Source organism: Peromyscus maniculatus, chromosome 16 (assembly GCF_049852395.1).
Source record: "Peromyscus maniculatus bairdii isolate BWxNUB_F1_BW_parent chromosome 16, HU_Pman_BW_mat_3.1, whole genome shotgun sequence".
Classification (NCBI taxonomy): domain Eukaryota; kingdom Metazoa; phylum Chordata; class Mammalia; order Rodentia; family Cricetidae; genus Peromyscus; species Peromyscus maniculatus.
Window position 1 is genome coordinate 16,340,520 of NC_134867.1, and position 288,358 is coordinate 16,628,877.

A 288,358-nucleotide genomic window follows, 5' to 3' on the forward strand; every position below is an offset into this window, starting at 1 on the left:
GCTACACCCCAGTGATGCTCAGTCTTGACCATCAACTTGACAGGCTCTGGGAATCAGTTAAGGAATGTCCTTCCTTGGATCCATAGGGGTGTTTTTTAGAAAAGACTAGCTGAGGTGGGAAGACCCATCCTGAACACAGGTATGGACTGGCGACCTGGGCTGGATAAAAGGGAGGAAGCAAAATGAGTTCTGCCTTTCGTCTCTACTTCCTGATTGTGACTGAAATGTGAACTGCTGCCCCACGCTCCTGCCTGACTTCCGTGCCTTGATGGATTGCATGGAAGCTCTTCTTCCTTAAGTCATTTTTCTCAGGCCTTTTATCAAAGTGAAGAGAAAAGTAACTGATCGGAGGCCTCAGAGCTGCCGCAGCATGGGGTGTCATCTGGGTGGTCCAGTCTGTATATATATATATATATATATAGAGAGAGAGAGAGAGAGAGATGATAGATGATAGATAGATGATAGATAGATGATAGATAGATAGATAGATAGATAGATAGATAGATAGATAGATAGATAGCAGACAGATAGATAGCTGTGGGCTGTTTGTGTTTGTGTACACGCTGATTTGTGTAGCACTCCCGGCTCCGTGGGAACATCAGACTTCCAGCGCTCACCATGGGAGGCCTTACTTATGTGCTACTTTCATGCTCAAAGAGGTGAGCCATGAGCTCAGGATAAGTGGTGAGCAATGAAGCTCAGGATAAGAGGGACACCAGGAGTAGGCTAGGGAACAGGCCAGGATGAACAGGCATGGGAAGGTGTTTTGACTGCTGGGTCCTCAAGAAAGCAAGGCTCTGGTAGAGAAAGAAGGAAGGGCAAGAAGGGTACACAGAGGTCCTAGGGACAAGAGGGGACAGGCTGGTGACCACATGTGGGGAAGGATAGGTGGAGAGAAAGAGTACAAATTCATAAAAACTTAACTTTTTAGATTTTTTTTTAAAGGTTGTTTTAACTGATACATACAAACATAAAGTTGTACATATTAATGTGTATCTTGTAGAGCTTGGTAAGTTTTAAAAATCCTACTATTTTCTATGAATGTGAATGTTTGGCCCTAGCCTGGGAAAAATCTGGGGCTGACTTCTCTGTCATCTCCCACGGAACTGTGACCGCAGAAAGGGGCCTAGCCTAGGCAATGCACTATGGGGGTCCACCCACACCCATCTAGGTGTACTGGTTACCGGTTCCCAGGGGTGAGGTATGTGTTGGAGTAGAGGACAGGGGTGGGGTGAGCTCAGAGACGGTGAGGTGGGGGCTCCCCGCTCAGGAAAGGCTTTCTAGAACACGAAACTCAGGTGGTACCTAAAGGGGAGGGACCATACCAGCACCCAGCAGAGGAATCACAGACAGAGACCGAGGACAGGGAGGGAAGATGTCTAAGGCCACCCACCTCCTGGAAGACAAGCTCAGACCTCAAGAACAGAGCGCCAGCCCTCCCTCAGAGAGAAGCCTCCGCTTGATTTTACAGAGTTGATCTGCAGGAAGGTGCTGGGCTCTCGTGACGAACTGTGCACACTGAAGTACTGCTAGAAGTCACATGGAGTAAGCAGGGCACAGGAATGGATCCTCAGAGGGAAAGTGCAGCCTGGGAGTCGGAAGCCCGGGAGGTGGAGACTTGGTTCCCTGACACAGGGGAGCTTTGTGCCCTAAGCAAGGACTGGCCAGTGCTCCTCCATCTCTCCATCCTCCCACGTTCCGGGATCATGCGCGGCCTCCTCTTTTGCACTCTGCTCATTACTGGACTAGCACAGGTAAGTCTTTGTTTTACGCCCAGGCTTCGGCTGTACTTCTTCAGACCCAAAGTAAAACAGCAAGATGGGAATGGGGAAAGATGCGGGTAATTATTTCGTGAGAAATGGGGAGCCATTTTCTTTTCCAGAAAGTTCTGTTTAATTTAGCTTAAGAGCTTTGTGAACGATGCTTGACATTTCCCCCTTTGAGCTATACCCTCCGAAGTTTGCTTGCGATGTGTGAACCGTCCACAAACGTTACCTTGTATCTACTTACAGACCTTACCTTGTATCTATTTACAGTGTCCAGCCGTAGCTCTCGGATGGGTAATGCTGGCGGCCACAGCCCTAAACACTGTCCCTTAATGCAGGGTAGAGGCACAGGATCATCTTTCCACAGATTGCAGTGTGCAAAGAGCCCCTGGAAAAACAGTTTTGTGCAATGATTTTTTTTTTCCAGCTAAGCCTGTCCTTGTTTGAAAGGGGCATTTAGCAAGGAACATTTAGTTTTTAAAAATGTACTATTACTTTGTCTTTTCTCAAGCCTCGGGGCTCTCATTTTTTGTGAGTGACTGTCCATGGAAACTTCAGCTATTTCAGAGGGCAGATCAAAGGAAGTTTAATTTAATATGAGCAATTCAGTGTTTTAGTGTTTTTAATTGAGACAATTAAAGCAGGGCGACTTATTTATTGATTTATTTACATGGTGAAGGTCACTGCTGGCACGGAGGACTGAGCTCTGACCTCTTCCGGTCACTTAGAAAACATGCACGGATGAGGAGTTAAGAGCGGATTCTGGCCTGGGCAGCAGAGGTAGTTCAGCTTACAGGGGAAGCTGTTACTCTGTTGAAGGATGTTAAGGTTTCAAAGGGATGCCTAGGAGGATGTCGGGGTGGGGTTCTTCCCGTTCTCACAGTGGGAACACATCTCTTCAGCCGCTGTGGAACCAGCTCTCCTGTTCTAGATTCTGAGAGGAGGCAGGTGGTTATTGTCCACTGAGGGCTAGGACGCGTTCTTAAACAGTAAATATTCCAGCACAGAGAGCTGTGTGCAGAATAGAACACAAGTGCAGACACAAAAAGATATTGGGCTTAGACCAGAAACTATCACTTTGTGCTTATTTTTGCGTTACTAATTTTTTTCCTCCTCTTGGTCACTGGCATAAAAAAACCTAAGAAAAACAACCAAGGGAAGGGAAGGTTGACTTTGGCTCGCAGGGTCAGAGGTTTTAGTCCATGGTTGTTGGCTGGCTCATTTCAGCCTCTGAGGAGACACAACGTGGTAGCAGAAGTATGTGACAGAGGAGACAGCTTACGTCAGAAGCAGAGGGAGAAGTCAGAGGAAGAGGCAGGGAAAAGCTGTAATGACACACCCCCAATGTTGTACTTCAATAAGGTACCACCTGAAAATCCACGAATGTGTGGATCCATGGACCAGGTCAGCATACTCGAGATACATTCTGAACAATGGCGACCAGGCTTGTTGTGTGTGTACCTGTGGCAAACATGTGTGCCCATGTGTATAAGTGTTCATGTCTGTGTGTCTGTATGGTGGTCAGAGTTCAGCATTGAGTGCCTGTCTCTGTCACCTTATTTTTTTTTTTATTATTTTATTTTATTTTATTTTTTTTTTGAGACAGGTTTTCTCTGTGTAGTTTTGGAGTCTGCCCTGGATCTCCCTCTGTATCCCAGGCTGGCCTCGAACTCACAGAGATCTGCATGCTTCTGCCTCTTAAGTGCTAGGATTAAAGGCATGTGCCACCACCACCCAGCCACCTTATTTATTTATTTATTTTTGAGGCAGGGTTTCTCACTGAAACTGGCACTTTTATAGTTTCTACACTGGCTGTCAGCAAGCCTGGGGACTGATTCTCCCAGGTCTACCCCTAGACCGAGCTTTTCTAAGGCACACTTCCAAACATAACCAAGGGTTTGATGCCAGGCACTTTGCTAGTCAATATCTTAATCACCTTGACTCAGAACAACTGAACCAAGTGTGTATTAATCCCATTTCACAGAGGCTTGATACTAATAATAGGAAATTATTTAAGATCACAGATCTATCCCAAAGCTCAGATCTGTTTGTAGAACTTTCTCTTGCATCATTCTTGTGGTTTTAAGACTTTGTTTTTGAAACAAAATGTCTGAAAAGAAAAAAAATATGTGAAATTCCTTACAGTCTCAACATATTTTCTTTGCATGTGAGTCCTACTTTTTGTACTTTTGTATTACCATCTAATATAATTTCCTTGTTTTTTTTTTTTTTGGTGAGGTGAGTCTGCTAAGAAAAACAAAAAACAAAAACAAATTCCCCCCACCCCCCAAAAAAACCTAAGCCAGAAACACAACAAACCAATCAACCAACAAAACAGTTTTTGTTTATCTGGAAATTTTTATTCCACATTCACTAAAAAATATCTTTGCGCATGTTTGTGTGTATGTCACTTTGGGTATCTGTCCTCACCCTCCACCTTGGTTGAGATAGTTTTCCTGTTTACTGATGCTTCAGACAGGTCAGGTGGCCCATCGCTTCTGGGGCTGTCCTGTTAGCTCCCCCATCTGGCATGCTGGGAGTCCAGATGCACACTTGCATCACATCTGGTTTATACGGGTTCTGAATTCCTGTCCTCATGTTTGCAGTAAAAACTGCCCATTGAACCATCTCCTCAGGTCCGTTTGCTTTCGTTTATGCTGGTTTCACTGGACACAGAATTCTAGGTTGACTGTTTGGGTTTTTTTTTTCTTTTTTCTTTCTTCTAGCATCTTCTCTGGGCACCTTTACCCCTCCCTCTTACCTCTTCCGCTGAGTCAGCTCTGTTCTCCTGTATGTAGCATTTCCCTCTTCTCGGGCTACTAGCGTGAATTTCTCTTTTATTCATGGATTTCCCCTGTGTTACTCTTTAATTTCTGGGATGGTCTAAAAATATTTCAAGACTGGGAAAATAAAAATTTCCAGGTGGACAGTTTGGAGAGTGGACATTACAGGAGGGAGTGTATTCGTCACCTTTGCTTTGCTGTGGCCAAAACGCCTGATGGAAACAATTTGGCTCACGGTTTCAGGGGGCTCTGCCCTTCATGGTGGTAAAGCAGTTCATAGCATGATGGAAGAGGCTGCTCACATTACAGCGGACCAAGAAGCAGGAAGCCAGATGGGAAGCAGGCAGGGGTAAAGGGATGAATATGCCCATACTCTCCAGCGCCATATTTTCTCCAGCTAGACCTTCCCACCTCCCAAATTTTTCAGAACCTCCAAAAACAGCATCACAAGCTGAGGGCCAAGTTTTCAAAACAGTCCGTGGTTGGCATTTCCAAATTCAAAGCATAACAGGGAGCAGCAGAAGAAGCAGGGACGAGAATATGGCATCTCATAAACAGCAGGGCAGAGAAGGAGACCGTTGAGATAGGCATGGCTGGGACAGACTTGAAGGTCCCATGCTCAGAAGTTTGCACTGTGAGCAGCAGACATGGGGGCCACTGGGGGACTTTAAGGAGGAATACAATCATATAGTATGGCATTTAGTATCTGTGAAATAAGAAAGAACAGACCTTAGAACATGAGGACAACACAGCAAGCAGGATTAGCCATGGCATGGCTATGGTGTGGGGGAGAGGAGCTTGGCCTGGATGACTCCAAGTATTGTCTGGGTGAAAGATGAGCTTTGAACCCGTTTTTCCTAGAGGACATTTGGGTGTCCGTGCCCATTGGGTAGTCAGCTGTGTGGGCCTCTCGGCCAGTGGGGAAGTCTCTGCCAGGAATTCGGTTTTGAAGGCGCATAACCTAGGGAGAAAACCGAAGATGGGATGGGGAATGAGACTGAGAGGTGGTAGTACTGAGAAGTGAGCAACGCGACAGCCAAGTGTCTAAGGTACAGTCCAGCACAGGCTAACAGGCCAGGAGATCGGGGATGGTTGGGTGTAACGAACCCAGGGGAAAGGGTTTCCCCTGGAAGCACAGGGGACTCATGCCCTGTGAACACAGAGTGGCATGAACTGACTTATTAAAAAGTCATTGTGGCTGCTGAATAAAGGTGACTGTATAGGTGGCTTTTCTAATCATCCAAGTGAAAACTAATAGTGGATTGGGTCACTGTAGTAGGAGTGAGGATTTGGAGGCCAGTGGGTAATGGTGGTGATTGTCGGAGTCCAGCTCCAACCTGTTGAAGGGCTCCTGGGGGAGGAGAGAGGGATGAGGAAGTGTTAGATAGAAACAGAGACAGAGATGACGACGACGAGAAAGACAGAGACATAGGATAGCTTCGGGAGGGCCCTGGGTCAATACCCAGTCGCCTGACTTTATTAGTAATGGGCCTTTTATACATCAGCAAGGAGAAGGGCAAAAGACCTCCCCCTCCCAAGGTTGAGGCATAAAATACCAGCAAATGTAGACCCTTCAAAACTCCTGGTACCCATGCCTTTGGCCAAATCATCCTATTATGCAGCCCTGCTGGGCAAAGCAAGGTCAGACTTTCTGACCTTGAGTAAGGCCTTACTAGGGAGCCTCTGTGGGCCCCCAAAAGTGATATATTTTAAAGGCATGATCAACAAGATTTATCACTGAAATTGGATGCTAAAATGTGAGTTCAGCATGATCCAATACACAAGGTATTTTGGAAAAATGTAACGGACATTTGCTCAAATAGGGAAATGGGTAGATGAAAAAAGGTGACTGGAGGAAAATGGAAAGTTCGCTCTGGCTATTTACCATCTAAGTGGGGCAGTTAAGCAGTGAGTTCAGAAGAGCGAGCTGGTTGGGAGATGAGATGAAGTGAGGGGAAAGGAGAGAGCTTACCAAGAGGCTTCAGTGCCGAGCTCAGGAGGATGAAAACGAAGCAGCTCGGAGACTGAAGAGTGGTGTAGAGGAGGAAGAGGAAAGAGAGATGTCTTAGAAACCCAGGGAGGAGTCAGGGAGTGGCCACATCAAATACTGATACTGTAACTCACCAGACTGTCAATACTAATAATATTGTAGCTCACCACCTGTTTGGCACACATCTCCTACAGACCTAAGAGTTGTCTCAGGAACCTTTTCTAACGTCACCTTTATCATCAAATGAAGCTCTGCTGCAGGACGCAGGACACTGTGTCACCAGACCCAACCCCTGGAGGAGGGGCTGGAGAAGCATCACAAGTGCGTCACCGTAAACAAGTTTGTCACTGGCCCTGCAAATGTCCTGCTCGGAAGCCCAGTTGTCCTCCTGGGGTGAGCTTGGTGAGGGATGGCTGCGGATGCTGCAAAATCTGCGCCAAGCAACGAGGAGACGTGTGTAACGAAGCCGACCTCTGTGACCCCCACAAAGGGTTGTACTGTGACTACTCAGCCGATGCGCCTAGGTACGAGACGGGAGTGTGTGCATGTAAGTGTCTTCTGGGCCCATTGGAAAAGGCTGAAATGAGACACATTTCCCTGCCCGACTGTTAATTCAGGGTGTGAATTTAGTTCAGATGGGTGCAGTTTTTGTGCACCGGTGGGCTGCCTCAGTTGTCCTGGATAACATGACATTCATAGACGTGCCTGTCATGGTTACCTTGCAGTTCTCTGGTTGCTGTTTTGTTGTTCTGTTTTTGAGATGGGATCTTTCTACACAGCCCTGGCTGTCCTGGAGCTCGTTATAGATAGACCAAGCTGGCCTAGAACTCACAGAGGGTCACCTGCCTCTGCCTTGAGTGCTGGGATTAAAGGCGTATGCCACCAAGCCTGGATCAGGTAGCAGCTTTTCATGACAGAATATAGGAAAAATCATGTAACTAGGGTCTGACTTTTTTAAATGATAGCTTTTGTTAGTACTGTCTAAAATTAATCCGAATTCAGCCTTTCCTGAAAGGAGAAAATAATCCGCTTTAAAAATGCATGGATGTTTTTCTTCAGAAGGAGAAGGAGTGGATGGGAGTGGGGAGCACTGGGAGGGGAGGGAGGAAACTTTGGTCTGGATGTAAAAACTAACTTGTGGATGTAAAATGTGAGGATGTAGACGCGGCATTCACTTTCTGCTGTACTCTGTCTAGCTGTGATGTATCTCCCCACAGGTGGTTTCACATAAAACATGAGATCTTTAACAGCAAATGGGGGAGGCGATCTAGAACTGAGACCTCAACTACTGCCAGGGTTAAACATAGACCACAGATTGGCCTGTAGCTGGTGCCTCATGGAAACACAGCTCAGCCGTTTACAGTCTATGCCTGCTCCACAGAGCAAACCAGTGTGGAGACCATGCAGCCTGGAATGACTAAGCCATTCAGTCTTTTATGGAACATTTGCTGACTTCTGATGTAGAACATTCATTGTCAAACTTCTGTTTTAAAGTCCAGGCATTTCTTTATAGTCCTAGCAACCCCTGAGGATTAGAGCTTCTGCTAATGTGGGTTTTTGTCAATTGATATTTAATGGATTTATAATTTTAAAGTTTGTTTAAATGAAACACATCCAATATAAGCTAATAGTAATAATGTATTTTTCTTAAAAAAGATTGACAGCAAAGAAAACTTTAGTGAGGAGAATGTGTAATTTGAATTGCTAAGCGGTCTTATAAATAAAAAAAACCCGGAGCCAGATATTGGGGTGAAAACTGAGAGACCAGAGGAATAGAACAAGTCACAGGCATCCTCACCTCGACAACTCCTCAGCCAATCCTGCTTCCATGAATCCTCACTGAAAGCCTCTGAGTCCTCACCCCTAAGGGTCTCAGTTGATCTGCTCTAAAATGTCTCTAGTCCCTGGTCCTCACACCTTATATACATTTCTGCTTCCTGCCATCACTTCCTGGGATTAAAGGCATGTGTCTTTCCCAAGCAAAGACATGAGACATGTGCTGGGATTAAAGGTGTGTGCTACCCTGCCTGCCTCTGTTCCCAGTGTGGCCTTGAACTCACAGAGATCCAGATGGATCTCTGTCTCCTGAGTGATAAGATTAAAGGTGTGTGCCACCACTGCCTGGCCTCTATGTCTAATTTAGTGGCTTGCTTGGTTCTTTGATCCCCAGATAAGTTTTATTTGTTAGAACACAAATAAAATATCGAAAGAATGCTGTTTTACATTTTTCTAAGGACAAGTGCCCAAAAGGCTGAGCACAGCCACTTCCTGGACTGCCCAATCGGTTCCAGCGATTGCCGACTGTCCCCGACTGTCCCACTGATGTCACACATCAGTGACAAAGCCTGTTACATCCCAGTGTCTTGAAGAGCCTTGACTTTTCAGATTCTTTGAAAACACACCAGCTATTCCTAAGGGGTTGGTGGAGCACATTTGGAAAGTTGCTCATCCTGAAAGGGAAGACAGTCCTGGGAGGAAGTCAAAGTCTCCTCCAATTCCCAGTTACCTTGCAGTACTCCAGCTAAACCATGGTTTCTCCAGACCGCCTATGGAGACATTCTGGCCTGTGTTTGTGCATCTGAGTAGATTTGTCTCCCGAGGCATCAACCCTTTATTTATAACCACCTCCCTGCCAAGCTTAGGATTTTAATAGCTGCCTTCACTCCAAGCAGAGCTTCTGGGTTTTTTAGAAGTGACTACTTGGGGTTTATAGCCTATACAAAAATACAAACACCCCACTTTGACCTTTCTGTAGATGCTTTGTGAAGGAGAGTCCAAAGTGGCGTAAGGGATTAAGAATTACATTAATAAGAGACAGCTATAGTTGGACTAGGTCTATCTGGCCAAGCTATATAGTTTTATTATTATTATTTTGACAATCTGCTGCTTTTTTCTTTTCAGATCTTGTGGCTGTTGGATGTGAGTTCAACAGGGTCCATTATCAGAATGGTCAGGTATTTCAGCCGCATCCACTGTTCAGTTGCCTCTGTGTGGGTGGTGCGATTGGATGCACACCCCTCTTCATACCCAGGCTGGCTGGCGGCAACTGTTCTGCAGCTGAAGATGTAAGGAGATCTGGTACAACCAACTGTAGCCCGGGACCACTGCAACAGGGGCGCTCGGCAGGCTACAGAGCAGTGCCAGGTGATCCTCAAAACTGTAGCCCAGGAGCACAGTACCAGGGACACTCAGCAGGCTACAGGGCAGTGCTAGGTGATCCTCAAAACTGTAGCCCAGAAGCATAGTACCAGGGGTGTTCAGCAGGCTACAGGGCAGTACCAGGTGATCCTCAGCAGGCATGCTTTCATGGATTTCTTCCCGTGGTTCTTCCATGATTCCTTTTATGCACCTCAGGCAGTAAGAACTCCGTGGTGTTTGCCTCAGGCAGGTATATTCCAAGTGTCTGAAAAGGAAACTTTATATTTTGGTTTTGAGGATAAAATATTCTGGTTTTTAAAACCTACTAGATCAGGAAACTTCTAAAATCTTATACATATTTTTATCCCCACCCCCTTCTCAGGAAAACTGAACAAATACTGTTCACATGTACTCTAAAAACCTCTCATTTGTAATCTGTTGTGGGCAAGAAGTTTGACCATCCAGTTCCTGCATTTCCAAAGTTTTTTATATGGTACTAGCAGGAATGGAAAGTTGATTTAAAAACTTTTTTTTTTTTTGAGGACTAACACATTTTGAGGTTCAAAATATTATTTTCAAAACTAGCAACAGCTCCAGTTTTCTTGTTCACTTTGAAGCAGGCCACTCTGTCTGTAGTCAGGATGCAAAGTAAGGCTCCTGAGTGCCAGGTGGCTGCAGGTGTAAACGATGTACTTGCATGCTGGAGAATTCTCCAGATAGGAGTTCCTCTAGGCTTACCTTCACCATGTTGTTAGTCAGTAAAAATTATTATCAGCCGGGCGTGGTGGCGCACGCCTTTAATCCCAGCACTCGGGAGGCAGAGGCAGGCGGATCTCTGTGAGTTCGAGGCCAGCCTGGGCTACCAAGTGAGTTCCAGGAAAGGCGCAAAGCTACACAGAGAAACCCTGTCTCGAAAAACCAAAAAAAAAAAAAAAAAAAAAAAAAAAAAAATTATTATCAGAGAAATGACTTTCAGATATTTAAAAATACAACAAACACCCACATCCTCAGGGATTTTCGTTGGGTCAGTTAGTTTGACAAACATTTGCCAGGTGGTTTACATGTCACCCAGCCAGTAGCATGGCATTACTCACATTCCTAAGAACTCTGAAATGGGAAGCTATAAAAGTGAGCCAATCTCCTACCTCTGGTATCTGAGATTTAGACCTCGGTGTTTCAAAGGCATGCTCAGTCTACCACAACTCTCCTTTGCTTATATGTTAAGATGCATTCATGACCACACAGGAATTTAGCTTTCGCTGCTAATGTTAGTGAAAGCATATGCTTTTAAAATGCATGTGTGAAAATAACTAATATGATCTATTATTCAAATCTAGCTTTTGCTGGGTTGGTACAAAGCAAGCAATTGCCTAATTCCTCACACTTTTCTCAGTGCTCACCAACACTAAGCTTTTGTTTTATTAATCTCATAATTTCTTTGCTTTTTAATGAATGCTGAACAAATTCCTGAACTGCAGGCCTTGGTGACCTGTACCCAGGGTAATTAGCAATGCAATAATCTAAGCTGCATTTATCTATTGCAGATGTGTGCCAGGCTTCTAATCTGCTTCCTACACTGAGGTCTTTAACTGTTGTTTGCCCTCCACTTCCTGCTCAGCTATGTGAAGTACAAGATCTCACTGCTACACCAAAGGCAGCATCGTGATGATACTTTCATCGGGCAGCGCATGCTTCAAAGTGACTGATATTTTCTATTGAGGTGGTAGTTTGGTTTTTTTTAATCGTTTTTTTTTTTTTTTCAGCTTTAAGTTGATATTCTCAATGTATAACTGTGGGCTCAAATCACCACTTTACTCCCAAAGTATCAATTTTAAGATGTACTGTGGGGAGCCCACCCCTACCTTTTACAGGGTTCCTATGAGGAGAAGAGATGCATAAGAAGTTAGTAGGTAGAAAGACAGTGGAGATGAAACAGAAACACGGGATAGCTTCGGGAGGACCTGGATCAAAATCCACTGGCCCCTTCTGTCTCTTCTAAAGGGCATTTTAAAAGAATACCAAGGGGCAGGGCAAAAGACTTCTCCCTTGCTAGATCAAAGCACACTGCACAGCCATGTGCAGACCCTTCCAAACACCTAGTAACCACACATGTTGTCAATCCACCCCCTTATGCAGCCCTACTGAATAAAGCAAGCTCAGATCTCACTAGGTAAAGAGTCCCTCAGGCCCCTCAGATAGACTGTGTCTGCTTTATGTTGTCTTCTTCAGTTAGACAAACCTTACCCATCATGGAGATACACCTTCCATCATTTGTTTTAGGTTGGCAGCTAACAAGAAGAACATTGCCTGTCCCTGACTACCAGTCTCTGGCAAGAGGGGGTACAGAGCTTAACTCAACTCTTGACTTGGGTCCCTACTAAGAGCTTGCAAGTAGTTTGAACAACCCAGCAAGTAATAGGCCATATGCCCCAGTAAAGGAATAGAAGATGAACAAGATGGAATATTCTTTTTTGAATGGGTCTTAAGATGTCTATAACAGCCATAGCTGAGCCAAGCCCTTTTTTAAAATCAATAAACTCTCGATGTAAACTGCATCAAATAAACTGCATCAAACTTAAAGCTTAGAGGCCCTTAGCTTCACCAAACCCTGGTTCATTAAGGTCAACATAATTCTAGTTTGAGCATACTATACATATTTACAACTAGCATGACTATTTAGTATATGTATTTACACTTCTTACAAACTTATATTCAAAAGCATACTCTCTATAGGATTACCTTGTAAACTTTAGCAAACATCTAAAACATCTCTTAGTAGAACTATTTACATTTTCTTCCAACAAGATGGAGTACATGAATCAAGAATCACCAGTTAAAATTGCAGGTAAACTCAAAACTGCTTCATTTCTGAAGTTCACAGTCAGTTTTGATAACATCCATAAAGTTTCCCTGACAGTTGGAAACCAGAGCCTAATTTGTCAGTGGCTCTAGAGTCATATCCATCTCCTTCGACCCTAGGATTTGGTGACTGCTGTTGCTAGAGGGCTGTAACACTTGGAATGACGCCACTCCCCAAAGCCACCTTTCCTGCTGGCCCTTCCAGCCATTCTGAAATTGGCAGACATGTGCACAGCAGCTGCCATCTGGGGGCTGTCCTGTCACCCAAACTCACTGCAGCTTCCCTGAGTGCCACAATTCAAACAAACATTGCTGAAACTTCACTCAGTTACAGCAGCACTTCCAGTTCGTTCTACCCAGAAGCCTCACCTCAGGGTGAGGGTAGAATTGCTGTATTGAGCTTCTGTAAAGCTTTCAGAAAAAATTTCTTGTGCAGCTATTAGGAACCATCTTTCTTAAAGGCTCCTCACATGTCATTGGAGCTGACATTCCTCTGTTCCACATTTCTCACCAAACACTCAGACATCCATCAGGCTTCTGAGGGTACAATTTCCCCCTTCTTAATTTTTTAAAGCTGCTTTAAAAAAATACTGGCTTGAAGGGGAGACAGGACTAGCAGAGAGGGTTACCATATTCCAAGAGGTTTTTTATTTTTTCTAGGGCAATTACAGCTGACCGTCTCTTTCTGATAGATGTTATTTCCAGGTGAATCTAATTTTGCCCATACAAGAAGAAAAGAGATCTGAGAAGGAAAGACCTGAAAAACTTTCAGTTTTTTAGAGAGAAATTACTAGATTTCCCCCAAGACTTCTATTCCCTAAAGTCAGCTTTTGCCAAGAGGAAACTGATTCTGATGGTACAATGCTGTAAAAGTGTTCTCAGGCACTGCTGGTAGAGCGGAGGTTTTTGTCTCTCCCACGTCAACCTCAGGGAAAATTACCCAATGCTTCTCAGGGCTTAGATCTAAACTGTCCTAAATCAACACACACAGGCTAAAAGCTTCTATGGGAATCTTTTCTGGCCCATATTCCTCATAATATTTTTTGCATTTCAACCACAATTCTTGCCCAGGAGTCTGTGTTCAGTTCCAAGAACACAGGTCCTCTGTCTCATTGCTTTTCTAAGTTTTTTCCCTATACTTATATTCTTATATTCTACCTTACCCTAAGTTTTTTCCTATACTATATTACTATACTTAAAACTATATTTTTATTTAATAGAAATTGAGAGAATGAAAAACCTAGACAAAGAGAGGTACTCACTGCAGCCTATTTCTATACTGCTTTATATTTACAGTTATAGCTCCCAAATAAAATACCACTGCCCTTATTCTTCACTATAAAACCAGACATGTCCAACTGCTTCCGTGGGGGTCCTTCCCTACTCTCACTTAACTTCCTCTGCACCCAAGTCCCTAGTTCTGGCACCATTTGTGGGGGGCCTACTTCATCTTTTACAGGGTTCCTATGAGGAGGAAAAAGGTATAAGGCATTAGTAGATAGACAGTGGAGATGAGACCGACAGAAGCATAGGATAGCCTCAGGAGGACCTGGATCAAAATCCACTGGCCCCTTCTGTCTCTTCTAGAGGTTTTTTAAAGGAATGTCAAGGCGCAAGGCAAAAGACCTCCCCCTTGCTAGATCAAAGCACACCACACATTCAAGTGCAGACCCTTCCCAACACCTGGTAACCATACATGTGGTTAACCCATCCCCTTATTCAGCCCTGCTAGGTAAAGCAAGCTCAGATCTCACTAGGAAAGCTCTGTGGGCTCCCACGATGTACAACTTTAGAGAAATGCCTTGAGGTAACAAGTCTATGCTGTTTACTTACTATGAACCAAGAGGTCTGTTTCACTTGAGTACAGTAACAATCTCCTAATGTTTTTTCATGGAAAATTATTATGGAAGAATTATCTTTTTTCCTGTTTCTTCTAAGCAATAGGCAGTGAAGGGGTTCCATTTCTCCATTCGGAGTTCATCCACAGTTGCACTGCCTAAGTATTTCACAGGTGGTTTTATGTAGCTAGCTTACAGAGAGAACTGTAGGCCTGACAACAGGGAATGAGACAGGCATTTGCAATGATTTATATATAACCTAATTTAGTGCAGTGTGTTATTGATTCAGTTTGTTATACATTTGCTGTGCAAGTCTGGTGACCCGAATTTGAGCTCCACACAAAGCGGCAGGGACAGAACTGATGATATCGAGTTGTCCTGACCTCCATGTACACACTTGAGACCTATGGGCCTCACCCTGACTAAGATTTTCTAAGATTTTAAAGCAGAAGAGACTGATTTCCTTGTCTCATTCTTAAATATGATTTTATTTTAGATTTTTAACATATCATGAAATTTAAATACTAAGATCATACTATTACATCAGTCATGGTGATACAGATATGGAGCCTATATTCCTAGTGCTTGGAAGACAGAAGGATTGCAAGTTAGTGGGCAGTCTGAGCTTCACAGTAAAACCATGTCTTGAGGAAAGAAAACCTACACTATTCTGATTAATGTCCCGAATTCCTTAATCCTACCAACATTTACTTTGGTATCTGCTGGAAATATCAGGCAAAAGCAAACAAAAGACAGGTACTGATCGGAACCAGTCTGATACTGGTGTCAGAATAGACATGTCAGATAGACGTGTCAGAATGCCATCAGTGGGTGAAGATAAAGAGTCTTTATTCCCTAGGAAACTACACAGCCCACTTGACAGAAAGGAACTTAGGGACCAGGAAGGAAATGGTGACTTAGAACGTAAGCACTTATACTTTCATGCAAAAAGCCTTACAACTTTTAGATACCGACTTTATGTTTAAAAATTAAATCCAGGTTAAGTACATATGTACACACATACGCACTCCCCCATTTATGTTAGCTTACAGGAACCTTCCACTTACTTGGAAAAAAAAATGCCTTGTGCAAGCAACAGAGTGGACTCCCTGCTCCAGAACATGTGGAATGGGGATTTCTAACAGGGTAACCAATGAAAACAGCAACTGTGAAATGAGAAGAGAGAAGAGGCTATGCTATATTCAACCCTGCAACAGTAATATATCAAAGGCCGTGAAGGTAAAGTGTAAACAGATTCAACTGAATTATGCATCAGTGTTAAGAAGTTCCTGAAGAGTAAATATGTATATACATTCTGGAGGGAGGGATAGTATTCGGAGCTCATCAAACAAACCACCTCACTGTGACTACTCTTCAAGTCAAATTGTCTCAGAGGACAACAGGTGTTGATCTAGCTCAACTCTGCAGGAAAATTTTATATAGCAGTGATGTTAACCTGCTGATTGTAGGTGTTCTGTCAGTTTAATAATGTGGGTCTTGCTGGGCGGTGGTGGTGCGCTCCTTTAATCCCAGCCTGGAGGGAGTGAGAGGCAGGCGGATCTCTGAGTTCAAGGCCAGCCTGGTCTGAGCTCAAGTTCCAGAACAGCCAGGGCTACACAGAGAAACCCTGTCTCAAAAAACAAACAAACAAAAAAAGCCCACCAAACAAAAAATATGGGTCTTGAGTAGCCCAGTTTCTTGTAACCCACCATGCATACCGTTCCTTTAGAATAGATACTTCTTGGATTCTAACTTTTTTCTTGTTTATACTAATTGTAGAAGTGGAACCACAGTATTGAACATAGAGTTCCGGTTGTTATACTATAGCTATGAAAACAGATGTTCTGATCATAGTTACATGACTGTCTGGCTTGGAGGAGGATCACACTACAATGCTCTGCACACTTTAGAGTAAACTTACCAAAGAACATGTTACCCTACAGCGGGCACAACATTGTAGAGCTGCTCTGATTTTTTGACTGAGGCAAGAGAATTATCTTTTTATTTCCTCAGTTTTGGAGACGAGGTCTCTCTATACTGTCCTGGAACTCACTATGTAGTCCATGCTGGCCTCAAACTCACGTATTTACAGAGAAGAGATCCTTAGCTGTCACAAACAACTACTACTATTAGTGCCCAAGAAAGAACTGTATCTAGGATCTGTCATAAAATTCTTAAGTTAGTGTAAGACAATTCAAAGAATGACTTTGTAACTTTATTATCTTTTCAGATCCCCAGAGGAAAAACCTGTCAACCCACTTTCCAGCTCTCCAAAGCTGAAAAGTTTGTCTTTTCTGGATGCTCAAGTACGCAGAGTTACAGACCCACTTTCTGTGGGCTGTGCCTGGACAAGAGATGCTGTGTCCCCAACAAGTCTAAAATGATTACGGTCCAGTTTGACTGCCCCAGTGAAGGGTCATTTCAGTGGCGGATGCTCTGGGTCACATCCTGTGTGTGTCAGAGAGACTGCAGAGAACCAGGAGATATATTTTCTGAGCTCAGGATTCTATAGAGCCAAACACAGGCAGGAAAGTTGAAGGCCAAGTCATTCATGTCATAGAATCAAAAAACTAGAGTGACTATAAAAGGTTGAAAATTTTATTTAATGGATTTAAAACAGAAAGAACGAGTCATTCTTCAGTTGCTATATTTGTGACATCAGAAGTTTCTAAAAAATATTCTAATAAAACAAAAATGAATGCCTGAAAAATTTTAAATACAACTCATTTCTTGAGCATATCCCTATAATTATGTAATATACACAGATGATACCATATAAGGATTTCACATATAATGGGAAAAGAAACAATTTATAAGGAAACATTTTCTATAGATATAGAAAGACATAATTTAAATTTTATCCTGCACTTGGCAATGTAGTCTATCAGATCCATCACATGATAATTAGAAGGAAAGCAAGATTCTTTATTTATTTATTTTTGGTTTTCCAAGGCAGGGTTTCTCTGTGTAGTCTTGGTGCCTGTCCTGGAACTCAGGCTTTCCTCGAACTCACAGAGAGGCTCTGCCTCCCGAGTGCTGGGATTAAAGGCATGTGCCACCACTGCCTGGCTAGATTCTTAAAGACGATACTATAAATGTATCTATAGTCTTCACTGCCACGTTCTGAATATCAGTTAAGATTCTTCTAGGAAGGAGAAAATGGAATGTCTGTGACTACTGTTAATAACTGTATATTGCAATTTTTATACCAAATACTATAAAAAAATCTAAACTACCAATATAAAACCAAAATTAGAATACTTATTTAGCAAAAGAAAGAAACATAAAATATTAATAAACAAAGCATACAATAGATTATTTTTTTCTTGAATTTTTCCCCAAAAAATTATTTCCTTGAAGGATTAAACCAACCAATGGATCAGAAATATAAATTGTAACTAAAAACATAAAAGATTCCAAAGATTATGGAGACTGGAATAATTTCCATAGATAAAGACCATTTACTACCAAATTCAAATGACGATATCAAGCCTAGCATGTTCTGCTCGGTGTGCAAATGGTGATGTGATAAACATTTGCCTTTAAATTTTTCATTTTAAAAGTGACTGGATGTCTAAGTTGTGATTCTCTTGAATACAAACATATTATTACTCAAAGAGCAAAACAGTCTTTTCAGTTTTATTAAAAACTACCCCCAAGTCCTCAGACATCATACACGTGTTCTTCCATTCCTAGGACCTCCTTTTTCCAGCACTTAAACAGAGTATGAAAACATAAAGCATAAATATAAAAAGATATGTACAGTCTTTCCTGAGGCGTTCACAGTGTGCAAAGGTCTGCAGAAGGAAGCCATGAGTAAAGCAAAGTGATGGGAACCACTCTTTACAGTGGCTCTCACTGTATAGCCCAGGCTGGCCCTGAACACGCAGTCCTCCTGCATGTCAGACACACTAGGATTATATGTGTGTACCACCATGCCAGGCTCTCTCTTAATTTCGACAAATTGCTAGAAGTGATCCCACACATTGGTATAAAAAAATTATAACGAAATAGAAACCATTGTTTTAGATAAAATACTTCCTGATACTGTGAAAAACAAATTGGGCTTTCTGACTCACAGAGAATGCTGAAAGAGAAAGGGGACAAACACCAGTGTGAATCAGAACACAGTAACAACGCACTTTCAGCTTCTTCTTTCACAAGGCCACGCTCAGCCGAGGCACATCCTGCACAGGCACGCCCTTGGTGGCATCCAGGTCATTATACTCCTGTATGAGCGCTGACAGGGAGGACAGAGCATCTGCAAAAGCACCTTCCTCCATCCCATCAACGTGCAGATAGTGATGCAGGTGAGCCTGCAATGGAAACATTGAACGTTACCATCTCGGGAAATCTACGACACACAGCTACCCTGTAGAGCAAATACTGTTAGAATTATAGGTCCCTCACCCATCCCTCCCGGGAGCTACATGCAGTTAAGGGTTTCGGGGGAAGGGGTGAGGCAGTCCTCAGTGGTAAACCCACTTGTAAGTAGTCTTGCTTAAGTTAAAGCCCCTCCCATGCTCATTCAAGGACCCTAACTAATTACAGTGGGGGAACACACACACACACACACACACACACACACACACACACACACACACACACAAAGACAGGAAGGCAGTAAGAAGACAGAAGGATGGGGTTCAGCTGGAGGGGAGTAAGAGAGGATAACGGGGAAATATGACCAAGTAGGTGCTATGTATGTAGGAAACAGCAAAAGATTAAATAAATTAAGAAAAACCCCCACACATATAGAGCATTAAGCTCTAAACTGGAAGCAGGAACTTAGGTCAAAGAAATATTGTGCCTAAAGATGTGTCCACAAGCACACGAGTGGCATGACTGACATGGGGGTAATCAACCGATTTCTGATTGGATTTGAGGCTCCCTTCATTGGAGCTGTAACCCAGGCCAAAGCCCACAACTCAGGAGGTCCTAGGACGTAAGGGACAATCTTTTGCCATTGTTCTGCTAAGTGGACATGTTGTAAAACTGTCCATTTGTATTTCTATCCATAGAATAGTGCCGCTCTCAACGTTGGTCACAAAGGCTTTTTTCCCCCCTTCCAGTGGACAATACAGAGACTAACTAGTCAAAATGCAGAGAATAATTAACTATTGAGAACTTAGCTATAAATGGGACATCTATAGAATCCCTCCTCTTAAGCCTTGGCCTCACAGTGGCTCAGGGCACACAGTAGAAGATAGTGCAGAAAGCCTGTAAGAGCCAGAATATGGAGGGAGTGATGTGAGCTCGTGTTCTGGACATGGCATGGCCACTGTGCTCATGAACTCATGGGAGCTGTGGCTACCTGCACAAGATCTGCATAAAATTACACCTGCCAACAGGGTAACATGGATTGGGGAGGGGCCAATGAGGCCCCACCCCTCATGCAGAGCTACTAGCAGTTAATGTTTGCTGGGGAGGGGCGAGTCATTCTTGCTCAGTGATGCAGCCACTGGTAAATTGCCCGTGCATCAGTGAAACTCCACACTCGTGCTCATGCAAGCAACCCCAATAACGCAGTGAGTCACTAGGAAAGAAATGAAACCAGGGGGACTTGTTGGGAAGAAGCGGTACAAAGGGAGTGGGGGGGGCAGTGTGGGAAGAATATAATCAGAATACATTAGACACATTTGTGAAACTGTCGAAGAATAAATGATTTCTTTTAAACACAATTAGTGTATTGCCTAAATCCTTTGAATTCATGGAATTTCTCATTTAGATTTAAAGTAGCACAGGTGAACTTCTCTTTGGTTACAACTAGTGTAACAAATATGCTGGACAACGTTAGCCCTGATTTCCAGTACCTCTTAGCCAAAGGAAGTGCAGTTACCTTTTTCTTGTAGAGCCTCATGAACCTTTCTCTCAGTTCCATGAAAGTAGGCTTCACACAGGTGTTGTTTGCTAAAGCTAATAATGAATGGGAGTGACCCACGGGGGGTACTGAACACAGGCTAGTCTTCCAGCCTTCTTGATTCCAGGAGACAAATTGCAGAGCAGGTTTTAATCTGAGATACAAAAACGCTAAGGTAAGAACTAAGGTACTAAAAATGTCACATTACAGCAGCTCAGTCCACATCAGCAGTACAAGGACACCAGCAGAAGCATGGTTCTAACTGTGTTGTTTGGAATCTGCCACCTGTCTTTAAACTGGCAGTATCCTGTGACAGTATGATGAAGCACCTTATACTTCAGTTAGTGCTTACAAAAATAAGGCTTTGTACTTAAGGAGCCACTTACCTAAGGTCACATTTTACTATAACTGGACAAAGGCTTTCTTAACTACTATGCACTGTACTGTCCCAAACCGTACACATGAATTATCTTAAAAATAAAAACCAAACCTTTCAATATTTCTGCGAAGGTCTGAAATCTGTACGTTTCCTCTAACGATGAGGGCACAGGCAAGGTAGAGACTATGTCTGGGGTCTGCTTGAATGAGTTGGTGATCTTTACTAAAGGCATCTGAAAACATCTGGTCCAATCTACAACAGGAAAGTACCACTGTTTACACAAAATGTATCTCTTTCTTCTAAACATAATCATAAAATGAAAATATACACTGGTATGACAGCCTCTGGATTAGCTGTAGGAGAGCAGATAGAGAAAACCAGAACCAAAACCAAAACAAAAAACCCCATTAAACCCTTGACAACAGAAAAGGACACCATGACAAGTTAGTATAGCATTTTAAAAGGTCCTTGTGGATTTTTACTAAAACACTTTAATGAAAAATCAGCCACCACAAACTGTCATGATTAAATTAAAATGTTGATACAAGTATTATTTTTATCAAAATATACCAAGCAGATTACAGAATATTTCACTGACTTTGAAATATTTAAGTTAGAGGACAAGTCAAACATGTTCCTTTTTCATTATGCTGTACTTAGAAATATAAGATTAACTTTAGATATAAAAATCCCACTACATTATAGTTTACTACTGCTGGGTGTGGTGGTGTATGCTTTAATCCCAGCACTCAGGAGGCAGAGGCAGGTGGATCTCTGAGTTTGAGGCCAGCCTGGTCTACAGAGAAAGTTCTAGGACAGCCAGGGCCATAAAGAGAAATCCTGTCTCAAAAAATGGGGGAAAAAATTTCCTACTAATTTCCATTTGGTGTGTCCACTCTGAAAGTGCTCACTCTTCTTAAACACGGTAAGTGCTGATGACCCAGTGAGCGAGCAATCATTGATCACCATCAATGCACCACACCCCGCTTCCCTGTTGGGATCATTACAGGATCCCTGGCAGATAAGGGTCCTAGTCACTGGCTGGCACAACTGGCCATTTGCTAGTTGCTTAAATAAAGTTTACTAACATCACTTGTAATATTCTTGAAGTACAGAATTGTTACCTTACCAAAATTTAACTGTAAAAAAAGAATTTTTGAGGGCTAGAGAGATGGCTCTGTGGTGAGGAGCATTTATTATTCTGCAGAGGGTCTGAGTTCAATCCCAGCACCCACACAGAACAGCTTACCACACACCTCAGGGGGATCCGTTGCCACTGGCCTCTGTAGGCACCTGTCCTGACACTCACATACACACCTACAACACACACTCAATTAAAAAAAAAATCTTAAAACAACAAGAACAAAACCCTCTGGGCTCACAAGATGGCCCAGTAGATTAAGGTGTTTGCTATTAAGCCTGGCAACCTGGGTTCAATTCCTGGGACCCCCATGATGGAGAGAACTGAATCCCACACAGTGTTCTCTGCTCTTCAAACACATCATAGCACACACAAAATAAAAATTTAAAAATATAAGATAGTAATAAAAGTGTCTTTAATTTCTCCTCTCTCATTTACAGTCTTGAGTCTGGAAGAACCTTTTTCTTTCAATAGTGAATGCCAGTGTGAGCTTTTCAAGCTCATAATCACCATATTAGCGACAAGTATCTTTTTAAAATAAAATAGTTCTGCCTTACCTTCGAGGGGGAATGTTAACATCTGCCAGTGTGTACAGAGGTGTAAGGCTTGAGACAAGATAATGAAGTTGAGGGAAAGGAACCAAGTTCATGCTGATCTCATTCAAGTCCATATTAAGGGATCCCTCAAATCTTGCAGAGCTAAAAGGTCAACATCAGAACAATGAGAAACATTTTCATTCAGCAGGTTATTTTCTCAGATTCTTTGTTACACTGAGCAGAGCAGAATGGATGTTTGTGAATCACTGAAATTTACTATCATTAATAGTCATGTAGAAGGCTAATTAAGATACAACAATGCCTAGCAATTCTTATCTCTAGATTTCTAATGTGCAAACAACATCTATTATGCTTGTTCGTTATACATGTAAAAGTATCTTTAAAATAGACTTTATATCGAGTTAAACATATATAGGTCAATTACTTATTGTGGAAATTTTATTAAATTTATTAAGGGTCTGGTTAATACACTCAGTCATAAAATCATAATCATAATCTTAAATGCTTGAGAAACGTGAGACCCAAGTCATGGAAACGTTTTTGATCCAAGACAAAGATGTATAGATTAGTTGGTTCACAGCAGTGGCAGCATGTCTACCATGAGACTGCTTATCATGGAACTCCCACCAGTGTCCCAATAACATACTTGGAAAAATGCTGGCTAACCACTCCAGCACATGACAATCCCACACAAAATGAGTATTTGGGCAGCACAAATTGTCCTTGATAGGAACAAAAAACAGACACAAAGTTGGGGAGGAGGAGGTTAAGTATGACCAAATCATGTTATAAGAAATTCTCAAAGAACTAATAAAAAAGCGTCAGACAAATCTGGACAAAAATAATAAAAGAAGCTCCTACAACTTAGAACAACTAAATAAACGTGACTGGGCTGGGCCTGTAGCTCAGTGGTTCAGTGCTTGTTTCAACACGTTCCAGGGCTGGATTTAACAGTGTCCCCAAATCAAACAAAGGAATAAGACACCTAAATGTAAACATCACAAAGGCACAGTGACTATGCCAGCGTCCTGGGAGGGTTACCTTGTCAGGCTGAGGAGCAGATTGGCCACAATGTTGTTCATTGCATCAAAAGGCTTCGTGTGGCGCTTTTTAACAGCCCCCACATTTGAAGTAACTAGACTCTTAGGCTTCACAGCTGTACTCAACTTTCCAGAATTTACCACAAGATCAATTTTGCTAATGATGTCAAATAAAGACTTGAGAAGAAAAATATTGGGTGAGAAACTATTAATGAATGACTTAGATGACTTTTACTAGACAAGAAAAGAAAAACAATTCAAACTTAGTCTTTCTCTTAGATGGAGAATACTGAACACGAAGGCACACAACACAGAAGTAAATGTCTATAGACTATGTCTGTGAAGTCCAGTACCATTTCTTACTTGGTTGTCAATGGGCAACACACAGTCTGCGTGCTCATTCAGCTCCTTCATGGCCAGCATGCTGTTGTAAGGTGAGGTGATGACATCATCCTCGCTGGAAGGGAAAACGGCCGTCACGAATCTGTACACTTCTGGGAACTCATCTTCAAGCACCTTTAACAGAAAGGTGCCAAGTCCAGACCCCGTTCCTGAGAGTTAGAATTTGAAGAAGAAAACAAGACAAACGGTTCGAAGTGTAACCCCGAAGAGCCCACAATGCTTTAGTCGTAGGCATAATTTTCAACTCAGCGAGAGCACAGGCAGGCTGTCAGGGTTCAAGGTGAGAATTCCATCAGGCTCTGAGCACAAGTCTGGGATGGCTTTCTCTAACCTTTTTTTTGTATTTAAGTCATCAGATAACAAATAAACTGAATATGGAAAATTCAACTAAGATAGCATCCAGTATTCCTGATAGTAAACAACTTAAAAACCACACCAAACCTATTTTGACAGCTTTGGTCTCAAGATGTGTTGTTGTCTCAATGACACAGAAAACTACCAAGTCATCAAGCAACTTCGAACAAAAAAATAAGATATGTCCACTTTGTTTACAAAGTTTCCACACATGTTATCATTGACTTATTTAAAAGCAGAAACTCTGGAGATCTCATTAATAACCTTGACATTTAAAGTCATATTCATACAAATTCAGAAAATTTTAAGGACTTAAAAAGTAGGTCCTATAACTTAGTTCTAGTAACTAGCAATGAAGTTGGTAGGAGTGTTTTTAAGTTGAAACAGGAGAAAGTAGCAATGTGCCAAATGTAGTACAGATAAGCAGTATTCTGAATTATGTTTTACCGTGTACATATGCTATGTTGTTACACAAAAATTATATAAATAAAATTTATTGTGGTTAAAATGTGGAGCCAAAGCTCCCAGGTATGTCCATCAGGTGGGCCATGGGCTACATGCAGCCAACATAAACCCATTAATCTAAGACATGAAACCTTTATTCATGTGTTTCTGTAACTCTATTACCCAGTTCTTCACTGGGAACTTTGTATATAATGTGATCTTGAAAACCCCAGAATGTAGAATCTTAATCTCAGTTTTAGGAAGAAAAGTATGATAATTTTTTCTTTCAAACTTTGTTAATATTACCATTTTAAAATTAGCACATTATCGTGTTTCTGTTTTATGAACAGGAGAGCAAAAGACTTCCATTCCAAATTACAGACTCATCTGGGTAAACAACGCAATGTAGATCACACTTCAAGCTCAGCAATTAAGTACCATGAAATGAGTGATTTTTAAGGAACTGACTGAAATCATTTCTTTTACACTTCAGTTTTCTTAGTGGAGGGACGTGTGGGAAGGTTTGAAGGTGGTTAATAGAACACTTCAGTTTTCTTAGTGGAGGGAGGTGTGGGAAGGTTTGAAGGTGGTTAATGGAGTATTAGTATCCTCATAATGGCAAGTCATGTAAGAACATGCCAGAAAGCTCAACTCCACTTGGGATAAAGAAACAATCATTTCTCAAAAGTGCATTCCTACTGGAATGTGGCTGAAATATTCCAAGAGAATCTAAAAGTGAAAGAAAACATTCAAAATTAAAGAAGAATTGGTTAATAGTGAGTCTCACAATTTTATATGTGTGCCCATGCTCCTTTCTGTGTCTGCTCACGCACTGCATGTGTGTGTGCACATGGAGGCCAAACGACAATGTCAGGCATTATTCCAGTGCCATCCAGTTCTGCTTGAGACAGAGTCTCCCACTGGCCTGGAGATGGTTGTTCCGTGAGCGCCAGGGCCCATCGGTCTATTTCTCCCTAGTTCTGGAATTACAAGCACGTGCCAACACAGCCAGCTTTTTATGTAGGTTGAGGCTCAAACTCAGGTCCTTATGTTTGTATTGTATTTTACCCACTAAGCTATCTCAGGCCCAGCTTCACAAACTTTTAAGATGAAAAGCTGAAATGTACAAACACTGCAGCATACATGCATCAGGCATATCCCACCTACATCAAGGGTCATTTGTACCCTAGGCTAGCCGTGAATGTGGCCCCACATAATGCATGAGACATCATGAGGTTGTTTTGTATGCATGGTCCTTGAGCAGGAACCCTGTGGTCGACACTGTGTCTCGACGTGAAGAGGTTGGACAAGCTGGCTACCTCAGCAGGCATCAGGCTTGCAAACTGAATTCCCGCCGGCACGTGACTTCACTACAGGCACGGGGCTCACCTCCCCCCATGGAGTGTATGATGAAGAAGCACTGCAGGCAGTCACAGTGCTCTGCAGACTTCCGGAGTTTCTCCAAAATCTGTTCCCGGTAAAGACTTCCAAACACTCTGTGACCCACAGCCCTGAAAATAAGAACACAGATTCAAAAAATCCTTGATTTAATACTTTACGATTTTATTATTTCTACTCTAAATAAGGATTGAAGAAAAATGGGAAAACAAATCAAATTGTACTAAGAAACTATTCTTCCATGTAATAAATCCTATTTATTATAGATTATATACCAATAATTCTTAAATAGCCTTATAAGCAAGCAATGAGCCTTAACAATTGTTTTCTAATTTTATTTTTAAATTTTCTCCAGATAAATTATAAAAAAATAAGAATTCAGTTATAATTTTTTTTAAATTTTTATTTAACCAAACTCTGAACTGCAGTGAATTTACATATTAAAAAGCAGAATGAGGTTAACAGATAACAAAATGAAACATTTCAAACTAATTTGTAAACATGAGCAAACTCCAACTTAGAATTCTCTTAGCTTGGATTTTCTATAAAGCTGTCAACAGCTTTATCTTTAACTTGTGATTAAAGGTTTTGCAAACAGGATCACTTCCAGGACCTTGAAACACTACACTGTCATTTCTTGCTACTATATTTCCTGGATTACACAATCTAGTTTAAAATAGGAAAAACTGGTCACATCACATTAACAGATGAAATGGCAAATGGCTGAAAATGATAGTGAAAAGTCTAAGTTGTCTTCACTAATCAAATCTCGGAGTACCACTATGTTACAACACAAAATAAAAATGATCTCCCAGTAAGCATTGCAGCTCGGATGGAAAGGTATCCTGGCAGCTGGAAGTCACATTGCACAACAAACCTCACACAAGACATTTATTGGGAGGGAAAAAACCAGGAGGATGGAGTAAAAAACAGCAGCAAACTGAACAGGATAAGAGGGCTTATACAGAGCTTCTTGGGAAGGGGGTGGAGCTTTTCCCGGTGGAGCTTTCCAGCGGGGAGATTGGTGGGATTTCATGTCCAGAGGTTGGGCTTTTTGCTCTGCAGGGTTGGGGTAGGGTCCAGCAGTTAGGGCAGTTAGAGTATTCTGTGGGTGGAACCTGGCAGTTAGAGGTCCTCGGGGAGGGACTTACATTCCCCATTACATGCAGCTTAGTATAATACAAAGATTACATAACAAGTTCAATGCAACCAGAGAAAGGCTAGGCGGGTGGTCAGGTAGGCTCATTTCTCAAGCAACTGGCTGTCCCTGGTCTCCTGACACATGGAATGCAAACTCACGTTTTTATGAAACTATACTCTGAACTAACAATGTGCAGAGACTTAACTTTTAAGTAAGAACAACAACAAATCAGTGTGAATTCTTTAACTGTTGAGGGTGTTTTTCCCCATTAAAGAGACTATATATTTAAGACAGTTTGTGCCAGCTTGGATAGGAGGATGCTGGTTTGACTTAGATCTTTCTGTTAATTCTACTGATTAGACAAACAGAAGAAATTGAAGAATCAAGCATCATAAGGCATCATCATCAATTAATTAATTAATTAATTAATTAATTACTAAAAGTGAGCAGAAAGGCTGATGCTCGTGTGTGGTAACTGCACTTTGCCTTCGCTTCAGCAGAACCTGTTAGGATAAGGCAGTGAAGACTCAACTTCTTCGAATGACATTCAGTATGTTCTCACCAATTATTTCCCGAGCCAGAAATATCCGTGATGAGCTGCTTGCTATCAAACACATCTCTCAGGGGTCCTTGGAGAATTTCATTCACTACTCCTTCTTCCATGTCAATCAAAACGGCCTGGAAAGAGAAGCTAAATTTAACATCTTGTCTCTGGTAATTTATAAATTCAAGAATCCATGAGCTGTAAGTTATATTGTTCTTTTTCACAATTTAAGGTTAATTAAATTTTTTCTTTATGTAATCTAGTGTTAGAATTAAAAAGATAATTTTATACAACTCAATAAGATGGAATTAAAAAGTAGATTCTAAACTCTTAATTCTACTCCATAGGGGCCAGTAAGGGACAAAGGAACCCAATAGTCCTCTCAATTGAAGGATTTCTAACAGGGTCTTAGAAATCTAGAAGGCAGTCCTGACCAGAAAAAAAATTTCAATAAATTAGGATGTATTAATGCATTTGCTCACTAGGAATGAAAATGGAACAATTATAGCTAGAAATGTCCAGTTCAAGTGAGTTAGCTTCTAAAGCCAAGGCACTGGACAGGTGTTAGAGAGGACAAGGCCTTCATTCAAGTAACGCAGTCAAATTCATTAACTCTGACTACACGGACAGGGGAGATAACCTACACTAAGAAATAAGAATATAAAAGAGAAGAGATACAGCAAATGTGAGCAGGAACGGTTTGCCAATAGGAATTGGCTCCCTCCTCTTAGTTTTCTTCTTTACTTTCCCAAGATTTAATGTGGACCATGCAATGGCCATTCAGCATTAAAAACAAACTGGAATGTAAATAAGCTTGAATACTGTGTACCTCATGAGCTGCTCAAAATGAAAACAAATGGTTTTGAACTAATGTCCTCTCTTATCCTAGGCAGCAACAACAAATCCATTCTAGACTGGAGTTGATGAGAAGTTTCAAAACTTTCCAAAGGCAAACACTTAACACACACAGAGTCATAATCACTAGTTGGTCTGCTGGTGGTCTGATTCACAACATCTTTCTGAATCCTAGAGAAACTATTACAGCTCAGCAAATTGATGGGATACACTGAACTGCAATGCCTGAAGCTGCCATTAGTCAATAGAAATGGTCCAATTCTTTTCTACGATAAATCCTAACCACATGTCACAACCAATGCTTCAAACACTGACTGAACTGGGCTATTAAGTTTTGCCTCATCCACCGTATGTGTCAACCATCTTCTGCTTCAAGTATCTGGTACCTTTATGCAGGGAAAATGCTCAAAGAATTTGTCAAACCCCAAAGCATGATTACAATAGAGGGAAAACAAACTTCCTTCTCACTGGCAAAAATGTGTTGATTCTAATGGTCCTCTGTGTTTGGGCCTACTTATTTAAAATTCATGGTCTGAAATAGCACATCCTTTTGCTCCAGCCTAGTCCATGCCATTTTTTAAACACTTTACTGACCTAACCGCACAATGCTATGTACAGCACCGTCATTTTCATTTCACACACGAGGAAACTGTCGTCTAGAAAAGTCTGATAATTGGTATAAGTACTGGTAAATGGTAGAGCTGAGACCCAAACCTCGACTGCCCAGAGGCAGACTCTTACCCACCAAACGCTATGCAAGTTTGGCATCTGCAGAGTGCTAGCTACAATGGAGTGACATTTACACACATATCAATTGCGGCTTTGTATAATTCTGCTTATTTTAAGATTGTACTGCTTGTCTTTGTCAACTTGACACAAACGTAGACACCTACGAAAAGAGGGAACCAGTCATAACTGAGAAATGTCTTCATAGACTGGGAAGGCCTGCTACACCGTGGGTGGTGCCACCCGGGGGCAGGTGGTCCTGGACGTAAGAAAACAGGCTGAGCCGGTCAGGAGAAGCAAGCCAGTGAGCAGCTTCTGCTTCCGGGTTCCTACCTTGAGTTCCTGCCCCGACTTTCTTCGATGATGAACCATGATGTGAATATGTAAGTGAAACAAACCCTGGTCATGGTGCTTTATCACAGCAATGGGAACCCAAAGACAAAAGATACACACTGGACATATAACTCCGTATGTTCTAAAGACTGTAACTATCTAATATTTTTTTTCAAAGATGTTGGGCATGGTGACACATGGCTGTAATCTCAGCACTCAGGAGACTGAAGCAGAGTACTGGAAGATTTTTTTAATTTATTACTTTTACTTTTGTGTATGAGTGTTTTGCCTCCATGTATCGTATCTGTGCATCATGTTCATGCCTAGTTCCTACGGAGGCCAGAACAGGGCATTGACTCCCCTGTAACAGAGCTGCTATGTAGATCCTTAGGAGTCAAATTCTGGGTCCTCTGGAAGAGCACAGTGCTCTTAACCTTGAAGCCATCTCTTCAGCCCCATGTAACTGTTTTTCTTTCCTTTTCTGTTTTCTTGTTTATTTTTTTATTTTTTTTTTATTTTTTTTTTTTTAGGATTTATTAGTGCTGGGTGGTAGTAGCACACGCCTTTAATCCTAGCACTCAGGAGGCAGAGGCAGGCGGATCTCTGAGTTCGAGGCCAGCCAGGGCTACAGAGTGAATTCCAGGAAAGCCAGAACTGTTACACAGATGTTTTATGATTGTGTGTGTATGTGTGAGTATATACATGACTGCGGGTGTCCTAGGAGGCCGGGGGTGTTGGAGTCCCCGAGGCTGCAGCTGGGGGCAGCTGCTAACTGCCAGAACTAGGTCTGTGCTCTTGTCTTCTGCAAGGGCAGCAAGCATTGCTGACGCCGGCCAACTCTGCAGTCCCGACAACTAGGTTTTACGAACGCGCTCCAGTTGTTTTTTTTTTTTTCCTTTTAAACATAAACCAGACTATACAGGGGTGTGTACTGATTAATTTTAGGGATTTTCAAGGATATGTTGAGCAATATGCAATTTTTACCTTAAATGCAGACATTGCACCAACAAGACAATCTTGACTGAACACACAAATTGTATGTAGGGTTACAAAATGTATAACCACACTTGTATGGTGCATGGACGTTTACAGCTGAGTAAGCCACACCACCTGACGGCCGTGCTGGCTGGCTGCCAATGGAAACAGCAGGCAGTGCATTTGCTATAATTTGGGCCACAGCTAAAGGGAGATCTGACAGGATCATCCCTGTCCTAGTAACTTACGTAGCTCTTCTGAGCTTTCTTTAGACACATCAAGCCCCTAGTTTCTTCTTCCTTTGAGATTTAACTAAATGTTCAGAGTATTTTTGATTCTTTGCTTAGGCATCCCCAGTCTGCAGTCAAAACTGTTCCAGGAATACAAAAGTCTGTATTCGTTTCCAGAGCTACGTAACAGTAACCAGAATACAGGATTCACAACATTCTGTGTGCCTGTTAGCCTAAGACACTACAGTAATTAGTAGTCCAGGAGATGTCTCTAAAGTTTGGGATGCCAGCTCTCTGCCCACATAACTCAGCTCATCTTCCCACTGTATCGATGAGCAGATGGAAGGTAAGGGAGCCATACTAGGCAAGGATAAAGGAGCATATTCCCATAGTCTGACTGTCACTGAGAAAGCACTTCCATTTCCTCCGCAGGAACTGGTGGTGTTATGTGTCTGGTGTGACTTGGTGCCTGGCTTCCTCCACTGCTCACTGCGTTCATCAACTGTGCTAACTTGCATGCACATGATCTCTCCCTTCAGTTCTGCTTCCCAGGGATATCAGAGCTCACAGAGAGATTCTTCAGGTGCCACCCTGCTGCTCGATGGTCTCTCAACCTTGAACACCACGTCTGACCCTAGCACCTCACTTCCTTACACACCACTTACACTGCCTTTCTTTTCCTTTGTGTGGTTTTGTTGTTGTTTTGTTTTTTTTGAGACAGGGTTTATCTTTGTAGCCCTGGCTGTCCTAGAACCCATTCTGTAGACCATGCTGGCCTCAAACTCACAGAGATTGGCCTGCCCCTGCCTCCTGAGTGCTGGGATTAAAGGCGTGCACCACCACGTCCTGGCTAACCTTTCTTTTTCTTATAGTCAAAGACTACTCACCAACAACCAGAAGGGAAAAACAAACTTGCAGAGAAACAACAAACTCAAATTTTACTGCCATGTTACAAAGCAAGAATCCCAGAATATGTATCTTACTCGTGCTTTTAAAGAAGATATTCTTCCTTTGGAAATACTGCTGCCATCACCAGCCACTCTGAAACACAAAGAAATTGAGAAAGGGTCACAAGATTTCCCAGGGCCGGTAGTGTTCACTTTCATTTCCACACCAAGGCAGCTCTGCCCTCCTATCACCACTGGTCCAAGGAATCAAACTCCAGTGCCAGCTCGGCAGCAGGCACCCTGACCTGCTGAGCCAGTCCTAGTGTCTGCTCTTGAGGCGTTTCCAGTTTTGTGAGAGAAGTGAGTATCTTTCTTGTGTAAGCTACTGTTAATTAGGTTTTCTGCTGTAGCCAGACACGTAAACTGATACAAGCATTACACACCACTCAGGCCATTTCTAGAATTTTAGTGAAAATACTACAACCTATGGATAAGCATAGAATACAGGTCAATATAGTTCACAAGGCAGAGACGAGATGAGGAGCTGAGTAAACAGTGACTACAGGCCAGCAGTAAACGGACTGTAATACCCAGGCCAACTCCAAGTACCGGTCTGTTTTGCGAGACAGAATTTTGTTTAAATACAGCCATCCCCATTCGTTTATGGGCCTGTTATCCCTGAAGGCAGACGAGGACCTGCAACAAGACCTTACGCTCTGGCCAGCGTCCAAGTGTTTACCATCTGGTTTTTCATGCAGCCTCTACTACCGGCGGATTTCTACCATGCTACTAAAGAGGACTGGCAGGCAGGTGCCCACAAAGATGTGGCAGGAGTTTTCACAAGGAGTTTTGGGTACCAAACCTGGGGGCCAGAGGCTGTACTGACAGCACAGAGGGAAGAGCCAGACGCACGCCCATGCCTTTCCCTCCTCTCCACACTCCAGGCTGAGGAAATCCGAAAGCTTTCAGAGAATTACATGACAACCTTCTTAAGAAAGAAAACTCAATCTTAAGAGTCAACTATGAAATAAATTTATTTATTAACTTGCAAAGAATTTGGGTTCATTATGTTATTTTTCAATTTTTTTTTTTGTTGTTGTGTCTCTCCCAATTCTATGCCCTCTGGTCCCCAAAGCTTCCTTCCTGTTTTCATGTCACATATGACCTCTGCCCGTCTTAGTCCCGTCATGGTCTCCTATCTAGTTCCATTCAACGTTGCAATAATCGAAGGTGTGGCTATCAAAAGAGGCTGTGGAAGTGGAACCAGCAAGGGAAGCACTGTAAGGAATATTACACAGACAAACCGGAGTACAAGTATTCGAGGGGGAGGAGATCGTGGGCCTCAAATCAGTGAACTGGTCTAAATGACAGCCACCTCCCTATAATGACGGCTCTTCCTGCCACTATGGAATCACCTAGTCCTTAATCCAACACCATGTCTCCAAACAGCCTTCTGATTAATATGTAGCTTTGGGAGCGTCCGTCCCGAAAATGTGCTGACAGTGCAAAAGGACCATCGGGCCCGAGTTCAGACTGTCCATCACTAACAATGACTTCCCACTTCTGAACCTATTTCTGTGAATTTGACTCATCTGACCGTACTGGAGCAGTGGGAACAAGTGTGAGCCGAAACACGAGGCTCTGGGATTCACCAACAAAACAGACCAGACAGGTTTCCTGGGAAGGTAACAGCTCCAACACCTAGTCCACAAATTCAAACTAAATTTCTACCAAATCGGCACAAAGCCCGATATTTCTATAGTGGTCAGCACAAGCCCACCACAGTTGGTTTTATAAAGCATTTTGAAAATGAGTAAACTTAACAATTTAACATGAAAAGCCCATGGGCACATCTCAAATGTCAAATTACTCTTTCAGGTAAAAGAATTATAACACATCTATCTTATATGAAACAAAAATACATGGTGTGAGCTGCTTCTACATTTGTCTTCTTTCTTTTCAGCATATTCTAAGACAGTGGTTGTCAACGGTCCTAATACTGTGACCCTTTAATATAGTTCCTCATGTGTGGTACCCCCCAACCATAAAATTATTTTTGTAGGTACTTCATATCTGTGATTTTGCTGCTGTTATGAATCACAATGTACATATCTGATATGCAGGGTATCTGACATGTAACCCTGAGAGGTTGCGACCCATAGGCTAAGAAACACTTGTTCTAACGTCAAGTAATCAGCAAAATACTCTTCCATGCATTGGCCATTACTCAACACATGACACATGCTACCCTCAGTGAAAACTTCACGTTTCTCTGATTGAAAGTTCATTTCAAAATGAATGGGGGGGGGTGCGTGGGGAGGAGAGGTCTCTTTAAAGGTTCTTTTTTTGTTCCTTACCGAAGCCTGTCAAGGAAGCCTGCTGTTTGGCAGATAAGAAAATGTGACGGGAGAATAGGCTTTCAATCAGAAGGGCAGACAAAACCGACACCATCACAGCCGGGGGCTGCTCCCGTGACCCTTCAAGGAATCCTCCCACTCTGCTGACAGGACAGGAAGGAATCACAACGCCCAGATGGACTCTCATCCTCTTACCTGGTATCCACGTTCCTGAAAAAGCTGCTCAGCGCATCGTCATAAATTCCTTTCTAGAAACAAAGCAAATCACAGCACTGGAGTTTACTGTCTCTACAGTCCTTTCAATTCCACTAATTCTACAAGGCTGAAAACGCCAAGGTGCGGCTCGTAGAAAGAGAAACCCAGGTCGGTTCTTCCAACTGCGTGTAAGGAGTGAAATACCAACAGAACTCCTGGCTAAATTTGAGAGAGCGGCGAGAAGTCTGCCACATAGGACTGCACAGCTGGTACACCAACTGAGAATTTCTTGGGATTCTCGATCGTTTGATGTGTTATCTATTTTATAGCGCTTCCTATAGCACCTACTGCCTTTCAAAAACAACTTTAAAAAAAAAAGGAAGACGGCTGAGAACGAGGGAAACCAAAGGACCAAACTCTTTGGCCGGTGCCTTCCGGCCTGTGACTTACAGCAACGCGAGTTTAAAAAGAAAACAAGCTACAAGATCCTGTGCAACTTGTGGCCCAAAGACAAAAACGCTCAAGTGAGCTGGGGTGGGCACGGTCGTGGCCACTCTAGGGAAGCAAAGGCGGAAGGATGGCTGCAAGTTCGAGACCAGCCACGGTCTGCACAGCGAGTTCCAGCTCAGCCAGGGCCCCCGGGGGGAGAGACTCAAACTCGAGGGAACTCTGCCTGCCCTGCTGGCAGGCCGGGGTGCCAGGCAGGGGGTCGGGGGGCTCAGGGCGAGCGGGCGGGGTACCTGGTTGACCGCGGCGTGCTCCCTCAGCGCCAGGTCCCAGAAGCAGCAGCCGATCTGGTTCCCGCACTGCCCGACTGTGGCCAGCGGCGGGGAAGAGAGAGAAGGACATTAGGAAGGGGACCAGGTGACGGGGCTCCGCGGGGGACCCGGGAGACCCGGGGGACGGGGCTGGGGAGGGGGTAGCTCACCCTGGACGACCACCGACTGGGTCATCCCGCCCCGCTCGCACTCCCGCCTTCACATTCGAGCCTAAGGACGCGCTCACGAGGGGCGGCCGTAAGTCACGTCGCTGCCGCAAGGGTAGCCACCGTCGTCAAAACCCCGGTTTCTCCAAGACGCGGCGGGCGGGGAGGGGTTCCGCGCAAGCGCATTTGCGGCTTGCCGTTACCATAGCGACCAGGCCTCCGGCAGGCAAATCCTAGCTGCCTTGACAACATCCTCCGGCATCTTGCAGCTCCGGAGGCCCTGGAAACGGACGGGTAACTAACTAGGTTTCCGAGTGGCATTTTAAATAAGGGGCTTCGAAAGTGATCGCGGGCCACGAGAGGCTCACAGTCTTCACAGCCGGGGCCGTGGGTCAGGCTCTTGGGGATGTTGCTGCTCCAAGGGTCGTTCTCTAACAGAAAACGAATGCCGAGGAGCGCAGAGAAACCCCCGGACGAATAGGCTTTTCCGGGAACAACCCTGACCCAATGGCACAGCGGTTAGAGGCCAACGCGGTATACTCCTCAAACCAACTTTTAAGGTTTCTGGAGGATTCAAAAGCAATTAAGACATAAATCCAGCTTCAGACAGCCGGCAGTGTAATTGAAGACACACACACCATGATGCACTGAAAAGACATGACCTAACATGTTAGTGGCACCGACAAGCAGAGCAGTAATGTTCAGTGGACAAGGGTGTAAGATAAAAGAGATGGATGGGTTCGACGTTAAGGCATTTGATGTATGTATGATGTAGACGAGATTTAAAATAAAAGCGGGAAATGGGGGGGGGGGCCGCAAAGTTTGAAAAATCAGTTATTTCCAGAAACTGAATTTTTGCTGAGTAAATTAAACGAGATTGCAATTAAGAACTAAATTAAGAATTCAGGCCTGAGAGATGGCTCGCTCAGTGTAATGCCTGCCACGGAAGCATGGGGACCTGAATGCAGATGCCCAGCACTTCTGTATTTAAAGAAACCGGGAGTCTGTAACCCTGGCCTTGGAGAGGGAGAAGGGAGGACCCCTGGAGCATAGCTGGATCTGTGAGCTCCAGGTTCAGTTGGAAACAATGTCTTAAAAAAGCAAGATGAAGAATGATTAAAGAAAACACTCCATGTTCACATCTTGCTTCCACACCCGTAACCACACACAAATCCTCAAGAACTCTAGTATTTTAATGAATTTAATGTTTTTCCACAAAAATTCCGAGAAACTACAAAACCTGTAGGCTTGATTTAGCAAAAATGAAGTTATACTTGCTATTAATGTGTTGGTGATATGAGCCACAACATTTGGTAGGTTAGAACATCTTATCCTGCCAACAAGATAAATAATAGTTTGTTATTACACGTTTTTGAAAGATTTGAAGTTGTAGTAGGTTGTTTATATTGCTGAGGCCTTTTCATATTGTTGTTTGGATGTCTTACACCTTTGTTCTTACATCTCCTGTAATTAAGGGGCAGATTTTAGCCAAGAAAACTTTGAAATTGTTGGATTTACTCTTTCCTGCTTATTGGGAAGTGGCCAAGGTATAGTCAGACATGTTGGGTCTTAATGTTGAAATCCTCAAATCTGGGTCTTCCAAAACTTATGCAAATATGTAAGTTGTGCTGTGATTCGGCCGAATCATGCGATTCTGGTGCCAACTCACTGGGTATTCTAGCCTTTGCAGAGCTTGGCCCGTGGTGTAGTTCCCATCATTCTCCAGAAGCCACACAACAGCAAGGAGTTGTAAGAAAGTCCTTACGAGTTTCGCCAATAACTTCAGTCTGGAGTGAATCCGATGTGTCTGCTTGCTAGCCAGGTGAGGCAGTCTTCTACTCCGGTCACCCCAGGACCTTGGGGCCTGCACATTTAGGTTAGCCAAGATGGAGGCAGCTTAATGGCAGATTGTTCTTACAAACAAGAAATCTTTTGTTATGAAGTCATTGAGATTTTGGGGTGCAATTGTATCAGAGTAATAACTGATTAATACATAGAAGTGATAGATTCAACGGGATTTTACATGTTAAATATCGGTAGAAGAGAAAGTCAGCGATATAAAAAGAAGGAAGGGAAATGGAAAAGGAGGAGGAAGGAAGGAAGATGATATATTAGGATGGATGAAGCATGTGATAGGAGAGAAAATCTAACTTGAGGAGAAAAGAGAATTTACATAAGTAAATTGCCCTGTGGAGCAATGTAAGAATATGAACACAGCAACAAGATGCTAAAATAATGCATTGAAGAATACAGGCTGAATTGAGATAAAATAAATAAGGAAATCAATCAAAGACAAAAACACCTTTAAGGATTAATGAACAAGTTTTAAAATCATGGAAAAAGCAGCCTAGAGGAATGAAATCAGATTAGTGATATAGGGGAAGAAAGACTTGAAGTAATCACAGAGAATGCTGAGTGAAAAGTGAAACTTTTGAAACTATAAAAAATAATATTCATGGGGGAGGCAAATGGCTCACATAATATTAATAAACACTCCTGAAATAGAGAACACAGAATACACAAGGACAAATATACTTAATGATATAAAGCAGTGAAAGAATGGATTAAAAGGATGCATCATATTCCACAGGAATATTTTTGTAGAGCAACCAACATCAATAACTATGTCTTGGTTAAGTTATTAAATTTTCAGAATAAGTAATTCTTTAGGTTTCTGGGCAAGAAATAAGGAGTGAGATGAAGAAAAACAAATTAGGTTGCTTTGATTGATCTAGAACAGGGCACATATTCATATTCATCTGTAGTGTTTCAGCAATTGTTAGAAATTCTATCCTAATCCTAAGGCAAAGTTCATTTAATTACTTTTAAAAATTGAAATTAAAGCAACTGAAACATCAATTTTAGAAGTCACACATTCTGACATGGTCCAATCCAAAAATACATTTATTTGATATATGCTGACGGATGACAGTAGGAAAATATTAAAAATCATTGTTTTGTATAATTAAACCACTGTGTTTCTATAAAAAACAGAAAATTTTGCAACACAGTAGAGACAATACAATTAATATCTCACAATCTCAAACCTGAGCTGAGGCGTTTCTGGCATTGTGTGTCTTGATGGTGTGTGTGTAGTGCGGTGTGAATGCTGTGTGCTCAGAACCAAGGCGACAGTGAAATTACATGGTACAAGATAGGCAGGCACTGCCAGCTACATGACAAGTTCGTTATATAATTAATTTCTGATTGTTCTGTGTTTAGAAATCTCGGATGGTTGTCAAATATTTCATCTGGTTACATGACCCCACAGTTCAAGAAGCCACAATCAAACACACTCAGTACTGGATGTCACTGAAAAACCTCTACAGGGCTGTAAGGAGAATATATGTTCAGATGAAATTATGTTTCTATGGCTTCCCAAGTTGTCATTTAAATAAAATTTGATTTTTTTGTTACTTATCCACATTCTTGTACACTGTCATTTCAGAATCCATCTCTCGTGTAACTTGGCAGTCAGTGGCAGACACCATGTTGGTAAGATTGCCTTCCAACCTCTCTTAGAGCACTTAAATCCATTAGCTAGATGATCTGCGTTACAGGTCATTACAGTTCCCTTTATACTTTTTTTTCCAAGGCTGGGAATAGTGACATTTGCCTATAATTTTGGAATCTTGGAGGTAGACAGGTGAATCTCTGAGTTTGAGGCCAGTCTGGACTACAGAGGGAGTTCTAGGCCAGTCAGGGCTTCATAATGAGACCCTGTCTCAAAAAGGAAGATAATTCCTCTCCTATGAACAACATAGTTCATTACCCTATAAGCTTTCAACAACAGACTTTTGTCAACTGCTGCCAATGAGTAATGTGTAGTGGCCTGTAGTAGTACCTGATTCGGATCTAAGTCTGTTTAAACCAGAATAAATGTAGCAATATTGTAGAAACAATAACTGTAAGACTCAGCCTTAACAGTTCAGTGGTATCTAGAACAACTGTTCATCTTCTGCATATGACATTTGTCACTCAGGGCCCTCTGTCTGACACCTAGGCTGATGGGATGCCATTATTTGGTCCATCACTGGTTTATTTTAAATCGATGAATAATAATTGTACACATTTACTGGATCCAGTTGGTATATGTTTACATTATGGGATGATAAAATTTATATATATTGCCTCATATACTTAAACTTTTTAAAGCGAGAATACTTGAAATTTGTTATCAACTTGGAACATATTAACTATAATCACCATGTTATTCAGTAGATTTCTAAAATTTCTTTTTCTACCTACTAAAACTTAATACCTTTTGAAGATCTCTTTACTCCCCATCTCCTCCCCTTCTGGGAACCACCATTTTACTTTACCTTAATTAACCCTTTAGCTCTCACACATAAGTGAGACATGTAGTGTTTGTCTCTTTGTGCCCTGTGTATTTCATTTAACATCGTGTCTTCCAGAGGCTCCTTCATGCTGTTGTGAGTGACAGGGTTTTCTTTTTTCCTTTCTCCTTGCAGTACCGGAATTGAGCCCAGGACCTTGTGCATGCCAGGCAAGTGATCTAGCACCAAGCTACATCCCCAACCCAGGATTTCTTGTGTTTTTTTTTTTTTTTTTTTTTTTTTACAAGGAAAATACCATTAAAGTTAAAAATGCCCAAGCAAAGCAATACGAAACCAAAAAAGAAATCTCCAAAAACATCAGAGTTCATGTTGAGTTGGCTGTCTACTGTTGAGTATGGGGCCCGCCCTTAAGTATGTATACCCGGTGAGAATCCACTGGAGAAAATTATTTTTTCCTTTATGAGTTTTCTTCAATTGGAGATAATGTCTTGATTAGGGTTGTGTCTCCTTTCCCCTCCCAGCACTAGGACTCCATCTGGCTTGGACCTGAGGGGCCCTGTACATGCTGCCACAGTCTCTGTGGGTTACATATGTGTGTCCGTCCTGCCTTGTTTCCTTGGTGTTATCCATCCCCTCTGGTTCTTACGATCTTTCTACTCTTCCGAAGAGATCCCTGGGGAGAGGGGTTTGATGACACATTTTTTTTTTTGTTTTTTGTTTTTTGTTTTTTTTTCCCATCACAGGCAATTTATTTTGTTCTATTCATTCACAGTTAATACAGAAAATACTTGGAAACATTTCCATATAATGTTTGACACAGAAATCATCAAATAGAAGTATACAATGTTGACAGGAGGCAGTACATTTATAATTTATAACCCCAAATGTATTTATAAATTAGAAATGGAAAGATCTACAAATGAAATTATGAAGGTTCACCAAAGTCATTTAATCTGTTAGTTTCTCATTCATTTCTATGTCTTAATAATATTCTATTGTATGAATAAGCCACATTTTATTTCTCTCCAGTATTTGATAGCTAGATTTCTTGTGTTTTTAAAATGCCAATTAGTATTCAATATAGCAAATTAATTTACATGGTTGGTTCTGATTCACACTCAATCACCTTGAACAGAGACTCCTTTATAATCCACAGATCACTAAGTAGCAGACAGGGTAGTCCTAATGAAGGGCTCTGGTGATGGAGCCTAAGAAAGCATAAACCAGTTTTCCGACAACTGTGTTTCTGGGTCCCAGACCAAAATTTAAAAGGACTTGGAAGACTAAAAATACAATTATTCAGCAGTGTAAGATTTTCATTGTCTGGCATTCAAATAAATACTTCCCATGCAAAGATGCAAAGATGACGTCTGTGACTAGATAAAAAAATTCAGTCAGCTAAAACAGACCAAGGGAGGGCCACAGATGAAAAACATTAGTAAACAAGAACATTAGTAAACAGGAGGTAAAAAGAATAATATCTGATTATACAGCCCTGGCTCTCCTGGAACTCACTATGTAGACCAGGTTGGCCTTGAACTCATAGAGCTCTGCTTGCCTCTGCCTCCCAAGTGCTGAGATTAAAGGCACGTGCCAGCACACCTGGCCATATCAGACTTTTGGAATAAATGAAAGTCAGGAAATAGTGGAACAAAATCTGGAAAGTACTAAAGCAATAAAAAGAAAATGAAACTGTCAGGTTTGGAAATTCCCAGTGGAAATAGTGTGCAAAAGTTAGAGGGATCCAAAACCTGAATAAATACAACACATTAGCCCTGTTCAATGAAAACCTACAGGCAAAGGGAAAATATTGGATGAAAACCTGGGCCTACTTAATGTTGTAGGAAATACTGAAAATAATAAATATAAACTATGTCTATTATATTAAAAATATTTCCCCAAAAGATAATTGCTAAATGAACATCGATATGTTACATCATTCACAGTATGGGTACAAGTAAAATATATAATAATAAAATCATTAAATTTTAACTTTATTTTTGAATTAATTTATATTTTATTATGTGTGGCAATAGAGGACAAATAAAATATACCTTTATTAGATTCCTTTACAATATGAGTTGGTATATAGTCATTGGAAGGAAGTCCATAAAAAATTTAAAAATGTATAGTATGAAACTTAAAGCAATCTCAAAAGTAGAATACAAGAAATAATGTAGAGAACACATGGAAATAAACCAACAATGTAGGTAAATTTATAAAAAAGTAGAATATTTGAAAAATTATATAAATGACTCATAGGTTAAAGGAGAAACAAAGGAAAAATTATTTTATTTGGTTTTTGACCCAGGGTCTCTCTGGCCTGGAACATGTGATTATCCTGCTTCAACCTCCCAAATGCTAGGTTGTAGACAAGTGTAGAAACACCAGATTTTTACTTTTATATGCATTCAAAAAATTAAGGGAAAAATTAACTGAAGGAAAAATACAAAACTTTAACATTTGTAAGTGCAGGTAAAGTAGTTCTTTGCTGGAAATTTATAGACTTAAATCTTCTGGAACTGATGGAAGGTCCTAAGTCAATGACTGGATTCCTACCTTTAGAAGCCAGAATAAGAAAAACAAATTAAGCCAGGTGTGGTGGCCCACGCCTTTAATCCCGGCACTCCTGAGGCAGACAGGTGATCTCTGAGTTCTAGGCCAGCCTAGTCTGTATAACAAGTTCCAGGACAGCCAGGGTTACATAGAGAGACCCTGTCTGAGAACAAAACAAAGTGAAAAAAGGAGAAAGAAAAAGAAGAGAGAGAAGAGAGAGAGAGAGAGAGAGAGAGAGAGAGAGAGAGAGAGAGAGAGAGAGAGAGAGAAGGAGAAGAAACCAGGAAAAAGGAAATTGTAAGATTGGATTTAGGGATTAGAGGGGACTGAAGATAGGGCTCAGCAGTTAAGAACACTGGCTGTTTTTCTAGAGGACCTGGGTTCAATTCCCAGCACCCACATGGCAACTTACAACTGTCTGTAACTTCAGGTCCAGGGGACCCAACACTCACGACAAAACAGCAATGCATATAAAATAAAAATAAGTGATTTTAAAAAAAGATTGGAGTAGAGATCAAATCCATAGAAATAACAATTTTTTTTTTTAACAAATCAATGAAATCCATGTCCCCAAAATTAGAATTCTTTGATAGGCTCTGTTCATAAGACAGACTAAAGTCTTTTACTGGGTTTCATTCTCCTCAAGGAGCCGTACTTATCTCTTGGACTACACTTCTGTGCTGTGTTTTACCAGCCTTTCAGATCTATTTTTTTTTCTTACTGGCAAAGGACCTTTGCATATGCTGCTGTTCGCCCCTCCCTAACCAACCAGATGTCTTTGCCCCACCCATTTCTATGTAGTTAATGCCGGTTTATCTTTTACTTTAGATCGGCTATTCTCATCTAGAATTTATCTAGTCTCTAACCTCCGCTAGAGCAGAAGCTATTGGTTTTTGCTCATTCTTCTTAACATTTAACACTATGTGGCTCATGGTAGAGTCTCAGGAAAAAATTGTTGGAAGGATGAATGAAGTACAATAATAGGCATGTTTTCTTTCTTTCTTTCTTTCTTTCTTTCTTTCTTTCTTTCTTTCTTTCTTTCTTTCTTTCTTTCTTTCTTTCTTTCTTTCTTTTTTTTTTGTTTGTTTTTCGAGACAAGGTTTCTCTGTGTAGCTTTGCTCCTTTCCTGGAACTCACTTGGTAGCCCAGGCTGGCCTCGAACTCACGGAGATCCGCCTGCCTCTGCCTCTCGAGTGCTTGGATTAAAGGCGTGCACCACCACCGCCTGGCAATAGGCATGTTTTCTTAGGATATCTTTTCTTGTATTTTGTGAATATGTTATTTAAAGATCACTATTTGGGGCTTATGATCAAGAGACCATATTTAGAGATTTCACCGTTCTTTTATTCCTTATTTATACTTATGAATGTACTGCTTTGTGGATACTGCTGTAGATCAAACCCACTTGGTCTTCTGATATATTGCTTAGTGTTGCCAGTTTTCATCAATAAGTCTGTTGTCTGATTTCATTATAGTACCTACATAGGGAAACTACACAGTTTGTGTCAAATAAACCACTAAAATAGTACTAAAAGTACTTAAAGAATAGTTGCCTCAAAGATACTTTATGGTTTTAATGCCATTTTACATATAAACTTTTGGTGATCTACTTAGAGTTTCAGTGCTAACATCCTGTCAAAATTTCTACCTAATTTTGATGCCCAAACCCACCATCTTTCCACTGGTATCTTGTCTCAAATACCCCAACTTAAGTTTTTTTTCCATCTTAAGAAACTGGTTGGATGTTAGTCGTTTGTTAGCTAACAATGGGCAGCAATTATTTCAGTTGTCTGACCGTGGGCACAGTAAGTTAAACTTAGTTTTCTCTAAGATAAACTTGTGATCAATATATTTACAGATAATCCTCGTAAGAGAAAGAAGATAGAGGTAAGATTTTTATCCAACATAAACTTCATTCCTAGGTAATAGGCCAATTTTCTGTAACTTAAGTTCTGAAGCACAACGGGGGGGGGGGGGGCGCGGGGGGCCCCGCGGGGCTGAGTATAATTTGTAGTTACCAAGACTTTCCTAGAGTTAAAGAGTATTGTCTGTCTTAAGGGTTAAACTAAATCACTTCAAAGTAGGGCAGACATTGAGTGGAGCATCGGTGGCTACAGAAGCCTAGAGCCGGTGGTAAGAGGACCCCTAAAGACAGGATCAGCAGAAAAGCAGCTCTCAGACAAGGAAGTACAGTAACAAGAGTGGAAAAAAATGTAGTCTTCCTTTTGCAGCCGTCATTCCCTCCATCTGGGAATTTCAAGGCGGTCTGGATGAAACAGGAAAAAGAGGTGATCCAGGCATGACAAGAAATGGCCCAGGACCTGAAGAATTCCAGGCAAGAAGAGACAGAATCTCTTCTCAGCCTTTTAGCTAACACCAAGTGCAGAGACACAGAGAGCTTGGGTCTGACACACTGGATGACTTGCTGTCCATTGTTACAAGAAGGTGGGAGGTGATGATGATGAGGGAATGGTGTATATGGTGGGAGGAACCAGGAGTGTGGCTTTATGCAGATTGATTTGTTCTATGTCTTCATTGATTAAGATGTGCAATGTTGAAAGTAAGCCACCGAAAAGAACAAAACTCTAAAATCCTTAGTTTTATTGAGCATTCATCTCGTCACAGAGCTACGAACTGAGATGCTTTATTCATTAGCAGGCAGAAAGCTATGAGAAAGAATCTTCTGATGTCATAATTTCTGGGGGTCACTGGAACATTTGATCATCATTCCTTTGGCAAGTCTAGCCTTCTATGGAAAGTCGGTCAAAGCAATTGATTTATTCACCTCTACAGGAATCAGACTGAGCCTATTTTGGTAAGTCTATGTTTCCTTGAGCAAGGTAGCTAAAGCTTAATGTTTACACAGCTAGTTACAGCAAACAACAGGTGACCGTGTTATAGAAGATCATCACTGAATCAGGTCCCCTTTCTTGATAATGGCCACAGTCTACTGATCAAATTCTTAGAACTGAATAATTTAGTTTATTATTACTTCCAATAAATATTTATCTATTATGAATAGACTACTAGGCATAAGAATTACTTTAAAGACATTTTCATGTTTCCTATCCCTTGTGAATTAATAGTTGAAGATATGTAAATTTATTCAAGGTAGAGTTATTAAATGTTCACTGTGTGCCCAAACTTTAGCTGTAAATGATTAAATGGTGACAAAGATGGACAAAGAATGGTTGAGGACATTTATTAAAATAATTAGGCCAGTGCTTCTCAATAGGGAGAATTTTTGCTTCTCTCTTTAACAAGAGATACTCGGCAATATCTGGGGATCTCTCTCTCTCTCTCTCTCTCTCTCTCTCTCTCTCTCTCTCTCTCTCTCCCTTCTTTTCCTTTCTTTTTTTTTTTAAACTATCAAAACACTGGGAGAGTGTTGTTGCTGACATCTAGTGGGTGACTACTGAAGAACATTTAACAATTGTCTATGACAGTCTAACTTTCTCCAGCTTAGAATCATGTCATCTCAAGTGTCCATAGCACCCTGGTTGTGAAATCCTGAATTATTACAAAACAAAAAGAGAGTTCTATGAAGACATAGACAATCAGGGTTTGGAAGGGTTCTTTCTCTAAGAAAGGGAGATGTAAATTTAAACTTAGTGGGTGAATTCACTCTAGCAAGTAAAAGGTGGGAGCAGTGAGTTGTGGGTTCCAGGCACAGGAAACAGTAGGTAATGATGAATTTGTGTACATGTGCTGCATATACCTAAGGTTCCCCATTTACATATGTGTTTACTAATGCTCAGCATCTACTAAATAGTAATAGTTATTGACTGAGCACTTACTATGTGTCAGGCATTGTATTTTACATGATTTATCTCCTTTAAACCTACTATTACCTGAAAGCAGGTAATATCATTACCCTTTGGTAATACAGACAAGTTAAGTGTTTTCACTAAGATCACGATGGTGGGATGAATCAGATTGTACTGTTAACTCATGAACCCAACTCTCTCCAAAGCATTAACTAATGCACTAGACTATAGGGAGTGGGTGAACTACATGCTTTTAGGAACAAAAGGATTATCTGAAGGTATCTGGATGGGCATGAAATTCTACTCAAAGAAAGTCTACCTTAGTGGAGAGGCTTGGAAGGGTAGAGAATGAGAACTCAAGCTTGCTGATTTAATAATCATGGGAAGGCAATTTGATCTTTTCTTTCCCCACAGTGGAGACATCACTGTTAACCATAGGCTAACCACAACATAGGCACAGTTTGCTTATACTACAAGGGGCTATTTTGAATTTGTTATAAGACTTTAACTTGTTTATAAGGGATATTTGTATAATAAAGTATTTTACAGATTTTTCAGATGTCACTTTCTAAAAGTTTTTGTACACATTTAACAAAATTATAGCATTAAAAATGTCAACTTATCTTTGATAAGCACCATCATTATTTTAACTTTGTATTCTAGGATTTCAGTGAATTATGCCTTTTCGGTTTGGGACCCAGCCAAGGAGGTTTCCAGTGGAAGGAGGAGATTCTTCAATTGGGCTAGAACCAGGCCTGAGTGCCAGTGCTGCCTGTAATGGGAAAGAGACGTCACCCAATAGGTGAAGTCTACTCACTGTGCCAACTGAGGTTGTGGGTATTGGCTATCATCAATAGGAGCTCTAACTGACATGTAGTATTAGCAAGAGAAAAATTAACCCTGGGAATTCAAACACTTCTGTTATTAAATTAGTACTAACAGAGCCCAGATTTAACTGTGTATATTTTGTAACTTTGTAAGTGTAGACCAGTCCTTCCCCTGTCCCCTAACGTTATATCTAGATTGTGTCTATAAGATCAACATCAAATCAGCAGTATAATTATGGGTAGGGTATTGTTCTAGGTACAAGACTACAAATATAAAGAAAAAGATAGAGACCTCAGATTTAGTGTCACTTGGACTGGGGAGACCATTGGCTGGGACAGCAGTAGAAGGGGAAGTGCTATGAGAGATGTCACTTTGACAAAACTGAAGCAAGCTTATTTATTATAAGTAGGATTTGTCTCACTCTTCTGCTGTTTACCATAGCAAAACTACAAATAGTACACAGCTAATTCTCTTAGTGGATTGGTGTTTTGGAGGTCACAGAGGTAAGCTTAGTCAAATCAATACTTTAAGAGCTAGAGTTACTTATGGATGAAATCGGCTAAAATATCCAAGGTTGATTATTTGGTGGGAGTGTCAGAAAAGGAACTCAGTCACTAGGTACATTTTGGACTAGTGTCATTTAAGGGTTCTTTTAACTCTGAGATTCTACCAACATTTGAGCATTAAGTCTGCTAACTTTCTCCCACAAATGTTCTAGCTTTGAAATTACTCAGCCAAAGTGATCAAAGGTTCATGTCTGAATTAATTTCCATACTACAGTCACATATGCATTTTTGCCATTTAGTTATTACTGCATACCCTTGAAAATGAACATTTCGAGTGTTAATTTCATTTTATGAATTTCCTATAATTAAATATATGACAATAGGCATGTTTTCTTTGATATGTAAGTGTAGAATCTCATCAGAGCCTCTGTGTTATAGGTTTTTGTGACATTTGAAGGCCTCAGAGAGATTTTTAAACAGTTGAATGCTGGGAGCCATCCCCAGCGGCAGTGGATGGGTCCTGCAGAGGATGTAAAGAGTCCACTGGGGAAGGAAGTGAGCCAGGCCATGGTGGTTGGGAGAATCTTGCAGCCTGACTGACTAGCAGCCAGAGTGTTTCTTTATTTATACAGAATTTAGTAAGCAAGGATACATTCACGATGTTCTAAAATGTTGATCATATCATTTTTGGTTTTGGACATGTGTTTCACTTCCTTTTGCTCATCTTTTAGTCATTAATAAACTATGACAGAACAGAATTATCATTTCCAATCATTTTCCCTCAAGTGTTGACATCATTAATAAACAGTTATCATTCTTACTCATTAGCCCCATAACCCATTTTTTTTTTTTTGAGAATCTAGAGGCATATGACAGCCTGTTCTCAGGCTGGTTGCTTTGGTTACTTTAAGGACACTAGACCAAAACAAAATCTTCAACCACCCTGGGCATTTTGCCATGTCCCAAGCAGTGTATTATTAATGCTTATTGGTCAGAGTGCCCAGGGAAAATCCTTAGGCCAATGCTGCTGCCGTTATTATTCAAATTCTGACATAATACAATCAATGTTCACATTAATATCTCTATATAATTTGTCTATATGTCTAATCGTGGCATTCTGTTCTTCCTTGGTCATATGACATTATAATGGCTCTTCATGAGCTAACTTTTCTAAGCAAGAGAGGTCTGACACCTCATACTTTCATTATCTTTCCATTCCATACTTTGCTCATTAATATGTCTCTGTGTAGGGCAGAGTTGTATGCCATGTAATTGTCTGAGTGTACAGTGGGAAGAGGCTTGTAATCTGAACTGTGTTCAAGTCCTCTAGCCCACTGAATCTTGTTGACCTTTTAAATTTTACTTTGTTTTGAATATCTTGTTTCAGTGTAAGTCAGGGACAGATGTTTCAAGAATGTCTCATAGCCTCATGAAGAGACCTCTGGCTTCTTTATGTGTCACAATCTCCAAGGCGTAAGGAAGACCTTCAAGTAGATAAGGATATCTCCCTAAAAGCAGGAGAGGTAGTGTATTCAGGACTTTCCTGGGTAAGCTTAGAAGCAGCATTCCTGGGAGAAGGCATAAATGATTCATAAAGAATTTTCCATCAATTCAATATCCCTCAATTGTATGAATATTAAAAGTGCCCCAAGTATGCAACAGGTGGAGATGAAAACCAAAGGTGTTGTGTCAGCCATCGTGTGGCCCAGCTTTGCTGGATCTTTGTCAAGCAGCTGTGCTGGCTTTATGACTTCTGCCATTCCATTCAGATATGGCTGTGCCAGTTGAAAAGATATTGAAATGTTTTGCTTTGAAAATAATTTCCTATTTAGTATATGTAGTATCTTAACTACATATAATTTGCCCTTTTATTCAGGCAACTCCGAAGATGCCCTGGAAGTCATTGCCTGACAATAACTGATGTTCCCATCACCGTCTATGCAACAATGAGAAAGCCGTCTGCCCCGAGCAGCAAGGAAATGCATCCCAAATAGCACCATGAAGTCTCGTGTCGAGGGTTGACTAGGTCAAGGGTAATGGACCAGCATCATCTTGTGGTCTGTCTGGTAAACAAATAAAGGTGGAGGCACTACGGGGGCGATGCCAATAGTTGAATATTTGATTCTAATTGAAACGAAAAATGTAGTCAGTAGAGCACACACGGTGATAAGCGTTGGTTACATGTTCTGACAAGACAGAACACGTCACACTTACAAAGGACCTTAGAGATCATCTTGCTCACAGCAGATTACTAGTTCTGAAAATTCAAGATAAAGCCTGATCCATAGTGGTCATAATGCCAGATTCTCAGAGCTTATACAGAGCTGAGAGGTATTTGAATTTTTATTAGTTAAAGAGAAGAGGTCATCCATAAATGTGGGCTCTGGGTCCTGCCTCTGTAGGTCCAAACTACCTGTGTGAAGAGAGACAGTATAACTGTACCAAAGCTTGAAAATAAGATGAGGCATGAGGTGATCCCTAGTCAACACAGTTGTCTATCAAAAGAAAGAAAACTAAATCTAGACTGAAAGTTGCCTAACAATAGGAAAAGAATGACAGGGTCCCTGAGAGCTCATCCAAGGGTGGGAATGATTGGTGTTTCAACCATAGCTAAAAGTCCTCCCCTCCCCTCCACCTTCCTATCTATCCTTCCGTCTCCCTCCCTTCCTTCCTCCCCTACCCCCTCCTTCACTTTCTCACTTCTTCCTTCTCTTCTCTCCTCCCTTTCTTCCCCTAGAGATCCAACTCAGGGTCTCCCACATGCTGGAAAAGTACCCTACCATTGAGTTACACTGTAAGCTAAAAAGATCCTTTAATACAGGGACCTTGAGTCCTTAGTCCTTGCCACAGGGAAGACGGGGTTAGGCTCAATGAATGTGAAGGCTGCTAAAAAGGTCCCACTGACTTCAGGGACCTCTACTGTGAGCAAATGTGAGGAGAAGAAATCAAGAGACAATGACATAATAAGAAATGTGTCTTACAACTCAGCAGTAAATAACACAGGCTTTCAGAGGAACAAAAGTAACAGCAGTTCACACGTTTTCATCAAAAAACATGTAAGAAGATAGTAAAGCATCCTTCCCTCTATCCCTCCCCACAAGACAGGGTATGTAACCCTGGTTGGGCTGGACCAGGCTGGCCTCAGAGGTCTGCTGTCTCTGCCTCCTAAATGCTGAGACTGAAGATGTGTAGCTAATGTTTTCCTGTGTCCCAGCCTGCCGGCAGTCGGGACAAATCTTTCCCATTAGCGTCCCCCAAGTAAACACAGAGACTTATATTACTTATAAACTGTATGGTCGTGGCAGGCTTCTTGCTGTTTTTATATCTTAAATTAACCCATTTCTATTAATCTATACCTTGCCATGTGGCTCATGGCTTACCCATATCTTACATCATGCTTCTCCTTGTGGCAGCTGGCAGCGTCTCCTGACTCAGCCTTCTTCCTCCCAGACTTCTCCTCTCTGCTTGTCCCACCTATACTATACTCCCTGTCTAGCTACTGGCCAATCAGCATTTTATTTATCAATCAATCAGAGCAACACAGTCACAGCATCCCCAGCAAAGATGTGTGCCACCGTGCCTGACTTACAGCTTTATCTCTAAAGCACCTTTCAAAAGTGTGAATTAACTAGAGATGTGTTGACTAGGCATGCTGTAAGAATTTGTCCCCAGAAAATCTGCACTATACGAGAGATGTGCAAGGAAATTTAAGCAAAAAGGAAATGGTACCAAATGGAGATTTGAATGTGTATAAAGAAACAGCACAAAAAATAGAAAATATGTGGATAAATTTAAGTAAGCCAATTCCTAATTTGTAAACATTTATCAGGTAAGCTGTTAAAAGCAAAAAGCAAAAAACAAAACCAAAAAACAAACAAACAAACAAAAAACCCAACAACAACAACAACAACAAAAACCAAAACAAAAAAACCAGTAACATGAAAAACAACAAGATAGGAAAATAAGAACCAAAAAGGCAGAGGAGGGGCAGACAGGATGCTCAGGGAGCAAAGTGTTGTCCAAGCCAGACCTGAGTTTGGTCCCTGGAACCCATGGAAAGGTGGAAGGAGGGAACTGATTACATGAAGTTGTCCTCTGACCTCCACACATGCATCTTGGCATGCACATGCCTCTAGCCAGAGTGTACACACAATAATTTTTTTAAAGGCAAGGGGAGGAAAAAGGAAGTTTGAGTTTGGAAATATCTTAAAAACTATGTGAAGTAGCATGATAGTACTTGATTGTGATAAACGTGTAAGTTGTAAAGTTTAGAATTGTCTCTAAATAGTAAATAGAACAAGTATACAAACAGCAGGACTGAACTATCACTCTAAGTGAAAGCAGGAAAAAAGGTAAAAAGAAATGCATACAATAGATTTAAATCTTAGGTAGTTATGTCAGTTACAAAAGGTCTAAATTTCATTTGCAGGGTAAACACTATCATATTGGCCAGAAAAAAAAAAAAGAATGTAAGCATAAGCTGTTTACATGAACTCACTTTAAATTTAAAAGTCATAAATTAAAAGTCTAGAAGGATTGGGGCTGGAAGATGGCTCAGCAGTTGAGAGCACTGGCTGCTCTTCCAGAGGACCTGGGTCAATTACCAGCACCCACATGGTGGCTCACGACCACCTCTATTTCCAGTCTTATGGGATCTGATGCCCTCTTCTGGCATCTGTGGGCCCTGTGCAGATATATACATGCAGACAAAATACCCACACACATTAAATAATTTTTATAAAGTTAAAAGGATGTAAATAGAATACCATGCAGACATTAATCAAAAGGTTAGAGTAACTATGTTAATTCACTTCAAAGTACACTGAACTGTAGAAACTGATGCAACCAGAAGGAATAATTCTACATTTATAATATAGATTTCAAGTGGTAGAATAAGAAAAAAAAATCAGTGAAGACAGAGAAAATATGATTCATTTGGTACAGAATGCCACTTCACAAAGCCAGAATAGTGTATATTCTTTAAGTTTTCCTGGCTGACTACATTGTGGGGCATCAAATCTTAGAAAACTGAAAAGCATTAGGAGTATGCAGAGCATTCAAAGATATTCAACAAAAGAATTAAGTTAAAAAATAACAAAAACACCCAGAGAATTTCCAAATACCAGAATAGAAAATGACACAATTCTAAATAACCCTCAAATAAAGAGGGAACAGGAGAAGTCACTTTGAGTCAAATAAAAGCACACATCAAAATACACAAGTTTTAGCTACAGTAAAGCTTAGAATTGGAGCATTATGTTATTTCATTAGAAAGGGGTAGGCTGGGTGTGGTGGCACATGCCTATAACCGGGCAGGGCCACACAGAGCATTACTACACCTTCTAGGCCATCCTGGGCTGCAGAGTAAGACTGTCTCAAAACAACAAAATAACAACAAATTCCCCCAAACGAAATGAGAAGCAGAGGGAAATAATAAAGATAAGAGGAGCTGGAGGGATGGCTCAGCAGGAAGAGATGCGTGCTACCACGTCTGCTGACTCGAGTTTGATCTCCAGGAGCCATGTGGAAGGAGAGAACTGACGCCCACAAGTCCTCCTCTGGCCCCTGCACATGCATCAAAGCATGCCTGTCCAGACATCTGTGTACCTAAACAAATGTAACAGAAAAATAAGAAGCAGAGAAATAATAGAGGAAAACAGTGGAGCCCAAGTCTTTACTTCACATCATGAGTAAAATTGATAAAGGTCTAGGCAGAATTATCAGGGAGAAGAAAAGACCCAAATTACTGATAATCAGGGTTGGCAGGGGAGCCTCACTGCTGATCTGCCCAGGATAAACTCCTTTTCAGCACTGTGGATGGATCCTTTAGTATTGAATGTCTCCCCACATTCCCTTACATTACTGGGTATAAGCTCTCTAGAGTAGATCGTATTTTCTTAACTTGCCTCCAGGTTGACATTAGCTCAGGATTACTTGAAAAGATAATCTGTTGAGGCTGTGGTGTAGGTCACTGTGAACGCAGTATGATCCGGCTAGGTTGACCAGGATCAATTCTGCATTTCCTCTTAGCACACTTTGGGAGCTCTGGAGAAATTTAAGGGCTGCAGCTGACTGGCAGTGCCATCCTACACGTTCATGCTTGAGCCCTTCTGTCCCATGGTTACCCAGACCATTGGGATGGCATCCTTCAGTCTCCTTCCTCCACTGACTGTCCCATCTGCGCTCTCATGGGCTCTTCAGGGAATGGTGTCCTCTGCTGGGAGGTTTAGCCAACTTTGTTCCCCAATTCTGAGAACTTCCGGACAGCTGTCTGTCTTCCTTCCTGTCTCCTCACATGCTCAGGCAAGTCTCTTGGGCTCAGTGGCATCAAAAGTAGAAGCATCAGGTTTTGCTTTTCTCAGACTCCCAGGAACTTTATGCTTGTCTTGGAAGGTGAGGTGAGGTTATTTCCATAATAACCTTTATGGAAACTCTGCTTGCTTGAAGTTCACTTAATACTTATTGAGTATATTCCTATACACGCCAGACACAGTTCTGAACTCTTTAAACAACCCAGAAATTCATGTAGTTTATATTAGAAAAACATTTTATCCTATATGTATGAGGGTCTTGTCTTCTTGTATGTACCTGCAGTGCCCTGGGAGGACAGCAGAGGGTGGCAGAGCTCCTGGAACTGGAGTTACAGGTGGTCGTGAGCTCCCAAGTAGGTGGGAGGAGATGAATAAGGGTCCTTTGCAAGAGCAGTATTTGCTCTTAATCACTGAGGCATCTTTCCAGCCCCTAGCTTCCATTTCTGAAGTTGTATGAGGAGACATGAACTGATGTTTACTAACAGATGGGGCACCAGTGACAGAATTAATTCCACCCAAGTGTAGCATGGGGATCCAATGAGTTTAATTGGAGTTATAGGTGTATGGGTGATGGGTTACTTATAGAGGCATGAGCAACTTATGGGTGGCTATACCACTGAAGAAAAATTGTTTCTTACATTTTCAGGGAAAGGCAGGAACTGTTGAATAACCCCTCATTAATGGGCCTAATTCCTAGCTGAGGACTGAGGTGATCATTACTGGACAAAGGGTAGGATGTGTCATCCTGTATTTACAGAATGGTAATGCCAAGATTTGCATGCCTGGGAATGTGTGCCCAGAACTTTAAAATCACATTTCAGTTGAAATATCCTTGGCTTCAACTTCTACTAAGTACCTGATTTTCTTGTTTCATAATCCAAACTCACAAGAGAAAATATTCAATTGTTTGCACTCATCTTTTCTTACCAGGCAGTGTCTTGTCCAGTCCATTGTAACCATGAGGGAGGAAGTGGAACACAGGTACACAGAGGGCCTCTGTCAAACAGGGGCCTCTTCATTTTGTAGGGGCTCTGAACTGGCAGGGCCCATGAGTGATGAATCTATGTAACTCCTTTAGAACCTAGTCTTTGGGACACAACCAGTCCCTGGGAATCCCCACTCATAGCTGCCTCAGTTACTGGCCAGCAGAGAAGACTCTTGCTGGCAGGCTCCTTCACCAAAACCCCACATTGGACTCTATAATCTAGAAGACCCACACCCTACCCCAAACCTACCCATTCCCCTAGGACCCCAGCGGCTTCCTGAGACACAGAATCCGCCAGCTCTCATTGGACCAAGAGCTCTCATTGGACCAAGAGTGGCTTCCTGAGACACAGAATCAGCCAGCTCTGATTGGACCAAGAGCCCTGCCTGATAGGACCAAGAGTGGCTCCCTGAGACACAGAATCAGCCAGCTTCAATTAGACCTAGAGCAGCTCCCTGAGACACAGAATCTAGCAGCTCCAATTAGACAAAGAACTAAGATTTAACCCAGAGTGGCCCCCTGAGACACAGACACAGCAAGCACAGATTGGACCAAGAGCAACTCCCTCAGACACAGACACCTTTGCATCTATTGGAGGAAGAGATGGGTAGATGCCAGTGCAGAAATGCATAAAACAACATAGAGCAATATGGTATCACCAGAACCTAGCAGTTCTACAACAGCAAGACCTGAACATCACAGCATAGAAGCAGAAGAAAATGACCTTAAAAATAACTTTATGAAGATTATAGAGACATTTAAAGAGGAAATGAAAAATTCCCTTAAATTGAGGAAAAGACAAAAAATTGGAAGAAATCAATAAATCTCTTAAAGAAAGCCAAGAAAAAGCAATTAAACATGTGAAGGAAACAATTCAAGACCTGAAAATTGAAATAGAAACAATGAAGAAGACACAAACAGAGGGAATGCTGAAAATAGAAAACCTGAGCAAACGAACAGGAACTACATATACAAGCATAACCAACAATACAAGAAATGGAAGAATCTCTGGTGTAGAGGATACAATAGAGGAAATAGATTCATCAGTCAAAGAAAACACCAAAGCCAAAAATGTCATTAACACAAAACATCCAGGAAATCTGAGACTCCATGAAAAGGCCAAACCTAAGAGTAATAGAGATAGAAGAAGGAGAAGAATACAACTCAAGGGCACAGAAAATATATTCAACAAAATCATATAAGAAAACTTCCCCAACTTAAAGAAGGAAATACCTATGAAGATACAAGAAGCTTATAGAACACCAAATAGACTAGACTCCCCCCAAAAGTCCCCTTGCCACATAATAATTAAGCCACTAAACATACAGAATAAAGAAAGAATATTAAGAGCATCAAAGGAAAAAGGCCAAGTGACATAAAGGCAGACCCATCAGAAGGACACCTGGCTTCCCATTAGAAACTCTGAAAGCCAGAAGGTCCTGGACAGATGTAATGCAGACACTAAGAGACCATGGATGCCAGCCCAGACTACTATACCTAGCAAAACTTTCAATCACCATAGACAGAGTGAAGAAGACATTCCAAGACAAAAGCAAATTTAAACAATACCTATCCATAAATCCAGCCCTACAGAAAGCATTAGAAGGAAAAATCCAACCTAAGGAAGTCAGATGCACCCACAAAAACACAGGCAGTTGCTGTGGGATGGTCTGTATGTCAAATGTGTGCTCTGATTGGTCAATAAATAAAACACTGGTTGGCCAGTGGCCAGGCAGGAAGTATAGGCGGGACTAACGGAGAGGAGAAAAGAAAGAACAGGAAGGTGGAAGGAGTCACTGCCAGCTGCCGCCATGACAAGCAGCATGTGAAGATGCTGGTAAGCCACGAGCCACGTGGCAAGGTATAGATTTATAGAAATGGGTTAATTTAAGATATAAGAACAGTTAGCAAGAAGCCTGCCACCGCCATACAGTTTGTAAGCAATATAAGTCTCTGTGTTTACTTGGTTGGGTCTGAGCGGCTGTGGGACTGGTGGGTGACAAAGATTTGTCCTGACTCTGGGACAGGCAGGAAAACTCTAGTTACAGGCAATAGATAACCCCACAGGAGCAAATCCCAAAGAAGGGAAATACACATACACTACCACCAAAAGATAACAGGAATTAACAACCACTGGTCATTAATATCCCGTAATATCAATGGCCTCAACTCTCCTATAAAAAGACACAGGCTAACAGAATGGATACAAAAATCAGGCTCTATCCTTCTGCTGTATACAAGAAACACACCTCAACTTCAAAGACAGATACTAGCTCAGAGTAAAAGGCTGGGAAAAGGCTTTCCAATCAAATGGACATAAGAAGGAAGCAGGTGTAGCTATCCTAATATCTAACAAAATAGAGTTCAAACTAAAATCAAAGAGATCAGGGAGGACATTACATATTCATCACAGGAAAAATCCACCAAGATGAAGTCTCAATTCTTAACATTTATGTCCCAAATACAAGCATACCCACATGTGTAAAAGAAACATTATTAAAGCTTAAATCACACATCAAACCATACACACTAGTAGTGGGAGACTTAAATACTCTATTCTCACCAATGGACAGGTCTGCCAGACAGAAACTTAACAGAGAAATAAGGGAGCTAACAGATGTTATGACTCAAATGGACTTAATATATAGCTACAGAACATCCCACCCTAACAAAAAAGAATATACCTTCTCAGCACTCCATGGAATCGACCACATACTTGGTCACAAAGCAAACCTCAATAGATACAAAAAAAAATTGGAATGACCTCCTATATTTTATCAAACCACCATGGCTTAAAGTTAGAATTCAACAACAACAAAATTACAGAAAGCCTACAATCTCATGGAAACTGAATAATGCCCAAATGAGTCACCACTGGGTCAGAAAGAAAGAAATTAAAGACTTCCTAGAATTTAATGAAAATGATGTACTACATATCCAAACTTATGGGACACTATGAAAGCAGTGCTAAGAGGAAAATTCATAGCACTAAATACTCACATAAAAAATTTGGAGACATCTCACACTAGCGACAAAAGCACACCTGAAAGCTCTAGAACAAAAAGAAGCAAACTTAGCCAGGAGGAATAGACGCCAGGAAATAATCAAATTGAGGGCTGAAATCAATAAAATAGAAACAAAGAGAACAATACAAAGAATCAATGAAATGAAGAGTTGGTTCTTTGAGAAAATCAACAAGATAGACAAGCCCTTATCCAAACTAACCGAAAGGTAGAAAGAGAGCATCCAAATTAACAAAATCAGAAATTGAAAGGGAGACATAACAACAGACTGTGGAAATACAGAGAATCATTAGGTCATACTTCAAAAACCTGTACTCCACAAAAATTGGAAAATCTAAAAGAAATGGACAATTTTCTGGATAGGTACCACATACCAAAATTGAATCAAGATAAGATAAACAATTTAAATAGACCTATAACCCCTAAGGAAATAGAAACAGTCATTAAAAGTCTCCCAACCAGAAAAAGCCCAGCACTGGATGGTTTCAGTGCAGAATTCTACCAGAATTTCAAAGAAGAGCTAATACCAACACTCTTCAAATTGTTCCACACAATAGAAACAGAAGGAACATTACCAAACCCTTCTTATGAGGCTACAGTTACCCTGATACCTAAATCACACAAAGATGCAACAAAGAAAGAGAATTATAGACCAATCTCCCCCATGAACATTGATGGAAAAATACTCAATAAAATACTGGCAAACCAAATCCAAGAACACTTCAAAGAAATTATCCACCATGATCAAGTAGGCTTCATCCCAGAGATTTGAGAATGGTTCAACATACGAAAATCTGTCAATGTAATACACCATATAAACAAACTGAAAGAAAAAAAAACTACATGGTCATCTCATTAGATGCTGAAAAAGCCTTTGACAAAATCCAACAGCCCTCCATGATAAAGGTCTTGGAGATATCAGGAATACAAGGAACATACCTAAACATAATAAAAGCAATTTACAGCAAGTCCACAGCCAACATCAAATTAAATGGAGAGAAACTCAAGCAATTCTACTAAAATCAGGAACAAGACAAGGCTGTCCACTCTCCCCATATCTAGTCAATATAGTACTTGAAGTCTTAAGCTAAAGCAATAAGACAATAAAAGATCAAGAGGATACAAATTGGAAAAGAGGAAGTCAAACTTTTGCTATTTGCCAACGATATGATAGTATACATAAATGACCCCCAAAATTCTACTAGGGAACTCCTATAGCTGATAAAAAAAAAAAGAAAACCTTCAGTAATGTGGCAGGATACAAGATTAACTAAAAACAAAAACAAAAACAAACAAAAAACCCAGTAGCTCTCCTATATACAAATGATAAATGGGTTGAGAAAGAAATCAGAAAAACATTACCATTTACAATAGCCACAAATAATGTAAAATACCTTGGCGTAACTATAACTAAGCAAGTGAAAGACCTGTATGACAAGAACTTTAAGTCCCTGAAGAAAGAAATTGAAGAAGATATCAGAAAATGGAACAATCTCCCATGCTTATGGATAGGTAGGATTAACATAGTACAAATGGCAATCTTACCAAAAGCAATCTACAAATTCAGTGCAATCTCTATCAAAATCCCTCTTCACAGATTTGGAAAGAACAATACTCAACTTCATATGGAAAAACAAAAAAACCCAGGATAGCTAAAACAATCCTATACAATAAATCCACCTCTGGAAGTATCACTATCCCTGACTTCAAGTTCTACTACAGAGCTATAGTAATAAAAACACCTTGGTATTGGCATAAAAACCAACATGTGGACCAATGAAATTAAAATGAAGACTCTGACATTAACCGACACACCTATGAACACCTGATTTTTGACAAAGAAGCCAAAACTGTACAATGGAAAAACAAAAGCATCTTCAACAAATGGTGCTGGCATAACTGGACATCAGCATGTAGAAGATTGAAAATAGATCCATATCTATCGCCATGCACAAAACTTAAGTCCAAGTGGGTCAAAGACCTCAACATAAATCCAGTTACACTGAACTTGATAGAAGAGAAAGTAGGAAGTAGTCTTGAACGCATTGGCATAGGAGATCACTTCTTAAATATAACACCAGTAGCACAGACACTGAGAGCAACAATTAATAAATGGGACCTCTTGAAACTGAGAATCTTCTGTAAAGCAAAGGACACAGTAAATAAGACAAAACGAAAGCCTAGAGAATGGGAAAAGATCTTCACCACCCCCACATCTGACAGAGGGTTGATTTCCAAAACATAAAGAATTCAAGAAACTAGACATCAAAATACCACACAGTCCAATTAAAAAATGGGCTACAGAGATTAACAGAGAATTCTCAACAGAAGAATTTCAAATGGCCAAAAGACATTTAAGGAATTGCTGAACATTCTTAGTCATCAGGGAAATGCAAATCAAAATGACTCTGAGATGCCATCTTACACCTGCCAGAATGGCTATGATCAAAAACACTAAAGACAGCTTATGTTGGAGAGGATGCGGAGCAAAGGGAACATTCCTCCATTGTTGGTGGGAGTACAAACTTGTACAGACATTTTGGAAATCAGTATGACAGTTTCTTAGAAAATTGGGAATCAATCTACCTCGAGACCTAACTATACCACTCTTGGGCATATACCCAAGGAATACTCAATCATACCACAAGGACACATGCTCAACTATGTTCATAGCAGCATTATTCATAATAGCCAGAACCTGGAAACAACCTAGATGCCTTTCAACTGAAGAATGGATTAAGAAAACGTGGCACACATACACAATGGAGTATTAATCAGCAGTAAAAAACAATGACATCATGAAATTTGCAGGCAAAAGGATGGAACTAGATAATATCATCCTGAGTGAGGTAACCCAGTCTCAGAAGGACAAACATGGTATGTACTGACTCATAAGTGGATACTAGATGTAAAGCAAACAATACCAGACTGCAACCCACAGCTCCAGAGAAGCTAGTTAATGAGGAGGACCCAAAGAGGGAAGCATGGGTCTCTCTGGGAAGGGGAAATAGATGAGATCTCCATGAATAAACTGGGGATGAGGGAGGGGCAATGGAGGGTGGGGGTTGGGGAGTGAGAACATAAGGGAACAGTATAGTCATGCTAGAACAGGGATGGTGTGGAGAGCAATGAAAGAGATACCATGATAGAGGAAGACATCATGGGGATAGGGAGAAACAGGGTGCTAGGGAAGTTGCCAGGAATTCCCAAGGATGACCCCAGCTTAGACTACTAGCAATAATGGAGAGGGTGCCTGAATTGGCTTACCCCAGTAATCAGATAAGCGAATACCCTGTCATCATAGAGTCTTTCTCCAGTAACTGATGGAAGCAGATGCAGAGATCCATAGTCAAACACCAGGCCAACCTCCAGGAGTTCAGTTGAAGAGAAAGAAGAGGGATTCTATGAGCAAGGCGCATCAAGATTATGATGGGGAAACCTACAGAGACAACCAAACCAAACTAGTGGGAACTCATGAACTTTAGACCAACACCTGTGGCATCTTCACAGAACTGGACTAGGCCCTCTGCATAAGCCAGACAGTTGTGTAGCTTGATCTGCTTAAAGGTCCCCTGGAGTAGGATCAGGATCCATCCCTGGTGTATGAGCTGACTGTTTGGAGCCCACTACCTATGGTGGGACACCTCACATAGCCTTGAGGCAGGGGGAGGGGCTTGGACCTGCCTCTATTGAATATACCGGGTTCTGCTGACTTTCCATGGGAGGCCTTACCTTCTTGTAGGAGGGAATGGGGGTTAGGTTGGGGGGGGGGCAAAGTCTAGAGGGGTGGGAGGAGGAAAGAGGGAGATCTGTGATTGGTATGTAAAATGAAATTCTAAATTAAAAAAAAAAAAACAACAACAACAAGGCCAGGTGGAAGTGGTACACGCCTTTAATCCCAGTACTTGGGAGGCAGAGGCAGGCGGATCTCTGTGAGTTTGAGGCCAGCCTGGTCTACAGAGTGAGTTCCAAGAAAGGCACCAAAGCTACATAGAGAAACCTGTCTTGAAAAACCAAAACCAAAACAAAACAAACCAAACCAAAACAAAAACATATAACTCTTTTTTCCCCTTGCATCAGTACTGATAATGCTATGTTTAGCTAAAAGAAGAAAAAGAAAACTTTTCATTTTGAATCTGGGAGAGTGAAGTCTTATCTAAGAACTGATTCAAGTTCATGTACATGGTGAGGCTTCCGTTTCAGAAGATCACAGTATGGTTTTAAGTGGGACATGCTCTTTAACTAACTCTGTACTAACTCTGTAAAAAGGTGGCCTCCTTTCAAGCCAGAAAATGTTAAATTATACTATTTCCTTTTCTTTAACAAATTTATGTGTATGTGTGTGTGCATATACACGTGCCTTGTGAGTGCTGATGCTCATGCATACACGTGCCCCAAGAGTGCTCACACATACAGTACCCTATAAATGCTGATGCACACATGGCATTTGTTGGGAAGTCATAGGTTAACTCTCCTGAAACCGTGTGGGGGCTGAGGATCTAACTCACAGGCTTGTCCTCAAGCACCTCTATGCTCGGAGGTATCTCCCCAGCCCCATAAAAGCATAATCCCTTAGGACTGTTACTAAACCAGGTACTCCCGCTGTAACCTAATTTTAGGTTGTGAACAAGTCAGGAAATCCAAGGTAAGAGAAAGTAGTTGAGGACAAACATTGGGAATAAGTTGACCGATCTCCCCTGAAAAACTGTTGACTCTGAGAACACAGCGACACCAGGGCTGGTTTGGAAGCCCTTCTATTTTATTAGAGACAGGAGCAGTAACGTTGCCAGCTGAAGTACATGGGCTCTCAATATAAGGCATTCTGCCACATTTTCAATTGCTGTCCACCGCAGACAAAAATTTTGGACCCATTGTATAAATTCAAATAAGAAATAGGAAGTGGCTGGTCTCTGATTTATTGAAATCCCCTTCAACCAGGTGAGAGCTTCCGTGGGGAGGGAGTTCTGCCCCTTGCCCCCAATGGCTCTGTGTTTATTTCAGTGCTAGGAAGGGCTCTTGTTGGCAGCAGAGTCCTGCGAGGTCAGGCTGTGGGGCAGGAGTTGATGCTCACAGCCCCGCTGACCAGGGCGGCTTTACTGAAGCTCACTGGGCGACCGTCAATCACAAAGTGGCGGATGCAGCCTGTGAAGGGTTTGCTGGGAGCCAAATGCGGCGTCAGAAGAGACTCTGAAAAGAGAAATAAAAAAGAGCAGAAATGTCAGTGGGGGAATTCCGGGCTCCCACATTACCTCCTGGTAAAAACTGGAACATTGCTCAGACTGTCAAAATGATTTCCACATCAGCCACGGCCCAGGGTTCTCTAGCAGACTCCCAGGCCCAACCCTCGCATTTGAAGGATGAGAACACAGAGGGGTTTTAACGTTTGCCATGCTTTCTATGATCCCATTTCTCTGCATACTGTGGGCTGCACGTGAAGCCTCGGCAGTTGAGTTTTCATGCTCTAACTGTGCTGTTCAGAGTTAATTTCCCCGAGGCCTCATTCGCTTACTGTGCTTTGCTGAGAAGGGGAAAGGAATTTGAGCTTTCATGTTATTTTTGGACAGAGTTAATGTTTTTGTTTAATTCCTATCTTCATTACCCTTCGCCCTTAAGTCTCTACATTTTTTGCCAAGCTTATGGAAATAATGAGAAAATAATGAATTCAAATGAGGTAAAATTTAATTTTTCTGAGCTCAGGGTTTAAGAACTATAAATAGGGAAGTATAGGCAGCATGGATTTTGTATGCACACAGGTGTCTTGTAGTATGTCAGGAATCTTCTCTCATTGTAATTAGGTATCTAGAAGCCTGCTGTTTATTAATTACACATGTACAATTAGGTGTCTTGGGATGAAAGAAGCAATATAATTTAAAGCAACTTAGTGAGCTTATAAATATCATAAAATTAAAATATTTTTAGTCAAAGCTCATTATTATAAACACAGCTATGTGAGCGGCAGCAGACAAAAGATTCTGCAATCTAACTTGGGAAGGAACGTGAACTAGGACCCCGAGCAAACTGCAGGAAGCAGCTGTGCATCTTCTATCCAGTGTAGAGTACGTACGCAGGTACACACGCATGTACGCAAGTAAGGAGGCTGCTTGTTGAAAACAGTGGAAATCACATTCTGCCTTCGAACGGTAATCATAAGGCTTTAGATTCAGAAGGACCCCAGAGAGCAGTTCCTTCTCTTTGTATCTAATTTACAATGGCTACATGCTTGCAAAGCCTGCTCTGGGTACTTCATCCTCAGGATAAAAACTGAGTGAAAGCTTGAGAGGAACTTTGTACAGCCTCCACCACAGAGGAACGCAGCTTCCACTCTGCCTGAGCAGCCCACCCCTGGTTCATGCAGAAAATCATCTGGAGGAAATAATTAATATAGCAATTATGGTCTGCATGATTTACCATAAAATTAATTATATGTAGTGACAGAAGAGTACCCCAGGGTCCTGAGTAATTGGTTAACAAAATTAACATGGTTGTTTGTGTGTGTGTGTGTGTGTGTGTTGTATGTGAATTTGTGTGTAGTGCATGCACTTATGTGTGCAGAACTCAGAGGGGTGTGTTAAATGTCTTTCACGATCTCTCTTTGTCTCATTTCTTGGAGGCAGGGTCTCGACTTAAACCCTGAGGGCACTATTTTGTTTCCAGCTATGGTACTGAACTATTGAGGCTCAGTTATTGAACAGGATCCTCCTGTCTTTGTCTCATTGTTGGGGTTATATGCATGCTATGGACAATATCAGGCTTTCACATGGGTCCTGGAATCTGAGCTCTGGTTTCCATGCTTAAGCACCAAATTTTAAGAGAGAATATTTCCAAGATGGACTGAAGACTTGACTACATTTTATAGAAAATAATGTAGAGTTTTCAATAGTGACTGATTAGACTTGGGAATGGGCTATGCTAATCTCAAAGATCCTTTTAAATTACCATATAGGCAAGTTGATTGTGTGTGTGTGTGTGTGTGTGTGTGTGTAATAGTTAAATGAATTTTATTTATATCTTTTTGTTGTTTTTGGAGACAGGGTTTCTCTGTGTAGCCCTGGCTGTACTGGAACTTACTCTGTAGACCAGGCTGGCCTCAAACTTAGAGATCCACCTGCCTCTGCCTCCCAAGTGCTGGGATTAAAGGAACGTACCACCATTGCCAGGCTATTTATTAACTTTTTAGTGAGATGTCATAGCTAGTTTTTTGTCAACTAGAGTCATCCAAAGACACAAAGACATACCTAAAGCTTATCAATTGCAGAACTGCCTCCATGAGATTTAGGTGTGTTTTAGGTGGTGTTTTCTTGATTAATGATTGATGTGTAAGGGCCCACCCCATGATGGGCAGTACTACCCCTGGGCAGATGGTCCTGAGCTGTATATAAGCCAGGAGGAGTAAGGCAGTAAACGGCATTCCTCCAGGGCCTCTGCCTGAGCTCCTGTCTTGACTTCCCTCCATTTCTCCCTAAGTTGGTTTGGTTACAGTGTTTATCACAGTCATAGGGAGCAAACCGGGACATGAGAAAATGTGTTATCAAAGTCCTGAGTTGTACAAGAGTGACTGCCATTTCAAGAGAATTCAGGGCATATAGGATTTCTATCTATGCTTAATTTTTTTAGTTATCATTCTTAATGCCCTGGTTTCTGATGTGATTTTAGTGGAATTAATCTCAAGCCGTTCAGGATGATAGAATTAATCACAGCCAGCTTAAATTATAATTGCTTTTGCTGACGGCTTGCTGGCATGTTTTCTAGGTGGAATTAAAAGTTGCAGTGGTGCAGTAGGCTGGCGGTTCCGACCACAGTAAGCTCGTCCGTCCCTGTGGGATCGCTCACTAGGGAAATTTCGCCATCCATCTTATGGGTTGGATACCCTGGTCGTGGCTTTAGGTGTATCTTGTTCACTCAGTCTGTGGAGCTACCTGACAGACCCAGAAGGCAGACAAAAGTCAAAGATGAAGTTCTGGTGAATCACAGAGTGACCCCTTCAGGTACAGGGAGGAACAAGTGCTGTCGCTCACACTGGAGAGACACGCTTGCTTGGTCACCATGAGCTTAGGCAGGTGCTTAGCAGTGAGTGCTGGATGGGGTGAGGTCCTGTTCAGCGGTGTTCTATGCTAACCTGTGATGATTTGAATGAGAAATGTCTTCCACATCTCAGGTATTGGAGGATGCCGTTCCCAGCTGGGGGCGCTGTTTGGGAGCCTTAGGAGGTGTGGCTTTGTTAGAGGAAGTACGTCACTGGAGGCGGGCATTGGGAGTTTAGAGACACACTGTTTTGAATTGGCTGTCTCTGCTCTGGGCTTGTTTATGAAGCTATCAGCTTCCTGAAACCGCCTCCCTGTCTTCACTGTGCGGTCACAGACTGTAACCCTCTAGAACTCTAAGCCCAAATACACCCCTCCCACTACAAATTGCCTTGGTCACTGGGTTTTATCATGGTAATAGGAAAGTAAGTAATACAGTTTCACAACAGTGGTATTGTGTGTACCCTAGGGAGGAAGAATGGAAGGGAAAGGCAAGTCCAGAGGCTCAATAAGGAACTAGGTTGGAGGGGCGGGAGAAGTTGTTCCTTGGAAAGGTACCAGAAGAAAAATGAAGAGCGACACTGACTAGAAATTCAATCCCTGAGCACCGGTGGGTGGGAAGGCCTGGAGCAGAGACAGCATCCCTGAACATTGAGGAATTGCAATCTCAGATGGTACCGGGAGACCAGAGGCGAGGGCACCAAGGGGGCAGGGCGTGCTTTGTTTAATTCACTCCTGTGTGTACTGGAAGCCTGTGGAACAGTTGAAGCTATACCGTGAATTCTAGGAAGGAAGCACCGTGGAGAAAGAGAACTGCCCTGGGACAGACATGAGGTGCAACGGTGGCCTCCACTAGAGTCCCTTTCAGAATCAAAGCCAGAGCAGAGGCGGAGGACGGGGGAACAGTGATGTGAGTAACTCTGTGAAATATAACAGGGGGTTGCTTTTTGAGGGTCTTAATTATGCCTTTTGGCTCCTGAGTTATCATTATTGTTAATGTTAGTATCTCGGTCACTGTCCTGTTGCTGTGAAGAGACACCACGACCAAGGCAACTCTTATAAGAGAAAGCATTTATTTGGGGCCTTGCTAGTTTCAGAGGCTTAGTCCATTATCACAATTCCCACCATGGTGCAAAGCATGGTGGCATGCAGGCTGGCATGGTGCTGGAGAGGTAGCTCTCTCTCCCTCAAATAGCAGGGATGTGTGGAGGGAGGGAGGGGGAGAGGGAGAGAGAGGGAGAGAGAGGGAGAGAGGGAGAGAGAGAGGGAGAGAGAGAGAAGAGAGAGAGAGAGAGAGAGAGAGAGAAAGAGAAGAGGAGAGGAGAGGAGAGGGAGAGAGAGAGGGAGAGAGAAGAGAGGGGAGAGAGAGAGGGAGAGAGAGAGAGAGAGAGAGAGAGAGAGAGAGAGAGAGAGAGAGAGAGAGAGAGAGAAGACTGGGTCTGGAATGGGTATTTGAAAACTCAGAGACCACCCCCAGTAACACACACTTTCTCCAACAAGGTCACACTTCTTAATAATCCTTCTCAAGTAGTGCCACTCCCTGGTGACTAATCATTCAAATATAGAAGCCTATGGGGTCATTCTCATTCAAACTACCACAGCTCATCCTAGAAAGAGGAGGAGTACTTGGTTACTACTATTTTGAGAGGACATGAGGTGAGATGCTTGATTTTATCTGTAGATCTTTCTTTCTTAATGATTGCTTTTATATGATACAGTTAAAAAAATCTAGTTGGATTATTGAAATTCTCACCAAGTTCCAGGTGAAAAGCTTAAATATCTCTATCTTATATCCTCCTCTCCAGCTCTCACTTTCACCTTTTCTAAATTAGAGAAATACGTAAAAACAGTCTTGTTCAATGTAAGATAATGGTCATTGTTCTAGGGGCGTCAAGTAATTGCTGGGGGACCTGTAAGTGTCCTCTCACTACCCTGAATTAGACGCCATTTGGGCTGCTATTTCCAGGACTGGAGATGGAAACCTCTCTTAGGGAATGCCTTTCCATCTGAGCACCATAACTTAGGGTCTGCAGCTGTTTCCACAATGCAGACTAATTCTGGGCAGGGGAAGCATGCATTCTTCCCTATTGTGTAAGGGGAGTGACTGCCAGCAAACTTTCAATCCTCAACGTTCTCAGGTCCTACAGCACTGTCATTCATGAATGAGTGTTCTCTGTAGTGTTGGTGTATGTGTAGAGGATATCTAAAGGAGAAAGAGAGGGAGAAGAGAGAGAGAATTAAGCCTGGCAAGATGGATTGGTATCTCCTGGTGTGCATGCTAATTCCTACGTGTTATCAATCTTGAATGAGGAGTTATATGTTTTGGCATTTTACTCCTTTCTCCCTCCCTCCCTTCCTCCCTTCCTTCCTTCCTTCCGTCCTCCCTTCCTTCCTTCCTTCCGTCCTTCCTTCCTTCCTTCCTTCCTTCCTTCCTTCCTTCCTTCCTTCCTTCCTTCCTTCCTTCCTTCCTTCCTTCCTTTCCATCTTCCTTCCTTCCTTCCTTCCTTCCTTCCTTCCTTCCTTCCTTCCTTCCTTCCTTCCTTCCTTCCTCCCTCCCTCCCTCCCTCCCTCCCTCCCTCCCTCTCTCTCTCTCTCTCTCTCTCTCTCTCTCTCTCTCTCTCTCTCTCTTCCTATTTTTTTCAGTGCTGGGATCAAACCCAGCACTTTGCTGCTCTTTCATTAAGGACCACTGCATACAAAACCCTTTGAATTTTTAGGTGTTATGACCATACATGGCCAAATTTTTATAATAACAATTATGAGAGCTTACTGGGTTTTTCTGGATTTGGAAGCCTGTCCCTTCTCTGAAGAGCTTACCTGGAACACCTCCAACGAACACAGGCTCCCTGTGATCAACTGGCTTTGGATTCAATGGTCCAACCACATGATTCACTTCAGAATCCACATCCAACTGGACCACGTTTGAATCTCTAATAACTGAAAGACAGGAAAAAAGACTAGTCATACTTGGTACTGGGGTAATTTCTACATGAAAGAAACTAGTTTATCACAATACCAATACATTCCAGAATAAAATCCCCCATACTCCACTAACACTGAAACAGCAACGATGTCTAAGCACATCTAATTGAGCAATTGTGGTGACACTCTCCTTAGAAAGGAGGACTATTAGAATACACTTCTACTTGTTTCTTCGCTCCAAAAATCCCATGTCTTGTATTTTGGCAACACTCATCTTCGTGCATTCAATGTACACATGTTAGTCTGATGATACTTTTTCTTATCATCTGTCAGGTATCATATAAGGTCACATCTTCCTCCGCCCCTCCATGTGCTGTTCAGGCTCAGGCTTGCACAGGACACTCCAAGTCTTTCACCTGTGATTCTGTGCCATCTGCCATCACAGAGGTTCTGCTTGGGAGTTACTGAGGTAGAAAAGTCTCTGACGCCATTGTTGACTTTCACTGTGACCTGCACAGATGGGGCATGTTATACAGTTAGTTTAACGTCACATCATCACAGTGAAACTGAATTTCCTAACTCATTTACCACAGAGGAGCAATACTTTCAATAAATACCCGTGCCTGATTACATTTGCAATGTGAACACAAGGGGTCAGTCTTTGATAGGTGATAGAAAGAGTTTAACTGAAACTAGTTTGAATCTTTGGAGAGAGGACAAAATTATCCTACTGGACAGGATGGAGAGGAATGGTAAGAACTGTCATAGAATGACTTTGCTGAGTTTATAGAGTACATTCTGTTTATACAAGCGGGAGGGCAGGCCCTGTGCCTGGGAGTAGTTGGCCAGTGCAAAACAAACTCAAGGTACTTTTGTGGACTCTCTCTCTCTCTCTCTCTCTCTCTCTCTCTCTCTCTCTCTCTCTCTCTCTCTCTCTCTCTCTCTCCCTCCCTCTCTCTCTCTCCCTCTGACAAGTTTGCCTTCTTGATCTTTTGCTTCTTTGCTTTTCCATTGTTTTTAAGAGACAGAAGAACACAAAATTGGGTGAGGGGAAGTTGAGGGAGGAGAACATCATGATCAAAATATATTGAACAATTTTTTTAATCAGAAATGGAAAAATAAAAGATACTGTTGAAGAGAATGGACTTTCAAGCCAAGCTGCTTGGCTTCCATTTATCTACTTTCTGCCCCATTTTTCTCAGATATAAAGTACTATATACATCCTTGAGATGATAGGAGGCCTAAGTCATACACTCTTATGAATCTTTTAGAATAGTACCCAATATCTAGTAACTAATATGTATAATATATACAGTATGTATTATTTGCTAAAATAATATATAACACTAATATATAATGTATATAATAAGCATGTGTAATATCATACACACAAATATGCTGAGGATTCATTTCAGAGTCCTATGAAAGCTATTTTATTTTTATGCCTTTAATTGAGTACATTATAACCCAAATAAAAACATGGTTACATTAAGTTTGAGGCATAATGAAAACAGTCCCTTCCTTTAAACTTATTTGAATATCTTCCCAAATATTCTTTAGTAATATCTTAGGGTGAATGTGGTATTTAATTATAACATAATACAAATTTCTAGTAACTGAGAATAATATGCATGTATGTATATATATACACACATCTGTGATAAGCATATAAATATTTAGAAAGATGATTTCACATTTGTGAATGTTGGAAAGTGGACATATTTTTACTTCTATTTGCTAAAAAGTTTTCTTCTAATTCTTTCATTAAAATTACATGATGTTATTGGTAATTTGGCAGCTTTGCCATATTTTCATGACTCTGTTCATTTATTTATTTATTTATTTCCGGTTTTTTGAGACAGGGTTTCTCCGTTAGTTTTGGTGCCTGTCCTGAATCTCACTCTCTAGACCAGGCTGGCTTCCAACTCACAGAGATTCGCCTGGCTCTGCCTCCCAAGTGCTGGAATTAAAGGCGTGCGCCACAGCCGCCTTGCAATTGATTTTTTTTTAATACAGGTTCTAACAAAGTAGTTCAACCTGGCCATGACTCTGTTCTAACCAATTCCCAGCACGTGAGTGTGAACACCTGAATTGCACATACTTAAATCTCATGTTCAGTTTTCCTCTTTTTTCCATTAGAAAGACTGATGAAATAATTCTGTGAAATACATCTGCTGCATTCAAGGTTAGACAAATAGACTGTTATTTCTCAGGACACTACCTGCCCATTTTTCATGTGTACATTCAGGTATTCTCCGTCGACACTATGGCCATGGACAAGGGTTCCAGAACTGCTCCGGGGACGGACTTCAAATGCTATTTCAAACTTCAATCCAATATTGAAAGACTCATCTGCAGAGAGAAATAGAAATTACCAAGATGAGAAAAATAAAATTTCTAGCTATGTGTGATTTTATGATGACAACACACTAAAAGTACTCCATATGCTGTGAGAGTTCAGGGCACTGACATTCCAGCTCACAGAACCATTTACTCTTTTAAGAGAGTGGAGGGGCTGGCAGGGTTGCTAAGGAGGTAAAGCACTTGCTGTCCAAGCCAGCCAACCTGAGTTCCATCCTTGGAACACATGCAAAAGTAGAAGAAAGGAACCAACCCCACAAAATCGTCCTGTGATATCACACATGTGCTGTGGCATGTGCCCCCCTTCATCATAACACACACACAGTAATAAATAAAAGTGAGGAGGGTAGGACATTTTGGGCAAAGGATGGAATCTGAAGACACATATCACACATACATAATTAAAAAAAAGAGAGAGCAGGAAAATCTGGGCAGAGCTATAACTTGAAGCCACATACAGAGGCTGGAAAACTTGGAGAGCCCTAGAAGCGGCTCTGGATGGTTCCATGGGTATGCCTAGCTGGTTCCCCATGGAGGATGGGAGCCCTGCCTAGAAGGGCTCCAGTATGCAAATATGGAAGATAGACATCATATTGTAGTCATTGGAGAGGTCTGGTTAGCTGTATTTTAACCCCCAAATTAACTGGTGCTAGTATTTAGAAACTGTTTACTGTGGTGACCTAAGACATTGCTTATTAAGAATAGCCGGGTGGGGGTGGGGCTGGGTTGGAGGGATGGCTTCAGTGGTTAAGAGCACTGGCTGCTCTTTCAGAGGACCTGGGTTCTGTTGTACAGGTGGTGTGCACACAGACTGCCATACATGTGGTGTGTGCACAGACTGCTGTACAGGTGGTGTGCACACAAACTGCCATACAGGTGGTGTACGCACAGACTGTTATACAGGTGGTGTACACACAGACTGCTGTACAGGTGGTGTGCACACAGACTGCCATACAGGTGGTGTGCACACAGACTGCCATACATGTGGTATACACACAGACTGCTGTACAGGTGTGTGCACACAAACTGCCATACAGGTGGTGTACGCACAGACAGCTGTACAGGTGGTGTGCACACAGACTGCCATACATGTGGTGTGCACACAGACTGCTGTACAGGTGGTGTGCACACAGACTGCCATACATGTGGTGTGCACACAGACTGCCATACATGTGGTGTACACACAGACTGCTGTACAGGTGGTGTGCACACAGACTGCCATACATGTGGTGTACACACAGACTGCTGTACAGGTGGTGTGCACACAGACTGCCATACATGTGGTGTACGCACAGACTGCTGTACAGGTGGTGTGCACACAGACTGCCATACATGTGGTGTGCGCACAGACTGCTGTACAGGTGGTGTGCACACAGACTGCCATACAGGTGGTATGCACAAGACTGCTGTACAGGTGGTGTGCAATAAAAGCTGCTGAATGCATGAGCAGGGCAGTAATGGTTGGGAGAAAATCTTCAGAATAAGATCTCTGAAAGGCAGTGTTGTACTGGGGTTTCAGAGCGGCAAGAGGGAGGGAATGTAATTTCCTTCAGTGGGGACAATAGTTCATACTAACAAACGAGAACTTGGAGGAATAAGGTGGCCAAGAGCTGACCAGGTCACAGGGCAGTGTAGGAAGTTCTGCATCAAAATGGTCTGCACCCAGAAGTTTGGCCAACGAAAGCAACAAGGATTGGTGCTGCATATTTCGGTTGAAACAGTAAAGGAGATCACAGTGGTCCGTGAGGAAAGAGGAACTTTACAGGAACGAGGGACCTTACAGGAATGAGGGATCTTACAGAGATGAGCTTGGCATTATTAAATTTTAACTTTGGGCTTAAAATTCCCTGTTAACTATCTCCAGGAAAAAAAGCATTTCAGGACTCCTGCTTTCAACACACATCCTTGTCTGAATCTGTTATGTTGCTATAACAGGATACCCGACACTGGTTGATTTATAAAGAAAGGGGGTGTATTTGGCTCACAGTCCCAGAGGCTGAAAAATATAGGAGCATGGTGGCAACATCTGTTGAGACTCTTACTGCAGAAGTGGAAGGGTGTGTGTGGATGTGTATACACAGAGAGGAGAGGGGCCAGCTTTATGCAACTCACACTGATGGTGAACAGCGCTGTCTTCAGAGAGTGAACAGTCCACTCACACGAGAACAGCGTTCATCTTTCCAATGACCGAATCACCTCTCACAGGGCCCCATTCTGGATGTGCTGCCCCGGGGGAGCAAGCTTTAACTCGAGTTTAGCTGGGGCCGACCATAATCACACCAGAGCAGTCACATTACCTAGCACCACATAGCCTCCTTCTGTCGAAAAGTAAGTTCCTGTCTCCATGGGCCCTTCAAAGCACGGGGTCACGCTAAATGTTTGGGAGGCCGAGGTGATGGAGGCACCATTGAGCTGCAGATTGCCAAGGCAACCGCTGAAACTGTAGACGGAGTTAATCTGAAGGAAGAAGGAGAGGTTACTTCAAATCCCCTGGCCCAGCGCTAGATGCACCATGGGAAAGCAAACCAGTGAGCCTTGAGAGGAAGAGACACCCCCTTGTTCATTCTACCTTTCTGAATGATCAATATTGCTCCAGGTAATTACTTTTAACTAATTCATCGAGGGTGGAATTTTGTACTTCATAACATCAGCGTGTAGTCATTAGGCTGTGGAACTGTTTCCACAGGCTGTGATGAAATAAGTTGCAGCTGTGGTTTTCCAGTTGAAGATCGTGTAGTGTTATTCATTTACCTCCAGGAATGACAGCTGAGCCCAAGATCATGATGTGGAGGAAAATTCTATGCAAATGGCAGGAAGCTTGCCGAACTGTCCTCATTAGCCCATCATGTCATTGTGCATTTACATTACATTATTTATACTATTATTATGAACTATACTACTATGATAGTTGTGAATCTTACTACAGGACACGGCACTTGGGTCACCTTTAGACAACTGATTTTATACTACAGTTGGAAACAATGAAAAATGATGGTCACAGAATTGGGGCTGTTTACTCCAAGTCTAATTACACTGTGAACCGCCTTTTTAGGATCTTAACATTGTACTGACACTGTGATAAAATCAAATCTATGTCTAGATAAATTAAGTCCTTTGATACCTTCCTTTCACTGAGAAACATTTTAAAAACATGTAATAGTTACAATTCAATTTACAAAAATGTTTCTTATATTCTCAATCCTTCCACTTATACCCACATTCCTTGCATATTTAAAAATTATATGTGAGAAAGAAAAAAAGTGAAACTGAATTTAAATGAGCAGAAGGGTCCCCCCCCCCGCCCCCACTCAGTAATATAGTGGAATGGCTTGTTCTCTGGTCTTGGTGTAGCTTTACATAAAATTATAGGAACTTGCGAACTAATGAGATGCCCTCATCTCACGTCTATTTTAAAATCAAAAGGTGACAGCTGACTTTGTAAGGTCCCAGGGCAGACAGGAAAAGCCCACGGGACAGCCCAGGATGCTTCTGCTCCAGCAAAACCCGTTTCACGTTTGCTAGCTTCCTCCTCTGTGAAATGAGGACCCGGAATCAGCGATCTTCCGGTTCAAGGGTCAGCGACTGAGTCTCGCCGCAGCTGGCTTACCTGGATGTTTTTCACAGCCCTTCCAGGAGCCACTCCTCCCAAATAAATGGGACCCTTGATTTCCCAGGCAGCCCCGCTCGGCGGAAGGCTTTCTTCTAGGACTCGCAGGCCGTCGATGACCAGTCGGCCACTGCTCTTTTCCCGAATAAATATCACCTGGATGGAGAGGAGGAGGAGACTAGCCCAGCTTAGTGATGGCCCCAACCCGGGGGAAGGCTGTGTTGTCTACCCTCCTAACCCTGGTATTGCAACGCTGTGGGAAGGCACAGAAGGTTCTCAGAACCGTGACCCCGTCTCTGAAGGTCAGCACCCTTCTCCCTTCCTCTTAGTGGGCTTTCGGCTATCCTGTTCTTCGAGCGTCATTAACTTTATTCCTTGATTCTTTGTCCCAGAGCAGACATCTTTATTACAACTGTCTCTGTGTTGCTCCTTGCTTTATGTATTCTGGCTTTTTCCCCCCTCTGGCTCTCCTTGGGTTTACCTCTTCATGCATTAGGGCAAGTGTTCACCTATTTTCTTATCTCTAGGTTGAATGACCTAAAGCTATAGGTTCCATCTCTGGGTACGGGTTATATTTCTGGCAGGGTGCTTTAGGAGACTCCTCCTAGCTGACCAGCTGTCGTGGGATATTCGTACACCGTGTGAAGGTGTATTGCTGTGATCGGTGTAACACAATGCTGAACAGCCAAGAGCTACGCAGGAGAGATAGGCAGGGCTTCTGGGCGGAGAGAGATCTCTGGGGGAAGAGGGCAAAGTCCCTAGCCAGCATGGAGGAAGCAGGATGGGTAGTTCGGAGAGATGAGATATGGAGCCACGTGACAGACCATAGATTTTTAAAAAAAAAATAGGGCTTAATTTAAGTTATAAGAACTACCTAGGAACAAGCCTAAGCCAAGCCTAAGCCAAGGCTTGGCTTTCACAATTAATAATGTCTCCATGTTGTTATTTGTGAGGTGGCGGCCCAAAGAAAAATCCTTCTACAACCAGCCACATTCTACAGCTAACTGTAACACACCTTGTACAGAACCGCTCCACACTCACTGGCTACCTCCAGTGTTTAGGTACTCCCCATCGGAAGAGCCTGTCTTCCAAGTGGTTTACTCACTGCATACCTCCCATAGATTACTTTTTGAAATAAAGTCAGTAATAGGTGTCAAAAATTATGAACTTAGCCTACTGGTTAGTGGGAAAAAAGGAAAAAAATTCATTAGAAACCGAACTTTAGCTCATGTTGATTACTGGGACTTCGGTTAAAATAATTACAATTAGCCTGTGACTACCTAATATATGGTTGAAGACTTTTAAAATAAGCAATAAATAAATGGTTGAAATTGAACCCTGGGTGCACAGCCTCAGAATTTTGACATGGCTGTTTCTATCAGGCCACAGTGTAGAGTCAGTGCGACTCCCCTGGGCAATGGGCAATACTGGCTGACAGCGCTGCTCTCCATACTCAACTTACATCATGCCATAATCCATCGTTGTATTTCTCCTGGCTTCTAATCTTCAGTTTCTTGTGGCCAACATTAAACATGAAGACCAAGCGGCCATGAGCCAAGAAGAGACTCATGAAATCATTCTCTTCTTGGTCTGAGACATAGAAAATCATCCCATGTGAGGAGCGGGTTTTCAGACGAATGGAAAACTGAGATCTGGTCAAGGAAAAGAGAAGTCATAGATGTAAAGTGAGACTGGGAATAATATTGCAAGATAAAATTTCCAAGTAATACAGTCCAAGAAAGAACAGTCATCCTATCTAGTTCCAAACAGCTTCTTTTGAATTATCCCTTACTGTGAGCTAATGAATTTTATTGGGTATGCTTGGTTACTTCAAAAATGCAAATTCTTCTCTAGACCTATTCTAGAAATTTCAGGCCCAGAGGACCCCATGAACCTACATCTTTACTATTCTCTAGAGGTCTGTTATAATCTTAATAAAGTCTTGTCTTGTTTGTGGATCTTATGGGGTCTTTGCTTTGAAAATTAGTGTGATGGCTAATCTTGGTTGTCAATTTGACTATGTCTGGAATTAACTAAAACTCAAGCAGCTGGGTGCACCTGTGAGGGATTTTTCTTGGTTGGATTATTTGAGGTGGGAAGACCCACCCTAAATCTGGATCTTTTGAGGTCTGAAAAACCACCTTAAATGTGGGCCACACCTTCTGGAGAGTGCTGAGGTAATAGGACATGGAAGAAGGAAGCTTTAGATCTTTGTCTGCTCTATGTCTTGCTGGTAAGTTCATCTACCCTGCTGCAGAGGTCTTCCTCTGTTGATATTAGAATCTACTTCTTTGGGACTGGGACATAGATAACAAACCAGCTGAGACATCTAGCTTCATGGGTGGAACAATTACTGGGTTCTTTGCCCTTCTGTTGGGAGACAGCCATTGTTTTACTAGCCAGACCACAGCCTCTAACAAATCCTCTTTTTATCTCTCTATATTCATTCTATCAGTTCCTTTAGAGCAGTGGTTCTCAACCTTCCCAATGCTGTGACCCTTTAATACAGTTCCTCATGCTGTGGTGACCTCCAACCATAAAATTATTTTCATTGCTACTTCATAATTGTAATCTTGCTACTGTTATGAATCATAAAGTAAATATCTGTTTTTTTATGGTGTTAGGTGACCCCCGTGAAAGGGTCATTCGACCCTCACAGGGGTCTTGCCCTACAGGTTGAGAGCCACTGCTCTAGAGAATCATATCTAATAGAATTAGTAAACACTAAAAATTAACATGTTATATTAACTTATCTCTGTGGATAAATGGCAACAAGTAATTAACATGCATAGAGAAAATTTCACAGAACTATTGTTTATATACTACATAAATCATAGACTAAGGCTCCTTGCAGTAGAAGGGTCTATACTATAGTCTATACTATAGACAAATGTCACATGTCAAACACAGCCACCCAAGGGGGTGGAAATATGTGTGTGAAGAAACCTGCCTAGAACTTTAGCTCCAAGTGTGGGTAAGTCACATTTTTTTAAGTTTCCTTCATGAAGAATACAAAAAACACTGATTTTGCCTGCTGGGTACATAAACACTATGAAAAGTAATTTTTAATAACACAGAGTCATTAGGGATTTGTGAAGAATTAATGGGGTTTGGGGCAGCTGGAGGGCCGCAGATGGACAAGGACATTTATATTTTCCAGGTCTCTGGATCACTAGAGGTTTAGGTGCATGCTCATTCACAATCTGAATGCCATCTATGTGGGGGAGGGGAGGGGAGGGGACGTCAAGTCAGCAGATGAGCCCTTTGGAACTCCCCCCCTGATTAAGACGCCTCTTCTTCTAGCAACCTTGGTAAACTGCGAGAATGCTGTTCTATGTGCTGTCTCCTTGGAGAGAAAGTGTGAGCACGATTTCTTGGAAAGAAGGAATCACATATTGTTTAGTGTATAGTTTGACAAGGAAAAAAATGACAGGATTAGGAGGACACATAAAGGGAAGGGAGGAGAAAGTGGCGGTGACAGAGGAGGACAGAGCATGGCACGCGTCTCCCAGAAGGCAGTGCACTCCTTTACTTTTCACCAAAGTCTCCTTGTACGTGTTCGAACTCCTGGCGGCTGTTGGCCGTGCCTCCGTATTGATAGGCATGTTCTATTGTTCTGGGGCTGCTGGAGAGGTGGCAGTGAGAGTCTTTCGGAGCCTTCCGCTCTGGGAACTTCAGGCCAACAGGATCCCATGCAGAAGGTTCATCCTTATTTTTCTCCCCCTGTCGGAAAGAAGTGAAGTGGAGAGATGGAAAGTGGCACAGCCGGTAACAAAATTGAGTACGCAACGTCTTTACCCTTAATGAGAACACGGAGTTAGCAAAGTGGCCGTTACTCGTGAGTTTCCCGCTCATGAAATAGCAGGCTACTTTTCCCTCTAGCATCATGAACAAGCAACAGCAACGATAACCACACAGCACGTTAGCAGACCCAGAATTCTAGTCTGTGATTAAAAACCACGTGAAAGTGCAGCTTCAGAGACAACTGCTCTGTCACTCAAACTCAATGCATACAATAACAGTCGGCAATAAAACAGCCTTGAGAGAATCAGCCAATAAAATCTTCACACAGCTGCAACATCACATTAACATACAGTATTATTTATATACGCTGTGTAAAAAGTTGAGAGATCGGGGCTGGAGAGGTGGGTTAGTGGTTAAGAGCACTGGCTTCACTTCCAGAGCACCTGGGTGTGGTTCCCAGCACCCACACGACAGCTCACAGCAGTCATTAGCTCCAGTTCCACGAGATCTCAAGACCTCTTCTGATCTCCTTGGGCACCAGAGGTGTACATGGTACACAGACATGCATGCAGTTAGAACACTCATACATACAAATAAATCTTTAAAAAGCTGGAAAATATTTAGAATTATTTTTTGGCAACAGACTATGTAAAGAAACTTTGTGTGATAGAATCAATATAAAACAGCATTTTAAAATATAAAATACAAAAATCTTTTCTTTGATGATTTGTTATGCTTTTCAAATTGCCCTGCTGATGCTGAAATGTAGTGTTATGAAACTATTGGATAATATTAAATGATTATGTAGTCTATTTCTGATGTAAAATAAAAATGTGAATAAAATCAAGTATGTAATAATTTATTCACTATTCAAAGCAAACATTTATTGGATGGGTAGAGGTGGAGATAAAAGAAAATCAATGTTCCTGCATGCATCCTGTGGGTGCTATGTGGTAGGCATTCTGTGGGTGCTATGTGGTAGGGACTAGGAAGGTGAGAGATGACTGTCAGTTTTTAAGAACTGATAATCAATTTGGAGAAACAAGTCTATAAAAGGAAACTGGGGATCGAGTTGGTGACAGAGAAAAAGCTCTTTAGATGATGGGCTACAGGGAGAGTTTTGTTTTTAGGCAATGAGGAGCCACATAGGTTTTAAAGCAGGGAGTGGTCAGATCTGACCTACTCAGGGAGCTGATAGGAGAGATGTTTGGCAGCAGGAAGGGCTAGAGAGCCTTGTAAGATGTTCAGTATTATTGAATGTGCTTGTTAACCCCTCCTGAATTCCTGCTGAAGTGTCAGATCTACACACATTAACAAACAAACAAACAAACAAACAAACAAACAAAGCCCACAGTTGTTCTGGGAAGGTTTACTTATTTATTTATTTTTAACCAGCAGAACAAAGTGATGTGAGGTTTCTGGAAACACCACTCTGATTAAAAAGAATGGCATACAACTCTTAATCTCCTATGAGCAAAGCAACCTCTAAGAAACTCAGTGCTGTTCTGTAACTATCCTTGGAATCCAGATGTGGTGCAAGGCTAATTAGGTACAGATGGGCTGTGCTAGGGCTGGTCCCAGGGCAGCGGCTCTTCTAAAGACTCTGGCAGTGGAGAGTCTCATAGTGGGAGCTGAGTTGGAGAAAGGGAGATGGGGCTCAAAGACTAACAATGTCCTAAAGGAAAGCCTACCCGATCCCAGCATCCCCCTTTCCTTCCTCACAAAGTTCACAGGACTCAGTGATTCATTGCTAGAGGCCAAGTTTCCCTTCTGATGGAGGAAATGCACCTAATTATCTTTAGTTTGGGGTCCATATGCTCACCTACAAATAATTACCATAGTTTTATGTTGTAGAATATAATTTTAAGATGTGTTACATTTGTTTATGCTGTGGAACATTTGTTTAATGATGCAAAGATGTGTTGCATTCTTTTAGGTCTGTGAAGCTGTGTTACTTTGCCTGTCTAAAACACCTGATTGGTCTAACAAAGAGCTGAATGGCCAATAGCAAGGCAGGAGAAAGGATAGGTGGGGCTGGCAGACAGAAAGAATAAATAGGAAGAGGAATCTGGGAAGAGGAGATCAAAGAATGAGAAAAGGAAGAGAGGAGGACACAAGGGGCCAGCCACCCAGCTACATAGTAAGCCATGGAGTAAGAAGTAATGAAAGGTATACAGAAATAGAAAAAGGTAAAAGCCCAGAGACAAAAGATAAATGGGATAATTTAAGAAAAGCTGGCTAGAAACAAGCCAAGCTAAGGCTGGGCATTTATAAGTAATAAGTCTCTGTGCATATTTGTTTGGGAGCTGCGTGGCAGGCTCCCAAAGAGAATAGAGCCAAAAGAGTAAAAAAAAAAAAGCACAGTTTCAAGCCAAGAATGACCAAAAGTGAGGCTCTAATGTAGATGAAGAAGTTTCTGTGGTGATATTTTCTTTGTGCACTCCAATAAAACTTATCTGAGGATCAGAGGAAAAAGCCAGCCACTATATTAAACACAGAAGTCAGGCAACAGTAGCATGTGCCTTTAATCCTAGCATTCAGGAGGCAGAGATCCATGTGGATCTCTGAGTTCAAGGCCGCATGGGGAACAGAGCCAGGCATGGTGGCACATGCCTTTAATCCCAGCACTAACCATGGAGGTCTGGAGGTCTGTACAGACAGGCAGGAAGTAATAGAGGTGGGCAGAAAGAGGAAGTGATATAGCTGGGTGGAGAGAGGAAGTGAGAGAGCAGGGTCAGAAATGCATATAGGCATGAGTATACAGGAAGTAGGTCTCTTTGGAAGCTGAGGAGTTGGTGAGGTGAGGTTGGCTGTGGCTTCTCCTATTCCTCTGATCTGTCAGTTTTAACCTCAGCATCTGGCTTCGGGTTTTTTTTTTTTTTTTTTTTTTTTATTAATAAGACCATTTAGCAATTCATCTTACAAGTTTCTTCTAAACCCTCATTATAGTCTAGTCTTGTCAGAATCTTACAATGGGAAACATAGACATGTTTGTCTCAAGGAGAGGGGCCTGATAGAGATGCTTTGTATAAGGCTTGGAAAATGGAAGGGGTTAGGAGTTATGGATTTTCCCCACCCTCCTGTTTCAGTGGAAGGGATCTCACTCTTTCACACTCAGTTAAAGAACTAAATTGGACTCCCAGGCTGAGCAAGCATAGCGTGACATGGACTGTGACTGTACTAACTGACCAGCCTTTCTCTGTTTCAGTGTGGGGGCTTGTCTGCTGCAAAACTGAATGAACTCTGGTCTCTTTCTGTACAGCAACCAAATACTCTCAATTTTCTGTGGATATATGCTCTTGATAATGATGAAAAAGACCAGTTATAGCTGAATTACATACTGCTATACAATAAAGACATTCAGCTTATTGTCTTTATGGGCACATGCATGGGGATTCTTGGGGAACCCCTTCAGATCTTGCCTTTGCCAGGGTGGTCTCCTTCTTTTAGAGCATATGAGTTACAACCCTGCTAGTGGCATCAGCTTTTAATTCATCACCATTTTATGTGGGCCAGATAACAGCAACTAGTTGAGTGAGCAAAGAAAAAGCAGGCAGTTGTGATAAAGACAAGGCGATTTCTCAGGCAGCCCAACAGAAGACATACTAGAGTAGGGTCCTAAACAGGAATTCGGGACTGGACAGAATCTAGGTCCTTGCTTTGTGGAGGCTTCTGGTATCTCAGAGCTCTCTGTCTGTCTCTCTTTGTCTCTGTCTCCCGTATCTTGTTCTCACTCTCTCTTTTCTCTTTAGGGCAGTCTTCTGGCTTTTATTCTTTCTAGAAAGCCCCTTTCTTTGTCCATGGCTGACACAGTGCTCTAAAGCTTACAGGATCTGTAGTCAATGATCAGAACAGCTTCCTTGGGTTCCTTCACAAGGAAGATGATTTTCTAGTCCTGCTCAGTTCAGGGGATAAATACTGGTCCGATCACCTATATCCAGAGAAGTGGGTGTCACAGTCCTAAACCACAGGACCTAGACAGTGGGTAGGGAGTCAGTTCTCAGAAAAGAGTGGTTGACCAGATACCCATAGTGATCCCATCAGTGAACAAACTGTTCACTATTATGTTACATATGAAAATTTCCCAGTTCATCTTAAAGCATATCTTAAAATGCCTGAAAAAACTTTAAGCCTGGAACACAGTTTTTTAAGACAGGTTTTGTCAAGGACTTGTGGAGAAATATAAAATTAGTGTTACCTCTTTGGGAACATGATTTAACAGAATTTTCCCAGGGACTTGCCCTGAGAAGATTCCTCTCAGAGTCCAAGGGAAGACGCTACATCTGGCGTGGGGTTATCTGCGGGAAAAGAATCTATGTACACTATGCTCTATATCCATTTACTTTATTTCTCTAGGATAAAATTCTATTCATACAGCTTCAGTCCTGTCCTGACACTCAGTTCCTCTTTGTCCCTTCTTTTCCTGTCCCCTCATAGCCCTAGTAATAACTAAGCTCCTGTGCTTTCGATCTCATCCTCATCTTCTGTTCCTTCATCCTCCATCTTCCTTTCCTTGCTCCTTACTCTTGGCTCTGAGAAAACTCTACAAAAGATCTGCCTTACTATCTACAGAAACCCTGCCTTTTTCTCTTCTGTCTGGCCATGTGGCTCTGTCTACCATCTACAGAAACTTCCTGGTCCTTTCTCTCCTGGCCACGCGGCTCTGCTCACCATCTACAGAAATTCTCCTTGTTCTTGTCTCTCTGGCTACTTGGCTCTGTCTGCCTCTGGAATTCCGCTTCAGTCCTTACCGCACCTGGTTATGCAAAAAAGCCCTACTGTCCTGAGTCAATTGCTCTGCCATGATACCAGGCTTGAAGGCAAGGGATGGTCTGAGCTTCATTTGCACAAGAAACAAAGCTATGCATCTATAGCCTGTCAATCTCCTAGGCCCTGCAGGGGTGTTAGTTACCTAGTGGATCAGCAGGTCTGAGAAGCTTAGTTGTTTGCCAATATGGCCTAGTAGTATATGGGTGCACAAGAATTTCATAGCAGAAGACAGCTGATATGTATTAATAAGATAAATAACACCAAATATTCCTTGATAAATGGCTTCCTCTGGAAGTATAGCTTGGTCAGTCAAGGTATAGCTTATTATATACAGCTGAACCTCTATAATATATTCTTGTGGCTCGTGGCAATGATTTGCCTTGATCCAGTAATTCTATCTCCTGGAATCTCTTCTAAAAATTTATTCAACTATGCACTCAGAGGAAGTGATTGTGAAAATAAATTATTATAATCCAAGCCCTTTAATGCAAATTTGATAAAAATTTAAATCAGGGCTGGGTGTGGTGGCACATGCCTTTAATTCTAGCTAGCACTTTTGGGAGGAAGAGGCAGGCAGATCTCTGTGAGTTCAAGGTCAGTCTGGACTACAGAGTGAGTTTCAGGACAGCCAGGTTTACATAGAGAAAAACCTGTGTCAAACAAACAAACATTTAAGACAGAGGTGACATGTTTTTCTTGGCAGCTACTGAAGATACATCTTCATAATCTACATGAAGCTTGGTAAGTTACACTTTATCCCGTACGGAAAAAGAACAACCAGAAAAAGGCAAAACTATGGACAGTATTGGTGAGAGGCAGCAGGTAGGCTGCAGTACTGGATAGGCAGCTAAGGTAGGTCTCACTGAGTAAAGGAGAGGTCCCTAGAGGGGGGCCGAGGAGAAATTGTGCAGATTTGAGATCTGAGAGAAGAGCGGAAGGGGGATGGAAGAGGCTGAATAAACACTCTAAGGTAGGGGCTAATGTGGTCAGTTTTGGTAAAGGGCTGGTGGGGGAGAAGAGTGAGTGAGGTGAGCAAGGGAAAGAGATGAACAGAGCGGAAGGTGTGTTGATCACACAGGACCTGGCGGGAACTGTAGGGGCTCTGGCTTTTCTCCTGAGTGCACTGGGGGTGGGAGAACTTTGATTAGAGGAGTGCCTGGTATGGTTTACATGCATATGGGTCTGGATGCCGTGCCCAGAACAGATGGTGTGGGAGCAAAGTAGAAACAAGGCCGGGCAGTGGTGTCGCACGCCTTTAATCCTAGCACTCGGGAGGCAGAGCCAGGTGGATCTATGTGAGTTCGAGGCCAGCCTGGTCTACAAAGCGAGATCCAGGACAGGTACCAAAATTACACAGAGAAACCCTGTCTCAAACAACAACAACAACAACAAAGTGAAACAAGGAACTCTGTGTGGAAGCTGTTGCAGAGGCAGAAGCATTGACAGAGCATTGCTAAAACTGCACCAAGAAGGAGACAGGAAGTATTATACTAAGAGAATGGGGAGGGACCGGGGCTTCCATTTGTAACGGAACCAGATAATGTGCATGAGTAAATAAGAAAGAACAGCGGTCAGAGATGAAATTTTACAGCTCAGTATTTAAGGAAGGAGAGTCCACATCCACGTGTAGGGGGAGGAACACAAAGGTTGAGAAGTTAAAACAAACTTTAATGATTTTCAATATTGCAACAAAGGCTTAGAATTATTACTGAAATTAGATTATAGTGGAAAGTTATAGTGCTGGACATTAAACACACACACACACACACACACACACACGCACGCACGCACGCACGCACGCACGCACGCACGCACGCACGCACGCACGCACACGCACACACGCACTATTAAGAGCAGTGCTATTTTGATTGCCTTTAATGAAAAACCATTAGAAGTGGAAGTAAACAGCTGACCCAGCTCCTCTGAGAACAACCCCTGGTGCAGCACATCTGGTAAGCCACTGCAAGAACCCTCTCCCACGTGCGCACACGCGTCAGCGAGGGCAGGTTCTACAAGGCCACTGTGCCTGGAGTTGTACATGCAGAGCGCAAGGGCAACTGTGACTTCCGCATGGTGGCAGCCGTTACCTGTTTATTTGTTTTAGGTCTTGAGGAGTTCTTTCCTTTCTTGTGAAGGAGGAACAGTGGCGACGACTCAATGGGACACTCGTACAGTGAAGTGTGGACCTTTTCGGAATAGCGCTGGAAATCTTCCACTTCCACATCTCTATCCAACCTGTGTGTGTAAGAGGAAAGATCATCCTAAAAATGCTGTCCATAATTACATAATGAAAACTATGGCAAAAAGCGGTGGCAGTGGAAATGTACGTGTGTGTATGTGTGTATCATCTTGAGTTTGTGTGCTGGATCCTTACCTATCTTAACAGGAATCCTACAATTACCGTTCCGTTAACTAACACTACTTTTTGGCACTCCACATTCTGACTGACAGGTGTCTTTTCCTCGAGACTCTGGATGGGCTATGCCTGTGTCTCTTCGTCTGTGTCCAGTTTCTCCCTTGCTTGTTCTTGTATCCCCAGAGCCTCTGTTGTCTCTTAAGGATCTCGATCAGTGGCTTTGTTTGAAGTTAGGCATGACATTAAGAAGACCTTAAACTCTGAACAAGGATTTTTGGTATGCTTATCTATAGTTTATTATTAATAGCCAGCACAAAAATAATTGCATCATATTTGTAGCTTGTTATACACCAGGTGCTGTGCAAGGTGCCTTAATACGTATTGTCTCATGTATTTCTATGACAGGCCTGCCAAGCAGGTGCCTTTGTTATCTGTATTTTGCAGGTGGAGAAAATGAAGGCTTGCTTAGCCACAGCAAGACGGGAATCAAAGAGCAAGAGACTTACAAACCCACATACATCAGTTGCTTAAGCACATGAACTTTTCATTACTAGCTGCTAAGGACTGTAAGATTCATAATTATCAATTCCACTAATGTAAACATTTCACTACGGTATTGATCAAGACCCATCAGACACATTTGCCGGTGAAAAACAGCGTACCTGGTAAAGTAGGCGTTGCTTATGCATCCGGTGAAGTTAGCATACTGGGGACTGATGGGTGAGCCCCCGAAGTAGAACTTCTTCTCGCTTGTCTGAGTCTGTTCCACCTTTTCTTTTGTCGGGTTCTTACTTCCGAGTCGGCTTTTGTCTACTATCAGTTCGTATCTGCAAAGGAAAGAGTCTTCACGCACGGCCCATTTTACCCCACCGCTGCGTTTCACCAGACAGGCAGGCTCTCTCACAGGGGCGAAATGAAACCTCTCCTGAATGAAAAGACAGATTCCTCAGGAGGCCCAGGGGGAAATGGCTAAATACGCCTGTGTGCAAGGAGGGCTCTCCACACGGAGGCTGGAATTTAAATCTCCGTGGTGAGAGTTTTGTAGGGGGAACCAGAGCACACCTCTGGCAACCATCACATGTACGCGAGGCCAGTTTCCTTGCACAGCACACTGGGGCTGATCACTAGGAACAGAGTCTACAGAAACTGTACCACCATTTGCTTTTGATGGGGGGTGTTCTACACAAGGAGACAGGGCAGCAGCAGTCTTCCTCAGAGGCTTACTTCTTACTCCAAAATAATTTTGTTTTATGAAAAAGAAATTCAGTAATACACAGTTTAAAGATGAAGTCGGAGCTCTTAAAATGGGGCCATACATGTAACATCCTTTACTGTTTAGGTCCAAAATTTAAACATGGCCAGTATTTGCTGAACCCTTCTCTGTGCCATACTCCATTCACCAAGCAGCATAAGTGTGCACTGCCAGGGCAGAGATGAAAACTGATCTTCATATTGACCCCCCTCCACCACCAAAGAGTCTGCATTTGTTAAACAACTTTCTGATGGTTTCTTTGGTGTCTCTTGAACATGAATAGCATCCTTTGGGGAAGAAGGCAAGCTGTTCCTTCCATCACTTTTTTTTGCAACACTAGAAAAGCTTAGGAGCCGCAGCGACATTTGACAGGAGCACACCCTGCAAATTAAGGTCCTGGTGGGAGGTACAGGAAGGGAGGAGCTCTACCTCATGGGTGAGATGGAGGTAATGACGAAGTGGGACAGCCCATCGTGGTACTGCTTGTCTGCCGACTTAACCTTGACGCCCTTTACATCCATGACGACAGTCCCATTGTCCAGGGAAATGGAAAACACATCAGACTGAAATACAAGCACAGGTATTTAAGTGGGAATCTCAGGATAAAAACTGGACATGTTTTCAAAAGTCACTTGATGGTATTGCTTAATATCCCGTGAGCAGAAAATTTGCCAGTAGGATAGTTTCTGTGAATAGCAACAACTAAACACTTTGGCCTGTGTAAATGCTGCTTATAAAAGTAGACATGTTTCAGGGCTGACTCAGTAGGTAAATGTGCTTGCCCTGAAAGTCTGATGACCTAAATTCAGAACCCCAGAATCCATGTAAAAACCAGGTCCAGTAGCATGCATCTGTAATACGGTAATACTATAGTGAGACAGGAAATGTAGATAGAAGTGTTGCACACCTGGAGTCCACACGGAAGTGTCAAAAACAAGGGAGATCCTGCTGCCTCCAAACATGGTGGTGGAAGGTGAGAACTGATGCCTGAGAGGTGTGCTTTGACCTCAACACATAGGAGGAATATACTTGTAGTCTCTCTCTCTCTCTCTCTCTCTCTCTCTCTCTCTCTCTCTCTCTCTCTCTCTCTCTCTCTCTCTCTCTCTCACACACACACACACACATATTTCAATGGAAAAAAAAGATACTCCCATATTTTGAACTGAAACCCTTTGGTGATTTTGTCATGCCAAGAGTTGGTTTAGTCTCAATGACTTTCCTGGCCAAAGCATTTCTACCATATCAGTCTCATGTGATCCCTTTGAAAGAGAGTATTTCAGCCTCCTGGAGGATGTAGCTAGATGAAGGAGCTGGAGTTAATTCACTTGTATGTTTTTTTAAGTGCTTCACTTATTTGATACATTGAGATAGAAGAGACCTTCCTTTCAAGTAATTTCAAGCAGAAATTACTTCTTTTCTGAATTTGTGTACTGCTTATTTTAAAACACTGGTGGATGACAATGTTTCCCATTCTTTACATGCACGCTGACTTCTAAAGTCAGCTGCCCGTCCACAAACCCCAACTGCATACAAAAACAGCCGGCTGTGACAGAAAATTATTAAAGAACCAGGGTAATCGAAGGCAAGCTTTGAGGGCAAAAGTTCTACAAAATGCTCTCTGTAAATTCCCATGGGTGCTATTGATTAAAATTACCTTGAAAATGAAAGTGACAGAGCTGGGATGATATTGCAGTCTACGAAAGGCCTGTTGTACAAGCATGGGGACCCCATTTGATCCCCAGAACCCACGCAAAGAGCTGGGCATGGTGGCACACACTTGTAATCCCAGCACTGGGGAGATGGAGACCCGGGTTCACTGGCCACATTGCCACTGAGAGACAAAACCAAAACCAAACAAGCTCCAGGTGGATGGCACTTGAGGAAGAATGATGCTTGAGGCTGTCCTTTGGCCTCCACATGCATAAGCACACATGTGTACATGCACATGTTAACTCTCCCAATATATCCAAACGAAGGTGACAGATACAGGTATCTGTAAAAAGCAAAGTTTGCTTCCAAAAATTGTAACAAGGCCGAGCAAGATACAGACGCTGAATCTTAGCTTCGCCAATCTTCTACAGATCTTATTTATTTTCATGGGAATGAAGATTGAACCAGGGCTTCATGCATGTGAGGCCGGTTCTTGGTCCCTGAGCCATATTTTGACATAAGTTTTGTAAGCTGTTGTAAATCCAAAGGCAAAGAAGAGTGTAACTTCTTTCTAATGTATAAATTAAATCACACATGTCTTTGTTCTTATATGGAGAGGTTATTGTTATTATGGTGCCATGGGTACTTCGAACAGGTTGTGGATATATGTGGTTTCCTTCATAAAGCAATATCCTAAAATGTTTAGGGCAAAATACACATGAATAGGAAGGCTATCTAGTACATTGAAATATTGCTCTCAAGATGGTAAAACAAGGAATTGGTGATATATGGTAATATTCTTCCTTATAAAGACATTAAATAATAGATTTAATAGACCTGACAGCTTCTACATTTTGAAACTAGCAGACATGAACAAAAATGATATTTTCAAATGTCTGTGTCAACTGCAATGTCAAGTGAAAAACATGTGTAATTCCGTTGAGTGACAGAGTTAGAGGTACTGCTAACACTACTGTGGTTTGTTGCCATATTAAAAAATAGAAGACAATGTTATTTCAGCTGGAGAAAATAAAGATAGAATTTTCCACAATTGAGTCTACAGATTCTTTGAATTCTGTCCATCAGCTCCCGAGCGGCAGAACAGAATTCCACACGAAGATATGTCTATGGCTGCAATAGTGGCCTGCATGTTATGGAGGTAACCAATTGCTTTCTGGCGGGATTTAAGGCCTGCTCCATAGAAGGAAACACATGCCCAGTACTGTCAATCTGGCTGAGAACCTATGGTTGGGAGCTCACAGGCCCCAGGGGTGAACTTACCACTGTCACTCAGCTAAACAGACATAGTATCATCTAACTATGCCCTCTGATTTTTATCTCAATACCCATAGATTAGTATGGTTGGTTCTTAGATGTCCTCAGAGAAGTTTTATGGTGGTATTTTATTTGTACTGAAATGTGATTTTAATTGCATGTTAATAAATAAAGTTGCCTGGGGGTCAGAGCTATTAGAGCCATAGCAAAAGCTGGGCACTGGTGGTGTACACCTTTAATCCCAGCACTTGGTAGGCAGGGCTAGGTATATCTCTGTGTGTTCAAGGATACAGCCGACATTGGAGACACACACCTTTAATCTCAATACCAACCATAGAAGACCTGGAGGTCTGTACAGACAGACCATGACGAGGCGGTCATGTGGTTGGGTTTACAACCAATGAGAAGGCAGAACAGAAAGTCTATATAAAGACAGACAGGAAGTAGGTCTCTTTCGGAGAGGTCTCTTGGCTAAAGAGGTTAGCTGCAGCAGGTGAGTAAGGCTTTTAGCTCTGATCTCTTGGCTTTCGTCTTTGCATTGGTTCTGTGTTTCTTATTTAATAAGACGGTTGGTTATATCTACAAAGTTTCTTTGTGCAGTGGAGGGCAGTCAACTCAGAAACTCACAGCTAGTCAAAGTTTTCAGAATGTAAGTTCATGGGACTTTTGTGTCACTTCCCTCCCCTTGAGGCTCCTGGACCATGGAGGGAGGGGGAGTGGAGAGACTGTAGGAGCCAGAGGTTGGGGAAATCTGAAGTCAAAGTGTCGTCTACACTCATGAGCTCATGGCACCTGTGATTGCCTCAACAGGACCTGTAAAACCTCAAGCCAGTCAACATTCTAGCATGAGAGGAAGGGGTTTGTGAGGCCCACCCCAACTGAGGAGGTGTGGTCTGTTGATGGCTTCTTCAGGAGGGAGTCCATTTTCTTTGAGGGTAGGCCTCTGGTAGGTCAATGATCCAGTGGAAGGCTTCATACCCAGGAGTACATGGGCAGCACAAAATAGACTTGGACTTGAAGGGTTTTATATATATTAAAAAGAGGACACTGGTTGGGGGTAGGGAGGGAGGTGGAATGAAACAGGAAGAGTTAGGGGAAGGAACGTGTGTGTGTGTGTGTGTGTGTGTGTGTGTGTGTGTGTGTGTGTGTGAGAGAGAGAGAGAGAGAGAGAGAGAGAGAGAGAATGATCAAATACATTGTATAACATTCTCAAAGATTTAATAAGATAATTATATTTAAAATATGTGTATTGCATATTTAACATCTGATAGTCTCTGTGTATTTGTGAGTCAAAATCTGAATAAAAAAATTCACTTTTTAACATGCATAAAACTTGATTCTGATAGACAAAGCAGCCACACAAAGCACCCTCAGAGGGAAACAAGTACTTACCCCTGAAGCATAGTAGAACAGTAACCCGTTTGGCTGCAGCGTTCGGAAATTGAAACCCCCTTCAAAGCCATCAAAGAAAGATATTTTCTGAACCGAAGCAATAAAACTTTGCCCGTTGAAATATGCTCTGCGAGATATCTGCACGAGGAAAGGGAAATGCAGTGTTTGTGGTAATTGTGGAACATGTGTGTCAGTTTTCGTATACAAGGAGCCTCGCCTGCTGTGTAAGCTGTTTGAGTTTCGGGTTTTCTTTTCGCTGGAATTCAGGCACGCTAGCTGTGTTCCTACAGCGGCTGGGTTTCAGCTCCGCCCATTTCTTACACCCCAGTGACCAATAGCATTTGCACAGCCTCTCTGGGCTTCGGATGCCCCACCCACTGGAAACTGGAGCAGGGATATAGGTGACAGGGGTGTCCCACAAGCCTTTCTAGTTTAATGAGTTTTCCTTCTCCTGGCAGCAGAGAGGCACCCGGAGAAGCAGAAAAGGGTTGATCTAGCTGTAGAAAGTGCTATGTTTACCTGGGGAAAAGCTCTTGACTGAATGGTACTTACCAGAGAGTCTTCTGGGCATCCATAACCAACTCCTAGGGTTTCTGTCTGCTCCAGTAAATTGAAATCTTTCTTTTGGAACTGGAAACCCTTCATGCAGCCCCTGAAGTTGATATCTAGGGGGAGATGTGCTCTTAGGGTCCTGGAAAAGGAAATCAGTCCTCACTGGCACGGCTGTGCTGGTAAGCCGCATGGCATATATACTAGAGCTCTGCTTACTTACAATCACAGTGGCTTTAAAACCATCTCTAGTCTCACGCTTGTTTTGGATAAGCATAGAGCTGTGGCAAACCCTTGTGTGGAGCAGACTGAGCTCCAAGTCGAGACAACTTGCTTACCTCTTTATAAGTTCTCAAAAAGTTTTAACTTACATTATCAATTGCTATCTTTATAACAATCAGGTGACGTAGATGGAATTTATTTATTTTGAGATTTATTTATTTCAATTTTTTTTGTCTGGGTATTTTGCCTGTGTGTATATCTATGCGCCGTGTTCATGGATCGTGGAGGCCAGAAGAGGTTGTTGGATCCCCTTGGAACTGGAGTTACAGACGGTTGTGAGCTGCCGTGTGGGTGTGGGGAATCAAATCCAGGTCTTTTGGAAAAGCAGCCAATGCTCTTAACCGCTGAGCCATCTCTCCAGCTCTGTTCCTATGCATTTAATGCACAGTAAGAGCTGAATTATCGAATCCACCAGAACAATGTGTCAGCACACACAAACCATGGCCTCGGGTATACCCTCCCGAAGGTACACACTGCCAGTCACCATTGAAGAGCTCAAAATAAGTTTCAAGACTAAATGAAAAGTGAAAGTATACAAACCATTTCATCTTCAACATGATACGTTATGCTCTCCTCCTCCTCCTCCTCTCCTTGAGCAACACTGTAGGAGAGTGTTCTAAAATAATGTTCTATTAATGAAATCTGTAAATTACACACAGGAGATGCTGATCTAAGGCGGCCATAGGCTGGCTGCAGGGGGCCGGTGGAGACGCGGCTATGTCTGTCTATACCTGTGCAGGTGAGTAAAAGTAGCGAGCCAGGACGCTCAAGCCTCTCATCGGACCTCTCCTGGGTATTGCAAACTCATCAGTCGATCATGAGCAGTGGAAAGCCGTGTAACGAAAGAGCTGTACCTGGACTGTAAAACTTCTTGGGGGGCGCCTCCAATGTAGATGTCCGTGAAAGGTATTTTCTTCTTTTCATTATCCATGCTCTTGACATGCCGTCTGTCCACCACCAGAATCATTTTCTTGTCATTGTGGTAAATGATTGAGATCTGGAGGAAACAAGGCATTGTAAGCCTGTTTAACAATTAGGGTTTTTTAAAATAAAATTTTAGTATATTTTAACTATCCTGTTTCTAACCACCTGTGTTCTTCTTTGTTCACAAGATAGGGAATAGATTTTCCCTTTTATTCACAGTTATGAAAACTATGGTTTATGTGATGTGAACTAGCAGTTTATATTTCTGAGGGGAAGGATCCATCCCTTTCTGGGAAAGGAACTAGCACAGGCTAAATTTTTCTAGAAGTCCTGTTATTTCTGTTTGTTTGTTTGTTTTCTCCTTCCTCTTCTGAGAAGATCTACAAAGAACTTAAAAGCATCTATCTTCTTTAAAAAAATTTTAAAAAGCTTGGTTAAGGTATCACTGATTATAAAACTGCCCATATTTAAACAGGTTATATAATTTGTGAAGTTTAGACATATGAAAATACCCACTATATCACCAGCCCAATCAAGTTAACAATATCTAGTATTTCTTAAAGTTTTATGGCTTCATTGTACCCCCTTGTGGTCTCTGTCTCTGTCTCTCTCTCTCTCTCTCTCTGTGTGTGTATAACACATAACATTATAAGATCTGTCCTCCCAACAAGATGTATTTTCTTTTGTGGTGCTGGGAATGGAACCCAGGTCGCATGTGGGTGCATGGATGTGCATGACTATCCCTGCAAAAGTGTTTAAAATAGCAAGCCTGTCACTTGCCTAGGACAGTGCTCCATCACGGAACTACATGTCCAGCAATAAATTCTAATAATTGGTATTTGTACTAGCATCATGTTATTTAGCAGATCTCTAAAATTGATTCATCTACTACAGTAAAAACTGTCCACACAGTGGGCAACTCCTCACTTTCCAGTCCCTCTAGCCCCTGCACAGCACCACTACATGCTTAAGCAGGTGCTTTCTGGATTGTAGAGTGCATGCTATCAAGGTGTCAGTTCTGGGTACCATTTCTGTATTATTTTGAATTACTAGATTCGCATAAATAAACATGGAATTGTTGTTTAAAAGACAGTGAGCAAGTTCCTGAGCAGAGTTGAAAGAGATATCGCCTGTGTTTCTAGGAAGCACAGGGCTTTTGTTCTGAGCAAGCTCACTGTTCTAGTCGCAGTTCTAGCAAATCTGTAAAAATGCTAGTCAGACCAACAGTTGAGTTCTGCTTTTACTGAAAGCCATCCTTAGGAAGCTTCTGGACACTGAACTGAAAAAGGAAAAACAGCTAGCTAGCAACTGCATCTGTGTTTGACTTAAAAGATATTACATCTTTTATATGACTTATTAAATTATATATTTAAAGTTGTTGAAGATGTAGATAAAGGGTATTTTCAACAGACTATGAATATGGTTTAAGACTAGCAAACATACTTTTGGGATCCTCTTCATGAGGAAAATCACTAGGCATTTCTACATTCTAGGGAACAAGTTCAAGAGAAAATTCTATATTTACTTATATAACCTATTAATGAGGCTTAAAGTATAAGTAATAAGGGCTTTGTATCTGCATTCTAACATGTTCAACACACACACACACACACACACACACACACACACACACACACACACACACTATTTTGTTGGTCCGCTATTTATAAGCAAGACATTTAAGATTAACAAAGAGACTTTTGGTCTATGAATCCCTTTTAAAGAAAAGGGAACTTCCAGTGACTCTTGTTAGAAATTTTAACATGTGTTTTCCCGGGGTGGAGTAGATGAGGGCACATGAATTGCTCTTCAGATGTGGGTGTATTAATTTATTATCCCACCCACTGCATTTGGCCACCTGGTCTAAGAGTTAAAACCCAACCCATCCGAAGTACAATGACTATACCTCATGGTATTTTGCATCATTAATCTGGGCTTTTTTCATTGTGTCCTCAAGATGCACAGGGCCGTTGCTGAATCCAAAGTCATAGAACACATGTAGGTAGCCATTGCGCATTTCTAGGCTGAAAAACATGCTCTGTAGAGAGAAAGAAACCAGAAGATAGGAGCATCCACTGTTATGAAATAGTCAGATTTAGTTGAATTTGAGAAATGATATTACAATTCTTTATTAATGGAATTCCTTGAAGATTAGTCTCATGAAATTCCTATAAGTAAAATAACAATTATGTCTCCATCAGCACTTACTTCTTACATGTTAATAAAAGCACTAATATTTTCATGAAATTTGAAATACCTATCTTCTTTAATTTTTATGTTAACCTACAAACCATTGCATGGAAATTGCACAATATTGACCTTAAATTCTTCAAGACAAAGTCGAATATACCATGTTCTTTCAACTGCCTGTTGTTAAGCAACTTTTGAAAATATAATAGCCCCAAAGATGCAAATGTATTTATTTAAGGGTGAAAATTAGTAATACTGAAAAATCATTTTGAGGTAGGCTAAAGAGTTCCTCCAAAGTGCCAACAAATATGGATACAGGAAAAAGAAGGTCATTTCTGTATTGAGCGACTGGATTTGGATAAATGAAGATGGGATTAGAATGAACTTGGGTCAGATGATGTTAAAGAATAGAAATAACTCAGCAACTGTCAAATAACTTGCTGGCTGGGTTTCTCATTTCAGAAGATGGTTCATAGATACATGAATTTGGAAAATAAAGTATCATGGTGAAGTCTTCATTCTACAAAAAGTGATCTCTTGAAAGGAGTTTGTATATTTCTTTTCTTTTTTTTCTTCTTTTTTTTTGTTTTTTTTTGTTTTTTTGAGACAGGGTTTATCTGTGCAGCTTTGTGCCTTTCCTGGAACTCACTTGGTAGCCCAGGCTGGCCTCGAACTCACAGAGATCCGCCTGGCTCTGCCTCCCAAGTGCTGGGATTAAAGGCGTGTGCCACCACTGCCGGCTGAGTTTGTATATTTCTTGACATGGGAAACAATCTCTAAGGTCGAGGGAAGAGGTTTTAATTTTTATTTATGTTCATTAAAAAATCTGAAATAATTTGGGCATGGTGGAGCATGCCTTTAATCCCAGCACTTGGGAGGCAGAGGCAGGTGGATCTCTGTGAGTTCGAGGCCAGCCTGGTCTACAAAGCGAGTTCCAGGACAGTCAGGGTTATACAGGGAAACCCGGTCTTGAAAAACCAAACAACCAAACCAAACCAAAACAACCCACTAGAAAAAAAATCCAAAACCCAAAACCCAACTGAAATACAGACAGCCATCTTTGACATAGACTATTGACCCTGGCACTTCATTTCACAGTTGTACCAGACTTTCCTAGATTTCACATAGCTGGTGAGGACTTCCTGGATTGAAGGGCCCAAGGTGTCCTCTTTGGGCCTATTTGTGGAGTTTACTGGTGATATGACTTAAAAAAATAGAATTTTGACCATCATTTTGTACTGAGATGTGGAGTGATATGAAAATGCTTTGGGGCAGGTAGGTATCTGCTGGTTACTTCCTGTGAAGTTTTGACAATACTTAAAAGACATTTTCTTTGTTATGAAATGTGTTGTTTTAAATTGTTGAACTTTATATGTGATGACAAGTGTCTTTCAGTAGCATGAAACCCGGCTATTTCAAAAAACAGAGTTAATATGTCACCTCAAGATAAAGGGAATTATACCATGGATGAAAAAGTAGCATGCTCTCCCTCCCACCCCTCCTTCCTCTCTTTCTCAGAAAGTATGCTATAGATAAATGATGTTTGGAAACATTTTGGGGGTGTGTTTTTCTATTGTTAAATGATTTTGGTGATGAAAACAACAAAATGTACTATCTATAAAAAACTCTCATTTTGGAACTCTCGGGCTCTAGAGAGGGGGAGAAAAAGGAGGAGAGAGAAGTACTAAGAACAGTGGGGTGGGACACCCCAGGTCTGGTTTGTGCAGGTGTGGAAATGCTACAGGAAATCCCCAAATCCCATCCATTAGTTGGCATAATTAGTGGGGTGTTTTTTTTTATTTTTATTTTTTGTAAACTCTCTTACATCTCCTACATCTATACTATTTTTTTTCCATCTTTGGAATATATATTGATTTTTCAGTTTTATATGTCCACAGAAAATCCCAGCATAATTGAGTGACTGTATCAGCTTATGGAAAGCTTCAGTTTCTGGTCACAGTATTAAGTCATGTCTGTACTTTCAATTTTTTTTTTTTATGAGAAAAGATTTCTAATCTGTTTTAAAAAATCTTTCAAAGAAGACATTTAGTGGTTTGGAGCAATTTTATTAAAGTTCACAAGATAATAGAGTATCTGATTTGCTCAGAAGAACTGACATGAGGAGAGAAAATGAACCAGCCAACTAGCAAAGATTACCTGGGCCAGGTGGAGCATGAAATTTAAAAATGTGTATGATTTAGTAGGTACAGCTAATAATATATGCCATATATATATGTATATACATTTTATTTGGGGCAGGAATTCTATCTAGTTTTGACAGCCAATAAAACAGTAATGATAAAAACTGGGGTTAGGATGTCATTTTTGAATCACTGTGTCACAGAGTAGAAAAAGAAATTCAGGAACAGTACATTTTATTATATCATTCTCACTAACATTGTTATTATTAATAAGATATTTTTAGCAAGTTTAGGTTTCTATATTATTAGTAAATGAAAATAAATTCCATTTTATTTAAAAATAAGTATTTATATTTAAATGTTTTATATTTAAATTTACATATATTTAATTTATATATTTATATTAAATTTAAAATTTCTTTATTTAATATTTTTCATTGTTTTTCTTACGACTTTTGAGTGTTTCATGACATGCTTATGAGATTTTGCCACATATATATATATATTACTTATAAGGAGAATATCTTAATATAGACTAGATCTTAGTGCTGAGTTTTTTTGTTATTATGAAAGGGTATATTTAATATATATTGAAATTGAGGTGTGGAGAAGTGCCTCTCAGGACTGCTTTTATTTAATGCTATCAGAACTTCCCTGGAGAAAAATAAATCCAATTTTCCTTTCTAAACTAGATATTCATTTTGATGGCTTGGAGCACCCCACCTGGTGGGGTGGGTGGGGTAGTTCCTGGAAAAATGGATAGCGGAGAGCAAAGGAAATACAGGGGAGTAAGTAGGGCTTCCATGTTCACTCACCCCGTTGACCATCAGAAGCACGAGGCCGTTATCAGCTGGTGTTCGAACTTCGATGTCGAAACGAGTCACCTGGCCAAATTTCCCTCTCCTCGTGATGTCCCTCACCACAGCATAACTAGAGCCATCGAAGAAGTAGCTGGCAGCCCGGCTCTGAGTGAAGGCCAGCTTATCCCTGAAACGGAACACAGGGTCACTGGGTGTTACAGGTTTGGTTACAGCTTCTCCAGTGAGACCCGTGAACCCATGTTTAGAACATCTTCCATCGTCCTGGTGGCATGTAAGTGAAGCCCTGTTGTCCACAGGGAAGATACAATATAGATGAATCAAATGGACTGTTTTAAATGAGTTTCTTCCCCATTCTATACTAGGATAGTTGAAATATTCAAGGAAACCCCTGACCTTAGAATCCTAAATCAAATGCAAAAAAGAGGAAGAAAAATTAATTTTAATGGTGCGCATGCTCATCTGTGGCAGAGGAAAACGGAAGCACATTTTGCAGGCCTGACACCCACCCAGCTTCACACATACTGCTTTTCCTGTCCACTGCCCATGCCTGACTATGGAAGGTCTTCAAGCTCCTAACGGTCTCTTACCTGGCACAGGGCACTGTCTTAGATGGATCCATATTATAGATGTGCTTGAAATTGTACAGACTGATCACATCATTGTTCAGAGTGGCCAGTTCCAGGCAGCCTGAGTAGCTGGGCAGGTTTAAGCTGGCAGGGAGCTGTGGGACCGAGAGATGAAATCAATTACCCCATGGTCATGTTGCACACGGACACTTTGGAACAGGGACTCAGACGGACCCATCCCCTGGCATGAACATCTCTCCACACCAGAGCTTGCTGCAGTATGCCAGGCCACTTACGTAAACAGTGATTTGTCAGTTTCACATATCTTAGTGGAGAAAGGGTGCTGACTGGGTATGGACTCTGTATACTACATACCCTTGTCAACAAATTCACAGTGAAAACCATTGTCACACCAATTCTGTGAAGTGGGTATTCCTGGTCTCATACAAAGATAGAGTAATTCTCAAGAGAGGGTCAACAATGTGCCCACAACTGTAAGCAAGTCCTTGAATGGGAGGCCCGATACCGACTTCTCCTCTCTTGGGCCCTTCCTTTATCCTCTCTCCGTCAGGTCTCATACTCTCCCTTAGATCTTACCCTTTCTCATCTCGTATGTTTTATATTGTGCTTGTATATTTCAGGTAACAGTATTTGAAACTGCCATGTGCAATGCTGAAATCTAGATCCAAGCCAGTGGCATTCTAAGCTACAAATATTCTAGTAGCAGAGAATACTAATTCTTACCTGGGAGTAACATTTATTACCTTTACATTATGACATTACAAAACGTCATTACAAAACATCATTATAAAATTACAGTTTTCTGTAATATATTTTTTTTGTAATGACATTTAGTTACAAAGTGGTACTAGTTAATCTTCAAGCATTAGCTGTGACTTGAAAGTATCAGACTTTGAAAATATGGGTAGTCGAGGCCAGATGGAGACACCAGACTTACAGATCGATTCTGCTCCCGAATTCTACCACCCATCGAACTGAGCTCTTGAAGTGGCACCCGACTCCCCAACCCCAGTCATTTAGGGTTTATAGGTTTATGAAAGAGCCACAGCAGATTTGCACTAAGCCAGCTGTATAGCTTACCTTGAAGTTGGCAGGCACCCCGCCGACATAAAACACAGTGTCCTCGGGGACCAGATCCAGCAAGGAGTCGTCTCCTGAAACCTCCCCCTTCTTAATAAACTTTTCTTCCGCTGTGCTGCTGAGGCTGGGCACTGTCAAGAACACCTTCCCGTGTTTCCCTACCCTGGTGACAGAAAGGGCTGTCACTCATTTCAGCGTGGCCATTTGTAGAAAATACGTTCATTGTGTCAATGTTAATGTTACTCCATTAAAAAAATAGGTGTTTGATTGTATCATATTGTTGCGCACATACAGAATATCCACTACTGGAGGAAAGTAGAAAAACAGACATCTTAATTTTAAAATTTAACTTACAGCAAGGTAAAACCATCTGATAATCAGGTTGCTATTTAGAAATAACCATTTTTTTTTTCTAGTATTTACATTTCACTCAGGTGTTTGGGAAGGAATATGGGAACAGTGGAAGAAAAGGAGTAAGACAAAAAAGAAAAAAAGCATATCCCATCTATGAGAAGACTCTCTCTCTCTCTCTCTCTCTCTCTCTCTCTCTCTCTCTCTCTCTCTCTCTCTCTCTCTCTCTCTGTGTGTGTGTGTGTGTGTATAGACTTCTTAGGAAATGGGCACATCAGCCACTTGTCATGGATTCGCCTTACCTCTCAATCTTGACAATACTAAAGTAAGCAGGCCAGGAGCTGACAGGCTTGGAATCCAGAGGAATTTCCACATCTTTGGTCCCCAAGTTATAAACGTACACCAGGTTATCATTTTTGATTGTGAGACCCATGTACTCTTTTTTGGCCTGAAATATCAAGAAGTCACTTCAATAAAATCAATAAGGATAATCCACACAAAGGGTATCTATCATCTGTTTCGTTTCTGCAAAGCACAATTACAGGTCCAAAGAGCTGCTGCCTCCAAGCATCTTCTGGCCCTAATTGCCCCTCCAAGCTGCTGCTAGACTGGCATCTGCTCCCGGTTTCTACCCTCCCCGGGTCTGCATCAGAGTGTGCTGACTCTGTGCTATCTCTAAGGGCTGGCTGCACTGGTGGAGGGTGAGGAGAGGCGAGGACTACTGAAGGCTCATGGGAATGTGAAGGCTGCTGGAAGCGTGCCAGCACTGTCAGGTTAGCTTAGGGATCCCGTACCTGGACAAAACCAGTCCTTACGCACCTTTAAGCAGGATTCAGCACTGACAAACGGAGGCTATAGTTATTCCAAAGGCCTTTCAAACGCTTTGTTCAGACTCACTCAAGTCAGTGATGGGATGCCGCCAGGAAGTAATCTCCCACATACTACCCCTATTCCTGGAATCTCTTGCCCTCCGGTCACAGCTTGTGTCCCGCCATTAAAATGATTTCTGGCCCGTACTGTCACAGTGGAGACTTGTTTGCTTTTTTCTTTTCTTTTTTTTTTTTTTAAAGGTTTATTTATTTATTGTGTATACAGTGTTCTGCCTGCATGTGTCCTTGCAGGCCAGAAGAGGGCACCAGATCTCATTGCAAGTGGTTGTGAGCCACCATGTGGTTGCTGGGAATTGAACTCAGGACCTCTGGAAGAGCAGTCAGTGCTCTTAACCTCTGAGCCATCTCTCCAGCCCTTGTTTGCTTTTTTTCAACAGCTCTGTTCCAGGCGGAGGGCAACACTCTCTCCGCTAAATCCTCCGCTGTGCGCTTACGTTTTTGCTTCCGAGGTAGAGGACAAACTGATCTGCTGCCCAGCTCCCAGCCTGCCCCGGCTGCTTTGCCGGAGGCTTCATGTACAAGCTGATGGACGTGAAGGCCTTCAGGTCATCCACGCTGACTTTGGGGTGCACTTCAACAGCCGACTGGCCATCGAACATCATGGAGACTTGGATCTGGAATTATACAAATTGTTCCATTAAGAGTGCTCTGAAAAAAAAAAGGGGGGGCAGAGTGCTCTCCCCCAGTTTCTGGAGGGACCGCGGCTTGCCTCCATCCCTTTGTTTACTTACACATTAACTCGCTTAGTTAGAGGAAGTGTTTAGGGCAGATCACAACATGATAGCTTTAGACTAACCCGGGCTGAAGAGAGCACAGGAGTAAAGGATGGACCAAGCAGATCCAAGGATGAGGACAGACATGACTCCCATGGTGAACTATACCCTCAGGTGAGTGAACAAAATAAGGTGAAGGGATACTTGACTGGTCTTACAAATCACAGTGGCTCTTCAATGCACAGAAGAATTAGTTGTTTGGAGAAGCATAACTCATCTTGGGTACTAAAGCGGCTGAAACTCTTTCCCTAAGGCCCTAATCAAAGCAGTCCAGAGTAAAGCTGTGGGCAGCATCCTGACCACACCCGAGCAGTCAGGGTCTAGGCATGGCCTCCGACTTCACACCTGCCATTTCACTTAATGACTAGGCAACCCTAAGTCAGCCACTCAGGATTCTTCTGTAAAGTGACATACTAAACAGGCTGTGAGAAATAAGGGGGTAACTGTAAAGCGCTTTCCACCCCTGGCGCTCTCCCTGTAATAGTTGTAGTAAGAACTTCCTTGAGCCGTTTCCTGTAATGTTTCTCAGAGAGGCAAAGCACAGTTTCAGCTAGAGGCCCCTAGATGACACTAGGAACTGATTTGATTTGTGAGAGATTTGGGGGGAGCATTTGACAATGTGCATATTCACACTGTCCGTTCGAACCTCTCTGAATAATTAGATGTATTTATATCAATTGATATTGATTTGGCTGATGTTGATAGTCAGCTAGCTTGAGGGTCTAGTCCCCAGCACTTGGAGCACAGCTGTCTCTCCTGTTATCGGTTGAGTAGAGATCAATACTTCTCAACAAACAATCAAGCAGTGTGTAGGCCTGAAGCCTCCCTGAGAGTCAGAGAAGGCTGTCTGTGTGTACGAAAAACGTCTCACTTTGGAGCCGAGTGCCCGGCAGCCAGGCTCAGTCTTTGTTTAGAAAATGACCTTTTATTTTGGTGATCAGGACCCCAATGTTATATTCCATTTAAGTAATATTGAATAACATCATCAAGAAAACTCCAACAAAAATAGTTTTTAAAATGTCCTTCCCACCTCCTTTTTTTTTTTTTTTTTTTTTTTTTTTGTCTTTGAGACAGTCTCACTGTGTTGTCCTGGAAACTTCTTATGAGTTCAGGATGGCTTCAAACCCACAATCCTCTGTTTTAGCCTCCCACATTCTGGGATGACAGGCACGTGCCACCACACCCAGTTTAAAAATGTCATTTCTTGATATATGTTTAAGATAACCTATCATGAAATATTCATAGAGGTATCCAAATAGGATAATTTGTAAGGTAGGATCTTTTCTTACACAGCACTTGAAGGGTGCATGCATTTACCAAGAATAATCCACAGCACTATAAAATAGTTGGTTTCTTATTCTTGTTTCCACCAGTCCTTGGGCGAATGTTCTGTTGGATGCGGTTCTTGAGAAAAGAAAAATCATGTACTTTGGTTGTAAAAATGAGGCTGATCTATAAATCAATGAAAACAAATTAAACAGAGGTCCAAGCACAAATCCTCTTTCGGCATGTGAGAATGTTAATGGTGTGGGCATCCGCTGTGACAGTGCCGCCTCTAGGTGTCTTGTGGCTCGGTGGCCTCTGTAACAGAACCTCAGACATGTGCCTTCCACTCATGATTCCTCACTTAAGCCTGTGGAGCGATCAACAAAACCTTCACATAACATGCGTTGTGTGGGAGCCCGTTCTCGGGTTCCTCATGGCTTTACCCAGCAGGTCCGAATAGAGGATGATCAGGACCACGGGCCTGAGTGCAGGTGTCTGAGATGGTCTGCACTTGGCTGTGCTGGGGGAGGAGGTCTTTTGCTCCACCCCTTGGTGTGTCTATAAAAACCCTGGGCCAGAGACAGTCGGGGCCCGTTGGAATAGGTTCCAGGCCCTCTCGAGGCTATCCTTTATTTTCTGTTTATCTCCACAAGATTCTCCGCTATAAATCCTTCTATCTAATATTTCCTGCTGATCGCACTCAAGAAAACTCTGGGAAGCTGTGGGGGTGGTGGGTAAACGCCCCACAGCGTTGTACCAGAGAAGTTTTACAGAAGTGGGTCACATGGGCGAGACTGTTCCGTACGGTAATTGTACTAATGCAGCTGTTAAAAATGAATAATGAATATACTGCCTTTATTGAAGCTTAACTTGATTTCTTTTGCTTATGAGCTTTGTGGCTAATTCTGGCTCCACCTTAGGAGAACCAAGTAACTTGAAAGATGACAAGTGTTGAGCCTTCCTTGCTCTGAGGTTGGGACTAAGAATTGGTTTACTTACAAAAAAAGAAGGAAAAAAAAAAGATTTCTTTATTTGTATGTTTCCTGGGATGTGAACTTGCTCTGTGGCCCTAGAGGCAGGGAATTTGCTCTGCAGACAAGGCTGGCCTGGAACTTGCTGAGATCCTCTTTCCTCTGCCTCCAAGTGCTTTAGCTACAGTCTTGTGCCACCGTACCCCACAGGGTTACCTTCCACAGGTAACTTCTCATGTGACTCCAATAAAGAATACAGTGAGAAGGCACCAGGCCTCAGGAGCTGCTGAGGATTTGGAGCTCAGTGTTGTGTCCCCATCATTCCCAGGTAACTGGTGACACCACTCATCACGTCACGTACCTTGCTGGCGACACTCCTGGTCTGAGCAATGAGCTCTCGGATCCTCTGGATGCTGGCAGAAACATTGCTTGCGGGCCGCTTCTGCTCAACGGTCCGAAGCTGATCCAGCAGCTGGGGGACAACCTCTGTGAGATTTCGTACTGCAATAAGGAAAACGAGTCACTTGAATTAATTATATTTTAAGGATCAAGTGAGAGACAGAGAACATATTACCTCTGGTAGATCTATTGGACATCATTTTCAACCTTACAAAATTAATGGTGGAACTTAAAGCATAATCCATTCTGGTTTTTTTTTTTTTTTTTTTTTTTGGTGACATTTGGAGCACATATTGATTTATAAATGGAATGTGGTGTGTGCTGACTTACAAAGTACCCTCTAAAGGGCAGGCTCCATGAGCAACATACAGATGTTCCTTTAATCACACAGCATAGGCACCACACGTCTATTATACAGACTGATGCAACAGGTGAGGAGGCCTTGACTGATGAAAGACAAGAAGGGTGTTCTCCAGGACGGCTGTGTGTATGCAGGACACTGATGCAGCTGCTGTGACGGGGGTGGGGTGGGGGGGTTGATAGGGGGGTGGGTGGGAGGGGTGGGGGGCGGAGTTAATGGAAGAGAGCACGAGTCAGCTGCCTTCACCACTGCTGGAGAGGGTGGCTTTGCAGCTGGACGGGATGGGCAGAGGAGGGGAAGCCCAAGCAGACTGCAGGACTTTCCTCTTCTCTCCCCATTCCCTCTCCTTTCCTTCTCTCCCCCTTCCTGCCCCCTTCCTCTCTCCCTCCTGCGTTCTCTCTTTCTCTTCAATCCTTTCTTTTCCTCTTTTTTTTTTTTTTTTTAATTCTAGATCTCCTTCTGAGGAAACAACCCCCGGGCATTAGGAGATTCACTAATTAATCGAAAGAAGTGGCAAGGGTGGGGCACCCCCCCCTTCAGTTACCTGGTAGAGCATTGATTCTAGTAGTCGTTTTATACTAGAGTGAACTGTAAAGTGGGAAAATAATAAAAATATTTAAACTACTACCTTAAAATTTTGCTTATGGAAAGACATATAAGACAGACTTCTGGCCCTCTTCATATGGACTCTTTCTAAAGTCTCTTACATCATGGGATGTTGTTTGATTTACTTTGTTTTAAAGCACAAAGTGCTATTTGGGGAAAACGCAGTAGCCTGGGACAATTTCAGTTGGTGCTCTCTTTGGATGCTATTATGATAACTTGATAGGACAAATGAAAAAAAAAGATGAAAATAAATTTAACACAGACACAGAAAATATTCCCAAGGCAATGTCTTGACAAATGAAAATACTGAATAGCACAGAGACACTCCCCCAGCTGGAGATCAAACTAGGGCTTTAAAAATTCTAGAAAAGTGCTCTGCTATTGAACTAGACAAATCTTTTAAAGGTTAAAAATTAAAAACTGATTGAGTACAATGGTCATGTGGATGAATTTATGAATACATATGGGAAAATATTATAAAAGAATTCTATTCCTGTATGGTAATCGGCCTTTGTAAATTTTGGTAGAATTGCTAGCGACTGACAGATCAGGTATGGATTCATGACCATTTTTAATTCAGATGTAGTCTGTAAACCTATTTTAGAGACTTTTTGTGGATAATGACTAACAGGCATGATTTGTCATGACATTGGTAGACACTGATCTCCAAGAGATTTATGAAGAATCTGAATAAAAATGTGAGAATGGAAAAAGGTATTCTCTGTTATTATGTGATTTTAACTATATATACAGAACTACATTAGGTAGATATTAATATATTTCATTTTCATTGCTATAAAATTGATTATGTGAATTGGCTAACACACATAGTTGCTATTTGTTGGTAATAATTGGATCCACTCAAGTAGAATCCAAATGGTTGTCAGTAAAATCAACACCATTTACTATTTTTTCCCTCTAAAAGTAAGACAGTACTTTGCTGAAATTATTTACTCTAATGTTTGATTAAACTTTTATGCTAAAGGATTGGTCTTACATCGATAATGATAATTGCTACCATCATGATTGCTGTCACTTAATAGAAACTACTTCATCAACTTAACTACTATATTACTTCCACCAGTGCATCTACCTGTAAATTTTTGTGAAATTTATATGTATTTCATGTAGGTCCATACCTGTCTAGAAAGTAGATAAGTCTAGACTTTAGATAAATACATAGACGGACTGAGTAAAATGTTTCTCTTTTTCTGAATTCATTTCTATAGCATTCCAACCTAAAATGCAGATGGACCACACTGTTTCCCATCAAAGGTTGAGTAGACTTTAATGGACGATTCTTCGGATAGCCAAGCTTGTGGTGCTTGTAAGAGGTACCTGCATCCCGAGCAGAGTCCACGGCAGTGTTATAGGCAGAAGAGTCAAACGTCTGGAGGTTCTGGGACCAGCTGCTGAGGTTGTTGGCCATTGGCGTGGTGACCTGCTGGACAGCCACTGTCGTCTTGTTAGCTTCCTCGATGACCAGCTTGGACTGGCCCAGGCGTTGCTGGGCATCCCCTGGGCACAGAGCAGAGGGACAGTCCCTTTACTGGAGAGCACTGACATCACTTCAAACACGGGGGTGAAACAGACCTCAACTTTTGGGCTGTGAAAGAAGACTAAGACTTTTACATCGGTGACGACCGTGTTACAAGTTAAATGAACTAGGATATGATGGACAGCAGCGATGCGTGAGTCAGTAAGACTCTGCAGTCTCAACAATATTGAGATGTTTGCCTAACATGTTTTTAAATGAAGAGGAAAATTACAAAAACAAAACAAAACAAACAACAACCAAACTGAACCAAACCAAAAAACTGAGTGCGTCCTCAGGTGAGCAAGCTGTTTAGAGAGTGAGAGAAAATGTACATGAGGTTTCAGCTTCCGTGATGTTCACATCTGAACTTCATCATAAAAACCTCTTCCTTTGATGGAAAAGAAATTCTTGTGGAAGACTCCTGCTGTAAGAATGATGCTACATTCAGTTCAGAAGTAAATTAATAAGTAAAGTGTTTTTCTTGTTGTTACCATCTTTTTTTTTCAAAAGAAAAACAAGTTTTAGAAAAGCTTTAATGTTCAAATCCTATTTTCCTTAAGAAATGATTACATGTTTGGGCTGGGAGTCCCTACAGCCCCCATGAAGTCAGATGTAGTAGCAAACATCTGTAAGCCCAGTTCTACTACAGCAAGATGGCAAGTAGAGAGGAGAAGCCCTGGAAGCCTGTGGACCAGCTGGCAGCAAGGACTGCCACGGGCCTAAAGCCAGCCTAGCTAGGGTACATAGTAAGTTCTCGGCCACCATGGCTGCACATTAAGACCCTACCTCACAAAAACAGCAAAAGACTCAGGTATAGCGAGACATGTCTGTAATCCCAGCTGGCTGGAGGTAGAGGCAGGGGATCAAGTTCAGTTCACATGGTGAGTTCCAGGAACTAGAGACCTTGTTTAAAATGAGGTAGACCACGAAGGTCCATACTTGAGGTTGTTCTTTGACTTTCACAGTGCACAGTAGTACAGTGCACAAGTACTTGTGCTCTCTTTTGCTCACACACACACACACACACACACACACACACACACACACACACACGTGTGCGTATGCACATGCATACAGAACACACATATATGCACACAGATAAAACTTACTGCATGTTTAAAATAAAGATAATGTAAATTTACAACATCAAATTTTGTCTAGATGATGGGATTATGGGTGCTTTTTTCTTTTCCTCTTCTAAGACATGTTTTCACATTTTTCTATAAGGGTAATGTGTTACTTTTGTAATAAAAATACTTAGAAATCACTTAGGTGATGTTGTAACGTCAGGTTTTTAAAGTGAAGAAACATTTTGTTTAATCTTCCAGGCTCTGGATCCTGCTGTACTCTGGCTGGAATCCTGGCTCTCCCTTCTAGCACCAGTGCCCATGCCCTGACAAACCTCAGGATTCTCCTCAGCTGGAAGGTAAATAGTGACTCTCATCTCCACAGCACAGAGCCCAGCAAGCATCCATCATCAGTAGCTCTGATAAGGCTTCTCAGTGCGTGCACACTCTCCTAGCCAGAGCTCCCGGGCTCCAAGGCTGGCCGGCACATTTCAGCAAAACACCTATATCCAGAACAGTGTCTTAACTTTTGCTCTGCCTCGGAAGGCACATCTGCTTCCAATCACAGCTTTTCAAGACACCACTAGAGTCCCAGATTAGACAAGGGAAGCACTCTTGTTTCTCTTTTTGGTGCATCGATCTCCCTGCTTATTTGATAAGAATAACTTGACACATAACAGAAGGATGCTGTTTACAGCGGGGGGCCAGAGAAATCCAATAACCAAATTAGGGCACACTGTTAGCAAGGGTGGATGTTCACAGGAGAGGTACCAGGCGGCAGAAACAGCACAATCCTATTCAAACACATGTGGACACATGCATGTAGGCGCAGGGTAAAGACTGGAAGAAAACACTTTTGGTTTAATGCTCATCTCTGGGTGATACAGGTACAGCTTTGTTTTTAAGGATAGTTTTTAGATAGTAATGAACAGTGTTGTTGTTGTTGTTGTTATAAGAAAACAAAAACCTTACCGAATGACGGAATTGATGAACAAGGAGTCACCTCATCTCCCTCTGCGAGGTTGTTTTACACCAGCGGACAAACACTTGGGACCTTGAGGTTCTGGGTCCTTACCTCTCTCTGCTGCCTGTAGTCGCTTAACAGTGTCACTCAGCCTGTCTCTGAGGGCCCCCTTCCTCCACAAGGCTCCTCCCACACGCCTGCTGGTGTCAGCCACTGCCTCATCATTGCCTGTGGAGAAGAAGCAGAGGAAAGTACCAGGAGGTCCACCATGCCTGGACAAAGTCTCAACAACACACGTTCTGACTTGTGTCATGGACTCCAGTGTAATAATAATCTCGCACTCTAGAAAGAGACGGTCAGTTCTAGAAAATGGCATTTAGAATTAGAGGTACAAGACAGCAGAAAGCATGTGACACTAGCTGGGAGTGACTTAGGATGCCACGATGCTCACTTTTTTGGAGAAACAGAGCAAGGCTGTGGCTGCTAAAAATCCAGCAGCGCAAATGATAAAGTCAAAAAGACATTTATCTATCCATGTGATGATGCCTGGTTGTAATAGAATCCATTGTCCTCCTAGTTCTCTCAATAAAAAGTTTACAAATATATGTCACGTACCTAAGAAACATTATATATGCACAGTTTGGTGAACTTGCACACAGTGAACACAAAATATGGCCACACGGAAGTCATCAGGATGGAACATTATGAGCACCCACCAAGCTCTTTTGTGTTCTGTCTATGATTAACCAGAGAGGACCACTATTTGGCTTCTATTATCATCTAGCTTTAAAGACCTATTTTATTTTTATTTATGTGTATATGTTTGTGTCTGTGTGGGGTATGTGTACGTGAGTGTATGTGCCCACAGAGGCCAGAAGAGGGCACTGCCTACCCTAGAGCTCAAGTTATAAATGGTTGTGAGCCACCAGAGGTTAAATAGTGGGAGCCAAGTCTGGGTCCTCTGCAAGAACAGTATGTCCTCCTACCTGTTAACCCACCTTTCCAGTCCCTACAAATAAAGATTTATTTTGTTTTTAATTATGTGTATATGTATGGGGGGGTATGTGCATATAAATGAAGGTATTATCTGGTTATAAATCCCCCCCAATATGACAAAGTACTATAATCTTTTATATGTTTGTTCTGATATCTATAACTATAAGTCTTGATATTTTTCCATTTTCATTAGCACTTACCAGTTGCATGAAACAATGAGTTTCATTATGACATCTCATACATGTATATAATATACTTTGATCATCCTCAGTCATTATTATTATACCCTGGCCCCTCCTCACTATTACCCGTCCTCTCCCTCTAAGCCCTCTTTGTTTCATGCATTATCTCTATTGTTTTCTTTTTCTTTGATTACATTGTTACATGTCTACACACATGTCAATATATACATGCACCCACTCAGTCCGTTTAGTGTTCCTGAGATATGTTATTGATTAGATATTTTGTTCTTACTTTTCAAGATTGGCTGCTGGAATTTTCTCTCTCTTCTCATTCCAGAATTAGTCTATCTGTACATCCATAGTGTTACAGTGTCTCAACCATCACTGTATTACACCCATAAATATGTGTTGTAGAACTGTCCATTTTACAAAGTTGAGTCCCTCAGTGAATATGGTATCTATTATTTTTTAAATTCATACTTAGATATTTCATTTAGAACTGGTAATGGGGATATCCTGGTTTTGTTTGCAGCCTCGTTGGAAAGGTCTTTTAATATTTTATTATAAATGTGTTTGCTGAATATTATTTTATTATTCTTTATTAGATTATGGAAATTTCCTTCTGTTCTTTGTTTACTAAGAGTTTAAAAAATATTGGATGGGTGCTGTTTTATTAAGGATGTGAAGTGGGTAGGAAGGGGTGGTCTGGGGGGAGCTGGAGGAGAGGGGAAGAACATGACCAAATTATATATGAAAAATTTAAAAAGTAAATTAAAAAAACATTTCCTGTGTATAGTGAGATGATATGAATGTTCTCCTCCTATAGTCTGTAAATGTGGTGAGATATTTTAACTGTTAAACTACCTTTGAAATCCTGTAATAAATTTATGTTGCTCACCACACACTACCATTTGTATATATGGTAGATTTGACTGCTAATATCTTTTGTGTTTTAAGCTAGAGTCTTATTCTCTAGCCTAAGCTGGCCTTGGCTTTGTAGCCAGCCTCCTGTCTCAACAGCTTCTGGAATGCTGGGATTACAGGTATGAGCCACCACATCTGGCTGATTAGGATTTTTGTGTCTTTAAGAGAATTTGGCTTTCATTTCCCCCTTTTCTATGTCTCCTGAGGTTTTGATATTTACATTTTGCCGGCTTTCATAGAACAAGTTTGGAGACTATTTCTTTTGCTATTATCTGGAAGCGTTTGAATAAAAGTGGTGCTGTTTCTTCTCTGAAATTTGGAAAGAATTCACTGGGACTCTGGATACTTCTTTATGGGAGAGTTTAATTTCTGAGGTTACTGACAGCGTACCTGTATGCGTATACAGTTCTACAGGATCATCTTCTCTCTGCCATTCATTTGTGATAGTTTTCTTTTTCTTTAAAAATATGTCCTGGGCATGGTTCCCAAACTGGGGTTATTATTGAGCAAATCCTAGAAGGTCATGACGTTGTATTTCTTTATCTGAATGGAAGACCAGCTTTCCCAGTAACTAGTGGTTTGGGTTTGGCTATGGCTTACTTCTAAAGTGCCAGGAAATTTATGGTTGTCTTGCTTCTTCTTTCCTTCTGTTTCCTCCATTGGGCTTCTAAGAAACTCACACCCTATAGGGCATCATTGTTTCTACGTCCATCTTTGAGTATGTTGTTACTGCTGTGTATAGTGGATATATACAAGGTGGAGCGTCCCTGTTTTCCTGTCACCAAGTACAGTGTAACCAGGAACAAGCACGTACTTATCTCTTCTAGGTTTCTGAGAATTTCCCAGCATGCCAAGAGTGGCTTAACATAGTTTTTAGTGACAGTGAACCTCCCTTTTCATTTTTTGAAGTTTCTGTTTTCAGATATAAAAGCACTTTCAGCTTTTGGTTTGGGGCCTGTGACTGCATTAAATGCTGCTTTATTTAACTTTATACTTGGGACTTGATAAAAATAAGAGGAGAATCTATTTGGGGCTGGATATTTATAAAAAGAAATGTTTTGCTGAAAGTGTTTCCTGATGGAAGAGGCTATTGTTCTTTCACAAGATTAAGGCAAATGGCACTTTCTTAAGTTTATTACGATTTGTTAAACTTTGTTACAGACAACAAAAGAGAAAGCAAGCTGAGAAATAAAGACTACTCATTACGGAAAGCCATTTGAAAATGGAGAAACACTAACCTGGAATTAGAATGTAAGTGAGTAGATGAAAATCTGAATTTATATCACAAACATGCTTATTGCCCAAAGGAGAGAGTCCTATCAAGTTTCTGGTTACATGGTCCTAACTTCTTTATGTTGTTCCTTATACAAGGGAAGGAATTTAACCAAAAACAGATCATGAAATATGTGACCAGATCTGCCAGACTGTCAAAGAAGCTGATGCAAGAGATTTACTGGATATAAAACATGGGACTCTGAGGACACACTATTTCCAGACAGGAAGGTTGCTTTCAGCAGGCTCAGTGACTCGGTAATGGTAGCATTCACTGAGAACATGTGTGCACAACTGTTAGAATGTTTAAGAGACTGACTTATAAGGATTGCTATATGCTGGCCTTCCCAACTCAAGAAACAAAAGCAGCTCACAGATTTGGCAGCACGCCTTTAATCCCAGCCCTCCGGAGGCAGAGGCAGGCAAATCTCTGTGAGTTCGAGGGAGGCCAGTCTCATCTACAGGGGGACAGCCAGGACTGTGACACAGATAAACCCTATCTCAAAAAACAAAACAAAACAAAACAAAATCCTAATTCTTTACTGCTAATGTTCTCATTAATTTCCAGAAAGCATATTCAGAATTAGTTCCACAAGACATTAATGTGAATTATGTAATAAATTAGGACAGAGAAAATTAATAGTGTTCTTATTACCTTTTTCTACCTAGAAAGCATAAAATAGCAATGGCCTTGAGGTATTCAGCATTCAGAATATGAAAATCAAAGCACACTCTTTTCTATATATAATATTTTTCAGAAGAGGACAAAAAGATAATGCATGGTTGGTTTGAGATTAATTGCTTTGATAAAATTTCAAGAAGTTTTCTGTTTCCAACTTGGCTTGCTTTCAGGTGAGAGTCAGAAGTCAGCTGGAGAATGGCTTTCCAACTCACTAGTCAATGCTCAAATATCCTTAGGAATGAGTCCGTGACCTCAGAAATGAGAACCATTTGATGATATTCTTGGTCCTTTCAGTTGTTTGTAGGAGTCACTCATGAGGTTCAGAAGGACTGAGGCTTTTCACTTGTGTCCTTCTCTGTCCCATTCCCAGTGTGCTCACTTTCAGAGCGGTGGGGAAAGCTTCCTTCTATGTGTCTATTAGGGCTGTCCACAGCCATCCGCTGCGGCAAACAAGCTGTAGCCGAGCTGACCAACCTGACGGCTTGTGGTATCCCATCATGCCAATCGACTGTCATGGGGATGATGTATCAAGTCATCCCGGTCAACTCTCACAGGGGTGATGCCTCCCTTCACTGTAAAAATGTGGAGGTTCTTCTGGATGGGTAACCTAGTTTTAGTGCTTAGTATATTTTATGGTTTTATCTCCTTGAATGTCAGTAGTCTGATGTTTCTGTCAGCCAGCCCATTTGATTAGCATGAATTTCCCCCATGTGTTGAAATACCAAGCCTGCTGTTTTGTGACTGGATTCTAAGGTGCTGATACATTATTTAGTGGAATATTATTTACTCCTCAAGCCTCAGTTTTAGAAGTTCATCTGCATTCATAAAAGGTGGCCATGAATCAGAAGGAGGAGAAAATGAGATACTTACTAGAATCTGCCTTTGCTTGCAGCTCTCTGGCTTGATTGAGAAGGTTGTCGCTTTCGTCCTTGTGGTAAATGATCTGAGTGTCAATCCCACTCACAGCCTACAAAACAAGTGGTCACAGAGAGGGTAAGAGCAGCGGAGAAACGCCAACTTCTCCTGGTTTTCGGGTTTAAACGATGGCATTTATCTGCCAAACGCCACGCGAGATTCATGCAGCTTCGCTTGCGCAGCTCAGAATCAAGAACGGAACACAGAGGAGGCAACAGTGTCTGAGCATTTCCAAACGCAGCCCCTGGCCCCGCCCCCGCCCCAGGAAAACTCAGCAAACTAGGAGAACGCTTTGGCCAAGGCTTGTACTAAGGACTCTCATAAAGAAACCACTGGAGAAATAATTTCGAATTGAGAAGAAGAAAAAAAAAAAGAGGGGTCTGGAGAGATGGCTCAGCAGTTAAGAGCACTGGCTGAGAGGTCCTGCGTTCAATTCCCAGCAACCACGTGGTGGCTCCTAACCATCTGTAATGAGAACTGGCGCCCTCTTCTGGCCTGCAGACAGAACACTGTATACAAAATAAATAAATCTTAAAAAAAAAAAAAATCAAAAAAAAAAAAAAAAAAAAAAGAATGCGTCCTAAGACATCTTCTCTATTAGAAGATACTAGCCTAAAAAAAAAATCAGCGAATGGAACAGCGTCTGCAAAGGAATGCTTTTTTGCGAACTGGATTCATCCAATGAACTTGCAAACCCAAACCTTTATGGAACACAATGCTCTTTTCTAAGTGCTCCTGACCCTTCTCACATTTTAGTTTTTCATGGGAAGGTCAAGGGTTAAGGGATGATGTTAGAAAAACAGAGATACACACACATATACATGGAACACATATAGACTGCGTATTGTGCTAGGTATAATGTATCATGTATATGTATTCTAACACACACACACGTGGAGGAAAGCAGAGGAGATTATTTAGGGGAAGGAAGATAGACAAGTGAGTGGGGAGGAGGAAGTGCAGTAGCAAATAAGAGCAAGACATAATTGTAAGAACGATAAGCGGCGCTGGTTACTGGCGCTGGCTACCGCATGGAAAGGTCACGGTCACGACAAAACCCAGTGTCAGTACCAGAGCTTTATTAGGAGGAAGAGGGGTCGGGGAACAAGAGAACCAGGCCTGGGGAAGGAGCACGTGCAGAGAGAGAAGGGGGGGGGGAGAGAGAACAGAACAGAGGGGGCGGGGTCTGTGTCCTGCTCTTTGAGGGCTCTTGTGCACATGCGCAGGCGGGCTGACAGAGCTAAGCCACGCATGCACAGATTGCATGACCGTGCCATGCACACAGTCACCAGCGCACACTGGTGACGTAAGATGCAAGATGCTTTGCTTAACTCCTTAACTGTGCATGCGCGGTCATGCAGCTGGAGTGAGGGCAGAACTCTAACAATAATGATGTTTTTGCATAGAGAAACAAGAAAGATGACAGGAATCTGTTAATAAACAAACAAACAAACAAAACCCCAGTAACTAAAAGCCAGAGATGAGGCGATGTACCAGCAAACCCTGAGGTAAAGGGCTACTTACATCATAAATTCGGTCAGTGATATTCAGAGCAAATTCTGCCGTTTCATTGGCCTCACTGACATAGTTGGCAATATTTTCATAGACATTCGATGCATCCAAGGCCTTCTGCACCAGCCCGTTCATGTCTGAACCGCGCAAATTTCTGTTAATAAAACGAATTGGTCACGTTTCCTTCTTCCTTCCGTAGGAAATGGGGCCACGTTTAGGGTTTCATTTGGACACTTCTGTGATCACAGACGCCCTCCTTCCTGGTTTTTCAAAGCCACCTGTCTTGGAAGGCTTTTCCAAGAACCTCCCCCTGGGAGTACATTATGTTCGCATTTGTCTTTCCACGCTGCCTCCAATGTGCCATCCGATTTAGGCTCCACAGCAGCCGCTGCTTGGCAGTAGCTGCTGAAAGGGGAAAGGGGATTTAAAAAGAGTCCCCTGCTCCTCCTCCAGCAAGGGTTTATTTAAATTGTACAAGTCACACAAAGGCCCGAGGCGTGGTGCATCTGTCTACTCCTTACCCAACTGTTACTCTCTTTCTATAGAGGAGGCGCAGCCCCTGGAGAGGGTGCAGAGCTTGCCAGGCCAGCCACACACTGGTTTGCTAAGGTCTGTCTGGTCCCTCAGACAGCCTCACCTCAGTCTAGCCTCCCCTCTGCCCTGAAACACCATGTTCTCTGCCTTATCCCTTCCTAGCTCGGGTAAGCTTCGTGGACGGTTTACCAAGACCTTATTATGGACTGGGTACTCTCACATACAACAGCTAGTAACCACACATCTTCTAAGGATTCACACTTGGCATAGCCAGGATCAACTGCGTAATGATTCTTGAACTTTAGGATTATTGTTATACCATTTATGAACTGGACTTGGAAACTATGTGTGACATTTAGTTTCCTGACCAATACTTTCTTCCTTCCTTCCTTCCTTCCTTCCTTCCTTCCTTCCTTCCTTCCTTCCTTCCTTCCTTTTCCTTTTTTCCTTACTTCCTTTCTCCCTTCCTCCCTCCCTCCCCCCTCCCTTCCTTCCATTCATTCACTCACTCATTCATTTATTATTTGTTTGTTTGTTTATTGAAACATGGTCTCTTTACATAGTCCTGGCTGTTCTGGAACTCACTATGTAGATGACGCTGGCCTTGAACTCAGCCTGCCTCTGCCTCTTGAGTAGTAGGATGAAGGGCCTGCACCATCATGCCTGGCTAACCAATACTTCTTTATCCTCTATTATACAAGCCCCACTTCATGGCTCACCCTAAATCCTTTGTGTCTTACTCACTGATTCTCAGCTCCAGGGCTCCTCATTTCCTCCCAGTCCCTGACACTCACAGCTTGTACCACCTGGTTCCTCACTACCCTGCAGACAATGCTGGACACCGCAGATCCCACCCAGGTCTTCTTTTCCAATCACAGAACTGATGAGCAGGGTCAGCTCTTTCTTAGTCTCCTCTGTCTGCTCCAGGCCCAGTTTGCTCTCAGGCTGAGCAACTTCCTCTGCCTTTCCTCAGTTACTTCTCTTTGTTTGCCCATCACCAGCCAATTGCTCTGCAGGGGGTTCACCCCTCCCACCCCCATGGGCACAGTAGGGATCTACAAAAATGTTGCATTTGAATTTTCTCATATCAGCAGGGGGAAAAAAAATGAAGACAATGAAATGATTTTGATTTCATTATTTGTGACCATGACACAGAGCTTAATTTTGATGGAGAAAAGGATCAGCCATGGTAAGAGTCACATTATATGGAGGTGATTCCCTTCCAAATGCTCTCTACCCATCCTCTCTGGGACCTCTCTTTAGAAATGACTCCAAGAATAAACTATGAAGAAAGTAGACAAGGAAAAGCATATTATGCCTGTAATCCCAGCCCCCAACAGGCAAAGGCAGGAAGATTTCTGAGAGTTTCAAGCCAGCCTAGGCTACAGAGTGAGACCCCAAGATCTTGCCCAAGAAACCCAAACAAACAAATACAAACCAAGCACCTAGAATGCACAAAGCCCTAGATTTGATTCCCAGTGAGGCGCGAAACAGCTCAGCAGCACACACCTGTAACCCCAGCCCTTGGGAGGGAGAGGCAGGAGGACCAGAAGTTCAAGGTCATCCTTAGCTGTGCAGAGTTGGAAGCTAGTCTGGGTTATAAGATACTTTGCAACAAAACAAAACAACATAAGCTCCCTAACAGGCAAAAAGAGATAAAGGAAAAAAGGTGAGTACACCAGACATATGCTGAGGAATTTTCAGTCTTTATATTTTGAGGGGAAGGGTCTATAAATTTGGAATGTGTCTGAGAAGAGATTGAGTCAGAAACATGATGTCAGGGTGATCCATATTTGTGACTGTGGTGCAAATGAAATGTACAGTAGCTTCCATGGAACTCTGCTAGAAGGCCACTGCACAGCGACATTTGGAGAAGGGCGCTGTGTGTACCCACCAGTGGGTTGTGGCTGCTGAAAAGATGAAGGAATGATGAGAGAGCCAGAGGATGGCTCACAATTAATAATCAACTGATATGCAACCATCAAAACTGGCATTTTATCTAAGTCCCTTTTTTTTTTTTTTTTTTTTTTTTTTTTTTTTTTTTTTTTGTTTTTGTTTTTTCGAGACAGGGTTTCTCTGTGTAGCTTTGCGCCTTTCCTGGAACTCACTTGGTAGCCCAGGCTGGCCTCGAACTCACAGAGATCCGCCTGGCTCTGCCTCCCGAGTGCTGGGATTAAAGGCGTGCGCCACCACCGCCCGGCTTTATCTAAGTCCCTTTTATTGCTTGCCTAAAAAGGACACTTCCTAAGGACACAGCACCAAACTGAGTAACTGTAACACACCAGCACCGCCAATATTGCATGCTTTCGTGTTATATCTCCTCTCCCCCTTCTTCCTTCTTTTCTTCCTCCCTCCCTCTCTCCTCTTCCCTTTACCCTTCCCTTCCCTCTCTCTCCCTTCCTTCCCCTCTCTTATTCCTTAAGCCCCCCTCACTCAGTCTGGAAGGATGTTCGAAAGTTTTGGTGAAGAGGAGAACAGGACGCCGTGTGTTTGGAATAGACATTAACCTCCATTCTCCCCTCTTACCTTTCCTATACTGATCTCATTATATACCGCTTTCAGGGTCAGGAATCCAATTCCAGTCTTTCAGTACATGTCAATTAGCATTAACTGAGTGTCCAAAGGGTGTGTGATTCTTTTCTAGGTGCTATAAGGGAAATTGTCAATTGATTTTTCTCCTAATGGGAGTTAAATCAAATATTTCCTGCTGGGCACTGCAGAAAGTCGAGTATTTACCAGAAGTCAGTTGTATGGCAACTCCCAGCCAGCGTGGCTTATGATATTTGGGTATGGAAAGTAAACACTGTCTATGAAAAAAGCAGGTGATAGTGGTGGAATTAGATACTGTGAAGGGATTTGATTTACTAATAACTGTGGAACAGACTCACTAGCACCCTTGCCTAGAGCACAGGTTTCTAGTCTCAAAGATTTAAACAAAAACAAAACGTATCTCCCATAAACATTTGCAAAAAATGATGATTGGCTCTGAGGGAACCATTAACAAACAAATCAGCAATCAAGTAGACCCACCCCAATCTACTTGCTTTATCCTAGCCTGTATGGAACTGAATATAAATGTCTCATTCAGCCCTTGTAAATATCTGCATTTCTAAAGCTCAGGCGTTACCTGCTCAGCTCGTCAGCTTCCTGTTGAAGGTTGGCTGCATGGTCCATAGCTTCTTGGACTAAATCATGACTCAGGTTACTTAGGTTGGAGAGCTTTCCTTGCAGCTCATTTTTGCCTCCATCTATTTCTGCATAAATTCCAGATGCATTCTAAAGAAAAACAAAAAGTAACTGGATCTTAGAGAAACATAGAACAGTTTCTCCAGATAACAACAAAATTGATCATCTTCCTGCTTGTCCATTTCAGGCCTAAATTACCGTAAGGAGGATTTGTGTACCCCTGCATCTTCACCCCCTTCTCGATGGATTGCTTCCTCATCGTTCGGACATGCTCTATTTCCTCTAAAACGAAAACTAAACACACAGCTTCTGGTAGCCATACATCCCGTTGGCGTTCCACCTTTCAGAGTAAATCTCTCTAGGGGAAATCTACCAGTAGGAAGCCTTGCTTTCCAGCATCCAATTTCTAAACAGGCTGGAAAATAAATAAATACAGAGACCAAGCATGTTGCCTTATTTTTGTGCAGCTGAGGTAAAAGCATGCCTTCAGATCTCAGCCACCTGTAAACTGGTACTCAGTCCGAGAAGTACAGTTAGTCTACTGTACTTCCTCACCGGCTACTTAACAGGTCAGCAAACTCTCACTTTCAAAAGCACCATGCGTAGTGTAGTCCTCCCTAAAGACCTTTGCACCCACTGTCCCTAGATCTTTTAAAAAAAATGACTCATATCTTTGTGACAGTTTAATCCAAGAGGTCTGTACCTCTCAGTCAGGCAGTGTGACCGTCAGGGGCCCGTATGCCCAAAGAGCTTCCTTACAGAAGAACACAAGGAAATAGTCCTTCTGCCCAAGGCTTCCATCCAAGAAGAGGATGGAGTTGAGCAGGGCCTGTACAGTTCTTCCTAAATTTATCAATAAAGCAAATCTTCCCTTCTCACAGGGCGCAGTGAGGAGAGGCACTGGCAAGGTTTGCCCGAGTAGCCAGTATTTCCCTTTGAGCTGAGTCTTTCTGGCTTTTTATTGGTCTCCACCATGATGCAGGAATGGTGACAATGATATCATTCCCCTTCCCAGAATCAACCCATTGCCTTTCCCCTTGTAGCTTCGTTCTTGCCTGGTTCGTCTTTCTCTGCTGATTTAGTCATTTTTTTCTCCACTGTATCTTATAGACCAACCTTGTCTAACCAGTTGCCTTAATGCTGTATATATATATACACCGTATACACTATCTCCCCAGTCTGGAATAGTTTTCCTCTCGGGACCTACTTGGAGTTCTACTCATCCTGAATTCAACTCAAACATTACTCCCACTCGGCAGCAATTCCTGGCTTCCTGGGTGAGCTCGTGTTCCCACAGGCCTGTTATTCACACTCCCATCACTGTAATCGTTGTACACGATCATTCACTCATGATATTACAGACTCTTACATGATAGCACCAACTCTTAGGAATCGGGAACTGAGTTGAATTGGGTTTTATTCCTCTAGACTGGAGCACAGTTTCTAACACACAGGATTTATTTCTTAGAGGTTATATTAAGCCTTTAGCCATTTGGCTGGTCACTTTGTTTTGAATTATGTAAACAGAAAAATGTCACAGGCATTCATCTTTAAGCATTATCTCATTATTCCTTTAACTAATGTCCACTGTGTGCCTAGTCCACGCCTAACACTCTTGGAGAGAAGACAACAAAGTCGCTGCCTTCAAGGGCTGCCGCTGGGGAGGGGGTGGGGGCCCAGACAGATAGCCATGACCACAGAAGTGGGCAAGCTAATTTTAGAAAGCAAAAGCTATTTTGAACAAAATGCAACATGGAGGATGGAGTGGATAGTGGTTAGGGGTACGGGGACCTCTTGGATTAAACTGTCCCAAAGATAATGCGCCATTTTTTAAAGATCTAGGGACAGTGGGTGCAAAGGCCTTGAGGGAGGACTACGTATGGTGCTTTTGAAAGTGGGAGTTTGCTGAACTGCTAAGTAGCTGGTGAGGAAGACAGGAAGTTAATGCCAGGCCGGACAGGTGGGTGAGCCACGTCACGGGGTGCTTCCTGGGTCACGGTGGAAAGTGGTTCTGATTTTAAGTGTTACTAGAAGTTCAGCAGGAGAAACGGCAGAGTTTGATCATGTTTTAAAATGATTTTTCTGCTAACGGGTTGGGAATGGGTCTAGAAGCGCCACGGCGGCGGCAAACTCATCTGTCAGCCGCGCTCCTTGCCACTTCACACGGGGCACCAGGTGGTTTAGCAGCAGAGATGAGGAAGTGGCCAGAAGCTAGGGTTCATTTCGGACAGAGGGCCGGCACATCCTGGTAAAAAGTCATGCGAAGAAAGGAGCACTCGGGAGTGATCTGGGATATGGGACCTGAGCAGTGGGAGGGGCCGCTTACTGAGATGGGGGTGGGGGGCAGCTCTTACTCAGAATCCGTGAGGTTTGATGTGCTTATTATATGGTAGATGGAATTCTGATTTTGTAACACGGAACCCTGCCTTCTGACTTGTAATGTCCAATAAGCATTTGCCTACAAAGGTTTGGGCAGGGGGTTCAGACACGGCGCTGTAAACTGTGGAATCATCTGCGTAACTATTCTTTAAGGCCCTCAGAGCCAATGACTAGGAGAGACCAGGATACAAAAGAAGGCTCCATACCGAACGCTAAGCCCCGCCTTCTCCAGAGCAGAGACCAGCACGGCTCAGATCCAGGTCCAGCTCCAAATCTTCCTTACACAGCCCTGAGCTAAGAATATATTTCTCGCTTTGGGAGGGTTGTTCAACAATCACAAAGAAAGGAATGGGCAGTAGCTGCATGTGGTCTGCACTAATGCATTTGCCACACAGAGGATGGGAGAGTCCTGGGATCCCATGCAGAGTGGGTGGAGCCAGTAGACAGTGCAGGTCTGGGAGGCAAAACAACACCTGTGACTAGAGACATTTTCTTCCATGATGCTGAACAGAGTGATAGGCCAAAGATCAGGAGGGGCTTCCAGCTTTTTAACAACAGCTTTTTCAAAGGGCCGTTTTCTTTCTTTGTATGTGTTTAAATGATAGGAGAGGGCTGGAGAGATGGCTCAGAAGTTAAGAGCACCGACTGTTCTTCCAGAGGTCCTGAGTTCAATTCCCAGCACCCACATGGTGGCTCACAACCATCTGTAATGAGATCTGGTGCCCTCTTCTGTATACATAGTAAATAGATAAATCTTTTTAAAAAATGATAGGAGATACTAGAGTAAGTAAGGATTCAACAAAGCTTAAGAACTGGGTGATAAGGAGACTGGAAAAAAACCCTTACAACCATATTTTCAGGGAGGACAGGATTGGGGAGCAGGAGGAGCAGCTCTCCACAGTGAGGGGGGAGTGTAGATCCAGAAGCAGGTGGGCTGGCGGACTGAAGGAGGAGAGGTGAGGAAGTTCTGGTTGTTTTCGGTTTTCCAGTGGTACAGGAAGCAAAGCCACCAGCCTGAGCTGAAGGCAGGGAGGCTGTGAAGGGCTCTCGCAGGCCCGAGCATGGCACACACGGAGCCAACAGGTTTTCCCTTTCTCTCCCTTGCCGAACACCGTACATTACATTCCTAAAGCTAACCCCCACGGTCCGTGCCACTGACTCATTCCTGAGACAAAACATCAAAGTCCAAGAGTCAAAATTCATTATTTGGCTAATAGTGTCCAATCAGGACTTACCAGCTTACCCTAGCACAGGCTCCCTGTTTTTCTCCTTAAAAACCCACTCCTGCAAAAAAATGCTTAGAGCATGGAGCTTGCTGCTGCTGCTGCTACCTGCTGTCTGCCCTTGCAGCCCGCCCTCCGTCCATCCGTCTGTCCGTCCGTCCGTCCGTCCATCCCTCCCTCCCTCCCTCTGTCCCTCCGTCCCTCTGTCCTTCCCTCCCAGGAGTAATAAATCTCCTTTGAGGCTGAGAATTTAGTGTCTGGGATTGTCCTGTACCGACTCCGAGGAGGGCAACTGTGGTGATGTATGGTTCACCCCAATAAAACTTATCTGGGGATCAGAGGACAGAGCCAGCCACTAGATTAGACATAGAGGTCAGGCAGTGATGGCGCACACACCCTTAATCCTATCACTCCATCTGGTTCTCTGTGAGTTCAAGGCCACACTGGGAACAGAGCCAGGCATGGTGGCACACATGTTTAATCCCAACACTTGAGACCTCATGCCTTTGCTTGGGAAGCACACATGCCTTTGATCCCAGGAAGTAAGATGGCAGAGCAGAAAAAGGTACATAAGGTGTGAGGAAACAGGAACTCACTGTCTGGAGACTGAGGATTTTGTAGAGGTAAGAATTTGTGGCTGGCTTGTTCTGTTTCTCTGGTCTTTCAGCTTTCACTCCAATATCTGGCTCCAGGTTTATTTATTTATTTATTTATTTATTTATTTATTTATTTATTTATTTATTTATTTTTATTAATAAGACCTTTTACTATTTGTGTTATATCTCGAACAACAGGCAACCTCCCTTTTATAGACAGGTTTCTTACAAGTCACATTCGGCTGCTTGAGTGCAGCTATGATACTGGGGACCCAGGGTTAGAATCTGTATGTGGATAAACAGGAACAGGTACACTTGGGAGTTCACGGTCTTTTCCAGGAATAATTAGACTGACAGTTTCAGCGGGTTAAGAAGAAAAGGCAGGAGGTAGAGGTTCAGGATCCCTGAGGGAGGAGGGGCTGATGTGGTTGGAGAATGGTTGGCCTGGCTGCTCTAAACGAAGAGACAGTACTTAACAAGGGAGGGTTCGAGATGGATTCAGAAGAAGGTAGGATCATGGATGGCAAGACATGGGTATGGCCCTAAAGGGACAATAGAGGTGGGCTGAGGAGAAGGCTGGAGAGATTTTTGGTGGGCTCATCCTCAAGGATTTTGACATCACTAGGAGTAGTGATAGGAGCTAGGCTGGAGAAGGCAGGGACTTAGGGACTTGAGTAGCTGAAGAAGAGTGATGTGGTAACCAGACTGCTTTAGTCCTTCAGAGGTAATAAAAAACAAATGCAGTCATTTATTTCAAGGTAGCTTCATTCACTGCATTTCACTTGAAATTTTCTATTTTAAAAAGCATGCCTTTTTAGAAGGTTTTCGAATGCTGGCTTTTACAAAATCAACCTTTACGTTGGCATACAAAGTAACTGGCTCGGCTATGGCATTTTCATGCACATTGCTGTTAGATCTGGTTCTTTTTCCATGCTCATCCCCACTGCTGGGCTTTGTGACCCTGCCTGTTCCTGGCTGGCTCCCCTCCTTCCCCCAGCCAGTCTTCCACTCTACTTTCTTATTGCATGTATCCCACCACAGCTTCCACTTCCACCTTCCCGTAAGAGCTCTTCCTCTCCTCTCTTAATGCCCTTTCTAGTTTCATGACCTATATATACACGGATATAATCACACACATACATACAATTTTAAATCTAGTTTCCGCAAATAAGAGAAAACACCTGGCATTTGTCTTTCTGAGCCATTCTCTTGAAAACATCATGATCTCATTTCCTTTATTTCTTTACCTAGTTATATATTGATGGACATCTAGGTTGGTTTCATTTTTTATCTATTATGAATAATTTGGGGTGTCCAAGGATCTCTATGCTACGTTGACTTAGTCTTTCATTTATATACCAAAGAGTGGTCCAGCTGGGTCATATGGTAATTTTACTCCACAGTGGCTGCACAAGGCTACATTCCCAGTTGTCAGTGAATACAGGTTCATGTCTCCTTACATCCGGCCACCATTTGTTTTCTTGATGATAGCCATTTTGATTGGCATGAGATGGATTCTCAAAGCGGCTTTAACTTGCATTCCCTGATAATTAAAAATGTTGAACATTCTTTTTCAAATATTTATTGGCTATGTGCATTTCCTCTTTTGAGGACTGTCTATTCAGTTCATTAATTTATTTACTGATTGGATGATTTGGCTTGTTAAATATCTCCCTAGGTAGAGTCAATGGGATGGAACTACATCAGTACTTTTAATAGATTTTACTGTGATCGTGTCTATGCCATCAAAGCTGCTAGCCACATGTTGCTCCTGAGGATGTAAAATGCAGCTGATTCAAATGGAGTTGAATTTCTAATTTTATGAAATTGAAATTTCAGTAGCTGTGTGTGTGTTAGTAGCTACCATGTAGTACAAGAAACTAGAGATTCCCATTACCTGATATTATTTTACAATCCTACTAACTTGAATTGAGTTGGATTACTCTGACACTGAGCTGCTGTTCAAAGGTGCTATAAAGGCAAGGCTGAGCAATCCAGGTATGTCCTTACCTTTATTATCTCATCAAGTTCCTCAAGAGTCAGCCGAGGTATCACCAGAGAGTCTGCAGATGTTCTCAGAGAGGTGCTCACGACTTCCATCTGCTCCTTCACTCTCTCATGTTGTTTCTGAGGGAAGGAAAAACAAAAGAGAGAAGATGTGATTGTACACCATATAAACCAACCCAAGGATATGGTCCTATCATTGGATGTAGAAAAGGCCTTTGACAAATCTAATACCCATTCATGATAAAAGTCCTGGGACAGATCAGGGATACAAGGGACATATCTCAACTTAATAAAGACAGTTTACAGCAAGCCAGTAGCCAATATCAGCTTAAATGGAAACTCAAAGTAATTCCATTGGGACCAGGAACAAGATAAGGTTGTCCAGTCTCTCCATCCATATTCAACCTGGTACTTGAAGTCTTAGCTAGAGCAGTAAGACAACTGAAGGAGATCAAGGGATATAAATTGGAAAGGAAGAAGTCTAAGTATCTTTATTTGCAGATGATCTGATAGTATACATAAGTGACCCTAAAAATTCCACTGGGAAATTCCTACAGCTGATAAGCACTTTAAGTGAAGCAGAGGGATAAAATATTTAACTCACACAAATCAGTAACCCTCCTATATACAAACGACAATTGGACTGAGAGTGAAATCAGGGAAACAACACCTTTCACAATAACCTCAAATAATACAAAATATCTTGGGGTAACGCCAACCAAAAGTGAAAGACTTGGATGACAAAAAAAAAAACTTTAAGAAATTGAAGAAGATATCAGAAGATGGAAGGATCTCCTATGCTCACAGATCAGTAAGATTAATAACGCAAAAACAACCATCCTACCAAAAGCAACTTACAGATTTAATACAATTCCCATCAAATTCCAACACAATTCTTTGGAGAGTGACTGGAGTGGGGGGAGGATCAAGTGGGGCAGGGAGGGATGAGGGGGATGAGGGAGGGGATGTGGGAAGAGCTGAAAGTAAGAGCAATAGGAGGGGGTAGCATGGAACCCTAATATAGCAGAAGATTACACACACACACACACACACACACACACACACACACACACACACACGCGCGTGATCTAAATGAAATTTCCAAATAATAGGGAAGCTAGAGCCACACTGGACACCTCTTGTCACAAAAACGAAGCTTCTAGTATTAGGAATTTGTTACATTTAATTGAATTGTAGGCCAAAGGGGCCCCATGAGAACCCCCAAAACAACCGACATTGTTCCCAAGACTATGGGTGTGGCTTCCACAAACTGATTGGAAGGTCCTATTACTGAACACAACACCCATATGACTCATCAAACATGGAGAAATTGAGCTGGTGCATACATAGAGCCTTCACCCCTACAGGCTAGGTACATGTACTTTGGTACATGTATAGGGAAGTACTCTGCACATTACCAAAAGAGAAACACAAACACCAACGTAGCCATAAAACCTGTGATATATAATGGTATCCTGCCTTCAAGATTTGCTAGTACAGTACAACAGTGGTACAAAGCTTGTGGGAGTAATCAAGTAATATGACTTAAGGTCTGCTCTATGAGATGGAACCCATATTTACACTGCTTAAAGTTGGACAGCCCAGGGACCCAGGGTAAGTCAACTATTACTGTTCTACTAAAAGAACATAGCAATAAAGTGACTCCCTGTGACATTCTGCTATATTCACATCTCAGTGCCTTCCTTGCTCAGCCATCATCAGAGAAGCTTCCTCCTGCAGCAGATGGTACAGACACACATAGCCAGACATGATGCAAAGTGTGAGAGACCTTGGAATACTGAGTCCTATTTGTTTCTGTTAAATCCTCCCTGTCCCCTGCCCAGGGCTCAGGGAATCTCATGGAAGAGGAGGCAGGAAGAGTATAAGAGTGAGGAGGGATGAGGACACTAAATGAACAATATCCTCTAAATCAACACGATCTACCCACACATGAATTCACAGAGACATAGGTAGCATGCATAGGGCCTGTAATGTTTTGTACCAGCTGGGCTCCTAGAGCTGGAAGGAGAAATGGACACATGCCCCAACCCAACTCAGAAGCCACCTCAAATTGATAACTACTTGCAAATGAAAATTTCATTTTCTCCGGGCGGGGGGGGGGGGGGAGCGGGATTTGATGGGGAACAAACTACTCTTAAGGGTATGTGGCATGCCCAGCAGTAAGTAGATGGGCAACAGAAAACAAACTCCATGGTATCTTTGGAGCTCCTTGTCTTATAATGTTGTGTCAGGGTATTTCCTTTTTAAAATATTTTAAGCTTACTTTTTATTTTCATATATATATATGTACATATATACATATACATCTATATATAATTTACCCTACAGGTTCTGTATGTGTGTGTATTATATATTATAGTTTCTAGTTTAGTGGGTTTTTTTTTTGTTTGTTTGTTTTTTGAGACAGGGTTTCTCTTGTGTAGCTTTGCGCCTTTCCTGGAACTCACTTGGTAGCCCAGGCTGGCCTCGAACTCACAGATATCCTCCTGCCTCTGCCTCCCGAGTGCTGGGATTAAAGGCGTGCGCCACCACCACCCGGCTCTAGTTTAGTGGTTTTATGAGATTCCTGAGTGTGTGGATGAGTGGGTCTCTGTGTCTATACCTGTTTATTGGGCTCTTTTCCTTCTGTTTGTTTTGTTTTATTCCAGTGTGTTAGTTTTTGTTTTATCTTATTATATTTTATTTTCCCTTAGAAGCTTGTTGTTTTCTAATGAGAGACAGAAATGGGGGATGCAGTGGAATAATCCTTTTGTACACTGTGAAAATGTGTTGCTCTCATTGTTAATAAAAAACTGATTGGACTATAGCTAGGCAGGAAGAGATTGGACAGAAAAGCCAGACTAAGAGGACACTAGGAAGAAGAAGAACAGAGTCAGAGGAGATGCCATGAGATGCAGAGAGAGCAGTATGTAAAGTACATACATGAGGTAAACGAGCCTTGGTGATACACATAGATTAATAGAAATGGGTTAATTTAAGTTACAAGAGCTAGCTAAAACCAAGCTTAAGCTATAGGCCAAGCATTTATAATTTATTAATAAGTCTATGTGTGATTATTTGGGAACTGGTTGGTAGGACAGAAAGTCTGACAACAAATGGCATTTCCAATGTGGGACCAGAATTTCCACATAGGGCTTGAGAAAACTAAAGCAACAATAATAATAACAAAACAAAACAAGACCCAGCAAACTAAATAAGAATGCCTGCCTCAGTCTGGCCACTGGTATCCCAGAGCTGGGGTATTGAATGCAGTTCCTGGTTAATAAACACGATTCTTGGCCAGGCCCATAAGGCATAGAGCTCATCTTTCACAGGCCAAGGAGTGGGCCAGAGCCAGCTGCCAAAGCTGAGGTGGTCCTAGCCACACTACTCAGCAGTTTAAAGGCCCATACAGTCAGAAAAGGATAGAGATATACAGTAAAGACAGATTTAGATGGGAAAAAAACCCTTCTAAACAGGTTACAGTGTGTTTAAAACATATATAAGCTTGGGAGAGAAAAGAGAAAAGGTATATATAGTCATATATTAAAAAATAGTTTTAAAAATAAGAAAGTCCTTAAAAAAGGAATAAAATAAAATAAAAAAAGCCACGTAAAGATAGGAAATATACAGAGAGTCTGGATCCTATATGTTACTGTGTTGTCTTTAGATTTTTCTGATTGCTAATGAAGGAAAGACAGCTGCTGAAACACATTGGGTTATGGAAACTGCTAGATTAAACCAACTCATATATTTTAAAAATGTCTTGACTTCAAAATGAAAGTCAAAAGATATGCTACTTTGGGGAAGAGGTTATGCTTTTATTTCCACATGAGATGAGAGGCTGTGGATTCATTCCAGGTTGATATGGATCAGGTTTGATCAGGGAAGACCCCTTGAAAATCCTGACTACAAATGTAAAGAAATAAACCTAGAAGAACTACAAGACACATGATGTATATTTTACCTGCACAAACATAACAAAAAAAATTATCTGTAACTGACTTGTACACACCACATATTCTATACTTGTAAAGTATGTTACCTTTAAAAGTTTATGTATTTTCAGAACAAGGGAACCAAACTTAAAATGGATGGCCCAGGTGATCCAATATCTCAGAATGCCTCTGTTGCAGTTTCCTCAAAATTCTGCATCCAGAACAACTTCAAAGCTGCTAGCTGAGACGGTCCAGACTCACAGACTACTCCAGTCAGATTTCAGATAATCTCTACGCTTTCCCATTACACTGAGATTGGACAACAATTGACTCTCCCAGAACTTTACCATTATCCCAATTTTCTCAGGGTCCCCTAAAGTGCCATTGCCCCCAGACAACAGGAAGCAATCTAGAAAACACAACACCCACATTCCCAAGAGGTAGGGTGGGTAGTTTTTGGTCATTCAGTGGGTTATGGATGTTTATTATCATTTAGGGGGGTTCGTTACAAGTTGTTATTGGTCATTGTCAGGAAAAAAGCTGGACAAAGGAGATTAGATTCAGGGATCTCATTCTGAAAAGAAAATGGGAGAATATAGAAATGATAGGATAAAAGAATAGATTATTGAATCTACTCTTAAACTAAAAAAGCAACTACTAGTCTTAAAATATTTTGCATTGGTATAGATTTTTGTATATTGATACAAATTTAATGGTTTTTTTTGGTATAAAACTTTGGACTAATGAAGATAAGATAGATAATAGAATATTTTCTCTAAATTTGCCAAATACAAAGGTACTGGATAGTGTAACTGTAATTCTTACTTGATAACTGTTTTGTTGTATATAATTTTGCTATGTTAAAGTTAAAAACCCTCCTTTTTTGTTTACACAAAAAGGGGGAAATGCTGTAAAATAATCCTTTGGTACACTGTGAAAATGTGTTGCTCTTCATAATAAAAAGCTGATTAGCTGATAGCTAGGCAGGATTTTCAGGGCAGAGAGAATGCTGGGAAAAAGAAGGGCAAAGTCTGAGGAATCTTAAGAGATGGAGAGAAAAGAAAGATGAACGTGCCATGTTGAAAGAAGGTACATCCACATAGCAGAGAGTAGGTAAGAAATATTGGTTAATTTAAAATTAAGAGTTAGCTAGTAACCAGCCTGAGCTATTGGCCAAGTATTTGTAATTAATAAGAAGTTCCATGTGGTTATTTGGGAACTTGCTGGTGGGAAAAGCGTCTGCCTACAGGAGGAAGTATGAAGGGTAGAGAGAGGGGAAACTGTAATCAAAATATGTGAGAAAAAAATCCATTTTCAATAAAAGGGAAAAAGAAAAATAAAAAATACTTTCGCAGGGCAGTAGTGGCACACGCCTTTAATCCCTGCACTTGGGAGGCAGAGGCAGGTGGATCTCTGTGAGTTCGAAGCCAGCCTGGGCTACAGAGTGAGTTCCAGGAAAGGTAAAAAGCTACACAGAGAAACCCTGCCTTGAAAAACAAAAACAAAACAAAACAAAACAACAACAACAAAAAACTCTTGCAAAAAAAATATATCCTTAAGTTTGGGGCTGAGGATATTGTTTAGTACTAGAGCATGTACCTACCAGGCACAAGGCCCTGGGTTTTATCCCAGCATTACAATTAATTAGTCAACTGAATAAAATTGGACAGTATAATTTACTTTTGTTCATGAAATTTTTAAAAATCGTGCCCTAAAGTACAGAATCAAATATTCCAATAAGGTTACATCCTTTCAAACCAATTTGTTATAGGAAAGACTACGACTACTATGTAACTGAAACACTAGGTTTTAAATTATGTGGGAAGAAATTAAAATTTTCATAACATTGAAGCATACAAAAGTAGGAAAAAGAATGTCAACAGTGGTGTCTAGTAATTTGAGGGTCTGTTTTATATTGGAAGCAGTATTTATAATCAAGAGAAATTGGTATACACAAATGGTATCTGAATTGCATGGTAAGTGGGGATGGTTTATGTCCTTAGTTGTTGTTTTTGTTTTTTTCAAGACAGGGTTTTTCTGTGTAGCCCTGGCTGTCCTAACTCTCTCTGTTGACCAGGCTGGCTTTGAACTTGGAGATCTGCCTGCCTCTACCTCCTGAGCACTGGGATTACAGGGGTGCTTTACTGCCTGCCCCATGTCCTTGTTTATCCATTTGTTGACAAATAAAGCAGATGCATGCAAGGCATGTGTTAGGTTCTGGGAAGATACAGTTCCTGCAAAGCAAGAGCACTGCCCTTTGGATGCTTATGGGGGGATAGACAAAGGTACACACACACACACACACACACACACACACACACACACACACACACACACAGAGGACTCACAGCTACACAATCAGTAATTAATGATGCCTTTGAAACTGGAACACAGAATATATGCTAAAAGTATTAAAGATGATTCCATAGTTACAACTTAGGGATCTGTCAGAGCAGAAGAGGGAGGGACTCCTCCTGATGATCACTTTATTTTTTTAACTTTAGATGGATTTTCTTGACTTTTAGGAGGCTTTAGAAGGAGTGCCTGAATTTGTTTGCCAACCCGATATGTATAAATAACTGAACATGTTTTTCACGGCGGGACTGCATCTGTGTGTGCATGCACGTGTGTCTGTACATGGGGGCAGGGTGAGGGTGTGGGTGTTTTCCCTAGTTTTCACAGAATTCTTGGTAGATGGAAGACAGAAAGGATGTAAGGACTTTAGTAAGTGGAGGAGACATGCTACATACGTACGAAGTGAGTCACTTTGCCCAGATTAAAGACGAGACAGAAATAGACAAGGGAGATGGGCAAAACCACAGAGCACAGGAAACAGGAGGAAAACTACATGGTCTCCACATCTGAGAGACAGCTTTTGTATGGGCGTCGAGAAATACCATCGGAACTGTACAGCTGGACAATTTGCCTTTCTTTACTAGGACACCATTGAACGTTCTTAAAATGTTTTTTTTTGTTAAAATTGTGTTATTACATTTATTTATTTCTTTTTCCCTCCTTTCTTCCCTCCCTCCCTCCCTCCCTCCCCCCTCTCTATCTCTCCATCTCTCTCTTGTAGGTCAGAGGTTAGAGAACACCTTACAGTAATTGGATCTCTTCTTCTACCATGTGGATCCCAGTAGCTGATCCACCACCAGTAGTCAGGTTTGGTGGCAAGTACCCTACCCACTGAGCCACACCACCAGTCCTTCTCTTTGAGAGAAGGTCTCACTATGTAGTTCGGGTTGGTCTGGAACTTGCCTCGGCCTCTCCAGGTATGTATGGCCATACCTGACTTCACTGAAGCCTTTCCGAGAAGATTAATCAGCCACGTCTTGAAATGGATCTAGTTATAATCTGAGGGAGATAGAGGCCAGCAGCCTAGGTTGGTGGTAAATGAGCAGTGAACAACTGATATATAGGAGAAATGGGAGTGTTAGAGACTTGGGACTTAGAAGGGAAAACAGTTGCCTCAATGGTTAGGGAAAATTAGTGGGAAAGGGGTTATTTTTAGAAAGCAATAGCATGGCGTCTTCCCATGGCTATTCCCACCGACAGACACCCATGTGAAAGATGTTCTGTGGGCTCAGCTAAAGACAAGTATAGAGCCCCCACATGCGTTCCAGGGCAGAAGCAGTGAAACGTGGTGTAAATCACTGGAGAGGGGACCAGGGCAGCAGGGATGGAGGTTTGGCTAGTGCTAACTGCCTAATTAGAAAGAGGAGGAAGCAGGATGGGCAGAGGCTTGAAATGCTGTGTGCTATGCTGTTCTCTTTCTAAAATCTTACTCACGCTGTTCATTTGTACTTAGTAGAAGGATTTGTTTAACCAAGCTAAATGAAGCCCACCATCTGTCTGAAATCACCGAAATGCCAAATTCCTGGTATCCACATCCACGAGTTTAAAAAAAAAATGTGCATAAGAGTGTTTCATTAAGAGCTAGACTGGCATGTATTTACTTTTAGAACTGAAGTCACTTCACATAGGCGACACTGTTCATTTACCGCTTATGACAAAGTCCTGACGCACACATCGGCATTTACCAAATTCTAGCAAAGCAGCTGGTCCTGCCTGTGTGCAGACATTGATTTCCAGTCTGCTGTGCATTGCTCTTCTCGGCTATGGAGATTACAGAGCCCTAAAACTAAAGTCAGTGGAGGATGGAGCACGTTGGCTCACAATATACTTGAATGTGTTCTCTACTAAGGGTCTACGCAGAAGATGAAGCACCTGCTGGATCCACAGCTCACAGCTGGAAAAGAGAACTCAGTGTGTTTGCTAATCCAGTAATGTGGATCTAAGCCTTTTTCCCTCTGTGATGAAACCTTACTTCTGTGGCTACGTTTGGTTCTCCTAAGTGCTGTTACTTGTTCTCATCTGGCAGGGGGGTGGTCTAGGTTGATAACCTTTCCTTTTCAAGACTTTCTGTACCGAACATTCTGGGGGGGCTTCATTAATAAGCCCCTACAACCATTAGATGAGTCGCAGTGATATTCCCGTCTTGCATAAATTTCATCACATTTTTGCTTTATGTGTGCTAGCTTGCAACCTATTACACATTTGTTAGTGTGAGTCACGGTTAACATCATTTGAAAATCTCCATCCTGCAGGAGCCTATGCTCTTCACATGGCATACGGACCCTCTTTGATCTGCCCCAGCAGCTTCCTTAGCCTTGCCTGGTGGTGTTCCTTGGTGCAGGCATTCAGTTCAGGCAGTCCCTGTCTACCCAGAAGGCAGCCTCTGTGTTTTCTTTACCTGGCCACCTTAGTCATTCTTTACTTCTTCCTGCAGAGGCTGGCCAGCCAATCAGTTCAGAATGCCAGGCCCATAGCTGTGTTTCTCTATCATGGTCATCTGTGAATGGATCAACCTATTCTCTAAACTAGAAGCTTCATGCTGTCATGGAATCATGTGTTCTTCTTCATCTTTGAACCCTAAACCACCGGTCATAATTCCTGGAACAAATTAACACAACAGTAAAAATTTGTGGATTTGATGAAAGTATTTTAGGACTTTCCAATTATGTGCTGCTATGATTTTTTTTAAAATTATGCCCAAGTTTATGGAAGATGTATTGTAGATATATTATAAGTAGTAAGTGGTTCTTTTGTCTGTGGATTTAAGAGTATACCTATAACCTATGTGATAATACTGCTCTATATCCAAGAAAGGACAATTCCAAGCACTCACGTAAGACAAGAATCTAAATATCCTTTTATTCAGTTTTCTTTTGAAAATGATTGTCATAAACCTCCAGATATTTTATAACCCATTGAATGAGTTATAAAACCCATTGACTATCTTCACACAATGCTTGGTGCTATACTGACATGTTTATTGCACATCATAAGCATACATTCACTCAGCAAAGAGTGTCAACCTGACCATTATTATTCTAAAAAAAAAACAAAATAAAACAACCACAACAAAACTATTGAATAGAGTTTGCTCCTAAGAGAAAATAGGGGTGAGTGTGATTCATTTTTACTTAGGAATTTTTACAACAACCTACTGAGGGGAAATGACTGAAAATCAAGTTGCTTTTATTGATAATAAAATATGTTACTGAACTGACTGTGCCTGACACGCATTTACAGTTGCTGCCCACTGTACCTCGTGGTCCCGCTGCTTGGAGGCGATGACTCTGTTCATGTCTTCTGCATCCCTGACATGGTCGAGGGCCTGGGTGAGTGACTCCTGGATGTCTGAGAGCTTAGCATTGTAGTCGTCCAGCTGCTCCAGCACCACAGGGAACAGAGAGCGGGTGTCATTGTGTACCTGCTGCCACTTCTCAGCCTGGTCCAGCACTGAGGAGGAACGGAGACACAGTGAGACCGGGCTGCTTCTCCTGCACTTAGCAACTAGAACAAAATGCAGGCCTGCCTTCTTCAGTGATGGAGACTGGAGACGGGCTCACACAACTAGTCTCACTGTTTACGTTTGGCACGAGATGTTTTTCTGTTGGATTTAGGGGCTTCTGACATGTCCACTGAAGGAAGGGCTTGATTATTTTCCCAGGAGGATTATACTTTGTGCAGAAACTAGGCTGCTACACTTTTCTGCTTATTACCCAGATGATCCACAGTTTTACTTTATAAAGGGAAACTGGCTTTATGACGGAAAAATAACCGCCGTTTTCTAGTTCGTGGTAGAGCAAACAGCTATGTTGTTTATAACCACTCACTTTTACCACATTTTCCTGCAGCTTCCAGTTAGCTCCTTAGGTCAAACTCAGGTTGAGATTTTGACATGGTATCCTTAAAGTCTCCTCATATGCATGCTTTACTCTTGGCTCATAGGCACATTTGTTAATTAGATGCCATAATTCTTATGCGCCCCCTCCCGCCCCCGGGGAAGGCCAGTCTGTCATTTTGAGGCTTCTCTTTTCTTTCATCAGTATGAGGAGAAGATACAGTTCCTGGCTCAGTAAGAAAGTGCTTGAAATGCATTTATTATTAATTAATTAATTTCAAGAGACAAAGAGAGAGAAGTAGTTGGTCTCCTTTCCATGGGGCAGTCTGCTTAAATTTCAAAATCGTCAAGGAGCTTGGGGACAACTGGCTGCAATACTGGAGTTCCGGCCAGCCTGGGTGGCCTGGGATCCTCCTGTCAGTCTGCTGGATGCTGTTTCTTTGCCGCCATAAGAAACCTTTATGCCAGTGACCTTCTCCTCTGGTGTTCACAGTAACCGTCAGCAGAGGTTGTTAGACGGCACCTGTGACATGATGATTTGTGCCTTTTAGCCTTTGTGGTCTCACTGACTCCCCTGCAATCCAGTGAGACCCCTGGGCCCCTTCTTGAAATGGATTTTTTGGGTGTGTAAAATAAAACATATAAAATTTAAAAGTGACTATAATAAAAGTAAAAAAAAATAGCTACCATATAAAATCAAACTAATAACTTTGTAATCTATATTTTCATTAATTTCCTAATCAATCTTTATTAACGTATTAAGATAAGCTCTAGGGATGGGTGTATTAACTACAATTCTGAGGCACTGAGGAAAGTATTATGAAGTATCAGCAAAAGCTGAAATCAGATCTGAAAATCTATAATTTTCATTGTTGAATGTATAGATCCTTTGCAATCTTTCTCATCAAGAATGATGAGAAATAACTAATCCTCCCCTTTGAATCCAGGCTGGCCTTGCCCAGTTGAACAGATATGATATGACTGAGTTCCAAGCCTAGGCTTGACGAGTCCTTGAACTTTCTTTTCTTTCTCTCTCCCCTGCAATGGGAACAAGCTTGGGCTAGTCTCCATGAGACAAAGACTCTACATGGGCGGAGAGGTCTAACTTGCCTAGCTAGTCCTAGATATATGAGTGAATTTCACCTATGCCACATAGAACAGAGCTAAGCATGCAGGTTGAGTTTAGACTGCATAACCACCCTATGAAATTAGGATCAAAATAAATAGTTATGTTTTAGAATGAATACACTTGGGATATATTGGTAGACAATAACTGATGAACTATATAGTGACCAAGTCAGAGGTCCAGTAATACTACTTTGTGTGATTTAGTGTTTACACTTATTACTAAGGGTATGTCAAGTTTCTATTGGAGGTTAAAAGTGATTAAAAAAAGTCAGGGCTATCAGAGCTTCAACACTGTTGACATTTTCTATAATATTTCTCTCACTATAGACTTGGGAATTTAATCTTCTTTTTCTTCTTTTTATTTTTATTTTTCTCTACCAACTTTTAAGTCCCTATTCTTTCTCCGCAGTAGTAAAAGTTATGTAGATTCTGGGCAGGATCTCTGTAATTTCACAAATTCTTGAAGTTAGGCCTGGACCTAAAACTCTTGATCAAAAGGTCAACTTGATCAAAAGGTCAAGTTTCCCTGAATGAGTCCCTGAGTCTATGCATATAAATTCTACATAGCTCTGAATACTGAGAATTAGTTGTTGACCATATATTGCCCTGTCCTTTTTTCCTGGTCTCATAGAGAGAGAAGACATAGGCTGTGTTGGCCAGGAATGGAAGACACATACGTTCCTGGGCCTCATCCGCTTCCTCATCCACAAGCTCCCGCTGGGTGCGGAATGGTTGCCGGTTTCGGATCTCCTCCAGCATTTTCTGGGCCAACATCAGCTTCTCAGCAATTTCCTCTGGGCTAAGTTCCTGATTCTCTCCATAATGGAGCATCTTGCTGTTGATCTCTGAGAAGAAGAACATGGTGAGTTGGGGGCAGGGAAAGGACGGGCAGAGCTGTGGAGGTCTGGTGGCAAAGCTTAGGACTGACCTTACCGTGGAAAGAGAGCCTCATTCCCAGGCTGTGCTGTGAGTGTTGGTGTCAGCACAGAGGGGAGCGCATCGTGAGAGGAGAGAGGCACACCTGAGGAAACCATTCCGGTCCTATGAGGTGTGTTCGGAATGGGAATGGGCTGCTCCCGCGCCTGCCTGCCTTCTGTGCTCATCAGATATCCATGCTGATTTGAGAACACTAATATTTATGGCACAAAAAAATCTGAGGACCTTGTTCAATATTTTATGGAAATACTTGACTTGGAAGCAATGTTTGGCAGTGTCTCCTGTCACTTGGAGCACGCAATGTAGATATTAATTGCATTTTAGTCATCAACGATTTAACAAAACAAAGCTCTAAGCCAAAATGAGAGTATATTTGTAATTGTCCAAAAGAGCCTTTCAGATTGTTTATACATAGAGACAAACTAGCAAATAGATTTTTAAAAATCTTTTGCACACACACACACACACACACACACACACACATATATATGAATAATATATATGTTTATATATATTACGTGATTTCTCTATTTGCCTTCTGTGGTGTGTATTTTCAAGATTAGGCCATTTGACAATGAGTCTTTTTGCCCTACATCTGATATAGGCTGAAGGATTTAGAACCAAGGGACCATTGAAGCTCAGAGGGATGAGGTAACTTGCCTAAACCCTGGCATGTAACAGTTCTCTGACGCCCTCATTCCGATTCCATAGGATCAGAGGGGAGGTTGTGTGGCTCCCTTGTTCTCTGGCCGCTGCGGGAGGAAGTGCTTCATCTTCCTGGCATAATGAAATTGTGTGTCTGCGGTTCCCTATGATCTATGTGGTCGGCCAGATAAGACAAGTAAACAAACACTGGTGTCACATAAATCACGCCAGGATGAGGAGCTGTATTTTCTGGGGGTAATAGCTTGAAGGTCACCAGCAGCCATCGGAGAGATGGCTGGGAGTGAGAAATGGCCCACTAATGGTGCCGTGCAGCATCCCTGAATTCTGAAACAAGGGAGATAAATGGGAATAGGTGGTTTGGATGCTCCAAACGTTACTGCGAGCGTTATAGGGAGATCACTATATGCTAACTCCCTCCAAACTCCATGTATCAAAACATTCAACATTTACTTTTCAAACAAAGTGGAAAATACAAGTCCTTGAAATAAACGATATGTAAACATTAAATAAATCAAACACATCATTCTCCCTCAAGTTCTGGTAGTGGCAAAGCCGAATTATTGGGCATTTTGATGTAAATTCTGTTCAGTTTTGGGATGTTTTGTTTTGGCTATGTCTAGAGTAGATTAGCAAAAAGAAATGCACACAGTAACACTGGCGTCCCTGGAGACTGTTCATACATTATTTTAAAAAGAGGAAAAACTGATAAAAGTTACCGTTTCCCACTACCCATTCTTTTGTATTTTTCACATCCTTTCCCAGGACCAAAGGTCAAATAAGATGGTTCCGATTCCTTTCGAATGGAACACCTTAGGGCCAAAGTCTAGGTTACTAAATAGCAAAAGTGATTGACTTCCTCTGACAGGCTTAGAAGGGTCTTGACTATTTGCTGCCTAAGGGGGCATTTATTTCTTAATTGGATGAATATGAGGGTATTGGATTTCTAGGTTCATTCTCACTGTTGGAACAAATCAATAGAACAATGCTTTAGGAAAAGAATATTTTATCAGTAAGTGCTAGGGAGCCAGAGAGGTAAATGCGCATGGGCTAGAGAGGATGGCAGTGGGAAGTCTGAAGTGCATGCCACTTGTCTTTACTGTGCTTTATAGGCATCCGAGGAGACGCAGCAAAGGATTAATCTGGGCTTTACATGTCCCTTAGCCTGGACTGTGTTCCCACTACTTCAGTACAAAGATATGAATCTCTCACTGTGGGTCCCTTCACTGCTGTGCCCTGAGAGGCATTTGGTGTTGGCATCCAACTCTTGATGTATAGCATAATAAAAACCCATGGCAACAAACAGTAGATCTCAGCCGACTCTAACCCGAGGAGTGCCTCTTTACCCTAGAACAAATGCGGTCTCTCCCAGTTGGGCAATGGATGGCAGCTTTCACTGTGCTGTTAAGACAGTCTTCAAGATACAGCCTGCACTTAGAAATCAGCACAGATGAATGAGTCTCCAGCAGGTAGACTCTGTCACAGTACTTTAGGGCAAGGAATTACTCACAGTACCCCCCCCACCCCCACCCCACCTTCTTTTGGGTTACAAACCCAAGCAACTCATCTGCCTGGTCCTTGAGGAAGAGCACCACAGAAACAGCCAGTGACTATTTGGATTGGTTTCCCACCCCCACTTTTTTTTGTTTTTTGAGGCAGGGTTTCTTTGTGTGGCTCAGACTATCCTGGAACTCACTCCGTAGACCAGCACCTGCCTATGCCACCCAAGTCTTGGGAATAAAGGCATGTACCACCCTGCCTGACATGGTTTATTAATATTCTGAAGACATATTTGGGGGCTGCAAATAGTTGAAAAAAAAAAGTGTGTCTCCTACTACACTCTTTCATTTTAAAGACACCAGATTTACTTGATATAAACATAATGTGGCATTAAGCTTAAGTGATTTTATGTATTTATTCTTGAACATTAACAGATAATAAATAGGAATGGGTGTCCAGAAATCTCAATGAGCAGAACTGCCATGATGAGTGTACGTAAGTTAAAAGCTGTAACACTTGGAGCAATATGCTCCTGCACACAGCAATCACTGACAACAGCCATTCTCCCGTTGGCACTCATACAAGGATGGTTCCTTGGCATGAAGTTAAACTGAAGAGAAGACATTCACCTTGGATTTTGTCCCTCATGTTGTGGGCTTGCTCTACAAGTTGAGTTGCTTGGTCAATTGTATCCATGCTCTCCTTCTGAAGCAGCTTCCCCTTTCTCGAGGTGTGACTTCCCTACAAATCATATGAATGAACATTAGATTTAGGTTGTATATGCACACCCGAGGGTGGGCGGGCATCATGTATTCATTTGACAAACAAACATTCCTGGAGTGTGCAAGCTCTACAGCATACTGAACAGTCCTAGGAGTCACACATGAAGACATGAAGGTAATGACCGGTTTTAGGATCCTGTAATGCTATTAAAATCAGATACAATACCAAGGCCATCAGTCATGGTTCAGTCCAAACCAATCGCCTATCACATGTGTCTTATCCTTGCAATTGTTACTGTATCTCAAGATGCCAGACTTGGAAATGACCCATGTCTGTTGGATCACTTTGACATTGTTCTGGTTGAAGAGTTGAAACTTCAAAGAGGAAATCATCTAGAAAAAGGGCAGATCTTGAAATGCTCCCACTGGGTGGTCCAACCACTGATGAAACTGAATCACCATAGGGATTTACAGGATTACACTCACTGGGTTAGCTGCTGGGTTTAGAGCTCCATTCCAATTTCCCTGCAACATTGATGGCCCTTGTGTGCAAATAACTGCTTAGGCAGATTTGGCACAGAGTAAATGGAACTTTCTTTTTCCCCAGGGGCTGACTCCACTTCAGTGTGGTGCCTCTATCTCAGAACTCCCATAAAGTATCTGTCGCCATTAAATCCTGTCTGCTCTGTGGCTTTAGAAGAAAGTGTGTGTGTGTGTGTGTGTGGTGCATTTCTGTATGTAGCTAAAGACAGGAGATGATCTAAGGCATGGACACAGGTCAAGGTCAGGACATGACTCTCATTGCATGAAGGATGTGCCCTTCCTTTTGGCTTTAGACAGATAGATTGACAGTTATGGTAGCTAGGAGGAGGAGTTAGTTCTTTAGCCTGTATTTAAGAGATGTCTGATTGCCTTTTCTGGTGCTTTCTTGGTTCAGCTCTGTGCTAAAGGGCTATAATGATCCCATGAATGGCAGGCTTGCTGGGGGATATCTTTCTGTACACTGTGAATATATGTTGTCCCCATTGGTTAATAAATAAGCTGCTTTGGCCTATGGCAAGACAGCTTAGAGGTAGGCGGGAAATCCAAGGAAAGAGACAGGAAAGAGAACGGCAGAGTCTGGGCAGATGACAGCCTGCCGCCCAAGGAGCAACATGCCAGCAGACTGGTAAAGCCATGGAACACATGGCAAAACATAGATTAATAGAAATGGGTTAATTTAAGATATAAGAGCTAGCTAGCAAGAGATCTGTAATAGATCTTACAGTTTGTAAATAATATTAAGCCTCTGAATGATTATTTTATAAGTGGCTGTGGGACCGCGGGACCTGGCGGGAACCAGAGAGAACTTCAACTACACAGGCTGAAGCCTTATGAACGAGTGCTGAGAGACTACTAAGCAGGCTCTCCAGACTAGGGAAGGGTTGTCCCAAACCTCTCTTCTGTCATGCAGTTCTCCCCAGGGGACTGGGGCATGGTATCATCAGCAGTATTTTCACCCTTTCTAGGATAAACCAAGTAAGTGTCACTGTATGGTGGCTAAGAAAGAAGATGCAGAAATGGTATCAGTGTAGACACATTTAGAAGTTGTACTGGCTGGTTTTATGTCCACATGACACAGGCTAGAGTCATCGGAGAGGAGGGAGCCTCAACTGAGAAAATGCCTCCATAAGATCTGTCTGTAGGCAAGTCTGTAGGGCATTTTATTAATTAGTGATTGATGGGGGAAGACCTAGCCCACTGTGGGTGGGGCCATCCCTGGGTGGTTCTGGGTTCTATAAGGCTGAGCAAGCCACGAGGAACAAACTAGTAAGCAGCACCCCTCCATGGACTCTGTCTCAGCTCCTGCCTCCAGGTTCCTGCCCTGTGTGAGTTCCTGCCCTCATTCCTTTTGATAACGAACTGTTATATAGAACTGTGAATGAAATCAACCCTTTCCTCCCCCAGCTGCTTTGGTCATGCATGGTGTTTCATCACAGCAACAGTAACCCTAAGGAAGACAGAAGCCTTTTATCAGCCAAGTCAGTAATTCCTACGAAATGGGGCTGTGCAAGAGGCAACATTGGCCATCAGATTCTTTACACGCTGTACATTCCCGGTGCACATTGTCTTCTGAGTCGTCACATCCCTTCCCCCAAAGCCCACTCTCCTCCTGGGCTTATTCTAATGCTTTCCAAAGGAAAAAATAGTGTAACCATTTAAAAATTAGATAATAGAGAAAATAAAATGAATCTTAATTTGATGCCACCCATCACTGCTTTTAAAACATGCGAATATGTTTATGACACATTAAAAATTTATGGCTGATCCCATTTAAATATTATATTTAGAAAGAATGAGGCTCATTTTCTAAATTGAATAAACACACAAATATGCATACATACTCTGTTCTCACACTTCAAAGGAATGCTCTATTGCTATTTCTCTGCCTTTAAACTTTGAAGAGATGCCACATCTATAAGAAAACTTTTTTGTGTGTTGGTCAACTACTCCTGGGCCTGGGGCCTGCCCTGAAGTGTGGTTAATATACCCAGTGAGACTGCATTGGAGGAAACTGATTTTTCTTTTGCTAATAAGTATCAACTTCAGATAGAACACAGCAGGATTTTTAAGATCATTTTTGTTTCATTTTTCTGTGTTTGGTCAATTTTTTTGTCTTATTGGTCTTTGCTTATACATTCTTATTTGTTTTTGTGGGATATTTTTGTGTTTGTTTGTTGGGGCTTTTGTTTGTTTTTGTTTATTTGGTTGCTTGTTTTTAAAGGGAGAGAGGGAAAAAGAATGTATAGTCGGGTGGGTATGGAAATGGGGAGGATTTGGGAAGAATTGGGACAGGGGAAAAACATGACCAAATATATTGTCTGAATTTTTTTTTAAATTCAAGAGGATAATGGAAATGATAAAAAAGAAAGAAGAAAGGAGAGAGAGAGAGAGAGAGAGAGAGAAAGAAAGAAAGAAAGAAAGAAAGAAAGAAAGAAAGAAAGAAAGAAAGAAAGAGAGAAAGAAAACTTTTACCTGATGAGCACCAGAGGGCGCTGTGAGATGTAAGGATGGACAGGGACCTGTAGCACTCCAGCTTTATTTGTATAGATATACAGCTAGGAACAATGTAAATAGCCATAAAGGTGACCATTTATTACATGAAATTGAAAAATTACCAAATATAATAAAGTATATATGAATTTTTTAAAGGTTTAACTTCTTTTCTGGAACTTTGCTCATGGCAGGAAAATAATGGTATGTGCACACAATAAAACAGGTGTGCCTTACTTTAAAAACCTGCAGTTAAGACATTACCCATAGTTACAAACTGGTTGATTATTTACACCATTACAAAAGGCTGATCATGTACCGACTCCAAGGGTGGATACTCCTTGTATTTATTTGAAGTAAGTGATGATGATAACCAGTCTATAGGATCATCATGAATTTTATTGTTTAATTGAAAGTGGGGAAGTTTTAGGCATTACCCTGGGACATGAGTGCAAATGAAGCCATCCCCAGAGAGACAGGTAGCAGAAATACTGAACAGTGATGTCAACTTCTGTGGGCTTCCCTTCCTCCTAAATGTTAGTAACGTCTGATACCTGTGCATCCCTCATCAGTGGCTGGGCTTGAATCTCTAGCCATCTCTGGATATCTAGAGGTTCATCCTACTTAAAACATCCAGAGTAATTCACTCTGCATTTTTGGTCTTAGTGCTCCATTTTGTCCACACAGAACCTCCCTCCCCGTTCCTCATGACTTCTCATTGGTCAAACAGCCTAGGTCATTCCACTTCTTGCTTCTCTCCTCTTACATTGCATCAGCCCATCACTCTCAGGACAAATCCTTTTCCAGTGAAGGCAGGGAAGCAACTGAGTACTCTCTTTTCCCAGACCCTGTGGCCGTCTTGCATTGCACCCTACCCTGGCATCTTCCCTGACCAGTTTGTCCTCTCTATGGAGAGAGAATGTTTCTGAAATGCAGCTGTGATCAGCTGTTCTGTGTAAACACTCCAATGACTTCAACAGTTGAAAGCCACAGATGTTCCTAGGTATGCTGGGCAAGGTTCCTCATGGTCTAGCCATTGAGGGGATCTTCAACTGCTGTATCCTGCCTATTGTCTAATACTTAACTCAACTGCAAGGCCAAGGTCAAAATTCTCCTAGTGCCAAGAACATGTCGTATTCTTCATATACTTTGCATTATGGTACATTTCCCTTGCTTGCAAGTTCTTGATAACCTCCTCATCATTCTCAACACTCAAGGCAATATTCACCTTCCCTAATGAGAGGATTCATATTTCTCCCTTAGAGTTACTTACGATTTCTTCTGTACCAGGACTCCAGTACTAAACGGTATATCATTTTAAACAATATATCTGCTCCCTGGTACACTCTGGGCACCTTGAGAGCAGGACCTAGTATTTACTTCAAATGCTTAGCGCCTGTCACAGTGACTGTGAATGCTTTTGGAAAGGTGTGCAATGCTTTTGGAAAGGACGACAATTTCTCTCATCCTGCCTTTTGGCAAGACCAGTAAAGAGGCTCAAATACTTTTGATAGGCTTCCCGTATGATATTCTTTGCACGAGCTGATACATAGAGGCTCTTTGTGCGGGTGGAAGACTAGGGCGAACTTGATCTCTGTGACAATGGCCTCCACTGCCGATTTTTAGGACCCAGCGAGTGAAGCTGAGCACTGACATTGGGAGGGAACTGCTGTTTCCACCTCTGCTCTTAGGCCACCATGCTCTACCTTGGGCATGATAGGCTTGGGGTCATAGAACAGTGGAACCTTGGCCTGGTCTTGGGTATTTTTATACGGGTCTGATCGGCAGCAGCAACAGGGTTCTGGGGGTTGAACTCTGGTTGCCAGCCTTGTGTGGCAAGAGTTTCTACCATCTAAGCCACCTTGCCAACATGAAAGTGACTTTGTTTTCACCATCTTGTAAAATTTCTTTTTCAGTGCAGTTTCTTGTTTTTCTCTTTGCCTTCAATGTTCCTTTACTAACATTTAAAGTGTTTATTGTATATAATAGAGCTTATTTCTGGATGCTCGATAGCTCTTACCTGTACAGTGCTAAGGCAAACAGTTGAATGGCTATCTTAGTTATAGCACGTATCAACTGTGTCAGTCAGCTATAAACACATAGAAAGTTCCCCGTAAACATAGGTTTTTTTTTTTTTTTTTTTTGGTTTTTAGAGACAGGGTTTCTCTGTGCAGTTTTGCACCTTTCCTGGAACTCACTCTGTAGACCAGGCTGGCCTTGAACTCACAGAGATCCGCCTGCCTCTGCCTCCCGAGTGCTGGGACTGAAGGCGTGTGCTACCACCGCCCGGCAACATAGTTTTTTAACAAAACCTATTAAAATAGGAAGACAGGAAGATGTCCTATGTTAACTTTCTCTGTGGATCTGGCTTTGATTTATTTGGACACTCATGGGTCACTGAACTTTCCAAGGCTCATTGTTGTGACTTGTTTGGCTCACACACGCTACCTGGACTCTTTAAGGTGGACCCTGTTGCTTTAACAGTTTCCTCTGGGATTGAAATAATCTATCCTTCAGAGATGCTCCTTAAATAGGAAGGTGAATAACTCAAAGTAGCTTCAGGAAGTCTCTGAAACTGACCAGACTCATTAGGCCCCTCCCTGCCAGAGTGAACAATAAAAGCTGAGAGTCCCCCTCAGATGATCTGAGCTAAGGTACAAAGAAGACCCCGAGAAACCAACTACAAAGAGGACTCTCTGAGACCAGACCAGCTGCCTGGAAGAAACAGAAACCAAGGAGCTGCCTGGAAGAGGTTTAGACCAACTGAGTCACCCAGAAAGGACACTCTCCAACCTGTTGAGCTGCCTTCAGGCTGTGCAGTGTGCTCCAGGTTCCCAGCTTTGTAAGATATCACCGATGCTGGGGTAAGCTTTACTGATACATCTGTCTTTGAGTCATTTCTGCTCTTAATGTGAGGAACCCCTTCATCCATATTCCTTAAAGTAACCCTAATAAAACTCACTGGTTCACCAAGGCGGACTTTGGTGGTATCTGGGGTGAGCAGACGAGTGTGCTGTGTCTCCCCAGGAAAAGTTTTGTCACATACCTTCTCATCCAGTTCTTCCACGTCCGACAGAAGGCTTCTCATTGTGCTCTCCGAGTTGCTGATCTGGATCTTTCTTAGGGTGTACTGGTTTTCTCTCTCTGACAACCTTGTCTGTGAAAAAAAAAAAGGTGTTTTCAAAGTTTTAGTCATTGTGTCCCAACAGTCTTAAAAGATTTGACTTTTATTTATTTATAAAGTAAATATTTGTTCATATCTTAGCATGCATTTGTGAATGAGTGTAGTGTCCACAGAGGTCTGAAGAGGGTGCTGGATTCCCTGGAGCTGGAGTTACTGGTGATTGTAGGCCACTCAGCATGGGTGCAAGGAACTTAACTCTGGCCATCTGCAAGAAAACTACTCAATCTAAACTGCTGAGCCATGTTTTCACCCCCAGACACCAGGTTCTAAATAATACACATACATGACTCCTTCAGTATAGGAAGATTTAGGTAGACTGACCTCTGTTCTTTTCTTTCTAAATATATTTTTATTGTATATATGTGGCTGTTTTGCCTGCATATATGTCTGTACACAATGTGTGTACAATGCCTAGGAGGCCAGAAGACAGTATTTGATCCCCTGGAACTGGAGTGACAGATAGTTGTGAACCTCCATATGGGTGCTGGGAATAGAATCCAGGTCTTCTGCAAGGGCAGCCATGCTCTTAACCATTGAGCCATCTCCCCAGCTCATCACCTCTGTTCTTAATAGAGGGTCCTCAGATGGCTGCAGCATTCTGTATAGAGTGGGGCTACAGGAGGGGCCTGAGTTTCCGGAGCTGAAAGTCTGCCACCTCCACTTAATGTAGTCCAGGGAGCTCTGGCCAGGCCCTGGGCTGGCTGCAAGGAAAGGACACCCTTTTTTGTTGTCACAAAACTGTAATTAGGCTGGAGGTGGTCCTGGGAATCTGGCAAATTCCAATCTAATCAGGTCTTAGAGAAGCACAAGTAGTAATCAGGATCAATGAAAATGGATTTTTAGAAATACATTTTCCTCCTTTGGATATAGAGAGACAGAGTCTCTCTATTTTGGATCACTACCCTACCCCCCTCCCCAATTTGCATTTATGAGAAACTTGGTGGAAATGCAGCTGTCCTGGGGCTACTTTGGATTAAGCCTTTTAATCCTGGTAGAGCTTTCCTGCCAACTGCAGTGACACCCATGTGTGGTGATATTTTATTTGTGCTGAAATGTGGTGATATTTTATTTGTGCTCTAATAAATAAAGCTTGCCTGGAGATCAGAGGAAAAACCAAGCCATTATAAGTAAACACAAAAGTCATGCAATCCTATCACTTGGCAGGCAGGGATCTGTCTGGATCTCTGTGAGTTCAAGGCCACACTGGAAACAGAGCCAGGTATGGTGGCACACACCTTAAATTCTAACACTAGTTAACCATGGAGGTCTGGAGGTCTGTACAGACAGAGAGGAAGTGACAGAGCTGGGCAGAAAGAGGAAGTGATGTAGCTGGACAGAGAGAGCAAATCAGATGGCAGAACAGCAAGGCATATAGGCGTGGGTAGATAGGAAGAAAGTCACATTTGGAAGCTGAGGTATCGGTGAGGTGAGGTTAGCATGTGGCTGTTCCTATTCCTCTGATCTCTCTCAGGCTTTCACCCCTATACCCATGTTTTTTATTTAACAAGACCATTTAGAAATTCATCTACACCCCTGTGAGATGCGCCTGATGGAAAGGCTTGAGTGCATTCACTGCCCTGGGTCTGGAGGACTCCTCTGAGAATTAACGTTCTTATGTGTCTGGGCAAGGAGTTTGGCACAGCAATTCCAAAGGGTACCATTTAGGACATTTATTTTGTTCTGCGTGGCATGTTTTTAGCCAATGGTGGATATTATTTGACACCCCCCACACCCCCCCAAAAGTAATGAATGCTAGGTCCTGTTCTGACTGCTTCACTTATCTCAGTTCAGGGGCTCTTCCCCAGTAATGAGGACACTGAAAAACAGAGAGGCTCATCAACTTACCTGAGCTCACACAGCAATGGTTGGAGCTGGGTCTGGACAGAACAGTGTATGTTCCCAGTTGTTAGGCTAGCTTAACTAAGAAGATAAAACAGTCTGGCATTAAGTCTGATGGCTTCTCACTGAATTCTGTTGTTGATAACAACATCTGTTAGCTGTGATGGAGGTCCATTAGAAGAGGAAAGCTCTTAAAGCTGACGTATATGAGATGTTTTTATTTTATCTATTTATTTTATTTATTTATTTTTCCCATTGACTTCCTTTAACTTGTTTCTATGATAGAGTTAGGAGAACAAACACATGTGTATGTATGTTTGAGGATGTGTGCATGTGTTTCAGAGACAGAGAGATTGAGAAAAAGAGAGATAGAGAGAGAAGGAATGGAAAACAGAGAACAGGTGTAAGCGAGAAGGAAAACCTGAAAGGGGATGAGGGAGGTTCCAGATAAACTCCTCAGAACCCTGCGGGCTGAAATTAAGGTATACTGGGTAGGCTTGTGTTTGGATAATGAATGCACAGCTTTGCAAAGAAGAGTTTCTAGTGTAGGTACTAATCCGTTATTGATTTCATTTTCCATATGCTCCCTGACATAAACGGCAGCTTCTGATTGGGGCATTAGCTCACGGTTATGATGAACTTTTCCTGACTTCTCATGTAACAGGTACGATCTATGTTGAACCTACATAATCTGTGGTACAGCCACGGAGCTCGGTGGCCACCAGGACACAGACGTGGCCAAGAGGGAGCCTGTGGGACTACAGTGGAGGCGCAGACCGAACCACAACATTCAGCGTACTTTGAGGAGGTGGATGGTAGAGTTCATATCGTTGATGTGCCTATGCGCCGCATCGCCAGAGGACACGCTCAGCAGCCCGGATTTGCTCTCTTGGATGGAGAGCGCTGCTAACCGCAGGTCATCCGTCAGGTCCCAGATGCACTTGTCGCAGCCTGCGGATGAAACAGGGCTGTCATTTCCGCAGAACCAAAAGGCAGCTGGAAGCCCAGGGCTTTAATGTGGACCCCCTTGACCAAGACCACACTTATTTTTGTTTCCTGAAGGGCTGCTCTGGCCATGTGGAACCAGTCTTTACCCAAGCAAACTGTCCATCAGGCAGGATTTTCACTTAAAACATGATGAGAGACAGGCAGCAGGGGCAGTGGGTTCGCAGCAACTCTAACTGCTGACAGGAAGGAAGAGGACCATGGGATGGATGGACAAGAAGCCCTGCCCACTTTTCCTTAGTAGTGGGACCCCAGCCCCCTCTGGAAAGATTCCATTCTTGTCAGCCTCCTGTCTTGGCTTGGTGGCAGCTGGTAGAGCAGGCCAGTGGCCAAGCATCTTTCTTGCCCCATTAGCTTTTCTCAGTCAGTGCAGGAATGCTGCGCCTGCCTTTGCCTCCCCCAGGGAGGGCCTGGCTCCTCTCCACGCCCCACCTCCCGTCTAGATGAGCAAGTCCTCAGAGCAGGTCTGTAAAGTACAATTTTTGGCCAATGTCATGACATGGTCTCCAAGAAAGGTGCCAAGGATCTGACTAAACCTGGCATGTTGAAGGGATGAGTCTCCATTTCTCATCACTCCTCACCTCTCACACTGTGATCCCCACCCAGGACCCAGCAGTCCTCCATGGATACAATCCAAAGGAACACACACCAAGCTTTGAACCCTGTCTTGACCTCTCTTTGTACCTTGCCAGTTCCCAAGCTCCTTCCCATGGGTGCTGCTGTTTTCTGGAGAGCTGAGAAACGGCGACTAAAGGGTTAATGCATGTTAATATGTTAATTTGTTATTGGAAGGTCAACACAGCACTACCTATCAGCTCCCTTAGAAAAATGAGTCCCCAGCCTACATTTCAGGCTGCTGACAATGGTTAAGGCTATGCAGGCATCTGGGTGTCTTTAAATGGAGCTGGTCAAGGGACAATCTGGTTGCTAATTGCAGACTTTGTCCTGCTGTGTCCCACATCTTGGGCATCTTCTAAGATAGGATGCACTGGCAGTATTTAATCTCTTCTGCTCACCAGGACTTGGGGATCAATATACTTTTGTTTGGGGGAAGGGATGCATAATGTTTGAATATTCTTTAAGACAAAAGCTTTGTTGCTCACGAGTTGACAAAGCAATCCAGGAAAGTGAAAGCAAGCAACTCTGCTTTGTAATAACTTATCACATTATTTCTGGTCACACTCCAGATTTGGAGTGAGTTGGGGAAAGCAACTTAAGCCTCCTTATGTTTCTGTGTCTACAGGTGTGGTGAAGCATTGTCTGTCCCATGATCTGAGGACTGCTCAGACGATGCAGGAAGAGCTCTGTCCTGGGAGCATGAAGCTGAGTGTGAAGACCAGCTAAGTAAGATGTCTAAAGTGGAGTGATGTCAGCAAAACTGCCTCATTGCCGAATGAGAGCAAGACCACCAGGGGACCTTTGTACAGGGTCCATTACCCTGGAGTGAATACAGCCTTAAATCCAGGGCTGAGAGTGAAACATTTTCAGGGAAAGTGGTATCACATTCATCTTTTACATTTCTTTTTACTACATTTATTACATACTTTGTGTGTGTGTGTGTGTGTGTGTGTGTGTGTGTATGTCTGTGTGTATGATATGTGTGTATGCATGTGTGCCTCAGTGTGTATGTGGAGGTCCAAAGGATCATTTGTGGGGGCTCAATTCTTTTCTTCCATTTTTTTGAAATTTTTTTTAACTGCAAATGACTCTTCTTAACTCAATATCTGCAGTGCATTAGAGAAAGTGGGTCAGTCATTCAAGTACTGTTATTTTTACTTATAGTTGGGCAGTCCATGCCTGTAGGGAGTTCAAATCCTTCTTCCAAGCACTCTCCGGTTACGCTGTCACAGGGGCCGCCCCCACAATTGCACACTGTGGGGAACAAAAACAAGAGAGTAGGGAGTCATCGTCTGATGCTTAACACAGGGCAGGATTTCCATGGTTTCCACAAATACCGGCTACTGCTGTGAAATCCTTCAATGGGGATTAATCGTACTCATCCTTATGAGTATGCAGTCTGTGATATCAGGATAATGCTCTTCTATCAGTTCAGCGAAGGCAAGTGGGATGTTCAAAAATGACCCCAAAGCAAAACTGAATCTCATTCCCTAGGATTCTTCTCCCAACTCTTTAGGATTCTATCATAACTCAACATATGTTTAGTCCAGAAAGGCCCAGGAAATTTTCCCAAGGAAACAACAGCCACAGAGCTCAGCATTCAACTTGAAATCGAAAGCCATCCTTTCATCAGAGAGAGTTTCCAGTTAAAATCCAACAGCAGCGGGGTGGGTTGGTCCCTGCCAGGTGTGAGGGAATAGCTCCAGAGGAGAGAGTGAAGAGGCCCAGGAGCAATTCTTGGCTCCCAAGCATTTGACCCTTGGCAAGACTGATTCCAAACTCCAAATGGGAGGGGTCAGGGGGATGCTAGGAACCGGGCCAGGGAAAGAACTGGGAACATATTTACATGAATTTAAAAGGCTTGAGAGCTCATCATCCATTGACTGATGACTTTCAGCAATGCCTTTTGAAAAACAAAAACAAAATCCAATCTTATCAGACTTCTAATTTTCCACTAGTTTTTTTCTTGTTGTTGTTTTTGTTTTGCCCCGGGGGGTGGAGAGGAGGCAGTGACGGGGATTAGACCAATTTACGTTCTGATCCCCTCGGAGTTATTATGCGGAAGTAAATTTGTAATATTTTAAAAATTCCTAAGCTATCTCTGCCAGCTAGCCAGCCATAAGCTGGAAGAGTTGTGAGTTTTCCCTCACAGAATAACCACAGAGGACGAGCTCCAAGGGGCGCACGGCTTATTATACTTCCGCTGTGTGATGCTCCACAAAAGGCAGACTTGTTAAACCCTACTTCCAAGTCATGCTCTGCTGCTTCCCACGCCATGTCATCTAGGAGCGTCTGCATCTTCGTTGTTTAAACATAGGTCTAGTTAGCGCTTTGACAAGAATGATGCCATTTCTAAGGTTTTATTTTCCCACCACACTTCTAATGCCCGGCCCACCTGACTGGACAGTCTTCCTTCTGCCTGTCCTTGTTTTCAGTACTGTGGCTCTGGAGGCATTTCTTTTTCTGTAGGTATGTTTATTTCCATTGTGGTCAGATCACAGGCTCGCTCTTCTCAACATTAAACTCTTCCCTTTGTAAGTCTTTCAAGTGACCCTTTCAACCGGTTGATTTCCCAGAATGCATGCTGTAAGCACCCAATCCCTGCTTCTCTTCCCTCCTTCCCAAAAGTCTCTTAGGGAGAGCACTCAGTTTGAGCCCTTCCTCCTGGAGGAGAGCAGCTCACCTCACATTCTATGTGGCAAATGTGCTGGACAAATTAAGGATGAGAAGTGCGAACCGAAGGCTAACATTAGATTAGAAGCACTGACTCTGAGGATCTGAGGAAAGGTAGAGGACCCTGTGTGGTTAAACTGTGTCTGTGCTTTGTGAATTTACTTATCTGGAACGTTAATTTTATTAAGCATAACTGAAAGACGACACAGCTTCCAGAACAAAATAACTCACTTGAGCCAATATCGGATAGCATTCACTCCTTGGTCAATATAGGTAACTCATCACGACATGGCTCATTTCTTCAATCAAAATCATAAATATGAACACAATAAGACAGAAATTATTCAAGTTGATGCCACTTGCTTCACTCCACCCACAAGCTAAGGTTCATTGGTTGCCTTGATGAAAATGTCTAACTTTGGTACATTTTGATGTACATTCTGTTTGTTGCTCTAGACCAGCAGTTCTCAAACTATGGGTCCCATTGCATAGCAACTCTCCTGCATACCGGATATCTACATTACAATCCATCACAGTAGCAAAATTATGGTTATGAAGTGGTAACAAAAATAATTTTATGGTTGGGGGTCACCACAACATGAGGAACTGTTTTAAAGGGTCGCAGCCGTAGGGAGGTTGAGAACCACTGCGCTAGATAAACTCAGGGGGACACTGGCAATATTCCCTCACCACAAATTCTTCATCTAAATTCAGTTGCCATGGAGAGCAGTGCTGGCCACACAGCTGGCTGAGGATTTTAGGACGTGTACCTGCACAGTTCTTGGCAGTCCTGGCATCGCCGTAGTAGCCAGGAGCACAGCGCTCACACTTGAATCCCGTGGTATTCCGTAAGCAGTTCCTGCACTGGCCAGTGATTTCATCGCAGTCTTCAAAGATTAGGTTGGGATCCGAATTTCCACTGCAGTCACATTTCTTACAGGTGCTTCCAATGAGTAAAGGGTTTCCATAGTAACCAGGAGCACATCTGAAAGGTGTTAAACATGCCAACTATTTAGCGTCCAGAGTTATTTCATTGTTTAAGAAAAATCTTTCCTACATAGAAGAAATACATAGTGAAAATTTATAGAATTCGTTCCAATTTTTTCATATTATTAATATGACCAGACTTCTAAAAAAAATTGTTACTTATTGTTTTCATGTTTATTTTGATTCTGTGTCCCCATACATCCCAGGCTGGTCTTGAACTCATAATCTATTTTTCTCTGTCAGTCTGCCAACTGCTAAGATTATGGGTAGGCATTATCTCTCATCTCATTTCTCCCCCTTTATAGGTTTTTTTTTTTTTTTTGGCGGCAGCGGCGGCGGCGGGGGTGGGGGGCACTTCTCAGTGTGTTGTAGATTATTCAGGCTCAGGTGCACAAGTGTCTTGTTTAAATTAGTGTCAGAGCATTGTTGATAATCTTGGGGACTGGTGCGCATAGGTGGCATGTGATAAGTAGGGTCACATTTGCTAAATGTCCAGTAATGAGACGCATTAATAGTATAAGGCTGAGTAATATCTTGACCAAAATGTTAGTGGCACCGACTTCTACTGAGACCTGAATCACAATCTGTCGCACCATAATGAATTGCTCCAGGAACTTAGCCTGAGCCAGTCAGTGCTGAGCATTCTCCTAGCCCAAAGTGACTGACTTGGGAGTAATTCCTTGGAAATTGTCCTAGTTAGGGTTACTATTGCTATGATGAAACACCATGACAAAAAGCAAGCTGTGGAGGAAATGCTTCATTTGGCTTACACTTCCACGTCAGAGTCCATCACTAAAGGAAGTCAGGACAGGAACTCAAGCAGGGCTGGAACCTAGAGGCAGGAGCTGATGTAGACGTCATGGAGGGGTACTGCTCACTGGCTTGCTTCACATGGCTTGCTCAGCCTGCTTTCTTATAGAACCCAGGGCCCAGGACCACCAGTCCTGGGCCCACCTACAAAGGGCTGGGCCCTTCCTCATGAATCACTAATTAAGAAAATGCCCTCCAGCTGGATCTTATGAAAGCATTTTCTCAATTGAGGCTCCCTCCTTTCAGATGACTGTAATTTGTGTCAAGTTGACATAAAACTAGCCAGCACAGAAGCATAGCCTAGATCTTTCCTTGACGGTCATAGAAGGGCAGCAGGCCAGGCCCTTAGCTACTGGCTGCCGTCTTATGATTGAGCAAAGGCAGTCTGGACAGAAAGTGGGCGGTGGATCTGAGAACACCAGAAGAAACAGAGTAGAAGCCGGGCGGTGGTGGCGCACACCTTTAATCCCAGCATTAGGGAGGCAGAGGCAGGCGGATCTTTGTGAGTTCGAGGCCAGCTTGGTCTCCAAAGCGAGTTTCAGGAAAGGCGTGAAGCTACACAGAGAAACCCTGTCTTGAAAAACCAAAAAAAAAAAAAAACCAAAAAAAAAACAAAAAACAAAAAAACAAAACAAAACAACAACAACAACAACAACAACAAAAAAAAACCAGAGTAGAACCCAGATTGCTGTTCTAGGTACTTTAGTATATGAACTAACAGAGACTAGGTGCCACCTACATCTACGAGGGGTGGGGAGAAGAGCCAGTGTCTATATCATAGCAGCCTTTTAGGAGGACACCCAGTGAGCAGAGGTGGAGACCCAGCATCTCTTCAGCCATCACTCATGAGCCATGCTGTGTACGCTGATGAGGTTTCCTCTGTCTGCAGGCAGAAATACCTTCTTCTTTCCCAAAGTGACCCTGTTTTGAGAGTGAGGACCGCTGGCCCCACGTAAGGGCACACCTGCTCAAAGCCACCAGTCATTTATTACCAGGCTGTTAGCCGTCAGGGGACAGAGGACTTGGGCCGGCAGACCTTATTTTGGAAGGAAAAAGTCGGAATTTGAATTTTGCTGCAGCATTGCATTTTTAGAGATTAGCAGAGAATGCCAAGGTTAAACCACATGTGTTGGCTGGGTGACCGTGGACTGTCCTTTGCTGTAGGGCCTAGAGTATGGAAGATGGGCGAAGAGGAGCTGAAGGCAGCGTGGGAGGGGCCGGAAGAGACATTCGGCCACTCCTCAGCGGAGCTGAAGGTCAGGCAGAGGAATCAGTTCTCATGGGAAAGGGGAAACTAAAGAGAAATCTAGTGGAGGATCCTGAGTGTGGTGAAAGGGAAGAAGTGGAGCTGGCCGCTCTCAGACTGGAACAGAGACCGAAGAGGGGTGTGGCACAGATTTGGGGAGATGGTCTCAGGAGTGGACAGTAGGGAGGACTTTCCAGAGGTCAACATCAGGGCAATGATAAGATACCACACCTAAAACATCTTCCCCTTGAGGCAAGAGAACCATGGTTCAGAACATTTGGAAAACAGATCAAGGAGAGCAACCAAATCACATGTCATTCCGGGGCCCTCTAACCACATTACTGTCCAACACACAGTGCACAGGCTCTCGGCCTTTTCGTGATGTGATGTCTGTCTTTGGGTGGAGCTGCGATGTTGGTGTCTGTCAGTCTTTTCATCCTTTGCTTGTGTCTCAGAGCCGCTCTGTTAGCTCTTTCAGTTCCCACTGACAGCTGGAAGGAAGACCACTTACACCTGACATTCTGAGGCTAGCTGCTTCCATTTTCCAGGATCACCCAGGAGGTAGCGGTTCAAGGCCCAGACCTTCCAACCCTGATGTGCTTTCCCCTGCTCTACCCTGTACCACACTGCTGCTGCTGCTATGAATGAATAAATAAATTCATTCAACAGAGGGACAATTCATGTCCACTTTATGTAAGGCATGGTGGGGGGGCGGGCAGGAAGAGGAAAAATGCAGCTCCTGTTCTGAAAGAACAGGAAATGAATTAAATAGAATATAATGTGGTCTACAAGTCAATGAAAAAGATGAGGATGAATGTAAGCTCTACATGGTCCACAAAGAAACACCCCAAGAGGAAATGTCCAATGAGTTTTGTTATTCATAATTTCTTACATCTTTGGGCCTCAGATTTCTAGGGCCTTTGGTCTTCCGGCCAGCATAAATTATTCATGGTGGAGCATGTGGCTGGATTGAATTTCTATTCTTTGCTGCAGTTCACCAAACAGAAAATATTAGACTTCTTGGTTATTGAAATTGGACTCAGATCTACTTCAGTATGCAGCTGGGAACCTTGAGGTCTTGGGTGAAAGGACTTGCTTGCCTCCTGGAGGCCAGATGCTAGTTTCTTTGTTTTCTCCATTGATTCCATTCCATCACCATAGGTTGCCTCCTGGCCTGCCATAATGGGAAGATCAATGGGGACCTGGAGATGGCTCAGTTGATAAAATGCTTGTTGTGCAAACTGGAGACTTGAGTTTAATTTTCAGAATGCACATAAAGAACATGCGTGTAATCCCGGCACGGGGGATGGAGATGGGTAGATTCTTGGAGCTCCCTGGCAGCTAGTGTAGCTGAATTCACAAAATCCAACTTCAGTGAGAGACTCTATCTCAAAAACATAAAGTAGAGAATGATTGAGGAAAACACTTGGCCTCCACATGCACATACATACATGTGGTACACACACACACACACACACACACACACACACACACACACACGTGGGAAAACAAAGTTGTGTATCCTGTAAATTGGAGTCTTGTTTTTTTTTTTTTTTGGTTTTTTGAGACAGGGTTTCTCTGTGTAGCTTTGTGCCTTTCCTGGAACTGGATTTGGAGACCAGGCTGGCCTTGAACTCACAGAGATCCACCTGCCTCTGCCTCCCGAGTGCTGGGATTAAAGGCATGTGCCAGGAGTCTTGATGACAATGGAAACCTCTGAGTTTCAAGACCATCTTTTGGTGGTAGGTTTAGAGTCAACTCTGGACTTACAATCTGAACTTTTGGCCCTATGGACTTTACAGAGCTAGCATACAAATGTCCCCTGATTTATTGTCCCCTTCAAAATCCCACATCTTTAGGTAAGGAAGCCAGCATGGATAAACTGATAGTCCATTCAATGCATAAAAGATAGTTTAGCCATCTTGCATTTAACAAAACAATTTTTTGTTGTTTTTTGAGACAGTGTCTTATGTAGCCTAGGTTGACCTTGAACTTGCTATGTAGCCAAGGTTGACCTTAAACTTGCTAAGTAGCCAAGGATGACCTCAATCTCCTGATTCTCCCTTCTTTCCGCTCCCAGATGCTAGAATTGCAGACATGTGTCACTGTGCCTGGCCTTAACAACAACAACAACAAGAAGCCGTTTTGATCGGTAGCTATCGTTTTCTCTCCTTCCTCTTCAGCTTCTCCCCCAGGGGCCACACAGCTGTCACCGAAAGCCTTTTTTTGAGGAATCTAAAACTCCTTGCTTGGGTGGCTCAGAAATTTTTTTGGAAGGGTCATGCTGTAGTCATCTTTGGCAGGGGGGTAAATAAGAAGGTATTTCAAGAGAGAGAAGGCACATTAGAGAGGAGGTGTCATTTAAATGTGCTTCTCTTGTTTATCCAAGATTGAGAAATAAGGCTAGGGAAAGAGAAGAGGCTGTTCAAGGTTAGAAGTCAAAAGGCCAGAGGCAAGGCAGAGAACAGGGTCCAGACGAATCCTATGGAAATGATAGCGCTGACAGCTTGTTCAAAGACTTGGTGCCTTTTAGAGGGAATTAGGCCAAATGTCTGCATCATCAAAAATGACAGTAACTGTTAGTGCTCTACCCGTCTTCTTTACTGTTCTTTTATTTATTTTTCATCTCTAAGCCCATCATCATCATCAGTATTGTCACGCTCATCACCACCGTCATCATCGACATCTCTGATGACACTGTGCACTCTGCCTGCGTCTCTTTGCTGGGGTCCTTTTCCTACCTCACACTTTAGGGTACTAAGGTCGCCATGGCTATGTTTTGGCTTCCCCCATTCTCCTCGGATCCTTTAGCAACAGCACCCACATGGCAAAGCTTCATAAGGTCTTAGTATGGTCCTTATCCTGCCAGAAAATTAAAAAGGTGGAAGTGTGTGATAAGAGGCAATGTGGACCACTGAGGCAGAAGCACTGGGACCATGTATGTCTGCAATCTGAAAAACTGCATGAAGAACAAGGGCTCTGGATTTTGATGTTGGATCTATCAGTAGCCATCCTTAGAAGCTTAGATTAAATCTCCTCATGACTCTGAGCGTCAGGTTCCATATCTTTCAAGTGTACCTCTTGTGAACTGAAGGCCATACTGGATAGGAATGAGAAAAGCAAATCTTTCACATCTTGTGGAATATTAATTAAAGATGTGTTGCATTCTTTTATGCTACGGAATATTTGTTTAATGATGCAAAGATGTGTTGCATTCTTTCATGGTACATTTGTTTAGCTCTGTGAAGCTGTGTTACTGTGCCTGCCAAAAATACCTAATTGCTTTTATAAAGAGCTGAATGGTCAATAGCTAGGCAAGAGAGGGATAGGCAGGGCTGGCACTCAAAGAGAATAAATAGAAGGAGAAAAAGAGAAGAGAAGAGGATTGAGAAAAGAAGGAGAGGAGGATGCCAGGGGCCAGCCACCCTGCCAGACACAGAATAAGAAGGAAAGAAAAGGTATACAGGAACAGAGCCCAGAGACAAAAGGCAGACAGGGTAATTTAAGTTAAGAAAATCTGGCTAGGAACTAGCCAAGCTAAGGTCAGGCACTTATAAGTAAGAATAAGTCTCCATGTGTTTGTTGGGGAGCTGGGTGGTGGGCCCCCACCATAAAGAGTAAAAAGAGTAAAGAGTGAAAAACAAACAAACAAACAAACAAGAAATAACTATATCCCCAGCAGGTTGTGAGTTTTCTAATCACACACATCAGCAGCCAACTTCCATTTACAGCTTCAACTTAGCAAGAAAGGCTTGATCTGATTTAACTAATTCTAGCTCACCCCTTTCCATTTTCCTGGGATGGGGATGGGAGGTGTAGGGTATAATGACACAACAAAGGATTGACTTTTCAAATGGCATTGTTCCTGTCTTTAGATGAACATTAGATTACTGCTTTTGTTGTTGCTAAAAATGCATTACTTAAAAATATATAGCCAGGTACCAATAGTATGCCAGATACTATGATATGAGAAGGGTGGACAGTAAGAGACTGTTTCTATAGGTGAGCTCACAGTGTCTTAGCAGAGATTAGAAAAACTGTGACTTAATCCTTTGTGTCTCAGTTTCTTCCTCTTGTAAATAAGGCTAAAATGATAGCCCACAGTATTGTATTTGATGCTTAAATCCATTGCTGTATGTAAAGTATGTATAAAGTGCCCGACATACAGAAAGTACTTAATTTTCATCAGTTATTGAAGATCTCTGGTTGATCTGGTGGACCTGAGGACTGGCAAGTCCAACGGGTAGGAGGGGTACTTTAGGAAAAAGAGGCAGGCGGGAGCCCAGGCCAACTGAGAGTCGTGGACATACATGTGATGACAAGGTCAATGGCTGCATTTGATCTATATTACTTAGTAGGGTAGGAGACAGACCAAGCAAAACATATTTTATGCTTCAGACCTTTCAACTCATATATAGTGTGACTCCATTTTAAAAAACAAATATTTACACAAGACTGTACCCTCTGGTGTTCATTTAAATGATCTTAGAATTTCAAACATAAAATTAGGTGGAGACTCCTCACACCTATGACTTTTATGTGTTTTATGGCTCTATGGGTTTTCCAAAAAGAAAACCAGAACAGAATTTCAAACAGAATACAAACAAAACTAAGAGAAATCAGAAGGCTGGAGAGATGGCTCCGTGGCTAGGAGCTCTGGCTGTCTTTGCAGAGGACCTGGGTTTTATTCTCAGCACCCACAGGTTAGCTCACAACCGGACTCTTTCAAGAGTCTGGCTTACTTTGCTAAACATAACCTCCTCTATCCAGCTTCATCCACCCCTGCAAATGTCATAATTTAATTCTACTTATGAGCTGAATAAAATTCCATTGCATATATGTACGTTTCCTTATCTGCTTATCTGTTGATAGAGCTTCTGGCTTGCTCCATACCTTGGCTACTGTGAGCAATGCAGCAGTAGACACGGTTGTGCTGAAGTATCTCTGCGGTGAGCTGATTTAGAATCCCTCCACTGTACAGTCTCCTGGAGTTCTTTCTAAAGCATATATTTCCAGGGGCAGCCCAAACATATCAAGACTTGTCTCACTGGGTAATGGCAGATCACATGAGCCTCTGATATACACAGGGTAATTTTTTTTTTTTTTATCTGCAATCACATGCTGTAGTGGGCATGCTGTCCTGTGTCAGAGTGGAAACCCCTGTTTCCCCACAGAGGTCTTATGTGTGCCAGCCTGGTACTTGGTCAGCAGGGTCATTAACTCCTTATAGCAGACAGCAGAGATCCATTAGCAATATGCTCTGTCCTCATCAGACTACACAGAATTTAACTTCAGACACAGGGGAAAAACCTCCATCCTTGCCTGATAAACAATTATCTCAGACCTCCCACAGAGCCAGAAAATGAGTAAATTGTGTGCCTCATATTTTTGTGTTTCCAAATATGGGGACGCATAATGATTGTGTCACAAACATTAATTAATCATCCCATCTGATCTCCTTTGCCAGTCCCCATGTGGGTCCTTTGCACTCACTTTCCCCCCTATAACGCTAATGGAAAGGAAAACTTCCATTCACCCGGTGTAAGAATTACCTACATCTTGCACTTTTAAAAAGCCAGTATAACAACGTAGAGGTCTGCTGTCTTTACCACAAGCTGAGACTGCTTTTACGTTTCAGAACTACTCTCTGAGAGATGCAGGGATATTTCTTAGGAGACAGATGTCTTGTAATTAAGGATTTATTTCTCTAGCCACGGGCTGAGTTTGTGAGGCCCGCAGAGGGGCTAGCCTGCATTCGCTGCCCACGAGGTGAGGAGTCTGTGGATATATTGCTAGACTAAAGTTTTGGCCAGTACCTCTGGCCCCTCCCTCGCTGTCTTTATGGAATCACAACGTCCTGGAGCTGCCTAAGTTCAATGGCGAGGCCAGTGTTCATGGTGTCTCTGTTATGAAGACCTCTCTGCGAGAGATTCTTTTAGTTAAAGGCGTTTCATCCTGGGGGGAACGAATTGAAAATATCTTACTAGGAAATCATTCAGCGGGAAGCCTCGCTGCATGCTGAGCTGCCAAGGTGTTTCTTGAGCAAACCATGGAGCAACTGAAAAGAACATTTTGTGTAAACACCAAGCAGGGATTCAGAACACCCAGGTTTGTGAATTTTATTTTCTAAGAGGTGGAATGATGAGCGAATTAAATAACTGGTTTGTGCATTTCTCATATGAGCAATAGAGGATTCAAGATAGGAGGACCCACTTTCTGTTTACCCAGGGAGCCTTACTCTTTGTGGGAGAGATATGAATTATAGCACTGGTTTGTTATGCTGGAGAGAGGGGAGGCTTACTGAAATCATCTGGAGAATCTCCCCCAACACCCAGATTCATTTTCTTCCTTCCCTGTCTGTTTATCCCAAGATACCACGCTGGTCTGGACCCCAAGGGAACATACTATTATAGCTATACTGGGACATGAGATTTGAGGACAACACCCAACTTGGAGTTCTAAAATATTTCTCCACCCCCAACTTATACATCAATCTCAAAACCCATTGAAGATAAACATGGCGGAGCGGATGCACACAAACACAGAAAGCCTTCTCTGGCCCCACGAAAGAAAAAAAAAAGAAGAATTTTTATTTACCGACCTTTCACAGTTAGGCCCAGCATAGTTTTCTTTACAAATACACCGAACAGCTCCGTTTTTCCTGTAGCAGGATTCTGCAAAGCTAGAATCATGAGAGATATTAGACGTCATTCCATTACCACTGATTTGTAGGCTGACTTAATTTTGTTAGGTCATTTCTACCTGGTTACTCTCCAACAAATGTGATTAAATTCTTACCCTTCAGAACAGACTCCACCACAAGCCATGGGGGGCCATCTCCCAGGTATACCATTACATATCTCTATATAGAGGTGGTTTATTAGTTTTGTCTGAAACAGCAGGTATTTCTAACACAGCTGATTACATAATACCAATGTATTCAAATATGTGTATATAATATTTACCTTTTAAGTGCAATTCTAAAATATATGCCCAAAAGACAGAAATAGAAAATTGACTGGTAACTTTAGACTTGTACAGAATTCTCTCCTATTTCCACCACTTTTAGTGTATACATTGAATGTTTCTTCACAGTTTTTCTGAACTCAACCTCTGTTTTTAAAGATCATGAGCGAGCCAGTCCTAAATGAGATAATCCAGAAAGCCTTAATCTTTTCTTCTATGTACCTTAAGTTTTTGGACTAAGGGTGGAGGGACTGGCTGAAGTAGATCAAAGAGCCAAAAACAAGTCCTCAATAAAGAAATAAGGTCCATGGTGTATACATACACACACACACACACACACACACACACACACACACCATGGGAATTCCTTTTTTCTTCTTCTTCCTCCCTTTTCCTCTTGCTTCTTTATGTCTTAAGTTAGTAAAAATTAGGACATAAAATAGAAATGTAATAATAAAAAATATTGGTCCAGCAGAATAAATACCCATCCTAATTTATTGAGGCAGAAAAAAAAAATGGAGTGTTACCCTTTCAGGTATGGCAAATTTCCCATTGACACACCAGTTGTGTGAAGTGTAGGTGTAACGTGTGTGACTTTTACACTACTTTGGGCTTCTGGACTGTGCGATCAGAGATCAGTGCTTTCATCTTCCTGTATATGTTAGCATTTCACCCTAATGATGACTGAAGAAAAGCAGAGGGATATGTATGTCTGCTTCCCTCAAAGGTGGTTAGAAAATCAGTACAAAAACAGCGTGTGCTCCTCAATGAGAGGCCACAGTCAGGATTCATTTTCTCAGCAGTTTGGCGAAAACATCCCCATGGCATTCTATTTCCTTGGAATTTCACCCTTTATTTTGCCTGTTCTTATTCCTTAGCTGACCTAAAGAAATCTTGCCTGTTGCCTTCCAAAAAATGAACAAATACTCATGCATCTTTCTTTGAAGGTGTTCCATCCAGGCTGCCCATAGCTCAAAGAGGAAACATCTGCCTGGGGTGTCTGGAGTCCGCTGTGTTTATCTGATGTCCTACTGTTTCAAACAGATGCCATTTTCCTTAATTGGAGCGATTAGCATAGCTGCTGGTAGACACAGAGGATGTCTGGCCAGGCCAGAATAAACAAGTGGACTCTATGCAAATAGCCCTTGGGAACAATGGCAGGTCTATTGATTGGTTTCCATGGTGCAGGCTCTGAGGCAGTGAAGTACCAGCCATGGATGTTCAGTTTTGTTTTCACTAGTACTAACAGTTTATTCTTTAAAACCGTGGAAATCTCTATTATTGGATGTGAAAATTAAAACCTTATGCCTTTCCCAGTCTAACTCCTGTGGTGCCCTTTGCAAGTGGGAAGATGGATTTACTTTGGGAAAACCCTTAGGTTTAAGAAGAAATAGAAATTAAAAAAAAATTTATTGCCTAGATGTTTCAAGCATTATCTCCTTGCTTAAAAATAATATTTGCTTGTATTTTAGCTATGTGTCTTGTGTGTGCCCGTGACCCTGCTTGAGGGTGCCTGAGGAGGCCTGGAGAGGGCGTCAGTCCCCTGGAGCTGGAGTTACAGGCAGCAGTGGTTTTCTGAGTGTTGGGAACAGAATCCTAGGCCTCTGCAAGAGCAGCAAGCACTCTTAATCACTCAGTTACCTCTGGTCCTCCTCTTCCTTGGTTTTCTGATGAGCTGTCAGTCATTAACTGGCAACCCCAGTCATAGGTGGTTGATTCAACCCATGGCTTTTCAGTATAATTCAGATTCCAAATTAGGTGCTTGCCTGAGAAGTTGTCTGATACTTATTTTAGACTGATGCTTATTTTATATATATATATATACAGAAAGTAGCAATATGAATAGTTTTTGAAAGCCGGAAATGGCAGTGGGACATTTGACTTTTCGTAATATATCTGATTAATGCTTGAGATAGTTCCTTAACTAAATCAATAATAAAACCAGATCGAAGATTAGACCTTTAGGGGATCCAGCCAAATCTTGTCAGTCCTGTGACCACCAACTAACCCATCCCTGCTCTTTTGAAGCCAGTTTTCCTCAACAATAGAACCATGGCCACTACAGAGAAAACTGTAACATCTCAGAGAAGGCCTGCCTCTCAGATCCTCTTCCCACCCCCCAAAAATGTTGTTTACTCAGGGGTAGCATCATTTTGCCTTTGTTTTAATTTTCTGCAGGTTTTGTTAATCATGTCTGTATCACAGCGAACATGGTGAGTTTTCGTCTCTGTGAGTATGCGTCTAACTTGGGAATGTGTTCCTGAGGTCCCTTAGCTGCTGCCTTGGACCCTGGATGTGTCCTCTCACGTGCAGAGCATGGGCAGGAGTCATGGATCTTGATGTCCTTGGAAACTGCTTCTGAGCTGAGGGCAGGAGACTCATTACCCAGCTGGTCGATTTCTGCTTCTCTTATTAGAAGGGGCTAACAGCCTGAAGCATTGCTTCTTGCTCAGCTAAAATCCGGGATAATCTGTCTCAAAAGAGAAAGGCTCATTTGCTGTAGGAGCATAAAAATTGCTGTACTTTGACCCAGTGAATCATGGCTCTCAGCTGCTGGAGAGATACTCTGCTGGCAAGAAATATCAGTGTGATATTGGCATATGGCAAGTGCTGAAAAGATATTTTGCCCGATTTCATGTAGACAAAGGTCCTCCATTTGTAGGGAACGGTATTTTAAAGGTCTGATATCTTAAGACATTAATGTTCGATAATTGAAATGAAAAATGGCCATGTAAATGGGGCAAAAGAGCAAAAGCATGAAGACGCGATTGGAAGGAACCTTTTAAGATGGCTTTCCTAATTCACGTAGTGTCTAAAGGAACTGTCTAAGCTCAAAGCTTCTAACTCCTTTTCTGAGCAGATGATGGTATATGACATCTTTGTATGGGTAGATGAGTGAAACGTGTTATGAGGAAGTCAGTGGTAAATACATTTAAGGGTGGTAAATGTCTCTCTAGAGAGGGTTAGGATTAGTGTTTGAGGACAGAATTTTAATGAGCATTTAAAGACTATACCCGGATGAGGCAGGAAGTTAATGAATCAGGACATTCTTGAGTGAAAATAACACAACGGTTAGTGTTTGTGCTCTTCACTCTCCCTTCCAGAACCGCATCTTGCACACATTACTAATACTGTCAGCCACTAAAAATCACTAAGAAAGGTCCGAAACAGCTTAGTGGTTTTTGAAAGAAGCAACTTTAGAAGTTTTGATTTTGCTCGCTGGCTGGCACATTGTAAGATTTGAAACCAGTTGATTGCTCAAAGAAGACAAGTAAGGGGACATCTGGCTGCCATCTTCCTTTATCGCTTTATCAGTATGTGTAGGGGGCAGATATTTGGGCCCTTTTTGGTGTGCGCATATGTGTATACGCGTGTTTGAGTGTGTAGAAGTGAGAGGTTGACCTGGATGGGTCTCGATTGCTCTCCGTCTTATGTACTGAGGCAGGGTTGCTCGCTTGAACACAGAACTCAGTAATTCAGCTAATTGACCTAACCAGATTGCTCCAGTGATCCAAGCACTGGGGTTTCGAGGCAAGCTACCACACCTGCCCAGCATTTACATTGGTCCTGTGATCCAAACCCTGGTCCTCATGAATGCACTACTGAGCCATCTTCTTAGCCCATACGTGTGCTCTCTAAATAATCTAAATAATCTATTTAACTTACTCTTTACAATTACTATCAATTATGTAAATACTGTTCCTGGCATATAGTAAATAAAACACAAGTTTTAGCAAAGTTATTATCCTCTATGTTTAATAAAGCCAATATCTACTTCAGCTTTTTCCTATGTTCAAGGCATCCATCCACATGGTCCACACATGTTATCATGTCCAATCTCACAGGCCTACTGTGGGCCTTTATACCTTACTTTAATTTACTTACTAAGGAAAAAGCTGAGTCCAGAGCCGGTAAAAGAACCAAGGGATGGAGCCAAAATTTGAACCTAGTCTCACAGAGAACAATGCATAGAGACAAGGTAACCAGTCTGAGACCACATAGGTATTATGTGTCACAACAGAAATGTGAAGGTGGGTTGGTGACTCTATTCAATACACCTATGCTGTTGATGATTCTGTTTAAAAACACATTTACACTCTGACCTCCCATTTTTAGTAAAGAGCTTCTATAACTCTTGAATTTGTCAAGTGGAAAGACATTTTTTCTTAGTTTATAAAAAGCCTCTTTTTATACTGTACCTGAGTATGCTAATGAGGAGACTTAAGGACCCTTTAATAGATTCAGTGTGGGTGTGGTCACTAGAGGAAACCTTCCCATGACTAAAGGGCTAGAACTTCAAAGCCCCCCCCCCTCCCAATCTCTAAGCTCAGTCTACAATGGCCAATCATCATGCCTCTGAAAGGAAACTTGTGTGAGAAGTCTGGAACAGTGGGGCTCAGGAGCTTCTGGGTTCTTCCCACACGGAGACACCTTTGAGAAGAGGGGTTCAGGTGTGGGATTTCTGAACCTTCTCCTCCTGTTCCCCTGTATTTCCTTCCTACATTATTCATGTCTTTCATACATTATTTATTGTAGTGGTATTTTGTTTGTGCTCTAGCAAATAAAGCTTGCCTGGATAACAGAGTGCGGAGCCTGCCATTAGAGGCCAGGCAGTGGTGGCACAAACCTTTAATCCCAGCACTTGGGATCTCATGCCTTGGATCCCAGCACTTGGGAGGAGGAAACAGGAAGTGATATGGCTGGGTGGAGAAAGGAAATGATAAGTGGGGGTGGAGACAGGAGCTTGGCCCTTTCAGTCTGAGGATTCCTAGAGGAAAGAAGTCTTTCTAGTAGCTGGCTGCTCTGCTGCTCTGATCTTTCAGCTTTCACCCCCAATATCCGACTCCAGGTTTATCTGACTCCGAGTTTTTATTATTAAGACCAATTAGATTTCCAAACTACAATTTATTTACATATATTTCCTTAGAGGTTACCTCATTTGGCTCTTCCTCAATTGTATCATTGAAATAAACTGATAGCCATAAGTATAATGCTGTTTTGAGCTTTGTGAATAATTATAGCAAATAATTAAACACAAGAGTGCTTGAGGGAACCCCAAATCTGGTACCTGCAAGTGCTTAAGCTCCCCCCAAAAGTGTCTGTAGGCCAGAGCGCTTTCTTACACTTTTCTCAACTGGAAGCATTCAGTTTTGGCTATGGACAAACCTTGGAACTCTGTGTAGAGCCGAAGAATAATTGTGAGGATAGTCATTATTCTAGGCAGAGGCCATCTGCCTTTAGGACTTACTTGGCCAGGTGGGGCAAGGGACAGGGGCACGGCTGGCAGAGTCGGGGTGCGCCTCTGATGGAGTCCCCAATAAAGCCATCCAGACATTTCTCACAGTGTTCCCCTGTTGTATTCCGCTGGCAGTGCTGTGGGATGGAAAATAGGAACAGTGAGAAGAACGAAGAAATTTCACAGACAGCAAATGTAACACCCTGGCTTACTTCAAACAAAGGGGCATCAGGCCTGCCAGAACCCATGGTGTGCAGCAACATAAAGCGTCCATGTTAGTCCTAGCCGGAGCTAGAAGTGGAGGTGGAGGTGGATGCGTGCATCCTGCTGGTCCGTGTGTGCACTGGCAGGCTGCGGACTCTATTTGGAGTCTGCATGCAGAGGGGACTCATTAGTTACCCATCTTGATTCAGAAGGAAAATTAGAACTACCACACTCTAGGTGTTCTGGATGCTTGAGCTTATTGATGTGGAATGAATATTAAATGAAAACAAATAATAGTCCCATAGTGCTTAACCATGACAGCAGAACCAATAAGGGTTTACGGGCCTGGAAGGGCACATATGTCAGGCTGTGGCGCACATGACGGAGAAGGAAGAGAAAGACTTTTTGCTAATGGTTTGCCATCGTGGTTAACGATACATCAGAAATAGCAGGCAGGTTGATTTGCATAATTTTCCATTTGTGATAAAAGTAACAAATAGGAAGACTGGCATAAACTAGGCTGTTCCTTCTGCCTTGACTGTAGCAGGCTTCAAAATCTCCAGAAGGTTCTTTCCAATTCTCCCCTCACAGTTCTGCCTGCGTTCCACTGCCCACACTGAGCTAACTGTTCCCAGCCTTAGCCCCTCTTCCCTAACACACTGGGTTATTTAGCACTGTATCACAATTAACATGGGTGAGGTAGGTCCTCAGTACAACACAGTAGTCCAACAGGAGGAGTCCTATGTGGGCAACAAGCTATCCTGACTGGACCTTCCTCAAGTATTTAGCCCACTGGTATGGATTAGGTATGGATATGAAGTATAATTATGCAGCAGAAAAGAAATTAGACTCTGTCTTAGACTGTGTGATCAGTGAGAATTCTTAAAAATAAAGTTTGATAGGCAGGCAAGAGTGTGTTGACACAGTTCCCGCACAGTCTTTAAAACTGCGTTATGTGCTCAGCCATCCCACAGGAGATATTTAGGGAAATTAATTAGAAGAGAGAAAACATGCAATGATGAACTAGCAACTTGAGAAAATAAAGGCAATGCACATCCAAAATGAGCCCGAACTCGGGGACAATGCCCTTCTCAGGAAAGACAATGAGCGGTAAACAACGACCATGCACCTGAACCACAAGACATTTGCAAGGATGCTTGTAAACTGGAGGTAGATTTGTTTGAGTCCTTGTTACACAGATGGAACAGGTCTGCCCAGAAGAAAACATTCTGAGATCACAGGCCGTCTCTAATGGCTGACGTGACCATTAAGGTACAAAAACGGGCTGTTTCTCAGTTCTGTCGCTTTGTCACTTGATGGATGCTTTGGATTCCCCTTCAAGGCTTCAGTTCTATTTGTAGAAGCCATGGGTAGCAATGTTCAAGGGCAAAGCGATGCAATCTCTCTCAACCGCTAAAATACCAGAGTGCAAACACAGACTTTTCTCACCTGCCTCTTAGAAACAATTTATTATGACTCCCCCTGGAAGGCATGGATAACAGTGTGAGGGAGGGGGCCTGGTAGAGACAGTGCCGGAGACACTTTTCATTTTCTAACTAGTTCACATGGAACAGTGCCTTGATCTTCTTGTCTTTCCAGTCTCTTTGCACAATGAAGCTTTAGACTAGATGGCCTTCAGGGTTCTTTCTCTGCAAGTCTTTAACCCTGAAACTGCAAAATGCTCCTTCACCTTCATCTGTGGGGGCCCACAAAGGTTTCCTAGTGAGATCTGAGCTTGCTTTACCCAGCAGGGCTACATTAGAGGATTGCTTGACCACGTGTGTGGTGACCACGTGTGTGGTTATCAAGTGATTGGAAAGGGTCTGCACTTGGCTGTGCTGGGGGGAGGTCTTTTGTTCCACCCCTTGGCATTCCTATAAATAGCCTTCTAGAAGAGACAGAAGGGGCCGGTGGATAAGGATCCAGGCCCTCCTGAGGCTATCCTGTGTTTCTATCTGTCTCTCTCCCCCTATCCTTCTATCTAATATCTCTTATTCCCTCACTGCTCAAGAGTACCCTGTCGTAAAATGTGGGAGCCGGTCTCCCAGCTGGGCTCCCACATTCAACACTCTGCCCTTTCCCAAACAGGAAACAAACCTGACGGAAAAAAAAGTTATTGGTGGGGGTGAGGAGGGGTGTCAGAAGCCACAGTTTTGAGAAGCAGGGAGCTACATAAAATGTTGGTATCTCCATTAATTTATAAAAGTATAAAGGGTCCGTGAAGTTCGTGAAGTTTGAGAATGGGATGTGTCCATCAGCACTCCTTCAACTTCAGTGCCTATGTGTCTCTTAATGCACTGGCAAAAGTGCAGATTCTGATGCAGGACCAGTGGGCTGCAACCCGAGAGGCTGCATCCCAATCAAGCCCCTGTGTAACTGCCAGTGCCTGGCTTGGGCTCCACTTAGAGAAGCGAGTGTCTGGAGAGTATTAGCCGCTAATTAGTTACTCTGAATTGAGTCCGAGCCATAGTCTCCAGCAAAAGGCAGTTTATCTTACTGCAACAAAGGAGTGACATAAATAGCTCATAAATTAGAAAATTAATTAAAAGATTTTTTTTCATGGAAGTCATTGTTTTATCATTTCAGTTACTAAAGCATTTATTCAGTTAATAAACCTGGATTAAGCTGATACATGATGGATAAGGAGCTGCAACTGGTATTAAGATGAGGAAGACCCAGTTTCCGTATTTGAGGAACTCATAGGCTCATGAAAGGAACAAAGAATAGCCTTGTGTGCTCCGGGATATGACTGAGGAATGTGAAGGCTTAGTTGAGATGTTGTGACCTCAACCAGGCCTTGAAGCTGTCCTTCAAGAAGTCGCCCATAAAGGGCAAATTTAGGCAGAGTGTCAAAGTGCAGAAGTGGTTTAGGTAGCCGTGTGCTCAGTGTGGTTAAAAGCAGAAGAAACCTTTGCTTTGGAGCATCTTAAAAAGAGGGATCCTTGGGGTTGTGTGTGTGGTCCTAAATTGAGATCGGAGCAGGTCAGAGAAGAGAGGCTGCCACCTAACAGTTTGAGCTGTTGGGAATCTAGGATCAAACTAAATGTTGGGGAAGCATTGGAAGTTGATGAAGACCTTGGGGCTTCTGACAGAATGGTGCTGTCATTAAGTGAGGTGGGGAATGAAGAGGAAGACTAAGTTGTTGCAAGGGCAAGGATGGAAACTGTCCAGAGAATCTTGTATCTGCATTCACCTCCCGCTGTGTTCTGTACTGATGCACAAAGCAGAAGGGGACTCCACCAAGCTATTCATCCTTACCATTCTTTAAATCTTGACATTTTTTGACTTTGTATCCAATGTTGGCTATCATGGAACCAAACTGACAGCTGACTGTTTGCAAAATGCCAGATTTTTTAACATTTGGAATAGACTGAAAAAAATCATCAAAACCGGGGTATAGCAATACGTCATCAATAGTCATTTCATTGCTGTGCTTCTTTAGTGAAATAAAAGTAGTGGATTTTCCCATGGCCCATGACTTATCATCATCTAGTCTTGGGACCGTGGCCACTTTAGCAGTGCCAGGTATGAGTTTGATCTCATGGAGTGGGCCTTAAAGTCAACCAGATGACTTGGTGACTCCCATGACATTCATGCCACCATTACACCAGTGTATCTTGCAGGCACTTTGCTGTTCTAAGCCTCAGGGTTTGTAGCTGGGTCATGTTGATGATTACTTTCTCTTCTGATAGTATGAAAACCGCCTTCAGCACCATGAAAGCTAGTGAACAGGAGTGAAGCTTCTAGTTAGGTACCAGTTCAGTGTCTTCACATTCCATGACATAAGTTATCAATGTCTTCAGCAATAGGGCCTTCTCTCATCAGGTAGTGGAGAGTAACCAATGACCTTAGAAATCACCTGCAAAGTTTAGGGTATGTGTGTGTCTGTCTGTCTTGGGCTAATTTTGATCTTTTATTTGTGTAATTAAATATAATTTGTGTCCTTTTAAAATTTTAATTGGTAAGAATATAAACATGATAACCTGGAAAATAGGTTGTAGGTGATTTTTTTTCTCCTTGAATTTCAAATACACTTATACTTATAGTATGTATGTATATACATATAATACACTTAGTATATATTTATTACTTTCCCCACTGAGCACACTTTTCTTAAATTAGAGGGAAAAACATTCCTCTCTGAATAGAGTATAATGGGGTCACCACCATTAATATGAGAGAGATAGCTATTTCTTCCTGTGGATAGTTTCTATCTTGGAATAAAGTAATTGTAGGAAGATTGACAATTGATGCACATGAGTGTTTAATGTCCTGGTGCACTACCAGAATCGGAGAAGGGACCCTGTGATGATGAATCATCTCAGACGCCCATGTCTAGATCGAAAACTACAACTGTTCCTATTCTGAAAACATCGTCACAGCTGTGGCTTCATGTCGCTCGTGATGGACACTAGCAGAGCGAGCGAGCTTTGCCTCCTCTTTCACGGATTCCACTCACTCATTTTGCCAGTTGTCTGGTGGAAGCTGATGGGCCTAGTGATCCCTTCTGTCTTACAGTTTAATAAATCAGGTAACAAAAAACCTTTAATTAGTCACGTTATCAGTAATGTACATTGTTAGTTCAAGTGTATGCATGGGATTTCCCCCCAAATGTCACTGGGATTAAAATAACAGGAAACCGGAGATGAAAGCATTAAAAAGGGCTAGATGTTGGCAGCTGTGTGTGCCTACAGGGCTGTGGAGGACATCCTGGATGTAATGGTTATTTAAGACTATTGGGGGGGGGGGGACACACAAATACCATGATTAAAAAAAAATACCCAAATGACAAAATAACAAAATTTAGTATTTTGCCAATTAATCCCCTGTCTCTAGAAAAGTGACAACCACTAGGTTCATAATAAATGTTTTCTAATTTGCATCTTAATATGAAATGTGAGTTAAATTGCACCTTTAAGGCACACACCTCAGAGGCCATTTATAATAAAAATTATCCATTCAGTAGGGATAATTAAGTGCTTTTGAGTGTATTTAGGTAAGTTTTGTTGTGGTTTAAATGAAACTGCTCTTGCAGTTTGGGAAGGCCCTTTTTCCACACAGGAATCTGAAGCACAGAACCACCATGTCTTATCGTTGCTGAAGAGGAGCATGGTTAGCCCACACAAACGTCAGTCATGTCGTGGCTTCTACTGGAGCCGCTCTGGTCTGTGCTTCAGCGGCCATTTTTACTAAGTTGTCAATCCAGTCTCGGAAACGTGAGGTGTTCAGCAAAGTCTTTAACTCTGGCAGCCTTCTCTGTCTCCATCCGTATCTGGTTCTCTGAAAAGCTGTCTGCTGGGGAAATCGTCTTAGTGAAGGAGGAAAAAGCTCTGTTTCGGGCTTGAATGCAGAATTATAAAGAGCAGAAGGACTAAAGCATTCATCTTCATCAGCTAGTTGGTTTCAGCAACGCTTAAAAAAATCATTGAGATCCATAGACATGGTTATCTTACATGCTGCAGCAGGCTACGGGACAACGGCTGTACTCTGGTTTACGTGGGATGAAGCCGAACATTTGGCAAACTATACTGTTACAGTGGAATCTGGAGGGTGGGGGTTCTCCTGTGTATTATTTTCAACCCATCACCACTGGTCAACAGCAGGAAGCCAGCTGCCAGGGGAGGGAGGCCAGGACCCTCCTGGAGCATGTATGCACATTCATGCAAAGCCTCAGGGAACACTTGCAATCAGAATGCATTGACACGATATATTTTGTAGGAAAACCTGAAATGTAGAAAAGAGCTTGGTTGGCCGTTTTCCCCTGCATGTCCCCTGACTCACCAGACAGAAGCCAGAGCCATCCAAGCACTCCTGGGAATTGCCGTTACAGTCACAGGGTGAACATTCTCCTGACCACGTGCGAAAGAATCCAGCGTTGCATCTCTGAAACAGACAGTGGCATGCATTTTCATTATTGGAAAGGTATATTCTGGCCAGCATTTTCTGAGCAAAATAATAAGAGGCAATTATTTATTTTTTTTTTTTTTTGATTTTTCGAGACAGGGTTTCTCTGTGTAGTTTTGCGCCTTTCCTGGGACTCACTTGGTAGCCCAGGCTGGCCTCGAACTCACAGAGATCCGCCTGGCTCTGCCTCCCGAGTGCTGGGATTAAAGGCGTGCGCCACCACCGCCCGGCATAAGAGGCAATTATTAAACAAATTTTTTTTTTAACAAAACATGAATGTGTGCTATTTGTATGGCCATTCAGCAACAGAGGTGGCTACACAATCTTATTTGTTGTACAGTTTCTTTTCTTCTTTTGCTCTGAGCAAGAGGAACACTCAACAAGGTTCCATCATTGTAAGGAAGAAGGAGGAGGAGATCTTAGGTAGGAGAGACAGAGAGACAGAGATGGGAGAGAGATGGGGAGACAGAGAGACAGATACAGAGATGGGGGAGGGAGGGAGGGAAAAGAGAGAGAGAGAGAGAGAGAGAGAGAGAGAGAGAGAGAGAGAGAGAGAGAATTTCCCTTTTCTTTTTTTCCAATCCAAGCAACACAAAGCCAAATCAGACCACAGCTAGTTTTTTCTCAAGGTGAGAGAGTTGTGTGACACTCCCTATAATAAGGACCCACAGTTTCAAATGACTGACTATGCCATAATAGCTTAGAGTTGTGCCTTTCATAAATGTGAGCTTTTAAAGAACTCCGTACCAGGGGCTGGAAGGATTGCTCAGTGGGTAAAAATGCTTTCCACGAAAGCCTGGTGATCTGAGTTGGATCCCCAGAACTCACAACCCAGGTAAAGGAGGAAGAAAAAGACTAACTCCACAAAACTGTCGCCCGACCTCCACCACAAACATACATATACAATTAAACAAAAACAAAAAAAGAAAAAAGAAAAGAAAAGAAACACTCAGCACAAACAAACAAAATCCCCTCTATGTTTTTAGACTGCAATGTTGCAGAGGTCCTGGTTGGGAAGTGAATGAGATCCTATACTAGTCCAAGCCTGTGTGGTCCTGATCACGAACTTCACTGATTTTCGTAATTTGTGAGAACATATTATTTTTCTTCATTTGGGTGACAAACCACAGAGAAGCCAAGTGGCTTGTGGGATTGTGTACCCGTTGACCTGTACACTAATGAGTCACTCTCCCGTCACCTCCCTTCCCTGTGCCACCAGAGCCTCCAGTGGGAAAATATTATTGAGACTGCTCTCTTTCTATGTGACTGGACTTACAGATATGTATTTCATGATTTACTGAGACGTCTCAGTGGTGCTGGGAAAATCGGTATCACAGACAGATAAGAATCTAGATTGTTTCCATAGACTTACAAAGAACATTTCACATCACACCCCACACTGACCCAATATAGTTTGAACTGTCTTGGATACCAGGACGGTTTTCACTGTATATTTCTTGAGTCCCTCTGACTCTTACGTGAATCCATCCCCCCTTGTTTCTTTTCTCTGCAAAGAAACACAGTAATTCACAGTATAAAAGCACCAATCTGGACCCTAAAACTACAGAGAAACAAGTATTTTATTGCCTAAAAACCAGCAATCTGGATCCTAAAACTGAAAATTAATATTCATTTGAAGAAAGTACAAAAGGTAATAATGACATCTGTTCATGATGTAAAGTCAAAGAAATTTCACCCAAATGAGAGAATGGCAGTCTGGGAGTAGACAGTCTGTAGTAGACAGTAAGCCTTTTCCTCAGTTTCTCCAAACCAAGAGGGAAGAAAAGAGAAAGACACTAAAATTGCCACCGGAAGGGCTTAACTAGAACATTTGATTTCACATGCTTTTTGTTTGCTTGTTTTGTGTTTCCTCAAGTTAAGACATACATGTTTTTACTATGGTGCAGTATACAGGCAGGTGTATCTAACTGCAATGTTCATAATTCATCTCTTGAATGCTATTGGTAGAGATCAGGCGATAGATTCAGCTCTATATACACAGCGTCTCCCTCAGCAAAGACAATCACATGACAGTAAGATCCCTATGTGTGCCTTAAAGTTCTCAGCTTTATTTAAGGTGAATTCTGCTTATGACTAATAAAAATGGATTTGATGGGCCACAATGTGCAGCATTTTGCAATTTTCGGGGTCTTAGTTATACGAGAAAGGGCTGACAGTAGTGAAGATCTGGATGTAAATTAGCCTGGTAGTTTCCAAACAGTGGCTCCTGGGTCTGTAGCTGAGCATATTACAGTCATTTGGGGACCTTCAGCTCTTCTGACGTCAAAGCCAAAGGATCCATTTTTTATTAATAAACACATTTGCATTTTAAAATAATTTCAGATTTAGAGAAAAATAGCAGAGCTGCTTTAAAAAAAAAAAAAAAGCTCTTCCTCCAACGATTCTGGGTTTGAACCAAGATCATGAATGGCCCCTTATTTACATTAATTGCTCAGTCAACATGTGGTGATTTGAATGGTTTAGAGACCCATAGCACAGCTGGGGCATATGGGCTTCTGGAAACTCAGTGGCATACACTCCTAACCCACACTTCACCCTCTCCTAGGGCTGAATTGGTCTTTCTCAATAGTCCAGCAGACAGGACTGTGTGATGGATGAAATCACCTTGTGCCAAGGTTAGGGGGAGGGTTGAGTCTGAGAGTTTATCTATTCCCCAGGCTGAGCTGTGACCAGGGGCAGAGGATGATTTGTCTTTAAGATTACACCATGAGAGATAGGAAGACAGGAGGCAGTGATTGGGCTGTGCTGAGCCCGCCTCTGGCTTCTTGCCGACAGGGTAAGGGAAACCTGGTGAATTCCTTTCCTATTGACTCTGTCCATCCAAAAGAATTATGTGTTAAAATCCTGTATCCAGATGGGAGGCACTTTTAAAACACCAAACAAATGCAACATATAGGTGACTGTAAGTCCTGGGCATGTGGAGATTCTGATGCCATCATTTGGATGGGGTATCTTGGCCCTTGTGTTATAGAGTTTCAGAGATTCCCTGGAACAGAGTTAAGTGTTTTGAGAGAAGTTAAATTATTCCAAAGGAAGTCAAGTTTAAGACTATTTCTTTACATGAAAATATTCTACCATGGTTTACAAGAAAGTCCAAGATCTCTTTATTAAGTTTCTTCTTGAAAGTATGGAGGAACTGACAAAAACATACCCTTTACCATTAAAATACAGACATGTTCAAGAATGAAAGCAGAACTGTATTTCTCAATGTTGCTCCTGAGTAATAATTCTTATCCACTGTGCCATGGGCAGGCCTATTGAAAGATAATGGCCTTCCTTGTAAATTAATTCATGTCTGTCAGTTTTCTTTCTAGATGGTGTTTTGTATGATTTCAATTTCTTAACAATTAAAAAAAATAAATTTTGAATGTCTTGCCTTCATGTACGTATGTGCACCACATGTGTACCCATTGCCCTCAAAGGTCAAAAGGGGTGTCAGATCCCCTGGCACTGGAGTTACAGATAGTTACAAGGCACCATGTGGGTGCTAGGTACTGAACTGGGGTCCTCTGAAAGAGCAACCAGTGCTTATAAATCCTGAGCTATCCATTCCTCCATCCCCTGTGAATGCTTTTAGATGCCACATTCTGCTATGGGATATTCTTCTGTATGCTGTGAATATGCGTTGCTCCCATTGGCTAATAAATAAGCTGCTCTGGCCTGCTGTGGGATGGTCTATATGCTCTGATTGGTCAATAAATAAAACACTGATTGGCCAGTGGCCAGGCAGGAAGTAGGTGGGACAAGGAGAGAGGAGAATTCTGGGAAGCAGAAGGCTGAGGCAGAGAGACACTGCAGTCGCCGCCATGACCAGCAGCATGTGAAGACGCCGGCAAGCCACCAGCCACGTGGCAAGGTATATGGAAATGGTTAATTTAAGATAAAAGAACAGTTAGCAAGAAGCCTGCCACGGCCATACAGTTTGTAAGCAATATAAGTCTCTGTGTTTACTTGGTTGGGTCTGAGCGGCTGTGGGACTGGCGGGTGACAAAGATTTGTCCTGACTGTGGGCAAAGCAGGAAAACTCTAGCTACAAATGGCGCCCAACGAGAGGGCAAGAGTTTCCACCTAAAACCTGAGAAAAGATTCTAAAACGGAGCTAAAAACAGTTCCTAATTGTCTCTCTCAAATGAGCAGCAGCTGCCGGTTTGAGTTACTGGCGGGTTCCTGGCATGTGCGCTCGATCTGCAGTATGGAGGGAATGAGGCCTCTGCAAGTGGCACATTAAGCTGCGTGGTGGATTTAGCCTTTGCTAGTACAAAACAAAAAGAGGTTTCTGGGCTACATGCTGCTTGGATAAAAGTGTAGACCCACTATTTCTGAGACTTGATGACTCCCAGAGCTGGCGGAAAACGTACCACCGCCATGTTGGGAAGCTAAAGTGGGTGGAGCCAGCAGCCACAGTGCTAAGAAGGCTACAGTTTAAAGCAATAGGTTCAAGGTAATATAAAACATAAGCCGCATAAAGATGGCTACCACACAGAGAATCTGGATTATGTTCTCTTTGATATTTGTAACTGAAGAAAAACATTTGATTGCAAAAGCTGTTGAGTTGTGCCAAAATGTATATTTTAAAGGTACCTTGACTTCAAAATTTGGATGTAAGGATATGTTGCTTTGGAAAGGAGGCTCTGTTTTTGTTTCCACAGAAAGCCAGAGGCTATGGATTTGTTCCAGATTAAGATACATCAGGTTTGACCAGCCAAGACCACCTGAAAGGTCTCCGATGACACCATGGCCCAGATGATCCAACATCCAGAATTGTTTCAAGGCAACTGGCTCAGACGATACGGTCTCACGGACTACTCCATGATCCTAAAATTTTCTTTGTGTCCCCATAAGACACAGCGCCCCCCCTCCAGCAGGAAGTAGTTAAGAGAAGCTACGCCCAAATTCCCAAATATACCAAGCTGACTTTGGAGATGTGTAAAAGTTAAAACCTTCCTTTTTAAAAAAAGAAAAGGGGAAGTGCTGTGGGATGGTCTATATGCTCTGATTGGTCAATAAATAAAACACTGGTTGGCCAGTGGCCAGGCAGGAAGTAGGTAGGACAAGGAGAGAGGAGAATTCTGGGAAGCGGAAGGCTGAGGCGGAGAGACACTGCAGCCGCCGCCATGACCAGCAGCATGTGAAGACGCCGGTAAGCCACCAGCCATGTGGCAAGGTATAGATTTATGGAAATGGTTAATTTAAGATAAAAGAACAGTTAGCAAGAAGCCTGCCATGGCCATACAGTTTGTAAGCAATATTAGTCTTTGTGTTTACTTGGTTGGGTCTGAGCGGCTGTGGGACTGGCGGGTGACAAAGATTTGTCCTGACTGTGGGCAAAGCAGGAAAACTCTAGCTACACTGGCCTATGGCAAGGCAGCTTAGAGACAGGTGGGAAGTCCAAGCAGAGATACAGGAAGGAGAAAGGCAGAGTCAGGGAGACACCAGCCTACCACCCAAGGAGCAACAAGATGCCAGCAAACCAGTAACATCATAGCTATGTGGCAACATATAGATTAATAGAAATGGGTTGAATTAAGTGATCAGAGCTAGCTAAGAAGAAGCTTGAGCCATAGGCCATGCAGTTTGTAAGTAATATAAGCCTCTGTGTGTTTACTTGGGACTGAGCGGCTGCAGGACTAGGCAGGACACAGGAAAACTTCTGACTACAACATTCAACTCCTTTTTCCATGTGAGAAGACTTTCTTACAGAAGACAATGATAATAATATATGGGTGAACAAACTTTAAGATAATTCAAAGGGGCTTGGTATGTGGCTCAGGTGGGAGGATCCCTGGCACTGAATAAACTGGTCATGGTGATATTCAGGAGGTCAGCCTGGACTACAAGAGACCCTGTCTTAAGGGGGAAAAAAAAGAACATGCAGAGGATTTATATCTCTGGACCCATGGCCTGTGAAACATTAGTAATAGGATTACAGCATTGAGGATGCTTGTGAAGTATGGTTCTCACAAGGCCATTCCACTTTGTAAGTGGTTCAAGCAAATGCTAATCTTTCTTCACTATTATATGCTGACCCCAATAACTAATTAAATTGAATGTTTAATTAATTGAACATGAATGTCCACAGAATCCAAGTGTAGGTCATGCAGAATTTTCTCATCTGGCCCACAGGAAAGCTAGGAGTGAGCTCTGTTATCTTCATTTTACAGTCAGGGGCTCTGTGGTCTTCTTTGTAAGTCAGCTAAATGAAGAAACACAGATAAGAAATGCCAGACTTGGGATTTATAATCTTTGGGTTTTTTTTTTTTCTCCATTAAATTTGAACTTCTATTACATCATTAACATACTGAAGCAAGCCTTCCTTTTTGGATAACTGTTTGCAAATTGTTATTATTACAAACATTACAAGTGGGCTGAAATGAATAGTTTAAAATTTCTTTTTTACATCCCAAAAGAATATTCTTCAAAAAATAAATCTAATGTTTACAAATATTTAGGTTATTAATGTATGAAAATAATTGAATGATAAAACTTCCCTTTAAAATGGTTTTTACAGTCACATTGCCATTTTGACCACCGAATCACCTGTGGACCTTTTTTGTGCGTCTTTATTGTTGTTTTAAGACAGTGAAGCCCTGGCTGTCCTGGAACTCGCTATGTAAACCAGGCTAGTCTTGAAGTCAGAGCTATCTGCCTACCTCTGCCTCCCAAGTGCTGGGGTTAAAGGTATTCATCACCATACCCAATCCTTTTGTATTTCTTTATTATTAAGTGGCCTCATTATTATAGCTTTCTCTAGCTCTATTAAGATTGGATTAGCCAGGTGGTGGTGGCACATGCCTTTAATCAAGCACTGGGAGGCAGAGGCAGGGAGATCTCTGTGAGTTTGAGGTTAGCCTGATCTACTGAGCGAGTTCCAGGACAGGCTCCAAAGCTAGACAGAGAAATCCTGTCTTAACAAACAAACAAACAAACAAACAAACGAATGAATAAATGAAAATAAAAAAATCAATGCCATTCACTCATGGCTGTGAAGAAAAAGAGAAACAGTTTTAATTTGCTTACTCTATCATTGGTGTAAGGAGGTCTGTCTTGGAGTGAAAATCAATCAATGTGTCTTAGTTAGGGTTTTTTATTCCTCTGAAGAGACACCATGGCCACTGGAACTCTTATAAGGAAAACATTTAATTGGGATGGGTCACCTACAGTTTCAGAGGTTCAGTCCATTATCATCACGACAGAGGGCATAGCAGCATGCAGGCAGATGTGGTACTGGAGTCCTATATCTTGTGCAACAGGAAGTCAACTGAGACACTGGGCAGTATCCTGTACATAGGAATGTAGCAGGAATCTTAAATGGTCTTATTAATAAAATCAAACTCAGAGCCAGGTATTGGGGTGAATGCTGGAAGATCAGAGAAGCAGAACAAGCCACAGCCACCTCATCTTGCCAATTCCTCAGCTGATCCTGTTTCTTCAGACTGGATGCCTCTCAGCTGAACTGTGTTGCTCAAAAGCCTAAAAGCTTAACTAGCCAAATGCTTCTAGTTTCTGGTCATCACGCCTTATATAACTTTCTGCTTTCTACCACCACTCCCTGGGATTAAAGGCGTGTGTCACCATGCCTGGCTGTTTCCAATGTGGCCTTGAACTCACAGAGATCCAGACGGAGTTCTGCCTCTGGAATGCTAGGATTAAAGGTGTGTGCTACCACTGCCTATCCTCTATGTTTAATATTGTGGCTGTTCTGTCTCTGACCCTAGATAGGTTTATTAGCATGCACAATATTTTGGGGAACACAATACCACCACATAGGAAACCTCAAAGCTCATCCCAACAGTGACACACTTCCTCTAACAAGGCCATACCCATTCCAACAAAGCCACGTCTCCTAATAGTGCCACTGCCTATGAGATTATGTGGGCCAATTATTTTCAAATTATCTAACAATGTATGTAAATACTTACCTAATTTTCCATTTATAGGTGGAAGGAGGAAACTAGGTGTAATTTCTGTACATGGCACTTATCCTTAAAGGTACTGGAGGTGACGATGTATGTTGCAATTATAGATTTCATTATTTCCAGAAGTCATCATGAGCTCATGATATAAACTATTTAATAATGGAAGTATAATGAGTCAAGATTAAGTTTTGACAAACAATGCCATCTGTACAACTATTTTGTTATTTTTGCTCTCATTTAAATAAGTCTCCTTGAGGACAACTAGACTCATTCTGACAATAATGTCATCATACAGAACACTTTTTGAGTTTCCTTTAAAAATGTAATCATGGGGGCTGGAGAGTTGGCTCAGTGATAAAGAGCACTTGTTGCTGTTGCAGAGGACCCAGGTGTGATTCCCAGCATGCACATGTTGGTTTACAACCGTCCATAACTCTATTTCTAGGCATCCAATGCCCTCTTCTGACCTCTAAGGTCCCACAGCATGCATATGGGGCACAACATTCATGCAGGCAAAACACTCATACACATAAAATAAAATAAATGTCAAAAGTTTCTAAATAATTTTCTTTTGAAGAACACTTCAGTCTGCATCCTTTGGGTGTGGCAAACGTGTAAGTGTTTGGAATTATTACATAAATCAAGTGCCCGGCTAAATAATAAGATTTTATTTGAAACATTCATAGAAAACCTACTGTGCTTCCCAAGCACTGTCACGGGAGAACAAATTAATGGACCACAAGCATCACTTCTGCATAGATCTAAATATCTGAAATCTTCAGCATTTCTTTGAAAAGTCTGGTGAGTAAATAATTTTAAAGCTCCAGTGCATCCTCTTGAGATCTAAGGTCCCTTGTTGCTCATTAAAACAAACAAAGTGGGGAACTGAGTGGATTTGGGAAGAATCTGAAAGGGCCAGCTGAGGATAAGAGACACATCTTGAGGTCTCTAAATAGATGAACCGATGACCTGTAGGGAATTAGATAGGAATCTCCAGCTGCAACAAATGACAGTGAATTAACTATAACAAAAGCCCATGACAAAGTGCATGCTCTCCATCCCTGGTGCTGTGCTCAAAGGTCCCAACCAATAATTGCAAATGACACTTGCGTTGTGTCTGTAACCAAGGATCTACAAACATTATAAATATCAACATGACTTCATCTTCCTTCCTGAATTAGACTTGGAATTTTGATACACCAATTTTTGCTTTAATTAAGAGACTTGAAGTAGAAGTCTGAATTTACTCCCTAGTATCCAGAGTCGTTACTACTTCCCACGTTGGTATTTCTCAAATATAAGAATGTCCATTAAGTTGTCTTTCTGCTTAGGTCTTTGTGTGTATATTACAAATCTATTTTCTTCTTGGTTCCAGCAACCATGTTTTGGGTCTAATTAAAGTGTTAACAGGTTCTGGTTTTTTTTTTTTGTTTGTTTGTTTAAATAAATGATAAAAAAATCACTTTAAGAAAGATACTGTCAGCAGCAGCACAAAAATAAATAAATGAAACAAGCAAACATAAAGCTGAATGAACCATAACTAAGTATTCTTCCTCAGTTAGGGAGAAGGAACTCTAAAAGTCTCTGTAGTCCTTCACAATCCCAGTTTGCGTCTGCCTAAGACGTGGACAGACTTAAGAATCTGGATAGTTCTGTTCTCAAAGAACTAACAGCATTCAATGCAACTGCATGCATTCAAACACATCAATTTAGATTTTGCTGCAGAGGACTGACTCTAGGAACAAAAAAAAAAACCAACTTATAAACAAAGAGGAATTGCATAGGTTTGTTGTTGTTGTTTATAAAAACAGAAACATAGAAATATCTGTAATGGGAAACAGCCCCAAATTAAGCTACTGACAACGTTTGGTTCTCTCTCTCTCTCTCTCTCTCTCTCTCTCTCTCTCTCTCTCTCTCTCTCTCTCTCTCTCTCTCTCTCTCTCAGATAGGGCTTAATGTATCCTTGTTTTTCACATATAAAACCACTGGCAAGGTACTGGACCGAGGTAACTGAGTTAGCTCCCTTATGTAATGTGTTCTGGGAGAAGTTGGAGGATTGACTGATTTTACTTGAATCTGGAGCAAATTACCCACACTCCCTCCCTTGGGTATTTCTAAGCACTTATTTGCGTAATTGAAATTCCCTGCATTTTAATAGGTGAAGTTAATTTTTAGATTTTGACAGTGATTTCACCACAGCTTGATTAGTAGGGTGGTTTCAACATTTCTCAGAATTCCCTCCTTCTCCCCAGCTCAAAGGCATTTCTTCTGACTGCCACAGCAAAGCAGATAAAAGCTGAACATGGACAACAGTGCTGTTTTCTCCTAAGTGGCCTTTAGAGCTTCGTGCTTGAAGTTTAGGGTACAAGACCACCATGCCTTGTCCACTTCGCAAAGCATTCTAGCTCTCTCAGTCACTAATAAGATGGGAAAAATGAATCAGATGCCCAGGAACTCAGAGGATCACAGTATTCTGACTGATCTTAAGCCACATCTTTTGATTAGTTAAGTTACCATGCCATTCATGCTATATTTACATGTCTATTGCTCAACATTCTTGATTTGCTCTTGGGTATTCTCCCTGGTAGAAAACCACTGATCCACTCTCAGATTTCAAGTAACTGTCCCCATACCCTGTGCATCAAACATTTATTAGGACCACAGATACCAGTAGACCCAGGCTCTGTTAAAATAGTCCTCTATTTGTCAAGTTGAAAGGATCAAACAAGAAGCTCACAGCCCCTACAGCTATACAGATTTTCCATTTGAAATGCTGGGTTTGGAATGGTTTTCTCACTAATATTAATGAGCACTTCCTAAACTTTTCTCCTTAGAACACTAAAATATTTTATAGGTTGCTTGTCTATAGCATCAATTGTCATTTATATAAGGTAATGAGGCTTCCCCTTTTCTTTTTTTGAAATAGGTCTCCTGCTAACATCTGGCTCTCTCCTCTGGATTCTGCTCCTATTGCCTTGTGTAACTGCCTTGTGTTCTTTTCACTCCTCGCCTTCTGGGTCTTGATTACACAACCTAGACTCTGCCAATTTTTTTTTTAATCTGAAAACTGACTGAGTCTTATTTAACTTACTAGGGGCAACTGCTGTGGACATATTTCCAAGAAAGGAAGAGGTTCAGCCTTCAGGGCCATCTATAAGATCACACAGAGAGAATGACCTCAAGTGCAGCCATTTGGGGGATTTTGATGACTCCTTAAGTCATTTACAAGGAACCATGTTGCCAGATGACAAGCAATGCCATCATCTGCACCTGGGACTTTTTAAAGAATAGCAATAGCTAACATTTATGGACAGATACCAGCACTGAGCCAAGTGCTTTTTATGGATCATTCAACATTACCTTTTCTTTCTTTCTTTCTTTCTTTCTTTCTTTCTTTCTTTCTTTCTTTCTTTCTTTCTTTCTTTCTTTCTTTCTTTCTTTCTTTCTTTCTTTCTTTCTTTCTTTCTCCTTCCTTCCTTCCTTCCTTCCTTCCTTCCTTCCTTCCTTCCTTCCTTCCTTCCTTCCTTCCTTCCTTCCTTTTTTGTGAGACAGGGTTTCTCTGTGTAGCTTTGGCATCTTTCCTGGATCTCACTCTGTAGACCAGGCTGGCCTCGAACTCACAGAGATCCAACTGCCTCTGCTTCCCGAGAGCTGGGATTAAAGGCTTGTGCCACCACCACCCGGCCCTATATTACCTTTTCTTTTTACAAGAAGTTTGGAGGTGGAGTTGTTATGGATGACTAGGTCTTTTCTTCAGTGGTCTCAGGCAAGCTACTCTGCACTGATTTGGTGCTGAGCAACCACCACTGCGTTTGGTGACACCACTTCTGTGTTCTGTCCTGGGGACCGACCGTCAGTACTTCAGTGTTCCTCATGGGGCTCACTAGGAAGGAAGGCTCACATTCGGAGAGCGCCTGGGAAAGGTCGTCCCCTCCACGTGTTCTTTCTCTCTGGCTCACAAACTACTGAAGAAATGCTGCTGTGAGTTTATAGAAAGGAGAAATGTGCCCGAACTTCTTTCTTCTCATTAGATAATCTTGTTTCTTTCGTTAGAACAGAGAGGCCACCGGCTGGAAAAATCTCACTCTTCTTTTTAAAATTCTCCATTTGTTTTGACTCGTCTTTATGCCTTCTATCCATCCCAGAAAATTTTTTTTCTAGTTACTAGAAAGATGAGCCTCTGCTCTGGAATCCACACATCTGTGACTTAGACTCTGACCGATTTGTCCTCTCCTCCCCATCCCCTCCTCCTCCCTGCTTTCCTTCCCTCTCCCTCCTACACTATCTCCATTAGTCAGCTCTCTGTCACTGTAACAAAACACCTGAGTAACTTAAAGTCACTCTTTAGGATGAAGGGCTCATGGATTTAGAGCTTTCAGTTCAGGGTTGCTTGGCCTCACAGTCTTGGCTCTGTGGCATCACAGGACATTGTAGTGGGAGTGGGAGGCAGAAGATGGTCTGTTTACTTTATAGCGACAAAAAGAAGAGGAGAAGGGAGCAGAGGCGAGGACATCTGGGGTTCAAATACTGGCTTCTATGATGAAATTCTCCAGTGTCCTAAATTCCATCTATCAGGTTCCACATCTTATAGATTCTACCACCTCCCAATAGTGCCACAGGCTGGGGAGACTCTAGCCATAGCCACTGGGTAGGCACTCTAGATTCAAATTACAGCCCCACCCATCTCTGCACGATCGTCCTTGTGAGAGGAAAACAAATCCACACAGGTGCTGGGTCCTGAGTTAGGTAGGTAAACCTTGACCGCCTCTCTGGGCTAAACTTCCAAACACACCTTCCCTCATCCCTGATTCTCTTTCATTTCTTCCCCTCTTGCCCAGAGTTTTCTCACCTGAATTCACTCACACTGGCTCTGCTTCCATCACGACAACCTGTGCCTCTGTCTATCATATGGTTTCCGCTCCCAATGAGGCGCTAACAATGAAGAGGAATGTCCAAGGCTTGCCTTCCCCGAGTCCTGTTCTCATTCTCGTAGTTAATATTGTTTAACTGTCTCCTTGAGATTCTTGCTGTCTTCTCTTAGAGAAACTCTAGCCTCGGTTTTCTACTATCTTTTTTCCATTTTATTTTTCGGAGCATCAGAGTGGGTCTCTGCTTCTGCTTGTCCTTACTTGGTTGGCGTTTTCCAGGGTACGCATCTCTCTCTTTTCTATCAGTTCAACTTTGCCAAATGATGTCAAGTTCTCCCACAAGTACATCGTCTCCTACATAGTGATGACTAGTGAATCTTTACATATCTCCAGTCTGGCTCTTTTATGTCACTTCTTGCTTCTAAGTTCATGTCAAATTTGTCCATCTCCACTTCCATGGACACATGGATTTAATGTGTCCCATGCCAATATTACTGTAACCTTTCCCAAGCGTCTTTTCTTCCCCTTCATATTATCCCTCAATTAACGATAAAGATGAAAGAACATAAAAAGAAAAAAAGTGATGGACCAACATTACTAAATTACACAAATATGCTTTTTATAAATGTAGTTTTTAGAAACACTTCCAAAAGAACAAATTCCTCAAGTATGACAAAAAAAAATTGCACACAGAATGGCAAAGAACACGCACTGTGTGCGGCCTCTCTTCTTTGTAATCACTGTGATATCGGTATTTATTTCCAATCTGTGTTCTTGAGATTTGTCCCAAGGCCCACGCAGGCGAGAGAACAGCCTTGAAGCGAACTCACCGGCTCTTGAACTGTTAGGGACTTGCTCTCTAAACTCAGATTCCCTGTGTTGGGTGGCCCGGAGGACTAGATATTCTCCAAGCTCCTGGCTGTGCTAAAGACACACACGAGCACTGCTGACTGAAGACCCAGCAGCTGGGGTGTGCTAGTTGAAGTTTATGTACCTGCTGTCCGTTGATACCCAACGGTGACTGTGGTAGTTGTCAGAATGGAAATCACAGAAGGTTTTTCATGGAGGAACATTTGGTCCCTGACCTTGTTTAGAATAGCTGTTTTATGTTCATAGTAAAAACCAGAGTGGATTTTAGTAAGTTTTAATACAATTTTAAAATTCTCTACATGGCATCCCTTATTGCCTCATGGGTCAGATAGTTCCCATCTCCTACCACCCTTTCTGTGCTGTTATCCCACAGAATGTTTTACCTCTAAATACTATGAAGATAGTTCTTCTCTGTTTCCAATACTGTGGGCTAGTTCAGGATCCTGAGCAGTTCTCCTTCCTCAGCTATGGTAGTTATACTTCTCCCGCAACACACACACACACACACACACACACACACACACACACACACACACACACACTTTCTTCTACTTTGCTCTATATCAGAATTAACTTTTAAAAGATCTTATCACACTATATTTCTGCCTCTTAATGGCTACACAAATAAATAAAATTCCTGAGCTTAACATCCAAGATTATGTTATAGAAACCCAACATCTCTTTAGGATAAACTTTAGCTCTCTCTGTTCTAATAAAACCACATCTCCTAACTTCCCCTATGTGACATGTCACAGAGGTCAAGGGTGTCTTGTTCCCCTCTGTCTTTTGGGAACACTTTTTCCAGTCTCTCAGACTTAGTCACTCACATGACACATTACAGATACCTCATTAAGAGCACATGGAACATGATATTACAATTTTAAAATTACACCCCTGGTTCCCTGAGATCACTGATTGGACTGTGAAGACAGGGATAGTATTTTATTCATCTTTACATCCTCACTACCTATCTCAGTGATTGACAGACCACAAAAAGATAAGAGAAGCACCAGCTGGAAAGAAATCTGTGTGAATCAGTAAAGAATGAGCCATCTGAGGGCAGGTGTGCAAACACTTTGGAGAGTAATTCTAGCAGATCTCACAGCATAGAAATCTCTACTTATGAATGGAGAGTATACTATTGAGGGAAAAGGCAGGTACTGAGGAGAAACAGTATGATATTTACGTTACATTTATAACATGCAGAACACACAATACCCTGTATAGCTGTGTACACACACAAAGAAGAATAGGGAAGTGTGAGAGGGAAGCTGAGTAATCAGGCTCGTTAAAGCTTAAGAATGGGGGTGAGATGAGGGCAGAATAATATTGGCCTCTATATTGGCAATATTTTATTTACTACGTTATAAAGAGAATACACAAATTGCCATGAAAGTCGGAAAGAAATAAGAAAAGAGTAAGATATCGCTTAGGTTGTGCCCTGGATGTCTAGGTCTAGACCTGGTGAGGTGCCCCAAGCATCATTCCTAGGAGGTCACTGATGTGGTCCTGACAATGATTCAGATGAACGGGTGTAATTTCCCTCACTTCCTGGCTACTCACTTCGTTTAACCTTATGTAGTGACACATGGTTTAAAAAAGGAGCATAAGAATTCCTCTCTTAATTCGATCTTCCTTTGTTTTTCACTTCACAGCAGTGATCCTCCTCTCCCCCGCAGGACATCCTTTCACAAGGAAAGCACTCATCAACTTCCAAATTTGGTTGGATAAGTATTTAATTTAATCTTAATAGCCTTTCATTTTAGTGGTAGCCCCCAGCTACCAGTGAAACCTAGGGGGCTTTACAACACCTACTTATGTTGACTGGGCTTTTCTTTTTTTAAAAAAGTTTTATTTTATTTTTATTTTATGTATATGAGTACTTGCCTGCATGGCTGTATGTGCACCGTGTATGCTCAGGACCCACAAAGGCCAGAAGATAGCACTGTAGCCTTTGGGACCAAAGTTACAGATTGTGAGCCACCATGTAGGCGCTGGGAACTGAACATGGGTCCTCTGCAAGAGCAGCAGGTCCTCTTAACCACAGAGACATCTTTCCAGCTCCTGGTGGGACTTTTCTTAAGGTCAAGTTACAGATTCTCAGAATCATGCACAATATTCCCATTTTCCAATTGGTAGATAAGCCAACACTCAAGCCGTAAAGGCTCATTCGTCAGTTTTCTTCCCTGAGAAGAATATTGGGGTCTAATTTCAGAGTCCAAGACAGCTAGTAACGAAACTCCAGCCAGCTCTGCCCTCCGATGAACAGAATGTACAAAGAGTGACCCATGGGCTAGACACACAAAGCTCTCCCTAACTGGCTTGGAGCTAGAGGGAAATCAGGAAAAGACTGCAGTAATTTAAGATAAACAAGGCTGGGTTGCAGAATTTAGCTTTCTCACTTGAAATTGATTTATCCTCATTTCCTCATTACTCCTTTCCATGGAGGGAAAAGGGAATTTAAATGGTTGGGGCTGTGGCTGTAGCTCAGTTGGTGGAATGCTTTGCCCTGCATCGACACAGCCCGAGGTTCACTCTCCATAGCTACGGAGTAGGCACACCTGTAATCCTAGCACCTCTGAGAGGAAGTGGAAGCTGGGAAATCAGTTAAAGGTCATCCTGGACCACGTGAGGAGTTTGAGACCAGCCTGGGACACATGAAATCCTGTCTCAAAATAATGAAATATTTTTGGTTGTGAGCCTAGCCTTTAACGGCTGAGCCAGTTGAAACCAAGGTTGGATAAAGCACAGGGACAAATAACCAAATGAATGGAAACACATGAACTATGAACCAAAGGCTGAGGGGCCCCCAACTGGATCAGGCCCTCTGAGTAGGTGAGACAGTCGATTGGCTTGATCTGTTTGGGAGACATCTAGGCAGTGGTACCAGGTCCTGGGCTCGTTGCATGAGTTAGCTGTTTGAAACCTGGGGCTTATGCAGGGACACTTGGCTCAATCTGGGAGGAGGGGACTGGACCTGCCTGGACTGAGTCTACCAGGTAGATCCCAGTCCTCGGGGGAGACCTTGATCTGGAGACGGTGGGAATGGGGGGTGGGCTGGGGGGAAGGGGAAGGGGCAGGAAGGGAGAGAACAAGGGAATCTGTGGCTATTATGTAGAACTGAATAGTATTGTAAAATAAATAAATAAATAAATAAATAAATAAATAAATAAATAAATAAATAAATAAATAAATAAATAAATAAATAATGAAATAAACCATCTGACTAACGGAGGTGAATGTAGATGGTTTCCCTAAAAGAAAAGAAATGAAAAGAACTTCAGAAGAGAGGTTTCCTGGACATGATCCATCAACCAGTTAGGGGTAGAGAGAGAAAGGATACGGTCTTTTAGTCACATCTTCCTCCTGACCCAATGTGCCCTTTCCTCACTAGTGGAACACTTTCATGGGCAAAAGCTGTAGCCTCCAAAGTAGAGGCTTTTCCTGGCAGGGTTCCTTTTCACAGTGCTGAGTTTCGCTGAGTTCCGGGAACAAGATGCCTTCAGCTCTTGGCGCCAAAGACGTAAGATCTTAGCAGAGTCCAGTGGTCCCAAGCTTTCGGTAGTCCTTCCATCCCTTACCCAATAACTGCTCACACTTCTCCACTAAGGAAGTCATGCATGGTCCTTTCTGTTTTCTGGCTTCTTAGTTAGCCTTGTTCCTCAGCATTTCGTGGGCAGAAGTCAGCAAAAGCACCCAACACCGCAAACCTATTATCATCTCCAATATCCGGAAATCAGCTTTACATTTAATAAAAATTAAATTATCTCCTGGGTGATTATTGCTCTTTATTATAGTAGAACATTCTCTTTAAGAGTAAGCATTAGAAACATCAATTTAATGACAACAGAATTTTAAGTGAGTTCCTTAGGGGTCATGGGTAGGAAATAGTGTGGATAAAAAGGTTTCCTCCAAGGTGTATTCTGTATAACTAATATGGGACTGAAAATAGTTTTAAAAATTTAATTCTATTCACCTAAGGATTGGAACTGCTGTATCATAACATGGCTTACACTCCATGTGATCTTTCACAGCTTACAGAAATCTGAGAAAGTTGACACTGGCCCCCGTCATTCAGTTGATAGAATCAGAATAAATAAGCGTTTGTATTTAAAACAAGAACCTGTTTCATTTTTCCGACATGACCACTGTGAACAAGATGTTAAAGAGAATAAATTGAAGGAACTTCATAGGTGATGGATTTTTTTTCTTTCCAATGCTTTGTCCCTTTCTTTTTACTCTCCTGACACCTCTACAAGTCCTCTGCCCCTTCAGGAATATGCACATTTGGATGCCACCTCTCCAGAACTTACCTCCTTAGTGTCTTAGCAAACGTCCACTTGTGTGTGCAACCTCAAGTCTCCCTGTGTCTACTGTTTGTCATTTATCCAATAGGCATTTAGTACATCCTTGTTTAGTGAGCAAATGAATTTCTCTCATAAACATGTTTGCATTTAGGATACCACTGGCTTTCAGACCTCAGGGAAACTGATACAGTGTCCAGGACCTCCTTCTTATAGTGGCCACACTTTTCTGCCGTTACTTTCTTGGCAAGACAACCTGGCAGTGTGGAATGCTCTAGATCATCTGGATTTCAGTTTCAGCTCTACCATTGGGGAAACTGCCCAAGTAATTTCATTTTTAGCTCCTGCTTCCCTTTCTGAAGAACAGGAGTGATTGCCACGTTATCTTCTAGAGTGGTTGTGCGGATCAACTAACTTTGTGCATTTAGGTCTGTTCATAAGGGCAGAGGGCCAAAACCTACTAGTGTCCTCTCTTCCTTTTGTGCTTGCTGCCTCTCTGGAAGGGCCATCTGTGTGACTGCAGCTTCGTGGTGAGCTATAGTTCTCCCTGTCTGTATAATCCACAGCTCAGTAGTGGCATTCAGAGGTACAGGTTCGCTGCCCTCTTTCCTGAGAACACATATTTCCTCTAGAGCAGAAACTGGAGTTATCTGATTTACCACTGCAGTCTCAGTGCCCTCACAGAAATGGTGCTTAATGAGTGTGGCTGTCTTGACTATGTCTATCATTACGGAATCACTGAATGCCAGAGCTAACAATGACCACAGTGAAATAAGGCCCTTACCAGAGGCTATTTACATAGAACCAGGCGATACCATCTTTAGTGCTTGTTGTACTAGGCTATACTTCCTGATGATGATGATGACAACGACGACGACGACGACGAAGAAGAAGAAGAGGAAGGAGAAGGAGGAGAAGGAGAAGGAGAAGGAGAAGGAGAAGGAGAAGAAGGAAAAGACAATGATGATCCCGGGAATGGTGGTGCATACCTTTAACTTGGAGGCAGAGGCAGGCAGATCTCTATGAGTTTGAGGCCAGTATGGTTTATGTTAGAGAGTTCCAGGCCACCCAAGACTACATAGTGAAACACTTTATCAAAAAAAAAAAAAAAAAAAAAAAGAAAAAAGAAAGAAAGAAAGAAAAGAAAAAAAAGAAAAAGAAAAGAAAGGAAGGAAGGAAGCAGACAAGAAACGGTGTGGGGAGAGAAGGGACTGAATAGTTGTGAAAACTGAAGGTTCAGCTGAAGCTTGGACCTTTGCTGGACAGTGAAGCGTCCCATGCTGTCCATCTCTCCCTCTTGAGGAGCTACCTGGGAAGTAAGGGAACTTTACTCGTGTCTATCAGACTTCTACAGAATCTCACTGTAGAGATGTCAAGAGCATGAATTCCTTATTTTACAGTGGACGGTCACCACCTCTCTCTCTCTCTCTCTCTCTCTCTCTCTCTCTCTCTCTCTCTCTCTCACACACACACACACACACACACACACACACACACACACACACACACACGAGAAAGGTTCTCACTCTGTAGTCCTTGATGGTTTGGAACTCACTATGTAGACCTGGTTGGCCTTGAACTTGCAGATGTCTTCCTGACTCTCCTGTCTCTGCCTCCTGAACCGTAAATCTGAATACCACTCTCTAGGCATCTTTGAGGGGGATAAGAGTGGTGGGTAGAGCAAGCACTATTAACAGAATCACATTTTCTCTATGAGACTATGGCTGACTCCAGAGAGGAAACATGGTCTGTCAGCCCTCTGGTCCGGTTTGGCTTGTAGCAACTATTTGGTTATTTGGTCTGGCTTGTAGCAACTATTCTTAATTTACTCATTTATATCTGGTGTTTTATTTTTAAACTGTTTTTATATGTGTTGCTAGAAACTGGCTGTTAAGTAACTAATGCTGATTCCTCATTAGAGAACACATTTCTTGTGGGAAGTTGGGTGCGTGACATCCAGCTGTGTATCCGATAACTCCCTTGTTCCATTGGAGAGGTCCGATACAGGCCCTGGGAAAGGATGCCCTTTGTGTAATAGACACCGGAATGTGTGCAGGTGTTTCCTCTCATGAACCAGAAGCAGATGTCTGGTCAGACAGGATATATGGCAGCTTGACATATATCTGGATGCATCCACAGGAAAAATATGGTCCATAAATTATACTAATAAAACATTCTCATTGAAAATTTGAGTGAGCCATGAAATGCACGCCTTTGTCTTTCAACACCAAGAAAGGGTAAACCTCACAGAAAGCCAGTGAGTGGTTCCAAATGTAGGATTGTGTGCTGAATGCCGATTCTACCTTTGGTGTATTTTTATGAGACATACAACCATATGAAACATGTAACCATGAGATTCTATCTCACTTTCTCATTTGTAAAATGTTAGCGGTCGATTCGTTTAATGAATAGTTTACAGGTCTGCTGTGCGTCAAACACCAATTAAGTCTCAGAAGATTGGAATGGACCTTCAGATCAGGAGCCGATGACTGCAGCGTGGTGACAGACATTTTCAAACAGATCATAAGGAAATAAACAAACCAAGCATGAACTGCCCCAAGAGAGGAAGAGAAGGGCGTTACCACCCCAAACATCACTTCTTTAATTTGGGGTGTTAATGAAACACAAAACAAGAACTCTCTGAACACATGCTAAATATTTACGCATAAAATTTGAACTGCATCCTGAAGTGTTCACAAACTATTTCTATTATTTTTAGGATATGAATAGTATTAAGAATTAGTACAAACTGGGTGATGGTGGCCGGTTTAATCCCAGCCCTAGGGAGGCAGAGGCAGCAGCCGGATCTCTGTGAGCTCGAGGCTGGGGTGGTCTACAGAGTGAGTTCCAGGACAGCCAGGGCTGCACAGAGAAACCCTATCTCAACAAAACAAACAAAAAGACCAAAAATCAAAACAAAAGAAAACCAATTAGTACTGTGCTTCCGTCTTTTCATGATATTGCCTTTGATTTTTTTTCCTTCTTGATTTCTCTGAGGATTTCATTTTGAGATTTTTGTAGATGACATTTAGTGAAAATCTGTATTTCTTTCAAGCTTGTGCATGTAAGTGGTGGGCTGTAATGGCTGTTTAGAATCAACTGTGGGGGCTGGTTTGAGAACCATTTTATAAACTGTCATCTGTAGCTTTAAAATCTGCTCCCAAATAAGCACTGTGATCTGGACAGTTACTCTTTGGTAGGATATTTTAGAAGGTGAAGGTCGAGTTTACAAAGTGAAGTGAAAAGAAAGACCGTGAAGGGAATGGTTATGCCCATGGTGCTGACAACCTCACCCTTGTACTGGCATTTCAATGATAGTGAAATAACGCACAGTCTCACCCTTGTACTGGCATTTCAATGATAGTGAAATAACGCACAGTCCAGAGGGGAAGTGAACGGTGATGGGTGAGTGTGTGCTTTACGGCAATTCTGTTATCTGTTCTTTGAGGGGAAAATCATGCTGATTTTAAAACAATACTTTAGTTACAGATGTTTCCAGACCCCTTCCCTGATCCAAGGAAACAAAATACCATTCAGCAACAAGCCCAGATTTAGAGATGGGGCTTGTTCCAATATAAACATTTCTTGGTTGGACCTTCTCCGTGAAAGTGCATAGTCAATTTTTCCATATACAGTGGGAAAGACAAAGCTTTTAGCTTAAAAGGCTCTCTCTCTCTCTCTCTCTCTCTCTCTCTCTCTCTCTCTCTCTCTCTCTCTCTCTCTCTCTCTCTCTCTCTCTCTCTCTCTCTCCTGCCGTATGGAGCTCCTGGGATGAGCAGTTCAGAGAAACCATTCATGGTTTGCTACTGGGGTTGGGCTGAATGTTGATGTCTCCATCGGAATCACATAGGCACATGCAAAGCACCCTGAACAGAAAACTCGGCTCCGTTTAGGCTTCTGCGGTTTGGTATGGTCATTTATTCTCTTGGTGTTTCTGTTTCATGTGCCACTGTTTCCTTAAGGCTTTGCTTGGGGCTTGGCACAGAGCAGACATTCAACAAATAATCGAGGCATGCATAAACAAGTGAGCGAGTGCCAGCTACACTCAAGGCCCTTGCAGAGACCCTTCGGCGGGCCAGAGGATGACTTATGAACTGCCCCACCCTGGAAACGTTCACGAAGGATGCCTAAGGCCTGCCACTCACTGCAAAGCACGAGTGTCCTAAGAGCCGTAAGATCCTCACCATCGAGAGGTACAGAGAAGCCCTGCCACGGGGAAGAAGAGGCGGAGCTTAGCTTTAACGGGGATGGAGGGAGTCCAGAATAACTCTTTAGAGGCGATGGTATCTGCAAGGGCTTTCCTGGAAGGAGAGAATGGAAGCCCAAGAGTTGGACATGACAGGATAGAGCGCTCCTCATCCCTGTGAGAGATACAGGCTTAAGGTTAAGATTTTGTCTGTTGTCCACCGCACAGGACCGGCATCTTTCTTTTCTGGTACTCTTCCTCAATAAAGATACAGCATAGATTTGCCCCTTTTGCTTGCTGGAATTTTTTGGAAAGGTTAAGTGAATACCAGCAATTAAACTCATGTGAACTCCTCAGCAATTTTCTGACTTACAATGTGCTCATGGCTCTTTCTTCATACGCAGTCGACAGTACTGAAGATTCCCTCTAATCCCTAGAATAAGTGTTAGGCAGATCTGGAAGCTTTGTTAATTCTTTGTGGCCACTAGGATCCCACAAGTCACTTTTATGTGGCCTGTGAGGAATTTTGAGAGTGACAATAAATTTCAAGTTGTAACTTATAAATAGGGACAATGTCCTTTAACTATAAAAAGAGGGTATTTTCATTCCTGTCCTCTTTCATTCTATCCAAACTGTGTTGAGAAAGAAATGGAGACAGTGTTTGGTTTTGCGGCTGAGTTAACTCACTGAGAATGTGTGAGGAGATGAAGAATGTGATGTTCTTAGTTCTCAGTCCTCTGCTGTGGGTAATCCAGTCTCCAAGGAGCTCACACAGAGCAGGTAATTGTTCTAATTTAAAGTTTGAACTATAGTATTTTAATTTTTTTCTTCCTTTCTTGAAATTTATAAACTTCTTTGATTGCTGAGCCAAGCTCTGCTTATTTTTGACTTTGATGGAAAAACATATTTTCTCTATGAATACAATCTCACGGTGAAGGACTAAAACAGAAAAGATGGTATTCAAACAAAAACTTGACTATTTTAAATAAACTGATGCCTTGAAGTTAAAAATGTAATCTAATGCTTAATGTCCAAAAAAAAAAAGGAAAATCAGAGAAAAGAGCAGAAAAAAAGGTTATTTCCAAAGAAAATTTGATATACCACATGTCTAAGAAAACAGACACAGAAAAAAAATGTGTTGTTCTTTTTGCTGTAATAACAATAAAGATTTGGGAGGATTAGAGAAAGCCCAGCCCTTTAGTTTGAACCTGGAGGTTTTTAACACCTTGGAGAGAGCATTACCCTTCCTCCATAAAGACCATACTCAATCCTTACCACATTTATACCCTTCCTCCATAAAGACCGTTACTCCATCCTTACCATATTTATACCCGTCCTTCATAAAGACCATACTCCATCCTTACCACATTTCTATCACTGTAATACCTGCTGTACTGGGGTGCTCCCTCCTGTCACAGACTAGGACAGACGAGGCATGGCAGCACCTGCCGTACTGAAAGTGAACCAGGTAGTGGACTTCAGGCTAGAGCTATCCTACCCCTCTAACGTGTCACTATTTTGCCGAGCACACAAAGGTTGCCCTAATCTTCTGTAATCCCCTTTATTCTGTCTTCTAGTATGTTCAAGACACCTCTGAGCAGATGTTTGTAACTCAAATCTGGGTTGCACCATGAAGTCCAACAATTCTGCCATGGGTTGTCAAATTCCCTCTGGAGAAATGGATATGTAATGTCCTAGCTGCTAGAGTATGAAGAAGACATAGTTTCAAAACCGACAGTGCACAAGCTCTGCAAATCCAAGTGGAGACGGTGGGATTGTTATGACGCAGGCTGGGAAGTATGAACAGTGGGGTATAAACAGGAGCAGACTACCTTGGAGCTATCACACACTGACTCTCTTCATTAATTTCTTGTGTTCCCACTATTTTGCAACATAACAGGGGAGTTCCTAAAATCATGTAGGAACCTGACTGAAGGCTGTGGAAGGGGAATACCAGACGTGATGTGCTCTGGGAACGTGAAAATCTCTTCCTTCAGTTGTCTTGCAACAAAAGGATTATTGTTCACTTTTGAGATACATCTTTCTTTCTTCTTTTTAAGATCAAGGATTTTTATGTGACCATCAGGAAACTTTAGCCATGGAGAGTGAAGTGTAGAGGGTTGACAGCTGTGTGGAGCCATGACTAAAATGTCTAATATGAAAGAAAGGGGATGAATGATGTTATTATAAATTACATTCAAAATCAAGATTAAACATAATGACTCAAAGCCATGGGAACTTCTAATGTATATGAGTGTGCTCTCTGCATGTGTGATGTGTACACATTGTATGCACCTGTGCATGTATGTGCATGGGTGAGAAGAAGAGGACATCAGATGTCTTGCTCTGTCACTCTTTACTCTATTCCCTGAAATGGAGTCTCTCACGGGACCTGGAAGTAACTGTCAGCCAGCAAGCCCTGGTGATCCTCCTGTCTCAGTCCCCACAGCGTAGGATTACAGTTATGACCCATGCAGGTGTGCCTGGCTTTTTATGGGGGTTCTAGAGAGTCACACTCAGACTCCCCGCCCCATGCTTGTGTAGCAAGTGCTCTTACCCACAGAGGCATCTCTCCAGCACCCCAAACTTCGAATGTTTTAGTAATTAAATTAGTTCAAAGCCACAGATAGCTACAGAAGACTTATCAAGAAGGTAACCATGGATTTGCTTTCCTATGACACAGCTCATCTGATGATCCAACATAGTCATGCCCAGGTACCCCTTGTCCCTTGTCCTTGTTCATTGCACGCTGTGAGATACAGTAGGAGGCTGAACAGAGAGCTCAGGGGTAGAGCACTTGCCTAGCATCTCAAAACAAACAAGCCCATGATGTAGGAGGGGAGAAGGCTGCCTCTTAAGCAAGAAACTTGGCAGTAGTGCCAATTCCAAAAAGTGTCTGGGGACCTTGGAAAAGAGACTCAAATTCTGGCACCAGTACCTTCCTCTTCAACGGTCTTAGCAGAACAAAGGTCCCTCACTGTCTGGAATGCTAAGACACTTCCTGCTGCTTTGGTAGGGTTACCTGGTAGATACCATCATGTTTCATGAATAGATTAGAAACAACAAATGGTCTGGCATGCAAGATGGTTAGGAAGATTAAACTTGGAAATATGTAGGAAAACACATTACAAACAATGAGACTTTGTAACTATTGACACTGTTCAACAGAGTTAGCTGTCATTGGAAATTCCTTTATTTAGAAGTTGTGAATAACATTTCATCAATAGCTTTTTTTAAAAAAAATTCTCTCATATACTACATCCCAACCACAGTTTCCCCTCCCTCCATTCCTCTCAGTCCTCACCCTCCTACCTCCCCTCTCCTCCAGATTCACTCCTCCTCCTCCTCCATTTCCCATCAGAAAAGAGCAGTCCTCCCAGGGATATCAACTGAACACAACCTAATAAGTTACAATAAGACGAGGCACAAACCCTCATATCAAGGCTGGAAAGGCAACCTAGTAGAAGGAAAAGGGTCCCAAGCACAGGCAAAAGAGTCAGTTAGCTCTTTGTGAAGTTTGCAAACCAGGTTTATATTAAAATAGAGTTTACATTTTAAGATAAAATGCTGACTCTTGTGATAGGGTAATAGTTCAGAAGAAGAAAAACTTAGCAAACACCCAGTGCCTGCTAGGAAGATCAAAAGGTGACGGCTAACGTGTCTGCCCATCACCACCCCACCCTCTCTCTGAAATTCCTCTGTTGTTTCCCTCAGCACTCCCAGGTAATGACTGAGACAAAAGTGGAATTTCCTAGGAAGGGGCCAAAAATATCATCAGACAAGGAAGAGGAAGCATAAAAATATCTCACAGGAGAGCACCAATTGTTGGAAGACTTAGGCTGGTGTGTGGAGGGGCTCAGGACATCCAAAACTCTGCACAGCCAGTCGCTAGTGCCGGCTGGAGACAGGCGTGTGTCCTGCTGGGGTCTGCCAGGAAAAAAGATTTCAATGACTTTGGAGATTTGTCATGATTTACAGTGTCAACTTCCAAGGCCCCTGTACAGTAGTTTTCAAACATGCCAGAACAGAAAAACCCTATTAGAATAATAACCATAAAACAGTGAAGTTGTGTGAGGAATTCATGTACAGCCCAAGTGAACCAAAGGTATTCCCGTGATGACTCATCGTAAAGCCATTGATTTAGTGGGGCTAATGTTAAAAGGTTCCTGTATACACTGTACCCCCGTGATTAAATACATCTTTACAAACAGCAGCAGTACACCAGCCTTCTCCCCAACCCTTGCTCTCCAAACACAGGACAAGCCATCTTGATAAAACCTTGGCACTGACCCCAGACTCTGTTTTCTCCTTTTCAGACAATGGCCACCACACAATGTAGAACCTTTTATTCTTTCCTGGGCAGTCATCAGTGCACAACACATGTCACCCAGATTCTGCGCTATCTGTTACTCAAAGCCCAATGCATCCTTTTTCCAGACTGAGGTTTAGAGAACACAATAGTCACCGTGTTTCTCTTTCCTCTGTGCTGAAACCTTCAGTGAGTCCCTGTTGTATAGTTGAACCAACTGGGACTATTACTCTTCTTAGTTCCTTTTTGTCTCCTCTCACCTTGCCTTATCATGAGCTGTATTCTCCCAGACTTTAGGGGCCAATTCAAAAGCCGCATGACTCATGCATTGACTTGGTCACATCCTACCAGAAACATTCTTTCTAAACTCTCCATGCTTTTATAACATAACGATTTCATTATTAGTGTACTTGTTTTATTTCTCCGTGTTTTACGTGTAGGCTACATAGCACTTAGTGGGGATCATAGTAAGGTTAAGTGCAAGTAGCTAGATTTCTTGCTGTGACCTAAATAAACTACTCTATGTCGAGTGAAAGAGTGACGTTTCCAAAGCTATTGAAAGCAAATGTCCCTAAGTGCCTAAGGAATACAAGATAACGCAGGACTTAAACACTATTTCTTATATTTCAAAAAACAGAATTAAAGTTAATTGTGCCATTATCTATAAAAACATAACTAATACGAAATAGCACACTTTCACTTTTTTTGCTAAAGTTCAAATAAAACGACGACACTTTTATTAGCAGCTTTCTTTTGCAGTTATGAGTTATCTCATTAAATATTGCTTAATACTTTTCTTAGCAGGTGTTGTGGGTTGAATCATACCCCTCAACATTCAGGTGTTGACACTCCAATTCACAGTTATGACTGTATTAGGAGACAAGGTCCATAGGGAGATGGTAAGGCTGAAATGAGGTCACCTGGGTAGGACCTTCACATGACATGACTGGTGTGTTCTTCTAAAGACACAGAAGGAAGATTTCAGGAAATGTGTGAACATGGCTTCCTACCATCCAGAAAGATAGCCCTCACCCTACAACCTTGACAGCTATATGACCTTGGACGTCAGTCTCCAGAACACTGAAAAAAGTCCATTTCTGTTGTTTAAGCCACCCCATCTGGGGCATCTTGTTATGGCAATCTTAGCAGACGAAGACAATAGGTGAAATAATGTAAAACATGAGGTTAAAGGAGAAAGAGACCGGTAAAGAGATCCCTGGGCTAAAGATGCCCCCCACCGGGTGACAGTGGACTTCACTGATGAGTTCTTCCCCAGCCACTGTGCTGGTCCCAGAGGGACAGCCTGGATCTCTACCAGATCAAACCATGAGTGCTGTGGATAAGTCTTTCCGCATTAAACTCTATACAGACCAAACCAAGAGTGCTTCAGGTAAGTCTTTCCGTATTAAGCTCTATACCAGACCAAACCATGAGTGCTGTGGGTAAGTCTCTCCACACTAAGCTCTATACAGGCCAAACCATGAGTGCTGTGGGTAAGTCTCTCCACACTAAGCTCTTGCTCCATGCTCGCCTCTCTCAGACAACTTGCTTTCTACAGTGACTTCCAGGAAAGGAGCTAGGCTGTTTCTCTTCCTTCCGAGTTGAATCTTTTTTTGTTGTGAACTAACTACCTTTCTTTCTCCACAGTCATTTGCAGGGGAAAATGTGAGAAAGTAGATTGCTTTAAGGTTTCAGCTCAGTTTCCCTTTGATTGATCTGTCAATCATTTTCCCGGAGGCAGTTCAGGTTGTTTCCTTATCCTTTTGAAGTAAGCTTGAGTCATGGGTCCACTCGAGACTCCACTGAAAAAAATGAATGCTCAGCAAAGCTGAGGACATGTGAGTGTGTACACATTCAGAAGTATTGCCACCAATCCATTCCTCTCATATCCAAGAGAAGAATTTTCCATCACTACTGATCAAGATAGTTTGTTCCATACCTGCATAACTTTATAAAGGTCAAAGTCTAAACATCCTACTAATTTAAATGCTCTTCACAGACTGATCGCTCCTATGTTTGGATGGTACTGGGGACCTTTCTTAGCTGAGTTTACGATTTAGAGACAGTGATTAGAGGCTATTATAATGAGAAAATTAAGAGCTTGGAAGCAGAAACTCTGAGCTATGACCTTGAGTAAACTGCTCCGCTGCTGGGTAGTTCCATTTCCTGTCTGTTAGATGGGGCTAATAGGAGAGCCTTCTGAAGTGTTGTGTTGTCAGGGGGAGTAAGGAATAAAGCGAGGAGATACATAAAGTGCGCGGAACTGTGCCCGGACCCAGAGTGCTGATCAAGTGTTTAGCAATTAAAACTAAAAAATCTTAGAACCCAGCCAGTGAACTGCACCGCACCCCCCCCCCTCCAGAGTGAGACACAGCTGCCCCTTAAGGTCACAATAACACGTTCTCTCAGGGCTGAAGCAGTGTCGAGGAGACCTGGAGCCTGTGGGGAGAGTAGGGCTGCCTATCTGATACAGGAGACATCTGGGATCTGGGAACTCAAATGGCCCTTGCTTCCTTGCAGTTCTCGAACATGATGGAAAACCCCTGCTGGAGGAACCGCCTGGGCAGTTTTCACTGTAGGGAGCTGGTCCTTATACATCTCGTGACATCATCTTTCTAGTTCAGGACATGAACTATACTCTGCATTCCATAGAGGCATGTCCTGCATCAGGATGACGCTCTTGCTGTGAAGAAAAAACGTCACAGCCATACCATTTCTTAAAGAGTCAAAGCGACACTCTATATTCCAGTGGATTTCATAAGTAAGTTCCTCTCTGCCTACCTCTTCCCCTCTTCCTGTTTTCCCCCAAGGACACACTCTTTTTTTTTTTTTTTTAAGAACTTATTTAATTTTTATTTTATGTGCATTGGTGTGAGGGTGTCAGATCCCCTGGAACTGGAGTTATAGGCAGTTGTAGGCTGCCATGCGGGTGCTGGGAATTGAACCCAGGAAGGACACACTCTTTAGTCATCCCATTTCTGGATAGCCACGGATACTGGGAAGGGCAAGATGGGAACAGAAGACCTTCCCTGTCATTTTATACCTTTACTCAAGAGCCAGGTCCAAACACCCATATGTGTGGCCACGTTTCCAGGAGGTGGCATCGCCTTCTAGGTCCTCTGGCTTTTCCAAAGAAGCATTTCATGTTGTTTTTCTATCTTAATCTTACTTTTTAGGAGCAAGGCTTTCAGACCTGACCCGCGAGCTTTACTCAGCTATGATCTGATTTAATATTTCTGGTCTCTTTCTCCTCATTGTATGACAAGCTTCTCCTTTCCAGACTCATAGGTTTCCCCTCCCCGAGTCCATCCCAAATTCAAATCTGGCTGCATTTTAGACTTCAGTGTCTCCTGTATTTCAATGTACTAAGGAGGATGCTGGTCCGATGAAAAGGCAGATTCTGAAGCTCTGCATCGCTCAGCTGTGCTTGGGTGACACTGATAACTGCCCCTTTGATCCACACTTGAGAGCCTCTCTTTTAGACCCTGCTTCCCCACTGCCAGTGATGACCAGTCTTTGATCAAGGCAAGCTTCCTCACCCAATTCTGACTTCCAGAAAGTTCCTAGTACATATTTGTTTCCCAATGTGTCTTGCTGAATCTAAAGCAAGCTTTAGATTTACTTTCCAGTAGCTTTAAGACCCAGCAGACAGCTCTTGGGTGCACAGTACAATGTGGCGATTTTGTTTCATGTTTATAAAGCATCAAGGTGTTGCTGGTTTGCTCTGAGTGAAACTCATTTCCACCGAGTGACAACACATTCTCCTCTCTGGACCCTCTGCCAGCTGAGACGTGACTGGCACTTAGGTAGAGATGTGTGTTCTCCTCCTGTGGCCTCATCAAACTTCATTTCATCCTAAAGGGCCTTCGTAGGGGAGGTGGGACCATCTCGGAGCCCTGGCATAGGATTTGTTGACCACAGGAGAACATACCTTGCATGCATGGAGGTGTCTGTAGCTCACACTGTCTGAGACACTTCCTTGGTGTGTCATCGTAGAAGGCTCATTCAAGTCTGTGTTTGGCCTGTGCCCTGACTTGCAGCTCCCCCCCCCAGCTTCACTCACAGAACATGATGGGAAGCCAGAAGTATTCCATTGGAGTGTTTCTTGTTCCTTCTTCTGGGTCAAGGCCCTGTGTTTCTCACGCTCTCTGGACTCTTAGGAAGTTGGGGTTTTAAGGGACGACAACCATGGATGTGTTCCTTACATTTTAATCTTTTAGGACTTGCTGTGTGAAGGCCCATCATCAACAACAACCACATCATCTTCTTCCTTCTCTGTCTTTCTTTTTTTGGATAAAGAGACTGCAGTCACAGGAGGTAGGGGGACTTGCCCACATTCTTTAATCTATCAAGAGTAATCTGTTTATTAGTGATGGAGTGAAGAACCATCAAGGTTAGTCTAGGCTCATAGTTCAGCTTTACTTGGTGCCTTGGGATTCTTCTACTGGCTGTTCAAGTCAAGGATAAAGAGAAGTAATAAAGACTAAAGTGAATAATAGTATAGCGAAGTAAATGATTTTCTACACAAAGATGTCAAGGTATGTCTGTGAGATGATGTAGTGCTTACAGCGACTAAGTCCATTGGAGAAACTGAGAAGACTCAGAGGCAGAGCAGAAGACACAGTACAGTTAGTTCCTTGAGCAGTTGCTAATGAGCTTCTCTGCTTCCCTCTGCCTATCTTAATTCTTGGGCTACAAAGCGAGAGGACTGGGTCTTTAAACTTCCTTTCTAGATCAAGCATCTGATAAGTTCACAGACTTTATGGTTCAGGGCACAGAAAAGCTTTGTATCCAAGGCTAACTCCCACTGGCTATCAGACAGGTGTCATCCTTAAGCAGGTCTCTGTTATGCTGAATTTTGCACTGCACTAAATAAAAGCTTCAGGACTGTCTCTTTAGCATCTCACCTGTGGGATTGACAGAAAACAGACTGCTGCTACTAAGATGTGTGGCAGATCAGTAGGAAGAGAGGTAGCACTTCCGGTACGTGTGCTTGACTGGTCAAAGTATGTCACCCTTCTCAAGCGCCAGTACACACATCAACAAGCTTAAAAAAGAATCCTCGAGTCACTAGCTACAGAATAGGCTTGCCATATTTTAAGACTGGGATTCAGGGGAGGGGGCCGGAGAGATGGCTCAGGGGTTAAGAGAACCAGAGAACCCAGGTTCGAGTCTCAGGACCGGCATGGCAGCTCACAACTGTCTGTAATCCCAGTTGCAGGGATTCAATGCTCTATTCTGCTCCATAGGATCCTGCATGCATGTAGAGCGCACGAGCTCTCACGCATATTTACATTAGATAAATATATAGCTAAAACAAAAAACCAACAACAAAAGACTGAGATGTGGGATTTGTGCTGTGGCATCACATTTTTAGTTTTTTAAAAAAAGGAGTTTTTCTTTCTCTTGGCCATCCTGTAGCCATTTTGATATTTTTTAATTTGCAGCTTCTACAGTCAGTCTACAATCCTGGTAACTCAGGGTTTGAGGATCACTCATCCTCTCTCCTGGTTCTGGTTACTATGCTATGCCATCCTTTGGGCTGACAGTGGCTTTTCAAGAAGTGTTCAGTTCTGTTCTCTGCCTTGCAGCATATTTGGCACAGACAATACTCTGCATAGCTGTTGTACCCTCAAGGCAAGCTCTACTGGATGCGTTTTAGATCCCCAGAGTCTCCAGTTTTCCTTTAGGCAAGGGTATTACTCCATAATTTCAAAAATAAATCTAAACACACAGTCTGCACCAGGCTCAGGAGATCTTTTAGCTGCAGGCTACAACACCGGTTCCCCTTCCTGCTTGCATGACATTTGTACTAATGCATGTTCTAGAGCTGCCGCGACTTAGCAGTTCTCAGGGAGTCACCACAGTAGCCGCCTTGCTCCATTTACATAAACATAAGATCTCCAACTTTCACAAAATATAAGCTTTAGGACTGCCCTGGAGCTAAGAAGAGGGCCGCTTCGCACATTATTATTATTATTATTTTTAAAGAACATCACCTCCTTTTCTTTTGGTTTTTCAAAGAAGCAACTTAATGTGTTTTTCTTTACGCAGAGTATTTGGGTTTGAATGTGGAAAACTTCCCACTACATTAAGCCTCGGAATGCTGTTCCCCCCAAGTTTCTCATGACAAAAAGACACAGACTCAGGAGCAGGCTGCTGGCAGCTGAATTTCATTAGGACTTTGATGGGAAACTCCAGTTGGAATTACAAACATCTGTGGTTAAACTTCCCTTTAGTAAGCCGTTTCCCAGAATTTAACTTTACCACACCAGGAGCAAAGAAGAAAAAGCAGTGGAAAGGAGCGATCTGCTCTTGTGAAACCCAGGAGGGTGTTTAAAGATCTGGCTAGGCTCACTGTATCTTAACGAACTCACAGCCCTCCTTAGTTTAGAAAATTAGTAATTATTTAGAAATACTAATTTTGGGACTTGAAGCATGTGCCAAAAATCTGATTGGAGTGGTTTCTAACTCAAACGTCTCAAAGTTATATATGGCCGCCCTCACATTTATATGATTATTATAAGCAAACCCCTCAAGGCTCTTTCTGGCATTATGTATTTCACAAAACTACAGGTCAGACCTGAACATTTGGGAATTTGCCATTTCAGAGCTTTTTTTCCTCTACTTAATTTTTTTCTCCAATTTCTTTTCTTTCTTTTTCTTTTTCTTTCTTTTCTTTTCTTTCTTTTTTTTTTTGCTTTGCTTTGTTGTCGCTGTTAGTTGGCTTTTCTAGAGATTTAGAAAAACTCATCCTTTTCCTCAACTATTCAGATAGTGTATTGCTGGTATAAAGCTATTTAACAACTATGAAAGAGAACAGTCAGAAGAGGCGCGCTATAATCTCTCTACTCTTGGGTTGCACAACTAGGAAATTTGTTGCTAAAAGTTGAAAGAAATCAAATCTACAGAATTATTAAAGATTTAGATGGCAAAATATGTTTAGTGAGGCATTAACCTCATGCCTTACCTGTGCTTAGATGAAATCGCAGGGAAAGAAGGGAGCAGGAAGAGGGCAGAGTGGGAACCTGAGGCTAACTGTCTTGTGCAGCCTGCAGACATACACATCTATATGTCATTTCGCAACAATCTTGCCAGGCAAAATATGTTTCCACTAATTTTATACTTAAAAAAAGCCAATCCTTAAAAGATGAACTAATTTGCTCAGAGTCATGCTGCTGAAAGTCTGGGCACTGGTTCACACATCTGTCTGGCCACAGGCCCACATTTTGCCTCGGATGAAAGGTGACTTTTGAGTATGGTAGGGACAGCAAGCAAACTGCCCCTGGCCTTCACATACACTTGCCTAGAAGGAATTTAAAAAGTGCATCATCGATTTCAGCTAAGAATTCAGATTCTATCTTCTCTTAAAAAACAAAAACAAAGACAAAAAAACCAGGCAAACAAGCTTCCAGGAGAGCTTGCAGGGCTGAGGGTAGCTCCACTGTGGAGGATTGTCTCCTGTGATTCAGGGCTCATCGCCCACAGTTGTTCATCCTCCTTAGAGAGTTTTTGCATGGCTTCTGTAACAGTCTGAATTTTAAAAGCTCCTTTGAGCCACAGGATCCAGCAATTCCACTTCTGGATATGTACTCAAAAGAAGTGAAAACAGGAACTCGAAGCCAGATTCTTGTACATCCTTCCTAGCGGTATTGGTCACATCCCCAAAGGGAAGCTACCACACTTATTTCTGTGAGCGGATGAACAAACAGATGGTCTGTACACATACATCCATATATGTAAGTTAGAAGTATACACATATGGATGTCAATGGAAGCTTTAGCAGCAGAGATTCTGCCTCACCTACAGTGTGAATGAATTCTATCTGCTGACCGCTCCAGAAGCACCAAGGCACATGATGCCACCCCAAACCCCTCAATAAAGGAAAAAAAAAGTTTCTAGGCAGGGTAAGGAAGGAGTGCTACCCAAGTCTCTGTTTGTCTTAACAGTTTCTGCAGCTTACACAGCTCTCCCAGTAGCACTGAATACGTGCTTTGAATGACATTTTATACTTCTCCATTAAAGAAAAAAAAAAAAGCTCCCAAAATTTTAATAAAATGATCCCTACAGATGGTTCTGTACACTTTTCTGGATATTCCTGCACCATCCAATGACTTTTATAAACTCCATCCCAGCTTTTATAAACTCCACTTCACAGCTAGAGGCTCAGGCATCCGGTTCTGTACCTGTTTCCATGTTTGTCAAGTGAGGTGGTAACTGTACAGTCGTACCCACGTATGGAGGTGACAGGAGATGTCTTAGGGAATGTTAGCTACACCATTGCTACAATGTCCCAGTCTTTCTGAAGTAAGCTGTATAGAATACCTTCTTTGCTGTTCAGCAAGTAGAATATTGTGTCCTCCTGGTCTACCTCATTTTCTCCATGGTACTTAGCTCACAGAGCATCAATCCATGCTCATGGGTGTATTTATCTTCTCTCAGATTGCTTGCCACTTGAAGGTAATGGTGAAAGGTTTTGGTGGTGGTGGTGCTTTGGTTTGATTTTCCTCTATATGGGGTAAGCCTTTAAATCTGCCCGGTGTGTGATCGAAAGAGGCAGAGGTTCCAAAGACCTAATCTAGTACCGTCCCAGCAGCCCAGGATGGCTGCCTAGGCTAGCGGCTGCGAGATTTATTATCTATTATTATCTACGTAACCTTTTTCAAAGCAAGGGGTTGAGATAAGGAAAAGGAAAGCAGATTGGGAAAGAGATACAACCACTTTCTGTAAACATTCTGCAACCTTCCATGGCAGGGAGCCTAACAATGTGTCAGGGCATGGGACCACAGGTCACCACAGAGAAGAGCATAGGGAAAGTCCCTCAGAACTGCTCTCCTATAGTGCTTCTTTAAGCAAGTCAGTCTGTCCAGAGTGGGGTGTCCACGGGCCCATGAAGCAATGGTATTTTTGGGGAGAAGTTAGTGTAATAATGATGGTAACGATAGAGCATTCCTTGGGTATATGCCCAAGAGTGGTAAGGCTGGGTCTTGAGGTAGATCGATTCCGAATTTTCTGAGAAACCGCCATACTGATTTCCACAGTGGTTGTACAAGTTTGCATTCCCACCAACAGTGGAGGAATGTTCCCTTTGCTCCACATCCTCTCCAACATAGACTGTCATTAGTGTTTTTGATCATTGCCATTCTGACAGGTGTAAGGTGGTATCTCAGAGTGGTTTTGATTTGCATTTTTCTGATGACTAAGGATGTTGAGCATTTCTTTAAATGTCTTTCAGCCATTTGTGATTCTTCTTTTGAGAATTCTCTGTTTAGCTCTTTAGTCCATTTTTAAATTGGATTGTTCAGTATTTTGATGTCTAGTTTCTTGAGTTCTTTATATACTTTGGAGATCAGTCCTATGACAGCATGAAATTTGCAGGCAAATGGATGGAACTAGAAAATATCCTCCTGAGTGAGGTAACCCAAACCCAGAAGGACAAACATGGTATGTACTCACTCATAAGTGGAGACTAGATATAAAGCAAAGAACAATCAGACTGCAACCCACAGATCCAGGGAGGCTACATAGCAGGGGGGACCCTAGGATGACTGTGGCTTAGAATAAGTTTTGGTTTTACTCAAAAATAAATAAATAATTAAACAAACAAACTAAAAAGAAAAAAAATAATGACAATAACAGTAAAATGCACTCAAGTTAGGCCCTGAAGTCCAATTCTCCTCTCAGGGAATTTTCCTCACCATTATCAGTGATTTCTCTTATTTTTTTTCCTCATTTAGGTGTCAAAACCCGTTACAATGATGAAACTCATCTCCACCCACTCCCACTCGGCCCTTCCTCCCAGCATTCCTTCTTTGTGCTGGATTTCTCAATGTCTTTGCACGGCCTCCACCTAGCTTCTCCCTCTCGCCCAGTGCTCTTGACCTTGGTTGACTCCTGGCCTGTGTCTCAGTAGACAAGAACCTCACTTTCCCAGAGGATACTCTGATGATGCTTGTTCTCTGGGGGGCATTTTCTCTCCACTCCTGCTTCCCCTCTGGTTCTCTGCGCTTCTGTGTTAGTCAAGGAGACTCTAGCTAGATTCTAATCACCTACCTCACAGCAACTCCACACATGGAGATTTCCCTGATCTGCTCTCCTCATTTCTATAAATTGCAACCACCCTGCAGGTAAGAGTAGAAAGAAACAGTTTTCCTCTCCCCAGCTCTGTGCAAAGAACTGCATAACTGCCCCCTCTCCACATAAATGCCCCCCCCACAACTTTTAGACTTTGACTTAGTTGTACTTGCTACAGTGCCCTTGACGAAGTGAAGAGGTTCCGTTCTCCTTTGAAAACGCTGTCAGAATATTGAGCGTTCCCTTTGAAACTACTTGTCTCCCTCTCGCCCACACTTACCTCCTGAAAAATCACTGCTGTCACTATACACTCAGCAGTAAGGGACTGTGTGGATTGCTTGTCGAGAAGCAGGAGGTAGGAAAATCCTCAAGTGGAGTGTGGAGTTCCCTTTGGGTGCGTCTCTTTCACATTCTTTCCATCCTATGGGGAGGCTTTTCCCAAAGAAGGGTAGGACCTTCCTTCTTGGCCTGCCAGCCTGTTTTGTCCTTTTGATCTGTTAATTTTTCATTCATATTTGCTCCCAGCTCACACTGATTCCCACTGTGGGTCAGAGACACTGCTTTAGGACAAGCGTGCAGCCATGGAAGAGCTCAGGGAACACTGGGGGACTTGTGCCAAGCTCCTCCCACTGACCTATGCTGGCCTCACTTTTTTTCTTCCTTCTTTTGGAGCGTTGGTTGAAGAATAACCATTCATATAAATCCAATTCAAATAAAGTGGAAATATTTTTAGAGCACCCTCTTACCCACATTTTGAACCCCTCCTATGAATAATGTGACCATATTCTGTTTTATGTAAATACAGTTTCCTGACTCAACCCAGTAAAGCAGTTCTGCCGTGTTATTAAGTCTCTGGGATGTATTTGGTTTAAGATCTGCTCGTGGGCTATAAAGAGCATGGGAAATCTGCTGGTAGGGCACTGGGATCGTCTTGAGACCACAGGCGAACTGGAGGCTTTCTGTGAAACTATCCTTTGGGAGCATAATTAGTGGTATTCTACCCTCTCTGCTGTGAGCTTCCCTGAGATGACTAATACCATCTTTCTCTTCCCTAAATTCCTCAACTTGACCCTAGTAGACCCTGACAATATTGCACATTTAGCTGACTATGGGGCATTCTTTCTGATTGGAATAATATCGACAAACACAGATACACTATTACCAAACATTAAGTAAGTTAGTAGCATTAAGACCTCTGGGAGATAGCACAGAATAAGGGATTTAGAAAAAACAACAACAACCCTAATCCATCTATGGTAATAACTCAGCATGTGCAAATCATTTATACCTATGCCAAACACTGTACTACCTTTACTATGGTAACCATTTCAAGTATCAATAATTTTCCTAAGCCTCAAGTTTCTTTACCTGCAATTTGGGCAAACTATTACTTGGGTAAAGTCAAGAAGCTTGCAGTTTAAACATGGTCAGGAAATCTACAATCTAAAATACTTTGCTATCGTTGCACTGGATATAAGAAATTGCTCGCAGTCTCAACATTAAACTTCAAGGTACCCTAACATTCAAATAATTATTATGAGAAGCAAATACAGAAAAAATTAGCTATGTATGATATGATCATCTCTTTAGATTTAACATATTCAAATACAGAATGCCTAGACAAGTTGAATTTAGATGAGTAATGAAAAAATGAGCATAAATGTATCTTCTACAGTTGGGACACGATAAAGATGTATTTCTTGTTTATCTGTAATTCAAGTTTAATTGAGTGTCTTATATCAATTCTGCTCTATGTCGAGCATTTCATCCAGGGCCTTTCCCTGCTGGAAGCAACAGGTCTGGAGATAATGTTGCCTGAAGTTAGTTCCAAGACTTGCAGAGAAGCAGTGCCTTCCTTCTCATGGATGGAGTCTGGCTAGTCTGGCCTGTCCCCAGTGTCTGGGTGTGACCAGGGGCCAGCCCCCTTCCTTCTCATGGAGCTTTTCTTTTTAACCAAAACAGAGACTAGAGCACTCTGGTTCTGCCTACCTGCTCCCCTTTGAGGAAGCATCAGTAGAGTTTTCACTTAAGAAGGACTATCTTGCATTTCATTTGTCATCAACAATTAATGACTATAATTATATTGCCAATGAGTAGAATTAGGAGCCACAGTTGAGACTTCACTGACTTTAACATCATTATTAACCTGCATCATTATTTTTGTTGTATGATTTTTGTAGCCATAGGTACAGTTGTGTGTGTGTGTGTGTGTGTGTGTGTGTGTGTGTGTGCATGTGCTGTTAGGCCAATTGCTCTTTCCTTTCCCATGAACTTAGGTGACTTTATTTTCCTCCCACTTAGTATCTCCCACGGCCTGGACGTGCTACTATCTGTCTAGGCTCGGGGGCTCTTAAATCACTTACTCCAGACTCACCCTCCTTCTCCAAATGACTACACTCCAGCTATTTCTCAACTTAAAAGTCTCTTAATGTATATATAAAAAAAACCAGTGGCTCTGTGACTAAGCATTTGATCAATAGTATATCCTGATCGGCTTTCTTTGGAAACAGACTTAATCTTGCTCCTGGATTAGAATGGTTCATTTCTGTTTAAGGTATCTGCCCTAAAATTTCCTAACAGCTTACTTCACAGCCGATGACCCCCCACCCCGACCCCCAGCACCCTACCTCAAGCACCCCATCCCCCGCACCCCACCCCGCCTTGAAGAAGACTTTTGTTTAGTTCGAGACAGAAGGTTAGGTCTTTTAGCAATATTGTCCCCACTGTTCAAACAGCAGAGAGGAACAGGGAGAGACTGAGGGGAACGCGCATTAAGTGACAAGGCTTGACTATTGGGACCCACCAAAACCCACCACCTGCATGCTGCTGCGGTCTCCTGTGAGTCTAACAGACCCGTGTGAACCATGAAGGGTTCTAGCACTTCATCAGCTGAAAGAGACAGGTTCCAACGCCTCAACTTTCAACTCACACCCAAAATCCAACTTACAAAACAAAACTCTTTATTTCCACCGAGGGGACCCAGTCCAGGTGAAACTCTAGGTTGTCAGAAAGAGACAGAGACAGAGAGAAAGGGGATTGTGGCCCAGCGGGCAAGCACAGGTGCGGAGCAGGGTGGCAAGGGCAGGGGACACCTTACCTCAGCAGCCGGCGGCAGGCGTCCCAGTGTCACGCGGGGGTCGCTGGTCTCGGGTGGGTCTTGCCTGCCGACCACTGAGCTCCCCTCGATGTCAAAAGGAAACGCATTGTCGTCCCCGGACGCCGCGAGGGAGCAGGCAGCGCCCCAGAGGAGCCACAGGGGCAGGACTGAGCGCCACCAGCCTGTGCTCCAAGCCATCTCTCCTCTGCTGATGTTCAACAGGCCCTTCCTGGAGCGAAGGATCTGGGGGTCTTGGTGGGCACCCCCAGAGGTGCAGCGATGCCTGGTGGTTTATCTTCTTTGGGCGGGCGGTATTTAGATCCAGGAACCCAAGTTGCAACTTTGTTGTTGTTTTTAGAAACAGGGAGTGAGAGGCAGCGTGGTGGTCGCTCTCTTGCTCGCCTTTCGCTCCCACCCACCCTCTCACGTCGTCCCCCGCCGCTCCTGAGGCTGGGGCTCTGGGACCTACAGACGGACGGAGCGGAGCGCCCCGGCGAGCATCAGAAGGCGGCAGAGCGGGACTGGCATGAGCCGGGCGAGCGCGCCTGGCCACCTCCTTTCCCTGGCGTCTGGGACCGAGGACGGCGGGGCTCTGGCTTCCTTCCCACACTCATTCTCACCACTCCCTTTCCACCTTCCCCTTCCAGGCCCTCCCTCCCACTCCAAGTTGGCTTTCAGACCCCGAGGTCAGGCCTTTCCTGGTCGCCTGCTTCCCCTCCCCCTCGCAGTTTGGAGCCCCTCCAAGGACTCGAGATGAATATTCAGCGTTGCTGATTGCTTCCCCACATCCCTTATTTGCGTAGCCGAGGCGCCGGATGTCTGATCTATATTTATATAGATTTGTATGTGGCCCCCAGTAGTGTACAGGAAAGTGGGCGGAAAAGAGATTCCAGGGGGCGGGAGGGAGCCTGAGGTAGGTGACCTCAGGAACCAGCGGCATTTCTGGACGAGTTCTCTTCTTTTCTAGAGATAGCCCGGGGCTCTCTCTTCTATCGAGGTTCACTGGCCACTCCTCTTCCTCTGCCCGGCCTCACCCAGAGGGCTGGAGAGAATATCTTTCACTACAATGCTAGAAAATGACTTCATTATTGAAATGCATGAACTTTTATTTACAAAGAACATCTTGTTTTTTCCCTAAAGAGGTGCTTTGTGAGGGACCCAGAACAAGGCTTGCAGTGTATGTGCCTGTCAAATATGCAGCCCACAGCCCATAGCCCTGAACTCTTCCTCTTGGCTGTAATCTCATGCCTACTACATCTGTCTGAATCTTGTATCCTTTCCAAGACTGCCATAGGACTTGGGCTACCTCTGTGCTGGGATGCCCTGGATTAGTACCTTCCGCAGCTGATAGGTGCCCTTGTTTCCGTGGGCTTCAGGTCAGAGCTTTAGGTATCTCTGGAAAGGCCCCCAAAGTGGCTTAAAAAACGACCAGATGAGAAAAATAACCATATAAGGATACCCAGGCCAGTTTCTAGGAAATGGGAATCACAGTCATGCAATAAGTCAACTCTGAATATTATTATGAGCCCCATTTCACAAAATGGGTTGTTGTATCTAAAGATACACAGAACAACTGTTTCTCCTCTTCCTCGTGTGAGCTACTTTCCATATGTTATTTGTAAACACTACAGTATTCCTGCACAGCAGGGCTGTTACTTCCTTGTGTGAGAAGAAGGGGAGATTGCCCAAGGCCACCCAGCTGGGAGAAAGCTGAATTGAAGTCTGAATGGAAGCCTCCTTGGCCTAAAGGTCTGGTTCAGGTCTGTAACACGCTGAAACTGATAAGATAAAGAAGGAGCTGGGGCACAGAGGAAGTTGGCTCTCTTTGTGAGTGCTTTAGATGTACCGACAGTTTGCATGAGTTATCTCATTTAATTTCACACTGATGGTTAGCTCCGTAAGCAGTTGTTGCCATGTGCATTTGGTAAGGTAGCATAGTCTGGTAGTATAGCTTAGTAAACCTACTAGTAATGAAGCCATGCCATTGAATGCTAATTTCTGTATTCCCCAAACCTTTCAGACTGTTTTCAGAATGCAGATGCAGAACCCCACGGTGTGACCTGACCTAAAATGGCCTTGGGAGCCTATAGAAGCAATATTCTCCAAGGAACAGAACGGGAGAAGAAGAAACTGCTGACCTCTGGACATGGATGAGAAGTGAAGGTTCCTCCAGAAGCAGCATCCTAAACTAGAATGACTTCTGGACTCGTGTGCTGGTGTAGACTATACCAACACTCCTTTTATATCTCTGCCTTAGGCCACGCAAGTCCTTGTACCACCTGCCACTAAGTGAGGCAGCCCCGAGCAGCCCCTGGCTCCTTATTAATCTATTGTCAGTAAAGTTCTTTTGGCAAAATAAGAAAACAATAACAAAGTGAATGCCTCCAATGCAGTAGTATTGGTTTCTGTGTATGCTGGGCAATGAGCATGTGCTTGGTCGCCATAAGGCTCTCGATTTTAAATAATAAAATGCTATGATATGATAGATCCCACAGTATCTGCCATGGCTTTAAAGATTTAACAATAATACAAGTAACCATTAAACTAAATTGTTATGTTTTTTTTCCACATAGAAATGGGTTAACCTACTAAATTAAGTTTGTGTGCAGTTTGGATGATTCTTTAAGAAATTTCTGTTGGGAGAGAAGCATGGCCAGACTCTGAGGAGGACCAATGGTGCTCAGTTATCCTGTTCTACCCTTTAACTTTATAACTTCAAATAATAAGACTATCATTATACACCACACATGTACACATGCATATGCACATTCTGGCTTCAGATATGGAGTGTTTTATCAAACTCAAACTGCTCACATTTGCTTTCAGAAGTTCTATTTTTCCTTAGCTATCAGCTGGTTATACACATGTTATTTAACCTGGGACCTCTGCGGTCAGTACATATGTTCTATAAAGCTCGGCAGTGGGAATTGGGGTGTATTTATCTGGGACCTATGAACTTCTTTTTTCATTAACTATATGCTTCCATTTTTTATTTTATCTATTATTGTTTCTTTGGCAAGTGATAAGGTTTTATATATATATATATATTTATATATACATATACATACATATGTATACACGCATACCTATAGGTTTTTGTATGAAATTTAAGAGTTCTTAGGCCTGTTTATCGTAGTTCTAAGAGCTCGACACAAAGTTTATTCTTTCCTAATGCCAATTTTATCACCTGTAAAATGGGAATAATGATGCTTCTTTCACTGAGTTATTGGTGGTAATAAATAATGCAAATAAAACATTAATATGCCCTGACATATATAAAGTCCATGCTTAGTAAAGACAATTTAATTATGCAGTATCTTGGAGTTGAAAAAAGAATAGAAAGACACCTCCTGAAGAAGAAAAGCAGCCCTGTTTATTTATTCTGTGGCTGAGATGAGCCATTTCCCTTTCTAGCCCCTCCCCTGCCCCGCTGTTGACTTGGATGTTAGCTGATGTCATGGATCTTAGGTAGGGCAGTTAGGGAGTGAGAGTATAGAGGAGTATTTCACAGTAAGCTTAGAAGGCATGAGAGCAAAGGTCACCTCCACCTCACCACAGTCACTCAGACCTCAAAAAGCCTGAATATTGGTGGCTCTTTTTTTTTTCTACTAAAAGTAAAATTATGGAACATTTCCAGTGTGTGCCTACTTTGCCCATCTTCCATTCCTAGTATTGTGGAGGTGAGCTTACCAAGCGTCTTCAGGATCCTAACCTTTTTTTCCTGGGTGTGTGGGTGGGTGGTGCCTACCTTCCCCAAGATCAACATGGACTTTAGGAGAGGCTCAGAGGCTAAGCGGCTAGTCCAAGGACACCAAATCAGTTAGTGTTCAATGAGAGCCCTGTGCTTTCCACCTTCCAGATCAACTGCCTTTCCATGACTAGACCGAGCTATTTTTAGCTTTGGCAGCAGCGGACCTGCTGGTTTTGAGGCTTTATCGAAAGAAAGTTCTGGAATTCCCTTATAAGAACCTGTGGAGTTATCTGCAGATAAAGATCAAGGCTGCCTGCCTCTGCAGAGCTCTGCTGTGGGGCCCGTCCTCAGCATCCCGAGCTCACCAGCGTGTTGCTAACACGCCCCATGTGCCCGGCTGCAAATAGAAAGTGGTGTCAGCTGCTATTTTGGATTTGTAGGTGCTAATCTTGGCATAACTAGATGGGGGATTGTTGTGGGAACTGTGTACTAGTGATATTGGTCATGGTGATATTGGTCAGAGAAAGGAGTGTGAGCTGGCTGCTGCCCACCCCCCAACTGTAAAGTCTCTAATAGATAATTCTGTGGTAGGAATGCAAAGCATAAGAATAAAGCTCTCTTTCTCTCTCTCTCTCTTTTTCTAGGAACACTCCTATTTCCCCACACAAGATCTTCCTTCATGGATAACTGTGATGAAAGTTCAGAGAATATGAGCAGAACCAGAGAGAGAGAGAGAGAGAGAGAGAGAGAGAGAGAGAGAGAGAGAGAGAGAGAGAGAGCGCTAGGAGATGGAGGAAGCCTTTTAAAAGCTGCTCCTCCATTCACTGGGTCTCCCAGGCGTTTGTTCAGGATGTGATCAGTATGCTATATTGAATTTAATTCTTTTTCTATCCAGGCTTCTTTTGGATTTGAGCATTTATTACCTCCGTTGTTCACTATCCATCCATTTCCTCACTTATTTCATCATCATTTATTGAATACCCCTTTAGACCAAGTTTAGATAATCAGTGTAAATGGTCAAAACATCATCTTAACTGCCAAGGAGCCAAACACCAGATGAAGCAGATATAAGCACAATCTATTAAAAATGTCAAGTGATTAACCACAGTGGAAATGAAGGTGGGCTACTGATAAAATTTACTGAACAGGCTCTGTCTTAGGGTTTCTCTTGCTGTGAAGAGACACCCACCCCAACCAAAGCAACTCTTATAAAGGAAAACCTTTAACTGGGGCTGGCTTATAGTTATCATCGTGGTGAGAAGTATGGCAGTATGCAGGTGGAGATGGTGCTGGAAAGTAGCTGAGAGTTCTACATCTTGATTGGCAGGCAGCAGGAGGAGAGAGTGACCCTGGGTCTATCTTGGGCTTCTGAAACCTCAAAGCTCATCACAGTGGCACATTTTCTCCAACAAGGCCATACCTCCTAATGCCATTCCCTAAGCATTCAAAGATATGAGTTTATGAGTACCGTTCTTATTCAAACCACTGCAGGCTCTTACCGAGATGCAGCTAGAAGTTATGGAGAATGTTCTAGAAAAAGACTCAACTGTGCTGAGTCATAACTGATGGGGAGAAAGCAATGGTACAGGAGTGGAGAACTGCAGAAGAACAGAGACACTGTCTCAGAAGGGACAAGGAAGCCAAGTGATTATCTAAATCAGTGGTTCTCAACCTTCCTAACGCTGTGACCCTTCAATACGGTTCCTTATGTTGTGGTGACCCTCAACCATAACATTATTTTGTTGCTACTTCATAACTGTAATTTTGCTGCTGTTATGAATTGTAATGTAGATATATGATATTTAGGGTATTAAATATGTGACTACTGTGGGAGTCAGGGCTCACAAGTTGAGAACAGCTGGTCTACATGGCCTCTGGGCCTCTGTTTCTGAAGTCAGTGACTCATGTGTAACAGCAGTTCTTTCCAGATGCAAAGATGGGAAATGGAGAGCTATTCATGATACTTATGTGCTGAACAAAATCTCCCAAGAACTAAATGGGGGAAGAGCAACATTTAAAGGGCTTCTCCGTCACCCAGCACATGCCATCCTAACCCCCTGGGTCACCTGGACTTTAACTGGTCACCCATAAAGGAGACGACCAGGATATTAGCAGAAACAGAGACACCACCCGATCCTCCTGCCACCAAGCACCAGGCGGAGCTTCACAGACGGGAAGCATGAATGCTAGTCTCTGACTGAGCTCATGTGGATCATTGTTGTCATCTTTTCAGGCAAAGAAATTTCAACCTGGGAACGACTAACACAGTCCTAAGGACACAGTCCTGTTTGCACTTGGAGGATTTCAAATGTACCAGGCAAAATAATTCCAAAACCAGGAAATTACAGACATCAAGAAAGGAGGACATAACCAACAGAAAATACTACATTTGGGTAATAACTGCACTGAAAGTGTTTTGTTGATCCTGTCTTCAAGCTTCTATTATATCTACATTGATGTATTTTATGTATTTTTATGTTTTATAGACTCCATTATGTATTTTATGTATGATCTTTTTGTGTACTGCATCTACAGATTTTATAAAAATAGATGTCTGCTTCTACTTAAGATCTTAAGATTTTTAACACACACACACACACACACACACACACACACACACACACACACACACACTCACAGTATCAGTGTGATTCCAATGTTACTGTGAAGAGAGAGCCTGCCATGCCCAAATGTGCCTTTTGGGAGGAGCACCTTGTGAGGACAGGGTCACCCTGGGTGTCAGATTGAGAGACAGTTAGTAGGCTGAGAACCCCTTTCTGTTCATACATCTCTCAAAGCCTTGAGGGACTGTACCCACGAACAGGGGATCCTCAGAAAGCATTTGAGAGTAGTGTAGTCAATGTGGACATCCAGACGCAAGATGCACTTAATATATGGAGAGCACCATGATGGAGGATGGTTCTAAGAGGAATTATTGCTTTGCCTGTCCTGTGCTCACCCTTTTTGACATAACAAGATAACTATTTCATCGGTGATAATGGAAAATGATTAATGTCCCTGGTAATGTGCCAAACAGAGAATGACTGGCATTGAAATCAGTCAGCCAGGTAACAAGATCAGGAAAGAACAGGAGCTCCTGGGATGACATAATTAAGAATTAGACAACCTTCAGGAAGGTGAGAGGGAGGGAGGAAGGGAAACAGAGAAACAGAGAGAACAACTAAATAACAAAACTTTGTGGTTAGATTACGCCTTACATTTAGTACATATTAATTTTACTTTGTAAAATTAATGACATAAACATATGTGTCTATAATGTCCTTTGATCATATTCTTACAATGTCCCTTACATTAAAAAGAGTTGTTTAGCTGGGTGGAGGTGGCACATGCCTTTAATCCCAGCACTCAGGAGGCAGAGTCAGGCGGATCTCTCTGAGTTCGAGGCCAGCCTGGGCTACCAAGTGAGTTCCAGGAAAGGTGCAAAGCTACACAGAGAAACCCCGTCTCAAAAAACCAAAAAAAAAAAAAAAAAAAAAAAAAGAGTCGTTTAAAAAAGAACATACGTCTATAGTGTAGAAGTTTCTTTCAATTGGGATCTTACCTTAGTTGATAGTCCAAAGGGGAAGAAGCTTTATGAGGAGCTAATCCCACAGAAGAAGAGAGTAAGGGAAGGAAGGAAATGGATTCTAGAAGATGCAATTTAACTTTAGAATCTGAACTTGCCAATTTCACAGACCAAGAAATATGCTTTACCACCAGTTAAGTTAGTTTTTCTGTTCTCAGCAACTCTAGAGATCTTAGCTAACAGAAAGGGCAGCAGGAAAGTCACTGTGCTGAGCGAGTAGAACTGGGAAGAGGGGGTTTGCTAGAAATACTGATTTTTCTCTAAGTTCAAGAGGCTGTAGAAATTAGATATTGATGTTAAATGCAGCCTTCGGCTTCAGAGACTGTCCTTATTTCTCCTATTTAGTGACCGAATGACCCTGAGAAGTTGTTATCGGCCACATTTACTGTTAAGACTTCAGACCCTAAAAGGTCTGCATGGATGACTCTCTCTGAAAAGTAGATTCTACTTGTCTCAAATGATTTTTATGAGAATCAAACAAGATTATACATATAAATGTTCAGAATAAGGAAGGCCTGACATAGAGTGAACATTCATAAACTTTAGCTGTACAATATTACTATTACTGATAGTACTAATATTACTACTGTTGTGGATATCTAATGTATTTTGGAGGAATTAGAAGACAGGTAGGCTGATGGTGACTCTACAATTAAGAGAACTGGCAATTATTTATAACATGGTGCAGTGTTCTTCGGTGTCCTAGTCACTTTACTATCCAGATGTTACATCTTAGCAATGATCTATATTGTTAGCATGGTTAATATCATTAACATTTCTTATGGAGGCTTCTAATTAAGCTATCACATGGCTATGTTTTTTTTTGGGAACCTGAGGCAATACTGAGCCCTTGTTTATAAGTCCCATCTATTGATTTTTTCCCTACTCTTTTTCTTCTTAAAATATTATATACAATATATTCTGATCATGTTTTCTTCTCCCCCAACTCCTGCCCAATTCCCCCCATTTCTGCCTACCATACTCCTCAACAATAGGTCCTATTTAAATTCTTAGCACTATCTAAATAATTAAATTCCAAATACTCTGCCTTAATTATTTAATTCTTTCCATCCAAAGTGGTTTTAGTGTGAATTTATTCCTACCTAACTTCTTTCTACATCTCAATTTCCATGTATAGACTCAGACACAGGAAAATTCCCTAGAAATGAATACCTAGAAATGAATAGAATTTTCTAGGAGAGTAGACCATGGTTTGGGGGAGAATGTCTTATCAGGAATTCCCAGTCACTCAGGTTCAGAGTCTAATTCATTAGAGGTTTTACAACTTTAGCATGATACATTGGCTTTACCCTTTCATTATTTTGAGTACACAGAATGCTGCCACCTGCCTGGTCTCAAATGCTTCTTCCAACAAGTTCCTGAAGTGAACATCACCATCCAACCTGATTACAGAGTGGGAAGAAAGGGTTGGGGCAGGGAAAGAGAACAAGAGAGAGCATGCTGTCATTTCAATCACACTTTTTCTGACGTTATCAATTTTTGGTGTTTTTAACTTTTCAATAGCAATGAGGAGAGAGAAATGTTCCAGATTCCAATCTATTTGTTAAAGAACCTATCTGTTATCGTTATGAAATTAGTATGTCTTAGAAAACAAAAATACCAATGGCAGGAGGCCAGTGATGAAAAGGGAGAGGAGTGCTTCACCTCTAAGTGACCGAGGCGAGGAAAGGGGACTGCTCACTTGGCTTCTCTGTTTATGAATGCAGAGTTTCAGGACCAGACTTGCCTGGGCTCATTCTTAAAGGCAAGCGATACTTCGAGGGACTGTGGTATGCACCAAGGACCTTTAAGAAATCATTGCTTTTAGACAACTAATAGAAACAGGTCTGGGACACTTCTGTGCTTAAGTCAGCTGGCTAGCCTCTTGAAGAGATTCAAAGTAATTTCCTGTGTGAGGTTAATATGAGAGGTGATTACTGCTCCATGAAGGGCCTGAGGTACATCACGGGGACCAGGGCCTGGAGTCCACATCTCAAGACTGCTTCTCTACTGGCACAGCCTTGAGCCAGTCTCTTAAGAAGCCCGGTCTTAACAAAAGGAGATCAAAGGGATACAAATTGGCAAGGAAGAAGTCAAACTTTCACTATTTGCAGATGATATGATAGTATACATAAGTGACCCCAAAAACTCTACCAGGGAACTTCTACAGCTGATAAACTCCTTCAGTAAAGTGGCAGGATACAAGATCAACTCAAAAAAATCAGTAGCCCTCCTATACACAAATGATAAAAGGGCTGAGAAAGAAGTCAGAGAAACATCACCCTTTACAATAGCCACAAATAATATAAAATACCTTGGGATAACACTAACTAAACAAGTGAAAGACCTTTTTGATAAGAACTTTAAATCTCTAAAGAAAGAAATTGAAGAAGATATCAGAAAATGGAAGGATCTCCCATGCTCATGGATAGGTAGGATTAACATAGTAAAAATGGCAATCTTACCAAAAGCAATCTACAGATTCAATGCAATCCCCATCAAAATCCCAACACAATTCTTCACAGACTTGGAAAGAAAAATACTCAACTTTATATGGAAAAACAAAAGACCCAGGATAGCTAAAAGAATCCTATACGATAAAGCAACCCTTGGAGGCATCACCATCCCGGACCTCAAACTCTACTATAGAGCTATAGTAATAAAAACAGCTTGGTACTGGTATAAAAACCGACATACGGACCAATGGAATCGAATTGAAGACCCTGACATTAATCCATGCACATATGAACACCTGGTTTTTGACAAAGGAGCCAAAACTATACAATGGAACAAAGAAAGTATCTTCAACAAATGGTGCTGGCATAACTGGATGTCAATATGTAAAAGATTACAAATAGATCCATATCTGTCACCATGCACAAAACTCAAGTCCAAGTGGATCAAAGACCTAAACATAAATCCAGTTACACTAAACTTAATAGAAAAGAAGATAGGAAGCACTCTTGAACGCATTGGCACTGGAGACCATTTCCTAAATAAAACACCGACAGCACAGACCCTGAGCACAACCATTAATAAATGGGACCTCTCAAAACTGAGAAGCTTTTGCAGGGCAAAAGACACAGTCAATAAGACAAAAAGACAGCCAACAGATTGGGAAAAGATCTTCACCAACCCCACATCTGACAGAGGATTGATCTCCACAATATATAAAGAACTCAAGAAACTAGACATCAAAGCACTGAACAGTCCAATTAAAAAATGGGCTAAAGAGCTAAACAGAGAATTCACAAAACAAGAACTACAAATGGCTGAAAGACATTTAAAGAAATGCTCAACATCCTTAATCATCAGAGAAATGCAAATCAAAACGACTCTGAGATACCACCTTACACCTGTTAGAATGGCTAAGATCAAAAACACCAATGACAACCAATGTTGGAGAGGATGTGGAGCAAAGGGAACACTCCTCCACTGTTGGTGGGAATGTAAACTTGTACAACCACTATGGAAATCAGTATGGCGGTTTCTCAGAAAATTAGGAATCGAACTACCTCAAGACCCAGCCATCCCACTCTTGGGCATATACCCAAAGAATGCTGATACATACCATAAAGATACATGCTCAGCTATGTTCATAGCAGCACTATTTGTAATAGCCAGAACCTGGAAACAACCTAGATGCCCATCAACGGAAGAATGGATGAAAAAAATGTGGTACATATACACAATGGAGTACTACTCAGCAGAGAAAAACAATGAAAGCATGAAATTTGCAGGCAAATGGATGGAACTAGAAAAAATCATCCTGAGTGAGGTAACCCAAACCCAGAAAGACAGTTATGGTATGTACTCACTCATTGGTGGATTCTAGATATAAAATGAACAATCAGACCACAACCCATAGAACCATAGAGGCTATATATATAGCATGGAGGTCCCTAGGACGACTGTGGCATATAATAAATTTCAGTTTTACTCAATTATTGAAAAAAAAATAGCCAAATGAATGGAAACACATGAACTATGAACCAAAGACTGAGGGGCTCCCAGCTGGATCAGGCCCTCTGAATAGGTGAGACAGTTGATTGGCTTGATCAGTTTGGGAGGCATCTAGGCAGTGGGACCAAGTCCTGTGCTCATTCCATGAGTTGGCTGTTTGAAACCAGGAACTTATGCAGGGACACTTGGCTCAGTCTGGGAGGAAGGGACTGGACCTCCCTGGACTGAGTCTACCAAGTCGATCACAGTCCCCGGGGGAGGACTTGTCCTGGAGGAGGTGGGAATGGAGGGTGGGCTGGGGGTAAGGGGAGGGCGTGGGAGGGGGGAGAATAGGGGAACCCATGGCTGATATGTAGAACTGAATGGTATTGTAAAATAAAAAATATATATCACACACACACACACACACAAAAAAAAAAGAAGCCCGGTCTTCACTTTCCTCTTTTACAACATGAAAAGTGGAACAAGATAAGCCTGGGGCCCCATTCAGCATCCAAGCGTCAATGTTCTAGGAAAGAACTGATTCCCAGGTGCACTGTTATGGCTGTGCCAGGAGCAGATGGTTTGGAAAGCAACACATCAATGACTACCCCATAGCCTTTCCCACCAAAGTAAGTACACTGAGGGTCTGGTCATTTATGCCTGGAGCCATATTTTAGGTGCCCAAGGAAAGCCCGTGGATAGTTTGGGCAACAAATCAAATTTGGAATTATGAATTATAACTTCCAAAGTCTGCCAGAGTCAGAGCTGCAGGCCAGAAAAGAAGTAATGCTGTGTGAGACCACAAAAGGAAAAGAATTTGCAAATGTCTCCTGTCCCCAATTCACCACTCTGTTTTACAGCCTTTCCCTGGCTCCGTGGTGCCTGCTTCCTAGGACAACAGGCCATCAACTCTTGAAATGCCAGAGATGGAGAAAGACCAGACAAACTGCACGGGACATTGTTGGAGGAAGTCATGACTACTGCCAGAGCAGGGAAGCTGCTCTCAACAAAAGGTCACCCGTAGGGCTCTTCAGAAGATATCTAGTTAGAGTATTTTAGTAAAGCTGAAGTTCCTTTCCTTCATTCAGCTTCTTTTTATCAGCTGTGAGGCAACTTATTCCTGCTATTTGTGAAGATCCGCAACAACTAATCAGGAATGGTAAGAAGCTGTACTTGAACAAAATGTATATGACGTCCCCCATGGCCATGGCCAAGAGGAGGCACAAGTGTGGTGGTGGGGTAGAGGAGGACCTGCTTGTGTGGAGCACATGAAGGGTCAGTATTTCTATAGCTTTAGCTGTGGATTCTGTGGCAGCTCAGCAATCTACTACTCAGACTAAATCTTTCATAGAATTTTTTTCCCCTGTGAAGAAGCTATGAAACCCAGACTGTTAAGTAGCACTGAGCACCACACAGTGCTGGCCAAAGTAGGACACAAGGGAACTCTGATCTATGTGGGACATAATCATGAGGATACATCGTAAAAAGAAAAGATTTTAAAAACCGTGAATGCCAGGAACACGGAGACACAAGGCAACCACACTGAAATCATAACACTGGCTTTTCCTTCCGTCTCACCACCCCCACCCTTTAAGATAGCTCAGACATTTGCTTCTGATCTTGTCTTGGAATAGTGGACAATACAATATGCTGTGATTCGACCGCCAACTTGTTCTTTCCGTTACATTATGGCTGGACGTCGGCAACAGCCTCTTAGAAAAGCCAGCTGGCTCAGATCCTAATTGATCTTATAATAAAAACCCGGAGCCAGACATTATGGTAAATGCTAAAAGATCAGAGGAAACAAACCACAACCATTTCTCACCTTGCCAACTCCTCAGCCAAAAAAAGAAGATACTATCTCCACAAATCCTCAGACTGAATGCCTCTGAGTCCCCAGCTGAAAGGGCACCGAACTCCGGTCTCCTCATGCCTTATATTCCTTTCCCTGCCCAGCCATATGACTTCCTGTCTCAACTTTCCCAGTGCTTGGATTAAAGGGCTGTGATTCCCAAATACTGGGATTAAAGATGTGTGTCACCACTGCCTGGCTCTGTTTCTTTTTTAGACTGGATTAATCGCGTGTAGTCCAGGGTGGCTTTGAACTCACAGACATCCAGACAGATCTCTGCCTCCCGAGTGCTAGGATTAAAGGTGTGTGTCACCACTGCCTGGCCTCTATGTTTAATCTAGTGGCTGGGTCGGTCCTCTGATCTTCAGGCCAATTTTATTTGTTAGAGTACAAACAAAATATCACCACAAATGATACCATGTGCATGCCCAGAAAGCTCCTGGAATGAGGGTGGTAGTGTGGTCAAACATCTCTTCCAGAAATGGCTTCCAGGACATTAGCTGTAATCATCAACTGCCTTCATGTAGGGCGGATCTGCTAGCCACATATTCTCAAAGTTGGTAGGTCGGAGTCCAACCGAGGGACTCTGAAAACCAGCAGAAATGTTTTCAAAACAAATTTATGATGGTTTTGTGTATGCATTTCACTGTATTTTGCTCATGTTCACCCCAATACCCTTCCTAGTTCCCCCTTTACCATCCCACTCTTTGCTCTCTTCTCCCTAATAGTTCTCTCTCTGCTTTCACTTCATGTATATGATGTATTCATTCATGTGTGTCCGTATATACATGCATATTTACATCTAGGTTCTGAATATTAAATAGAACACGTGGTATTTATCATCTTATTCTTCCCCCATCCCTTTAGACTTCTTCCTTCCCCCACAAACTGTGATGTTTGTCTCCCTGGCTCTTACTTATTTTGATTAATATGGTGTCTCAGTCATTGTTCTGTTGCTGTGAAGAGACACCATGGCCAAGGCAACTTATAAAGGAAGGCATTTATTTAAGGGCTTGTGTTAGGGAGTTTTTGATCCCTGGGAAAAGACCATAAATTTAATCCAATTGTAATCAAAAGATTTATTGATTAGCTGCTAGCAGGATGAATAATCACTGAGCCAAATTTGAGATTGCCATGGGAAGGGGTTGAGGGAAGAATTTTTAAAGGAGGAAACCACAAGAAGATCTTCAGTATAAATGCAAGTGAGTAAAAACTGTCCTGTTCTGCCAAGTGGTTAAGGCAACTCAAAACATTCTTTGGGTATCTGTGTAAGCAAGTTACAGAAGCAAGAAAGCAATTAGTCATATCATAACGAGTAGTTAGTCACAGCTGTACATTTTTTGGGAGGAGATCACTGAGTCAAGGTAACTGGGAACTTATCTACCAGGGACCAGAATCGTAGACAAATGGTTAGTGGATACCAAGATGGATGCCTAGCATAAAATGGAGTTTCTTTAGCCATGACACTCCCCACTGGCTCAAGGTCATGAATCAAATCATTGACTTACACTTATGTAGGGTTAAAGGGTGACATCTTAATTGTGTTGAATACACATTCACGGGTGTGCGCGCACACACGTAGCCAGTTTATGATCCAGGGGCCTATGGTAACATCCTAAAGTAGTAGAAGGAGGGGGTTTTAGTCCATTATACTCCCCACTGGTTCTAGGAGAATGAGTGGGGAATTTAAGTTTTAGGAATCCTTGTATCTATAGTGTTTGACATTGACATTTACAAGTGAGCATTAGGATGTACAAGCAGCAAGATAGAGGAAATAAACACTAGCTTACCCAGGTAAAATTTATTAGCTGTGAAGTAAGCCATTAAATCAGATCCCAGCCCCCATCCTGAGTAACCCTTTTTGTAACTCTCTGATTTTAATAGGTATTTGTAATACTGAAGGAGTTCTGGGGCCTAGCATGAGCTTTGGTATGCTAATGGGCACTTTAGACAGACAGTGATAGGGAAATGGCCGCTTTGGTAGAGAGGAACTAGATTCCTTCGAACCTAACATTCAAGCCTTTTGTTAATGGTAAGGGGTGATGTAGTCTCTTCTGTAATTGCTTCTCAGCTTAAATAGGATGTTGTTGTCAGGCCCAGGAAGGCTAGAATGCTGGTCAGAAGCCTGGAGGGGCAGGGTACATCTGTTCACTGTCCATATCCTGTTGGACATCTGAGACTAGTGAAGTCCAGCTAGCTCTGGAGCAGTCTGAAGGCCGGTCTGAAGCTGGGGCTCAAGCTGGTAGGGAATTTTGTCGGAAACATCTGGTTTACATCAGTTTTTAGCAAGCTCAGGGCTTGCTGGTGTTGAAGGACCACTGGAGGCTGCTGTGTTTGGAGCAGTTTCTGTCTCAGGTGATTGTAAATCTGCTGGGGAAAGTATAGACTAGAACCAGAAGGTAAAGGAGTTTAGGGGAAAATCTTAACTCGATTGATTAATGTCAAAACTCTGAACTTTTAGCCTTAACTATAACAATGGCATAGCAAGAGGGAAAGAAATATGAAACATTTTAAAACGTTTTTTATATATATCTTGAATCATTCTTTTAGATTTTATAACTTGCATTTATATACCTTGATTTACTTTTTTAGACCCTCATAACTTATTTAAGTTTTTATAGTTTTAGACCTTTGCAGCTTGCATCCTAAATAATTTTCCTAGACCCTCATAACTTTTATAAATTTTATTTTTAATCTAATTATTTACAATGAGACATAGGTGGTTGATTAATGAGAGCAATTATTGCCACAGTTAGCCATCAACGTTTTCAGAGACCTGAGAAGGATAAATTTGAGCAGAAAGTATAATCTAAATGGCTTTTGTACTAATTAAAATGACAAAGGCTTACCTTGACAATTACCCTAGGCTCCTCCTCCATGATGATCTTAGGGACAGAGGTCTTCCACAGAGAGTCACACAGGACAGCATTAAGTCTTTCATTGCCGCATAGGCCAGCTTAGCCTTCAGCTGCTAGACCCAGAAGATTCGGGAGACTTTTTTTTTTTTTGTATGAGGAACTTGACAGACTGGTCTACCTTGTGTGGCAAAGAGGGACAGTCAATTCTCCAGTGACTTTGTCCACAGTCTGAGCAGGGTCCAGGCAGTAGGCAAGGCATGAGACAGTTTTTTTTGTTCAGTGGCTAGAATTTCTATTATCCAAATAGCTAAAGCTTAACAAAGTTAGCAAAGACAATATTTGGAGCCTTGACCCTGTATATATAATAGCTCTTCTATTGTTGTATAGGCAGACCCCATCCTCCCCACACCTTCCTCCTCCTTCTTCCTTTTTCTTGTCCTCCTTCTTCCTCCTGCTCCTCCTCTTCCTCCTACTTCCTCCTCCTCCTTCTCTTTTTCCTTCTTCTTTTGCTTGTATACCCTAGTTTTTCCAGGAGACCTTGAGGCCTCGTGCAGTTAGGGCCTAATTACATATAACCAGCTGAGAGCAGTGAGCTGATGCTTGGGTAGCGATCCAATGACCTTACCTATCTCCTTTTTTGAAGGAATATCAATTTTTTTTAAAAAAACAAGTCCTGCTTGGATTATTTTAAGCAGGCATATTTGGAGTTATTATTGAGAGATTTTAGACAGAGAGTTTTATTTTAGAACCAGTGTGTCTGCAGATGGAGGCAGACAACCTGAAAAGCTTAATAAATATTTTTCTTATAGTCATTAAGTTGCAGAGTAATGTAAGTATCTGTACCCTATAAAAATCAGGCATCTACAGGAACTCAGAAAATGCTGGCATCATGTTGTTTATGCTTTCTTTATGGATTTTTATTTTATGTATTTTTTATGGTATCCAATAAGCTTACAAGTCTTAAGGCACTGAAAGTTCATATTTTAGCTGTTCTAAAGAACAGTGTCCTTTCTTGGGCTGTATTGTTTTTCTTTCTTTGTCCTAGAGTCAGATGGCCTTCTGATCTAGTACAGAGATTTCTGGAGGAGATTTTTAAACAACCATGCTTGAGTCAGAAGAGAGAGACCTTACACCAACTCCAGAGCCAGCTTTTAAAGAACAATATTATCTATATCCAGCAGATATCCGACCCCTGCAAAACCAAACCCAGTGATCAGAGGGAGAGACCAGAGCAAACAGAGTACAAAGAAGGCGTAGGGATAAGAAGTTCTAGGTGCAGGCCAGCTGCAGCAGGGCAGGGAGCAGCCGGCAGTGGAACAGGGGACTTACTGCCCACCAGGGTTGCCTACCAGGGGTGCCCCCATCACCCCAGCCCAGTGGCAGGGGAGTGGCCACAGGCAGAACTCCATGGTCAGAGACAGGAGCCAGCTGGGAGATAGAGCAAGTAGAAAAAAGGCATCCTTCAGAAGCAGAGGAAGGGAAAAGAACTGCAAACAGGTATGCATGGAGAAGTGCCTGGTGGTACACGTGGGACTTAACCTGCAGGCTTCCATGAGCCAATGAGAGGAACAGACGCAGAGCAATCTAGGAGCAGGCTCCAGGGTGGAGCTAACGTAGAGGCAGCCTGAAGCAGTCTGCCTCTCCAAAGTCCTGTAAATGTAGCATGCAGCTCAGGGGCAATTTGGCTGTGCTCAGTTTTAGAGATTACCATCTCTACAACAAAGCTTGAAAACACCAATCCAACTGACAACAGAGAGCAATAGAAAAAGACAGTACAAAATTACAATGGGGTGGGGAGGGACAAACAAACTTAGACATTATGGTGGCCACCTTCATTCATACACCAAAACCCAAAGGACAGTAGGGCATCCCCTCTGCCCTGGAGACTGGGTCTATGATCTCATCAGATCTCGCCGTTTGTCTCCCCAAATGTCCAGACTCCAAAATAGAACAGAACAACTCATAGATCAGTCCAAGCACATTGGCCAGCAATTGTTATTTTTATTTTGCTTTTCAATTTGCAAATTTGGGGTGATTGCAGTCTGGACTTCCCAGGGCCTATCAAGTCCACTTTGGACTTGTTCCCTCTGGGGCCTTATCCCCTACCAGCAACTTTAATTTGTGGCAACCTTGTAGCCTGGCTCCTTGGGGCCTGTCAAGTCCATCTTAGACCTGCTCCTTCTGGGGCCTTTCCCAGACCCCTGGTCCTGAATCTGGGGTCTCCCAGAGATCTTGCTGGAGCTTCCAAATATTATGGAGTTTGTGATCCATAGACTCTTGTAATCACTGAGCCAAATTTGAGATTGCCACCAGAAGGGGCTTGAGGAAAGAATTTTTAAAGGGGGGAAAACCAGGGTAACTGGGAACTTCTCTTCCAGGGACTGGAGTTGGAGACAAATGGCTAGTGGTACCAAGATGGACGCCTAGCATAAAGTGGAGCTTCTTTAGCTATCACACTTGCTTGCGGTTTCAGAGGTTTTGGTCCATTATCATTATGGGAGGAGTGTGGTGGCAATTGGGTAGGCATGGTGCTGGAGAAGTATCTAAGAGCTTTATATGCTGATGCACAGGCAGCAGGCAGAGAGAGAGAGAGAGAGAAAGACAGAGAGAGACAGAGAGAGACAGACAGAGACAGACAGAGACAGAGAGACAGAGACAGAGAGACTGGGCTTCTCAGCACACCCTTAGCAACACACCTCCTCTAACAAGTACCCACCTACTTCACCAGGGCCATACCTCTTAATCATTCCCAAAGTATGCAAATATATGAGCATAGAGAGGGCATTCTCATTCAAACCAGCAGACACGAGGATCCCCCTTGCTATCTACTTTTCCTGGAAAGGACATAATTTCATTCTTCTTTACAGCTAACTCGGTCTCTGGTGTGTGTGTGTGTGTGTGTGTGTGTGTGTGTGTGTGTCTGTATTTATCACATTTCCTTTATCCTTCCATCTGTTGATAAGCATCTAAACTGGCTCCATCTCTGGGCTCTTGTGAATACTGACCAGTGGACATTGGACATTTTATTCCATGTTTTATTACGGCAGTACATGCTGCTTTTACAATTGGAGCAGTACCTCCATCCAGTTACACAATTGTAACACCAACTAACTATGATTCTTTGGAAGAAAGTGAAGTAACTCTGTGGCCTATTTCTCATTTGAGTCAGTCAGTCTAAGGCCAACTGTGGGTCATCGGTATGACAGCTGGCCTCTCATTTTGTTGCTAATTTCCCAAGCTCCAATTTTTTTCTTGTTGACCAACAAGTTACAGCCTCCCTGTCTTAGCTTTGACCCTTAGGAGATCTCTCATAAACACTTGGCAGTCTGCTTCTTGGCCCATTTAAAAGTGTTTCTGTGCAATTTTAGAAGCTGTTGTCCTGACCTGTCACTGTCACTCACAAACATCTTTGTGACAAATTCTTTGACATCATCTTGTGTGACGCTGGGGGTTGGTTCAATGGTTTTTATGGTCTCCCCATCTCTAAGATGACCTGCCCAGTCTTTTGGGGTGTGTTCACTCTTCACTGTCCTCACTCTCGTGGGGAATACCGACTCTTGCTTTCTTTAGACTCAACCTTGCTTTCCTCCTTTTTCTGTACCATTCATAGGAACATTGGCTTCGGAAGAGGAGGTGTGACCTTTTCCATGACTAACACACATGACTGCATTCCTCTTTTATCTATAGTGATTTTTGTATCTTTTACTGGCATGATGGAATTATAGAAGAAATTAATATTTGTTAAAAGTAGTAATATGGAACTAACTAAATAAAAGTAAATATACATCTCATTTCATTTTCCATTCAGTTCTACTTTCTTAAAATACCTGCTTTAATCTGCTGGGTATTATTTCAGAATAAATAATATAATAAATGTATACAGTATAAATATATAAATATGTTTATTTTTATGTATGTATATAATAAACACAAGCCAAGTACTACCATTGATTTTAAAGTTTTTTTTTTCAGTCAGAGTCTCTCTCTCTCTATGCAGTCCTGGATTTTCAACAGGAGCTCATTATGTAGAGCAGCCTGGCTTCAAACTCCCAGAGATCTGTCTGCCTCTGCCTACTAGAATTAAAGGTATATGCCATCATGCCTGGCTCTTGATTTTAAATTTTAACATGATATTTCATCCAACAAGTATTTGTTGAGCACTTAAATGTCTATTGCTGAATCCTTATGCTTGAGCTGAGGTATAAGAAAATAAGATAAATATACATATTTCCTTTCCCAATAGGACTTCTACGTTGATCAGCTTTCTGTCACTGTTCATATAGGGAGGGCCTGCTATTTGTCTCTTGGTTTCAGAGTTTTTAGTCATGGTTGGCTAGCCCATTGTTTAGGGAGAAGCATTGCTTGTGACAAGGTAGAACACTGAGGGGCCCATGCCACAATGACTAAGTTATTTCCATTGGGTCACACCTCATAAAGTACCTATTGCCTCCTAATAGTGCTACAAGCTGGGAATCAAACCTTCAACATAAAGGTTGGGGAGCGTTCCGTATCCAAATTTTGTCACTTATAAGGTAGTACAAAAATATTTTGAGCTCCATTCTGTCTCACTGCCTACGTGGTTTGCTCATCATTTCTAAAACCTGCGTTGTGGCACTCTGTTGAAGGGTCCCAGCATAATTTATTTGACTACTCATTTACTGAAGGGTGTTTAAACTTTCTTCTGTGTTTTGTTTGTTTATTTTTGCTGTACAATGAACGATATAGTGAATATCGCTGTACACTTCCATGAGTTTTTATGTGAGACAGAATCAGATTTCTTTTAAAAGATTTATGGATTACATATACAATGTTCTGTCTGCATGTGTGCCTGCAGGCCAGAAGAGGGCACCAGATCTCATTATAGATGGTTGTGAGCCACCATGTGGGTGCTGGGAATTGAACTCAGGACCTCTGGAGGAGCAGCCAGTGCTCTTCACCTCTGAGCCATCTCTCCAGGCCACAGAACTAGATTTTTATAACTGCCCAGACAAAAGGTGTGATTACTTGAAAGTTTGTGAGCTTTTCTCACACTAGTATCTGAGAGACCACAGCAATGTGTCTTACCAGCAGCAAACAGATGCCTGGCCTCAGTCCCTTCCTCCCCCCTGGGACTTCATCCACTTTTCTTTTTGCTCAAATCTCTCATCACTCTCCTTGCCTCCAAGCATCTTATGCCATCCTCTTTTCTCCTAGCAGTGTGAATATTCACTCCATTTGCCTATGAAGTTACCAATCTCCATTTTAAATTCTCGTCATCACCAACTTACTAAGCTAGAGTACTTCTGCTACTTCCTCTGCACCCTCTCAGGCTGCAAACCTTTCCCTGAGGTCCTTACCTTAAGAGCACCATGCTTCCTAGAAAATCTCAGGCTTCAACAACAGCCACAGTCAATGACCTTGTCTTAAGTCTTTGTCTAGCAACCTCTGTGTATCATTTTCTTTTCCTGAGTCTTCACCAGGCTTCTACCAACTGTACTTCTCTTGTTCCTTTCCCATCTTTCTGAGGGCTCCCTAAGTACAGGAAGAAATTCTGACTTTGTTATTCTTTCCTCTCTCCTCATTGTTTCCTTCCTGACCCAGCCATTGCCTTGACTTTCCTGATGTGTTCAAGGCTGAACAAGGCATCTCCAGTCAGGACGACTTTAACAAACTCCATACCTAGATTTCCCATTGCTAGGCTTCCGTGTTTGCAAAATCACCTTTATATGATCAGAATGGAACTCATCATCTCCCTGCTTTGACATCTTCCTTTTTTGGCCACAGACTCACATTCTTCCAGTCATCCTTATTCAAAATGTCAGCACATATCTTACTCCCCGCCTTGGACCACATTTTCTGTTCCTTGCCAGGTTAATGGTGTCTGTTAAAGCCATGTGTCATAAATGGGCATCTTGATGAATAATGGATTAAACAATGCTTAAAAGGAAACTACAGTACTTCTCAGAGATCTGCATCACAGGTTTCTAAAACAGAATGTTCTTAAGCAGTTCTCCACTTATTAGGCTAAAGAATGCTTTTCTTTATACAAGAAACCCATTTTTAGGAAGCAGTAGAATATATTTTGGCAAATGCATGCTCAGGAAAAACATCATTCTGTAATAAAAGCATTTTGATGGATAATATTACTGAATCCCTCCAGAAGTGAGTAAGAAGAGAAAGCCATGCTTTGGCAAGAGCTGTGCAGAGCCGAGTGGACATCTTGCTTGGCACTGTCCTTTATGGACCATAAAGCAAGCACCTGTGTGGTTTATTGCCGGCAGATTGCATAACCAGCGTGAGAAGAGCCATAGCCATCGAAGTCCTAAAATGTATTTTTAAACAATTTTCTGCTTACTCAGAATTACTCTGACTCAAAATTCTTTTATGTGATGTTTGGCCATCTCACTTGGTCTCAGACTTGGTCATGCGTGGGTTTGTGAAAGCTGTCTTTTCAGGGCTAGGTATTAAAGAACAGTACTTTTTCCTCTATTGGTGAGTGGAAAAACCATGTCTCAACATTACTGGAGTATACCAATACATTTGGTTTCTCTAAAAGGAAACACAGATAAGTACAGGCATTATACTTTCTTTCAAGTTTTAGAATATTGATTTTATCTACCATAGCCAGCATGTAGCTCTAAAATTATAGCCTTTTCTATTTTCACAGCAATTACATCCTTATTTTATATTTCTTTTCACTTCGAAGAATATTTGCAGACTGTAATAAGATCAAAATGTATGAAAAACAGAAATTTTTCATTTTTTCCTTTTCTATAAAAATCAAAAAGGGGCACATTTTGTGTAATTACCAACAAATGTTTATTACTAATGACGCATTTTTAGTAGTGACTTTGTGTGCCTTCTTTATAAGAAATAACTACCTAAGAAAGACAAAAGTGTCAGTTACGCACTGGAGAGATGGCTCATCAGTTAAGAGCACTTGACTGCTTTTGCAGAGGACCTGGGTTCTATTCCCAGTACACAATGGCCGCTCACAACCATTTATAGCTCCAGTTCGGGCATCTGATGCTCTCTTCTGACCTCTGCTGGCACCAGGCATGCACACAGTGTACAGACATACATTGAGGCAAAGCACTTCTCCACATAAAATAAAACAAATAAAATAAATCTAAGAAGAAAACAATTGAAAATGTATCAGCGAGGATCCAAGGAGCTAGAAACTCTCGCACCGGTATGAATAACAGAAACGGTGGTTTTCCCACAAACAGACTCAGAGAATCACATGCAAGGCTAGGGTATGAGAGAACTCAGGGTTTCAGGCTAGGCTAAAAACAAACATCCACACCCATTCTGGGTATTACAGGCAGATTGACACCATCTAGTATCAGAGAGGGATCTTGTCCTCCAGCAAACCAGCCCTAAGGACTTATTGGCCATGCTGTTTGTTTGTTGTTACTTTTGTGAACTTGACACAAGATAGAGTCATCTGGGAAGGAAGGAAAGAAGGGTCTCTATCAGACTGGCCTGTAGGCAAGTCTGTGGGGCATTTTCTTGACTAATGATTGAAGTGGGAGGGCCCAGGCCTCTATGGGTAGTGACACACCCCTGGACAGATTCCCGATGGTTTGAGAACCAAGCTAAAAGTTGGGCGGTAGTGGTGCATGCCTTTAATCCCAGCATTTTGGAGGCAGAGGCAGGCAGATCTCTTGTGAGTTCGAGGCCAGCCTGGTCTACAGGGCAAGACCCAGGAAAGGCACAAAGCTACACAGAGAAACCCTGTCTCGAGGAAAAAAAAAAAAAAAAGAAGCCATAGTTAGTTAGCAAGGCAGTAAGCAGCATTCCTCCATGGTCTCTGCTTCAGTTCCTGCCTCCAGGTTCTTGCCTTGAGTTTCCGATTTGATGGACTGAGATTTGAGATATGTAAGCCAAATAAAGCCTTTCCTCCCCAAGGTGGTTTTGGTAAATGTTTTTATCACAATAACAGAGAAGCAAACTAAGACACTGGACAAATAGGGTCACATATTTATTTCTTACCAATTATCAGCAACAAGTTGACTACCAATTTGTACACAGTGATGGCTTACATAGTATGGATTAATTAAAATTTAGAGGTGATTAGGCCATTGTCCTCTGAATCCACTGAACTAATTTGTACTCTGCCGTTCATGAGTTGTCTGTAATGGAATAATAAACCACCCAGATTGCAGTGCTTAGCAACTGCTGTTTATTGGGCTCATAATTTCAGAGTCAGCAATTTGGGCTAGATTGTTCTGGATGGTAATTTGAATTGGTATGTCTCCACATGTGAGGTCAGCTATGGGTGCTAGGGGCTCAGCTTTTGGAGGTAAAGTGGCCATCCATTGGAGCTCTTGGTTCTCTTTCAGAAGGACAACCATCTTGTAGAAGTGTAGCTTCAATGCATACAGGCAAGCTCAGCATCTGCATTGTGAAGTGTGTTAATGCCCCCATTTCCATTTCCATTAAAGCCATTTCCAAGAGTCATGACTCCCTAGACTCAAAAACTGGGCACATCCCCACTCTAATCTTTGATGACAAGATCATGCTATGTAGCTAAAGTTAGCCTCAGGCTGGAGAGTGCTGGGATTGTAGATAAGTGCGGCCACATCCAACCTCATCAACTACTCCTCGAAGGAAGTAGTTAGGTTTTGGGCCATGTTTTCATGCGTCTCATTGAGTTTGCCATTGTCTGTTTGGCAAGTTTTATTTAAAGATTATTAGAAGAAAAAAATATTATGCTTTCCTTGCCTTTCCCTTTAGATGACCCACTTTAACACTGCTTTAGATAATAGTCTAAGCAAATTTTAGGTGATTTCTAGGTATCTAATATTTGGGAATTTTTTCCTTTGGCAATACGTATGCTTATAGGATCTACCGCAGTATTTTGCAACATAAAAATATTTGGTAAAGAAGCTCAACACCTCGGCTCATTGTCTAATGAAGAGCTTAGAAAGCTGAAACACTTCTGGAGATTTCAGAGAATCGGCCAACATGCTTAGATTATTAGATTATGATGTATAAGATGTTCTAGAGAAGCTGGGCAGTGGTGGCGCACGCCTTTAATCCCAGCACTCGGGAGGCAGAGCCAGGCGGATCTCTGTGAGTTAGAGGCCAGCCTGGGCTACCAAGTGAGTTCCAGGAAAGGCGCAAAGCTACACAGAGAAACCCTGTCTGGAAAACCAAAAAAAAAAAAAAAAAAAAATGTTCTAGAGTAAGATTAAGGTACTTGGTAATAACCAAATCTCCATTTTTAAGAGTGGCTGTGTCTCTGTAGTTGTATAAACTGAGAGATGCATAGGGTTATTCAGTTTGTTGTTCAATCATTTAGCAATTTAATATCAAAGTTGGAACAGAATCTGAATTCTAGTCTAAATTCTCCACTGAACTATTTTTATTGTTAAAATTTGGCTATTTAGTAAACAAATTGTTTAACCCCCAAACCAACTAAAACCAAGTAAGTAAAGAACACCTTTAAGCCTTAAAAGTCGATTTAGGAATTTTATGAAGTTTTCTTGGAAGAGAGCCGCTATGGACCACCTCCCAGAACCCCTCCTTTTGTGTTACATGCAGTTACAACAGTCTGGGAGGGTAACTTAGAAGAATGTAATATGTCTGAGTGCCCATTGCAGAAACCAGAATTTTGCTGCATATGGTATTTTCTCCCACATCAATCCCCTACTTCAAGGATTTTCCAAACCAATCCTTGGAAAAACTTGTTAACTTGGAGATTCATAGAGCAATAAAATGGTTTATTGAGATTGGCTGAGCCTGCACTCTATGGAAGCCATTGCACTGAACAACTAACGTAAGCATAAAATATACATCATAAAACACAGAGCTATTCTGACACAGTTATAATGAATATTCATTTTTACTTCTTCTGTAGTTGCAAAATGGTGGCGGCGGCTGGGCCGGGCCCTCCCAAAGGTGGGGCGGCCCATGTTGAGTGGTGCCAACGGAGAGGTAGGTTCAGCTTGAATGTGGAAGGCCCTCACCTAGTTCATGGAGCTGCCCAGGGTGGGAGTGAGCATGCTCAACACCTTCCTGAAATTGTGGCATGGAGAGCACCAGAGACCTGAGTTTATTGCCTACCCCCATCTCCACATCAGGACCAAGCCTGTAGCTAGCATTTTCCTGCTCCTGCCTGGCCCAGGATCAGGACAAATCTCTCTCATCCACCAGTACCGCAGCCGCTCAAACCCAACCAAGTAAACACACAGAGACTTACATTACTTACAAACTGTATGGCCGTGGCAGGCTTCTTGCTAACTGTTCTTATATCTTAATTTAACCCATTTCTATTAATTTATAAGTTGCCACATGGCTTGTGGCTTACCAGTGTCTTAACATCTTCTCATGGTGGCAGCTGACAGCATCTCTCTGCCTCAGCCTTCCACTTTCCAGAATTCTCTTCTCTGCTTGTCTCACCTATACTTCCTGCCTGGCTACAGGCCAATCAGCATTTTATTTATACAGAACAATAGCCACAGCACTTCTCCTTTTCTTTTTTTTTTCCAAAAAGGTTTTAACTTTCACATAGTAAAATTACATATAACAAAACAATTATCAAGCAAGAATTGCAGTTACAATATTAAAGAAGATATCTATCTTATATTTGTGAGTCTAAGGTTTTATGTCTAACTTATCTTTTATCATAACTGAGGAAATTATAACTCTAGTCTTCAACTACATCAAAGATCCCAGAAGGATATTCTATTACCTGAGAAACAGGAGAAGGATGCAAGCAACTTTCGGGAGTCTTGGAGGGTAGACAGAGACAGCTGGTAGCCTGGACAGTCATCTAACGTTCCTTTGTGAAATTGTGGCATCTGTCTTTAGCCCACAGGCCTAGAGTCTCTCAGTCACTTTTCTCAGTGTCCTGTAGAAAGTCTGGAAGGTTACTCTGTGAAGCAGGAACCTGAAAGACCATTTTTGCCAAGCAAAGTTCAGTGGTCACCTTCCTATGGGTCCTGCATGTCCAGTTGATCAAGCAGTCCAGGCAAGAACAGTTTCTTGCTCAAATGGCTATTTTTGCCAAGAAGAAGATAAACTCTATATAGAGTGTCTTTTATGCCCATCCTCCTCTCTGAAGTAAATCCCGTGCTGCCAGGAGCAGACAGGTCTCACTGTCCAGAAAGTCTAAATTTTTAAAACATTTTAAATGCCATATTCTGTAGGTCTTTGAAGTATTTGAAGATTACCTATTTATCTGAAATATATTTATGTATACCTAGAAAACTTAACTAACATGGATACAAGCATGATTATCATAGATGACTAATTATTAATCTATTTCTTAATTATCCATTACAATTTTAAATGAGCTGTACAAACATAATACCTTAAACAAAAGTAGAAATATACATACAGTATAACAAAAGTAGAAATATACATACAGTATAACAAAATTAACTTTAAATTTGTATCAATAAACTAAAATCCATACCAATGTAAAACATTTTAAACAAGCTGCTCTTTAAAAGTAGGTTTAATAATCTACCCTTTCATCCTATCATATCTATATCATATCCCCTTATCTTCTTTAGAAAGAGATTGCATTTATATTTAACCTGCTTTAAATAAAAATATTGGTTTTTCTCTGCCCTACACCAGATGGCTCTTCTGATATGGGACACAAAAATCTCTTAACCTTTTCTTTTAGTAGTATGCTTGGGTTTAGAGAAGGAGTGAGCCAATTCCATCTCCAAAGCCAGCTTGGTATATTTGGGAATTTGGGCGTAGCTTCTCTTACTACTTCCTGCTGGAGGGGGGCGCTGTATCTTATGGGAACACAAAGAAAATTTTAGGATTATGGAGTAGTCCATGAGGGTGTATTGTCTGAACCAGTTGCCTTGAAACCATTCTGGATGTTGGATCATCATGGTGTCATCGGAGACCTTTCAGGGGGTCTTAGCTGGTCAAACCTGATGTATCTTAATCTGGAACAAATCCATAGCCTCTGGCTTTCTGTGGAAACAAAAGCAAAGCCTCCTTTCCAAAGCAACATATCCTTAGATCCAAATTTTGAAGTCAAGGTACCTTTAAAATATACATATAAATATGTTGGTTTGACTCTGCTGCCTTTACAATCAAATGTCTCTCTGCAGTTAAAAATCCCAAAGACAAGTAAGAGCAAGCATAACTAAAGAGCAGTAGAGTGGGCTGGAACAGCGCTGATGAGGCGCTCTGCCCGCCTCCCAGGAGACTCAAGTCCTCCTCAAAGGTTGAAGGGTCACAACTACCTGATGTGTCACACTCAGGCTGATGAGTGGGCACCAAAAGGGCCATAGTCAGGAAAGGTAGGGAATGTGTGGAGCTACTGCCAGGAACCACTGGGGAAAAGATGTAAGAGAAGGTTGGGGGGTGGGGGTCCATACCCTGTTCCACAACCCTCATGTGAACCCACTTCCAACTGGCTAGGAAGACCAGTAAAGAGAACCTGGACCTTCCCCCAGACAGCAAGGGACCACAGCAGTGATTTGGACCATTACTCTGTGTGTGGACCATGAAAGCGCATCTTTCCTTGTACCAAATGGTGACCATTACACCAATCTTCCATCCCTTTGCTCGTAAGAGGAGATGGCTTAAATAAATAACTTAAACTTAATTTTTTTTTTTTTTTACTTCTTCCCTTCCCATTTCAAACTGACTAAGCCTGGAATGATCTGTAGCACAAGGCTCATCCCAGGATTCCTCCACAGAGACTATAGTAATCCCTTGCTGGTCTTTGGAGAAGGGGATGGCTCTTGCAGGAGGCACTCTTGCCTGAGAACATAGTGTTCCACTGCAGAGTTAAGGTTCTTCTGCCCTGCAGGCCAGCTATTCTTTCTCCTAGGTGTGTTCCTAGGAGAAACTCCTGCCCCATTGCGACAGGACAGATGCACAAGAACACTCTGCTCTTTAAAAACAAGGGAGACCAGGATGCCTCGGTGGAGAGAGTAGGAAGTATTAAGTTCACAGCTTGTCCCATTTCTGAGCTTCCCAGAAAGCTACCTTGCTGAGCCTAGAGGTGTTGGGAGGCCCTTCTGGTTAGAAGTTGCAATCTACCATGGCCTGGCAGCTGTCCCCAAGCTTGGCAACATGAAGACCCCCCCTCTCCCACCTCACCTAACCTTATCTGGAAGGTGTCTCTAGGCCTGAGTGACTGACTTATCTCAAGGATGATCCTTGGCATAGTTCCCTGCAAATGCTCTTCCCCTACTGCCCACATGATAATTAGGTTAATGTTCCAGCCATTTTGATAGGGCTGTGCTTCCACTAATCCAGCTACATGATAAGAGTGTGTCATTAAATGCAAATTAGGGCTTGTCCCCAGGCTTCCCAATCTTACATATTTCCTATACTCTGGAATAAAGTTGAGTTGTCTCACTGAAGTCATATCCTGGAAGGCTCTCTCCATTCTATCCACAGGCGGTCTGAACCCTGTTCCCTGCTTCTGCTTACCCCCCACCCTTGTGGACTGGTGGCCAATGATCCCCAAGGAAGAAGGAGACCCATATAGACATTGATTCTGTTCCTCCAATTGTATGTTTGACATACATCAGCATGCATTCTCTGTGTGATCATGACTCTAAATGCAATCTATTTTTCCTTTGATGACCTCATCTGTGCAGCAGGCAGGAGATAACAGATGATATAATGAGCTTAGTTTTCATTAGCACATGCCTTGTGACATGTTTTCCCCTCTGAGGATAACTGGTTTTCTGGCTTTGGATAGTGTCTTTAAAAGGTCCTTTTTTAAAAGTATAGTTGTAGGTTAGTGTTCAGCACCATTATGCAAGAATCTAAGTAGTAGACTTCTATATAACCCATGGGAAGGAAGGTCAGTTGTTTTTCCCCTGCTTGTCTGTATGTGAGAAGAAAGTTAGGAGAGCCAGGGCTCCTCCTCTGAAGAGAAATGCAACCGCTGGAACAAAAGGGAAGGACTCCAAGATGGAGGTGATTAGGACATGAGACCAAGAAGCTGGTCTGATGGCATCCCTTCCCTGTCCCCACCCTGTGTTCCATCCCTGGGGGAGGCTGTTGGAGCAAGAGACTCAGCCTGGAGAGCCAGCTGTTTTTCTTAGGCAGCACATTTGACTTATAATGGGGGGGTGGGGTGGGGACGGGGGGACGGGACGGGACTGGAGTTCTAGCTTCGCCTTCTCCACCCAGATGAAGTCATTTCCTCTCATCATCCTGCAGCTTCGTTCTCCTGGTCGGGGGAGGAGGTCGCAGAGGGAAAGGCAGAGGAGGAACGTATCAACACACCCAGGCTTAGTGTGTCTGCTGGTGTGCTCACACAGGCAGGATGCTTAAAGGCCACGTTTGCCCTGTTGCTGAGGATCAACCACTTTTCTCACCTTTGCCCTGGAAGGAATCCTTGTTGGTTAGCTATGATAAATCTTTTATTTTTTTAGAGGTTGGTAGGGTTTTACACAATATCAAAATCTCACTTGGAATTTGGAGGTAGTTTTCAAAGTCGTGTTAAACTGAAGGATTGAAATAAATGCTCTCTAATCCTCAGAAGTTTGCAAAAATGGAAAATGGAAAGCTTTGCCTTTACCCCGAGCATATGGAATTCGAAAAACAGCATAAGGGATCATATCCAAATCCCTTCTGTGCCCTAAAAATGGCATTGCTACCTAGAGAATGAATATATTCATCCACATATGTTGTCATCTTTTAATAAATGAAGTGTTTCCACAACTGGGCATGATGGTGCATGCATATACAAGTGGATCTCCTTGAGTTCAAGGCCAGCGTGGTCAATATAGTGAGCTCCAGGCAAGCCAAGACCACACAGTGAGACACAATTCCAAAAAATGAAACCCCTAAACAGTAAAATGTTTCCATAATAGAAGGTTATTTCTTCAAATCACATTCAGTAGTCTTTCTTGGATATGGATGGTAACAGGAGTGTGGGGAAACCAAACTGCTTTTTAGGTCTCAGGACAATGACTAAGGGGCAGAGGGTGGGAGGTCGAAAGGGAAAAGAGAGTTGGAAATTTCATGTTTCACTTGTCTATCCAAATTATATCTTGAGATAAGTTGAGAAGAGACCCAGTACCCGGAGAAACCAGCTCCTCCCTGTGTCAGTAACATCTGGAGGACTTTTTCGTGTGTTTTTACATCAAGGGGCATTTACGTTAGAGGAGCCACCTCTCCAGGATCACCAGCTAGATAGAGCCATGAGGAGTAGAGTCCACAGCTGCCTCAAGATCCTTACCAAAGACGCAGTGGGAGTCGAAATTGTTGGTTTCAGATATGACTACCTCCAGTATGCGCGCGCGCACACACGCACACGCACACGCACACCTTATCTTCAATTCTGGACGTGAGAGTTTTGTTTTATCTCTGTTCACAAACTGGTAAAGGTGAAGAGGGAGAAGCCAGCCTGTGGGGCCCTTTCACGCTGTCTTCCGCTCGAGAGCTCAGAATCTTCAAAGACCTTTCAAACAGCTAATAGTGGAAACAAGTTAAGCAGTGGGTCTACAGGTTTTTTTTCCCCATTTTTATTTTACTTTCAGTGATCATTATTACTTTGGTCTCATCTTCATCCATGTTGGTGTATTCTCGATTGAAAGATCCCTTAAGAGCCCTGATTTCAGACATTCTGCTCTGTGGTCCCTTGAAACAGCCGTGTGGACCAGCAGAGCTGACTCGTGCCTCCTCTGAGTACATGGCCTCATGCTCAGCAAGGTTCTTAGTTACTGCTCTGCTGTCCCAGCTCTGAACCAGCTTGGTGGCAGGTCCTACCTAATCTTCAGATGGTTATTGGTGACATCCCCAGGGGGGGTTCCTGCTTTGACCTTGTAGCTTTGACCTTGGCAGTTTTGGTTGCTCTCCGTGCTTTGGGAGAGAAAGAAGGTCTTCCAGTAACACACAGGATGATATATATATTTATTGTGATCCTGAAGAGTTTTGTAAGAATATATATATATATAATGTAGCATTGGCGGGGACCACTCAGATGTCTCTTTTTCAGGATATTATCCTCAGTTCATAAATTTAGCCAAAGCATGACTATAACTGAAACGTCCCGAAGTGATCTCCAAATTGTTCTCAAACAGTGAAATCCCCCCAGTGAAATGAGGCTTGTGCTTTCTTTTCAGTGAATCTTGGAAAATGTCATGTTAACTGATTTTTCCTGCTTCTTCAGTTTTCTTGCCCTTTCAGCAGTTTGCCTGATGATTTCGTCTTCTTGTTCCCATGAAATACTGTAGTAGACGCAGCTAGTGCTGCATTTGGACTTCATGCTTCATGCTTTCATCCTTGCCAAGCTTTCTGTTCCCCCCCTCCTCGCCGCCGCAGCCCTCTGGGAGGGAGCCTCCCAGGATTGAGGGCTGAAGCAGTGGGCTGCCATCCCAGGCAGGTCGTCAGCAGCTGACTTGGATTTGAGAGGGAAGTCTTAGTCAGTTAGGGAACTGAACAATTTCTTCCACCAGAGAGCACTTGGATTAACAGAAAGTACTGAGTCCATAAGAGCCAGAGTCTCAAGTAAGTGCCTGAAGCACATCTCTTGACCCTGAAGCTGAGGCGGACAATTTACAGACAGGGTCAGAAACTGGAAGAGGGGGAGAAATGATGCTAATAGAGTTTAATGGGTGAGTGCTTTTCTTATTCACTTTTCAGAAGACTTTCAAGTTGCAGTTAACATTTCCTGTTTGCTTAAGGAAAACTTAACTCATTCACAGCCACTGATCCTTATTTATTGACATTACTTAATAAGCAATATAAAAGTCATATAATCAAAATACTTGGTGTATTCATTTTGTCTTTTTTCTTCCAGTTCTAGACATATTAAATTTCCTACAGTGTTTTTTTTTTTTTTTTTAACAAGCCATCTGCAATTTTTTTTTTCTCTTTGAGACAGGGTTTCTCTGTGTAGTTTTGGTGCCTTTCCTGGATCTCACTCTGTAGAACAGGCTGGCCTCAAACTCACAGAGATCCTCCTGGCTCTGCCTCCCGAGTGCTGGGATTAAAGGCATGCGCCACCACCGCCCGGTATCATCTGTCATTTTTTTTAACATAATTTCTGTATTGATTCTTTGGGAATTTCACATCATGTACCCCAATTCTGTTCACTTCCCAATCCCCCATCTTCCCCTCATCCATGCAGTGCCCCTAAAATAAAATAAAATAAAATAAAATAAAATAAACGTAGTAAGCAAACAAATAAAAACAAGAACAAAACAAAACAAATAAAAAACCTCTTCGCTTTTCTCCATCTTTTCTGCCTCTCCAACACTTCTTCACTTGTCCTGGTAGCACTGGGAGTGGTGTGTCATGAAATATACACTTTTGTACAATCAGCTTTACCAGCAAATATTGATTTCCTAGTAAATGGTTCAAGGTCTCTGGTTTCTGGCACACAGTCATCACTGGACCCTCACTGAAACTCCTCTGAGATGTCATGGAGATCCTACAGGCATGGTTCCATAGGATCAGTCTCTGCGTGAGCTCCAGCAGGACCTAGATAGGGTAGATGTTAGGGTGGGCCAAAGCCTGGTGGTGGGTCTGGGTGGTAGCTGAGCTGGTCAGTCTGGGCCACTGGGGCCACCTGCCTCAGGCGAGGGAGTGGAGCCAGCTCCCTTATGTTCATGTCATCAGGGTCAATTCTCCCTCAACTGTAGTGAGGAGTGGGACCATCCCTCTCTAGTGGAGGGGTCAGCTCTCTTGCCACGGTGTCTAGCAAGAGGAAGGGCCAGCTTCCCCAGGGCCAGCAAAGGGTGGAGCAGCTCAGCACAGTCCTCTGATTTCATCACACATGGTTCCTATGGCTCCCTGAGGTGACACAGGCCGCAGACATCAACACAGACCTCAGCTTCAGCTGGACCGTGGACCCAGACATGGCCCTCAGCAGCAGCCGGGTCTGGATGTCACCATCGCCCCAGGTGGCAGTGCAGGTCACTCAGATCAGCATGGCCCTAGTGGCAGCATGGCTCTCAGACACTAAATGGCCCCAGACCTTGGGCATTTATGGCCTTCTATGGTAACAGGATCCTCAGACATCAACACAGACCCTGGCTGCAGGCTGCAGTAGGCCCACGGACCCAGACATGGCCCTTGGCAACAGCCTGGGCCCAGATGACACCATGGCCCTGGGTGGCTGCACAGACCACCCAGATCTGTATAGCCTTGACTGCAGCATGGCCCCTAGACTCCAACAGGGCCACTGGTTGCCGCCTAGACCCTGGGCCTCCTCATGGGCCACAACACAGACCCAGATATGGTCCTCAGCAGCAGCCCAGGTTTGGATCCTACCATGGCCCCAGGTGGCAGCAAAGGCCACCCAGATCAGCATGAACCCAGCAGCAGCCCTTGGACACCAACATGGCCCCAGGTGGGAACCCAGCAAAGGACTTTCAGAAAACTTGTATTTCTACTTCTGCTGTCAGACTCAGCTATCACTTCCTATCTTTCAGATGGCTGAGATAAAAACTAGTGGTCACATTACATGCTGGAGAGAACGCAGAGAAACTGGATTTTTCATACTTCACTGGTGAGAATATATGTTGATTTGAATTTTCTCTTAAAACTAGTCATGACACTATTGTAGGACACTGCACTTCTGGGCATTTGTCCCAGAGAACTGAAAACTCAGGCTGACAAAAAACTTGTATGTAAGTGTTCATAACAGCTTTAATTCTAAGCCAAAAACTGGGGACACCTTGAACATCCTTTCATCATGAAACAGTGATCCCCAATAACAACTGAGCCAATTTTTGTCACAAACAACAATCTGGATGAATCTCAAAAGCAATACAGCCAGTCTCAAAAAATAACATACTTTGATTCTATTTTTATAACCTTAATAAAAAGCCTATGAAAGAAAGAGAATAGATTAGTGATAACCAGGAATGAGGAGGTGAGTGTCTACAGGATAGTCTTAGGGAGTTCCTTTATGCAGACAGAATAATCCTATATTCATACTGTGGTGATGATTCCAAAGATCTATACAGATAACTAAAGCTTGTAGAGCCATGGACAGCTGTGTCTATTCATTTATATCCATCATATGTTAACATTCTCCACACAACCAAGTGACAGATGAAAACTCTTGAAGCTGGAATGAAGTATATAGCTTATTATCAGTAATTGTGATGGCTATTCTTGGTTGTCAACTTGACTACATTGTAGAATATTATGTTAAGGTACGTTACATTTGTTTATGTTGCATTTGTTTAACTCTGTGAAGCTGTGTTACTGTGCCTGTCTAGAACACCTGATGGTCTAATAAAGAGCTGAACAGCCAATAGTGAGGCAGGAGAAAGGATAGGCGGGGCTGGCAGGCAGAGAATAAATAGAAGGAGAAATCTGGGAGGAGAGAGAAGTAGCCAGAGAAGGAGGAGGACTCCAGGGGCTAGCCACCCAGCTACACAGCCAGCCATGGAATAAGAGTAAGATTTACAGAAATAAGAGAATGGGAAAAGCCCAAAGGCAAAAGGTAGACAGGATAAATTAAGGAAAGTTGGCAAGAAACAAGCCAAGCTAAGGCTGGGCATTCATAATTAAGAATAAGCCTCTGTGTGTGAGTTATTTGGGAGCTGGGTAGCAGGCCCCAGAAGAGTAAAAAAACAACAGACTACACCTGGAGTTGACTAAAACCCCAAAATGGAGGGCACATCTCTGAGGGATTTATGCATAATTTGAAGTGGGAAGATCTACTAATCTAGAACTTTGAGATAGTAAGACACACCTTTAATCCAGATCTAATCTGAGTCATGCCTTCTGCTGGAAGCCTATATAAGGACACGGAAGAAGGAAGTTTTTCCTCTCTACCTGCTTGCTCTCGCCCTGCTAGCAAGTCCATTCCTTCACTAGCATTAGAGGCTACTTCCTCAGGATTCCTGTGTATACTAGAGACCAGCTAAGACTTCCAGCCTCATGGACAGAGCAACTACTGGATTCTTGGACTTTCCATTAATAGTCAGACATTGTTGCATAAGCTGGACCACAGACTGTAAATCATTCTGATAAATCATATATATATATATATGTATATATATATATATATATATATATATATATATATATATATATGAAAGAGATTCATTCTGTTACTCTAGAGAACCCTGACTAATACTGTAATGGGTCAGCATCAATTTCCTGGTTTTGATATTGAGTATAAAATATAAAAGTGACAACATGGAAGATAGGTATTTTTTTTACAACATGTGTGTTTATAATTATTTTCACAACAAAATTACAACTTTATAATGATATTCATTAGTTGTACTTTTAGAAATTCATGCACAATAGATTCATAGCTAGATTAGAAATGTTAGTGTCGTGACAATGCTTCATAACTATACCAATTCCAGTCAGTTTCGTTGCTGAGTTCATATAAAATGAATGAAATTAGTTCTCTTATTCTTGCTCCTGTGTTGCTCGCCCCGCCTAGCACGTGGACATACAAATGCAGTATGATTTTTAAAAAGTAGTATCATTTAACTAGCCTTAATAATCTTATGGTGATTTGTGACAGATCTCTTAATTACATGAATGCTGTATTTTTTAATGCTGATTTCTTTCTCTGGAATTATTAAACATGTTTGCAAAGAAAGTAGATTTTCCAAATTAATTCTTGCTATCTAGAGTTTAAGCCACAGGACCAGTGTAAAGAATAATGCATGTCCTAATTCTTATGTTTGAAGCTTTAGTATACTGTTTTACATCAAAAGACACAATGTATGTCTAAGCTTATTTTGAGGTTAGGATCAAATACCTGAGTTTATCAAATGATAGTCTTGACTTAAAAAAAAATATCATCACCAGACATCAATTTGTGGGGAGGAGATCAATTTCCCTCATGTTTTCTTCTTGGTTCGACGTTCCCAGGCAGCAATTACAAGCTAAATACCATTTCGGTAAGTGAGCAATTCTTGTTTTCATTTGCTGATTGGCTTTATTGCACACTAAGGTTAATTGGAAGCTCCTCCGACTTATCTGGGTAATGATGAACAGCTGCAATCCACTGCACTCCTCACCCCACTCCACATCATTTTGACAGAGCAGCACCCAAACAAAAACTGCTGGCAACGTGAGTGTTGTTAAGCAGTATTGCCAACCCTGGCATGGTTGTATCTGAGATGGCTTCACAGAAAGCCTGACAGAAGCACAAAGCTTGAGGAGAAACGTTCAGATCAGGAGGGTGGCTGCCCAATGCAATGGTCGGAGTTGGTTGCGGGAGTTCACGTGGACCGCAGTTACCTGGGAAGTTCATCTCACGCAAATAGGTGGTACCACACATAGAAAAATGTATTTGCTTCACCAAACGACCGTAGTGGCAGATTTTTGTTTAACATGAGGATGACAGTATTGACTGAGATAGCTATGTGGATTGAAAGAACCAAGCAGACGCCATAAAGGCTGCTCAGTCTTCTCTCAGAGGTCAGGCCTCAATGTTAGTTTCCTGAGGCTTGAGCAAGCAGTTTCAGGGAGGGCCATGAACAAAAGACATAGTCCTTACAATAGCTCCCTTTCTGCTCATACTCTGACTACTCAAGGTTCAGCCAGTTGTTTGCTGTCTGGGTCCCCTCACCAACTTAGAGCTACGTGCATGAGTCAAGGACAGAGCCTGGGCCACTGAGTCAGCCCCCATGGTCAGTATGTGCAAGGCCAGTCAGCCTCCATGGCAGCTCAAAAACAAAGCCTGGGACTTGTCCAGGCCTGCTCAAAAATGGTAACTGTAACCCCCAACTAACCCTAACCAATTAAAACCTACTAACATGATTGCCACTCTAATAAACCAGTCCTGAGTCTGTTCCTATGAAGTCTGTAGACCCCAAGCCCCCTTTGCTTTAAAAACCCTGCCACATTGCTACTTGGGGTCTCTCCTGCTCTGCTGCTGTGTCAGAGGGACAGAGAGTCCTGACTTAACTCATAACAATACAAAGACTCTTTACTTTTGCATCAGATTCTGTCTCTTGGTAGGCCTTTGGGTACAACATGGATAAAAGATGCCTCTGATTGCTTTCAAGAACTTGAAAAGTGTTTTATCTGTCTTGTAATGTCTTCAATAGCAATATTGAATCAACTTGGGCATTTTCAATGTTCCAAACTCTGTGTGTTTCTTGTGTAAAATTCCTGTTGATTGTCTCCATAATACTAAGGCAGACTTAGTATGCGTACATTATAAAGGATACCTAGGATAGTTCTAAAGCTTATCCATGGCCACAGAGTCAATAGGATTCAAGTCCAGGCTCCTCTGTTCCCAAACTCTTTGTTGTGTTGGTGGTTACATGAAGAAGGCTACCGAGGGAACTCACTGCTTGGTTAAGCATTACTAGGGCAGCAGATATTTTCCCTGTTCAGTTACCAATTGGCAGTGCCACTGGATAGATTGCTAACTAGTATCCTCCCTGATTACTTCCATGCAGAGTTGGGATGGCTCGCCTTCTCCTGGGTGGTATTGCTATACTGTGGTATTGGGGAATGAAAGTGGTTACATCAAAGTAACTTGCTTAGCCATGAAGGAAGAGTGTCAACTATGCTTTTGAGGAGGATGGGTGCTCCATTGGTCCTCCTCCAACTGACTTCCGTGAGCACTCTGGCCCATCCTCACTTCACGGCTTCAACAAGTTTTGGAACTGTGGTGATTTTCCTTTGTAGCTTGACGGGCTGGATAAGCAGTCATGAATCCCCTGGCTGTTTCTCCAATGATCCTAGTCTTTCCTCTTTTATTACATGACGCAGCAAGGAAGTACAGTCAGTTCTGTAGAGGGCAGGTCAGGCCCGGAGTCAGACCAAACGGGCCTTCAATCTCAGAATAGGACCTGGCTGACACTCAGACACACTGACTTCAGTCAAGTCATTCAGTTCCCCCAAGCCTCAGAAAGTGAAATGAGTTGATTCACACAAACTCTTGACACAGTGGATGTACTCAAGGACTAATTTTCGACCTCCACTCAGCTGTACGCATTTCTAATCTGTTACTTCTGCTCTTTCTGTAATTTGGAGTTTCTCTTTGCTCCGCCGATCTTTGAGTGTCCTTTGCCTCACCACTGTTCAGCACCAAGGGAGCCTTTCCCGAACTTACATTGCTCTGTATTCTAGCTGCCAAGTGCCATAAAAAGGCCTGATCTCTAACTCTTCTCTCCCTGACGCTATTTAGCACCTGTGTAAACCTATACAGCTGTGCACAGCTGTGTATAAATGTTTGCTTATGTGCTCCTGCCATATTCATTATGTGGCTCTGTGTGTCCAGCCAATTACTCTGTTAAATTATAAGCTCCCCAAAGGGCCGAAGATCACACTTTCTACTTCTGCAACAAGTCCCTATTTCCTACTGAGAGCAGATTTCCAGAAGGCTGAGATGTAAACACACACTGTTGCTTTAACAAGATGTCAATGACAAGTTCTTAAACATTGCATTCTTAGGCAGAGCCCTATTCAAAACAATTTTAGTAATAACAAGTGTTTTATGGAAATATTCAAGTTGGGGGCCTTCAGTTAGTGACTTTTCATATTCAAAAAATTATTCCTTATTAAAGAAAGAAATCAACAATAGAGAAAAGGATGAAAAGCTGTTGCTACTGTCCGGGGAACATTGGGACAGCTTTCTGTTGATCTGTTAAGTGACTGATGTGTTGGATTAAGAGGGTATCAGGTAGTGCCTACTGGAAATGACATGCTTAGAGCAGTATAGTTTGTTAGGTAGTTCATTTCACACTTAGTAGGTGCTGATGATGTAGTCGGAGATGTATTAGGAGCTTGTCTTGTCTTCTTCAGTCTTCTCAGTCCCCAGAAAGGTAGGTGTAATGTTTCTCCCTATTTTGCATACAGGGAAGTTGGGAAAGGTTTGATTTTTGATCAGGACCCACCTAGAAAGATCTGTAGCCAGGCTGTGCTGCCTTCCACTAAATGAAGAGGTTTTCCTGATGAGCTATAAAGATAATTCTAGTACCCTCCCCCCCCCACCCCCCCCCCCCACCCCCCGGCATAACCCCTCCTTCTTGTCTTCAAAGAAAAGGAAATTCTGTTAGTACATGGAATTTGCTTAGTGGAGATAAATAATGTGAACTGCAGGGGTCTTGGGTGGTTTGTAAGAAAATCTGAAAAAGAAAAAGAAAAGAAAATGTCCCTTCATTGCCCCTGTTCTCCAAAGACTTGAGGAACATTCACTTCCTGATAGTGAAGTTTCCAGCCAGTGTTTCTGTTTTAGAGGGACGCCATTAGCACAAAGTCTCTGCGCTTCCAGAGGATAGACAACACCCTGCTTTTGCTTTCTTGCCTTGTGGCTCCCTGCTTTCCTCCCTCAGCTATATTCTCTTGGATTGAGTCACAGGCAAGCCTCTTCCAGGCGGGGTGGGTGACTGAGCCCTTGCAGCCCTGTCTGAGGAGGCCGGCTCTCAGCTAGCTGGAGCTGCAGGCAGCTGGCTCTTTGGCAGCCTCACAAGTCCGTCTGCTCCTTCTGGAGCACACGGCCTCTGGCCTGCACGTAAAGCATGCTCTAACAGCAAAATCCTAGACTTGGTCCTTCCAACTATGAGATTCTGGGAATCTCTCAGCGCTGAGTTGAAGGGGATCCAAGAACCTTCCCTGTGGAGTCAGGATTATGCTGTAGTTAATCCTCTAAAGCATTCTTACATTTGTTCTGCTTTATGGCAGGAGTATGGGAGAGCTTTCAAGTCACAGCAACCCACTAGGAGCTGTGATGTACTTGGGGAGCTTGGAGGGCTCTGGTGATAATTCAGTCTCAGGTTTCTTAAATGTCTAGAGTTCTAGAAAGGAGGGGGCGTGTTGCAGACTCAACTGTAATTCTGTGTTCTTAAAAATGGCCTCCCAAATTGGGTAACCTTCAGGATGCTTAAAACCTGGTTCTGTCCTTGGTCAAGTGACCTTCTGAGCAGGAGCTCCATACATAGTATAGATTCTATACCATGTTTGACCGGAGCATTCCTATTTATAAGAAACACAACCTCTGAATGTTACAAATTTACAAGAGTGTACACAACGAAAGCTTTTTATTTGAGTCTATATATAGGAAGCATTTTTCTTGTAGTCACTAGTATTCAGTGCTCACAACTCTGCAGTGAGATCTATTATTAGGGCATTTTTTTAGGACGGGCTTGCTAAGATTAAATAACTCACTCCAGGCTTCCACTAATAAGGGCCAAGGGCTGGATTTGAACCTGGGCAGCCAGATTCTAGGTCTTTTGCCTTTAGCTATTCTACAATGCTGCTATGAAATAAGGGCTCCTGTTTTACCTCATCTCTTGGGATGGGTGCGTTCTTTTTATTCAGCAAGCTACTAAATTACTTTTTTTTTTTTTTTTTGGCAGAAATTTCATATCCCTGTCACCTAGGAATGACAGTAGATTTGTGTGTGTTTAATGTAGGAGATCGGAATAAAAGCGTCTGTGAAGTGTATTCTGAACAAAATCCAGAGAAGGAGAAGATGATTTGCCACTTGATAACTCAACTGGGACATTTCTTGTGCCTTGCCACAGAGGATGCTCTACTGAATACACTTACATCACAGTGAGTACTCAGTGTAGTATAATATGGCAGGGTAGGTACAAAGGTAAATTTCCAACCATAGTCAGCTAACATTTGATTTAAGTCAGTGCTCTTAATTATTGAAAAAGTTCAATTTACTGGTTTCCTTTTATATTCCTTATGATGACTGTATGTTTTGTCTACATCAAAAGTAATTCCAGGCTGTACTACAACAGAGGAGAATAGCAAACTTTTGTGAGTCATATTATTATTTTATGAGCTATTCAATAAATAAACAGCCCACATTTCAGCCTAGTGTTGTTTATGTTTTCAGTACATTGTTCTATAAAAATGTAGCTTAAGTAAATAAGTCAAAGTTGTTTGTTCAGACGCGTCTAAACGTTTGCTCCCATGTGAGGAATGAAATGTAGATTGTTCTTTTGTTTCTTACGGTAGAGTTTCATCCACGGGCAGCATTGCTGTATGTCTGAAATGTCAGGAAGCACATTGTGTTATTGTGGTCGGACCACCTGAGCATTGTAGATTGACTGACTTCAAAAACTGTATCATGGGTAAAAAGCGCAAAGCTGGGTCAGTGCGGTTTAAGTAATCCCACCTTTAACTATCTGTGACAATAGCTGTCCTAAACATCAACGAGTTTATGAGAGCAAACTTCTGTATCATTTCCCTCAGTCCCTGTGTGTCCACTGTGAGGGTCGAGACAATTTCTCAGCTCTACCTTCACCTGGCTCTCACTAAGAACTTACTTCTGGAAAAAAAAAAAAAAACCTACTTCCGGCAATAACACCTCTTCTGCTTTGGACTATAAAGGAATGCACAAAGCAAGAGACTTGACTGGTCCAGCCTTCTGTCTCCAACCTGTTGGCTTGCCAGGCTTTCTGAAAGAGAAAAAAAAAAAAAAAGAAAGAAGTACCTCTCTTCTACTTGAATATCTCCTTAGGACACCATGTTATGTGTCTGGAGTGCTGACTTCCACTTTCTTTGATGCAGAGGTGTCCTGTGTCTCCAAGTGTCCTTATCCCTTCTGGTCCTTGGGCATGTCCTCATCTATGACTACAGCACTGACATGCTATCATTCCTTTCTACTTTCTAGACACCGCTTTCTAAACTCACATCTGGTTTTCCTTTTTGCTCTTGGGCTACCCTCCTTTCTCCTCCATCTCTTTTACTGGCTTCTCCTCCTCTGGTCCAATCTTCCATGTCATCTAAACTTCCATTTGTGTTTTCTGCCCTTTCTGCAGCTTGCAAATCTCTCTGAGTGATTCCCTATAACCTCTTGGTGGGAGTGTCAACATTTTCTGCACAGTTCGTGCCTTCAGCTTGATCTTCTTATCTGGGTATGGGGAAACACTTCCAACTGATTGCTAAAGAGCTCCAGCTGGAAGATCTGCAGTGCCCCAAGCCTGATACAGACAAGTTAAGTCATTCCCTTGTTTCTCAAGCCCATCCTTTGACTGGTGTTCTGTAAGGCCACTGTCAAATGCTATCACTGTAGACGTCCATTCCAGCTGAAAACTCCAGAACTCTTCAACCTTGTCCTTTGTCTTCAGTATCCAACCATAAGAAGATAAATAGCAGATAAGTAAAAATCGAGGGATGAACTACAACATACGTGATCAGTATTCTTTGAATGTACAAAGTCCTGAAAAATCAAGAAAGATTAAGAAACTTTTACAGATTGGAGATGACCAGGGACATGCAGTGAATAAATGTAATGAGACCCTGATTGGATACCAGAAATAAAAAGACCTTGGTAGGAAAAAAGTGGAGGATTCTCTAGTTTCGTCAGCAGTATTGAGTTGATGCTAATGCAGTTCTGAGCATGTAAGTTGCTAAGATCACGAGAAGCTCGGTGTATAAATGGAGACTGTATTATATTAGCAACACTTCTATAAATTAAATGTTATTCCCAAATAAAAACTAAAACCCCAAACCTAAAGCATGGGTTACCAATGCCTATGTAATGTTTCTGTGCCTGTCTTGAACTATCCCTCAGGAAGCATGGTGGTTTGAATGAGAACGGCTCCCATAGGCTCATATGTTTGATTGCTTGGTCCCTAGTTAGTGGAACTGTTTGAGAAGGATTAGGAGGTGTGGCCTTGTTGAAGTGGGTGTGACCTTGCTGGAGGAGGTGTGCCACTGAGGGTGGGCTTTGAGGTTTCAAAAGTCCACACCAAGCCCAGTCTCTCTCTCATTCTCTCACCACCTGAGTATCAGGATATAAAGCTCTCACATACTGCTCTAGCACCATGCCTGCTTGCACGCCGCCATGCTCCCTGCCATGATGATAATGGACTGAACCCAATTAAATGCTTTCTTTTTATAAGAGTTGCCTTGGCCATGGTGTCTTCACAGCAACAGAACACTTGACTAAGACAGAAAGGTTCTTGAAATCTATACATTTGGTGATGACCTGGGAGAATCTGATTCCACAGGCCTGCCCTTCATATGCCACAGGTCACCATTACACTTCAGGTATTGAAAAACCATTTGTTTATGAGGAAAATAGAACTGGCTGGTGGTATTCACCCTGTGTAAACTTTATAAACTTTTTTTTTTTCCTTTGGCAGAGTCTCAGCCTAGGCTGGCCTCAAACTCATCATGTAGCTAAGGATGACCTTAGACTTTTGATCTTTCTGCCTTCATCACTATAGATCTGGGGTTATAGGAATACAACACCATGCTTCATTTATGCAATGCTGAGGATTCAACCTAGGGCTTGGCCAGCACTCTGCCTACTAACCCAGAGCCATAGTTCCTATAGACTTTTAAGCTTTTCACATGAGACAGTTACTCAAAGACCATGGACTGACAGAGTTGTCTTTTACAACTGTAATTAAGAATATGCTACACAACAAGACATGAATAACCCTGATTATAAGGGATCTAAGTGATATTTCAAATAAGTTTTTCATGCAAAGAATTGAATGAGACTTGTATATTTTATTTTTTGGGAAAAATTGTGTTGTGGCATAAGTATATTGTAGCCATTTTAAGTATACAATTTATTGGCACTAATTACATTTACAATACTGTGTAGATATTGACTGTTTTCCCAACCTTTTAAAAAGTCACCTTTAGTAGAAATTCTGTAATATTACTCCTTGCTTGCTATTTGCTCCCTGTCTTATAGAACATCTCATCTGCTGTCTGTCTCCATGAAATTGCCTATTGTATATTTCAGATAATAGAACAATACAATATTTGTTCTTTTGGGTCTTGCTTCAACATGCACAGCTTTGGCCTTTATCTGACTGGGCCAATGAGAGAATGAAGAAAGGACAGACACACAGACACATAGACAGAAAAGCTGGGCTTATATGGGCTGTGAGCTCTGATGGAAATGCACCAGAAGCCTGGAAACTCAGAGGTGTATATTTTATATATCTGAATAAAGAAAGTAGATTTATTGTATGCAATTAAACAAGGAGATGGGTTTGTTTACCTGAGGTCTCTGTGGGGAGCAGTCTCAGGCCTCAGTCATCCTGGAAGCTATGGCTGATACTGTCTGTATGTTCTCTCAGCATTCATACTCAGAGCAGGGAAAAGCCTTGCTGTTCCCATGGGTCTGAGGCATTGTTGTCCTTGACGTGGAAGTGATAATGTCAGCAATACACATTCATTCAGGACTTCATCTGCTCTCCACAGTGTCTGGCTTATTCAAATTATCTCAGTGTTTTAAAGCTCATCCATGTTGTAGTGCACATCAGTATTTCATTGCTAGTTAGGGCTGAATAATATTTCATTATATCTGAAACATGTTTTTTGTCCATTCATCTGATCACAGTCACTTGGGTTGTTTTTAATCCCTTGAGACTTTTGAGATGAACTTGAGAAAATGGAGTTACAAGTGGGAGTTCCAGAACCAGGTTGTGGGCTCATTCAGTAAGGAGAAAGCTGAGTGGCCCACACATTCATGTTAGAGAAGATGTCTTGAGTCCCTCACATGGGAGAAGCCTGTTGAGGCAACCTAGATGTAGGCAGGGAGGTTCTGGAAAAGTCAGTGCAAGTTGGAGACAATTTACCAGTAGAGCTAGACAGGCATTTGAGATTCAGATTATTGTGTTGAATCACCAATGCAATGTTATTTTTCTGGTGAGAAAGAGATGAGAAAAAGGAGGCCATGTCTGTGTGAACAGCTGATTCACCACATGTCTTTAAAGGCTTCCTGTTATCTGAGATGAGCCGGCTGAAGCTCCTGACTATGTAAGGCAGTAGATAAGCTTGACCTCATGGTCTGGCTTCATTCGATAGAAATAACACATGTTGGCCAATTCCTTCGTTCCGGGTTCTTGTGAGCTTTTGGGGTGACCTTTGAATCTCACTCTTCTTTCCCCAGAGTGCTGGACAAAATACCAACATATTGTGGTACTGTTAGGGCCTCCGCACTCAAGTCTGAAGCCTTGCCTACAGACTTCCCTGGAGAACTGGACGTGCTGGAGACAACAACTCCAGTGTCAGCAACAGCGATCCTAGCCATTGGCTCACCCCCTGTGGCCTATACTGAGATATCCTGACCTTTGTCAGAGGCTCACAGTGGATTCTACGTAATCAGCCAGGCAGATGCTAGTCATGGGAACACCAATGGACAGAAATATCCCTCCATTTCTCTGTTCCAGTCAGAAAGAAGCACCTGCAGCTTGGCCCCCACTCAGCTGAGGGACAGTCTCCAGACTACTGGACACCACATGTCTCAGGTCCAGGTGAATTGGGACATCTGTCAACAGCTTTCCAGGATACACTTTCTTTTCTTTGCTGAGATAGTTACAGAAATGAGTTCCACAAAAGCTCCAAAGATCCCCCTTTAAAGCAGCCTCCATGGATGATGTGTCGTTCTGGTCACATTTGAGCACATCAGCATCAAGATCCTGGCACCCGGGTGTTTTGTTGAATCACATCCACAGTCAGTGCTCTCCCTGAGAAATGTTTGTTCCTTGGAATGAACAAGGTCACCCTGAGCCCAGTTCTGAGGGGGAGAGCTCAAGGTGTTAGCAGGTTTGACTTCTCCTAAGACCCCTTTTCTTGGCAGGGTCCTCTCTTCTCTGACACTTGGACCAGGGGATTATTTCCACATCTCCATTTTGCCTTCCATTTGCTTGAAGTGAAAATTTAAACATGACGTATACCCAAAGGACTAACATATGGCTTTCCTATATCTGTAAGCTTCCTTTGAGGCTAAAACACTCCAAAGTTATTGCCATAAATGGTAAAACAATAAAAGGTACCCCAACAGCTTAATCATATGAAGGGGAAAGAATTTTAAAATGTGCCGTCAGCAGAAGTTCTGAAATAGACCATGTGCCTATGTATCTGTGAATATATGTGTGCCTGAAGCCGATCACTTAGGTCTGTAAACACCTAGAGATTCGGATAGGGGTGCCAGGGCCTCCTTGGAATCCCTGGAATGGAAGGAAAACATATATATGTACATATTCTTGGAGGTTCACAATGAGGGTGGTGAATAAAAAAGCATTAGGAAACACTGACATAGGACATTTTTTGGGAAGTGACAGTATAATTTTATATGACTTACAATTGCATTTTAAATAAAATAAGTAAAACATGGATGCACTGTGGCCTGGTCTTATAACTACTGCTAATACGAGCTTATTGATTTTCCCCTAGTAGAGAATTGGGAAAGTCTTAGAAGGCAGTGAACACTCCCTGAAAGGATGCCCCAAACTGAAGCCTCCATCCAGGGATAAGCCACCTAACTCATCAATGTCCACACAACACTCGCTATGGGCCAGGCAGAGGCAGTTCTAGGATTTTGGATTACATTAGTAAACAAAAATGATGGGCATTGTCTCGAATTGAGTTAACATTAAAAAGAACTACACATCATGTCAGAGCATGAGATAAAAATGGAGTAGGAGGCAGGAAGAGAGGAGGGGAAGGAGAGAGAACCTGCCAACTGGGGTAGGGGATGGCTGCTGTAAACTGGGTGAGAGTAGCCCTCATTTCGGGGGCGAGGTCTGCGTGGAGATGCCCAGGAGGGAAGGAGTTAGTCAAGAGGGAGAACATTGCAAGCAGGGGAAACAGAGCAAAGGTCTTTTGGCAGCGGTGAAAAGGCTTCCATCAGGAAGCAAGCAAGCCCTGAACTTGGAGATGGGCTGAAGGGAAGCCAGGGGAGAAACCGAGATGGTGAAGGAAGAACAATTATTCCAAGGACCGCAGCTTTCGGGTGAGGTGGGGACACTCGAAGGTGTCTTTCTTTTGTTTCATTTTCTTCAGGTCCACAAGCAGACACTTTCTTTGATTTGCCCTTGTCAGTCCTGACAAGTCAGCACAAAATCCGAAAGGCCTGAGGGAATCTGATGAACAAAATGAGCACATGAACCAGCTTGAAAACTCGTTTGCCTTCCATACTCAGATGCAAATGCTGTCTGTGTATATTCAACCTCAGGTAAAATCTCCATGTGAAGTTGGGTGGGTAGGGAGGTAGAGGCAGGAATCTGGGAGGAGCTGGGGGAGAGGAAGGAACATGATCAAAATATATTGCATAAATTTTTTCTAAATAAAAACAAAATCTTAAAGTGTTCAAGACAGGACAAAACCAAACACAACATGTTATCTTCTAAACGTGCAACATAAGTGCATACCAACAAGTACAGAGAAGACTACATACATATGCATTTAGACAAGTTAAAGTATTTGTTCAAATAACTCTTGGTTTCATGAGGATATCAAATTCAAACTATGAAAAAAATCAAAGACAAGAAAACCCCTGTGTATTGCCTCCGATTTAAAGAAGTGGTGTGGCCCCTTGAAGCAGCAAATTGAATTCAAAACTCTTGGGAGTGCTTATGTTGAGGCAGCAAGGAGGTGACCCTGACACTTGAGATGGGAACATGCATCTCTTTGACTGGGAAGCTAGTTTCCCTCAGCCAGGAAAACTTACAGTGGCCTCTCCTGAGGCAACTGCACTGCAGAATTTTAAACAGAAACAATAGACCTTGTCTTTCATATGGATTCCTTTTTAAGGGTGTATTATAACAAACACTAGAGGCAAGCCTTGGATGCTGAAAGACCAGTAGGTTATTACTGCAGAAATTCAAGTGATAGAGAGTCAGATATGGTGGCACACATCTGTAATCCCTGCACTCTTGAGACAGAGGCAGGTGGGTCTCTGTGAGTTCAAGGCCAGCAAGGTCTACATAGTGAGTTCTAGATCAGCTGAGGCTACGTGGTGAAAGCCTGTCTCAGAAAAAACAGAAAAAAAATCAGGGGACAGAGGGACAGAGGACAGAGATTAGGATCATATTGTAGGGATATTGTGAAGATGTATCAGAGTCTTGATATAGTCCAAGAGTGATGTCAGGACATTGTCCCAATTTGCTGGGAAATGGTTGAAAGAGTGAAAGTGACGCCAAGGTTTTAGTCTGAGCAGCTAAGGATGGGGTTGTTCTCATTTGAGAGGGGAAAGGCGGATCGGCTCCTGGTGGAAGGGCCGATCAGTTTGAGACCTGTTAAGTTTGAGGGTGAGACAGCCATGTGGAGAAGGCAGTTGGCCCTATGAAGCTGGAGTTTGGGGAAAGTCTATCCTGGAGATACACTCAGAAGTCACCAGCATATAAAGGCAAGAGGCTTGATGAGATTACCCAAAGGGTGGGGGTAATTAAAGAAGTGAAGAATTCAAGGCCTTGGGGACCTCCAACATGAAGACATCATGGAGAAGCTGACCACCAGATCATAAAGACACAAGTAGGAAGGAAGAGCCAGCATGCAAGAACATGGTGGAACAATATGGGAGAAGAGCCAGTGAACAGCCTGACCACATGCAGGGCTGACAGATTAAGGAATGCAATCAAGGAGATCTGAACACGGGCTTCGATAACAGAAAACACTGGTAATTTTGTCCAGGACAGTTGGGTAGAGTTCTGAGAGCTGAGAGCAAAGTCCAGAGTGAGGAGTTCAAGACAGAGAACGGGAGGGAATGAAACTGGTAGGTTTGCTGCAAAGGGAGGAAAGGGAGGGTATGAGTTGGAAAACAGGGCAGCAAGCAAGAGTGTGGGCTTTGTTCTTCTAACTTAAGGTAGCACGAATGAAGGGCATTTGAATTGGATGGAGTCCAGCAGTCAGACGGAGGATGTCGCACAGCTAGAGAAGAGAACCAGAGGGGCTGTACTCCACCACAGAAAGGGAGACGCTCACTGGGGAGGGGAAGTTTCACGACTGAAAGGGAATAAGGGTGTGTGCTTTGGTAGAAGCTTGTGAAACTCTTCTTCTAATGGCTTCTGTTTTCTCAGTGAGGTGAGAAAGGAGGTCATCAGCTAAGAGGACAGGCTAATCCAACATTTCTGTGGAGTTAGAAATATGCCAGCATCTCCTTACTTTTGAACTCTGCCTAGTATGATGTGTTTACTTGCTGGAGCTTTCCTTGAGCAGACACGTTGGAGTCAGCACTTCGGCTCGAGGAGCGTCATCCTAGCATGGCCTGAAGAACATCATCGTGCGATGTGTTATTGAGCTGCCGTGTGAACAACTAGGTGAGGCTCCAGAATGCAGCATCTGCGGAGGGACATTTCAAGGCCTCCATCCCTGGAGGGTGTTCTGGAAAGGAGAGAAGTTATAATAACAGTGCAGACTGCCCTCCGACGCCTCCCCAGTGAGCGCCTGAGTGGAGATGAGGTGGACAGAGCCATCCTGACTCCAGTCGTCTAACTCCACACAAGGTTCACGTTTCTTTCTCCCGTACCCTGCGAGGGTCCTGGAGCAAATGTTCGTGTTCAGCTCCTTTGTCATTTAGCTGTCAGGTCCATTTAGGTCAGCGAAGCCACTATGTTTCTTCTGCTTTTAAAAATTGATGTTTTCCCCCCTGGCCCCCTCCTGAGAGTCCTCACAGTGCCACACCTTCACGCATGCCTTCATGAAGAAGCTGTCAAATGTGGGGGCTCCCTCAGAGACATGTTAGGAAAGTGACTTCATCCAGCCAATAAGCTGAATGTTCACACTGGTTTTAGAACTTTGGAATATCTGAAGGCCTCCCTTAAGAAGGCATGATGGTGATGATGATGATGATGATGATGATGATTATGGTGATGATGATGATAATACCAAACACATGAAAGGAAAGAAATATTAAAGGTAAGTTTAAAAAATCAGACACCATGAAATAATAGCTCCATAACTTCTGATTCTTGGATAGTTGATCTAACAGAGATGATTTGTTACCACCTTATATTTATGCACATGTGGAGAATCTGGGAAGATTTTATATCCTTTGAGTCATCCTAGTGTGAAAGTTCTATATTATAATTAAAAAGCAGGGATGGAGGATGGCTCAGCAATTTAGGGCACCGACTGTTGGTGCAGGGGTCTTGAGTTTGTTTCTCTGCACCAATGGCTCACAGTTGCCTGCAAGTCTGGCTTGGGGGGATTTGGTACCCTCTTTAGGCTTCTGTGGGCACCTATGTACACGTGACATACACATGCCCAAATACAAACCCAACTGCCTCTCTCTGTCTCTGTCTCTCTGTCTCTCTGTCTCTGTCTCTGTCTCTCTCTCTCTCTCTCTCTCTCTCTCACACACACACACACACACACACACACACACACACACATACACACACACACTTAAAAATAATGTAAATCTTTAAGTAAAAAGAAGGGGAGCTCTACTCTCCATCAAGTCTAAAGTTTTAATCAACATTCTAAGCCCTGTTTGAAGCAATGTTCTCTCTCTTTCCATCTCTCTGAAGACCTGTTCCCACAGGGCAGGTTTCTGTTGTCTTTCTTCAGGGCAGAGGAAGTTGGAGGAAGGTTATGGGGGTGTGTTGACGTCTAGCTCCCGGGAGTCAGATGCTAAGTATCAAGAACACTATGAACTGCTTACCAACCTGTTGGTAGCTTGACCTCACTCAAAATGGGTCCATTTACACCACAGATACGGGGCAGTGCTGCAGATCAGGGTTTACAGAGATGTCTTACCAACATACCACTGACTTGGAAATAGGAAGCTCTCCTTGGGCTTGGATGGCTTTGAGCTTTTTTGACCAGATAGACACCTCTCTTGCTTTCCCACTTTGAGGTTATTTTGAGTGAGTTCTTGTGAGATCATCTCTCATCGGGCACCTCTCTGACTCCTGTGGCATGATGGGGTCATGCTGTCCCATGGTTGGTTATTTGCCCTCCACAACTGGGGGCCTGGTTGTAGATGATCAACTCCACAGACTCATTGCTGGTTTATGTGTAAACTTGATTGTGTTAGTAGACTAAAAAGTGACTAGAATCTTCAATTTCCAAGATATAGGGACTATTTCCACTTGTGGACTTTGCCTCAGTCCCCATGATCACTGAAACCAGCTTCTTCATGACACACGGGCAAGAAGGTTCCCTGTTCCCGCGGGAAACCAATAGATGGCTGTGTAAATGCCACAAGCAAAGGAGAGCAGTGTGTGTGTAAGATGTCAGCTCCTGTGGTGACGAGATGAAGATAACTGAAAGAATAAGGTTACTGCTATCTTGATTATTCTTTTAGCACTATTGAATCTTTTACATACATCCCACCTATGTTTTGTAGATTTTAAAAAGATATGCCGAGTCATATCTTTTTGCTTTCTTTGTCCTTTTATATCCTGTAGGGATAGACATAGGAACTATTGTTCTTTAGTTAACCCATCTGCTAGGGGACACAACTATGCTTAAGAAGACGAAGAGATAAAGGTTTTGGTAACATTTGAGGATGCTAAGACTGCATATTATGTGTGATGAGCCAAGATACCGTAGTCAAACCTTCTAAAACAACAGATCAAATACATTTAGTCAAAGTTATTTTTCTTTCAAAGTTATGATGCGTTGCTGGAAATAGTGCTGAATGGAGACTATACCGAGAGCCAGTATTTGACACAGCTTGATGCTAAGTTACTGATTTCAAGTTTATATTCCTGCAAGTCATTGTCTACTTTAACGAAATGCTTCCTATCCAAAACAAACAAACAAACAAGCAAGCAAAAAAACACATGACTCTTTGTGGTGTCTTGAATGAGAAATGTCCTTCATAATCTTGGTTTATGAACATTTGGCCTCCAGTTGGTGGCACTATGTGGCCTTTCTAGAAGTTGGCCTCTGGAAGCAGGCTTGGAAAACTCATGGCCTTTTCCTATTTCCACTTTGTTTTCTCTTTGCTTTGTGCTTTTGGTAAAGGATGTGAACCCTCAGCTTCCTGTTCCGGCCACTGTGCCTGCTGCCTCCCGCAAATGACTTGGTGGTGGTGTTTTACCACAGCAACAGAAAAGTAACTGATACCCTCTTTCTCGTTATACTGATCTTCTACATTAATGCACTAGACACCCTGGTGCACAGACGGACTGGCCATATACATTCCCTTACTTGCCAGTGTTGCATGATAGTCTATGTCAGAGATCACAAGAATCAGGCCAAAGTCAACAGTAGGTAGAGTCATCAGCATCCACACTCAGGGAGCTAGTGACTAGGGACTCTCTTTGAGATACCCTTTTCACCACTGGAAAATCAAACAGGAGGATAGCAGCAATTTGTACCCATTCAACCTGTTTATTTCTGTATGGTGAACTGACCCAGGACATTTTGCAAAGGCACAATTCTTGACTTTTCTTATCTTTGGTTGATAATAGGAGCACCAGTTTGGCGTGGGTAATAGTTAGCCTCTCTTTGATACTGTTACCAATCAGCTGGCTGGGATGCTCTGGGATCCCAAGGGCAGGCAAGCAAGAGCTTTTCAAGTTCTTGTCATCGGCAGTTTTGGATGCTTGACAATAGTGGCCAGCAGTGGCCTACAGGTGTGCGTAGGTGGAGCCCTCTAGTGTTATGGCTCCCGTGTACTTAGGTACTGGGGCTTTCAGTGCTCAAATATTACAGCTCTTGTGTGTTGAGATGCCTCAACCACTGTCAGCTTGACTTGTAATGTGACAGTTTCCTGTCGCCTCTTTCGTGGCTGCTGCTGCTCAGAAGGCATTCACTGCCACCATCGAGTCCCGTTCTGTCCCTGGCAGTGGCCTGCCTCTCCCGGGGATGTCAGTCACTCAGCTGGTCCTTAGTTGCTTTTGCAGCTTGGCCTACACTGTTCAGCTCTGCTTCAGACACTTGTCACAGCTGCTGAGGGGTCCCTCGGCCCCCTCCTGCTGCTCACCAGGGCTGGGCAGTTCCCTAGGCACCTGGCTCAGCCTCCACTGCTTATTAGGGCCAGATCCCTCTTCGCTCCTCAGCTTCCAGAGCGGCTAGCTGGCTGCTCTCCTCAGCTCTACCTCTTCAGTGTCTGTCAAAGTGGCCGGCCACTTCCCTGCTTCCTCAGGATTAGAAGGCAGATTCGCTGTCACCACCATGACGGCAACCATGATCCTACTGGCTACTGCAGCTGCTTCTCTCTCGGTAGGATCTCAGCCCATTTTATTAAAATCCAGCAAGAGAGGAGCACCGGAGAGAGGCCATTTTGTTGGTGCTAATGTTGCAACGCCAAGGGAGGCGGCAAAGAGAGAAACCTCTCAGCTGTCTCATAAAGTGAGCTGAACAGCCTGCTATTATAGCCCGAGGAGTTTTTGCATCAGCCGCAGCAGCAAACCTCTTGTTTGTGTTTGCACCCATCATGGAATGACCTTTTTGTCCCAGTCCCTCTGTGAGACTGCCAGGGAGAGTGCTCCCCATCTGGCCTGGGAGGACATGGCTGCAGGGTCATCTAGAGTTCAGCTGGGGTTGTGATAGAGAAAAATGACTGTGTGGCACAGTTGTAACTGCGGTTAGACTCTCAGCAGCAGGAGCAAAGAGTTTTGCTGCAGATAGTTTCCTGAACTCTGTCAGTTCGGGAGCAGAGCACAGGCCAGGGAAACACCCCTGCCCCCAGCTAAGTCTACAGCCTTTAGAGCTCTATGTTCCGGTGCTTCAACCCCTGCTGGGCAGCAGGTACCTCCCAGATTGAAACATTGTATCTTGCAGGGAAGCTCATTAAGACCGGAAGTAAATAACTCAAAATAGCTCCAGGAAGTCCCTGAAAATGACCAGATTCATTAGGCCCTTACTTTTCCCAGAGTATGTAAACAGAAAAGACTGTCGAGGGTCACTCTCCAAAGAGTCAGGCTGAAAAGGACACTCGAGACAAGCCCAGCTGTCTGGAAGAGGTTTAGACCAACTGAGGCACTTGGAAAGGACACTCCTCAGTCTGTTGAGCTGCTATAGGCTGTGCAGTGTACTCCTGGTTCCCGGCTTTTGTGAGCTCTAATTCACATTGGTATGGGCTTTGGTGATCCAGCCGTCTTTTTCTGCTCCTGTAACTAACCCATTGCCTATACTTTAAGTAAACCCAACAAAATTCCTTGGTTTACCAAGTTGGACTGTGGTGGTGTCTTAGTCAGTGTTCTGTTGCTGTGAAGAGACACAGTGACCATGGCAACTCTTTTTGTTTGTTTGTTTTTTTAAGACAGCGTTTTTTTTTTTGTACAGCCTGGCTCTCCTGGGACTCACTCTTGCAGACCAGGCTGGTCTCGAACTCGGAGATCCACCTGCTTCTGCCTCCTAAGTGCTGGGGTGAAGGCATGTTCCACCACTACCCAGTGTATGACAATTCTTATAAAGGAAAGCATTTAATTGGGACTGGCTTACAGTTCAGAGGTTTAGTCCATTATCATCATGGCGGAAAGCATGGTGGCACAAAGGTAGACATGGTGCCAGAGAAAGAGCTGAGAGTTCTACATCTGGATTGCCAGACAGGAAAGAGTGACGCTGGTCCTGCTTGAGCTTCTGAAATCTCGAAGCCCACCCCCAGTGACACACTTCCTTAAACAAGGCCACACCTATTCTAACAAGGCCACACCCCCACTAATGCCATTCCCTATGAATTTGTGCAGGGCATCATTTCATTCAAACCACTACAGGTGATATCTGTACTTTGGTAGAGGTTTAGTAGAGGAATAGTGTCACACAACCATTCTTGCACAGAAATTCTAAGTTTGCTGGGGGAAGACACACTGATTTCTTGACAGTTGATATTAAAATCAGAAACTTCTAATCTTTTACTAGATTATATCAGAAGGCATAGGACACAGGCCTTCCTAGATTCATTTTGTAGGACTCAAAGTGTCCCCAAACCATGCTATTAACACGCTTGTATACCTACTATCACATTAATTTAATCAGTGAGTAACCAAACTCCCTATTCCTTAGCCTAATTTCCCACCTTTGGTATGGATTATAGTGGAAGTGTGTGCAGCCTCCGTGATGTAGGCTTCCTGAACCAACTAGCTACCTGACCAACACTTATAATACATGAAATTCCACTCAGGATGATAGACAATAACAAGGTCCTGTCCACTTGCACTATTTATGCTAAAATACATATTTATTTTGGTGTGTGTATTGTATGTACAAGTTCTTGTGTGTGTGTGTGTGTGTGTGTGTGTGTGTGTGTATGTAGGTCAGAGGCAGATGTCTGGAGTCTTTCTTGATTACTCTCTACCTTGTTTTTGAGACAGGGTCTCTCTGAACCTGGAGCTCATCAATCTGGCTTGGCTGGTGAGCAGATGAGCTCCTCCTGGGATCTGCCCGTTTCCACCTTCCAAGTGCTGGGGTTGCAGACATGCACTACCTTCCTGACTTTTTTATGTGGGTGCTGGGGATCTGAACTCTGCTTAGGCTTGTGTGGCAGGCGCCTTACCCACCAAGCCGTTTCCCTAGCCCTGTAAACCAAAATATTTTAAAGTGAAACATGAACATCATGACAACGCACATTTGTTGGATTATGTTCAGCTACATTTTCTACTAAATATCAGTTGTCCTGGAGCGGGCAAGCACAGATTGGAAAACAAAACACTTGATTAATCCACCCCACTGAAGCCGATTTCGGCTGTGGACCAAGGAGGAGTGTAAATCTTGCTGCTGCACTTCATTCTTTTTCCATTTCGGAAACAAACTTGGCACGGGACCGTCAGCTCTTGGTCATCACTAAGCGGCCTCAAGCCATTGAAGTTCTTCATCTTTTCTCAGTGGCATTAGCAGAAAATTGATGTCTCCTCCACAGCACTGGCTTGTGCACGATGCCATCTTTCAGGTAGAGGGGTGCGCCTTACTTTATGAGTGTAGTTCTTTCCAGTTAGCTGCAAAATCAGGGCAGACTCTCACCCAATCTCTTCCCCTTCCCCTTCCCCTTCCCTCCCCCTCTCTTTCTCTCCTTTTTAAAAAACTTCTCTCCCTTTTTCTCTTCTCCCTCTTTCTTTACATCCTGTTCTATTTCTTCACTGTTGTCTTCTCTTTCTTTCTTTTTTTTTTAAAGATTTTTTATTATGTATATGAGTATTCTATCAGCATGTACACCTGCATGCCAGATTACAGCATCAGACTCTACTATAGATGGTTGTGAGCCACCATGTGGTTGCTGGGAATTGAACTCAGGACCTCTGGAAGAGCAGCCAGTGCTCTTAACCACTGAGCCATCTCTCCAGCCCCTGTCTTCTCTTTCTGATTTCCTGAATTAAACAAAAATAAAAAAACAAAGACAAACAAATGTTTAGTATAAGGGAATCTACTGCTTTGTTCTTTGTAAAACAGTCCCTAGCTCCTTGTCTTCAAAGGCAGCTGATTAATTTTCTGTTATAACAAAGGACACTCCAGGTATAGCAACCTCTGCTGTGTCTACTGCATGCTTTAAGGGCTCCAGAGCTCCTGGCTTCCCCTCGGGCATAGCTTTGTTTTTGCCTAATCTGCTCCATGCAGTATCTGAGGTCTTCTCTCCTGGCCTGTGTTTCCTTCCACTAGATGTCATGGATCATTAGTTCCCACAGGCAAGAGCTAAAAACACTCAGGTTGCTTTCTGTTATTTATTTGTCTTTTCCTTTGGTTCATTAAATATTTACCAATAACCTCTTCTCAAGAGGAAGAGTGTAGACAAAAAAAAAAAAAAAAAAACCCGAGGGAACGCACCACTGAACCACAACAAAGATGGCTGTTAATGGCTCTCTTCTGACATTTACGCTTGGACATTTCTCTGGGGTGTCTTATACAGAGTTGTACATCTAGGCAATGGGCATGTTAATTCCACTTCAAGAAGCCAAGGGTTAAAAATACATGCCCAGGGGCGAAGATTAACCTTATCCTTTTTCTTTCCTCCCTCCCTCCCTCCCTCCCTCCCTCCCTCCCTCCCTCCCTCCCTTTCTCTTTTCAACATCTGGATTTGGAACTGGACTGATCACTCAGGTGAGGCAAGCAAGGATTTCCCTGGTAGTACCCAATCAAAATGAATTACATCAAGAAAGGAAAACAGAGTTCTCACCAGGAAAGCATCGGAGACCTTGGACTGAGCCAGTGTAGATCAGGGTAAAACCAGGGAGGGCAAGATGGAGAGGTGTGGCTGCACTGCATCTCTCCCCTTTCCCTATGGACGAAATGGGAAGAACTCGGCTCTTGGCTTGCTTATGGAATAAGGAAGTCCTACCTCTCAGCAGCACTGAGCAGGTGTTCATTGAACATCTACTTGTTTACTAAGGGAATCCTTGATTTGAATTTCTTTTAAAGCATCTTTAATCCCACAGCATTTGTGGACCTCATGTGTTCAGTCCTCCACCAGCTCTTTGAGAAGAGAGACTCTTTAAAGGCAAAGCTTGTAGTGCTCAGTAAAACACAGGGTGGCATGAACATCCAGTACTTGGAGATTTAAGTAAATACCCAGTACCTCCCTTTGGCATATATCTTTGGATGACCTTGCTTAGTTTCATGGACATGAACCAAATACCTCAGCCAATGATGGAATGTTCTGGCTCCTTTTGCTTTTCCAGACCTTCCCTAACTTAAAAACAAATGCTTAGTTAAGATGGTCTCCAGCCTGGCTGTTGGTTAAACAGAGCGCTGCTTGTGGCCATGCTGGTGGAGGAGAGTGCTGATCAGAAGAATCACAGCCATGGTTACCATTTTAGAGCTTGATTGGGAGAGAGGGGGTTGAGAGAGAGGGAGGGAGAGGGAGAGGGAGAGGGGGAGGGGGAGGGGGAGGGGGAGGGGGAGGGGGAGGGGGAGGGGGAGGGGGAGGGGGAGGGGGAGGGAGAGGGAGAGGGAGAGGGAGAGGGAGAGGGAGAGGGAGAGGGAGAGGGAGAGGGAGAGGGAGAGGGAGAGGGAGAGGGAGAGGGAGAGGGAGAGGGAGAGAACAGACGGAAGGAAGGAGCGGAAAGGAAAGAGAGGAAGAAGAAGGGACACACAGAGGGCCCACCTGCTTTTTAGGCTGGGACACTGACGCAGGCTGATGATGTAATTAAGGACCGAATCCTTACACTGGCCCTTTGAAGGCACAGGAAACTAAATTAAATGTAGGTGCCCTTGGGCTCCAGATGAGAACGTGTTGCTTCAGACGAAGCGGTGTTTCTAAAGTGAAGTCCCACTTTATCATACCTGCAGTTGGACTGCATTTGGTCACAGGTGTTCTTTCTGATGTGGCCCTCCCCATTTGCGGCATAGTTTCAACACACAGAAAGCTCCAGATTCTGAAGAAAGCTCCAGATTCTGAAGAAAGCTCCAGATCCCGAGATTCCTGTAGCTCAGCTTGTATTTGGTATTTCACCTGACACTTTAACTTCATCAATCGTTCGATTTGTGTCAAATCCTATCTCCTCCCAGAAATCTTCAATAGGCACAGGGCAACTTCCCACATTACCGTATTACCGTCCCATGATGCCCTCTACCATGCTGGCGTTTTCTGGACTCCATGTTGCTTTTTCCCTCTGATTGACCGAATCCTAGTTCCAGGGCCTCATCTAATCTTAACTCCTTGCTCTTGCCACACAGTGTCCAAGGACAACTGGCTGAGGCCTCTCTGCCTCTGGCAGGCTACAGGCTCTGAAAGGGGCCATCATCTGCTGTGTGTGTGTGTGTGTGTGTGTGTGTGTGTGTGTGTGTGTGTGTGTTCTCAGCTGCAGAAGAGCTCTTTTAGTTCACTAGCTGCGCGCCTCCAGGGTCATATCTGTCAGAAGGAGGAGGCTTTTCTAAGTTGCATGAAGGTGACTCTCTTAATCACCTTTGATCCTGCCACAGTCTCCTCTGGTTTCAAATTATTCTATACATAGGAGATGGATAGATTTAAAAAGTGTAAGCAAGCCATTTTGCACATAGAGCCGGGGCATCAAATGTATTGAGTGCAGTAAGAAGAGCCAGCCTGGTGTCTGGCGACTCTCACAGCTTCAGTGCTCAGCTTGCACTGTGATGCACACACAGAGCACCACGCGAAGCCAGTGCTGTGCATTTGCTGACACGGAGGCTGGATGTACCTCCCCCTCCCCCCCAGATCCCGAATGCTTAACAAGGGTCCAGGTGATGTTAATCCAAGCACCATAGATTAAGTGGCAGGAAAAGCTCCTGTAATCTTCAAAATTTCTAAGAGCTAAGCGTTTTAAACCAGACTTTAGGCTTGAAGGCGCAGGTGAGCAGACTGATCAAAGCAATCTGCTCCAGGCCACACCTCTCATTAGAAGACATACAGGGACTCAGAGGAAAGCCTGGCAGATTTAAGACCTCTTTTCAATCACTGTGGTGCTGGAGAGAAGAAAACAGACGAGAATAAGATTGCATTCAGAAAGCAAAAGAGGCAGACATTGTGATGGGCCGGTCTGGACTTCCTCCGTTGAGTCGTCAAGGAAGGCACAGCTGCTGAAGGGAGCTGGTGTGGCAGGACAGAAGAGACTGGAGGGTCTGGGCCAGTGGGAGGGACCTAAAGGGACAGCAAGGAGCTTGGAGGTCCTGGATAAAGCAGGGGGCAGGCATTGCATTGGCCAAAGCATTACATTAAAAGAGCCCCTCAAACTCCATATCAAATCACCTGGGGATCTTCAGCAACTTGAAGGATCGGGTTATACCACAGGCCAGGAAGTCACACCCTGGATCTAGGATGCAAACAGCAATGGTTTTCGAGGCTACGCAGGCAGTTCCAAATTCCGATTACCTGGGGGACCAGGTCTGCACAATGTTTGCTTTCAGAGCTAAAGGGGCAACGTGTTTTATGATGAGGAATGCACGGAGCAGTAAAGAGGGCATAGTCCAGAATTTGGCAAGCTTTTTCTGTACAGAACCAGAAGGTAAATAAAATAGTTTAGGCTTCATGAGACTTGAAGCAAAACTGAGGTTATTGGGTGAATGCTTATGTAACAAAAAGCAAACACATTCCCCCAGCTTTTTGATGAAATACAAAACTTAATGGTCAATGAACACATAGTTTCATATAATTTTCATGTCATGAAATATTACATCTTTTGATTTTTTTTGAAAACCATTTAAAAATTTAACACACATTCTTAGCTTGCAGTTTATACAAAAATAGGCAGCAGGCTAGATTTGGCTTCTGGGCTAAAGTTTTCTGACTCCTGATCTAGTTAACAGTATACCTCCAGTCTAACGACAATACCAGAAATGTGCATCTAAATAGTAGTCTACACTCAAACAACTACCTTACCTAACTTTGAAAAAACCCTCACCATTTTCTCCAAGGACAGTGTGTGAGGTGGTATTGTGTTCCCCAAAATATTGTGTACCCTAATAAATTTATCTGGGGTCAGAGAACAGACAGCCACTAGATACAGAGGCTAGAAAATGGTGGCACTCATGCCTTTAATTCTAGCATTCCAGAGGGAGAAATCCCTCTGGATCTCTGTGAGTTCAAGGCCACATTGGAAACAGCCAGGCATGGTGACACACAACTTTAATCCCAGGAAGTGATGGTAGAAGGCAGAAAGGTATATAAGGCGTGAGGACCAGGAACTAGAAGCATTTGGCTGGTTAAGCTTTCAGGCTTCTAGCAGCACAGTTCAGCTGAGATTCATTTGGATATGAGGACACAGAGGCTTCCAGTCTGAGGAAACAAAACCAGCTGAGAAGTTGGCCAGGTGAGGTTAGCTGTGGCTTGTTCTGTCTCTCTGATCTTCCAGTGTTCACCCCAACACCTGGCTTCAGGTTTGATTTTATTAATAAGAACTTTTAAGATTCTTGCTACAAGTGTGCAGATGTAATCGCAACATTTTGAGGCAAAGCTTGCTTATGCCCCTCACCTATTTTTCATGATCAGTTAAGGCTGAGAATGTCATATGAAATAGGTGTATTCTGATTCAAAATGATCCAAAATGACCTTATAAATGTCTTTTAAAAATATAAATGAGATTTTGATTAGCTATTCAAATATCTTGGTGTTTGGCTAGATGGGTATCTCCCCGGGTCTTGAACTGTTACAGATTCTGTGTTTCCAGTCTACCCTTCTGTGTTTATAATTTGTACATTTCCATCCAAGGACTATGGGGGGGGGTAGGGATGTCACAATTTTATAGAATGACTGTGTTATTAGGAGCATGGTCTGAAGTACTGTAGAGAGATTGGGAAAGTCACTTTTCCGTCACCATCCTATACCTACGTTATCCTGAAATATGACACTCGAATGTCACATCAAGTTTCTCATAAGGAAAAAGCACAGTGAGAACAAAAAAATCAAAGAAAGATTTAAGATCCGAAGGTCTAAATGTTGCTTTTGTAGCTCACTTACAAAAATGGACAGTTGTGCTAATTCTGTGCATGAACATTTTTTTCTTTTTTAAATGTTTCTTTCTTTCTAAAATGTTTTTTTTATGTACAATATAATTTAGTTCTACATATCAGCCACGGATTCCCTTGTTCTCCTCCCTCCTGTCCCCCTCCCCTTCCCCCCAGCCCACCCCCTATTCCCACCTCCTCCAGGGCAAAGACTCCCCCAGGATTGAGATCAACCTGGTAGACTCAGTCCATGCAGGTCCAGTCCCCTCCTCCCAGGCTGAGCCAAGCAACCCTGCATAAGCCCCAGGTTTCAAACAGCCAACTCATGCACTGGGCACAGGATCCGGTCCCACAGCCTGGATGCCTTCCAAACAGATCAAGCCAATCAAATGTCTCACCCATTCAGAGGGCCTGATCCAGTTGGGGGCTCCTCAGCCTTTGGTTCATAGTTCATGTGTTTCCATTCGTTTGGCTATTTGTCCCTGTGCTTTATCCAACCTTGATCTCAACAATTCTCGCTCATATAAGGGAACTGGATGCAGAGATCCACGGCTAGGCCCTAGGTGGAGCTCCGGGAGTCCAATTAGCATGAACTTTTTTTTTTTTATTGTAACCAGGAGTTTCCGGGAAATAAAAGGCTTTCCATTTGGAGTTTGTCTGCCAGCCGTGGAAGGGAGCCCTCTGCTGTTAGTTACAGTCCTTGCACTTAGGGTTGTTGTATGTTGTTTCACAGCAGCTTCTTTGAACCTGCTCAGATTTTTAATGTTTTCTGTTATGACTGTACATTTCACATAACAAAGAAAACATAAATTCTGAGATGCCAGCTGGCATGGTTAATAATCCCTCAGTTCTGCCCTTTTGGAATCGTACCGCAGCACTGGAACATCTGGCGGTTTCCAATTTCCACGTTAGAGTGGGGTTTTGACCTCCACTTCACTTTCAAATGGGTCTCCTTGGCGGAATAACTCGGCTTTCTCTATTACTTTTGCCATTCTCACCCTGGACAGTAAATGGGAGGCTCCACGCCCGGTGCTTTAGAAGGCCAGCGTGCGGTTTCCAGAGGAAGCTCGGACTCGGCTCTGCTCCGCAATTGCCTTAGTTAGCGTCTCCAATGCACTTCTTGTGAATGCTCCTCAGATCCGATGCCTTGAACCTCTGGACTTTTAACGTCTACATTTGCTACAATGAAGGGTTCATCTGTCCTCACAGCCAGGTTTTAAACCTAGTCACCAGGTTTAAAAGTCATGACTTTTTGAGTGAATTCATCTCTGGGACCTTGAGGCGGCCCAGGGGACAGTGTTGATTGGGTCTTGTACTCAAGCGATTGTGAGTCTAAACACATGGAAACATGCACATATTTCGGCTAGTTTGCGCTCTGGTCTCCACAGTTACACAGTCATTTTCATTCCCAAGTTAATGTCCTTGCTTAGCCTCCTCCTCTGAAGTGAGAGCGTCCCCACCTCTCGAGGCTCACCCTTGGAGAACAGTTTTTTAGTCATCTCTGAGTCCGAACTTACTTCTTTCATTTCCTGCCTTTTCAGCCCATCTGACCGCACACGGATTGATGAATGTGTCCGCATTTCAACTGCTTCTAGCCCTGCTAGATCCTTCGCGAGGACTCATCACTCCAGTCTTCCTAAGACAACTTCTTTAACCACATTCCGGCCCCTGTAAGGCTTCTCCCAGGACCCACACATTCATCTAGGCCCTGCAAACTTTGCCTTGAACTCTCCAGCCTAATTGCCAAATCTTGACAAGGTTTATTCCCACCAGGCCAGCCTCCTCCACACCTTTACCTCTTCCCATACCTAGTGGACAGCCCTGTTGCAAGGCTTTCTCAGTTCGCTCACTGTCCCGATATGTGTTCTTTCTCTCTCCTTATACAATTATTTCTCCAAATTAAATACTAATGTCTACATCAGATTCCTTTAATAATTTAGCCAACACTGGCAGTTACATGTTCTGCATTCATTATTAATAGTATCGCACATTGTATTTTGTTGTATTTAATTTGTACTGACGTGATTTGTATTTAATTGATACGTATTCTCTTGAGTACTCTTGATTGCTCTTTCACTACATCTTGCCTCACTCACAAGACTGTATGTGTCTGATGATAAGGGTATAGTGTGTATTTCACACTGTGGTGAACCAGAGGTAATTCAGTTCTCTCTTCTGCAAAATGGAGATAATGATGTCTTTCTATCTCATTTGACAGAAGACTAAGGAGATGATAGGGAGAAATGCTTCAAAGCTTTCAAACTTGTTCATTACCATTAGTATGATGATGGCATATAACCTCCGTTCACTATCAAGCTCCCTTGAACTGTCACACAGGGGTCTGGAATTCCTTTCTGAGGACAAAGGGAATCACCAAAGGGGATCACTATTATTTGACACCACATTAGATCAGCCAGAGTGTAAGGCTGAAGTCAGGACCCCAGTTCAGCCCTTTACTCTTTACAACCAGACTTTGGAGGCTCCCTTTTTATAAAGACCCTTATAGTTAGCCTTTATCTCTTGTTTATCCTCGTCCAATATGGGGTCTGTCTTAGTCAGGGTTTCTATTGCTGTGTAGAGACACCATGACCATGGCAACTCTTACAAAGGAAAACATGTCATTGGGGTGGCAGCTTACAGTTCAGAGGCTCAGTCCATTATCATCATGGTGGGATGGAGGCATGCAGGCAGACATGGTGCTGGAGAAATAGCTGAGAGTCCCTCATCTTGCAGGGAACAGGAAGTAGACCGTGTGTCACACTGAACAAAGCTTGAGCAAAGGAGACCTTGCCCGCCCCCCCCCCCCCAATTTGGGTAGCTGTTGCCTGTTTGCCGACCTTGACCAGATGTCCTCCCTATGCTAATTCTCTGCTGGTTTCTTTCTTACTGAATGCTCACTGGAGGTTCTTTGTTGTGTATCCTATATTTGGTGTAAACAGCTTAGATGCAAGAATGTAGAACATTTGGTAGTGAACTTCTGCCCTCTGGGGTTCCTCTATTGTGCTGTAAGCCTGTATTTAAGGTTTCCTCCCTCTTTCAATAAATGTCATTTGGTATTCTGCTGGGGCTAATGACCCGCTGTTTCTCCTCTCTGTTTTTTTAAATCCACAGCCCCTCGCTTGGACGTGGTAAATGGGTGGTCATCAAGACCTTAAAGCCCACCCCACAGTGACACACTTCCTCCAATAAGGCCACACCTACTCCAACAAAGCCACACCTCCTAATAGTGCCATGCCCTTTGGGCTTATGGGGGCCAGTTATGTTCAAATTAGCACAGGGTCAAAGATTACATATAGATTGATATTTCTTATCAAATGTGAACAAAGGTATTCTAATAGATTAGTTGAATGCTTTGTCCTCATTTTTCTATAACTCTCTGTTGCATTAAATTCCAGTTGTAGAATTATAATATAAAGTTTCAAGGAAGAGGGATATTTCAAAGAAGGGAATCACAAATGAAAGATTTGAGTATATTTTATTTCTGAAAAATTGGAAAATATTTACTATGTATTTGGCAACCACATTGTTATTCCTAATATTAAAAACTTTGATATTAAAAAGAACACCAAGTAAAAGTATGAGCAAGCCCCAGAAGGCCCCCAAACAACACAGGCTATTGTCATTGCTCTTAGTTGCCCACCGAATCTGGATGGTCAGACTCCATTGCAGAAGAAAAGACATTTTGCAGGACACAGAGAAATGGACAGTGAATGGACTGAAAAGCCTCTTATCTGCTGGCTGGCTCTCACAGTGCCAGAAGTGCTTTCCACACTGCTAGGGGAGAAAAGTCACCAGCAGTCTTCCCCTGCAGTGGATCCTGCTGGCAGGGTCTGCTCATTGGTTCAATCTTGCCGCAACTGTTATGGGTAACCAACCCACTTTCTGTTTGTATTTGAGGTATCCCAGGAGGGAATTCATGCCTGGGCACTGTAAACCTCCTGAAAAGCCCATGGTTTGGAAGATTATAGACCCTATGGGAGACCCTACTTTTTTGTTTGTTTGTTTATTTGTTAAATTGGCATGCTTTCAAACTTTCTTATACATATTTATATTTATTCATGTATTATGTCAATACTGTTCTCAACCTTGATCAGACAAGCTTCTTTTTGCAATGGGCAGCAGTCAATGCAGAATCTTATAGCTGGTCAAAGTGTGTAGAATACGTGACTACTGAACACACAGTTCTAAATGAGACATCTGTATCAACCCCTCGCCCAGCCCATAAGGCTCAGGGAACCTTGGGGAAGGCGGGGGGGGGGGGGGGATGTGAGAGTCAGAGGATGGAATGTGGGGGATGGGGCACTGTGAATTGCTGTCTTCTGGGCATGATATGGCCACTTTACTCACAAACTCACTGAAGCTGTGGTTACCCACACAACATCTGTAGAAGATTAAGACAGCACTCTGCCGTAGGTGGGGGAGAAATTTAGGAGACCCCATTCCTAGCAGAAGAGCTACTGGCAGCCACTGGCTACTAGGGAATGGGGAGTCATTTTTCTTCATGGTGTGGCTGCTGGCAGGTTGCACATGCTGCTGTGGTTGGCCCCCTACACACATGCATGCAGATATCTCTAGCTGGAATCCGGGGATTGAGAATACATGGAGGTAGGAGGGGGATGTGTCAGGGAGGGGTCCAGTGGGAGTGGGAGGGAGAAGTTGAGAGCAAATGCGATCAAGATACATTGTATATATTCATGAAATTCTCAAAGAATAAATGAAATTATTCTTTAAAAAGAGTAAACTATGAACATACAAATCACAGAAGGGAAAATACCTAAATGTACTTACAATGTAAATGATTACTAACTTAGGAGAGTTAAAGTTATGATTTTTAAGTCTGTCATAGCAGAAAAGGGATATGTGTCTGGTAGAAACCACACTTTGGATCCTGCATTTCAATCTTTAACCAGGGTAGTGGTAAGCAGTGCAATGCCCATACATGGTGATGGGCAGCCAGAGCTTGTCACGGCTTCCAGGCAGCCAGCCACATCATCATGAGTAGAAACTCGAATGGATTCAGTTGCTAAACTGTGCTGTTGGGTAGGTCGGATGTTTTAAAGGCATTCCTCCCTCCCCCACACTCTTTTTAGCTTACTGATGTATCAGAATGTAACTCTAAATTGAGGAGCTTCTATATAACCTCACTGTTAACCAGTGAAAGTCTGTGACACTTCAGTTCCTGTCTTAGGGCGTCTATGACTGTGATAAAACACCATGACCAAGAGCAACTTGGGGAGGAGAGGGTTCATTTCAACTTATAATTCCTCATAATGTTCTGTTACTGAGGGAAGTCAGGGCAGGAACCTGGAGGTAGAAGCTGATGCAGAGACCATGGAGGGGTGCTGCTCAGCTGACTTTCCTATAGCACCCAGCACTATCACCCAGGGGTGGCATGGCTCACAGTGAGCTCAGCCCTCTCACATGAATTGCCAATCAAGAAAATGCATGACAGACTTGTCCACAGGCTAATCTGGTTAGGGTATTTTCTCAATTGAGGTTCCCTTTTCTAAAATGACTCTAGCTTGTGTCAAGTTGACAAAAAAACTAGCCAGCACAGGTTCCCTCTTTTGAATCAGTTTAGAAACTTTCTTTGAATAGTGTGGTGGGTTGAATAAAAATGCCCCCCATTGGCCCATAGAGAGTGGCATTATTAGGAGGTGTGGCCTTGTTGGAGGAAGTGTGTCACTGAGGGATGGGTTTTGAGGTTTCAGAAGCTCAAGCCAGGCCTAGCTCTGTCTCTTCTTGCTACCTGTTGATCTAGATGTAGAACTCTCAGCTACCTCTACAGCACCATGTCTGCCTGTGTGCCACTATGCTTCCTGTTGTGATGATAATAGACTAAAATCTCTGAACTGTAAGCTAGCCTCAATTAAATGTTTTCCTTTATAAGAGTTGCTGTGGTCATGGTGTTTCTTCATAGCAACAAAACCCTAATTGAGACAAACAGATTCCATTAAAGTGTCTGCTTGAATTATCTGGAGTTTTTTGTATTGAAAATGGTAGGCTATTTTCACTGTTTGGTGTGTGCTGTCAGTTGGGAACATGGTTTCTTTTTTCAAAGAATGTAGTAGAATATATGCACCTTAATATTGATCTTGAGCACAGCCAACCTTATTCCAAGTATATTCCAGCTACTTGGGAAGCTGAAACAGGAGGACTGCAAATTCAAGGCCAGCCTGGGCAACTTTATGAGTTCCTATTTCAGAAACAGGGCTGAAGACACAGCTCAGTGGAAGAATGCTTGCTTAGCATGTGTGAGTGAGACTCTGGGTTCAGTGCTTAGCAACACTCACCCAAAGGTAGCATTAGCTTGCAAATGTAAGTTTATATCAAGTTATGTCACAAATAAAATATATCTGCCACCCGTCATCCAATAAAAGTAAGAAAGAAGGAAACATAAGAGTTCTGTTAGGGCTCGTTGAAAGAATGAGTGATGGGTTGTTTAGGAAAGCAGAAAATAAGGCAGAATTAGGTGCCATCTAAGCATTGCTTCATATGAATATTGTACATTTGTGACTTGCTTCAGCGTTACAGATATTCCCAGTAGTCCTTCAGCTTCCTGTTATAAAGTCATAGGCCATGTTGGCAAGGCTTTCTTACTGCATGGCAATCTCCTCTCCACCCCCAATATTAAAATATGCCCTTTGGGACAACAAACATACAAAAATAACACGTATTTTAGAGCTAAAAATTTCAAATGGAGCTATATTGCAAATATCCTACACATATTCTCTTCTGTGTCAAAAAAAAAAAAAGGTACAGTTAGTGACTAGAACATGCCAGACACTACACATAAGTTCACTGTGATGCCTTTGTAGGGTAGGATAGGGATGTGTTTCCATTTGCATTTTAGAGAAAACTGATGATTCAGATAAAATAAACATCCATTTTAAGTTTATACAGTTACTAATGTGCTTCTCAGTTGAGCTGAAATCCACTCGACTCTAGAACCCATGTTTTTCTCACCTTATCTCATTATACTATGTTTTCTTTTACTGCTGTAAATTTTATGCTTTCATAATTTTCTTTTTCTTTTTGTTTTAAGCACATCCTGATTGCAGTTTCTCCTCCTTCTACTTCTCCAAGTCCCTGTCCCCCCTACACTGGCCCTCTCCCCTGGATCCACTCCTCTTCCATTTCCCTGCAGAAAAGAGCAGGCCTCCCAGGGATAGCAACTGAGCAAGGCATAACAAGATATGATAAGACCAGGCACAAACCCTCATATCAAGGCTGGGTGTGGCAACACAGTAGGAAGAAAAGGGTCCCAAGAGCAGGGGAAAGAGTCAGAGACCCCCCCCCCCAACTCCCATTGTTTGGAGTCCCACAAGGACACCAAGCTATGTAACCATAACATACATGCAGAGGACCTAGCTCAGACCCATGCAGGTTCTGTGATTGCTGCTTCAGTCTCTGTGAGCCCCTATGACTCCTGTTTAGTTGATGTCCATGAGCTGTGTTCTGGTGTCATTGACCCCTCTGAGTCCTACAATTCTTCCTCCCCCTCTCCTGTGGGGTTTCCCAAGTTCTGAAGGGAGGGACCTGATAGAGATCTCCAATTTGGGCTCTCTTTTCTCTGTCTAATGTTTGGCTGTGGGTCTCTGCATCTGCTCCCATCAGCTGCCAGAGGAAGCCTATCCGATAATGACGGGGCTAGGCACTGATCTGTGAGTTTAGCAGAATTTCATTAGGAATCATTTTGTTTATTCATTTTTCCTGTCCTAGGTCTCTGGGCTATCCAGCCTCTGGTTTGTGGTCATCCAGGCAGTGTGGGGCGGGGGCTCCCTCTTGGGTCATGGGCTTCAAATTAGACCAGTCAGTAGTTGGCTGCTCCTGCAAGTTCTGCACCTCTGTTGCCCCAGCACTTCCTGCAGTCAGGAGAGATTATAAGTCAAAGGTTTTGTGGCTGGGTTGGTGTCCCAGTTCCACCACTGGAAGCCTTGCTTGGTTACAGAGGACAGGTGGCTCAGGCTCCTTACCCTCCACTACTAGAAGTCATCACTAGGGTCATCCTCATAGATTCCAGGGAGTTTCTACTGCACTAGGTTACCATGTTTCCCCCGACCAAAGGCCTTCCAGTTCCAGTCTCTCCCCATACTCTCTCCCTCCATCCCTCCCTACCCCACCCGATCCCTTCTGTTCCTGTTCCTACCTGCCCTAAGATCACCCCCAAAACTCTAATCTATTTCTTCTTCCCAAGGAGATCCATGCATCCCCCTTAGAGCCCTCCTTGTTACTTAGTCTTTCTGGGTCTGTGGATTGTAGCATGATTATCATTTACTTAACAGCTAATATTCACCTATATGTGAGTACATACCATCTTTGTATTTCTGGATCTGGGTTACCTCATTCAGGATGATTTTTTTCCTAGTTTCATACATTTGCCTGCAAATTTTATGATGTCATTTTTTAAAACAGCTGACTAATATTCCATTGTATAAATGTACCATGTTTTCTTTATCCATTTTTTAGTTGATGGACATCTAGGTTCTTTCCAAGTCTATGGCTATTATGAATAAAGCTGCTATGAACACAGTTGAGAAAAGATGGTAGGATGGAGTGTCCTTTGGGTATATGCCCAAGAGTGGTATAGCTGGGTCTTGAGTTAGATCAATTCTCACTTTTCTGAGGAATCACCATATTGATTTCCATAGTGACTGTACTAGTTTGCACTCCCACCAGCAGTGGAGGAGTGTTTCCCTTACTTCACATCCTGTCAGCATGAGCTTTCACTTGTGTTATTGATCTTAACCATTCTGACAAGTGTAAGACAGAATTTCAAAGTCATTTTTATTTGCATTTCCCCAATGGCTAAGAATATTGAACATTTCTTTAAGTGTTTCTCAACCATTTGAGTTTCCTCTATTGAGAATTCTCTATTTAGATCTGCACTCCACTTTTAAATTGGATTATTTGTTTTCTTGATATCTAGTTTCTTGAGTTCTTTATATATTTTTGGATATTAGCCCTCTATTGGATGTATAATTGGTGACATTTTGTCCTATTGACAGTGTCCGTTGCCTTACAAAAGCTTTTCAAGGTTCAATAGGTCCCATTTATTAAGTTTTCTTCATTTTCAACTTAAGTTTTCAGGGGACTTTGTGGAAAAGTCTTATAAAGAATTCTCACTCTGGAATATTATGGAATGACCATTATTGTGGGAGTCCAGCTCACACCTTTTCCAGGATTCCCATGAGGAGGAGAGAGGGATAAGAAAATATTAGGTAGAAAGAGAGACCTAGACAACAAGAAGAAAGACAGAAATACAGGATAGCTTTGGGAGGGCCTGGGTCAATACCCAATGGCCTAAAAGATTTATTGAAAAGGCTTTTTATAACATGCCAAGGGGATAGGCAAAAGACATCTCCCTTGCTAGATCAAAGCACACTATACAGCCAAGTGTAGACCCTTCCAAACACCTGGTAACCATGCCCGTGGTCAAATCATCTCCTTATACAGCCCTGCTGGGTAAAGCAAGCTCAGATTCTCTAATTCTGAGTAATTTGGGTGTCCATACATTATTTTAGTCAGGGTTCTCTAGAGGAACAGAAAGTACATATATATCCAGGTTTATTACAGTGGCTTACAGGCTTCAGTTTGGCTACTCCAACAGTGGTTGTCTTCCAATGGAAATACAAAATACAACTATGAACACCTGATTTTTGATTAAAAAAAAAAAGCCAGGAATCTACACTGGAAGAAAGACACATGGTACTGGTCAAAACTGAGTGGCTGATGGTAGAAGAATTGAAATATGGCTGACGGTAGAAGAATTGAAATAGATCTATACTTATCACCCTGTACAAAAACTCAGTTCTAATTGGATAAAAGATCTCAACATAAAACTAGAATCCAATAGTTGTTCAGTCCATGAGGCTGGATTTCTTAGCTGATCTTCAGTATATATTGAAATCCCGAAGAAGCAGGCTCTAATACCAGTGAAGGGATGCCTCAACAGCAGGATAGATGGTCTTACCAATGAGAATGAGGACGATCAGATAAAGAACAAAAGCTGCTTTCTTCCATGTCCTTTATATAGGCTTCCACCAGGAGGTGTGGCTTAGATTTAGGGTGGATCTTCTCACCTCAAGTGATCCAATCAAGAAAAACCCCTCACAGCTGTATCCATTTCCCTGGGACTTTGTTCATTCCAGGTACAGTCAACTGGACAACCAAGAATAGCCATTACATATAATGTATCCTGATTATGTTTTCTGTTTCCTCCCCTCCCATCTGGATCCACTCCCTTTTTTGCCTCTCATTAGAAATCAAGATTCTAGCCAGGTGGTGAGTGGTGGTGGCATGTGCCTTTAATTCCAGCACTTGGGAGGCAGAGGTAGGTCTATCTCTAAGTTTGAGGCTAGCCTGGTCTACTGAGTGAGTTCCAGAACAGCTACAGCTACACAGAGAAAACATATCTTGAAAAGCGAAACAAAAAAGAAAGAAAACAAGATTCTAAGTGAATATAATAAAATGTAGTATAATATAATAAGATAAAATATAATATAATAAAACAAAAACTAATACATCAGAATAGGACAGAAGAAGCAGAAGGAAAAGAGCCCAAGAAAAGGCACATGAAGCAGATATACAAGCAGAGATCCATTCATTCACACACTTAGGAATCTCATTCAAAACACTATTACTGGAAGTAATAAGAGAGATATTGCAATTCTTAACATCTATGCATCAAACATAAGGACACTCATAAAGGAAATATTACTACAGCTTAAATCATGTATTCGATATGCAAACATTGATAGTGGGAGACTTCAATATCCCACCTCACCAAATAGACAGATCATCTAGACAAAAACTAAATAGACAAATGCTGAAGCTAACTGAAGTTATAAACCAAATGGGCCTAATAGATAATTACTCAACATTCCACCCAAACACAACCTTCCTTTTTTCTCAGCTTCTCATGGAACTTTCTACAAAATTGGTCACTTACTCAGACACAAAGCACATCTCAACAGATACAAGAAAATTGAAACAACAGTGCATCCTATCTGACCACCTTGGATTAAAGCTGGATATCAACAACAACAGAACCGAGGGAAGTATCACTATCCCTAATTTCAAGTTATACCACAGAGCTGCAGTAATCAAACAGTATGGTATTGGCACAGAAACAGACACAACAATCCATGGAATCTAACTGACGACTCAGATGTACATCAGAACAACTATGAACACCTGACTTTTGAGAAAAAAAAAAGCCAGGAATCTACACTGGAAGAAAGACAAATGGTACTGGTCAAAACTGAGTGGCTGTAGGTAGAAGAACTGAAATAGATCTATACTTATCACCCTGTATAAAAACTCAGTTCCAATTGGATAAAAGACCTCAACATAAAACCAGATACACTGAACCTGTAGAAGAGGAAGGCAGAAACACCCTTGAACTCCTGGGCACAGGAAAAGACTTTCTAAACAGAACACTGTTAGCCCAGGCACTAAGATTAACAATTAATTAATTAATAACAATTAATAACCTCATGAAACTGAAAATCTTTTGTACTACAAAGGATACCATCATTCAAACAAACTGGTAGCCTTTAAAATGGGAAAATATTTTTACCAATTGTACATGTGATAGAAGGCTAATATCCAAAAAAATATAGAGAACTCAAAAAACTAGATGTCAAAAAAACAAATAATGCATTTAAAAGTGGGGAATATATCTAAACAGGGAAATCTCAAAAGAGGAAACTTAAATGGCTGTGAAACACTTAAAGAAGTGTTCAACATTGGGCTGGATAGTTTTGTGTCAATTTGACACAAGCTAAAGTCATTAGGAGAAGGAAACCTCAAATAAGAAAATGCCTCCCTAAGATCAAGTTGTAAGCAGGTCTGTAAGGCATTTTCTTGATTGTGACTGTGGGTAGTGCCATCCCTGGGCCAGTGATCCTGAGTGATCGTATAAAAAGCAGGCTGAGCCATGGGGAGCAAGCAGTACCCATTCATAGCCTCTGCATCAGCTCCCACCTTCAGGTTTCTGCCTTGTGTGAGTTCCTGTCCTCACTGCTTTTGATGATGAGTTGTTACATGAAACTGTGAGTGAAACACACCCTTTCTTTCCCAAGTCTCTTTTGGTCATGATGTTTTATCACAGCAATAGTAACCCTAACTAAGACAAGCGTCCTTAGTTGTAGGCAGAGATTTTCTGTTCTGTCAATCGCTCTGTCCCATCGGCTGGCTCCTAAATAACCACACAGAGACTTTTATTAATTATAAATGCTCAGCTGATAGCTTAGACTTGTTACTAACTGACTCTTACAACTTAAATTAACCCATATTTCTTATCTATGCTCTACCATGTGGCGGTATCTTTTTATAGCATGGCATGTCCATCACCTGCTTCCTCTGTGTCTGGCTGGTGACTCCTCATGACTCTGCCTTTCTTCTTCCCAGCATCCTATCAGTTTGGTTCTTATGCCTAACCTCTTCTTGCTTACCTATTGGACAGTCAGATCTTTTATTAAACAAATCAGAAGGCACCTTGACAGAGACACATCTTCACAGTATACAAAAAGATTATTCCATAACATTCCCCCCTTTTGTCTAATTAAAAAGGAAGGTTTTAACTTTAACATAGTAAAACTATATATAACAAAAACAGTTATCAAGTAAGAATTACAGTTACAATATCCAATTCATTTGTATTTGGCAAAATTAGAGAAAATACTCTATTATCTATCTTATCTTTGTGAGTCTAAAGTTTTATACCTAATTTACTTTTTATCATAATTAAGAAAAACTTTAAGTTTAATTATTTAGCTTTTAATTCCATCAAAGACCCCAGACTGGTATAATATTAACTAAAGACAGGGACATCTGACTGCCTAGACAGTCACCCAAAGCCCTTCTGTAATATTGGGGCATCCATCTTTGGCCTATAGGAAAAGTATATCTGACAGATATTTGAGAAGCAGGACATTTTGAAGAACTGTCCTACCTTGTCTTGGCAAAGTTGGGCAATCACTTTGTTTTGCATCCTGCTGGTCCAAGTTTCAACAGTACACTGTCAGCAATTGAGGCAAGAGCAGTTTCTTTACCCAGTAGCTAGCTTTTGCCACAAAGAAAGCAAACTCCATCTGGAGTTTCTTCAATTCCCATTTTCTTTTGAAGTAAATTGGTGCTGTCAGGAGCAGACATGTCTCACTGTCACAAAACGTCTTATGTTATTAAAACATTTAAAATGCCATATTCTGTAGGTCTTTGAAGTGTTTG

General features: G+C 42.5%; 4 protein-coding genes and 1 pseudogene across 9 annotated transcripts; 3 read left to right on the top strand and 2 right to left on the bottom strand.

Annotated features, from left to right (window-relative positions):
• Window positions 1–1,433: 1,433 nt before the first annotated feature.
• Ccn6 (cellular communication network factor 6) lies at window positions 1,434–16,965 on the top strand. Its single transcript, XM_006984307.4, has 5 exons — window positions 1,434–1,754; window positions 6,789–7,086; window positions 9,441–9,683; window positions 15,420–15,613; window positions 16,605–16,965. The coding sequence occupies exons 1-5, from the start codon at window positions 1,563–1,565 to the stop codon at window positions 16,884–16,886; spliced, it is 1,209 nt and encodes a 402-aa protein (XP_006984369.2). The 5' UTR covers window positions 1,434–1,562; the 3' UTR covers window positions 16,887–16,965.
• Tube1 (tubulin epsilon 1) lies at window positions 9,362–35,267 on the bottom strand. 3 transcript variants are annotated; one of them, XR_006064423.2, is made up of 14 exons: window positions 35,121–35,267; window positions 34,933–35,006; window positions 34,193–34,245; window positions 31,737–31,794; window positions 27,653–27,768; window positions 25,941–26,062; window positions 23,715–23,902; window positions 23,353–23,528; window positions 22,312–22,452; window positions 20,725–20,865; window positions 20,214–20,388; window positions 18,517–18,690; window positions 15,442–15,540; window positions 9,377–9,942 (listed from the first exon to the last, which is right to left on the bottom strand). XR_006064423.2 is itself a non-coding variant. In XM_042262057.2 (13 exons), the coding sequence occupies exons 1-12, from the start codon at window positions 35,143–35,145 to the stop codon at window positions 18,532–18,534; spliced, it is 1,428 nt and encodes a 475-aa protein (XP_042117991.1). In that variant the 5' UTR covers window positions 35,146–35,267; the 3' UTR covers window positions 9,362–9,942; window positions 18,517–18,531. The 3 variants fall into 3 exon arrangements, 2 of the variants coding, with proteins under 2 accessions (XP_042117991.1, XP_006984370.1); XM_042262057.2 differs by lacking the exon at window positions 15,442–15,540 and having other exon boundaries at window positions 9,362–9,942; XM_006984308.4 differs by lacking the exons at window positions 9,377–9,942; window positions 15,442–15,540 and having other exon boundaries at window positions 16,959–18,690.
• Window positions 35,268–35,285: 18 nt separating this feature from the next.
• Fam229b (family with sequence similarity 229 member B) lies at window positions 35,286–49,187 on the top strand. 3 transcript variants are annotated; one of them, XM_076552437.1, is made up of 8 exons: window positions 35,286–35,411; window positions 36,799–36,939; window positions 38,566–38,612; window positions 39,590–39,624; window positions 43,830–43,858; window positions 44,627–44,786; window positions 46,402–46,540; window positions 48,949–49,187. In XM_076552437.1, the coding sequence occupies exons 7-8, from the start codon at window positions 46,416–46,418 to the stop codon at window positions 49,064–49,066; spliced, it is 243 nt and encodes an 80-aa protein (XP_076408552.1). In that variant the 5' UTR covers window positions 35,286–35,411; window positions 36,799–36,939; window positions 38,566–38,612; window positions 39,590–39,624; window positions 43,830–43,858; window positions 44,627–44,786; window positions 46,402–46,415; the 3' UTR covers window positions 49,067–49,187. The 3 variants fall into 3 exon arrangements, with proteins under 3 accessions (XP_076408552.1, XP_042117992.1, XP_042117994.1); XM_042262058.2 differs by lacking the exon at window positions 43,830–43,858; XM_042262060.2 differs by lacking the exons at window positions 35,286–35,411; window positions 36,799–36,939; window positions 38,566–38,612; ... (1 more) ...; window positions 43,830–43,858; window positions 44,627–44,786 and adding an exon at window positions 45,519–45,654.
• Window positions 49,188–62,129: 12,942 nt separating this feature from the next.
• On the bottom strand, window positions 62,130–214,301 carry Lama4 (laminin subunit alpha 4). Of its 2 annotated transcripts, none has more exons than XM_016002796.3 (38): window positions 213,336–214,301; window positions 173,568–173,669; window positions 167,595–167,719; window positions 161,982–162,062; window positions 153,108–153,322; window positions 150,844–150,918; window positions 148,841–148,992; window positions 146,065–146,175; window positions 139,893–140,004; window positions 136,842–137,009; window positions 134,458–134,651; window positions 124,912–125,028; window positions 118,645–118,793; window positions 114,996–115,137; window positions 113,427–113,523; window positions 108,612–108,728; window positions 106,271–106,450; window positions 103,928–104,067; window positions 100,991–101,170; window positions 99,969–100,114; window positions 99,316–99,478; window positions 98,236–98,369; window positions 97,643–97,814; window positions 94,403–94,534; window positions 92,427–92,569; window positions 91,294–91,432; window positions 90,742–90,879; window positions 86,854–86,987; window positions 85,835–85,999; window positions 84,904–85,051; window positions 77,835–78,025; window positions 75,765–75,954; window positions 74,303–74,458; window positions 72,993–73,152; window positions 70,556–70,686; window positions 68,751–68,844; window positions 68,230–68,349; window positions 62,130–62,578 (listed from the first exon to the last, which is right to left on the bottom strand). In XM_016002796.3, exons 1-38 carry the CDS (start codon window positions 213,531–213,533, stop codon window positions 62,433–62,435), a joined length of 5,457 nt encoding a protein of 1,818 aa, XP_015858282.1. In that variant the 5' UTR covers window positions 213,534–214,301; the 3' UTR covers window positions 62,130–62,432. The 2 variants fall into 2 exon arrangements, with proteins under 2 accessions (XP_015858282.1, XP_042117995.1); XM_042262061.2 differs by having other exon boundaries at window positions 150,823–150,918; window positions 213,336–213,899.
• A 22,095-nt stretch (window positions 214,302–236,396) lies between these two features.
• Window positions 236,397–241,687, top strand: LOC121823254 (cytochrome c oxidase subunit 6A1, mitochondrial-like; annotated as a pseudogene).
• The last annotated feature ends 46,671 nt before the right edge of the window (window positions 241,688–288,358 follow it).

Excerpts from the sequence above, each read along its gene's own strand:
- Fam229b (XM_076552437.1), top strand. The coding sequence starts at position 46,416 with ATGCCTTTTCGGTTTGGGACCCAGCCAAGGAGGTTTCCAGTGGAAGGA. Across the intron at positions 46,541-48,948 it reads AAAGAGACGTCACCCAATAG|GCAACTCCGAAGATGCCCTG; the intron begins GTGAAGTCTACT and ends CCTTTTATTCAG.
- Tube1 (XM_042262057.2), bottom strand. The coding sequence starts at position 35,145 with ATGACCCAGTCGGTGGTCGTCCAGG. Across the intron at positions 34,246-34,932 it reads AGCACGCCGCGGTCAACCAG|AAAGGAATTTATGACGATGC; the intron begins GTACCCCGCCCG and ends CTTTGTTTCTAG. Across the intron at positions 31,795-34,192 it reads TTCAGGAACGTGGATACCAG|AGTGGCTGGTGATGGCAGCA; the intron begins GTAAGAGGATGA and ends TTTGTGTTTCAG.
- Lama4 (XM_042262061.2), bottom strand. The coding sequence starts at position 213,533 with ATGGCTTGGAGCACAGGCTGGTGGCGCTCAGTCCTGCCCCTGTGGCTC. Across the intron at positions 173,670-213,335 it reads GCCTGCCGCCGGCTGCTGAG|AGATGCAACGCTGGATTCTT; the intron begins GTAAGGTGTCCC and ends TGTCTGTTTCAG. Across the intron at positions 92,570-94,402 it reads ATGATGCAAAATACCATGAG|ATCTCAATCATTTACCACAA; the intron begins GTATAGTCATTG and ends TGTTTCCTCCAG.
- Ccn6 (XM_006984307.4), top strand. The coding sequence starts at position 1,563 with ATGGATCCTCAGAGGGAAAGTGCAGCCTGGGAGTCGGAAGCCCGGGAG. Across the intron at positions 1,755-6,788 it reads TCATTACTGGACTAGCACAG|CTCTGCTGCAGGACGCAGGA; the intron begins GTAAGTCTTTGT and ends CATCAAATGAAG. Across the intron at positions 15,614-16,604 it reads ATATATCAAAGGCCGTGAAG|ATCCCCAGAGGAAAAACCTG; the intron begins GTAAAGTGTAAA and ends TTATCTTTTCAG.